General features: G+C 36.4%; 4 protein-coding genes across 13 annotated transcripts in view; 1 reads left to right on the plus strand and 3 right to left on the minus strand.

The window, feature by feature from the left end:
* Positions 1-83,940, minus strand: part of ADAM22 (ADAM metallopeptidase domain 22) — a 228,449-nt gene extending 144,509 nt beyond the window's left edge. For all 8 annotated transcript variants that reach the window (XR_005526500.1, XM_039222466.1, XM_039222465.1 and 5 more), the window contains exons 1-3: positions 83,811-83,940; positions 83,181-83,341; positions 42,956-43,032 (exon numbers count right to left, since the gene is read on the minus strand). Coding sequence is in view for 7 of the 8 variants with exons in the window: in XM_039222466.1 (XP_039078397.1) it covers positions 42,956-43,032; positions 83,181-83,341; positions 83,811-83,895 (323 nt within the window). In the remaining variant the exon portion in view is untranslated. The remainder of the gene's footprint in view (positions 1-42,955; positions 43,033-83,180; positions 83,342-83,810) is intronic.
* A 12,811-nt stretch (positions 83,941-96,751) lies between these two features.
* Positions 96,752-127,823, minus strand: DBF4 (DBF4 zinc finger). Its single transcript, XM_039222454.1, is given in 12 exon segments — positions 96,752-98,609; positions 100,757-100,881; positions 104,337-104,448; positions 104,910-105,038; positions 108,671-108,713; positions 109,997-110,033; positions 117,615-117,691; positions 117,895-117,964; positions 118,416-118,466; positions 119,914-120,093; positions 125,916-126,088; positions 127,556-127,823. Coding segments are annotated over 12 exon segments (2,028 nt in total). The 5' UTR covers positions 127,602-127,823; the 3' UTR covers positions 96,752-97,624.
* A 190-nt stretch (positions 127,824-128,013) lies between these two features.
* On the plus strand, positions 128,014-190,103 carry SLC25A40 (solute carrier family 25 member 40). 3 transcript variants are annotated; one of them, XR_005526499.1, is made up of 13 exons: positions 128,014-128,206; positions 146,702-146,767; positions 148,341-148,461; positions 149,958-150,017; positions 151,857-151,963; positions 159,439-159,506; positions 162,179-162,303; positions 163,118-163,291; positions 171,468-171,577; positions 173,710-173,791; positions 179,185-179,265; positions 179,607-179,778; positions 189,729-190,103. XR_005526499.1 is itself a non-coding variant. In XM_039222455.1 (12 exons), exons 3-12 carry the CDS (start codon positions 148,365-148,367, stop codon positions 179,717-179,719), a joined length of 1,017 nt encoding a protein of 338 aa, XP_039078386.1. In that variant the 5' UTR covers positions 128,014-128,206; positions 146,702-146,767; positions 148,341-148,364; the 3' UTR covers positions 179,720-181,172. The 3 variants fall into 3 exon arrangements, 2 of the variants coding, with proteins under 2 accessions (XP_039078386.1, XP_039078387.1); XM_039222455.1 differs by lacking the exon at positions 189,729-190,103 and having other exon boundaries at positions 179,607-181,172; XM_039222456.1 differs by lacking the exons at positions 179,185-179,265; positions 189,729-190,103 and having other exon boundaries at positions 179,607-181,172.
* On the minus strand, positions 183,869-239,724 carry LOC120224232 (RUN domain-containing protein 3B; the record flags this gene model as incomplete). The annotated part of the gene is made up of 5 exons (XM_039222458.1): positions 183,869-186,235; positions 207,699-207,820; positions 214,404-214,550; positions 238,540-238,697; positions 239,556-239,724. Coding segments are annotated over 5 exons (742 nt in total), but the record flags the coding sequence as incomplete, so codon positions are not given.
* Positions 239,725-250,315: the final 10,591 nt, after the last annotated feature.

Raw genomic sequence — 250,315 nt, forward strand, 5'->3', positions numbered from 1 at the left:
AACCATCAACTGAAAGAGACTATGCTTCTGGCATGAATGAGGCTCCAGGAGAAAAGAGAGTAGGAAGTTTGTCATCCTCATCGTCAAGCTCTTTCACACTGACACTTAGAGAGAACACCTTGGGTACTACTTAATGCCTGCTCATTAACCCAACCAGTGCTCAGGAGAATGCGGTAAGTCGATAAGTCACAAGTGTAATGGCAGAGCCTTTTCTGAGGATCATTAGTATTCTCCAGGAAAAAAAATGCTATCCACATAAAGAGACAGCTTTCACTGTTCTTTGTGAACTCTTATAAACTTTCAGGAAGTTAACAGTTACTTCATTTCTCAGTATTACAGAAGATGATAACATTAGTTTTTCATGGTTTAACCTTTTAAAGAAGAAAATATATTTAAAATTAAGTTTGTTCCCTTAAAAATTTCAAAATCAGCAAGTTAAACTTTAAAAAGGATTGTTGTCACTATGGAAAACTTTATGCAGAATTCTCAAAAAAATTAAAAATAGAGATATCATATGATACAGTAATTCCACTTCTGAGTAACAAAAAAACCTCAAAAAACACTAATTTGAAAAAATATATGCACCCCTATGTTTACTACAACATTACTTACAATAGCTAAGATATGGAAGGAATCTAAGTGCCCATCAACAGATATATGGATAAAAAATATGGGGTGTGTCTGCGTGAGTGTAATGGAATATTACTCAGTCAAAGAATCACAAAACCTTGCCATTTACAACATGGATGGACCTAGAGAGTATTATGCTAAGTGAATAAGTCACAGAAAAAGACAAATATCATATCATTTCACCTTTATATGGAAACTAAAAAACAAAGCAAATGAACAAACAAAACAGAAACAGAACACAATGGGGTTCCTGCAGGTACAACTCAAAGTGTGGGAGCCCCCCTAAGACAATGACCCACAGGTACCCCTCACTCTCATGCTAGTCCATGCGTAGCTCTGGCCAGTGCATAATCAGAGTTACCATTCCAGTGTTCCCACACCAGTAAGTAGGAACTTACTGCTTCAGGTGAGCTCATCTCAGCTATTATTCTCTATATTCTCCTATCTCCCTAGGTCTGGGGCTGGCAACTTGCCCTATGAACCTCTGTTCTCTGATGGATCCCAGAAAAGTCACTGATAATCAGTTTGTTCAGCTTCTTTCTCATTTTATGGATAAGGATGATGACTCCAAGCTCTTTACATTTTGGAGCTGAAATTAGAATTCTCTGTATTTTCAGTAGATTGTATTTTTCCTGAAGCTTCTGAATACTATATTGAGATGAATGATGTTCACTGATGTGACTCTTCATATAGGAAGTAGTGTACACTACTTCCCATATTTGTGTTTAGACTTTAGTAGAATGTATGCCTGCTAAGGAGAGATACTTGTCTATATTCTTTACCAAAAACCCATCAATAAATATTCATGAAAAAAATAAACGTTAGCCATCGCCGGGTATCCGCCTATATTGTTTATATTTTTCTTGAAATCGGTTACTTTCAAATACAGTCATGGTTCATGACTTTGAGTCCTGCATTGAGTCCTGCATTGAGCTCCATGCTGTCAGTGCAGAGCCTGCTTCAGATACCTCTGTTCCCCAATCTCTCTGCCCCTCCCCGACTTGCGTGCTTGCACTCTGTCTCTCTCTCTCTCTCTCTCAAAAATAAATAGTCATTTAAAAAAAGTTACACATTTTTTGGCAACACTGGATTCTCTAAGAACTTGCCACATCAAAACCAGAAGGTGCTCAAGAGCTTTCCAGCAGCAGGAAATTTACAAAGACAGCATTTCCCAAGTCATTATTCCATTGAGAATAGGTAGTATTCCAGTGATCTCCAAATGCCGATTTTCACACCGGCTGCAAGAGAATCACTTGGTGGGCATTAGAAGAAATGATTTCCAGTCCAAGTCCCACCCACAGGGATTCTAATTCAGTAGACCTGGTAGGGAAGACCTGGGAGTTTGCAGATTTGTGGAGTTCCCCAGGTGATTCTGATACAGATCTGTGACTGTGTATGTTCTAGTTTATGCAGTGATCACTGCAATGGGGTAGAAACCTTACCTAATCACTCAGCATACACTGTGACACTCTTTTCCTCTTGTTCTAGATAAAGTACCAAGGGTTTGATGAAAAAGAAAAAGCAATGGATTGTGGGTACTTAAAGTACCATTCTTCTGGAGATTAAAAGAACTTTAAAAACTACCTCATAACTACCCCTTTAGCAGTTAAAGTTGGCTGAGTTTATTTGAGCCCTAATAAATGTATTCTGTGTACTGATGTTATAGACTGAATCTGTGTCTTCCCAAATTCATATGTTGAAGCCTTGACCTCTGATGTGATAGTATTAGGAGGTTGGGAGGTCATAAAGTTTAGATGGCGTCATGGGGGTGGGGGGGCATGATACGATTGGTGCCCTCATAAGAGGAGGAAGAAACCAAAGTGCTCTCTCTCTTGCGCTCTCTCTCTCTCTCTCTCTCTCTGCAGCATGAGGATGCAGCAAGAAAGTGATCATTTGCAAGCCAGGAAAGGTTGTTTTCACCAGACACCAAATCTGTGGGTACCTTGATCTTGAACTTCTCAGCCTCCAAAACTGGAAAATAGATGTCTGTTTTAGCCACTCAGTTTATGGTGTTTTAACAGTCTGAGTAGACTAAGTACTTTGGTAAGTACTTAAACATTGATTAATGATAAAGTAGATAAATACCGTCTTATTTTTAAAGGGGTATAACGAGAGTAATAAGATGCCAGAATAATATCCATATTAAGCGATATCATAGCAGAAGGAAACAACTGTGAATTCTGGCTCTGTCCATGTGACTATGCTGTCTCCACCATCCCCAGCATCCTTCATTGTACATGTGGAATCAATCATCACAGGCATGCATAACTGCAAGCATTTGGTTTCAGGAAAGAGGTTCAGAGAAGCTAAGCGGTAAAAAGAATATAGTTGGATCAAATAAAATATCCGCATGATGAAACTGGAGGAGGAAATGGAACCAGACCTACAACCATCCCATTTCATCTGAGTACATTAAATGTCTTCCTACCAAAGCTAAGCAAAGCTCAGGAAATATTAAAAGCTTGACTTCTAAAGCCAGGAACTTGGGTTTTTCTGCAAGCACCATGTCCCAACAAAGGATGAAGTTTAGTATTCTCATGTATTATTTTTTACTGCTAATCTAAAAATCTGTGCTTCATTTTGCACTAATGAAATTTGTGTGGTAGAGCCAGAGGTATTGTATTTTCCCTGTGAATTTTTATTTTTGATCAAAGTTATGTATATATATTTTTAAATGAATTCAGTAATTGTACACTTTCCTTTCCTATGAGGCAACTACTTTCAACTATTTCTTACTTTTAAGTGTAGAATAATGATATAACTAGAAAATGTCTTTTCCCTATAACCGTTTTTCCAAGTGTTTTATCTGATCACTGTCAACAGAATTGGCTGGGTTGATAGTTAGAAATGAGGAGTCCTGGGTCCCATTCCAGACCTAACAAGTCTGTCTTGTTGGGGTGTGTGGCCTAAGCATTTGCATTTTAAACAGCCTGTAAGTGATCCTGATACAAATTAGAGTCTGAAAGTCATTTCCTAAAGCCTCTTTATTTTTGCCAGGGAGTATAACATTTCCTAATTGTATTTCTGTCTTCCTTTTTGTTGCCTGATGGTTAGCATCCTACCTAACAAAGATTACAGCTTAAGTGCTATTAATACAAACAGAACAAAACAACAAGTTTGCTTCTCCTACAACAGTGGGGAATGGCTCTAGAGACTGAAATCTGTATCCTAAATGTGTTCATTGCTACTGGGGTCTTGTTTTGAGGCCCTTTTAAGGGACAGATTTAAAAATTGTGAGTTATTTTAAAGTTAGAAATAGCAATAGGTTTATTACAGTATGTTATGTATTTTTTCTTATGCTAAGATTCATAGCTCCTGAAAATGGTGACAGTTACTTTCTGCTAGTCCTAGAACTGTTTAATGATGCTTAAGACACCTTTATATATCTTCTTGATATCTTTATATCTTCTTTGGGTCTTAGAATATTTCCTATTAAGGAAGTACAAAGTACTGTCCTCTAAATTCACTTTACTTATTTTCTCTGTTTAGTTATATTACCAGTTTGATATACCTGTAGGTTATTTGTTTCAGTTAGTTTTCAAAAAGGGCCAGCATATTTTCTTTTTGATTTAATTTTTGAAATACATAGGGCATATATATTTTCAAAACTATATAAAATATATACTTAGAGAAGTTGAACTTATATGTCTGTTCCCTCTACCCAGTTTCCACCTCCTCACCTCATGTAGGTAAATCATTTTTATTAAATTTGGGCTTTTTTTCCTTTTCTTTTTCCTTTCATTTTTTGTTTCTATAAACGCAAACATAAACATACACATATTCTTGTTTCCTCAGATTTTTTTCACAAAATCATAAAAAGTATATTTGCTCTGCATATTATTCTCATACTTTTCCCCTTTATATATCCTGAATATCATGGAGAAGTCTTGTATATTTATGCTTTCTCCCACCTCCCTATAGACTCTGAGATGATTCCAGTGAGCTAATAGGTCATTTTGTTCTCAGGTCCTCTTGTTTCTGGGATCCAGACTAGACCCTTTAATAAAGACCTATTGCCCAATGTCAGTATTTCCTACCCCATGTTATTGGGAAGAACTTGAGGAATAACATAGTGTATTATGTTTGCTTATGTGCTAATCTATATGTAGATTATCCAAACACTGTTGATGCCAAGTGGCCAAAAAAGAATTTTGCTTCCCTTTTGTCCTCTGAAAATAAAAGATCCAGATGTACCACCCACAAACCACTGTTTTACCTGTTGTTTCACTTTGTTCTAGACATCACAGTCTCTTTTCTATGGTTTTTCTTCCTTAAAGCATTGTCAAAAAGACATTACAGAGCAGTGTAATTAATAAACTCCTCTGTAAAGGACCTTCTATTTTCTAAATAAATTCTATTAGGTAATTTATATTTTTTTCCATGAGACTCCTCTACCAAATTAGCATAATCATACTAACCAGAGCAGAAAAACACCTGTATGTATATATATAAAAAAAGAAAAGCCACAATGAATAGAGTAAAATGATATTAATGAGATTTGGGTAGAAATACAAAGCGTTGGTTTTTCTCCTTTATTTGCAGAATGCATTGACAATAAGGCACATTGTAAAGAAAGAAAACACTCTCTCTGAAAGATTTTCCAACTGAACTCACTTTTTAAGACTCCCAATGGTATGTTCACTTCCTGTTTTCCTGTTACAGGCACACAGTCTTGGAACATGAAAACCCCTAGAGGTCAAATGTTATTTAAATGGTTTCATAGCAGTGAATAATGCCTTCATAGCAATAACTGTATCTGATTCTTAAATAATAATCTTAGAAAGCAAGCAGCATAATTACTTTGCAAGAAATTAGAGAATACAGTAGTGTTTACATAAAACTTTGGACAAAGGTAGTATCCATGTACATTCCTTTTGCTAGATGACATATATGAGACCAAGAGCTTTAAAAACACTTTTTAAAAATATTTATTTATTACTTAGAGAGAGAGAGAGAGAGAGAGAGAGAGAGAGAGACAAAGCACAAGTTGAGGAGGGGCAGAGATGGAGGGAGACACAGAATCTGAAGCAGGCTCCAGACTCCAAGCTGTCAGCACAGAGCCCGACAGGAGGCTCAAACCCACAAACTGTGATATCATGATCTGAGCCAAAGTTGGTCACTTAAATAACTGAGCCACTCAGACGACCCCCCCATAGCTTTTTTTTACATAAAAAAAATTGGTCTTAGTTATAGTATCAAAATTTATGGCACGGTGTACTATATAGCACGATATGTCATACCTGACATATGCCAGTGTGAAAATCGGCATTTGGAGATCACTGGAATACTACCTATTCTCAATGGAATAATGACTTGGGAAATGCTGTCTTTGTAAATTTCCTGCTGCTGGAAAGCTCTTGAGCACCTTCTGGTTTTGATGTGGCAAGTTCTTAGAGAATCCAGTGTTGCCAAAAAATGTGTAACTTTTTTTAAATGACTATTTATTTTTGAGAGAGAGAGAGAGAGAGACAGAGTGCAAGCACGCAAGTCGGGGAGGGGCAGAGAGATTGGGGAACAGAGGTATCTGAAGCAGGCTCTGCACTGACAGCATGGAGCTCAATGCAGGACTCAATGCAGGACTCAAAGTCATGAACCATGACTGTATTTGAAAGTAACCGATTTCAAGAAAAATATAAACAATATAGGCGGAAACCCGGCGATGGCTAACGTTTATTATTTTCATGAATATTTATTGATGGGTTTTTGGTAAAGAATATAGACAAGTATCTCTCCTTAGCAGGCATACATTCTACTAAAGTCTAAACACAAATATGGGAAGTAGTGTACACTACTTCCTATATGAAGAGTCACATCAGTGAACATCATTCATCTCAATATAGTATTCAGAAGCTTCAGGAAAAATACAATCTACTGAAAATACAGAGAATTCTAATTTCAGCTCCAAAATGTAAAGAGCTTGGAGTCATCATCCTTATCCATAAAATGAGAAAGAAGCTGAACAAACTGAATATCAGTGACTTTTCTGGGATCCATCAGAGAACAGAGGTTCATAGGGCAAGTTGCCAGCCCCAGACCTAGGGAGATAGGAGAATATAGAGAATAATAGCTGAGATGAGCTCACCTGAAGCAGTAAGTTCCTACTTACTGGTGTGGGAACACTGGAATGGTAACTCTGATTATGCACTGGCAAGAGCTACGCATGGACTAGCATGAGAGTGAGGGGTACCTGTGGGTCATTGTCTTAGGGGGGCTCCCACACTTTGAGTTGCACCTGCAGGAACCCCATTGTAATCTCATAGTATAGGGATGAAAAATATCTCTCCCCTTCCCACCCGTCTACCCACTCAGAGGAGGGGGAAATGAACCACTGTGAAATATACTCATAGCATTTCCTGCCTAAGAGGAGTAAACATAGCTAAAAAAAATGCTTGTGAAGGTCACAGCCTACTTACTAAAAGCCTGAGATTTAATCATAAGATTATAGAACATATCCTCCTCTCCCCACCCAGTACCACCAGAGGAACAGGGTTCCAACACAAAAACAAAGGATTACAGATGAAAGAGCTGAAACGCACAGACTCTCTATTTAAGAAGGAGGTCTTATAAAAACACAAGGACAACAGGAGAAGCCAAAATAAGGACATCCGAGGAATTTGAAGCCTTTGGCATCTACAGCTATAGCAATCATTGAAACAGCCCAAATCAGCCATATTAACATCAAAACAAACATTTCAAGTCCTGTTTACTTTAATCCCTATCATCTGACACATTGTGCCCAATTTTCAGTTAAAAATTACAAAGCATGATAAAAAGCAAAAACAACAAAATAACAAAAAACAGTGTGAAGAGACAAAGCAAGCATCAGAATCAGACTCAGATAAGATAGAAATTTTAGAAACATCAGATCATGAATTTAAAATAACTATGATTAATAGGTTAAAGGCTCTCATAGAAAAGTAGACAACATGCACAGATAGAGGAGCGATGTAACAGAGAGATGGAAACTCAAAGAAATAATCAAAAAAGAAATACTAGAAATCAAAAACACTAACAGAAATGAATGGCCTTGATATGCTCACTAGTAGACTGAACACAGCTGAGAAGAGAGTCCATGAGCCTGAAGATGTGTCAATATGAACTTCCCAGATTGAAACACAAAGAGGAAAAAAATAACAAAAAAACATAAAAAAAAACAACAAAGAACAGAACAGCACATCTAAGAACTACGGGACAATTTAGGAGATTTTCTTTTTGTCTTTGCTTTTAATTACTGATGAAAAATCAAACTAACTGCTCTACTCCAAAAAGTATCACAAAAAGGACACATATGGAATATTCTGGATGGTGTGAGGGACACACAATCAGAGGTAGAATACAGTCTCTGTTGATTTGGACTTGCTTTACCCTCTTTCCACATTAACTGTGGGGTGCTTTTCTCGATATACCTATCTGAAAAACAAGGCAGTAACTATTAAGATTCCTTAAAACATTCCTGCACTCTAACCAGTAAACCTGCTTTTAATAACACATCCTGAGGAAACTTTTAGGGAGACTATTAAGATGTAGAATGATATTCATTAGAGTTGTTTTCAACAGTGCAAAAAATGAAAACAACTCAAATAACAATTGTAAACAAATTATAATACAGTACAGCTTTGTTAAGTCATAACTGATATAGAATAAAGGTTATGTCAGGATTCACCATCCATCTTTACTTTAATAATTTTTTTTATTTTTATTTATTTCTAGGAAAGAGAGAAACAGCGTGAGCAGGGAAGGGTCAGAGAGAGAGGGAGATACAGACTCTGAAATAGGCTCCAGGATCTGAGCTGGCAGTCAGCACAGAGCCCAACGCGGGGCTCGAACCCACGAACCGCGAGATCATGACCTAAGCAAAAGTTGGACGCTTAACCGACTAAGCCACCCAGGCGCCCCCCCATCCATCTTTACTTTAAAGAAACATATTACCAGTTCCAGTCCAGGATGGTGAGGTGGGAAGACCCTAAACTCAACCCCTCCATGAACACACCAAATCTACACGTAGTTATAGAGCAATTCCTTCTGAAGAACTCAGGACTGACTGAACAGATTCTACACAGCAAAAGAGAGAAAGGTCACCATGAAAATGGCAAGAGAGACAGAGACACAGCAACAAAGGGGACCCAGCCCACCTTACAAACTGCAGTGGGAGGCCTAGTAAGGAGGAACTAGAAGCACATTTCTCTGTGGAGGGTCACTGCAAAAAAGGCAAATCTTAATAGAACAACTAGAATATAAGGGATCCAGCCCTAGAACCATGCAAAATGGTAAGGCTGCTGTTGGAACTCTTGCAGTGCAAAGGGCTGAGGAGTACAACGGTTTATGTTCCTCTCCTTAATAGTATGGATGTGTGCAGGGTCCGGGAACCCTAGTCAGCCTACTATCTCAGCAACCATAGGCCCCTAACTCACACCAGTCCCGGACATCCAACCAAGGCAACTCCAACAGAGTGACACCAGGACAGCCACAGTCAGTGCTCACTATAGCTCCAATCATTTCGCCAAGGTGACAAAGGTACAAAGCACATTGGAACGCTCCAGGCTCACACCACTTCAGTTCTAGACAACTTCTGGACAACCTCAGAGCAGAGCGCATTGGGACACTCCAGCCCACACCTGCCTTGGCTCAGCCTCCTCACCAGGGTGCCCCTGTAAGAAGCATCCTGGGTCACCTCAGGTTGTACCCATGTCACGGTGCCCTCTGTGCAAAGAGCCCTGGCCCTGACCCATCCTGCACCTACTTCAGCTCTGGCCATCCTACCTGGGTGACCCCAGAACAGAATGCCCTAGGACCCTTACTAGCTACAGCTACAGCCAAAGTTACCAGGCACAAACCATCTTCAGAGGGGATGACCATACACAAGATCATTCCTTTAAATTTAGGAGAAGTAGCTATTCCACCTAATTCACAGAAACAGAGAAAGTCAAGACAGAGGAAAATGCTCCAAATGAAAAGAAGAAGACAAAACCTTAAAAAAAAAAGAACTAAATGAAATGGAGATAAGCAATCCATGATCAAGAGTTCAAGTAAGTGGTTATAAAGATGCTTATCAGATTGGAGAGAAGGGTGGAACAAGTTAGTGAGAACCTCAACAGAGAGATAGAAAATACAAAAAAGAATCAATTAGAGCTGAAGAATACAATAACTGAAATAACAAATACATTAGAGGGAATCAAGAGTAGATAAAAGGATGCAGAAGAACAGATTAGTAACCTGGAAGACAGGGTAATGCAAAATACCCAAGCTGAATAGCAAAATATAAAAAAAAAATTATTTAAAAAAAATTTTAAATGAGGATAGGTTAAGGGATGCCTTGAACAAGAATCAAACTCACATTACAGGGGTCCCAGAAGGGGAGAAGAGAAAGAAACAGAAAACTTATTTGAAGAAATAATAGCTGATAACTTCCCTAACCTGGTGAAGGAAACAGATGTCCAGGTTCAGGGAGCACAGAGAGTTCCAAACAAGATGAACCAAAAGAGGTCCTCACCACAATACATAACAATTAAAATGCTAAAGATTAAAATACTGATTCCTCACCTAGAACTATAAAATTAGAAGTTCTGAGAGCAGGCATGAAAATCTGCACTAACCAGCAAGCTTTCAAAAAAAAAAAAAAGAGGAATGTTGAATGAGAAAAGTGATTTGGAGAACATAAGTATGATACATTTACATAAATTAAAAGCTCAACAACATTAAATGTATGTATCTATACACATATTTAAGCACGGTAAAGGCAAAAATAAAAATAAATTTGAATGATTCCCATAAAATTCATAATAGAAGTTCTCTCTGTGGAGGGAGGAAGCAGAGGAAAAAGCAGAATTAGACTTTATCTTTAATGTTTAATTTCTTATATTATGAAAAATATGAAACAAAAAATTGAAAATGTTAATGTATGTTAATTTTTGGTGAAATAAATATTATATATGAATACTATATGAAACAAATGCTTGTTTCATAATCATTTAACCTTTTTATATAAGAATTTTGAAAAATTTTTTAGAAAGAGGAAAAAAAACGAAACATACTACCCAACTATTATTGTCCTCCACCAGGCTGACTTAAAGAATAGAAATTCTGAGTCTTTATCAGTTATCTTAGAGTCTAAATAAAAAATCAGATTAATTTAAACCATTTCTGTATAAACACTGCAATGCTATTTCTGAAAGATTCCTAGTCCTCAGACCCTTGTTTACTAACTGTGTACCCTCCTGAGCTGCCATTTTCCAAATTATATAGGTTAGAGACCCAAATGATTTTTAGAACTAATTGAGTCCCATTTTACCCATATGTTAACAAAGGATTATGTGAATTAACTTAATACCTTACAATATACTTTAAGTGTCAACTTTTTAAAAATATTTGTTTATTTTTGAAAGACAAAGAAAAGAGAGAGAGGGAATGAGGAAGTGCAGAGAGAAAGTCAGAGAATCCCAAGCAGGTTCTGTACTGTCAACACAGAGCCCTATGTGGAGTTTCAGTTCACAAACTGGGAGATGATGACCTGACTTGGAATCAAAAGTCAGATGCTCAACCACTTAATCCTTAACCGACTGATCCATCCAGACTCCCTGATACACTTTTAAAGGCACATACTTAACAATCACAGAGAAGACATTTTCTGACAGTGAATTTTTTTCCTATATTTATCTTCGAAATAGGGATAAGATACTGGTCTACATGAGGAACGGCACACTCCCTGTGGTGGGTTTCATCAGTTAAATGATTTTCCATGCCTGTGTCCATACCAAGCCTTAGCCTCACCCACTGCAGTAGACAATTATGGTTTTGTTTTTCCAAAATGATACCCTACTTCTTTGGGGAACCTGCTTTCTCTTCCACAATCACATGCCAATCACAATGCCCCACACCTGCTAGCTAGCCCCATCCGAAGGTACAAAAAAGTCACTGGTCCAAGAAGTTCTTTTGCATCTTGGGCTAAAGAACCCACTATGCCTGCAATCATTTTTCAGAAAAAGGCTATTTTCAGGAATAAAGAATGAAGCTGACATAGAAAAACAGATATGGGAAAAGAAACTGTTGAACAGACATGAAGCTGTTCAAATCTCTAAATCTAGGTGATCCTTAGGCTAGCTCCAACCTGCTTACCTTTCAATAATTTGTTACCTGTGTCAACAAGCTTTTTTCTAACAAAACCATGACCAATTAAAAGTGGGTGTCTGTCATCTTGTCACTTGCAACCGAAAGAGTCTTGAACCAAATTCATAAATGTATAATTCAGACTAGAACTTTCCTATAATTTCACTTGTGACATATTTGAAACTAGGCTAGTTTCTGGTACCCTCTACCCAGTGTCCTTTGATGTGTCTTTTCATGGTTCCCCTAAGTGATCTGTTCCAAGTAAAGCACAGCAAGAGGCAGGCTTGCTCTGAACCTAAGAACCCCTTCCAAGTACTACGAGAGACCCTCACCATCTGTTCATATGCTCTTACATTTTCTGTATTTGCAAAAGATATTTAACCACAGCTGGAAGAGCTGTGGGCATTTTGGCATCTAGACAAAGGGAAACTAAAGTTAGAGAAATACTTCCATGGTTCACATCATTTTTGTGTATGGTTAAGTTACTACTAGGCTTAGTGGCATAAGAATGGCACCCAGGTACGCTCCTACAGCCTACTGCAGCAATTTAACCACTAACATGACACGAAGGTGCATGGCCAAAGTCCTATCAGTACCGGGATGTGCCCTTTGATGCCTGACACTGAAGCATACAGGTACTGGAGATGAAAGGTTTGAAAGAAAAGCTACTATGTGGGAAATTCTTCCAGCCACCAGATGTCAGAATTATAAGCAGAGGATTCCATTATCACTGATGCCTAGTCAAAATTCAAAGTGCTCTTCTGTCAGAAACATATTCAATATGAATGCACTATACCTTTTTTTTTAATGGAAATGACACATTTTACAAAGTTTGACTACATCATTTTAACTGCAATTTGGAAAGACATTTTAATAAAACAAGTGAAAAATTTGGATATATATAAAGAGCACCTTCTTTTGTCATTTTTAAATTTATCAAACAACGAAAAGAAAATTCAGACAAAAAAATAAATCTGAAGCAAAACTGACAAAGAACAGTCATGTAACCAATTTAAATTGTTTTGACATTGAGAAACAAATGTTAGAATTTTTTTCAGATCATACCAAAAGCAGCAATCCATCAAAAAGAAATAAAAATTATGAATAGGCTCTTGGGTTGCTTAAAACTCTAGTTACAAAGAGGAGTTAATGATATGAGCATACTAGAAAAAGAAATTTCTTACTGATTTGATGTAAGATAGTAACATCAATAAAGATAATGCAAAGCTCACAGTGAGCCACTAAATGAGGACGTTGATGGCAAACCATTTAACAAGGGTCATTAATGCATAGTATTTAAGATTAGTCACCGTCCACCCCCCCAAAAAACTTGAAATGTAATAAAATTTTACAGCTCATTATGATAGAGATTTTCCCAAATTCTACCCAAATCCCCCAAATTTATAAGACATTATTAATAACAAGAAGAAAATCCAATCATTGAAATGAAATTTCAATAAACTACCTTATTGGAGAGACTGAATTATCTCCATGTTCTCTCTATAGGGAATCATATTTCAAAGTGATTATCATATTAAAAGAGGTAAATAGAAAGTATGCAGCCAAAACATATTGACTAAAATAAAGTATTAAATTGGTCTTCCAGGCATGCAATTTTTTTAATGTTTTTTTTAGGGGTTTTATGATATTTCCTGTAATTGTTAGCTTTTTAAAATACATAATTTTATTTTCTCATTCTACATAAATATTCACATCCATACCTAACTTTGTATTTATAATTCTGTATTTTTTTCTTTAAAAGGGTCCTCAAAAATTACACGTAACTTTTAGAACTTATAGAATCCAAAACCCACCATGGACTGACTCAGCTCCTTATCATATTAATAAAAATTATCCATGAAGCCTACTATATTCGTCAAATATGGTTAAGGTGGCAGATTTAGCATTCCTCTCTGCCTGATCCTTTCACCCACATACCTCAACATCTGTATATAACCGGAATTCAGTGGCCACTATGAGCTCATGTCCATCTAGTCCTAGAACCAAGGTTTGAGCCTGTTAACCAGTATACTGATACAAACCTCTACAAGAATAAGTTGGGTCTGAAAAGAGTACCTGTATAGTGCTTGAAACCTGCAATTGCTCAAAAGCAGTAGATTCCATGGTCACGGTGACACTGGGCCTCCAAAATCTGCCTCTTCAATATGAACTGTCTGCTTATCCAGACAGCTTCTACCACCCCTGCCAGGCCCTGCCTCTCCAGGCCCTGACATCGAGAAAGTGGCTGCAGTATATTCCTGAAGGTCAAGGAGATGCCTCCTTCTTATCTCTTTCCTCCATCCCCAGTTTCCTTGTCACACAGTCATCAACAACTTCTGAGCTATCACTCAATCTGAGCCCACGATTCACAATCCCCACAGCCTTGAAATGTGCACTCTTGGTTGATGACTTTCATTGAAGATGGGAATGACCCACCCAAAGGCAGATTTGGCTTTCCCACCAGACTGGTTTTCTGCACTGATACTTCCTCACAGCAAGCTGATTCCTTTTCCTTAGCTTACCAACCCGGCAACTAGCTCGGGCAATCTATCCATATAATGTACCAACTCAACAGGAAGTGAGTGGGTGAACAGAGGATTCAATTATTGTTTTACCATAATGTGGCACAAAATTCTCACTTTCAGTGTTGGATTATCCAAAAGTCAAACTAAACCAGGGGCACCTAGGTGGCCCAGTCAGGGTGCTTGGGTGGCCCGACTCTTGATTTCAGCTAAGGTCATGAACCACAGTTTGTGAGTTCGAGCCCCACAATCAGGATCTGTCTGCCAGTGCAAGCCTGCTTGGGATTATCTCTCTCTCCCACCCTCTCTCTCTCTTTCTCCCTCTCTCTCTCTCCCTCCCTTCCCCCTCCTAGCTCATGCTCTCTCTCTCTCACTCTCTCTCAAAACAAATAAGTAAACTTTAAAAAAACAAAAACCGAAAGTCAAACTATACTGATGCTTAGGGCTCTAGAAAAACAAGACCTACCTCCCCTCAAAATGAGATTTTCTAACAAAAAATTCAACAAATTTTCAAAAGCATCCAAGTTATTAACCTCAGAGGCAGAATATATATTGTTTAAGAGTATAAACTTTGGCACCAAACTGCCTCATTCTGAAGCCCAGCATTACCACAAACTCTGTGAGTGGCCTTATGCAAGGCCACTAAATCACTGTGCCTCAGTTTACTATTGTGAGTTTTGAACACATTTATATATGTGAGTGCTCACCTGGCACACAGTAAATGGTAAATGCTTTTATCATTTAGAAAATTAGAACTTTGTGGGACTTCTCTACCTTATTTTATAGCTTATTGTTTTTATTTTGTATTACACTTCATAAGGCCATCGTCCTTTCTTCAGTGCTTCAGACATCAAAGCTCATAATGTGACCCTAGTTATATCTTGAGTCTTTATTTCCTTAACTGTGGTCCAGAAGATATGAATAGGTGTTTTTATACCTGCCCCCCAAAGATACATACATGGATCAAGAAGGTTTGAGAAATGCTGAGTTCATCAAGTTTCTTTATCTCAGAGCTTCTCAGAGCCTTTAACATGTGAGTATTTGTCACCAAGCTGACAGACTGACAGATACAGAATACAGGAAAAAGATTCCAAGTCTCCAGTATATGAGGCTGCTGAGGCCAGGTCTCTACTGTATGAAGAGGCTACACAGTGGTACTTCCAGGAAGAAAAGTCTTCCCAGGCCTTCAAATCCGCAAAAAAAAAAAAAAAAAAAAAAAGCCATAGCTGTTTCTCCTTAAAGATTCATTTCAGTTTTCAAGTCATTTTTCATACACTTCTTTGTAGACTCTTAACTGTTCCTACTCAAACCTTCTGTCTGCCTGTGCACCAGGTGCAAGCAACCTATAACAAACCCATATGTTTCTGAGTGTTTCCCTGAGTCTCCATAGAGCAAGGGCGATTTCCTAGGTGCCACATATTTAATCTACATGTGAAGTCAAGAGGTGTACATAATGCAGCATATTTCCCAAATTTCTCTGATCACAGAAACTTTTCTTTAGGAACACTGAAAATCATCTCCAGAAAACAACAGTTGTCTTTCAACTCAGAACTCCCTCTGTGTAAAGAACAAAATTTCTCTACATTTGGAGACTATAATCTGCCCTCTCTTCACTTCCCCAATTTGAAATAGCCAAGTATTTTATAATAGTTAATTCAGGCATGCAACCCTGTCTTTTGGAAAAATTTTTAAAGTGATTCTCAGGGTATATCTAATTTGAGGGAACAACCCAAATGAATAAAGTTTGTCCCGACTCCTAAGAAGCTATATGTTAATACTTGAGTCACGGCAGGACCACCATCAATCCATTTCATTGCCAGGTAAAGTCCCACCTCTAATACTGACCTGCTGTAGAACCTTGGCCAAGTTATTTATTTGAGCTTGAGTTTCTCCATATATAAAAAAAAAAAAAAAAGAATTATCATGAGGTTTAAATGAGATAATGAATATAAAGCTTCTGGAACAAAGAAGGCCATTTTAAATTGTCTTTTTCTTTCCTGAGTTAATAGCTGTTTAACTTTCTGCCTCTCTAAGTCTCCAGATCTCTGAAGACTCTTCATTCTCTACAGCATGCCTCCTTCAGCTGTCTATCTTTCCCAAACAAAATTTTAGTGGAGTTTTTGTAATTTTCCCTGTTTCATCTCTTTTCACTCTGACCCCAATTAGTTACTAAAAATCAACATAAATTTCACCATTTGTGTAACCACTATTCTGGCAATAACAGGTCCATTTCTGACATAGATTGCTCCTTCTAACTACAGCTTCCAAAACTTCACAAATTACATCCTCCTGTTATTTCAGCCAAAGATGAACTTTTCCTAATCCTATTCCTTTGGGCTGAATTCAGTCTCTTTAAAAATGAATTGTTTCTTGGGTTAGGATCAAGAAGGAAGTAAAAACACCCTCATAAAATGGCCATCCAATAGGGTGGAAGCTATCATCACTACGTATGATTATTATCATCCAAGTCGCATAAAGGAGAGAGTTCTGCTTCACCCATAACATTGTACTTACCTGTTCTCCATACATTTCTGGTCTTTTTCCTTTCTGGGTTATTAAATAAAATTCTCTTTGAAATTTGGTCCTTTCTGGAAATTTATGAATGCCCATCAATTATTTCTTAACTTTCCTTTTAAGCCATTTCATCAGTATCATGTTCACTGGTAAGTTGTTCTTATGACACAGTATACTTTGAAGTTGGTAAAAGCGTGCCCTGAAATTCTTTGGGGGAATCAGCTGTCTCCACATTCAGGCCATGAGCTTTGTGAGAGATCAATTCCACTTCCTGCTCCAGGGGTAGGTCAGCCTGCCCCCAGTCACTGGACACATCATACTTCCCAGTTATAGTGCTGGGTTCAGATTCAGGCATGTGACTCAAGTAAAGCTGCTGGAAGATAATAAGACTCACTAGGACAGAAGCAGGTAGTCCTCTCTACGGGACTGAACTTGAAGGCACATCAGCTATCATGCCCAGAGAAATACACTGGGTTAGAAAACTCAAGAAGGAGAAGACTAGAGCTTAGAGTGGACAGCAACCAAGTCCTGATAATGAAATCCAGGACTGTCCCTGTCCTTCAATAAATCTTTTTTTCCTTTGCACAGTTGACTTAAATTTATGTCATTTGCAAATGAAAGATTCCCAATCGATATACATCTTATTTGATGAGGTGGCAAAGTTTGTAACATCAGCTCTTGACAACAATTCTCCAAGATAAAGCAAAATAAGAACACTCACCATTTTAAAGTCAAGGAAACTGACCTCCAGTGAGATAACACAGCATATAGCCAAGGTTACATAACTGCTACATCACAGTGCGACAGCTCAAACCTGGGTCTTCTGAATTCCTGCTCTGCTGTAGTTTTCACTTTTCTATAAACAGAACTACAGATGGAAAACTTCCAATGTGTTTGCTCCTCCTTGTCTCACCTTGCTAGTTCTTCACTCAAGTGTTAGATTCTAAAAAGACTCACCTATTAATGAAAACTAAAGACACTGTAAGGCACCATGTGGAACAATGGGGAAATAATAACTGTTTTCTATATTATAAGCCTGGCCTTAAAAATACAAACTTATTGGGGCACCTGAGTGGCTCAGTTGGTTGAGTGTCCAACTTTGGTTTATGTCACAATCTCATAGTTTGTGGATTTGAGATCCATGTTGGGCTTTGCATTGACAGCATAGAATCTGCTTCAGATTCTTTGTCTCCTTCTCTCCGTGCCCCTCCCCCACTAGCGCACGCTCGCGTGCTCTCTCTCTCTCTCTCTCTTTCAAAAATAAACATTAAAAATTTTTAAGTACAAAATTATTAAGTGGCAGCACAAAGTGTACCACACATCAATTCTACCATTAAAACTCAAAATACTATCTTCCCCCAACTGCCACCCCTGGCTTTAAAGTGCAGCAGAATTCCCCAGGTATAAACACAAGTCTATAAAATCAGGAAATCAGAGCGCCTGGGTCTCCCTCCTGTCAAAACAGACAGTGAAATACTAGATCTCTAAACAAGAAAGGATTATTTATTCATAAATATCTTTGCCTTTGAGTTTTCAGTCTTTAATGTTGTCTTTCAGCATATGTTTCTATAGCTTCAGGTTGAAAGACAGGGAAGACCCAGAGTATAAAGTGTCTTCCTCCGATTGTATCCCATAAAAGCTAACCAATCTCCATACTTCTGAGCCCACAAATGATAGAAGCGAGTCCAAGATAATACAATCATGCTGCCTGACCTGCAATTTTGTCTAAAAACAAAGACAAATAATAAACAACAAACAAAAGGGATGGAGAGTAACCTTTCTCAAGACCAAGGTTAAAAACAAAACCCTCTTCCCTTCTCAGCCATTCCACCTCTTAACTTCCCAAAACATCACTGTTAATTAAAACTGTATTTATTCCTACTGAAATAAATCTGAAAGAAATATTTCCTAAGCTTTAGTCCAAATGGAAACATATTCAAAAAATCATATTCAGTATAGGCATATATCTGAAAGCTCCAGTTTTGCAAAGTAACATATTTGTTAAAGAATCGTTATGTAACATAAAACTTATTTTGTTGAATCAGAGAGTTGGTCCTCAGCCAAGATTTTAAAAATTTTATCATAATAGATCAAGCTAAACTAGAATATTTTCTTTGCAGATATAAAAACAAAATAACAGGAACAGAATGAAGACATTAGGAAAATCTTTAGTCTTTGTTTGATATTTATTTCTCAAAGTAATGCACAATCGTGAAAATGCATGCCTATTCTCATTTTTTTATCCCCTGTGACAATCATAAAATAGAAAATGATAAGACTATTTTAGTAACAACTTGGAACAAATTCCTATTCAGACACTTATTACAGCTGTGTTTCTTGTGTCTTAGCTAAAATACTTCATTTGAAAACTACACTGTGATTTGCTGCTCTAATTGATGCATATTTTTATCTCTCTGTACAGTTGCTTTCTGTCAACACTCTACTACATAGAGAAAACAGAGACCAAAACAGTGAGGAGGAATTTAAAGAGAATCAGTAGGGGAGCTGTTTACTTTTCAAGAGAATATTTTATATAGAAAGAATAACAAACTGGATATCTAAACTTAACATCACCACATGTTATGAAATGTTCCAATAATGGAAAAGGGTATTATTATTTCTAGCACTCGATAATGACTGTTAAATTGGTAAACGGTGTCATTTTGAGAGATGGCAATTTATAGCAAATAATCTTTAATAAAGAATTCGCCTAAGAATAAAAACTCAAGAGACTCTACTCTTAAGGTTTAACCAATTAAAACTGATCCTAAAATAGTGGAAAATTTTAATCCTATATAACTGACACCCTAAATACAAATTAATTTTGGTAACAAGTCAAGTATCATGAATTGCCCCTATAAGAAGTTTCAAAATGTTTTAAATATTTCAGAAAGCACTTATAAATCCATAATTGTGGACTGAAAACAACTATTTTAGCAGGGTGAGACAGAGGCTAGTATTTAAATCCCAGATCTGCTTCCAAATAGATGCTTCTTTGATGAATGGAAAAAGCTGACTTTGAAGTTGGAACCAAGTTCAAACTCCAGTTTCATAGTGACTAGCCATGTGACTTTGAGCAAATTAAATTACACACATACACACGCACACACTAAAGTTAATAGTATAGTATTTGATAAATGTTATTTTCTTTCATCCTTTCCCTTATCTGTAATATTGATGCCTCCTTCTGAAACTTTAATATAATGGTTGTATCTTGAAAATCCCTTTTAAGGTTTATTTATTTTGAGAGAAAGACACAGAGCATGAGCAGGGGAGGGGCAGAGAGAGGAAGAGAGAATCCCAAGGAGGCTCCATGCCATCAGTGCAGTGCCTGATGCAGGGCTCAACCCACAAACTGTGAGATCATGACCTGAGCTGAAATCAAGAGTCAGATGCTTAACCAATGTCATGAGCCACCTAGGCACCCCCTGAAAAACCCCTTTTAGTTCTATAAGTATGAATCTGAAAAACACATTCATTTCCATGTTCTCAAGTACTGTTACATATGTACCATTCTACAATATTTTAAAATATAATATAAATACAAATGCTTTTTAAAATATCTTTCTCCATGGGGCACCTGGGTGGCTTAGTCGGTTAAGCGTCCGACTTTCGCTTAGGTCATGATCTCGCGGTTCGTGGGTTCAAGCCCCGCGTCGGGCTCTGTGCTGACTGCCAGCTCAGAGCCTGGAGCCTGCTTCAGATTCTGTGTCTCCCTCTCTCTCTGACCCTCCCCTGATCGCGCTGCCTCTCTCTCCTAAAAATAAATAAAACATTAAAAAAATAAAATAAAATAAAATATCTTTCTCCAGTAACTTTTATTGTAAGTCTACAATCTCTTCAACAACTCTAAGGCCAGCTGTGTTTTCCAGTTGAGATTTTTTTTTTTTAATTTTAGAAAGGTAACAGTGTGCATATATTGTGTAATTCTCCCAGCAGGAAAAAGGACAGCAAGCTATAATCAAACATTTTGATATTTCTGCACCAAATGATATTCACACCATAAGTAGGATAAAGACAATTATGTAGTTTAATTCATTGGGCAGGCACAGTTCTGACAATGTCCCCCAAGAGTTCTATTCTCTAGTTAGAAAATCAAATGCTAATCTAAGTACCACATGAAGAAACTTTGCCAATAGAACTAAAACTACTAATCAGCTGAATTTAAAACGGATTTTCCTAGATTATCTGGGTGGCCCCAATGGAATCACAGGAGCTCTAAAAACCAGGAGAGGAAGGCAGAAGAGTGGATCAGAGAGAGATGGTGAAAGAGAATGGCAGAGCAAAGAGGAGGTAGAAAGGAAAGTCTGTGTGATTCAAAGTCTGAGAGGCATGTGAACAGCCATTGCTGCTTCTGCAGATGGAGGAAGGGGGCCACTAGCTGAGGAATGTGGGGCAGCCTCCAGAAGAACAATCCATGGCCAAGAGGCAGCAAGGAAGTGGGACCTTAAGTCCTACAATCTCAAAACACTGAATTTTGCCAACAACTGAAAAATACTTGCAAGTCCAGGCATCCTCAGAGCACTTGAGGAGGAGCACAGTCCGGATGACACCTTCACTGAGGTCTAGGAGACTGAGCAAGGAATCCAGGTGGGCCAAGTGGGACCTGCATGTCTGACTTGCAGAAACTGGGAGATATGCAATCTGTACTGTTTTAAGCCGCTAAATTTAGGGTAACTTGTTATGGCAGCAATACAAAACTAATATCTACATGTTTAGTGAGGTTTTTAATGACAAATGAGTTACTGCAAATTTACAAAACCTTTCTGTGATCGAGGTGTGGGGGTTTCAGAACTGCACACAAGGATTCAGAACTCTATTTCTGTTACTTAAATTTATGTTCAGTGAGCTTACCAAGTTAATAGATATTGATAAGACTTTGGAACTTTCACTAAAACCTTATTATCTAGACTTTAAAACAAAAACAGGGTGCCTGTGTGGCTCAGTCAGTTGAGCATCCTACTCTGGATTTTGGCTCAGGTTATGATACCAGGGTCTTGGGAATGGAGCCCTGGGTCAGGCTCCATGCTCATCAGGAATTCTCTTTCTCCCTCTGCCCCTCCCTAGCTCATACTCTTTCTCTCTCTCAAAACACAAAAACAAAAACAGACACAAAACAACTTCCAATAGTAATGTCAGCTCTTAATTCCCTTTTATCTTAAAGGTTTCAAAGATAGCCAGTCCCTCCATGACAGCTGACATCATAGCAACTCTTTAAAGGAAAGTGCCTCTGTTAGTTTACAACAGCTAAACACTTACTGAACACCTCTATATACCAGTTACACTTCTGGGGGCTTCATATACATTAACCCTTGTAATCAGCCAACCACCCAAGAGAAAAGTACTGTTACCAGCCCTGTTTTACAGATGGGAGAAGCCTAGGCACTGAGCGGTTAGGTAGCTTGCCCAAGATCACATCACTAGTAACTGGCACAGATTTTAAACCCAGGCAGTCTAGCTACAAAGTCTGCTGCTAACCACTTGACCATATTGCCTCTCTGTTGGTACAGGTATCATTTAATCAAATACCCACAATCGGCACAACAAATACAGAGTACCTGCTACTCCAGAATTTACATGCTAAATCTTTTTTACTATCCCTTGTACACTGATCCCTCAAGTCCTCCAGGAGACACAGTACACTATTAGCCAGGCAACCAGCTCAAACTGCTACCTATAGTTTCCTTTTGTGCTATCTTTTGTTTCCTGCTATATTGTGAGCTTTATTTATTTATTTATCAAATTTTGGGTGATTTTTTTTTTATGTTTATTCATTTGTGAGGGAGAGAGCATGCACAAGCAGGGGAGGGAGAAGAGAGAGAAAGGGACAGAGAATCTGCAGCAAACTCCACAATGACAGCAAACAGCCCAATGCAGGGCTTGAACTCACAAACCATGAGATCACCACCTAAGCTGAAGTCGGATGCTTAACAGACTGAGCCACCCACGTGTCCTTATAATATGAACTTCCAAAATGCCATGCCTACTACCAGATCTAAAATCCCAAATAACCTGGTGGCATGGCCGTGTACCTATTATTGCAAAACAAACTCATGGTAACTGACCAAATAGCCAAATCATCATTTTCTACCTCAGTATAATACCTCAGGCCAATGGAGCCACACAGAGCCCAGGAGGGAGTCTTCTTCAACCCAGTCTGTAATAGCCAAGGTTATAAAATTTTTTAAACACAGTAACAACAAAAACAACAACGAAACTTCATAGTTTTCAGCAAAACTTATTCAGAAGACATCATCTTTATTATAATATGGGTGAAAAGAGTTTTAAATTACTGAGAACTTAATAAATTTAAGTTCATCTTGGAATATATGTAAGAGGTTATATGGCATATAAGTACACGGTTGGGCAAGTGTTTGGACTATATAAAGATTATGAGAAAAAATTAACAGCATGAGGTGAATGTCAGAGGGGAAAAAACACTACAACTGTGGATCTCAAACTTGAACATACATCAAAAATCACCCAGAGGGCTTATTAAAACAGTTCCTTGGGTCCCACCCATCAGAAGTTCTGAGTAGGTCTGGGTGAGGCCCATGAACGTTCCTTTCTAACAAGTTTCCAGATGATGTGGATGCTATTGGCCTAGGGACCACAGTGCAAAACCACTGAACTAGGTGGTCTAGGGTGAACCCCAGGAACTGGTAGTTTTTCAAACTCCCCAGGTAATTGTAACATGCAGTCATAATTGAGATCACTGAGCTTAGGAAAGCTGTTAACAAGGAAGACAGTAATGTAGAAACTGATTTTGCATAGGAAGGATAACTTTGGGGGTAAGATGTCCTTGGGAGAGTGGGTTTGCAGGCTAGTTTATAAACGGCCTATCAGAAGAGTCCTTTTGGACATCAAAATGTCCAGTTCTTCTGGACATTGCTCAGTAGCAATCAAGAGCACACATGAGGGAAAACCCTAAGCCTCTCCATCCAGGCATTGTAATTCCCAAGATAATTTTTGCAGAGGAAGGAATAAATCCACATCTGTTATTTCTCTAAAGTCCTCTGGTATTCATATCCATAGCCATGTGTTACTGGTTAACTAAAAGGCCTTTAAAAAAAACACTGCCAAAGGGCTGTTTCAAAGCCACTTTACTACTTAGGCTTTGAAGACTATATATGCACATGATAATTTTTATTTAGGAAGTTTGTGTAATTATGCACTTTAAATGCAAAGTACACAGCAAAGTGAGAACTAGGGTTTTCTGTGACGTCTATTAAGCTTTGTTTTCGACTCTCATCTGGGCCAAACTTTAGAAGAGGAACCAGAATGGGATCAGAGCCAGAAAAAAAAATTTTTTTAAGAAGAGATATGAATTAGATCCACATCAATATTAAATCTAGAGAGGCAAAAAGTAATGGGGCAAAAAAAAAATTACTCAAGTGACAACAGATACCTGATCTCCACAAGTCTGGCTGAGGAATGACAATCAACCATTTTCACTATGGAACTGACTTTAACTAATAAAATACTATTTAAATAACTTTTATGAAAAAAGGAGTTTTTCTTATTATGTTATTATATATCAGCAAACTTAGAAACTTTTATTGTTACAATGGTTTTTGTTCTTCCTCTAAATGATTATTGTATGAGTATTCAGAATCTCTCAGGGAAATCTGGTAAATCTGGGTTCATGAGCCCTAATTATCCTTTGACTAGGGTTAATTCTGTGTATATCATGCTTTTTGTGCAGTAAGATTTAAGAGATATCATAGTGCTTAAAATTGTTCCCTGTCTTCCAAGCTGGCCTGAAATACCAACTTTTAGAGTCAATCCGCTGAGTTACCCCTACCTAACGGGCAGTAACACCACTAAAAAGTCACATACATGGACCAAGACGGGGACTAGAACTAGCCAACACACAATCATGGACTAATTCATCAGTGAATAGGTGATTAACAGGACCAAGATAGCTGAGTGACCACCCAATGGGGGCAGGACAGATTGCACATGATGAGTAAGATGGTGGAAGGGGCAAAGCAAGGCCTGAGGCATATTGACTCTCCAACAGAGTGAGGCTATTGGCTCAGGTGGGGTCCAGAGGCTGGTAGCTGGAGGGCTAATTTCACAGCATGCCTAAGACTATTCTTGGACAACCAGACAATCAATACTTCTAATCTGATTATTCAGCTACTTAGGGCAAATGTTACTAAAATGAGAAAAAATTAAAGCAATTTATTACAAGGTCTCAGTGGATACAAATAATAAGATATATATAGGATTACCAAAACCAATGAACAAAATCTAGTAAGAATTTCTAGGTTTTACTGTTTCATGACATATTACTTTTTGATAACAGGAGCTCCTCTTGGATCAAGTAGAAGAAGGTGTGCATTTAGAAGATCAGAAGGTTCTCATTTCAGCAAGTCTGTGGAACGAACTCAGCAGCAGTATTACGATATAGCACTGCAGTCTATTCTTTGAAGGTCACCTCCAGTGAAGAAGTTCTTTCTTTGGCAGATCCTCTTGGCTAAGTCTCTAATATCTACCCCATATGGCACCAGCTAACAGAACCGGAATGGATCAGATATCCTACCTCCTCCCATATGACAGGGGGAAGATGAACTCACCCTACCTCCAGAGTGATCCAGATTAGTATTAACAAATCACAAAGATACTTTCACCTTTGCCAAAGACTAGGTTAGCATGTTTGACCCAATTCTGGCCAACAAGACTTTGGAAATTTCAGTTAAAACATGTCCTGACTCCCTACAATGAAAAGAAGAAGTGGTCTTTTTGTCTTTTTTGGACACGAGAATGACAAGCTTTAAAGCCAGAGTCACAGAGGCTGAAGGTGCCCAACCTCTGGATTTACAGTTATTTGAGATAATCTTCTATTATGTAATATTCTTTGACATTTTCCTCATTTTCCTTCCACTTTTAGCCCAAAGCATGCTAACTAATTTATTACCAAAATGTGCTATAAGAAAACAATCTCATAGTACCATAAGAAAAATCATCACCTATGGTATATCTAAAATGTAATACTACTGCTGGGAGTCAGGAATTATTCTTAAAATCAAAACCATTAATAAAAGAAAGGTTTTCATTAATTATCTCAGAACATACCAGGTTTTTGTTTTCATGATTAATCAAATTTCCATACTACCATCAAAGTTTTCTTTCACACTACTAATATTAAGACTTAAGTCATGTAAAAACTTTGACAGTACTCCACTACCAATCAGATAAAGTCCACAGTCCTTAGTATAGCAATGCAGATCTCACTTAGTTAACCTTCAGACTAACAAAGCAACTTGGTCTCCTAGTCCTCTTTATCTACCTGAACTTGATACAACTCTGCTCAGAGCACTTTCACATCACTGTGTCCTTGTTCTGTCCCTTTTCTCTGCTTTACAAAATTGTTGCCCTCACAAAATAGTACATAGCTTAAAATTCAGGGAAAAAAATATTTTTTCTGTGAAGTGTTCCCAGAAGTCCTTTCTGGGCAAAACTGTTCATTGTCTCCCTGGATTAATACCACTAGAAATGGCTTTCATCACCTTGTACTATATATCACTACATAAGTCTTGTTTTCTCCACATAGTCAAAAATACCCTGAACAATGAGATCACTTCTCTGATCTCAGTAAAATCAGATTAGTGTGTACAGATCTCTAATCAAATCTTTTGGCTGGAAGAGAAAAATACATTAAGAATTTTACTTTGGGTAGGGAAACAAATATAGTTCTTTTTTAACTGTTTCAAAACTCCAATGTTTCTTCAAAATCCTATTACCTCAACCCCCATATATGGTTAACTACCATGACATTCTGCAAACAGCTATATCTGAGATCCTGTATTTTGCTTAAATTAATTATTATGTGTAAGGTAATCCTCCCCAAAGGCAAATAACAGAAATATTTTTGTCACTGATTTACGCATTAATTCAACATTTGATTAAGAATAAAAATAAGTAATAGCTGTCAGTCTTTAGCTTTTTTATGTAATAAAATGATAATGACATACAATTGAAATAGCAAGATAAAAACAAGTATCTGTCCATAAACTAGTCACCATACAAAAACAGAAATCTGTTCTAAAGTTAAAAGTGAGCCTGGTTTTCCCATAGAAATAGAACCCTTATGTCCCAGAAAGCAAAGAAACCCTTAAAAATTAATGGGGTTATGTCAAAGGAACATAGGAGCCAAAATGAAAGGGCTCCCACTAGCCAACTTTGGGACTATTTGAGCATTACAAAGAATAATAACTGTAATTGAATACATTCGAATATTTTAAAAAGAGAGAGAGATATAACTTTGCATTTAGGGATACATAAATAGGTGATCAAACTATAAAGAAAATCACTGAAATGATTATCAGAAAAGTCAGGGTGGTTATTTCTACTGGTAGGGAAGGATAGGGTATGCTACAGATTTGAAGAACACTGGTAACATCAGTGTTAAACTGATATTCTCTTTATATTTTATACTTATTCATATATGCTATTTGGACTATTCTAATATATGTATTACATTTCAACATTAAAAAAAATTTTTATTATGTCTTTTTTGAGACAGAGAGAGACACAGTGTCAGTGAGAAAAGGCAGAGAGGAAGACACAGAACCTGAAGCAGGCTCCAGGCTCTGAGATCTCAGCACAGAGCCCACTGTAGGGCTCAAACCTACAAACCATGAGATCATGACCAAAATTAGATGCTTAACCAACTGAGCCATTCAGGTGCCCTCTACATTTCAATATTTTAAAAACACTTAAAATATATAAAAGTTTAAAGCACTCACAATGTAAAAACATAAAATTAACCAACAAGGGTTGGTGTCTGCACAAAATCTTTCAATAAAAATCTCCAGCAAATGGTATCCCTCTTCTTTTTTTTTTAAAGTAGGCTTCACACCCAGCATAGAGGCCAATGTGGGGCTTGAATTCATGACCCTGAGATCAATACTTGAGCTAAGATCAAGAGTCAGATGATTAATCAACTGAGCCACCCAGGTTCCCCGAGTTTAAATTCTTTATGTCAACTTGACTTCCTTTCCTTTTTCCCCCCTAAACTAACCATTTGGTGAAAACAAGTCAGGATTAAAAATTATTTAAGAACACTGGGCATTAGGAGCGCCTGGGTGGCTCAGTCTGTTAAGCATCTGAATTTGGCTCCATCATTATCTCGCAGCTCATGGGACTGAGGCCCACATCAGGCTTTGTGCAGAGAGCTTGGAGCCTGCTTTGGATTCTGTGTTTCCCTCTCTCTCTCTCTGCCCCTCTCCCACTCATGCTCTCTCAAAAATAAACATTAAAAAATTAAAAAGAATAAAAAGAACACTGGGTGTTACAAAGTGTTGAATCTCTATACTGTATTACAGTGTATATCAACTAACTGGTATTTAAATAAAAACTTAAGGGCACCTGGCTGGTTCAGTTGGTAGAAGGTACAACCCTTGATCTTGGGGCTATTGAGTTCAAGTTCCATGTTGGGTACAGAGGTTACTTAAAAACTTTAAAAAAATCTTTAAAAAAATGTTTCAAATAAATACACAAAAACTTTAAAAAAAATTGTGAAGGAGGGCTTGGCCCAATCAGTAGAGCATGCAACTCTTGATCTCAGGGTTATGAATTCAAGTCCCATGTGGAACAGAGAGCTTACTTAAAGTAAAAAAATTTAAATATATAAATAAATAGACAATAAATTGTGAGGCATATCATACTGATTCCCTGTCTTTGTTGCATCAAATAAAGTAGGGTCATAAAAAACAAAACTGAACAGAATAATTGTTTTAAACACAATAGAAATAACCTTAGCTTTAGAGTTTTTAAAATCTTACTTCACATATGAATAAGTCAAATATGGAAAGATATATGTGTATATGTATGAGTGGTTTTGAAACACAATGATGATTTAAATATAAGTTCAGCCTTAGGTGTTTTTATTTACATGCAAACTTTCCATAATTGTTTTTTCAAAAGATGTTTTGATTAAAGAGCCCATTCATAAATGTCATAGTTCACTGAAATATCCTACATCATATACTTAATCTTAAAGAATCAAACTTAAAATCCCATGTGGAAATGCATCTAATTAAAGTGTAAAGCTTGACTGTTTTTAACTTTTGACTCTGGAAATAAAGCATAAGCAAACAGAAAGATTAAATGAATGCATTTGCTAATTCTTCTTCCCTTGGGACAAGAGCAAAGGAAATACAATAAATGGATTTATTTTAGGGAAAAATCTTTCTGTTTCTTTGCACTATGGTCTTTTATTTATTTTTTTGAGTTTGTTTATGTATTTTAAGAGAGAGAGAATGTGAGCAGGGAGGTGCAGAGAGAGAGAATTTCAAGCAAGCTCCACACTGTCCGCATAGAGCCCAATGCAGGGCTCAAACCCATGAACCATGAGATCATGACATGAGCCAAAACCAAGAATTGGACACTTAACTGACTGAGCCACCCAAGTACCCCACTATAGTCTCTTATTTTTCATTAAATTTTAATATTTTTATTTATTTATTTATTTAGAGACAGCAAGAGACAGATCATGAGCAGGGTATGGGCAGAAAGAGAGGAAGACATAGAATCCGAAGCAGCCTCCAGGCTCTGAGCCTTTAGCACAGAGCCTGATGCAGGGCTTGAACTCATACACCATGAGATCATGAACTGAGCTGAAGTTGAAGGCTTAACCAACTGAGCCATCCAGATGCCCCGATAGTCTCTCTTTTAAAAGAATATACAGGGAAGGGTGCCTGGGTGTCTCAGTTGGTTAAGCATCCAACTTTGCTCAGGTCATGATCTCTCGCTTCATGATTCAAAGCCCACGTTGGGCTCTGTGCTAACAGCTGGGAGCCTGGAGCCTGCTTCAGATTCTGTGTCTCCTTCTTTGTCTCTGACCCTTCTCAGTTCACGCTCTCTCTCTCTCTCAAAAATAAACAAACATTAAAAAAAATAGGGGTGCCTGGGTGGCTCAGTCAGTTAAGTGTCCAATTTCAGTTCAGGTCATGATCTTGCAGATCCTGGCTAGGAGCCACCCTCCTCAACTCCCCCCCACCGCCGCCATTGGGCTTTGTGCTGACAGCTTCGCGCCTGGAGCCTGCTTCAGATTCTGTGTCTCCCTCTATCTCTGACCCTCTCCCACTCATGCTCTATCTCTCTCTTAAAAATAAACAAACATTAAAAAACATTTTTTTAAAAGAATATACAGGGAAAGCTAAATACTCTAGACTAAGACTAAGATGAAGTTGTCTATAACCCCTATTTCATCATGTCTACTGGAGAGGGATATGTATTTCTGAATTGAAGAGGCCCATCTGCTGTTTTAACCATTGCTAAAAAGGGCTGTTGATCCTCTGAGAAGCAGAGGAAAAAAGAGCAAGGCAGCATAAAGAATAACCTCTAGAAAGACTGCGAATGTCTCATACTCCTATTGGTCTCAACTTTCCAATACAGCTGAATTGGATAAAACTGAAGTTAATGTGAGTTCATGATGCCAGTAAGTCACCACAAAATTTTCTTTAAATAAAATATGTAGAGATTACTTGAATTTAAATATTCAATTCATATGTAAATGAATACCATAAACATTTACCTAATGCATATCCTACCGTAAGATAAGTCTTCTAATTTTCTTCCCTGAGAGCAAGGGATACAGCCCAGCAAATGGGAATACACTTACCCAAAAGGTCCTGCACCGGATTATTCCAGCATCGTCCTTACAGAGGAGCATTCCTGTTGTAGGATGCTAACAACACCGACTCCATCTTTGGCCCTCCATCTTGTTCATGCCCATTCAGTGACCTCCCTCCTGACTCCATGTTCTAGGCCCTGTGGAAGTTAATATATGCCCTGACTAGAATGTGGGGAGGCTTGTTCTGATCTTCCCTAGGGAGAAGCATGTAACAGACCACTTCAGGCAACTAGCAGAGATCTTTTGGGGCATGGAAGGTGCCACTTCAGGCAGCTAGCAAACACAAAAGATCCTACTTTAGATAACTAGTTAGATCTTCTGGCACACAGGGTGGCACCACTTTAGATAACCACCCAATGGCCCCATCACCATGCCCCCTGCTCTATAAAAGCTGGGGATCAAGGTCCAGACTTAAAGGAGAATAGTGGTAGAGAAGAGCTGGGTACAGCCTGGATCATCTGTCCACCTAATCCCTCCCTTATCAGTAAGTTACTCTGAATAAAACTGTGTAAACAGTATGGAGTGACTTCCTTCATTTTTTGATCTCATAGTGCCTTCTCAGTATGAGAGGATATGGTACTCACCCTCTTCTACCTCCTTTTTTTTTAATGTTAATTTATTTATTTTGAGAGAGAGAAAGATGTGGGGGGGAGGAACAGAAAGGTAGAAAGAGAATCCCAAGCAGGCTTCATGCTGTCAGCACACAGCCTGATGCAGCACTCAATCCCACGAACCATGAGATCAAGACCTGAGCAGATCCCACAAACTGTGAAATCATGACCTCAGCCGAAAACAAGAGATAGATACTTGGCTGACTGAGCCAACCAGGATCCCTACCTGCTCCACCTTCTAACACCAGTGCATTTCTCTCCAAATCCTCCAGCTTTACAATAGGCACCCACATATAATTCCTCCCAGCTGCTCTTCATACAACTGCAATCAGCCACCATGCTATGACAATATTCATGACCCCTCCCTATCATCACGCTATGATGCCATCTCTTGCTGCCTGTGCTATTTTTATCCTATGATTCAGGGACCACCTCTCTGAAGGAAGCTCAAGCTGATCTTCATCCTCTACCAGTTTCCAGGAAAAACCTTACGTCTCTGTAAAATGTTTAATGACCAGGTTATTAATCTTTGTTTCTTAGTATACACTATTAGAAGTCAAAACTGTTCAGTTTTAGACAAAATAAAAGAATGACCAAAGAATAATATGGCCACACTCCCTGACATTGGTTATAACAATACAAACTTCCACCTCAGATCTCACTGGCTGAGAACTTATGCCAATAGCTGAAGCATGAGAAAATCACATACATTCACAATGAGTAGTAACAGACTGATAAATATTTTTATATGTATAAGAAATATATTTCAGAGACAAAGAGCAACAAGCCAGCTCTATGCAGATGGCATCATCTAGAGTAAAATATATGCCTTATACCTCACCCTAAAACACAGTCTTTACATAAAACAAATATTGCTATTAACGAACAAGTGCCCAGTTATTCAAATTGAGTCTTTCATCTTGCAAAGATTATGTTCACCTAATATTTTAATAGTTATATCATAAACCTAAATTTATATTAAATATGTCTAGGGAACCCAATTTGTTGCACCTGCAAAATTCCCTGTAGTTGGAGTGTAAACCATATCACTGCTAGATAACAGGGTTCAATAATTTGACAACAAGGAGAAAAATAGCAGTGAGCTTTGATAATTTAATCTTTGATGTGTCTCCTAATCACTGTAAAAACTCCAAAGAGTTTCTATTCAATTATGCAAAAACTTTTATTATAAGTTTCATTACTGGACATCAAAAATATTTATGATATCCAGCAAATTACATAAATCTATAACAAATATACAGTAATAATTTTAACTATAAAAATAGTATTTATATGGTATTTTCCTTGAAAAACTAAGGGCCATAAATAGTCTCAGTTATACTAAATAATTCTGTAATTATTCTATTTACAATTCAAATAATATACTCATAAATGTGCTGAAATCTCAAGACACCCCTATTAAAAAGAGAGGGTAATGCCAAAAACATCTCAAGTTCATATTAAACAATCAGATGAAAGACAAAGGAGGCTGCACTAAGGCTGTACTTTTATTTTTACTTATTTTTTTAAGTCTGTTTAGGTATTTATTTTGAGAAAGAAAGAGCGTGCACAAACAGGGGAGGGGCAGAGAGGATGAGAAAGAATCCCAAACAGGCTCCACGTTGTAAGCACAGAGCCCAACGTCAATCCAGATCTTACAAACTGAACTGTGAGATCATGACCTGAGTAAAGATCAAGAATGGGATGCTTAACAAACTGAGCCACCCAGTGCCACCCTTTCTTTTTTTAAAACAAATTTATTGAATATACTGCAACGAGCAGCAGGCAGGACAGCGAGGAGAGGCTACCTGCCAAGGCTGTAGTTTTAAAAACAAACCAGAAAGAGAAAGCTTAAACAGACCGGTAAAAGGAAGCTGACTCTTCTCTGCTCAGTTCTGACCCATCCTTAAAAAAGGACTGACTTGAGCCTTGCACAGCTTTCTCCCCACTCATGAGTTTGGCCTTCTGAACCCTATAAAAGGCTCCAACCTCTACGTTCCTGTTTGCCTCTAGAATCCTTCCAGATGCCCCTTCCAAACCAATTTCCCAGGTCTCAGCTTTAGTACTGGATCACTTTCTGGCTCTTGGCCAGGCACATCCAACACCCTCTACCCCACCCACCATTCTCCTTTGCAGTGGGCTTTGCAGCCAAGGTCTGTCCAACTAATAATCAAGGCCACTCTAGGCTAAGCTCAGAATGCTTTCTGTCTAGCGTTAGAAGTCACAGTTTAAAATTACCATTCTTCAACTTAGAACTAAAGAGCAGAAATGAAATACAATTTGGCTGTTGTACAAGAAATGTCAGGTCTATACAAAGTTCCTATATAAAGTGTAAATGGGAATCTTATCCTTTAAAAAGTGTCAAAAGTTCAATATATATTTCAAAGGTAGAGTTTTATTATGAATCAGAGAATAAGATCATGACCATTAGAAGTATGGAACTCCTTCCAGACTTGCAATGGACATGGAACAGAGAACCTGAAAGTTTAACAACTTATTTATACCTAATACCACTCCTCCTGTAAAATAGAACTTACAGAAAAACAGCTGTTAAAAAACCAAAACCATTAAAAAAACAAAAGCCCACTTTGGAAAACACTTTAGAATTTCTCGAAACAATTAAACTTAAAACAAAATGAAAACATAAATCCACACAAAGATCTCCATGTGAATGTTTATAGCAACATTATTCATAATTGCCAAAAATTGCAAACAATCTACATGCCTGTCATCAGGTGAATGGAGAGACGTAACCTGTCTATATCATATATCTATAAATGAAATAATACTCAACAATAAAAAGGAATGAGCTGTGAGGACATGCTACACCAGGGATGGACTTCAAAATCATGTCAAATAAAGGAAGCCAGACAAAAGAATGCATATTGTGTGATTCCCTTTATATGAAATGTCCAGAAAAGGCAAATTTAAAAAGACAAAAAAGTAAATTACTGATTGCCTGGGGTTGGAGACAGGAATGGGGATTAAGTTTAAATAAGAATGAAAGATCTTAGTGGAGAACTGAAAAGTGTTTTAGGGGCCCCTTTGGTGGCTCAGTCGGTTAAGTGTCAGACTCACTTCAGGTTGTGATCTACAGTTTGTGGGTTTGAGCCCCCTGCGCTGGATTCTGTGTTGACTGCACTGTGCCTGCAAGGGATTGTCTCTCTGCCCCGTCCCCACATGCACGCGCGCTCTGTCTCTCTCTCTCAAAAATGAATAAACTTAAAAAGAAAAGTGTTTTAAAACTGATTTATGTTGATAGTTGCAGCACTCAGTAAAGTTAAATAATTAAGTGAATTGTAAACTGAACACATGAAAAGGATGAATTTTACAAAATGCAAAAATGCCTCAATAAAATTGTTTTTAAAAATCATATTGCTTAATTTACGTGGTAAATATGTTCCTGTAAGTTTGTCTACTTGAGTTTATATCTGATAAGCATAAATAAAAGTAGTATGGAAAATGATGATATAACAATAGGTATAGAAGAAACTTTTGAAGTTATTTCCTAAAAAGCATACAGAAAAATATACTGATAAAAATGATGTGGACAATTCTTTGGGAAAATACAAATTCCCCAAGCTGGCTTAAAAACAAGTAGATAAATATATCTATACCCATCAGAAATTACTGTTTATTGGGGCACCCGGGTGTCTCAGTGGGTTAAGCATCTGACTTTAGCTTGGGTCATGATCTCACAGTTCCTGAGTTCAAGACCTGCACTGGGCTCTCTGCTGTCAGCAGAGAACCCATTTAGAATTCTGTCTCCCTCTCTCTCTCTGCCCCTCCCATACTTGCATGTGTGCATGAGCACTCTTTCTCACAAAAATAAATGTTAAAAAAAAGAATTACGGTTTATCAAAGACTTATCTCTTTAAAAGTTTGCTGGACTAGTCAAAATAAAGGTAAGGACTTTTAAATACTAAAAGATACGTATGTGACTCTTATAGTCCCCAAGATAATGTTTCAAGGAAATTCTTATAAGTAACAAGATTCATTTTATACAGCTTTTTAACTCTGATACAATCTCATTCATTATTGCTGATGGAAAAATTCTAATAATATAACAGCAGATCTATTTTAGTAGTTAGTAATAGGGTTCCTAAAGAGACAGGATCTTAAAAATTCTAAATTAGAAACTGTTAAAATCAGTTGTAACTTTCTAAAATCAAAACTGGAATTTGCAGTTGAGCAACCCTCCCTTTTTGAGGAAACAGATTCCCGCAGGAAATCTGTAAAGTTCTGCGAACTCTTCAGAGAGCTTGAAGCAACAGAGAAAAGCAATTACACTCTCCTCAAGGTGTTAACTGCAGATCTTACTGCATGTTTGCATTTGTCTTCCTGCCCTGTTCCTGAAAACTGTCTATCCTTGTCTAACCACTGGATCATGGAAAATTAGGAGCCAGATCTAATGCAAGAGGACTGTACAATCCTAATCTATTCCCCCACCTCATGCAGGAGGAAAGACTGTGACAAAGAAACATACTTGGTGTTCTAGGGTGTAGTCATCACACACGCAATATTGTTTAGAGTTAAATAAGCCATACTTTGGGAAAGATACTGTCAAAGCCATGGTAGTCAAGTCAGATCATCATCTGAGACTAGGGGTTCAATTTTACTTTCCGAGAGCAGATGTCCCCAGTGCTTTCACACTGAAACAGAATATAAGGTGCCTTGGACCAGCGAGAGAAAGAATTTGCCCTTTTCTCTGCCTATCTCTATGCAGTGGCTACAGCTGTGCCCTCCAACTGTGGTGGCAATGACTCCACAAGAAGGCCTGTGGGTGGGTTTGGGCTTGTGGGTTCTTGGAGTGACTACTCCTGGCAGACGTTAGCGTCTTCACTCGTGGAGGGCAGCTGTGCCCAGCAAAGCAGCTGTCATGAGAGTCACTGCAGGGCATCTATCAGAGGCAGGCATAGAAGGACAAGGTCAAAGACAACAACAAATCTCCTAAAAGGTTGAGGAAAACACCAGGAGATAGTGGTAACTTATAGCAGAAAAGCCAGCAGAGGTTTATGCCATAGTAATTTGATAAAAACAGGAGATGTAGTTCCATTCTGTAGTCACAACTAAAAGGCCAGCAACATATGGGCTACAGCGATGAATTATGCAACATGATAAAGTTGTCAAATAAAATCAACGTGTTCACTCAAATTGACTAGAATAGGGCTCAATAAAATCTAATACTCATTCCCTTAAAAAAAAAAACTTATTAAATAAGACATAGGATATTGCTTTAACATAATAAAGACTAGCTCTCAAAAATCAATAATCAATACTTTACTTAACAGTGAATACAAGAAATATTCCCATTCCCAAAAGAAACAAGACAAAAATGCTATTATCACCAAATAATAGAGCTCAGAAACTTCTAGAAAAAGCCTTAAGATGGGCAATAGTAATATGAGATATCATTATGGGAAGGAAAAAGCTTTCATAATTCTCCAGTCATGTCATTGTCAAACTAGAAAACCCAAGAGAAACAAAGAAAAACCACTAGCAACATTAAAGAAATTAATAAGGTATAACACAAATCAGTGACTTTCCTATATATCATTAATAACTAAATTACAAAACATAGAAAGATATCCACCACAGTAGCAAAAAAATCCACAATTACCATGAAAAAGTTCTACATGAAATGTGCAGAACCTATAAAAACAAAAGTACTAAATTTCACTGAGAGACAAAATAGATGCTTAAATTTTTTAAAAAACCACAATGGTATTGGATGGAAAGAATAAGTACCTATAAAAACATGTACTTTTCCCAAATTAAAATAAAGGTTTAGTGACAGTCCCAGTAAAATTCCAAAAGGAGAGTGACAAAGTTAGTATGAATTTCCATATTAGAAAAGGCAAAAATATCTAAGAAATTTTACAAAAGAAAACTAATCAAGAGTTTTCTATGTTAGATATTAAAATATTTATAAAGCTACAACAAATAGTATAAAGATACCAGGCCAAATAATTAATGAAAAGATCTTCAAAAGAGATTGCTTTGGAAAGACTTTAAAATATACAATAACTAAATATGACAAATAAAGGATCATAAGTAAGTGGAGAAAGGAATAAATAATGTAAGATAGGATGTGGGAAAATCAGGAGCCTCCATGTGCCTGACATCTAAGTCTTTCCTGTCTCTATGAGGCCCTATATAATCTGGGTCCTGCTACCTTTCCAACCTCATTTATTTTTAAGTTTGTTTTTATTTATTTTGAGAGAGAGATAGAAAGCAAAAGGGGGAGGGGCAGAGAGAGGGTAAGACAGAATCCCAAGCAGGCTCTGTGCTGTCAGTAGAGAGCTCGATGTGGGGCTTGTACTAGCTGAACTAGCCAAAACCAAGAGTCAGACGCTTAACCAATGAAGCCACCCAGGCACCCCAAGAACCCATCACAATGTACATAGATCATAGTTAAGGAAATGAGACTTCCAGACCTAACTTCCAATCGGATTCATACCCTGTTTTTTGTGCATTAAGATTTCTACTTTCCCTGTGAATTCAGAAGTGCTAGTCGAAAGCAATCAAGAGGTGATTGACTGGCAAATGATTAGAAGGTGACTAATTGGCTAAATGAGAGAAGACCAAACTGGACTTGCCCATTTGAACAGAAAATGGATGTTCCTTGTCTGACCTTGTTCCTGCTTCCCCCCCACCTCCCCCCATCTCTACACCACCTCCCACTCAGCAAGGGCAACCCCATCTGCTGACAGCTCCCCACCTTCCTCCTGTCACATAGGGAAAAATGCCATTAGTATAAGAATCTTCAGTTATAGAAAATATTTTTATTGTTATCAGAATTTTAAAAAGGAGAGAATATGTAAAATTTAGTCAAAACTTAAAAACAGGAAGGATCATTTAAATTCTGTGAGCTATACCACAGAATTGACTTCCAAAAATAGGCTATAAAAGATGGCTTTTCTTCCCAATTGTATGTTTCACATCCTAAAACAACTAACCACATCCATTTGGAGTATTTGCTTCTTTGTGGGGTGTGTGAGGATGGGAATGTGGGTGTGTATGTGTGCAGGTGTGGGTGTGTGCCTACATGTGTGTGATTTGTTTTGTCAGGATACCTGTTGTAAAAGGATCAAGGATTATGGAAAAGAAATTTTTTGGGGCACCTGGGTTGCTCCGTCGGTTGAGCGTCCGACTTCAGCTCAGGTCATGATCTCATGGTTCGTGGGTTCGGGCCCCGCGTTGGGCTCTGTGCCGACAGCTAGATCGGAGCTTGGAGCCTGTTTCAGATTCTGTGTCTCCCTCTCCCTCTGACCCTCCCCTGCTCATGCTCTCTCTCTCTCTGTCTCAGAAATAAATAAAACATTAAAAAAAAAAGAAATTCTTTCAATATCTGTGCATTGCTTTGGGCAATTTAATCATCCACTTTTTAAGAACAGCAGAGAGATTTATAGGAAAAGACCTGGCTTGAATGAATTGCTCCAATAACACATATATAATATGTGTTATATATTATTATATACATAGTGTATGTGTGTATATATATTAGTATATATATATATATCAATATATATATAGTATAAAATATCTACATTGAGTCTTCGTCTTTCTCAGAAATGTTTCACCATAAAGTATAATACAAGTCACTGATCTCTGGAAAGGTCCAAAGTGGCCTTGGGACCAGTTTGACCAGGCTAGACCTTATGTTTGTTTGTTTTTTTAATTGATCTGTCCTAAAGAATGAAATTTCGCAATTGTGTGACCCCATGAAAGAACTAAAAATCATTTGACAAAACAGAAACTGGCTGTGCTTTTCATTTTTAACCCTATTCCATATTCTTTATCTGCCTTTTGTAGAAATCACAACCCAAAGGTTGAACTCTTACATAATTTGGTTATAGATAATTCTGTTTACTGAACAGTCAGAAGGAATATTATGTAATGATACTTTTCCTTCCATTCCAATCTAAAAATATGTATTATTGGATCTACTCTGCAACTGGAATCCAGCTACACAGAGATTTATTTAATTTGTCTCCAGTTTAAAACAAACAAACAGACACATGAAATGATGCTCAATGTCCCACATCATCAGGGAAATACAAATCAAAACTACACTGAGATACCACCTCACACTGGTCAGAGTGGCTAAAATGAACAAATCAAGAGACTCTAGATACTGGTGAGGATGTGGAGAAATGGGCACCCTCCTACACTGATGGTGGGAATGTAAGCTGTGCAAGCCCCTCTGGAAAACAGTATGGAGGTTCCTCAAAAAATTAACAATAGAACTCCCCTATGACCCAGCAATAGCAGTGCTGGGAATTTACCTAAGGGATACAGGAGTGCTGATGCATAGGGGCACATGTACCCCAATGTTCATAGCAGCACTCTCAACAACAGCCAAAACATGGAAAGAACCTAAGTGTCCATCAACTGATGAATGGCTCAAGAAGATATGGTATATTTATACAATGGAATACTACATGGCAATGAGAAAGAATAAAATCTGGCCATGTGTAGCAACATGGATGGAACTTGAGGGTGTTATGCTGGGCGAAATAAGTTAGGCAGAGAAGGACAAATACCATATGTTTGCACATATAGGTGGATTAGGAGGAAGTTAACGGAGGACGAAGTGGGAGAGGAAGGGGAAAAATAGTTGGGGAGAAGGAGGGAGACAAACCGTGAGAGCCTTTTGAATGCTGAGAACAAACTGAGGTCTGATGGGGGGGGAGTGGGGGAGAGGGGAAGGAGGGTGATGGGCATGGAGGAGGGCACTTGTTGGGATGAGCACTGGGTGTTATATGGAAACCAACTTGACAATAAACTATAAAAATAAATAAAAATAAAACAAATAAACAGAAAACTCTATCAGTTCCATAGCTCTAGAATTGCCTAAGAAAAATAATTTTTAAAGAGCATATTCAATTTTTCACCTTCCTGCTCCTTAACCAGTACAACCACAAGAATATATAAACTGAACCCATGAATTAAAAAACACTCTTCATAAAAATAAGAAAAAAAAACTTTGTATCAAATCATCTTGGCTTTTATAGCATAAAGAAATCAGCAATGGGCGACCTATGTGTAATACAGATCCCAGGCCAAAAAAAAAAAAATGACTTCACATATACCTCAGCCCAGGAACCTCCATTTATATTATTATTGTTTTATACTCTGTACTTCTTGCAATTTTAAATTTCCATTGTAATAAGAGGAAAGATGCCCAACGCAGATTCTTGCCAGTATCTCAAAAGAAATTCTGCTTCACCCTTAGAGTTCCAGAGTATTCATTCTCTGATAAGTATGGCCATATATGCTTCTCCATTAGGAACAGAATATTTTGGGGCTGAGATTTCTCCAAAGGAAGTGAGGTAGTTTAAGGAAGAATGGACATGAAAAAATATCCTTTCTTTGCGAACTGAAAATCAAGGTATTACAAATGTCAGGACCCTGAAACCAAGGCTGGGCTATCCACAGGAAAAGTGATTTAAAGGAGGGATAGGAGGAAATTCCCATGTCTATGTGGACTCCTTCAATGTATGCTATTAAATTTTTCTTATGTTAAAAAATTTAAATAAAATTTAAAAATAAAGGAGGGATAGGAAAGAGTCATTGAAATAGAAATGTAGAAATCTGACTTTCCAAATCACACATATATATTGATGCTCAGCTTTTGGAAGCTAGTCCCAAACACTTAATCTCTGTATCTCTTTTGCTCCTTGCCTTGTCCCCAGTTGATAGCCTCCATACTTTATCTGGTCTTCCCTGTGTCCTGGCAAATTCCAATGAATTCCAATGTCTGGCTTCAAAGTCTATATGGCTTCCCAGCCTTAAATTTAGCACCTAGTCTGTGCTAAGGATACACTAAGGAAGGAAAGAAAATCTCTGTCCTCAAGGTACTTATATTCCAGTAGGAGGAAAAAGACAATAAACAAAATAATTAAAATACAGAATATTAATTGACCATATGATAAAGCTGACGTAGCTGAACTTTTGAACTTTTTGTAAAAATGATATGTCATATGAGTCAACCTATATATTAAATAGTGATGAATATTACTTTTTAAAAACGAAGCAGGGGAGGAGTGCGTGGGTGGCTCAGTTGGTTAAGCTACTGACTTCAGCTCAGGTCATGGTTCATGGGTTTGAGCCCTGTGTCGGGCTCTGTGCTGACACAGCTCAGAGCCTGGAGCCTACTTCGGATTCTGTGTCTCCCTCTCTCTCTGCCCCTCCTCTACTTGCACTCTGTCTCTCTCTCTCAAAAATAAACATTAAAATAAATAAAATAAAATAAAATAAAATAAAATAAAAATGAAGCAGGGTAGAATAGGTTGTAGGCTCAATGAAAGAGTGAGGGCAGAGAGAGTTACAATTTAAAATGGGGCAATCCATTTCCAAGTGGTACAATTATATGAGACTGTTTTGCTACTTTATTCTTCTAAGGAAAATGCATTCCTTTATAATGAGTTTTTCTTAACTTTAGAATATGAAAGTTGCTGGAAAAAATACAGTAAGTCACTTAAAATGTAAATTTTAGGCCATTTACATCAAGCAGGAATATAAGATACAAATCATATTAACACAGTCTTAGGCTCAATGAAATTAGGTTAAATACCTGGTATAAACTGCAGTATAAAGCATTTAATTATATATGTTCTAAGCCATTAATCTTGAAAGCAAGCAATAAGCTGTATTTTAACAAGCATAGAAATAGAGTTCATGTTACATTTTTAAAAATTTATGTTACATTTTTAAAATGTACATGATTAAAGAACAAACAACTCCCATTAATGGATCACCCAAATAGTCAATCTAACACAATGCCTTTCGGTATTTGTGAACTACAAAAATGTGGGGACAGGGGAGAAAAACTTACAAGAGGTAGCTATGAGAGAGCCTAATTAAAAAATAAACTAGGGGATCCTGGGTGGCTCCGTCAGTTAAGCATCCAACTCTTGGTTTAGGCTTAGATCATGATCTCCCAGTTTTGTGGGACAGAGCTGAGAGTTCAGGCTCTGAGCTAACAGTGTAGATCCTGCTTAGAATTCTCTCTCTCCCTCTCTCTCTCTGCCTCTCCCCTGATCCCTCTCTCTCTCTCTCTCAAGAAAAAAATAAAACTAATACACGGCTTAAACATTAATATAACACAAATGATATTATCAAAACTTTGTAATAAATTCCATAAAAACTAGGATACTAGTGAGACTAACTATTAAATTAATCCATTGCACATGGCCTAGAATCTAAAAGGAAGATGTGAATTCTCTTCCTGAATACTGACTGACCTAGCTCAATAATCTAATAGTTATATGTGCCTGTTCCTCAAAAGAAATCTATACCAGCAATGTTCAACAGAACTTTTTGCAGTGATGGAAATGTTCTGCCTTGTCCAATAAGGTAACCACTAGCCACAGGAGGCTACTTAACACTTCAAATGTGGCTAATAAAACTGAAAAACAGAGTTTCCGAAATCATATCATATTTACAGAATAACAGCAGTATACTACATCTTACAGAAACAGACTCCCAAATCAAAGCATCTAATGCCACTATTAAGAGTCACACATCATACAGCCAGTCCTTTGAATCACTGAGAAAAAAAAGTAACTCTTTTCTCCTGTTCTTAATGAAAACGTTTTAATATCCAAAATATTATTTTCACCATTTACTGCCATTCATAGGAACTTAGGTCACATGTACTCTTATGCAAAACACTGGAGTAAGTCCTGCCCTCTACTTTACCTTCTTAAATTCTGTTACAGCTGTTCAATTTTAAATGAATATCCATTTCCTGTCATTTGTCAGACTTTATAACTTACAGTCAATAGAACAGTTTTAAAGGTAGTATTTAACTGATCTAGGAAGATGAAATAAAAGACAGTAAGAAAACAAAACTTTACAAAAGGTTATAAAAGTGGTTTGAGTGTATATCTGACAAAAGTGAGTGTAACCTAACAAAGACTTACTGGTTTAGCACGACATCAAGAATAAAAGATGTTCCAAAGGCATCCACCTGGAAGCTTGCCTGGTCAACATGAGTCAACTGCAATATCAAAAAGATAAAAGGTATTTATTATTGAACGATAGCAATCAGACAATAAGCATTTCATATGATGGTCCAAAAAGGTTTATAACATCATAAGTTAGAAAAACCAATTCAACACATTTTAAAAAAGTAAAATCTGCACCTTCTTGGAACCCAAACATTCACCAATCTAAAGGAAAGTACTACCTGGCCCAAGAAGGCAAGTGTCCTACCTCTCTGGTTTATCTCAAGTGGCTAAACATTTCATTTCCAAGAAGACTGCACTTCATTCATTTTATTCTATATTAAATGATTGGCTCCTTTAAAATTAAACTTTGTATGTTAAAAAAGAGATGGGGGGCACCTGGGTGGTTCCGTCAGTTAGGTGTCTGATTTCAGCTCCAGTCATGATCTGAGTCATGATCTGGAGGGTTCATTCTAGCCAGAAACGAACACTGGGCTCTGCTGATAGTGCAGAGCCTGCTTCAGATCCTGTCTCCCTCTCTCTCTGCACCCATGCGTGCTCTCTCTCCCTCTCTTTCTCTTCCTCTGTGAAAAATAAGTAAACATTCAAAAAAAGACAGAAAAAATATGTTCGAGAGTAAAATAATACAGTGAATATGAGCTATTTACAAGGAAGATATCTAAATTTCTTAAAAACCTTTTTCATCCAAAATGAAATACACACTTTAAAAATATGTCAGTTCTATTTACCAAACATAATTTCAGAGAGACTTCCACATCTTCCTAAGAGCAAAACTGAAGCTCTGCTATCATCCAAAAAAATGAAATGTTACCAATAACATTGTTATTATTAACAATGTTAACATATTGTATAATCATGTATATTAACTAAAGGAATCAAAAGCTTGATTCCCCAAATATTAACTGTAGCTATAACTAAGCAGGACTGTAAATTATTTTAATTTTTTGTTTATGTTTTTCTAGTATCTAAAATTTCTAAAATAAACATGTATAATTTCAACAGTGAGAATAAAACAAACACTACTTTATAGATAAAAACCATCTGAGCAACTGTATTTATGTGGTACATGACACAGATGGCGTTACTGTTCTCAGAGAATGAGCACATCTTAAAAAAAGAAACCTAAGATTCTGTGGGGCATAAAGGGCACCTCAATCATCCCAGGGATTTTCACACATACCAAGCTTATGGTATTAGGTGAAAGGAGAAAGCTTACTTGATAATAATGAAGCTTTATGGAAAGAAAGGATAATCCTTCTATTTTAAAGTATTTGAAAGAAGTGGAGGTAGGACATTCCAGTTAGTCAGTTCTTATCACATTCCAATCCCCATGAAACCCCAAGAATGAACAACTATTTGAATACCTCTCAGCCTTATTACCTCATTACCATTCTTTTAAACTCCTGGCTCTTCCCAATTAACACCCAGGCTATTGTCAAACTCTGGCTTTTTTTTTTCTTCTTATAATTCTTGAATACACACCTTACTCTTCATTTCTATATCTGGAATATGGAATATTCCACAGATCATATTCTCCCTGATCTAAAATTGATTTTTGGTAAATCCCAGATTTTCTACTGTATCAGATACAAACTTTCACTCTCTGGATATTAAGATCTCCCCCTCTCCCCCAGCCCAGACAATGCCACACAATTCCCCAAGGACCTACCCATACTTTATTCATGTTCAATTCTCTCTTTTACTCTTTAATTCAACAAGCTGTGTGCATTCCAACTTTTTTGTGTGTGGCTTTCATTCATAACTTCTGTGAAGCGCCTTTAAGAACCAAGCCCTTGAATAGCGAGTGATCTTCACCAAGGCCATTTCCCAGAAATGGCTCTATCCATCTTTCAAGATGTAGATCAAACTACTCTTTGTCTCAATCCCTTAGGGCTGCCATAACAAAGTACCATAGACTAGGTGGCTTAACCAACAAAAATTTACTTTCTCATAGTTCTGAAAGCTGGAACTACAAGATCAAGATGTAGACAGATTAGTTTCCTCTTGAGACCCCTCTCCTTGGCTTTTCACTGTGTCCTTACATGGCCTGGAGTCTCTCTCTTCTTTTTTTTTATTTGAGAGAGAGAGAGAGAGAGATAATGAGCAGGGGAGAGGGGCAGAGGGAGAGAGAGAAGGAAAGACTGAATCTCAAACAGGGTACATGCTCAGCATGGAGCCCAATGCAGGGCTCTACCCCACAACCCTGGGATCATGACCTGCGCTGAAATCAAGATGTGGATGCTCAACCAAGTGAGCCACCCAGGTGCCCCTCTTTCTCTCTTCTTATAAGGACATCAATCATATTGTATTTAGGGCCCACCCAAATGGCCTCATTTAGCCTTAACTACCTCTTTAGAGACCTCATATCCAAATACAGTTACAGCAAGGGTGAGAGTTTCAACATATGAATTTTGGAGGAAACACAGCCTAAACACTCCTCTTCCATAAAGTCTTCCCAACCCTTCCAAGCCTCCCTCTCCTCTCCTCCTCAATAGCGTTCAATTTGGTACGAGGGCCTCAGTATTGACCAGCATCAGGTACTCAGTAAGTATTTCCTGACCAACTCACTTGAGGGTTTGTTTTATGAATCAGCTGGATACAAAAATGAACAACAATTTAACAGCTATAAATTACCTGCTTATAGAAACGTACTCCCTCCATCAAAGTTGTTCTTAATGCCATGTCAGTGGATAATGTCTTTCCTTTTGTCTAAAAGCTTTTAGAGTTTCCTGAAGTGCTAACAACCATGTTTTGGAACAGCCTGAGGAAAGCTTGGCTTACCAGAATTGATGTCTCAATTAAAACCTCTCTTCCCTCCCTCCCTGCTTGGCATTTACTGCCAAGCAAATGGTGAACAGGGAGGAGGTCCCATCATGATATCATGATATCATGATTCAGTGTAGAGATCAAGACAAGATTACCATTCTTTTTTAGCAAGATACTTACTGTTTATATTAATTTTATCCAGTTCCTATGTTTTGTTTATCCTGCAGCTTCAGTTTATATATGGTATCTTATTTTATTGATCTTATACATGTCCCAAAGAGAAACACATTACTTATATTCAAAAGAAAATCTACTGACAGCATATTTAACTGCTACTTAGTAATAAAAAAAATTGCATTTTTGATAATAATAGGAACAAGGAGATATTACTCTTGTAATGTAAGGCAGGCTTCCTTGGACTGTATACAGATTGATTCATTCAGCAAACATCTTCTCAGAATCCACTAAGTGTTGGGAACTATTTTGATTTGGCAGACAAGGTGATGAAGAAAACTAACCATGTTTCTCTGTTATTGGAGCTTGTTTTCAAATGGAAGGAGACAGAAAGTGACAAATAAAATGACAGAAAATAAAAAATAAAATTGGAAAATAAATACACTATTCCCAGACTTAACAAAATGAGGTGAACATGTGACCAGGATAGATGGGATTCTAGATGGTCCTGGAAGCCTCTTTGAGGAGGTGGCACCTGGGTGACACATGAGTGACTGAAAGGAATCTGTAGTAGACAGAATAATGGCCATGAAGATGCCCAAACTCTAGCCCCCAGAACCCATGAACACACTACCCTACATGGCAAAAGGGAGTTTGCATATGTGCTTAATTTAAGGATCTTAAATGGAAAGATTATCCTGGATTATCCAGGTGGGCCCAATCTAATCACAAGGGTCCTTATAAAACCAGAGTCTTAGAAGGGTCGGAGTCAGAGAAGGAGATGTGACCATGGAAAGAGAGATCAGGATAAGGTGAGGCAAAAGCCAATGAACACTGGAAAGCTCTAGAAACCGGAAAAAGCAAGGAACAATTCTCCCCTAGTGCCTCCAGAAGGAACACAGTGCTGCCAACACCTGCATCTTCCCTTTGTAAGACCCATTCCAGGCTTCTCATCTCCACAACTGAAAGAAAATTATTTTTTGTTGTTTTTTGATATTAAGTTTGTGGTAATGTATTACAGCAGCAATGGGAAACCAATACAGCATCCCCGGCAATGTGCCTGAACATTTAGAAAAGTGGTTCCAAAAAAGAACTATTGAAACCATTGATTTCACCAACAGTTCAATGTCACTCTCCTCCATGGCACTGACCATGGCACTCACATCTGTAGCACTGATACCCATGAAGGCATAAGGATCAAATTCCAAACACAGGACTTTCCCAACCAAACCCAACTTGCAGTGGTGATCACTACAGTAAGTGTTTGCATGGTTTCCTTGCATTCTCTATGGCCTTCTATCATTCAGGAACCCCTGTTTAACTCAAAAACCAGGCCAAAAAGGAGAAACATGTTAATGTCTCTAGGTTATCTTGGAGAAATAATAAATTAACTAGAATTACACTGACTTCACGCTATATTCACAATGCAGCTTCTCAGCCAACACCATCAAAGTGAGCCAGAGTAGGTCTCAGAAAGTTCATCTTAGACCCTGCCTTTTTAGTTTAAAGGAAAAGGAAATGTTTGACAAGAGAGAACCAATAGAATATCAGGATTTTCCCTTTTTTTGGGGGGAGGGGGTTGGGTAATGCCTAACATACACTGCCAAAGAAAATTTCTAATACTTATTATAACTTTAAGTTAAATGTTAAAAGGTAGTAATAGCTCTCAGAGATATTTTTTAAGTTTATTTATTGATTTTGAGAGGGAGAAAAGGTGCCCATGAGCAAGAGATGGGCAGAGAGAGAGGAAGGAGAGAGAATCCCAAGCAGGCTCCACGCTGTCAGTGCAGTCCCCAATGTGGGCTCAAACCCACAAACCACAAAATCATGACCTCGCCGAAATCAAGAGTCAGATGCTGAACCGACTGACCCACCCAGGTGCTCCTGGCTCTCAAGGATATTTTTAAAATATAATGTTGCAGAAATGCATTCTTTCAAATTACTACATAAGAATGATTTGTGATTTTAAAAAACTTAAACACTTCAGTATCACAGAATAATATGGAGAAAACCCTTAAAGTTCATATAATACAATATTCTTATTTTACAAATAAGGAAACTGAGGCCAGTGTGGCCAAAGGTCATTTGCAATGTCACACTACTCAGTAGCAGAGGTCATTCCTATCATGCTTCATCCTGGCCTTCATTCTGCAGCTTGGAGGTGCTTGCAGGTTTTACTAGATTCATATGAGTAATTACTATAAAAGGAGCATTTTTAGAGCCATTAAAATGCTCTAATGAGCATGTTTAATGTATATGGGAAGAAAACTTAAATGATGAAAAGCAATGTTTAGTACTTTTTCATCAGAAAAGTCAATAACGTTACCACATCTGACTTAGAGTACAATTTGCTTACAACCTAAAAAATTAAGCATTAGTTTAACTTAGATATCTCTTAAGGAAAATAATTACATAGGTATGGTAAAATGTGTGAGTGTATGTGTATGTTTTCAGGACTGAGAGAAGTAGTGAGGCAGGCATTTATAGAAGCTGTGAAACAAAAGATTAAGGAGAAAACAGGCAAAGATATGAAATAACAATCCAGATGGCAAGAAAACTTCATAAATCAATAAAATTACATAAGGCTAATTTTAATTTCAAATTTCAAAAATGTATCACAGAATTTTAGGACCAGAAGAACCTGATATAAATTTCCAGATTGAGGCCCATTTATTATTCATGAGTAAGAGCTGAAATTTAAATATGAAGTTAACATAACCCGGTGCTCCTGTGCATTTTGCCTCTTGGCAGCCTTTTTCTCCCAACATCTCCTGGAGCCAATAACCAGGGCCAACCTACATAACCCAAAGATCAAATAAATATGAAGGACTGCTTTATTCATAACCTTTTTGTAAAGCTAAGCTGACACTAAAACTTTCATGGTAGAACTCGAACTCTGACACAAAGAGAAAGACAACGTAGTCTGGGTTTTTAATTAAGCCCAACATGAATAATGAATCAATGAATACCAATGGTAGGAGTATTCCCAATCAAATGGCATTGTGTAGTACGATAACTGTGAAAATAAAGAATATATTAAAAAGAAATCTTTAATGCATATAACAGAATCTTTAGCTTTCCTGCATCCTAAATACTTCTTTGCCATTTGATTGCTTCAACTGAGTTTTAAAAAAATGCAAGTGTTAATTCCCGGCATCTATACAGCTTAAGCTCGGTAAAAAACAAAATACCAATAATCACTTGCATATATTATCCCTTTTTTTCTACAACAGAAAAGCCCAACTGAAAAATCACCACAATCTCACTGTAATTACTCTACTGCCTTGCATGGAGTTTGGACAAAAGAATCCAAATGACACATTTATTAACATTAAGATTCTTCATTCTACAATTTGTTGTGGCCACATGAACAAGAGTTTTCCCCTGGCTAGTTAATTAAAATACGGAAATCGTTTTATGAAGTAGAATTCTATGAGGGTGGGCCTAAAGTGTAGCCAATTCCCACAGTCTTGCCCTCCAAACGAATTTGCTCTCCAACTCAAATGTCTGTTCTTGACTTTATCTGATGTGAAAATTTTTACAATTGATGTAAACATGTTCAATTGATGTGACATAGCCTTGTTTTGGGATGGAGGACCCAAGGACAGATAGGACACCATAGAAATCTCTGCACCTAGAGAACCTCTAGGTGAAGCTGTATATACCCCCCTACACACACACACATACACACTACAAACAAGGCTTTCTTTAGATGAGTTCATGAGAGGCATTCTCCAAGTTTCCAGGTCTGGTAGCACTGAATGCCCTAAAGTCTGTGACTCCCTGGCAGCCAAGGGCCCTTCTCTCCAGTGGCCCCTCTGTTCTGTCAAGCTGGAAGCGCAGAGATGATGCTGACACAGACTCACCAGCTCAATTTTCCCATCTCCATTCAGGAAGTCAGACAGCCTCATTACCTATTTATGCTCCAGCTATCTTCTGGTACATCAGTCTCTCCATCATTTTGGCCATTAACTGCCCATTACTAAGCCTTCTTTTAAAGCCTAAACAAGAAACGCTTACTCCTATAATTCTGAAGTCAAAGCAGACCTTTAAGATCTTTAGTAGCCTGAGAACAATATAACATGTAGTCATATTGAGCTGTAATTAAATCTGAGTGCAAGAAACCCCAACATTTGGATGCAACAAAATCAGCAGACAAAATGAGCAGACAAAAGATGAATCAGCCTTGAAACACTGACACTCTTCCTGAATGGAAAGGGCTTAGGAGAAAGATAACAGGGCCTCCAGGCCCTATCAGTGACTTCATATTTGATTTAAGAGTGGAGTTATGAAAACTTTCTATACTTCATCTTGCTTCTCCCCAAATGTAAACTAAAAAGGGTATTAATTATAGAATGCTATGAAAAAATGTTTTAATTTTTTTGTTTACAGTGAAAGAGTATATAAAAGATTATACAAAGAATGATCTAACTACTGAAAGCTAAATAAAAGACACGTAAAAAGAGCAGAGGAGGGAAAATGAGTAGATGGTTAAGTTATTACATTATCAAACGAATAACTAGTCAGTTTAGCTCTAAATCAGATCATTTGAAAAACAGGCCTCAAAAGAAGGGTTGTGTCTGTCAGCTGGGTCATACTCTCTCCTGGAGGCAACATCGGAAACAGGCCAAGTCCAAAGAATAAACTTAAGAGTGATGAGCTCTTCACATCAAGATTCACTTCACTCAGTTCTGGTATGTCAATGGACTTTTGTTTGCTTGCTTGCTTAATTTCATCTTCCTTACAATGACATTAGAGACGTCTGAGAGTTATGTCTCATTTCCACTAAAAGACCAGCTCCAAACATCCAACGGAAGAATAAGCAGAAGTAACACTGAACAAAATCCCATGATAAATAGCTGGCACGTAAGAATTCCATAGCATTTTCTTTGGAAGACAAATTCACATGCGATAAAAAGGGTTAGTCTCTCCCAGAACTAAAGACTGAAGCTACATATAATGCTGCTCACATGGAAACATAAAAACATAAACTTATACATATATACTTAACTTTAAAAGGACCAGATTCCTCATTTGCTAACATATCTCAATTGTCCCAAATTTTCCAAGAACATAGTGAAAAAATAATCAAGTAACATATTACAAGAACAAAGCTCCTCCTTAAAAAAAAAGAAAAGAAAAAAGGCAGTAAGCCTCTAATGACAAAGATATTAAAAAGATGTTTTTTCACCTGTAACTTAATAGTCAACCACTGAAGGCTTTTTTTATTAGGACACCAAATGAGAGAATTCCAGAGACAAGAATTCCTGCAAAAATATTTCATGTTTTGGTTGTTTCTCAAAGAGCTAGAATGAAGATTGGTATGAAGAACACACTAGTTTTCTTACCTACCACAACTATGAAGGAAAAAAAGAAATGCAAGTGTGTGAGAGAGAAAAAGAGAAAACATTATCAGCTATCTCTGAGGAAACCATGTCTCAAAACCATGGAATCTTGGCACGCATACGTTAGGACATAGCAAAAGTCTGCTGTAGAGATGCAGTATGACATGAACCTGCACCCCCCCTCCAATTCTTAAACTGAAGGGCTTCCACATACTACCAGCTGGTGTCTCCAAGCTGCTTTGAAGGATAACTCCATGCTTTTTAAGTTAAAGGAAAATGGAAGGAATCCATCCATGATGTATATTGGAGAGAAAAACACAAATACCCAATAAGAAAACTGTTGTTACGTGTGCTGCATTACATGTATCTGGCCTGTAATCTTTCTGGGATGCTAACTTCAAAAGCATCTAAATCTAAATAAATTAAATAAGTACAATGTTTTAGACATGTTACTAGGAAAAACCAAAGGGATAGCAACATAATGAAATTATTCTGCTCGATAAGGGTAATGAAAGAAACTCTAGAAATTACCTTTTATTAAGATTTTATTTTTAAGTAATCTCCATACTCAGCACAGGGCTTGAATTCACAACCCTGAAATCAAGAGTTGCACACTCTACTGACTGAGCAGCCAGGTACCCCTAGAAATTACTTTTACTTAAACTTCTATTATTTATTGGAGCCAGTCACTATTAGCCCTGGCAATAAATAGGTCATTCTTGTCACCTATCCTTAGCACTAAACACTTCCCCTAGATAAGTGAAATGCCTTTTAAAAATATATTGACTGTAAATAATCTCTGAAAGTAGGAAATTCTAAAAGTTACTGTTATTAAGAGAGACAGAAAAGCTCAACAAATTAAGTCACATTATCCATTGTACATCCAATAATGTTTGCATGTACATGTTTCTGTGCACAGGTGTGTATATTATGGCAGAGAAAGCTTGTAATCAACTGTAACCAAGAAAATAATTGCTATTTGATACAAGCAAATTCTATAAGCTGATGAGTCTGACTCTGAAAAGCCCAAATAGAAGGAATAACTACTCTCCTAAAAGAGGGAGATAGGACATAGATCATCACTAAAGGGTCTTCTAGATTAGGACAAGTTAACAGTGTCTAATGATATAGTGTCAGAATCAAATGGAGAGTATCCCTTAGCCCTGAAGTGTATCTTCACACAAGGAAAAAAAAACAAAAAACAAAACATACACACACACAATATAGTATTGGAGATTTCCAATTACTTCTATGACTTTGTGTCTAAATAGGAAAAGAAAGAAAATCCTTAGTCTTACCACTGTTTTCTTCACTGGCATACACTCAGCTCTTGCTAGAAACAACTCCAGGTCAAAGGCACGATAAAATTAGACTACCTCTATGTAAGAAACAGAAAGGATAAACCAAGAGAGTCACAAGCAGCCATGGCCTCATTAGGGTGGGTTGGTGGAGTTTGGGAGTCACCAGCTAGAGTAGAGCCATTTTTTTCTTCCCTCTGTTTAAACTCTTGGTCTTAACCCAGGAGCACACACTGGGCTGTTTTTAATGTTCTATGAATGACCTAGGTCTCTATGCTGCTGATGTGTTTCGACATAAAGGTGAACAAACTCTCTAGCTGTTGCCTCTACTGGGGGCAAAGTAGAACATAATGAGGCCTTCGTGCATCTGACATGCTGGGTTAAAGAAAGGATTCCTCCAAGACATCTTGATTCTCTTTTACAAAGGAAAAAGCCTGGACACAATCCTTCTGTCCATTTTATGGTAATTTTTTACTGGTTGCTGCTCTGAAGCAAATGAGTATTTTGAAGTAATAAAGGATTTCACTTTTCAATTAATTTATTAAAAGATACCATGGGGGAATTTATTCACTTCTGAGAAGTGGGTCTGAATTATGCCCACTGAGTTTCTGGGAAGCTCCCTCCTGGCAAGGACTCCTGACTGAAATATTCCCAAGATCAGCATCCTCAGCAAACTGCCACCGATCCATCCTTTGTCCTTCCCTGGCCTTCCGTCCTCCATACCTCCACCACATCCTGAACCCTTTCCACGTGCACAGGACTCCATGAGAACCAGGGAAGACTCTGAGGAAGACACAGTCTCCATCCACAGATTTTAACTCTCTGCAAAGACATTTGACTACTATATGAGAAAACAACATAGTCCAGCATGAAAGTGTTTCATCCTCAAGAGTTTCCCTGTTTTAAAATTGTAAGCAGTTTCTTAGGAAAAGCTGCAGAGGGTATTGGCTAAGACTCTAGATTCTAGAGCCAAATTTCCTGTTTCAAATTCCACCTCCACCCCTTCCCCAAGTTAATAATTGTGGGCAAGGTATTTAAACTCTCTATGCCTCAATTTCTCCAATTAGTAAGTGCAAACAACAGTACCAACTTCAGGATTGCTGGGAAGATTGAGTACACATAAGGTGCACAGAACACTCTAGCTCAATCAGTCTATTTATGATTGTACTACATAGCAGCAAGAGTATGAATATGTGTAAATAGAATTTTATATTACATCAGGACTCAGAATTGATCTTGCTTACCCTTTGTCTCTTCCTGATGGCAATTCCTCCATCCCTCTCTCTTTAGATCCATGCCTCACAGCTTCATCACCCTCCATTTTCATCTCTAGTCCAAGTGCCTATGTATTCCCAACACTTACCACCTTGGCACTAAGTATGTGCTCGCTTATGAGTTTAAAATAAACCTGACAACTGTTATCTGACAATAACATAAACAAACATTATTTTGCAAATTGTTATTAGCCAAAAATGAGAAGGAGATTTCAGGAATATAGCTATAATGAAGATTGATTTCACTAGTATAAAGTGTTTTACTGGCTTCTTTTAGTTCTCTAGTATTTAAAAATACTTATCATTGTTTAAAAGGTTATAACCCTTAGTAGCATGTGTTTTCCACTGATGGTCCTTAAAATTACTAATCTGTATTCTTGTGCCCAATTTATTCAACTAACATTTGTCCATGAAGGTGGTAGTCATTTGGCTACATGACTTGAAATATGTGTTATCTATGGGACACTGGGAGAAAGAACTTAAAAGAGTTTTAGGGGAAACTCAATGACTTATGTGATTCATTTCCCACCTGTTAGGAAACAAATATCCATTAAAAACTATCGGGGAAAAAAAGATTGTTGAGCCTATTTTATAAATTCTTGAGACAGTTCCTCAAACCCCATTTGTGGTCTGTTCCAATGCTGAATCATCTCATTTTCCCTCTTACACAGCTAACAAAACTCTCTTAATGTAATTTAGGCCCATTTCCTCCATTTGTGAAACAGGATATGTTCAAAGATGGGTTGTAAATATGCCTCTCATCTCTTAGGCACAGTAGAGATCATCTGCCACTTCGTAAGCTTTACAGCAGGCTAGCACTAAAAATATCTACCAACCACAAAGAATAAAATATCTTGCAAGAAAGTAAACCATAGTCATCCAGGTACTTAACATAAAAGAGAAGTATGTTTAACTACACGGAAGTAATACTGCCTTGCAAAGAAGAATCCAAATGCATTACACTGTAGGGAGATGGAGGGGGATGGATTATATTCAGACCCCAAAGTGAAAATGTGTATGGTCTTCTTTGGTGAGAAAATGCAATCCTTTGAGAACACAAGATAAAACTGAAAATACTGCCAGAGACATGATTATTCCAAATATTTATCCCAGTACAGTTTTCAATGAGACCTTTCAACACAAATCTTTGGAGTAATAGCCCTGTTACTCATACTTTACAGACACTCTCTAGTCTTGGGGTCATTGTACTGGCTGTTCTTTCATCTTGGAATGCTCTTCCTGATATACATGCCTGGCTCACTCCCCACTTACTTCCAGTTTTTCCCAATGTCACCCACTCTGTGAGACATGGCGGTCCACCCTATTAAAAATTACAACCTATAATATCCACACACCCCTGTACGCCAATCTCCATTCCCATGCTGTATTTTTTTTCTTTTTCCACAGTACTCACCACCATATAACTTATCATTGATTATGTTTTTATCTATCTGATAGAATTTAAGTGCCTAAAAAAAGAAATTTGGGCTTTTTTTTTTTTAATTCACTGATGTACCCAAAAGGTACAGAATAGTGCTTGCATGTAATAGGCCCTCAATAAATATTTGTGGAATGAATTTTTAAAATGTCAGTTCACAAATCAAATCACAAGAAATAATTTCCTTTCTCTCTCTCTCCCCACTCTCTTACTTACATACTCACAGTGACACACACAAACACATACACACACACCAGTTATTAAGTCTTAATCTGAAGAAAAATTTTAATTTTAATTGCAAAATTGGCAAGTTTAAACTTCTTAAGAAAAGGAACAAGAATCAAAGCCTATTAAATATTTGCAATCTTCTCTATTCCCTCATTATTCAAAGACAGGATGACAAAAAGAGAAATCAGGAATCTCTAGTTCTAACGAAAACATGCTGCAGAGAACAGAAGCTATAAAAAGGCATGATTAATGGCTCTAATATAATTAAAATACCCAACTGCACAAGGGCCAGGAGGTGCAAAGACAAGTGTAATAGTTTTCTCATCAAGTGGAATATAAGGACTGAAACTGACCCCCAGCCCTGTGGAGATGGGATGGTTTGCTGAGACTCTTACAGACACACACACACACACACACACACACACACACACACACACACACACCCAGCTACTATCACCAACAACAATATCTGCACTTGGAGTTCTTTTCCTCCTGAACACTTTCTGCAATGACCGTATGATACTAAAATGAAAGCATATGGACTTCTTCTAACCTAATTATTTCTTGAGAAAGAGAAGAAACACAATTAACTTTGAAAGAACAGATTTTGGAAAGATGTTTGTTGAAAACTGTTGGAAATTCAGAAACACATGGTTGATTGATTAAGTGTTAAAATATTTATTAAATATGGAAATCCACTGCAAAAAAAAAAGGAAAGTTCTTCCATTGAGCTGAAAGCTATGTCTAACGCTGGGCAAAGTCATCTCAACAAGAAGCTCAGTGAAGGTATTTATGATGACAGCTATTTACATTGGGATCCAAAACAACAGAATGATAAGGAGTGAAGGGCCAGAACATAAAGGGAAAAGCAGAGACTTGAGAATGAGTAAGTTTTTTTTTCAAAAGGCATTGGATTTTTATTATTTTTTTAATTTAAATCCAAGTTAGTTAATATATAACGTAATAACGATTTCAGAAATAGAATTTAGTGATTCATGTATACATCTAGTGCTCATCCCAACAAGTGCCCTTCTTAATGCCCCTCACCCCTTTAGCCCTTCTCCTCACCCAACATCCTACCAGTAAGTCTCAGTATGTTCTCTGTATTTAAGAGTTTCTTATGGTTTGTCTCCGTCTCGTTTTTACATTATTTTTGCTCCCCTACCCTTGTGTGCATTTGTTTTGTATCTTAAATTCCACATATGAGAATGACTAAAAGTTTTATTAAAAGCCACTGCTAGGGGTGCCTGGGTGGCTCACTCACTTAAGCCTATGACTTTTGATTTTGGTTGAGGTCATGACCTCAGAGTTCATAGGTTTGAGCTCTGCATAAGGCCCTGTGTTGGGGGGTGCAGAGCCTGCTTGGATTCTCTCTCTCCTTCTCTCCCTCTGCCCCTGCCCAGCTCACTCACACTCTCTCTCTCTCTCTCTCAAAATAAATAAATGATATTTAAAAAAAGATCCATTGCTAAAAGGGTGAATTTTCTATCCTAAAAGGGTGATTTTTATGATACATGAATTATATCCCAATAAAGCTGTCATTTAAAACTATATTAAAAATTAGTATCATCATTATAAACACATTACCAGTGCAAAGTTTTCACAGAAGAAAATGGACTTTGTTATAATAATTGCTACTTTCTATAAAATTTTGGGAGCCATTTCTTGTTCAATGGTCTGTTCCTCAAATTTTTGCCTTCTGAAGCTCTTCAAATAAAACATGTTTTTATAAAAGAAAATAAAACAAGCTACTAAAATAGAGCATCCCATCCTCTAATCCAGTTCATTGTATGGATTCCAACACTCAGCATAGCTTAGGAACCAAGAACTCAAACTTTTTTTTTTTTTAATGTTTTATTTCTGAGAGAGAGAGAGAGACAGCATGAACAGGGGAGGGTCAGAGAGAGAGGAAGACAGAATCTGAAGCAGGCTCCAGGCTCTGAGCTAGCTGTCAGCACAGAGCCCAATGCAGGGCTCGAACCCACAAACTGTGAGATCATGACCTGAGCTGAAGTCAGAGGCTTAACCAACTGAGCCACTCGGGTGTCCCCAAGAACCCAAACTTTTATCCCACTGCCCATCAGCCTCTTTGTGTCCTTCTCTCCTTCCCTTTCATTTCCTGGCTGGGAACAACCCTACGGAGGATAAAGACTACTGAGGTCCTGGCTGATGCAGAGAGGCCTCTCATCCCAAAGTAATTAAGATGCATTCAATTTTAAGGAAGCAAATCCCACCTTATTTTGAACTAAAACTAGGTGAGGGGTAAAAAAGAAACAAAATTATACAGCATAGGGCATACAGTCAATGATCCTGTAATTGCCTTGTATGGTGTGACAGATGGTAGCTACACTTATGGTCAGCATAGCATAGTGTATAAACTTGTGAAATCATGGGGCACCAGGATGGCTCAGTCGATTGAGCATCAGAATCTTTATTTCAGCACAAGTCATGATCCTAGGTTTGTGGGATCAAGCCCTGCATCAGACTATGCCCTGAATGTGAAGCCTGCTTAAGAATCTCTCTTTCTACCCCTCTCCCGGCTCACACGTTCTCTTTCTCTCCCTTTCTCTCTCTCTTTCAAATAAAATAAATATATAAATAAACTTGTGAAAGTGCTATGTTGTACACACCTGGACCTAATGTAATATTGTGTGTCAACTATAACTCAAAAAGAAACTTGATTAACCTGTTTTGTTAAATTCCTGGAAAGAATTCAACTATACCAAAGCTGGAACCCACAATCAGCACCAGGGTCCAAACTGCTCTCCCCTCCTGGAATATTTGATAAGAATCACAGCTTTTATTAAATAATCTGAGAAACCCAGTAATTTGCATACATAAGAAACTGGACACCAATTTCAAACCAAAAAATTATCATTATAGAACCCCCCCAAAAAAAAGAAAAGAGAAAGCTAACATTTATTGAGCTACTACTATATACCAAATGTTCAGCCACAAGCTTTATGTATATTATTTCTTTTAATCCTCACAACAAAATATGAGCTAGGTACTATTCTTGCTCAAGTTTTATTGGTGTAAAAAGTTAGGTGCGTGTCACGTTCCCAAAGGGAGCTAGTGGCAAAAGTAGGCTTTGAGCACATGCAGCCTAATACTAAGTCCTCCAACTCTTGATCACTATCCTATAATATTTCAAAAAAATTATATCAGGCACTTATTTCACCACAAATTGAGAGATATTCTAAAAAAAACCAGTAGATTCTACAGTAGTCAAGTAATACACAGAATCATAAAGAAAAGAATTGATATGGATAATATCAGAAAAACTATTCTCGCCACTGTTACTCAGCAGAGTATTAGAAGTCTTAGGCTCAGCAATCAGACAACACAAAGAAATAAAAGGCATCCAAAGTAGCCAGGAGAAGGCCAAACTTTCACACTTTGCAGATGACATGATACTCTATATGGAAAATCCAAAAGATTACACCAAAAAACTGCGAGAAATGATCCGTGGATTTAGCAAAGTCGCAGGATGTAAAATCAATGCACAGAAATCGACTGCATTCCTATACACCAACAATGAAGAACAGAGAGAGAAATCAAGGAACCAATCCCATTTACAATTGCACTAAAAATCATAAAATACCTAGGAGTAAGCCTAACCAAAGAGGTGAAAATCTACAAACTGAAAACTATAGAAAGCTTATGAAAGAAATTGAAGATGACACTAAAAAATGGAAAAATATCCCATGCTCCTGGGTAGGAAGAACAATTATTGCTAAAATGTCAATACTACCCAAACTACAAATTCGTATTCAATGCAGTACCTATCAAAATAACACGAGAGCATTCTTCACAGAGCTAGAACAAACAATCCTAAAATGTGCATGGAACCAGAAAAGACCCCGAACAGCCAAAGCAATCTTGGAAAAGAAAACCAAAGCTGGAGGCATCACAATCTCAGACTTCAAGCTGTATTACAAAGCTACAATCATCAAGACAGGATGGTAGTGGCACAAAAACACTCAGATCAATGGAATAAAACAGAGAACCCAAAAATGGACCAATAAACATGGGGGTGGGGGTAAGAGTATGGAAAGCATCCCCCTGCCCAAAAGCAGCTGGAGAGAAAAGAAAGAGTACGCAAGGGCCTAAACAAAAAAGGGAGAAAGGTAAAGGAAAAGGTTTAAATTCCATGAAGACTCCATCAACAGGGGGAGTGCAGAGTCTGAAACTCCTCAATTCGATACCTGGTGGAGCTCTGGTGGGAAGGGCGAATCTCCAGGAGCAGGGAGTGAGGTCCTCGGGGGCCTTGGGCCACACAGAGAGAGGTGGTTCCCCTGCTAGGAGGACATTTGGTAAAGGCTGTGTGGCCTCACCAGAGGCAAAGGTCCCAGCAGACCTCGGAAAACAACCACATTCACTGATGCCGGAACAAGGATGTTAAGCGGAAAGACTGGCACCAGATGTGTTGTGATTTTCCATAATCCCTGAAAAACCGCTGCTACACAAAGGCGTGAACTTTTTCTGGGGTGGACTGGCACCCAGCCACAGTTTCTGGGTATCGGCAGCACCACGGTCCTGCAAAAATTCCTGGAGGTGGGCCAGCACCTGGCCATTGCTCAGCAAGAACCTCCCACAGCAGGTCTGAGCAGGTCAAAGCCACAGTCTCTCAGAAGTGAGGGGTTGCAAAACAGACCCATTTGAGATAAAACTCAGGAGGGAGGTGCTGCCTGGTGGCCTGACCGCTGGGTCACAACGTAGAAGTGGGGGGTGGATGAAAGTCAGAGTCAAAGGAGAGGTGCTTGGTGCCAGTTGTGGAAAGCACAGAGTTTCAATACATTTTCACCCCTACTGCACATTCACATACACACAGGTGCCACAACAATCCACCCCAGTAAGGTAAGCAGTGCCATCTACTGGAGCCGTTACCTAAGCCCCGCCCAAGAGGGCCAACCTTGCTCTTTAGGAACACCACAAGTCTCTCTACCTGCTTAGTTTATGGACTATAAAGTGTTTCACAGTTCGACTTCTAGGGGAAACTGATGTAATTTCAATCGTACTTCAGTCTTTTGGCTGAACCGTCTATTCAATTTTTTGTCTTTTCTTATTCTTGAAAACAGAAAGAAAAAAACTTATTTTTTTCCATTTCTATTAAAAATATTTTTCAATTTTCTTCTGCTATATTTTTTACTTTTTAAAAATTTTTCATTCTATTTTTTTACTTCCATCATTTCATGTTATTCTATTTCACTGTATTCGTTTTTTCAAATTTTCAAACAATTTCCTTTTTTTTTTCCTTTTCTTATCTTTCCCTTTTTTCTCTAATCTCTCAAGCTTCTTAGCTACCAGACCAGACACACTTAGGATGTAGCATCCTTTATTTGATTTTTTTGTGTTTTTAATTTTTTAATTTTAATTTTTTGTTACCTTATTAATTCCTTTTCTTCCTTCAAAATGACAAAATGAAGGAATTCATCCCAAAAGAAAGAACAGGAAGAAATAACAACCAGGAACTTAATCAACACAGATACAAGCAAGATGTATGAACCAGAATCCAGAATCACGATAATAAGAATAATAGCTGGGGTTGAAAACAGATTAGAATCTCTTCCTGCAGAGATAAAACATAGTCAGGATGAAATAAAAAAAATCTTAAAACTGAGCTGAAATCTCAAATTGATGCCACAGCAGCAAGTATGGATGAGGCAAAGCAGCAAATCAGCAATATACAGGGCAAACTTACAGAGAACAATGAAACAGAAAGAAAGAGGCTAAGTCTCTATTTAAGTCTCTATTTAAGAATTAGAGAAATCAGTGACTCATTAAAAAGGAACATCAGAAGCATAGGGGTCCTGGAAGATGAAGAGAGAGAAAAACGGGTAGAAGAGTTACATGAGCAAATCATAGCGGAAAACTTTCCTAATCTGGGGAAAGACACAGACATCAAAATCCAGAGGACTCCCATTCAATTAAACAAAATCTGACGATCAACTAGGCATATCATAGTCAAATTCACAAAATATTCAGGCAAGGAAAGGATCATTGAAGCAGGAAGGGAAAAAAAGTCCTTAACCTACAAAGGAAGACAGATAAGGTTTGTAGCAGGCCTATCCACAGAAACTTGGCAGGCCAGAAAGGAGTGGCAGGATATATGTGATATGCTGAATCAGAAAAATATGCAGCCAAGAATTCTTTATCCAGCAAGGCTGTCATTCAAAATAGAAGGAGAGATGATAAGTTTCCCAAACAAACAAAAATTAAAGGAGTTTGTGACCACTAAACCAACCCTGTAAGAAATGTTAAGGGGGGATTCTCTGAGGAGAGAAAATGTGGGGGGAAAAAAAACCCAAAAGCAACAAAGGCTAGAAAGAACCAGAGAACACCACTCCAACTCTACAGGCAACATAATGGCAATTAATTTATATCTTTCAGTACTCACTCTAAACATCAATGGACTAAATGCTCCAATCAAAAACAGGGTAACAGAATGGATAAGAAAACAAGCTCCATCTATACGCTGTTTACAAAAGACCCAATTTAGACACAAAGACACCTTCAGACTGAAAGTAAGGGGATGGAGAACCTTACTGTAACAAGTTACCTTACTGTAACAAGAGATGAAGAAGGGCATTCTATCATAATTAAGGGGTCTGTCCACCAAGATCTAACAACTATAAACATTTATGCTCCAAATGTGAAAGCAAACAACTATATAAATCAGTTAATCACAAACATAAAGAAACTCATTGATAATAATACCATAATAGTAGAGGACTTCAACACCCGCCCCACTTACAGCAATGGACAGATCATCTAAATAGAAAATCAATAAGGAAACAATGGCTTTGAATAACACACTGGACCAGATGGACTTACCAGATATATTCAGAACATTTTGTCCTAAAGGAGCAGAATACACATTCTTCTACCGTGCACATGGAACATTCTCCAGAATGGATCACATACTGGGACACAAATCAGCCCTCAAGAAGCACAAAAAGATCGAGAACATACCATGCATATTTTTAGACAACAATGCTATGAAACTCGATATCAACCACAAGAAAAAATGTGGAAAGATAACAAAAACTTGGAGTCTAAAGACCATCCTACTAAAGAATGAATGGGCTAACCAAGAAGTTAAAGAGGAAGTTAAAATGTACATAAAAGCCAATGAAAATAACAGCACTAAAGTCCAAAACCTTTGGGATGCAGCAAAGGTGGTCCTAAGAGGGAAGTATATAACAACCCAGGCCTTCCTAAAAAACGAAGAAAGGTCAGAGATACAGAACCTAACATTACCCCTTAAAAAGCTGGAAAAAGAACAGCAAATAAAACCCAAAACCAGCAGTAGACAGGAAATAATAAAGATTAGAGTAGAAATCAATGATATTGAAACAAAAAAAAAATTATAACAATGAAACCTGAAGCTGGTTCTTTAAAAGAATTAACAAAACTGATAAACCCCTAGCCAGTTTGATCAAAAATTAAAAGGAAATGACCCAAATAAATAAAATCAAGAATGAAAGAGGACAGATCACAACCCAGACAGCAGAAATAAACAATAATAAGAGAATATTACAAGCAATTATATACCAATAAAATGGGCAATCTGGAATAAAAAAACATATTTCTAGAACATATTAACTACCAAAACTGAAATGGGAAAAAAATAGACAATTTGAATAGGCCAATAATCAGTAAAGAAATCAAATTAGTAATCAAAAATCACCCAAAAACAAGAGTCCAGAGCTAGATGGCTTTCCAGGGGAATTCTACTAATCATTTAAAGTAGAGTTAACACCTATTCTCTTGAAACTGTTCCAAAAATTAGAAAAGGAAGGAAAATTTCCAAACCCTTTCTATGAAGCCAGCATTACCTTGGTTCCAAAACCAAAGACCCCACCTAAAAGGAGAACTATAGGCTAATTTCCCTGATGAACATGGATGCAAAAATGATCAACAAGATACTAGACAACTGGATCCAACAATACATAAAAAAATCTATTCACCACGACCAAGTGGGATTTATACTGGGATGCAAAGTTGGTTCAATATCTGCAAAACAATCAATGTGAAACATCACATCAATAAAAGAAATAACAAGAACCACATGATCGTCTCAATAGATGCAGAGAAAGCATGTGACAAAATACAGCATCCTTTCTTGATTAAAAAAAAAAAACTTAGGAAAGTACGGATAGAAAGATCATACCTCAAGATCATAAAAGCTGTATATGAAAGATCCACCGCTAAAGTCATCCTCAATGGGGAAAAACTGAGAGCTTTCCCTCTAAGGTCAGAAACAGGACAAGAATGTCCACTCTTGCCGATGTTACTCAGGAAAGTATTGGAAGTCTTAGCTTCAGCAATCAGACAACACAAAGAAATAAAAGGCATCCAAATTGGCCAGGAGAAGGCCAAATTTTCACACTTTGCAGATGACATGATACTCTATATGGAAAATCCAAAAGATTACACCAAAAAACTGCGAGAAATGATCCGTGGATTTAGCAAAGTCGCAGATATAAAATCAATGCACAGAAATCGATTGCATTCCTATACACCAACAATGAAGAACAGAGAGAGAAATCAAGGAACCAATCCCATTTACAATTGCACTAAAAATCATAAAATACCTAGGAGTAAGCCTAACCAAAGAGGTGAAAATCTACATACTGAAAACTATAGAAAGCTTATGAAAGAAATTGAAGATGACACTAAAAAATGGAAAAATATCCCATGCTCCTGGGTAGGAAGAACAATTATTGCTAAAATGTCAATACTACCCAAACTACAAATTCGTATTCAATGCAGTACCTATCAAAATAACACGAGAGCATTCTTCACAGAGCTAGAACAAACAATCCTAAAATGTGCATGGAACCAGAAAAGACCCCGAACAGCCAAAGCAATCTTGGAAAAGAAAACCAAAGCTGGAGGCATCACAATCTCAGACTTCAAGCTGTATTACAAAGCTACAATCATCAAGACAGGATGGTACTGGAACAAAAACAGATATTCAGATCAATGGGACACAAAAGAGAACCCAAAAATTGATACACAAACATATGGCCAACTAATCTTTGATAAAGCAGGAAAGAATATCCAATGGAATAAAGACAGTCTCTTCAGCAAATGGTGCTGGGAGAACTGGACAGTGACATGCAGAAAAATGAACCTGGACCACTTTCTTACACTATACACAAACATAAACTCAGAATGGATGAAAGACCTAACCATAAGACACAGGAAGCCATCAAAATCCTAGAGGAGAAAGCAGGCAAAAACCTCTTTGACCTCGGCCACAGCAACTTCTTACTTAACACATCTCCAGGTGCAAGGGAAACAAAGGCAAAAATGAACTATCAGAATCTTATCAAAATAAAAAGCTTCTGCGCGGCAAAGGAAACAATCAGCAAAACTAAAAGGCAACCAACAGAATCGGAGACGATATCTGCAAATGACATTATCAGATAAAGGGTTAGTATTCAAAATCTATAAAGAACTTATCAAACTCAATACCCAAAAAACAAATAATCCAGTGAAGAAATGGGCAAAAGGACACGAATAGACTTCTCCAAAGAAGACATCCAGATGGCCAACCGACACATGAAAAAATGCTCAACATCACTCATCATCAGGGAAATACAAATCAAAACCACAAGGAGATACCATCTCATACCTGTCAGAATGGCTAACATTAACAACTCAGGCAACAACAGATGTTGGTAAGGATGCAGACAGTTGCACTGCTGGTAGGAATACAAACTGGTGCAGCCACTCTGGAAAACAGTATGGAGATTCCTCAAAAAATTAAAAATAGAACTACCCTACGACCCAGCAATTGCACTACTAGGTATTTATCCAAGGGATACAGGTACGCTGTTTCAAAGGGACACATGCACCCCAATGTTTATAGCAGCACTATCAACAACAACTAATGTATGGAAAGAGCCCAAATATCCACTGATGGATGAATGGTTAAGAATATATGGTATATATGGGGTGCCTGGGTGGCTCAGTCGGTTGAACGTCCGACTTCGGCTCAGGTCATTTTCTCGCAGTTCGTGGGTTTGAGCCCTACATCAGGCTTTGTGCTGACAGCTCAGAGCCTGGAGCCTGCTTCAGATTCTGTGTCTCCCTCTCTCTCTGACCCTCCCCTGCTCACTCTGTCTCTCTCTCTCAGAAATAAAAAACATTAAAAATTTTTTAAAAAGAATATATTTTATATATACATACATACACACACACACACACACACACACACACACACACAATGGAGTATTACTAGGCAATTAAAAAGAATGAAATCTTTCCATCTGCAACTATGCAGACGGAACTAGAGTGTATTATGCTAAGCAAAATTAGTCAGTGAGAGAAAGACAAGTATCATATGATTTCACTCATACGAGGACTTTAAGACACAGACCAGATGAACATAAGGGAAGAAAAGCAAAAATATAAAAACAGGGAGGGGGACAAAAACATAAGAGACTCTTAAATATGGAGAACAAACAGAGGGTTACTAGAGGTGGGGGGGAGGGGCTAAATGGGTAAGGGGCATTAAATAATCTATTCCTGAAATCATTGTTGCACTATATGCTAACTTGGATGTAAATTTAAAAAATAAATTTTAGGGGCGCCTGGGTGGCTTAGTCAGTTAAGCGTCCGACTTTCGCTTAGGTCACGATCTCGCGGTTCGTGGGTTCCATCCCCGCGTCGGGCTCTGTGCTGACTGCCGGCTCAGAGCCTGGAGCCTGTTTCAATCTGTGACTCCCTCTCTCTCTGACCCTCCCCTGCTCATGCTGTCTCTCTCTCTCTCTCCTAGAAGTAAATAAAACATTAAAAAAAATAAATAAATAAAAAATAAATTTTAAAAAATGTAAAAAAAAACCGAGAGGATAACAAAACATAAGAGACTTTTAAATATAGAGAACAGAGGGTTGCTGGAGGTGTTGTGGAAAGGGCGGATGGGATAACGGGTAAGGGGCTTAAGGAATCTACTCCTGAAATCATTGTTGCACCATGTGCTAACTAACTTTGATGTAAATTATAAAAAATAAATAAATTATAGAAAGTTAAAAAAAAAAACTAGGGGCGTCTGAGTGGCTCAGTTGATTAAAAGTGTCTGACTTGGGCTCAGGTCATGATCTCACAGTTCATGAGATCTCACAGCTCAGAGCCTGGAGCCTACTTCAAGTTCTGTGTCTCCCTCTCTCTCTGCCCCTCTCCTATTCATGCTCTGTTTCTCTCTCTCTGTTTCTCCGTCTCTCTCTCTTTCTCTCTTTCTCTCAAAATAAATAAACATTTTTTTAAAGTTTTAAACTATTAAATTTGTGTTGATTCTGTGTGGTGAGTACAAATGTCCATCACATTACTCTATCTTTTTTGTATGTTTGAACTTTTTTTAAAAAGTAGTTTTAAATTTAAAAAAGTAACAAAGTTGTCCTAAAGAAATTTTCACAAACACCAACTGATTTTGTAGATTCCACCTAACAACCAAGGGATGAATAACAGAAGCATAGAGATACTGTGGTCAGAAGAACTACAAGAAACAAAGCTGCAGGGAGCTTCATGTTGACTCAATGTTCTGAAAACTTTTTTTTTTTTTGAGGGTCACCTGGGTGGCTCATTTGGTTAAGCATCCGATTTTGGCTCAGTCATGATTTCATGGTTCGTGGTTTCAAACTCCAGGTCAGGCTCTGTGCTGATAGCTTGAAGCCTGGAGCCTGCTTCAGATTCTGTGAGTCCCTGTCTGTCTGCTCCTCCCCTGCTCATGCTCTCTGTCTCTCAAACATGAATAAACGTTAAAAATTTTTTTTTAAACTTCTACACAAATGCTCAAAGAATTATGCATAATTCCCAGAAATAAAAACCCAAATCTCTATCAAAATGAATAAGGGAATATTATTTAGCAATAAAAAGAATGAAGTAATAATTTCATGCTACAACATGGATAAAGCTTGGAAATACTATGCTCAGTGAAAGAAGCCACTCATCATCATACACAGTGTATGATTCCACTTACATGAAATGTCTAGAACAGACAAATCTATAGAGACAGAAAGTAGGTATGGTTGCCTAGGGCTGAGGATGGGGGTAGGCAGTGTGGGAGAGTTTGGGGAATTGTATGGGCTTTCTTTTTTGAGGTGATGAAAATATTTTAAGTTTGACAGTGGGGGTCGTTGCACTACTGTTTGAATATACTAGTAAACTTTGAGTTGTAAACGATTATTAAATGGGTGAATTCTATGGTATGAAAATTTTAATTCAATAAAGCTCTGATTAAAATATATACATACAGGGGCGCCTGGGTGGCTTAGTCGGTTAAGCGTCCGACTTTCGCTTGGGTCATGATCTCGCGGTTCGTGGGTTCGAGCCCCGCGTCGGGCTCTGTGCTGACTGCCAGCTCAGAGCCTGGAGCCTGTTTCAGTCTGTGACTCCCTCTCTCTCTGACCCTCCCCTGCTCATGCTGTCTCTCTCTCTCTCTCCTAGAAGTAAATTAAAAAAAAAATATATATATATATATATATACATACAGGTGTGCCTGGGTGGCTCAGTTGGTTGAGCATCTGACTCTTGATTTCCACTCGTGTCATGGTCTCACAGTTCGTGGGATGGAGCCTGTGTCAGGCTTTGCACTAACAGAGCGGAGCCTGCTTGGGTCTCTCACACTCCTCTCTCTCTGCCCCTCCCCAACTCATGCTCCAGCGCACATGCCCTCTCTCTCTCTCAAAATAAACAATTAAAAAATATATATGTACACAATTAAAATATATATAATTTTGTTCCTGAGAATGCACTGGGGCCGCTCAAGTCATGAAAACTGTTAGGGTTCATTTCTATGGACCAGCTACTGTATCCTATTATTTTGATGTGGGACCTCCCCACCACCACATGCCTTTATTTTCTTTGCTGGTCTTTAACCTACTTTCAGATCCTTCATTCATACTAAGATAGAAGTGCTTAAAAACAGCACAGTTGCCATCCGTCCCTCTCTGAGGTCTCTTCTTATACGAAAGAAACCATTCTCTAGCGGTGGGGTTTTTTAGGATATTTTTTAATGTTTATTTTTATTATTTATTTTGAGAGAGAGAATACAAGCAGGGGAGGAATCAAGAGAGAGGGAAAAAGACAATCCCAAGCAGTCTCCATGCTATCAGCACAGACCCCGACGTGGGGCTCGATCCCAAGAACCAGGAGATCATGACCTGAGCTGAAATCAAAAGCTGGACACTTAACCAACTGAGCCATGCAGGTGCCTCTCTAGTGGGGTTTATTCTGATTTAAATCAGATGTGCAGAACTTTCTAAGTCATGGAGATTTCCTAGAGAAATAGTATTATATAGATAATATCTCCTAAGAAACAAAGAAAGTAAATATTTTACACTAACTTTTAGCCCATAAATTGGTGGTAAACATTGGAGGAAGTGGAAATGAACATAACATAATAGACAAGAAAGTATCTGGGACTTAGTTAAAGGGGAAAAAAATGGATGTTGTACTTAGTTCAAAAACCCAGTTTTAGAAAATTCAAAATTCTAAGAATAAATACCAAGGGAACTCCTTGGTTGAATATGTCATGTGAGTTTAGATCCATCAAAAACACTACATGTCACTCTGTGAGAAGACATGCATCATTGTCTTAAAGGAAATGCAGCTCCAGGCACCAAATGGCAAACTCTGGTGAATAAAGTCACACACAAAGGTTAAATAGCTTGGATTTATTTTTGTTGGGAGAGACGAGGCTATAAACTGACATGAATGATTTTGTCACAGCGATTAAGGCTGCAGAGGGACTGCAGGCAGCCTTATGTGGCGGAACGTTAGTGTGCCAAGCACTGTCCAAGTGCCCACGGCCTTCTCCTTCCCATCACGGCCCTGCCTTTCCTCATAAACCTTGCCTCAAATGTGAAGCAAGAGGGACAACTATTTCAGTTCAGATGCTTACAGGGGTGGGATCCTCATGGAACCTAGGCCTGCCACATACAGGGTGTCTCTGTGGGGTTAGCAAGAATAGTTGTGAGAGGAAGAGGAACAAAGAGATCACAGATAAGGAAAAGCCCCATGCCCCTCTTGAGCTCATTCCAAGAAAAGATTTTAATAATCTCAAGGAAAGAACTACTCTAACTGTTGGAAATACCTCAAAAGTACATAAAATAGTAACATAAAGGGTCAAAGAACTTTTTTCCTGCATCTTTGAGACAGAAAATTGAAACAACGCCAAACCAAAAAATATTTGCTGAGCATCAACTATACATCAGGCACAAGAAGCAATGAACAACCAACAGTAAATTTGAAGGACAAAGTCCCAGCCCAACATTATGCAGGTCTAGCTCATGGGGACACCTTCTATTAATACACCCAAGTTGTCAGTGCCAGTCCCCCCACCCCACACAGCAACACACACATAAGCAGGAATAATTGCATGACCAGCCTCTGAGGCAAGTTTTACTATATCTGCAAAAGTGCCTCGTCATTTCTTAATACTGAGTCCAAATCTTGTGGCAATGCAGTGATGGATCACTCTAGAAGACTCTAAGAAGGGACATACTGAGCAAGTATGGAGGGTGGACTGAGCACATAACTCAGAGTTTAAATCCAGGGAATGAAGAGCAATGAGAACAAAAAGAACGATTTTAGGAGGGCAATTAGTCCAGCAGTAAAAAGCAGAAGGGGCATTTCACTCCACATTCAAAGAAAAGAAGGAATGAGGGACAACTGAAGGAGAACAAAAGAAACCAACAAACAAAAAAGAAAAGCCATAGGTACGCCCCCCCCCCAAAAAAAAAAAAAAAACAGATTTAAAGGTAAGTAGTGAAATGGAAAGCTTGTTGAACTATCACACATTTTCCAAATCGCAAAATAATTAAGTCCAGCAATGTGCAGCAGGGATGGTTCCCAACACTGAATGTAAATAACCTTTCAGAGACTTGCTTTTTTCTTTAGTTGCTAAGAGAAAAAGAGGAGCTTGACAGAAATAGAGTGGGGGAGAAGTACAAAATAAATCGAGGGTCATAGGGGAAGTGAACAGAGCAAGACTATGCTCGTGGGAAAACAATAAATGTAAGGAGGCAGCAGGAAAGTGCTCGAACCTGTACTGAGAGATGGAAAGAAAAGAAATAATTGACTAGGGAAAACCTAGCATAACAACAAGGGTCTGGGGACATGGCATCAATGTTTCTATCCAGTCATCATTTGCTTGTTGAGCACTACGTACAGGGAGCCATGTATAAGGCTGTGCGTCAACGCTGGGAAGAAATAAAAATGATTATGAGGATGCACGCCTTCGCTCCTTGTTTTTCTGTACAACGAAATTAAAGTAAAATAATTTTTACCCCATCACCCTAGGAAAAGTGCAAACTTCATGATCTCATCATCAGAACATATAGGAAATGTCCTAAACATCTCATTAATCAATGACCTCAAGTTGATTTCACATGAAATTGGTTAAGCTATAAATTAATTGTATTCTCCCTTAATTACAAAAATATTATCTCTGCAGGATCAAGAACTGTAAGAACATCATGCTAAACTTACCTCAGAAATTAAATGAGACTTTTCAAAATCTCAGGATCAATAATATTTTTCTTAGTTTTACCCAGGGAATTCCTGAAAACCAACAAAAATTACTATACCACGGTTTGAAATACCTTATCTCCAGTCACCCTCCCAGGCAGAAACTGCTTCACCATAGGTGACCACAAGGAACACTACTTGAATTTTGCCCACCTTCTTACCAATCAATATCTGTCCAAGTTTTAAGGTTCTTTTATGAGGAAATACATTTGAAAAAAAAGGCAATGTATCATTTATAGCTAAACTAGATGTACAAAGTCCTAAAGTGTGAACACACTTTTGTGGTTCTGCATCAAAATTTTCATCACCTTCAGTGATTTTTAAGTTTCTATCAAAGTCAATAAAAATCTTCCTAAGAAATGATGGCTTAATTATTTTGCATAAATGTAAATTTGTAAGTACATCTGTAAAAACCAAATTCCCATTCTCATTCAACATTTACCTAAACTTTTCTTGGAAAACACATGAAAGCACTCCTAACTAGTGCTAACTGCGTATAATTCCAAACTCACCATGACAATAATCCACTATTTACAGCAAACAGAGACTGATACTGTCACCAAAAACACCCCACTTGATGGACCTCAAGACCTGACCTTTACTGCATGGATCCACTGACTTTGGCCCACATTTTCCTTAAATTCTTTCCAGATTATCTTTTAACATAGGCAAAAGACCTGACGGCATTCTGTGATAGAAACAGAATGACTTTCTCAAGCAATACCAACTGTCCTAAGAGTGCCAGCTGGCCCAAAACACCCAGATCAGTTTGAGCCCAACTACCAACTCACATCTGTGCACATGGACCTTGGAGTGATCAAAACGTACCTCTACCTCGTCATAATGCTAAAATCTCTGCCCCTAAAGGAAAACAAATCTCATTAACATAACACACATTGTACATATAGGCATGTTTCTCTAAGGCGCATATGTGACTTCATGCCTACCTTCACATCCAATGACAAAACATCCTTTTCTGAATATTCTCCCTAACCCTAAATAAAAGGAAGCCATGTGTCCTTGATCAGGGTGTTATGGCTTTGGAAGTTATTCCCTGTGACCTCCTTACTTGCTACAAGCAAAATTTCTTTGTGCAACAACTCTACCTGGTGTAGTTGTTACCTATAACTCACTAAGGAGTGGACTCACATTAGTTTGATTATAGTACCAAAATTATCCAAGTCAATAAGATAAATTTTCCAAATGTCTATTCAAAAGAACTCTTCAATCATTAAATTGCTTCTATTTAATGCATACCGAATGGCATTCAAAATGAGCCTGTTGCTCATTTTGTACAAACTAAGTGTGATTTTTCAGAGCATAAAATGCCATCAATCTTTAAGCCTCATCTCTTGACCCAGGAGAGGCAATCTACAGTCTGAACTACACACAATGGGGCAGAGTGAGCCAGGGAAAGCCCTCTCCCATCAGCCTGCAGAACTTTAAAAAAGACCAACAGGGGTGCCTGGGTGGCTCAGTCAGTTAAGTGTCTGACTTCAGCTCAGGTCATGATCTCACAGTTCTTGGGTTCAAGCCCCATGTCGGGCTCTGTGCTGACAGCTAGCTCAGAGCCTGGAGCCTGCTTCAGATGCTGTATCTCCCTCTCTCTCTGACCCTCCCCTGCTCACGTTGTCTCTCTCTCTCAGAAATAAATAAAACATTTTTAAAAAATAAAAATAAATAAATAAAAAAGACCAAAAAAGAGTAAGATTCAGGAAAAAGAAGAAAGCAGGAAGAAGAAGGAATAAAGAAAAATAAGAATAGGAAGAAGAAGAACATAAGAGACAAGAAGGCGTGGGGAAAAAGATAAATGGTTCTTCCCTCTGAAACAAAAACTTAAAACTCATGGGAGGGTGAAAATGATCACAGGTGCCATGAGAGCATGTCAGGCTAGAAAATACCCAGTTTCCTTAGAAACACAAGATCTAGTTTTGTTTTGTTGTGTTTCAAAAAACACAATATCTAAATCAAGAGTAGAGCCAATCACTAAAACCTAAATGTATGATCTTAAAAACTTAGATTGTGCCTCAGTCTGTTTCAGGTAGCTCTCTCTAGTTGAGCCAGGAGGATATTTAACCCACCTGGCACAGTGTACCCAGTATCTTCTCTCTGAAACTGCTTTGTGATTTCCCTGGGCCTTACCTTCCACCACACTTCTACCTACACCATGCTCTTGCCCATGCTCCGATGACCCTAGACAACGGTCTTCAGACAAGTGCTCCCCCAGCCTACTTTAGATTAATATCACCATGTGTAACCTTGACAGCTCATTATCCTTACTGAGAATCCATAGCTGGGTTCCTGGCCAGACCCCTGACTGTATGTTCTAAAGGCATTAAAAATCCACTTAGGAATTCACAGAAATCTACAGAACTAGTTTTTGTGAAGTGCCAGCTCTTTCTGCAGCATCTTGCTATCTAGTCCAAAGAAAGAGAAACCACTTAAAGAAAAGCATGAGCTGTGACCAGCGGTGCCAAATCATGTGTACCAGCCTGATTCCCAACCTTCTGACCTCACTAGTGGGGGAAACGAAGGCAATTTCTCCCAACCAAGCTTATTTAAAAGGCAAACTGGAAAAAAAAATAAAAATAAGAAGAACAGCAATTGACCGACTAGAGGTAAAGACTAGAGACAAGAGTCAGTGCCAAGTAGAATAAGTGATCTAAGAAAGCTATCAACAAGGAGTTATCCTGCCTCAGGCAGAAAATGTTAAAGCCACTTGCAAAATGTGAGCTCTTCATGCCCATCTTCAGGAAAGCCTCATTGATTTCTGATCTTCCAAAAATGGTTATCTAATGTTCTTTACTTGGGAACAAAAAATTGCACCAAAAGGACAACTACTGCTCAATACTAAAATGCCCTGGTACAAAATTGATTTTTATAAAGGAGAAAAATGTTGATTTACCCTTGCTAATACATGCATATGATTCTGAAAAATCTCTTCAGTATAAACAAACAGACTGTAGGGGGTGTGGGTCAGGGGATCAATTAAGTTGTTTATTCCTTCTCTTCCCAGTTATAACTGCTGATATTTCTTGGTCGTAATATGGCATTTTTTATTTTCGAAATCAAATTACATATAATAGTCTCTTCTAGGGAAAACAAAACAGATTTCAATCTTAAAAGCAACACAAATGATAAAATCAGAAATAAAGAACAATTAGAAGTGTAAAATCATTTTTATGTGAAGTATTTCTATTTCTAAAAATACAGCACACAGGTAAAATAAGTAAAACCTAAAAAAACAATACACTGAACTCTATTTTAATTAGGTATGAAATAATTATAATTATCAAAAGGGGCTATAAATTTAGTATTTAAGGACTAACATTTATTCATGTATTCATTCTTTTATAACATACCAAATTCCAAAGAGGACTTGAGGATGTTTACATGGACACTTACAAGATAAAACACAAATTGTAAGCGGATGAGAAAACTGGAGGGAAAGGAAATTTTATCATTTCAAGAAATATTTATTAAGTACCTACTCTGTACCAGGCACTGGGATAGGCAGTGGAGATGTGTGGTGAACAGACAAGACCACTATTGTCGTATATAATTCTTGTAGTTTATATTCTAATGATGACACACTGGAAGAATGACAATAAACAAGACAATCATTAAAAAGAATGTCAAGTGCTGACAAGTGCTGAGAAGACAATAGAGTAACAAGATGTGATAAGCGGGTGGGTGGGACCACTTTAGAAAAGTAGACAGAGGAAACCTCTCTGAGATTACTTTTTCTAAGTCTGAATATTTAAGTATACATGCATAGAAAATGTGTACAGATATGACTTTTCACATTGACAAATTATCACAAATCAAGAGATATTTCAGATGACTCTTGAGCTGAAATGGGGATGATGAGGAGTATGCTGATGAGCCAGGATGAAGCTGAAACGAAAACTCAGGATATAACTTTGGCTTTGGAGGAGGGCACAATTTGCCTCTAAACTTCTGGCATCCAACCCAAGGAAGGAAACAATTATATGACGAAACTGTCCTCTTGGTCCTGATGAGGCATCATCCATAATGTTCTCCCAGATTTCAATTAATGCTATAACTGGTTTCTCAGGAATGATTCTTACAATGTCCTTCAAAATATACTTTCAGAAAGGTCTGGTAAATTATTGAAGAGGTCAGGGATGCAAATAAGAAAACTGATCCCAATTCAGACACAAACTCTTGTGACTAACTTAAATCCAAAAAGATTTAAGACCAAAAAAAATCTTAAAACTTAAGGATACACAGATCTCCTTGACCCTGAATGTGAATTGGAATCCACTGGGGAGATTTTTGTTTTAATTACCCAGAATCTCAGTAGGTGAGGCCAGCACACTATAGAGGAACAGATCATAGTTCCCCAGAAATAGTTTCTTCTCTCCCCCATAAATAGTGTTTTGTGAGTTTCTGGCAGATAGAACTCCAACAAGTTACCAAGAGTACAGATATTCTCTGCTGCCATTTAGATGTAGATTCAAACATGTCTATGTGGTTAAAAGAATAACTGAGGTAGAAATGGAAATTATATCCATTTCTAGAAATGAAGACATGTAACAAGTGCTAAACATGACATCAATTCACATCTAAATAAAGTTAGCAAAGGAGGAGACCCGAGCAGGACCAAGAGTTTCTCAAAGAAATGTTAGGATGATTCCAACACTGAGATGAATGGGTAACTACATGTTAAATAAGTAGTGTATTATTTTATTTGGATATCTAACTTTTTTTTGAGAATTCTTTTCCTAATACTACTGCTTACTGGTTGTATGACCTTGGGCACGTAAATTAGCTTCCTTAAGCTTCCGCAGCCTCATCTATAAAATGAATATAATACCTACCTCATACTGAAAGATAATGCATATAAATCACTCAGCACAGTTGCCTGGTACATGTTACATATTCAATAAATACTAATTCTTATTTTTCATTTCTTTCCCTCAATATTTGCATTCTAGGACTTATATCACTGAAGCAAATGTATACACTTATTGTTACATGAACACATGACTGGATGCTCACAGCAGCTATCATTTTGGTTATTACTGATTATGTATCTCTTTTTCCTGAAGGCTTTGACACTTGGAACTCTGGAGCTACTTGCTCTATGAAGCTACAAAAGATATTCTGTATCTTTGCTTTTGGCAAAAGATAAGGAGTATGGATCCCTGTTTAGCATTTACTGTTTCTGTTTTATGAAACTCTGACCACAAAAGAACATATATAAATTTGGTATTGACTGCTGAATATTAAAATCTTCAGGGGTTCCTGGGTGGCTCAGTTGGTTAAGCATCCGACTTCAGCTCAGGTCATGATCTCACAGTCCGTGGGTTTGAGCCCCGCATTGGGTTCTGTGCTGACAGCTCAGAGCCTGAAGCCTGAGCTCAGATTCTGTGTCTCCCTCTCTCTATGTCCCTCTCTTGCTCGCACTCTGTCTCGCTCTGTCTCAAAAATAAATAAACATTAAAAAAATTTTAAATAAATAAAATCTTCAAATTACATAGAAAGATTATAACAATAAGTCCAATTCCAAAACAGAACATGGCCCTTTAAGAAGTGTTTTTCACCTTTTAAATGTTAAGTATCTTCATATAGTCCATTCTCATTCTCAAGTTAGTAGAAATGATGCATTCCTACTGTGTTCTGCAAGCTGCAAGAAACATACAATTCCAATGGGACAAATGTAAGAAATCTTTTATCTCACTGCCATTGAATGACATCTAGAGAAACGTTGGTGGCCTCCTACTATACAGTGGTTAAGCATAGGCAGTGCAGTGGAGTTAGCATGCCTGGGTTCAGTTCTTCCTCAGCTACCTACCAGCTTTGTGGTTTTACAGGTGATAAGTACACCTGTCACATGATTCTTGTGGGGCTGCAATGAGTTAATGTGCACTAAGTACTAAGAAAACTGCTGGGTATATAAAAAGTAACCACAGAAGTTATTGTATATTAAGTATGTTAGTATACATTATAACATATATGATAACACTACTATAAGCACTTCTCTCTTATTCCGGATTTGTTTCCTTCCTCCTCATCATTCTCTTTAACATCCTTTCCTCTTCTGCTCCCTCCCCCACTTTTATTAACATCCTTTTTCCCTTTGGAGCTTATCCATGAAACTTGATGATAAATGTGGCCTTATCTCAGCCCCACTGGAGCTACCGAGTACTAGTGACCTTACAGACTGCTGCTCTCAGTGAACCATGACAAGAAAGCAGGCCTCCCTCCACATATATACTTAGGAAGGGCCCTGTCACTAAAAATGACAGAACACTTCACATTCTTTGAAATTTGAGAAAGCAAATAAAACTAAGAATGATTTTTACCAAGCCATAAGCTCTTAGACTCATTCATAGTTTTTCAGGTAGAGCCGTAAAAAAGCGATGGGGTCTTTTTGTACACACTGAGATCATTAGGCATAATTTCAAAGATGCCCCAAACATATATATACAAACTGGTATCTCACAGAGTAAAACCACGACTAAAGAAAACTCCCGCGATGCTGAATACCCTTTCTTTTAACTATTTAATTATAAGAGAAGGATGTTGGTAGAAGAATTTTGTTTAAATGTGCTGGAAAATGTCTCCTTCCTGTTTATAGCAGAACAAACTTTTGACTGGTGGTAAAACTTTATCAATATTGAGCTACTTACGTTTAACAAATGCACATTAAGAAAAAAAAATGCTTGTGCTATCCTTGCAAAATATTCCCAAAGCTGTAATTCCTAGGAGCCCTTTTTTTGCCAGAGAAGCAGTACCGCAGACAATTTACTCTGAAGCTGACTCAGTGCTCCCAAGTGAAAGAGCACAATTTTAACTACAGCTCATCCATGCTTAGGCATATGTATAAATATATTCACAAAAATGGAGCACACTAGAGGCGTGCGGGTGGCTCAGTTGGTTGAGCGTCCAACTTCGGCTCAGATCATGATCTCGCTGTTCCTGAGTTCGAGTCCCCCATTGGGCTCTCTGCTGTCAGCCAACAGCCCACTTTGGATCCTCTGTCTCCCTCTCTCTCTATGCCTCTCTCTCTCTCTCAAAAATAAATAAGCATTTTAAACAATGGGAGCACACTACTATTTACCATCTTGTTATACCATCTTGCATTACTGATTATCAAAAGTATGATAATTTACAGATCTTTTGGTACTTGACTACTTGAGAAGCTACAACACTATGCAGGCAAAGAGACAGAGAAATGAGCAGCCCAACTATTCACTAACAACAAAGACTTCTTTTTTTAAAATATGTTTATTTTTAATTTTTTTATAGTTCAGTTTTGAGACAGAGAGAGAGACAGAACATGAGCAGGGGAAGGGCAGAGAGAGGGAAACACAGAATCTGAAACAGGCTCCAGGCTCTGAGCTGCCAGCACAGATCCCGATGCAGGGTTCGATACAATGAACCGTAAGATCATGACCTGAGCCGAAGTCAGACGGTTGACTGACTGAGCCACCTAGACGCCCCAAAAGACTTCTGATAAAAAGAAACTCTGCTATTTGTAGAAAAATATCATCACTGGGTGAAAAACAAATATTGAAAATCTAGGGGGTGAACACATGACAAAATAAACCACCAAATAATCTGTCTTTGATGTTACAGTAAATCTGTCATGCTTGGTTAGCAAAAAATAAATAAATAAATAAATAATCATTAAGGTGCTTTTTCTTAAAAATAGCAATTAACTGATTATCAGTTATCAGTATCAAACTATCAATAAGGCTCAGTTAAGTACTAAACACCCAATTCCTTCAGCACAAATCACTTCAAGGCAAAAGAAAGAAAGATTGAATAATTTGAATATTCTAGTTCCGGTGATACAGGACTGAAATTACTTCAGACTAGGTAGACAACCTTGAAGATAGCAAGGTTACCCACAATCACATATGATTTCTTGGACTATCATTTCTAGACCTTGATGGCAAAATAACCTTTCATTATGGGTTGTTCATCCTACTTGGGATAAAAACAAAGTATGCATTCAAGTAACTAACTGGCCATGTAGTAAAGTAATCTTTTACAGCATGGACTCATATCAACAGAATTATTACTTCACATCAATCATATTGCCAGTATTTCCCCAAAACTGAAATAAAAATTTCTTTTAAAAAGATGAGTATTCTGTGGTGCCTGGGTGGCTCAGTCAGTTAGGCATCTGACTTTGGCTTGGGTCTGATCTCACAGTTCATGAGTTCAAGCTCTGCATTTGGCTCTGTGCTGACAGTCCAGAGCCTGGAGCCTGCTTCACATTCTGTAACTCCCTCTCTCTCTGCCCCTCCTCTGCTCATGCTCTTTCTCTCTCTGTCTCTCAAAAAGTAAATAAACCTTAAAAAAAAATTTTTTTAATTAGTATTGTTTCCCATCCAGTGATTAAAAACTGAAATAAGGACACATTAAGAATAAAATTAAGGTGTTTTATACCATCATAGTTCTTGTGAGCTTTCTGAAACATTAAGTAATACTGTTGCTGGTTTCCTTACTGTAGATCAATGGCTTTATCTTATCAAGTGTGAAGTAATTTCTGAATTAGGTTAGATGACCTATAAGATTGTCTTCCCTCTCTAGGACTGTTAGATTCCACTTAGTTATGTAAATTTTAGTAATTTGTAATTTACTTCTGGGAATGTGTTACATGCAGGTAATTAGGGCACCATTTTGCATTAAAGTGATGTCATAAAATTTCTAAATAGTACTCAAGCAGCCTGAGGGAGTAAATGTTATTTAACAAAAACTCATATAATGCTTACAATATATCCAGCATTGTTCTAAGTGCTTTATAAACTCATTTATATGGTATTTTCAGTACACCTAGTAACTAAATTGTTATGAAGCTTAACAAGTATGTGAATTAGCATTTACCTATAAATTAAAGTAAACAACCACTTGCACTTACCCTTTGAAATTAAAATTATTCATTTCTAACAATTAGGATTATCTCACAGTATCATGAATCTGGTCAGTTAACTCTCCTTACTAAAGTCCTTCAATTGTCTTCAGGAGAAAATCCAAATTGTTCCCCAAATCATGAAGGTACTACAGCATCTACTCTCTGGTTTTCTGTTTTGGCTGGTCTGTCCCTTAAATCCCAACTATCTGCACTTAACAAAAATGTGTCCTGATTCCCACATGCCCATGTACTTCCTGCCCCTTTGGTCTGATATGCCCATCCCTTTCCTTTAATCTGGCCAATTCCTATTCAGCCTCAAAACACAGCTAAGACAGCACCTCCCCATGAAAGCCCACCCTGGCTGCTCACCTGGGTTAAATACTGTGTCTTCATTGCCTCCAAAGCTTTCTGTGATCACCTCCAGAAATTCACACAAAAGGGCAGAGCATAACTGTTTATCCATTCATGTACCTTCCCATTTGTCTGTAAATTCCTTAAACGCTTGAACTGTGTCTTTTATCTCTAAATCCCCGGAGCCTTGTATAAGAATTGGTACACAGTATGAGCTCAAGTAAATAAATGCCTTTTAAATACACAAATCAACAAATGAATATATAAGCTTTGCAGGCTGATAGAAAGGCATCCCAATTTTATTTCTGAGGAAGGAAATTGCTTAAAGTATCTATGAGTAGCTAAGATGCCATAAATTTTATCTATTTAATTACCAAAGAAATAATAAGGGCCAAATATAATCAGCTTGAGTTTTATGATCCAATGCCAGCTCTCAATGAAACTAAAAATGCAGGAACACTCCTTAGTTCCCTAATTGTAAAAAAAAAAAAAAAAATTGGCATATGGCAGCTAAGTATTTACAACTGTAACTACCAGATTCAGATCTAGCACTCAGCAATTTCTAACTGTAGTTTAAGGAGCACAGCAAAACACAACAGCACCCCAGGTGATCCAGACACCCAACCAGATGTACTATATATACTTTACTATGTGCCAGGCGCTGAGGTAACTGCTTGTAATGATTACTGTGATGGTAAAACAGTATCTTCACTTCCAATTCTGACTTGAATAAGCAATCTATTTGCACTGTTCAACCTAAATCCTACCAGGTCATCCATACCTCACCAAAAGCCAGTCATTCTTCCTGTGAGCTTTGTTATTTTAAGAAGAAAATGCACAGGCCCAAGGTATCTTCTGCCCCAAGGGGAAAGGTCAGTGAACCAAAATAAAGCGGAAGTGGTGCTCCATAAATGGGAGAAAGGAAGAAAGACTGGCTGGTTTTCCAAAAATGGTGGTTTTTCACCAACACAGTGAAGGGCAGAGGGTACCTGAAGACATTACCAGCGTGAGGCAGAGATGTGGGAGTTTTCAGGTTCAATTCTGTAGTTTTCTTTTTCTATATTTCTACTTCTGCCTCCCTTCCTCTCTGAGAAAGACTTTTGAGATTTGTTTTAAAGCACTGGCTATATCAGCAAAAATTCAGAATGAGAAACTACAGGATGAAAGACCCCCTGTCTTCAATGAATAAATTGTAAGGAAAAAATTAAGGAAATGGAGGAGGGTAAATTATGTATTAAAGAGACTCAAAAAAATAAACAAATTGCAGTCTATAGACATTATTTGGGTCCTGGATCAAACAAACAAACCTAAATGTATACGTAGTATATTTATATAGAGTTATCTAATATACTTATATATTTAACATATTTATATATTTAATATATATTTATATATTAGACATAATAACATGGTTACATTTTTGAAAGAATCCTTTTAGAAGTGCAGAGTGAATTTTTTTTAATGAAATGATATGGTCTGCTTTGAAATAATACAAGGGGAAGTAAATAGGTAAGAGATGAAACAAGACTGGCTATGAGTTGCTAATTGTTGAAGCTAGGGATTCATTATAATATTCTATTTTGCATAAATGTTTGAAATTTTTCCTAAGCTAAAGTTGTAAATGAGTGTGAGAATATTCCTCCACAGTAATAATTTCCACTTATTGAAAAAATAAGACAATGTCCCCTGTTTCGTCAGTTTTACTGTGAAAACAAATCAAGATGAAAGAGGGGAAAAGATATTTATCAAATGTTAATTCAAGAACGGAATCTTTCATTAAAGCTTGGCACATTAGACTTTCTACCACAGTTATCAAACTTTGATGGATATTACTGTAGCCATTTAATTTCTTATATGAAAATTTCAACACAGCTAAGCATTTGGCTACAAATGGTATTTTTCTACTTCTACATATTTTTACACAAATAGAGCAAATATTATGACTATCACAGCTACAACATACATCTTGAAGTATTAATAAATATATTTACACATGTGAAAACATTCAGCATGCCTTTAGGTCAGCGAAATTTACAACGAACAAGTTTTACCTTAATATGTACTTACAGGTTAATAAACTGTTTGCAATGTTGATGTATATAAATACAAAAACTGTTTATAGAGCTCCTAAATAATTACCTAAATTAGCAAGTAAGTTCAAAATAATTTTCAGGCATTATCTGTGGACGTGTGATATTGATCTAAGTATGGGTAAATGGTAAATAAACTTAGATTTTTTAAACACAGTTTATAAATGCCCAAAAAACAAGAGGACTCAAATTACGTCAAAGTACTGTTATCAGTGAAGAAATGGAGCAGAGGCTTTTCCTGAAAGGTGGAGGTGAATGGGTACATCTCTGGTGTCCATAAATCGAGTGAGCTGAGAATCCTGCAGATTAGCTTATTTTTACAGTTTGAGTTTAGTTAGGGATGTCTAGGCTTGTCTTTCCATTTTTTCCACAGTCCCAACCTTGGTTTAAATCACGTATAAGGTATTTTTGAGGATTAAAACAACCACAGCAATAATGATGATGCAAATCTTGCCCACATGCTACATCCCTTCTTGCCTATGCGTGGCTTTTGCCTGTCAGAGGTGAGATGGTCTCTGCCCCTCTGCTCAGGATGCCGCACTGCCAAAGGCATCCCGCACAAACTCCTCTCTAGCAAAGCTCTGGCCTGTGGTTCTTCGGGAGGTTTGTCTCCCCCCGCCCCCCCCACTTCTTTCTGCACTGGGAGCGCCATGCATGACTCGCACTAGGACTGCGCTCGTTTCACCGAAGACACTGCATCTCCAGGGCGACGGAGAGCAAACGTGGGGTCAGGGTCGGCCAGGCGGCGCCCAGGCCCACCCCCTGAACCGCGCCTCTCACCTGCCCGCCGCCAGGGTGGCCCCGCACCCGCGTGTCGAGCGCATCGTGTCCAGTTTGGTCTTCGCCGCCGGAGCGGTAGAGGAGCCGGAGTGGCACGATGCTCTGGCGCTCCAGGAAGCGGTTTTCGTTCCTCCTCTCCAGCTCCGTCAACGAGGCGTCTCCTCCAGACAGGACGAGGGTCAGGAGGGAGTGGGGACAAAAGGAGAAAATAATGACCCTGACCCACACGCGTGCCTCCTGCGGTCCGACGCCTCCTGAAGGAAAATCCTACCGCCCCCTCCCTCCCGGCCCCTATCTGGGAAGGACGCAGAGACACCAGCCGGAGAGCCTTGGACCAGCTCATCTGAGATCATCCAGGATCGGGGCCCAGAAGCACAGCACCCCTCTCCCATCCTCCGCATCCCGCTTCTTCAGAAGAGGAAAAACAGGCATTTGACCGAAGGCTTCTAATCCATCTGCGCGCCCCCACACATGTATTTTTGCTTCACTTCTCACCACCCTTCTAAATAAAAAAAAAAAATCTCCCCGCGCACTCGGGAAAACGGGGATGCCCGTTTCCAGTGCACTTGAGGGCTGCAAAGACACCCAGAAAATGGTACGTCCCGAGGCCAAACAGGGTGGCGAACTTACCTGCCCGACCGCAGCGCGCCGGGGGGCAGGTCCCCAGGGCGCAGAGCAGCAAGAAGGGCACGGACGCAGCCGCAGCCGCCTGCATGGTGCTGCCGTCAGCCCGCCTCGTTCGAGACGCTCAGCTCCTCATGCCCCGAAAGCCGGGTCCGGCTCCCCCGGCCCGCGCCCCCCGGCTCTCCTCGGCCGCCCCCTCCCAGCCCCGGACCGTGCTGCGGCGGCCGTGGCGCTGCAGCCTCCGCCGCGGCGCTGCCTCAGTGCTGCATTGTGCTCCGCGGGTGCTTCCGCTGGCGGGGGGAGCGAGCGAGTGCTGCATTGGGCGGTTGGCTGTAGCTAAGTGGTTTCTAGCGCCTCCCACCTCTTCCCATGGCAAAGGCTCCGGCGAGCGACGAGCGCTCGGTAGGGAGCGAGCGCCTGGTGCACTCGCCCCCCGCGCGCGCGGACAGGGGCGCGCACCGGAGAGCCAGCTGGGAAATGTAGTTCCCCGCGTCCCGCTCCTCCGCGCGACGGTGCGGACTGTAGCGACTTCGTGACCACGAGGTCCTCTACAGCCGAAGACCGGATGGAGGAAAAGGACCGGAGAAAGAGACTGCATCCCCGGCGGACCTCCTGGCACCGAAATAACCAACTGCGCGGCAGGATACAGTATTCCTCCACTCGGTACATCCGCAAGGAACCATAATAATGTTTTTCACAGAGTTAGTGGTTAAATTATTAACGGGGAATCACTCCCTCAAGAGTACATGGTAAGTTAATCGTTCACCAAATATGATTGAGGACCTACTGTGTGCCCGGTGGCTGACAAAGCACGGGGATACAACCGTGAAGGACACGAGTGTAAGAGGCATGTGCTCTCAGATATAGTTGAATGAACAGGTTTTTTTACAGGATAGTGTGAAAGTGCCCCGGGTAATCCTTAGAGGAGGACCATTAACTCAGCCAGGGGAGTCCGGGGAAAACATCAAGAAGGTCTACGCAGACGCTAGCAGAACGTCTTGGACATAGCCCAAGTTTGTTTTGTTCTTTCTCTGATCTCTGCCTGTCTCAACCATGTTTATGAAAAACAGACTTGGGGAACTCTACTTTCTCAGGCTGCTAATTCCGTTTGTCTCTAATTCCAAATGTTAGAAACTCTTTTGAAGATAAGACAGTAATACAATACATTGAATGCAATAATTAACTAACTGTTTTTCGGGGGTCACATAAAATGTTTGATCTTTGAGTCAGCAATCTGATAAGTATTATTATTATTCCATTTCAGAGAGGAGGAAATTAAGGCTTAGAGCTGCACCTTCCGAATACTGTAACCACTAGCTACATGTAGCTATTTAAATTAATTAAAAGTAAATAAAACTTAAAATTCTGTTCCTCATTCACACTAACCACATTTCTCCTACTGCTTTTGGCTAGCAGCTATTGTATTATAGAGCAAAAATATAGGATATTTCCATCATTGCAGACAGTTTATTGGACCACAGTGGTTTGGGGAACTTAAATGACTTCCTAAGGTCCTATGGCTTTTTATAGAGTAGACTAGATATACTGCTTTCAAATCTGAGTCTTTTTCCAGATCTCCCTGGTCAAGCCCGTGTTTTTGTAACCTGCCATCCTGATTCTAGTCCTGTAAAACATGCACAAGAATCTTCCACAGTGATGTTCTTTGAAGATGTTTTTCCTTCCCCAGTAGGCAAAAAAATTTTTTGCCCCTGCCTCTTGTGACATGGTTTCAGGTTTTCTCACCATCATGACGATTTGGAGATACGCTCCGGTATATCAGTGTTCCAACTAAAGTGTGGTATTCAAAATTAAATACACATGGTTTTACAAGCAAACAGTAGATAGGGACTCTTTTCTCCCTTGAGGGAAGATTCTACCATCTTTAGGTAACCACATCTCACTGATCTTATTGTCATTTCAAAAAAACATTCCCTAAATTTTCAAGTAAATAAGATACTTAAGAATTTTATATATGACATGCAATTATAACCTGAATAAGGGCTAAAAGATTTCAGTGGTACACTTTACACCTTGATGCAACAGATTCCATAGTAGTTACAGTAAAAGAGAATTAAAACCCACAGGCCTGGAAAAGCCCAATATCTTCATCCTCTATGTCATTCACCTAAATTCTTAACCCAGTTCTCTCAATTGGAATAATTAATTTCATAGGTTTTATAAATATTGTGCTGCTCTAAGTATACTCCATTTTTTTTTATTTACACATCTTTTACTGTTATAAGCTATGCCTCCCTGTGCATGTGTTGTATTTCTCTAAGACAGTTACCAGATTTAGGAATTGCTTAGTCCATAGGGTTTGCACATTTCTTAAGATAGTAGATACATGCCTTTTATTACTTTTTAATGTTTATTTATTTTTAAGAGATCGCAAGCTGAGGAGGAGCAAAGAGAGGGGGACAGAGGATCTGTCTAGGCTCTGCACTGACAGCAGTGAGCTGGATGTGGGGCTTGAACTCACAAACCACCAGATGCTGACCTAAGCTGAAGTCGAATGCTTACTGGACTGAGCCACCCAGGTGTCTCTAGAGACCTGCCTCTAAACCACTTCATCTCCTTGGCACAGAACAGACATCCTGAGAGGCAAGTAAGGGAGAAGATACCTGTGCCAAAACCACAGTTTCTCCAAGGTGTGTGTGGTGGTGGGAAGGGCAGGAGTAAACTTGTCCCAGCGTCATTTCAGAGCAAAGTATCCCATCCTCTAGGGACAGAATCTCCTTTGCATCTCTTTGAAGTAATGTGCTTCTGACTGTATCTTGCCTATTTTGTATATATTTATATTTGATATTACATAGTTTTTTGGTGAATTTTTTATTTGGTTACCATCATCTAGTTAATTAACACATTCGTCACCTCACGTACATAGGGGTAAGGGAGTGAAAACATTTAAGTTCTATTCTCAACAAATTTCAGTCATATAACACAGTGTTATCAACTATAGTCACCATGTTTTATGTAAATTCTCAGATATGATTCATCTTATATTTAAAAATGTGTACCCTTTCAACAACCATTCCCTATATCCTCACCTCCCAGACCTGGCAGCCAATTTTCTACTCTTTATTCTTAACAAGTTTTGACATTTTTTTATTTTTTAGATTCCACATGTAACTGATATCCTGCAGTGTTTTTGTTTGTCTGGCTGGCTTATTTCATTTACTGAAATGCCCTTAAGTTCCATCCATGTTGTTGCAAATGTCAGGATTTCCTTCTTTCTTATGCCTGGATAATATTCTATGTATACATACACCGTATCTTCTTTACCCATTCATCTGTTGATGAACATTTAGGCTATTGTGAATAATGCTGCAATAATATGAGAGGACAGCAGTTTTGGGGAAGCCCACATCCCCCACCCTGCTACTCTTTACACCAAGACTTAGGAGTTAGAGAGTTGGAGAAAACTAAAGCCATGGTTTGGGGCACCTTGATACTAACCTGCACCTCTGGATTCTAGATTCATAGACCAAGTCCAAAGCCATTCTTATGCGATCATCAGGGTCCCCAAATAGCATTCTTGGTTGTATGTTTGGTTTTGTACATTTTATTATAAAGTACTCTAAAATAGCCACTTAAACACTTTAGCTCTTCAGTATGCAAATATAAGTAAGTTATAATATAGGAAAAAAATTTATTGAGAATGAGGCTTTCCAATTTCTGCTGTACATTATTCAAGTTTTAGTCACAGAGCTAAAAAAATTGTGTGTGTTCTTTGGAAAATTTTCTACTCAATTCCTCTGCCCATTTTGTAATCAGGTTGTTTGTTTTGCTATTGATTTGTATGAGTTAGTTATATATTTTGGATATTGACTCCTTATCAGAAATATGATTAACAAATATTTAGTCCCATTCAATAGGTTGTCTTTTCATTTTGTTGATGGTTTCCTTCTGTGCAGAAGCTTTTTAGCCTGATATAGCTTCAATTGTTTATTTTACTTTTGTTGCCTTTGTTTTTGGTGTTAAGTCAAAAAAGTCATTGCTGCAGCACCTGGGTGGCTCAGTCGGTTGGGCGTCTGACTTTGGCTCAGGTCATGATCTCACAGTTCATGGATTTGACCCCCACATCAGGCTCTGTACTGACAGCTAGCTCGGAGCCTGGAGCCTGCTTCAGATTCTGTATCTCCCTCTGTCTCTGACCCTCCCCTGCTCATGCTGACTGTCTCTCTCTCAGAAATAAATAAAACATTAAAAAAAACTTTTTTAAAGTCATTCTCAGACTAATGCCAAGTGGGTGTTGAGAGCTGTGGAGGTGGTTAATAGAATATGGTTCCTTCCAGAGCAAAATGGATGGACAATAACAAGATAATTTCTTAACATGTACCACTAAAATAAATCAGCCTCAGGAGGCTGAGGGAAGTTGTTTCAATCAAGAATGATGATCTATTTCCAGACTTAGTTTTCAACCCAGAAACCACTAAAGAAAAAGTCATGTCTCCAGTAGAAGAATCCTGCATCACATGGCAAGTACATATGGTAGCTATTCCCTTAGCTCTTCCCCAAAGGCACTTACCTCCATTTACCTAGGTAACTGCGTTGGGGAAAAGGGGAAGAATACCCGAATAATTGTTGGATCCAGAGTCTCAACTGACAGTGATACCTGGGACCCAAAGCACCTATTATAGTGGGTGCATGGGAGCCAGCTGATCAATGAAGTTCTCACTAAGCTTTGGCTCATAGTAGGTCAACAATATCATTTGCAGGGCACCTGGGTGGCTCAGTCAGTTAAGCATCTGACTTTCGCTTAGGTAGTGATCTCACATTTCATGAGTTCCAGCCCCACATCAGGCTCTATGCTGACAGCTCAGAGCCTGGAGGCTGCTTCAGAGTCTGTTTCTTTGTCTCTCTCTGCCCCTCCCCGGCCTCATCTCGTTCTCTCTCTCAAAAATAAGTAAACATTTAAAAAAAATTTTTTAAACAATGTAATTTGCTTAGCCTCTGCATGTTTTATTAGAAAAGAAATACTTGGGGGTGCCTGGGTGGCTCAGTTGATTGAGTGTCTGACTTTGGCTCAGGTCATGATCTAGCAGTTTGAGAGTTCAAGCCCCACATGGGGCTCACTGCTGTCAGCCTGTCAGCGCAGAGCCCACTTCAGGTCTCCTGTTCCCCTCTCTCTGCCTCTCCCCTGTTTATGTCTCCCAAAAATAAATATTAAAAGAAATAAAGTAAAGAAATACTTAGTACTTCAGTAAATCCCCTGCATTGTATCTCTGGCCTATAGGGGAAGAATTATTATAGTGGGCAAGATAAAAAAAAAACAATTTTTTCTAAAAGAAGAAAGAAAAAGAAAAGACACCAAGTTAGAATCTCTGAAATTGCGTCTATCTCTCAGCTAAATAATTAATCAAAAACAATATCCCATGAGGCACCTGGATGGCTCAGTCCGTTAAGCATTGACTCTTGATTTCAGCTCAGGTCATGATCTCATGGGTTCCTGAGTTTGAGCCCAGCATCAGGCTGTGCACTGACAGCGTGGAGCCAGCTAGGGATTTTCTGTACCCCCACCCCATCTCTGCCCCACCCCTGCTTGTGCTCTCTCTCTCTCTAAAAAAATAAACTTAAAAAATGTATTTTTTCCCTAAATTTGTTAATGTTTATTCATTTGTTTTTAAAAGAGAGTGTGTGAGCAGGGGACAGGCAGAGAGAGAGGGAAAGAGAGAATCCCAAGCAGGCTCCGTGCTGTTAGCCCAGGGTCCAATGCGGGGCTCGAACTCACTAACCATGAGATCACGACCTGAGCTGAAACCAAGAGTCAAGGATAGGCATTATCTCTTTTAAATGTCTGGGAGAATTCCCCTGGGAAGCCATCTGGCCCAGGACGCTTATTTGTTGGAAGATTTTTGATAACTGGTTCAATTTCTTCGGTGGTTGTGGGTCTGTTCAAAGTTTTTATTTCTCCCTGTTTGAGTTTTGGTAGTGTGTGGGTGTCTAAGAATTTGTCCATTTCTTCCAGGTTGTCCAGTTTGTTGGCATACAATTATTCACAGTATTCTCTAATAATTGTATTTCTGTGGTGTTGGTTGTGATCTCTCCTCTTTCATTTGTGATTTATCTATTTGGGTCCTCTCTCTTTTCTGAGAAGTTTGGCTACAGGTCTATCAATTTTGCTTATGTTTTCAAAATAAAAAAAAAAAAAAAACACCCCAGCTCTTAGATTCATTGATCTGTTGTACTGTTTTTCTGGATTCTATACGGTTTATTTTCTATATTGTTTATTTCTGCTCTAATCTTTATTATATCTCTTCTGCTGGATCTGCGGTTTCTTTGCTGTTCTCTTTCTAGTTCTTTTAGGTGTCCAGTTAGGTTTTGTATTTGGGATTTTTCTTGTTTCTTGAGATAGACCTGGATTGCAATGTATTTTCCTCTTAGGACTGCCTTTGCTGCATCCCAAAGGGTTTAGATTGTCCCGTTTTCATTTTCATTTGCTTCCATATGTTTTTTAATTCTTCTTTAATAGTCTGGTTGACCAATTCATTCTTTAGTAAAATGTTCTTTAACCTCAATGCATTTGGAGGCTTTCCAAATTTTTCCTTGTGTTTCAAGTTTCATACCATTGTAATCTGAAAATATGCATGGTATGATCTCAATTCTTTTATGTTTATTGAGGGCTGTTTTGTGACCCAGTATGTGACCTGTCTTGGAGAATGTTCCATGTTCACTAGAGAAAAATGTGTATTCTGCTGCTTTTGAATTAAAAGTTCTGAATATATCTGTCAAGTGAATCTGGTTCAGTGTATCATTCAAGGCCATTTCTTTATTGATTTTCTGCCTAGATGATCTGTCCATTGCTGTAAGTGGAGTATTGAAGTCCCCTGCAATTACTGTATTCTTATCAGTAAGATTGCTTATGTTTGTGATTAATTGATTTATGTTTTTGGGTGTTTCCAAGTTGGGAACATAAACATTCATAATTGTTACCTCTTCTTGATGGATAGGCCCTGTAATTATGATATAATGCCCTTCTTAATCTCTTGTTACAGCCTTTAGTTTAAAATCTAGTTTGTCTGATTTAAGTATGGCTGCTCCAGCTTTCTTTAGACTTCTAGCAGCATGATAGAAGATGGTTCTGCATCCATTCACTTTCAATCTGCAGGTGTCCTCAAGTCTAAAATGAGTCCATTCTGATACCCTGATACCCTCTGTCTTTTGATTGGGGCATTTAGTCCATTTACATTCAGAGTTATTATTGAAAGATATGGATTTAGTGTCATTGTGTCATCTGTGGGTTTCATGCTTGTGGTGATGTTTCTGATCCTTTGTAGTCTTTGCAGCGTTCCATTCAGAGTCCCCCTTAGGATCTCTTGTAGGGCTGGTTTAGTGGTCATGAACTCCTTCAGTTTTTATTTGCCTTCTATTCCATTCTATTATCTCTCCTTCTATTCTGAATGATAGCCTTGCTGGCTAACAGATTATTGGTTCCATATATTTCCTATTCAGCACATTGAATATTTCCTGCTACTCCCTTCTGGCATGCCAAGATTCAGGGGACAGGTCTGCTACTACCCTTATGTGTCTACCCTTGTAAGTTGAGGCCTCTTTGTCCCTAGCTGCTTTCAGAATTCTCTCTTTATCATTGTATTTTGCTAGTTTCACTATGATATGCCATGGAGAAAACCTATTCTTACTGAATCTGAAGGGAGTTATCTGTGCCTCCTGGATTTGGATGTCTGCTTCCTCCCCCAGATTAGGGAAGTTCTCAGCTATAATTTGTTCAAGTAAACCTTCTGCCTTTTTCTCTTTTTCTTCTTCTGGAACTCCTATGATACAGATATTATTACATTTCATTGAATCACTTAGTTCTCTAATCCTTCCATCATGGTCTAGTATTTTCTTATCTCTCTGTTTTGATATTTTCCATAATTTTATCTTCTATTTCACTTATTCCTCCCTCTACTTCTTCCATCTTTGCTGTCACTGTATCTATTTTGCAATTTATTTACAGCATTTCTTAATTCATTGTGACTATTTCTTCATTCTTTGATCTCTGTAGCAATAGATTCTCTGCTGACTTCTGTGCTTTTTCAAGCCCAGCTATTAATCTTATGACTGTTATTCTAAATTTTTGATCAGATATATTGTTTATATCTATTTTGAGCAATTCTCTCCCATTTCTCCAGTATTCTGGAGCATTTCTTCAGAAATTCTCCAGCATTTCTTCCTGGAATTTCTTTTGATAATTCTTCCATTTTGTCATTTTGTTAGTTTTCTTTTATGTGTTTTAATAGCTTGTTATGTGTCCTGGACCTGTGAGCACTCCTGTATTAAAAAAGGATAATACACTGTTGAGGGCCTGGCCCCTCAGGAGGTGTGTTTGGAGAGTGTTGCATGCTCTCTGTTGTTATGACTCTGGTTGCTTTATCTCCCTACTCATAGTGGTGGTTTGGACCTTCCACCAGGTGTGCTTTGATTTGTTGAAGTAACCCTCTCCTACAGGATGGTTCCAATTTGACACTTTCTACATTTATAGTTTTAACTCAGGGCTATTTAAACTTGTCCTTTGTCATAGTTTGAAGAGGATGCCACTAAGAATATCACATTAATCCATTGTACTGATATTTATCAGACCATATGAATAAGAAGTTACTAACACATTAGAAACTTGGGTAAGGCACATCCTCCAGGGGGTGAGAGATGTACCCTAAGAAAGTTCAGGGGCCTGTCACATCAATAACATTTTACAATTCCGGTGGTTAGGAGCATGCCAGGACATCCCATTCAATGTAAAGGACAAGTTACCACATCCTGAACTTCCCAAACATGAAGGAAACCTAATACTTGGTAAGCCTCTTCAGATTCTGGAGGCAGAATGTTCCAAATGGGAGCAATGCTTCCATCCAAGGGCATGAAAGGCTGCCAGTTGTGAGCAGACAATAGCTCAGCACTCATGTAACCAGGCAGGTTCAAAGGTTTGAGAGATATCATTGGTATCTGGGTGACTGGTTTATGGAAAGCCCCAAGAGGGAGATGACAACTTTCCCTAGAAGGTTGAGTAAGGTCATGCCATCTTCAGTGAAGATTTATGTATTTTTGGAAAAATTAGAAGTTTGTTGTATGAGATGATGACATGGGATGAAGCACCTGTGGACCAAACCATCATGTAGTCAGAACTGCCAATCATGAGCTGAGGTCCTGCCAGAACTATCAGTCATAAAATTGTACCAATAATCTATTGTAAAATGGAATTGGTATATCCAGGATTGAGCTAGAGCAAGACCAGAAAGCTCAAGGAATGAGCAGGCAGCCCAGATCCCCATGTCATACATAGCTACTGCATCAGTACCTCTCCTTCAGCTCACACCGACAGGTGTTATGGGCCATCCCTTTGGACCAGATGAAACATGAGAAAAACCCAAAGTTGGTTCATGTATTAGTTGCTTCTGTGGGTGGAAGTTTAAAATAGATGGTAGTTGCACTACAGCTCCACTCAGTGGGAACTCTGAAAGCCAGTCACAAGGGAGTCTTCCTGATGGGCAGAGCTTCAAGTAGCATACCTGGTCATCTCCTTTGTAGGAAAGATAACTGGTCTCAGTTTAAAATACATATGGATGGCTGAGCAGTGAGAAATGACATGTGGCTGTAAAGGGACTTGGGGAATAAAACAATATCTGAAGAATGAGTACAAGGGGTAGAGGATGTGACATATGGGGGTGGGCACAAAGTGTGAGCATCTTCATTACCTTATGTTAGTCACCCCAATGCTGTCACAATGGGTACAAAGGCAAAAGGATTATGGTGGCAGGGAAAAAGTCACATATAGGTTTGATAGCATGGACTTCTAGTCACTGAAGTTGATCTCGTGTTTCTGCCACTGCCAAAAGGCCAACCTGCCAGAAACAGAGACCAATACTAACATGCCACAAGCCCTGAAGACCAACCAGGAACCTGATAGCAAGTTGATCACATCAGGTACAGTAACAGAAGCTGTTATACCTTAAGCACAACCAAGTGAAATAAACTAATATACAGGTACTTTGATTAATTCCTATTTACTTTCTTCAGGAGGAAATTGTGACATTCTTTAATAGATATGGCTGTTTGTCTTAATCTGGTTCTTACTATTTAGGTCTTATTTTTTTAGTCACACACTATTTGCCCAGTGTTCAAAACTGGAGAATCTTTTTTCTTGCTTGTGTAATATACTTTGTGTCAAGATTCTTTATGCATTTTTAATTGCCCACTGCTCTTCCTAGGCTTTTTGTGTGTGTGATATTTTAAGGAGGCTACTTCTCTCCAATATTGTGTACAGAATTAATGCTAATTAATGGCCCTTGTCAGTAAGGGTCTAAGTTCTAATTTTTAACATTATTTGTGCAACTGGCTCACTCAGTCGGTTCAGCATCTGACTTTGGCTCAGGTCATGACCTTGCGGTTGAAGAGTTCAGGCCCCGTGTCAGGCTCTGTGCTGACAGCTCAGAGCCTGGAGCCTGCTTCAGATTCTCTCTCTATGCCCCTCCTCCACTCATGCTCTGTCTCAAAAGTAAAACATAAAATAAAAAAAGAAAATTAACATTACTTGTGCAAAATCACTAGTCCATGTAATCATGTAGGTGGGCATAATGTGGTTTCTTTAAGCAAAGGTTTTTGGTTGGAATTTGTGGAAACATGGATGCTACACTGCTTTTCGAGTAGCAGCATTAAACATTCCTTGTAACTAATGCAGGTAGAAGACTAGATTGCCCTTTCATTTGATCTAGTTGTCTTTGTATTTTACCATTCCTTCTCTTCAGTCCCTGACCCACTCTCCATTACATAACAAATGATATAATCACAGCATATGGCTCATGCATTATATTATTGGTCGTAGCACAGACTTCAACACCACCAAGTCTACGGCTGATATTTCAGATAATTTAACCCCATTTAATCTTTTGAGTAACCTACTGTGTAACCACCATTCTTTCAGACCTTATAAGTTGCAATCCCGTGATTTAAGACCCAACAAAATTTAAGATCCACTCCAGTGACGGTTTAGTTTACATTATGCTTAAAAAATCTTTCCATCTCCTTTGGGAGAGGACTGTTATCCTTATATTTCACTCTATATTTCACTAATGAAATAAGAGCATTGGAATGATTAATTGAAAAGTGAAATAAAACTCTTCAGTTTCATATTAACCAAACTACATTTATAGAAATTGATATTTAAAGATATAACATTATTTTAATATATTTAGATAGAATAGTATTAACTACACATCCATCCTAGCACCAGTGTTCTAAAAAAAAAAAAAAAAAAACCTTTATCTGATAGCAGTCGTATTTCCAGAGATAAGGATTCAAGTTCGATGGTTTTATGTTAAAGTTTTATACATAAAATCTTGTTTACTATTCCTTTTTGAAAGTAGGTAGATTTTGTCTTGACATTCTTCAAATTATCTACAAATGATTATAACATTGGATTTAATAACATCTATATATGGCTCCATACATTATTTTAATATACTAATCTATATATGCAAAGTCACTGGCTTTAAAAACCATTTAAAAGATTCTTCTGATATGTAAAATACACCTTTGTTAGAACTGCTTGTTACCTCAGAAAATTTCATTCATTTTAAGTCACAAAATCACACTGTCTTCACTGCTGATGTTTCTAGCTACTCCTAGAAAAAGAGCCACCAACTTTGAATGCTGCACTGTCTGTTGCCCATGGCTAAAGTTAATGAGGGTGCCTTTTTCTCTTCACACCTTTCCACTTCAATGCTCTTGTTATCAAACAATTCAACTTATCATGTTTGCTGGAGTTTGTCTAGATGCTTTTGGCAGAGCCTGTCACTTTTTATCAAGCAAACCAAGTTTTCTATCTACCTTGCTGAGGATCTTTGAAGCTTCCTTCTTAAGATGCCTTGCTACGTTAAAAATTAAGTGTCTTTTTGTGAACAAATCAGGGAACCAAAGGACAGTTAAGTGCTTTGTGAACAAATCAGGGAACCAAAGGATAGTTAAGTGCTTAGGTAAACACAACCCCAAAGGCACCTTGGCCAGATCACCATGCCTTGGTAAAAATTAAGATAAAGTATTCTTAATTCTGTGTGGTTCTACGACCACCACACAGAATTTGAGCATTTCTTAAAACCTGAAATTCTCATTATGAAGGTCTTCGGGGAGGGTGTTTTAAAGTCCGGTGTTCAAAATTTATAGTTCAGAAATAGTGTCAAAATAAAGTTTAACACTTTTAACCATTGGAAGGGTTCAGTTTGAGTCTTTTACTCATTATATACAACTTAGACAAACAGGGCCATTGCAAATTGAAGCGACTATCACTCTAAAGTTTAAGGATCATAGTGCAAGTTTAAATACCTTTCAATTATTTGGAATATTAAGAGAAAAAATACTTCCTACAAATAATTTTCTAAGTTTCATCTAGTTTTTAGATGGCTATCTGTAAGATCTGACACAGATTTATATATACACACACGCATTTGTGAAGAAAATACTATAGTAATTTACAATGATAACACGGTTTGCATAAATGCACTGTAAAGAATATTTTAGTGGGGCACCTGGGTGGCTTAGTCGGTTAAGCGTCCGACTTTCGCTTAGGTCATGATCTCGCAGTTTGTGGGTTCGAGCCCCGCGTCGGGCTCTGTGCTGACTGCCAGCTCAGAGCCTGGAGCCTGTTTCAGTCTGTCACTACCTCTCTCTCTCTGACCCTCCCCTGCTCACGCTGTCTCTCTCTCTCCTGGAAATAAAACATTAAAAAAATTTAAAAAAAAATAAAAAAAATAAAAATAAAAAAGAATATTTTAGTGATCCTATTGACTTAAGGTACTGGTATGACTAATAATGTTGATGAAAAGCTAGTATTTCTCATTGACACTATCCAGAGTCAAAACACACACATCACAACATATAAACTAATATACTGGGAGCCCTATAGGGTTTTAAAAAATTAAGACTGGTAATCAAAGTTAATTTTTAATGACAATATATTCAATATTCATTGGCACCAACTTTTATTGTGAAAATTTATTGTGAAAATGCCTCACTCCTGGAAGAACACACTCAAAGACAAGTGCTTCTACCATTTAAAGACTGAACAGGTGAAATTTTTCGTGTATTTGAATATTTTCTTCTCTAAATTATTGTGTTGCTCAGTGCCCAATCAAAGGCAATCTTCACATATGCTTCAACACTTTTATTTATAGTTCAATACCATCCTTCGTTTTTCATTTCCTGATACCAAATTAGGGGATAATGAGTCATTTTTGGAAGAAAGTCTTTCTAAAGGTGAATAATCAACAATGGGAAAATTATTTATTCCAGTAGCCTGGCTGTTTTTCCCTTATGGCTTCTATTTACCTCTCTAAATAACCTAACTCCTCAGTGCCAACGTACAAGTCCACATAGGTCAAGTATCAAGTAATAATGACTTCCAAAACCCAAATGCAGAAATTAATATGTTTTTCCCTTCTGTATGAAAATCAGGTTTTTAAAAGCAGTATTCTCAGGTTATCATGGGAATCTTATTTTAACAGCCTTTGGAAAGAACTAGACTATCCAAACATATAATGCTACATATTAATATACCCAATATTTCACTTGATGTTTGAAGTTCAGTGACGTAAAATTATTCATAATTCTTAAAACATAGTGTGTAAAAGGAGTCACAAGTTTATTCTACAATTTTTCTATAAAAGGTATCCAATTCTGTAGAAAAATGCAAACATCACCTTTATTGTTAATATTTACACTTGGTTCTGTAAACAAAGTTGGCAAAAAGAAAAAAAACTAAGCATTCTCATACACTTATAAAATTTTCTAGAATATGATCTTCATCACTTCTGAAAGTATTTATTTCAAGTCTAAAAGCCAGTAAATGTAGAAGTTGAAGGGGAAGAGAAAAACACTGACAACAAATTATTTGAATTTTCTTCTTCCCAAATATCTAAAACATCACATATACCACTGTTTTCAGTGTAGCTTGTGAAACCCAAAAATTCTGATTTCTCTTCACTAGTCTGAAACAAGTCTAGTAGAGACTGTACTGGTGAACTACAAATTCTGTTTCCTTCTTGTGTAATATATTCAGTTCTTTTCTTATCTAACTCCACATTTGGTTCCAGATTTTCTTTTTTATTTCTTCCTAACAATATTTTCACTTTCCGATGTATCTTACCAGAAGGTAAACCATCCATATTGTTGAAGTTGCATTCACTGGGTTCCTCAGGGGGACTTCGGGATGGAGTCTGTACCTGAACTGTTAGGTGCTCCTTTGAACTTTTTATTGCTAACAGACCAGAATCATGACCAAGTACTGAATGAAGGTCCTTTTCCTTCACATCCTTTGCTGGAAAAACCACAGTATCTGACTTTTGTTTTCGTTGAGATGCAGTATTATCCACACTGACGTTAGAAACTTGTACAGATGTCTGTAGCCTACATGGACAATGACCTACCTTTAGTTCTTCAAAGCCACTTTCATTTATCATTAATTTATATTAGGAAAAGTCAAGAATACATCCCTGTTTATTTTTATGTGGAGATATATGTGTAAAATTTTGTTTTAGGTCATTTTCAGCTGGATTTAACATGGAACATTTACTAGTTGCTTTCTCGTCGAGTCCTCTCAATTCACTTGCAGGGTAGGAGATGCATTCTGAAATAAATACAAACTTCTGTTCAGGCTCCTGGACTTCTTTATACAGGAAATGCTGCTCAACTGCCTGTACATTATTTTCCTTGAAGTCATTCTGAGAAGTATGTTGCAATTCTAGCTTTTCTTTTGGTTCAGACTTTTTCAGGACACTTGCAGTAATAGGAGAAAGGGATCCAGTACTGTATTTTATTCTTTATTAAAACAAAAAGAAAAAATTAAATTGATATAAAAATTCCTTAAAGTTAGTAAATACCTTTTAAAACTACTTATGAAACTTATTTAACTTAGACAGTATGATAAAAATACTGAGATCTTAACATTTAGACAAATTTACTTTAGATGTCTTTAATAAAACTTTACAGACATAGCTAAAAACTCTACTGTACCTCCTTTTCTCATCCATATTCTTTCCTTTCTTCCCAGAGAGAACCAGTGTATTAAATGTGATGTTTAAAACTACTTTAACCATATAATTCAAAGAGAGATGACAGGAAAGAGATATGGGTCTGCTCCCAATATTGTTCTCATTATCCTGAAAAATATCCTAACTTGTATGCTTTCATTTTCATTAATACTATCTCATTTTATTTAACAATGTAGGGAATGAGTACTGGGACCTAAGGTGGAAACATATTCCCCACTTATTTATATTTAAGTGTAAAATATCTAAGAACATATGGAGCCAGAAACTTGGTATCTTTATACTCTAAAGATGACAAAATAGTAATCCTGAAGTTTCACACATGTATTCAACCTGAAAATCTTTTTCATAGAGTCTCTTAATATCCTTGGTATGCTAGTCTGTATTACACAACCCTACTAAATTATATACAGAGAGAACCTTACCAGCTCACTACTTATGTTTTATGTTCTACATGTCATAGGTAACAGAGAAATATAGAATTCAGCATGCTCTTTCAATCTGACAAGGACCATTTTATGTTTATTTTGTTTATACTTCCAATCAAGAATTCCTCTAGAACAAATGGAGTATTAAAAATATACAATTACCAGTCCAATACTGCTCTCTGTGTACACATAAAAAAATGCAGATAATATAATTAAGGAAAAACCAGCCTATATTTAAGTGCTAGTTCAGAATTTTGCTGTAGTAAATTTTTAGGGAAGTCTGAATTCTTACAGTAGCCCATAGTTTTAGATTTTTTTAAAAAGAGAGAGAGGGCATGAACTGGGGGTTGGGGCTGAAGGACAGAGGGAGGGAGGGAAAGGGGAGAAAGGAGAAGTGGAAAGAGGGAGAGAGAAAGAGAGAATCTTAAGCAGGCTCCACCCTTAGCACAGAGGCCAACACTGGGCTTGATCCCACAACCCTGGGGTCATGACCTGAACAGAAATCAAGAGTCAAGGCTCAACCAATTGAACCATGCAGGCGTTCATACCCACATACTTTTAATAGTTGAAAATATACCTCCTCTCCAAATATTTAATTAAGTCAGTAATAAATAACCATTCTGAATGTTACAGAAATAAATTTAGACTGTTCTAGATATAGTCAAAAGACTTTGCAGCTAATTTTCCAAACCTGTACCTTGTTATCATATTTTCTAATCTTTATGCCTTAAGATTAGACTAAGATTAAGGGCTGACTAACCTAATGGGTTACTATCAGTTTTAGCATGTAAAAGCATATCTTTTTATTTTGGATTTATGGGAATAATCTAAGCAGGATGGTTTAGTCAATGTGCAGTAAACTGCCAATGAACAATACTGTATTTATTCATTCATTTATTCAAAGTTCTGTAAGTACTATTAGTAAATATTACTGGTAAGTAGAATATAAGGAAAAATATTTAGTGAAAGTATAAACACTTAACAGAGGTAAGGGGAAGATGGTTTATTTAAACTCCTTATGATTAACTAAAAATTTTAGCTATTTTAGTCCAAGAAGATGGTAAACTTTATAGCCCCAAGACCAAGGACTGACAAACTGTATATCATATGGACCAAATCTAGTCTACCATTTATGTTTTTCAATAAAACTTTACTGGAATTCAGCCACACCCCTTCATTTACATATTGGATGTGTAAATAGTTGAAATAGGTATCTTATGGTTCACAAAGCCTAAAATATTTACTGTTTGGTTCTTTAAATGTTGGCCAACTCCCCTTCTAGACTGTAACAGTAAGACTTGAAGACCTTAAAAGTAAAGCAAGCACTTTTGGTAGTGAAGAGGGGGTGGTGGGGGGAAAAGAAGTAATTAGTTCTTAATCATTTACACCCTGAAAAGATATATTCTTTCTAAGAACAAAAAACTGATTTTTAGTTTAATGAAACAGCTTAATATTCTGGTAAAATTTAAAACTTAGGTTGATAAATTACCTTTTCTTTTTAGGCATGTCTCTTTCATATTCCACAAAATCAAAAATTAACTTAGATACAATATCATCAACAACTTGATAGTGATTACTCTGTGCAAAGTTTCTATGTTGCTCACTTAGAAGATGCTGAAACAAAAATGCACATAAATCATATAACTATATTCTTAAACCAACAGATACCTTTTTGTTCAAGTTTTGTAATATTTTCATGCCCCTGTAATTAGATTTCTAATAACTACTCCAAAGAATATTAGGTAAAATAAATTTGTGGTTTAAGTGGAACTACAAATGAACTACATCAGAAAATGAAGATAAAGATGGAGAAATACAACAATAACATTTTGTATTTAGAATGTGCTAATACTCTTAAGACAATATTTCCCTTTATTTTGTTTTATTCTTATACAATTGCCACTAAGCAAATATGGTAGAGCTTATAAAATATTAAATGAATGAAATGTTACAGTTTAACATATAAGCATCCAAAAGGCAGATTACAAAAACAAATGAAATAAAATGAATGCTGTAAAGTACAAAAAAGAAAGAATTCATTGAGGAACACATTTGAGAATGACCAAGTAAACAATCTCAGTTACCCAATGATTATAATGGAGAATATGGAAATTATTATTCTCAGTCTTTTCTTCCCTTTTTTAAATGTTTTATTTCTGAGACAGAGAGAGAGAAAGAGAGAGAAGAGACGAGACAGCATGAGCAGGGGAGGGGCAGAGTGAGAGGGAGACACAGAATCTGAAACAGGCTCTAGGTTTTGAGCTAGCTGTCAGCACAGAGCACGATGTGGGGCTTGAGCCCACGAACTGTGAGATCATGACCTGAGCCAAATTCAGACACTTACCGACTGAGCCACCAAGGCGCCCCTCTCCTTTTTTTATTTTTAAACTGAAGTTTAGTTTTACAGTTATTCTCAGTCTTAAGTGTGGTGAAGAACAGTAAACAAGTTTAGTGTACTGGGATAAAAGTCAAAGGAAACAAAGTTTCTAATAGGTGGAATCTCCAGGCTAATTCTATTATTTCTCAGTCAGCTGATAAGGAATTGCACCTAGAAGGCTGTACCAAGATGATCATGTAAGAATCTTATTTCCATTTCTCTAGTTTCATACAACTTTTAATGATTTAATTGTATTTCCAAAAATTAAACTGTCCAGTGTTAATTGTATTTCCAAAAATTAAACTGTCCAGTGATTACAAGAAACAAAAGTATTCTGGACTATTCCTTCCTTAGTTGCAAAATTTCCCACAAAGAAATTATCCATGTCCAGTAATGTTAAACAAATGAGAAATGACTAAAATTTAAACAGAAACATTTAGATTCCATTGGCTCATGTCTTTAGGAGAAAGAAAATTGTAATAAATTATGAAAAGTCTCCCAACTTTTGTGTAGTCGTCCTCTACCTCCACCTACCTCTCCTCATTCAAGTCCTGACTTAAATGTCACTTTCTCAATAGAGCTTTCTAAGCCCCTTATCTAATGTTAAGTACCATCTCATTATTTATTACCACTGCACTGTATACTTCACTTTTTTGATACTATCCTACTTGCAAATGCTTGTTTTATATCAATCTTCTCTGTCATACTCTAAAACACCTGAGGGAAGGGAATAGGTCTGCCTTACTTGTTGCCTAATACCCAGTAATCAAATCTGCTAAACTGATACAGGTGGAACTGAATCCCTGAAATCTGAAATTCAAAAAACAAAATAATACTTTATTTTTAGCAACTAAGAAACAGACACCTAAAAAATAATAAAAATGATTTTAAAATATCAATTCCAGTATCTAGTATTCCCCCTTCTTGTGTCAATCAGTGACTAGGTTTTCATTTTTCAGTCCTAACATTTTCTGAACATTAAATGAGAATCACAAATTGATATTAAGGAAAGCATCCATTACAGATTATTCCATTCTAAAAACAGCAAAGCAAAATTTGAGGACCAATCTATAGTCTAAATTTCAAAATGATTTTTGGGAAGGGGAAATGTTTCTGACAGTTTTAGCTCCTTCTGATTAAAAATAATTTTAGGGGAGTCTGGGTAATTCAGGTTGGTTAAGTGTCTGGCTCTTGATTTTGGCTCAGGTCATAATCTCAAGGTTCATGGGATCAAGACTCACACTGGGCTCTGTGCTGACACAGTGTGAATCCTGTTTGGGATTCTCTCTCTCCTTCTGTGCGTAACCCTACTTTTCTCCCTTATTACATAAACAAAACACAAAATACTAATACAAAATGCTAACATATTTTGGGTTACAAAACAATCGAACTTCAACTTAGACTCTAAAAACAGAAATAGCTTATTTCTTAGATATTTATAAATATTCTTTCTATTTAACTTTTTCACCATCTTCTACCAAACTAAACACCAAAACATACATATCCACTAAAATTAACAACTCAAATAATAACAGCTAAGATTTAATAAACCCAGTTCCCACCTATGTCCAAGGTCACACAAACAGGAAACCAGGATTCAAACCTGGGCAGCATGATTCAAACATAGCTTTTGCTTCCTTTTTTAAAAATCACTTTAAAAACTGTATCTTCATCCCATACCCCTTCCAACCATTCTATTTCTTTTTCTGCTAATTCAAAGAATTCTACTTTCTTCTCATCCTCCCATTAGTTAATCATATACCTATTTCTTTAATTCCTCAGGCCTGAAGCATCTTCTCTTACTCTGAACATACAATCCACTGGTAAATCCCTTTCACCTCACCTTTAAATATATCCACAATCTGACCAAGCCCCATCACTTCCACCAGGTCATCACCACTAGTTAAATGATTTCTTCAATCCCATCAATCAGTTTAATTTAACATTTTTGCATGGCTTATTTCATATCCATGAGTCTTGTTCTCTCACTTCCCAGGTTTCTACTCCAGTATCACTTTATGTAGATTTTCCTTACCTAGTCTAAATAAAGTATCAACACTTCCATTCCTGCTTTAGCACTGATCTAATGTTTTTTCTATTTATTTTCTTAATGTGTAGTTACCTATATCTCCTTCCCTTCCGAAGAATATAATTTCCACAAGGGTAGGGAATTGGTATTTTTTATTTGTTCAATGCTGTTGCTCAAAGTAGTGATTGGTATAACACAGGTACTTAATAAATATTTGTTGAGTTAATGAATAAAAATGATTTTCCAATATTTATTTTCCCACTCTGGGTTCTTAAAATTTAAGATAATTCTATAAAAAAGAAATACATGCTACTTAGTAATTATCAAGTTGTAAACCACAATCAGAAAAATAAGCTAAAATTTAAATAGTAAATTTTCATAGTTTTAGAAATATCAACCTCCTGGGGCGCCTGGGTGGCTTAGTCGTTAAGCGTCCGACTTTCGCTTAGGTCATGATCTCGCGGTTCATGGGTTCGAGCCCCGCGTCAGGCTCTGTGCTGACTGCCAGCTCAGAGCCTGGAGCCTGTTTCAGTCTGTGACTCCCTCTCTCTCTGACCCTCCCCTGCTCACGCTGTCTCTCTCTCTCTCTCCTAGAAATAAATAAAAATATTAAAATTAAAAAAAAAAGAAATATTAAACCCCCAAATATAAAATGACAATTACAGTTTCAAGATCTTCATATTTCTGCAAGCAACATTCACAATATCCTTTTTTCTTCTTCTCTTTCAACTGGAGTTGAAGTGGGATTCCACATTTATTGCCATCTGTTTGGATTCTGATAGAAATATATGGTAAAAGAATTAACTGCTGAACATTAAGAAATAATTTAAAAATGTACAGTCTTCACCTACCAAATAGAATCTGCCATAATCTCCAAAGATTTATATCAACAAATACTTTTAAATATATTTCTTAAGAAATTAAGAAACAAACTAAGAATGTAGTGATTATTCTGGAGAATATTCTCGATTACTTAAGAAAAGTAACACATTTTAATTGTAAATATTTGTAAGCCACTCCTCAACCTCAATCTATTGCTCTAACATGTCTAAATCTGATTTAGAAGAGATTCAGCCTTCTAATCTAGCAAAGAGCCATTAAAAATAGACAAGGGGCAAAACCTCAATAGTGATCAAACAGGCGCACACACACATTACACCCCACCCATGGCATTAAATGAATTATTTTAAATGTTTGCTTAAAAAGAAAAAAAAATTACTTAAAGGTTTAACCAACCTTAGTTTAACCTGCGTTTGCTTTTGGATGCTAGATGGCTTATCTACATCAAATGGACTGGAGGGCTTCTGAATAGAATAATTTATAAAAGGCATATTGGTCAGCTGAAGATAAAATGGTCTATAAAGTCTAAAAAACAAAAAGACAAATACGTGAGCTTCTTTATGATGAGAAAAACCACAACTGAAGTCTCTTTTTTAAATTTTTAAAAATGTTTTTATACATTTCTGAGAGAGAGTGTAGGCAGGAGAGGTCAGAGAGAGAGAGGGAGACACAGAATCTGAAACAGGCTCCAGGCTCTGAGCTAGCTGTCAGCACAAAGCCCAATGCAGGGCTCGAACCCACAAACCACGAGATCATGACCTTAGCCGAAACCGGACGCTTAACCAACTGGGCCACCCAGTCGCCCCACAACTGAAGTCTTATATTTCAAAAACATGGAATTCATCCGGAATTTGAAATAATAGAAATCATTTAGGCTTCCCTTCCCAATTCCTAGACTTAATTCTTTTTTTAAAAACAGAAACATTTTTAAACAAATATACAATGGGACGCCTGGGTGGCTCAGTTGGTTAAGCGTCCAACCTCAGCTCAGGTCTATCACAGTTCATGGGTTCGATCCCCACATTGGGCTCTATACTGACAGCTAGCTCAGAAACTAGAGCCTGTTTCAGACTGTCTCCCTCTCTCTTTGACCCTCCCCTGCTCACGCTGTCTCTCTCTCTCTCAAAAATAAATAAAAAACATTAAAAAAAAAAAAAAGAATATGGTATGATAACACAAAATTTACTATCCTGGCCATTTTTTTTTAAATTTTTTTAATGTTTTATTTATTTCTAGGGGAGAGAGAGAGAGAGAGAGAGACAGCGTGAGCAGGGGAGGGTCAGAGAGAGAGGGAGTCACAGACTCTGAAACAGGCTCCAGGCTCTGAGCTGGCAGTCAGCACAGAGCCCGACGCGGGGCTCGAACCCACGAACCGCGAGATCATGACCTAAGCGAAAGTAGGACGCTTAACGGACTAAGCCACCCAGGAGCCCCTATCCTAGCCATTTTTTTAAAAAAGTAAACTCTATGCCAACATGGGGCTCGAGCTCATGAATGACATCAAAAGTCACATGCTCTACTGAGCCTCTTACCTACTTTTAAGTGTAGACTTCAGCTACATTAAGTACATTTACAGTGTTTTCCAACAATTAACACTATCCATCTGCAGAACCAACTTGAAAAACAGCAACTCTCTACCATTAAACAGTAACTCCTTATCCTCCCTCCCCACCAACCCATCTCATTAAATGCAATCACGCAGTATTTTTTCACTTATTTCACTTAGTGTAATGTCCTCAACGTCCGTCCATGTGTCAAAAATTCATTTAAGGTTGAATAATATCCATTTTACGTATATAATATATCATCCATTCATCTTTTGGACATATGGATTGCTTCTGCTGCTGAGCTACTATGAACAGTGCTGTTATTAATATGGAATGTTCAAGTCTTGCTTTCAATTCCTTTGGATATATATCCAGAAGTGAAACTCCTAGATCATAGCATAGTTCCAATTTTATGAAGAACCTCCATACTGTTTTCCATAGTGGTCACACTATTTTCCAATCCCACCAACAGTGCACAAGGGTTCCAATTCTTCCACATCCTTGCCAATACCTATTATATTGGTTTTGTTTTTAATAACAGCCATTCTAATGGTGTGAGGTGATGGGTATCTCATAGTGGTTTTGACTTGCATTTTTCTGATGATTAGTGATGTTGAACATTTTTCCATGTATTTGTTGCAATTTATGAATCTTTAGAAAAACATCAAGTCCTTTGCCATTTTTTAAATCTGATAGTTTGATTTTCTGTTGACTTCTTTATATTACATTTTTTAAATTAAGTTTTTATTTTAATTCCAGTATAGTTAAAATACAGTATTGTATCAGTTTCAGGTATTTAATATAGAGATTCAACAATTCCCTACATCACCTAGTGCCCCTCCTGTTTGCCCCAGGTATTATAGAAAATATAGATTCTATGTTGGCCTCTCTGCAGGCTGCTGTCTCTTTAAGGGCAGGAACCCAGCTATCACATGCCCTCCCAGCTTACTAGTCTTAAATCAGCTAACTTTTCAATCTCCAGGATCCAAGTCCTGCTGGTCATACAAAATCAAGAAACTCAGCTGTTCTGGTTTCAAAGCCAGACATTATAGGGATTCATCTTCCCCTTGTGGGCTACCTAGTGCATTCACCTCTCCAAGCCAGGGCTTGCAGCTCCCAATCACCATTTCTGCCTTCTTCTCCACATGTGGTTGGTGATCTAGAAGTTTGTTCTGCCAGTCTTGAGATCATTCCCTGGTTTATTTATTCAGATGCAAGTGCTAACTAGTTGTAAACATGTGACAGGTTGAGGAGGGTCCTCCTACTCCACCATCTTCCCAAGCTCCACCACCCCATATTACACTGTATTAGATAAATGATTTAAAAATATCTTCTCTTATTCCATGGTTTGCCTTTTCACTGTTGTGCACAGAAATTTATAGTTTTGATCTAATCCATTTATTTTTTCTTTTGTTGTTTTGTGTTTTTGGTGTCATATCCAAGAAATCATTGCAAAATCCAGTGTCATAAAGCTTTTCCCTTGTTTTCTTCCAAGAGTTTTATAGTTTTAGGTCTCTGATCTATTTTGAGTTAATTTTATGTATGGTATAAATTAATACTCCAACTTCATTCTTCTGCATGTGCATATGTAGTTTTCCCACTACTATTTGCTAAAGACTGTCCTTTCCCCATTGAATGATGTTGGCATCCATTTGACCATACATGTAAAGATTTACTTCTTAGCTCTTTATTCTTTTCCATTGGTTTACACATCCGTCTTTATGTCAGTAACAAGTTGTTCTGATTACTATCGCTTTCAGTAAATTACAAAGTCATGAAGTCTAGATCTTCAACTTTGTTCCTTCTTTCCAGGTTGCTTTGGGTGTTTATGGTCCCTTGCCATTTGGTATGAATTTTAGGATGTATTTCTTGCTTTCTGCAAAAAGTCTTTGGGATTTTGACAGGGAATGCACTGAATCTGTAGATCACTTTAGGCAGTACTGACATTTTAGCAACATGAAGTCTTCTAATCCATGAACTTGGGATATCTTTCCATATACTGGTGCCTTCTCTAGGCCTAACTTTGAATTGCAATATTTTTCTCATAGTAATACATTTCATAAAAAGAAGCACTCAACACATCTTTGTCACCTCAGTGAGTACCCAAAGTTAATCACACAAGTCTAAAGGAGTAACTAGAAGGTTAAGAAAAAACTAGCTAATTCTCATGCCAAATTAATTTACTTGTATAGCCTTCATTAAGATTATCCTTTGAAACTTCAGAATGTGTTAAAAAAAACAAAACTACTTAATTAAATGTTATAATCAGATTTTGTACTTCCAAATAGTACCTTCCAAATTTCTTTTTCACAAAGCAGAAGCAATTTTAAACAGTAATTCTCAACCATATGGTACTCCATTTAGCTAGTGAATTATTTGAAGTACTAAAAAATGAGCTGGTCTCATGACTGCTCTAAACTAGATCTTTCAAGGATTTATCATCTACAACATCCTGAAACTGAATTAAGCTGAAAACTGCTTTGCTAATTTGTGCCATCTGCCTATTAGTATAATATAAATCTTAACATAAAGAGACCTAATAGTATTAGTGGAGATAACTTAATTAATTAGATTTTCTTTTAATATTAGTTATTGAACTTAGATACTTACTGGCTCATATCTTCCACCTTTACAAAAGGTTTTTTAAGTCTACCTGCTTGAGAACAAACAAAACATTATTATTAGATACATACAAATCCAGGAAATTAAAAGAATTACTCTGGCTAAAAATCCCACCCAACAATGTATAGATCTTCCTCAATTTACAATTATGGATATACCTCAATAAACCCATTTTAAGTTGAAAATATTTTAAGGTGAAAATGCATTTAATATACCTAACCTATCAAACATCATAGCTTAGACCTAGCTTAACTTAAAACATGCTCAGAACACTTACATTAGCTTATAGTTGGGCAAAATCATCTAACCCAAAGCCCATTTTATAATAAAATGCCGAATATCTGATGTAATTTATTGAAAACTGTACTGAAAGTAAAAAACAGAATGGTTTTAAGTATACTAGTTGTTTACCCTTATGGCCACGTAAATGAATAGGAGCTGTAGCTCCCTGCTACTGTCCAATATCATGAGTACTGTATGGCATGTTGCCAGGCCAGGAAAAGATCAATATTCAAAATGTGAAGTACGGTGTCTACTGAATGTGTATTATTTTTGCAACACTGTAAAGCTGAAAAACTATAAGCCAAACCATCTTAAGTTCAGGACTATCTATACCCATTATCCATTTCATTTCAATTCAGTTTTAAGCCTCAGCTGAGATATTTTACAATACCAGCCCATTTGCAAAATAACAGAAGTTCTGTCTATATTCTGAGATTCCTAAACTGAAGGGATTCCCCAAAGGATCTATGAATAGAATTCAGGAGAATAATGAGCTAAAACAGGAAAAAAGGTTCAACTTTTATTTTCACTGATCTCTAACCAAAATTTAATTTTTCCTCCAGTTATGCATATAAGGAACAGAATCACAGTGGTATTAGCACTGCCTGTAATTCTGATACTAGAGACAAAAATACCTTCATATTACTTATTATAAATACCCCAAAGCATCATACCAAATTTCAAAATTACAATAGCAATTAGAATCACTGCTAGAACTCATTGTTAATGTGTTAAAAAAAATCAAGTATATCATCACTTCATAATTAAAAATATTCTGACAACTGAACCTCATTTACTTTCTCAGTAATCCAGTAATTTTTCAAATGCTTTTTAAAAACATTATTCTGAGAAGGGGTCTTTAAGTTTCACCAGACTACCACTACCACAGGTGTCCATATTCTAAAACAGGCTAAGGCCTACTGAACGAGTTCCTTGAAGGGCTGTTTACATGCTTTTTCAGAGGAGTTTTATATGATTTGTTCTACTTTCTAAAAGCAAATCAAACACACTTAAAGATATCAAAATACTTACTTCTTGCTTTCTGTGTGCTAATACCTACTCTTTTCCCCTAAAAAGAAGAAAAAAGAAAAAAAAGGTAAAAACACTGGGTTTGAAAGTACCATGACAACGGCAACTGCAATGGCTCTTTTTATCCTGAAGATAATCATACAGGAAAATACTATATAAAAGAAGGGTGATTACTGTTGTTTTGGAGGGGAGAAGGGAAAAACTTGCTTTTAGATATCAACTCAACCAAAGACATGAAAAAATGAACATAACAGAAGCTCACTTTTATAATACACCCCAAAAATACCTTGCATTCTAGCTATACTGTTTTTGTCTTCAAAGAAAGAAATCAACCAATGAGGAAAGTGTACAGTTAATGAAATAATCTAAAAATAGTCCTAAGTTATTTTATGCCCCCTTACTCAGCAAAAACATTTGTGATAGACCGAACAATAGAATTATTGAAATATTATAGTCTGTCAATTCATGTTAGGGTGGGGTCTGTTCAATATGGTTAATCCATCCTATGACTACAACTAAAACTCTGGACAAAAATACAATAAGCAACTATAGGAGAACAGAAAAGTAAATAAAAGCAGACAAAGTGTAGAAAGAATCCAAAACTCAGGCCACCTTTAGGGGAGTATGCTTCCCATCCTTCCCTTTATTCTCACAATGTTGCCTGAAGGATGAACCTCTTAATCACAGAGTTGGCAGCAATTAGTGGAGCCAGTGGCTAAAACTCCTATATAAACCACATATTTCCTGTAATCCAGAGTACAAAAGGGAATCCATGGACTATTTCTTCCTTTTCTCCCAAAGTTCTACCTCAGTGTGGACCCATTATTAAATTGCAGGTGTAGGTGCCAAAGGCAGCTAAAATTGAGAAATCCTGACTTTCTGAACAGAGAAACTATGGAAAGGGCCATTGTGGACTGAAGAGTGAAGGGTAAACTGCAGAAAGTAGCAAGATGGAAAAGGGGACCCCTAGTTCCCTATATAAATCCAAAATAAGTTAACTTCAGGGTTAAAACAGGCTTAACTTCAAGGCTTTGAAAAAAGAACTTGTTTAAACACTACCCAAGCCTTTGACAAAAGTATAAGTGATAAATGTGCAGAACAAAGAGCTGCATACAAATCTTTGAAATTTGAAAAATGAAACTGAGACTGGAAGTGCCATGTACAGAAATTGAGACATAAACTGATAGTTTGAACCAAATTAGATGAATGTGTGCTGAAACACACACAAAAAGACCCACAATCACGACAGCAACAAAACAGCATTCTCCAGAGTACTGTAATAGTTCTGGAGCCTCTAAAACATAACATTTGCAATATTTAATATAAATCAAAAATTATTTGACATATTAAGAATCAGTAAAAACATGACCAATTCTTGAGGGAAAAAGACAATCAGATGCTAATACAAGATGTTCCTGAAGTCAAAATTATCAGAGAAAGACTCTAAGGGAAAATACAGTTAAAATCAATGAGAAAATACAAGTTCTCTGTGGAAAAATTATATTAAAAAAAAGGAAATTGTAAAAGTGAAAAATACCTGACTTGAAATACAGAATTAACTGGATGGGCTTAAAAAACACCGATGACCAACTTAAGTGTTAGAGAACTCAAAGACAAGAATAAAAATCTTTACTTAGAAGAACAGAGAAAAAAAGGAGAAAAAATTAACAGTGTCAGGGACCCAATAAGCACCTTGTTTGTATTCTAGCTATAAGTAACATAAAAAGGTCTAAAATTAGTGTATTAGTGTAATGGAGATATAGAAAAAGAAGAAACAGAATGGGGAGGAAAAATAATTGGAACAAAATAGCTCAAACTTTCTACATTATAAGTTTATAGATTTAAGAAGCTTAGTGAACAACAGAATCATCTCAAATAAACCATGCTGAGGCATATTACACAGTGTTGAAAACCAAAGATAAATTAAGAATCTTAGAAGCACATAGAGAAAAAATGATCATTATATATAAGAAAACAATTCGAATGACTAGATTTTTTTTAATCAAAATTCATGGAAGCAAAATAGTTGTAGAACACCTGTAAAAGTTCTAAAACAAAGAATTTTTATTTATTTTTTTAAGTTTACTTATTTTGAGAGACTGTGTACACAGTGCATATAAGCAGGGGAAGGGCAGAGAGATAATCCCAAGCAGGCTCCACACTGTCAGTGCAGAGCTGATGTGGGACTTGATCTCACAAGCTGAAATGTGTGACCTGAGCTGAGACCAAGAGTAGGATGCTTAACCAAGTGAGCCACGCAGGTGCCCCTGAAATTAAAAAAAAAAAAAAAAAAAAAAAAAAAAAAAAAAAAAAAAAAAAAAAAAAAAAAAAAAAAAAAAAAAAAATTTAATTCATTTTTCTTTATCCAGTGAAAAGATCTTGCAGGAATGAAGGCAAAATAAAGACATCCTCACATTCTCTTCTATATGACTTTTTGGAGCAAAAAGGGATAATACTGTCCAGTGGGTTTTTCAATAAATGCAAATTTAACCAAAATGTACCATAAAAATTGGTTTAGGGAGATAAATGGGTTCAAAAAGTCTTAAGTCTTCTACGTTTTATTTGAAGGATAAAATAATTCTAAACAGGCTGTAAAAAGTTACATACGTATAGTTTAAATCCCAAGAAACAACTAAAACAAAACAAAAAAAAACGGATATAACCAAAAAAACCAAGAGATAAATCTTCCAACAATCTGAAAGGCAGCAGAAAATAGAGAAACAGAAATAAAATACAAAGAACACCGAGAGAAAAACATTAGTATATTGGTAGGCCTAAATTAAACAATACTGGTAATTATTAAGTATAAATCGTTAAAAATATACCAATTAAAAGATAGAGATTGGCAGATTTAATAAAAAGTTAAGTTCCAAATATCTATAAGAAACCCATTTAAAAAACAAACACACAGATATGTTAAATGTAGAAGGAATAAAAAAGATATAGGATGCAAACACTAATCAAAAGAAGTTGGGGGTGCCTGGTTAGCTCAGTTAAGTGTCCAATTTCAGCTCAGGTCATGATCTTGCAGCTCAAGCTCCACATCAAGCTCTGTGCTAACAGCTCAGAGGCTGCCTGCTTCTGATTCTGTCTCCTCCTTGCTCTGTCCCATCCCATGCTCACAAACTGTCTCCCTCTCTCAAAAAACTAAATTAAAAAAAATTTAGTAAAAAAAACAAAAGGAAGCTAGAGTGCCTATAGTGTTTTAGACAGAGAAACATTACATAATAACAAGGTTAATTACTAATAGGGATAGAAGAACATATGATAACAAGGTTAATTCACAAAGAAAACACAAGAATATTATATGTGTATATATCTAAGAAGGGTCAAACTACATAAGTCAAAAACCATGATAGAAATGGAAGGAAAAAATACACAAATTCACAGTATATTTGGCAACTTCAATACTCCCCTTACTTTCAGTAATGGCTGAATAAGAAAATCAATATGGATACAGAAAACCTATACAATTTGACCTATTTGACATCTATAGAACATTCTACCTATTGGGGCACCCTGGGTGTATCATTTGGTTAAGCACTGACTCTTGGTTATGGCTCAGGTCATGATCTCACAGTTTGTAGGTTTGAGCCCCATATTGGGCTCTATGCTGGCAGCACAGACACTGTTTGGGATTCTGTCTCCTCTCTCTTGTGTTCCCTCTACTCGACCCTCCCAAAATAAATGAACTTAAAAAAAAAAACCATTCCATCTATTAATTGCAGAATATACACTTTTAAGTGCACATGGAACTTGCATTAAGACAGACTAGATTCTGGATAGTGATGCAAACCTTGACAAACTTGAAAGAACTGAAATCATACAAACTACTTTCTGATTGTAATAGAATTAAAACAGAAATCAGTGACAGTTCATTCACTGATAGTAGAGTACAAAATGGCAGAGTCATTTTGGAAGATAGTCTAGCAGCCTCTTACCAAACTAAACATACTCTTACCATATAACCTGGCAATTGTGCTCCTTGGTATTTATCCAAAAGAGTTGAAAACTAAGGCCCAAACAAAAACCTACACATGGCAACCAAGATGTTTTTCAGAAGGTAAATGAGTAAACTGTTGCAAATCCAGGCAATGGAATCATTCAGCAATTAAAAAAACAAAGAAAAAAAAAGCTACAGTCATGAAAAGACATGGAGAGAAACTTTAAATGCCTATCACTAACTGAAAAGGCTACATATTATGTGATACCAAATAGGACATTGTGGAAAAGGCCAAACTATGGAAAAAGATCAATAGTTGAGAGGAGGGTGAGAAGAATAGATTGGAGCATTTTTAGAGAACTAATCTGTATGATACTGTGATGGAAGATACATGTCTACTCATTTGTGCAAACCTAGAGAATGTACAACATCAAGAGTGGACTCTAATGTAAACTATAGACTTGAAGTGATGATGACTTGTCAATAAAGATTCATCAATTTATAACCAATGTACCACTGTGGTGTAGGATGTTGATAGTGGGGGAGGCTGTGTGTATCATGAGAGGCATGGGGTATCTGGGAATATCTGTGCCTTCACTCAATTTTGTTATGACCCTATAGCTGCTCTAAAACAGTATGTGTATATATATTATATACATAAATATTAAATGCATTACATACGTAATATATATTATATACACACACATATATTACACACACACACACGTATAAAGCTCTACATAAATTGTGTGGGATTGCAGTAAAGCAGAGCTCAAATAAAATTTACAGCCAAGCTGGTTCTTTCCTAAGATTAATAAATAATAAAGTTGATAAAACTATATCCTTACTGATAAAAAGTAATAATGATCTCAGGAATGAAAGACGAAACCTCATTCAGACTCCACAGACATTAAATCTTAATTAGGGAATATTACAAATACTTTTGCCATCAATTTTACAGCTTAAACAGGAAGTACAAATTCCCTGAAAAACACAAACTACCAAAATACACTCAATAAGAAATAAATAACCTGAATTTCTTTTATCTAATAAAGAATTGAATTCATAGTTGGGGATTTTCAACAAGGAAAATTCCAGACCCAGATAACCTTACTGGTAAATTATACCAAACATTTAAATAAAACTGACTCTACAAAAACTCATCTAGAAAATATAAGTGGAAATACATCCCAGCATTTTAGAACAGAATTACCCTGATGCTAAAACCTAAAGATATCAAAAAAAAAGAAGATCAATATTCCTCATGTGTATTTTTTATATGTACATGTACATGTACACACACACACACACACACACCTCCCAAAATTTCAAGTAAACCAAGAAAAGAAAAAAACTCCAAGCACTTTAAATAGTGGAAGATAAAAAAAAAAAAAAAAAAAATAGTGGAAGACAATACATTCATTCAACTTTAGTACTTGGCAAGCCAGAAATTTTCCAGAAACATTTTCTTCTTATATACAAAAAAAATTCTTACATACAAAAAAGAAAAACAAAAAACCAAAACAACAACAATAAAAAATCCCTGACAAGTCTACATCCTGGACTACAGAAAAATTTGGTATTCTTATCCTTTTTGTTTTGAGAGAAAATTAAGATTAGTTTCACAGCTATTTTATCACACTTGCATGGTTTTTGTTTCATGAGGACAACAACTCCCAGTGCCTGGCACTCAGGACTGAGGATCTGCTGAATATTGACAGTTGCAAGTGTAAACAAAGCAGGTTTTAATATCAACTTAGAGTTATGACTAGTATTTTTTACAAATGAAAATACTATTGAAACACTGGAATCAATCACATTAAGGATAAGCACTATTTCAGGAAACATGTTTCAGATATGTACTTAAATCCACTGCATATCGACAGAAATTATGTTTCTGTATTCAGAGACCATAATGTCCTTGTGAGTTTACATTTTCATAAGTTTATTTCTATAAAATATATAGAATTGTATACATTCAGTATATATAATCCAAACACTCTGCAAATTGCAGTAAAGGTAGCTTAAGGCTATTTAGCCTATTTCAATTAAGATATATTCACCCATCATTTTATAAAAACTTGTAAATAGCCATTTGGAGGTTTGTTTTTATTACTCATAATAAGATATTCAAAGTATTAAGTATTAATTAAACTATTTTTTGCTTTCTGCAAATTGTTCCTATCTTATATAACTGTAAATTTACTAAAAATAAAAAATTCATTAAGACTTTAAGTATCTTTGCATGTAACATGCATATATGGGATACTCATGATGTAAAAATTATTGAAAACTGTTAAGAATCACTGTCTCAATGTCACTATTACCAGCAAACATGCTTTACTAGCAACCAGATCTTTCATATCTATTCAACCAGGTTACTCTTCTTTTAATAATCTCCCAATAATTTTACAAACCTTCCAAATAAACTCTAACTCCTTTATATAATGTGCAAGGTCCTATCTGAACTTGGTAACTTTTCCTCCTTCATTTCTTATCATTCTTCCCCTCAAAAAGCAAGTTGCATTATATTTCAGAAAATTTCCCAAACAGAACAGCCTATATATGTCTACATATCTTTATATATATATACTCTTATGTAAAATTTTGCTTTTAGATTTTAATCATTTAAGGATTGAGTGAAAAAAATGCAGACCACAAAAGAATACACTGATATGAAAGAACCTTGAGAAAACTAAGAGATGAGAGAAATTCAGAAGAAAATAGGTAAATTAAAAAGCAGATGAACAATAGCTGACAGAACCAATATGACTGGTTTTAAAAAGTGTTAACTCCTGAGGCACCTCGATGGCTCAGTCAGTTAAGCGTACAACTTCAGCTCAGGTCATGATCTCACAGCTTGTGGGTTTGGGTCCCATGTCAAGGCTCTGTGCTAACAGCTCTGTGTGTGTCTCTCTCTTTCAAAAATAAATAAATATTAAAAAAAAAGTATTAATTCTATTTGGCAAATCGGTCAGGAGTTTTATACTTCATAGGCTGAAGAGTAAAAGTGGAAAAAATAGGAAGTATAAAAGTGTAGATATGAGAAGTTTAGATGATACAAAGATTGGATAGTTGGTAGGGAGGATAGAGATCAAGAGAGGTTTTATTATACTTATTTTAAAGGATGGAAAAACCCTCATTTGTTAAGAGGCTCTAAGGAGGAAGCTAGTTTTTGAAAAAGGAAGAGACAAGATATGGAAACATTAGGTCTAACACTGTAATGCCTAACGCATTTAATTAGCAAATATTGTGAGGTTAGGCCAGAAAGCCAGAGCGCATAATAAGATTTTGTCATAAAGCTATCTAGAGCAGTTGAAAAGTAAGCACATTTTCTATGTTCCCCAAAGAAATAAATTATATATATTAGAAACTTCTCCTGCAATAAGCTAATTATGTTTTCCTTCAGAATGAACAGAAGTATCTAGTAAAAAGCAACAGCAACCTAAAATAAATACAACTATGCCAGCCTCCTAGGAATAACTTTTATCTCAAGAGTGAATTGTAACGTTAAATGATATGCAATAATTTATTCAAATAACAGAAAGATGGATACAGTACAAAGGTTTACCTTTGCTGGCAAGTAATATTTTCTACTTGGCAAGAAAAATTTATAGATAAATAAAAACCAACCTTGATCACTGTAAATAGTTTAAAAATTAAGGAAAATTAACATACCACATCTCTTATAGAAGTGCTTGATTTCTTGAGTAAATATAATTCTTTTTTCTTTTGTTCAATGTAGTATCTAATGTCTTCATTAAAAAAAAAAGTTTAAGATTAGCATTTTTATCTTTGGAGTTAAGCACTGCTGTTTTCTTAGTACTAGATTTAGGTGAAAGAATTACCATTATAGGGATCTCTTGCTATCAGAATTCTCCCTATGTAAAATTAGGAACCAAGGGTACAAATTAATACTTTTAACATATACTGTCAAAAAAACTGATAAAATCCTTACCATCAATATGAAGAATTTTTACTCCCCATGATAAGGCATTTGATAATATACTATTTGAAGGAATAAAATCCTGTAAAATAAAAAAGGTTTGATAGTTTTTCTAGAAAGTTACTAACTTAAATGAGCTAAATTTTAAAAATTATTTGAGGGTTAATGTCACTGAGGTGGGTATTAGACCGTACAGTTACAAAGGCAATGAGTACATCAGTTTTTCTTTTGGAATTTCTAAAATCAACCCTGTTTAATATATTCCCAAATACCTGATAATCAATCTAAGTGTAGCCTTCCAATTAACAGTTTCAAGAAATTTCATAAATTTCATCAAAAAAGCCATATGCTTCATACGTCTGCAGTAATATTTTAAAAGGCCACAAGATGGAGATGTTTCTTCATGAAAAGCAGATTTTGTTTTTATTTAGGCTTTTCCTACTAAAAATAAGGAAGATTTGGGGAACACTCCATTCCCACTTGAATTTTTAATAATAGAACATATATTGTAGAATTTTAAATTTCATACTTACATGGTCCTTGATAGCTTTTTCAACTAATAATTTTCCTCTGCTCAAACACACCTGTAAAAAGACCAGAGAGCAAATGTTAAACATTAGAACATAGTGCCTCACTGGAAAAAAACTTAAAAACTAGCTAAAATAAATGGATAAAATTTAAAATTTTCAATAATATTAAAAATAAATGAAAGCTATCTATACAAGTCTTAAATACTATCAACACAAGAAATGTATGGCAAAAGTGATTTCCTTAGTCTTGGGAATAGGATCTATTAAACTTTGCTTCTTTTTTTTTGATACAGCAACTAAACAACTGAATTAGACCAAAGGTTAGTTTTGTAGTAAATTCTATTAAACATTAAAAACAGCTAGATTCTTTTGAAATGGTCTATAATTAAAAACTAAGTTCAGATTTGAATTCCCTATTCAAATGAATCTAAGAATATGAACTGTATGTATTATTTTTACATGGTATTTCACATTTTTAAACAAAATGCTGGGAATGTAACTGAAATGCTATGAGCAACAGTTAATTTGGAACCAGTCACTAGTATATAATCTCATTCCTTCAAAAAAGCATTAAAGTGAAAAAAATGCAGGAGACTTCCTGGACTTTTTCTTCTATGTATTCCCGTTTTTCCTCCTTCCCCAATTTATACTTCACTGTATCTTCAAACTTATTGTCAATAGAGTAATAAAGGTAACTAAGTAACTAAAACAGGGACTGGCAAACTTTTTCTGTGACGGGCCAAATAATACGTGTTTTAGGCTCTACAGGCCATATAGTATCTTTATAGCAGGGAAGTCAATTTGTAAACAAACAGGTCTGGCTGTATAAACAAACTTTATAAACAATGACATCTGAATTTAAATTTCTCACAAATTATTCTTTAGATTTTTACATTTGAAGATGTAAAAACCATGCGTAGCTCACAGGCTGTAAAAAACAACTGACACGCTGGGCTTGGCCCACAGAATCTTTGTTTGCTTACTAATGCTGTGAAGCAAACAAAAGGTTTCCATTTCTTCTTTAAATAATGATCTGCTGTTACTTTTTAAACTACTCTTAAAAATAAGAGCCATTCCCAAATGCAAAGTATTATTTTAGACACACATGACTGCGTAAGTATCAGCAGAAAAATCACTGCTCTATAAGACAACAACCTAACTGGGGTGCCTGGGTGGCACAGTCGGTTAGGTGACGGACTTCAGTTCACGTCACGATCTCACAGTTCCTGGGTTTGAGCCCCACATCGGGACTCCGTGCAGACAGCTCAGAGCCTGGAGCCTGCTTTGAATTCTGTATCTCCCTCTTTCTCTCCCCCACTAGACCGCTCTATCTCTCTCTCTCAAATAAACATGAAAACTTTTTTTAAATGACTGGAAAGCCATTCACAATATAGATATCGTTCTACCTAAGTAAACTCTGCTGCCAGTCTCCTCTTGAAAATCATGAGATCCTCAGGCTACGGCCTTTCTGAACATCTTAAAGCACATTTAAGAGACTTACTGAATCTGGAGACTTAAAAGAGCTTCCATCATGGCTGGGATGAGGTGAAGTGGGTTCTGCAGTATATGCAGATTCTGGACTTGGTACAGGAGAAATTCTTCCCAACGTTTGTGCAAATTTAGCTTCCTTTTTATTTGAAATAAGGTAACTGATATCTTTGCTGAGAAATTCTTCAACTCGCTAAAGGAAAACAAAGTATTTTCAAATAAGCCATATAAACCAGTTTCATATTTTTAGCATAAAATGCAAATTTGATGCATTTTAATTAGGGGCACCTGTTGCCTCAGTCAGTTAAGGGTCCGACTTCAGCTCAGGTCATGATCTCATGACTCCTGGGTTCAAGCCCCACGTCAGGCTCTGTGCTGACAGCTCCCTCTCTCTGCCTCTCCCCTGCTCACACTGTCTCTCTCTCTCAAAAATAAATTAAATTAAAATATTATTATTTTTTAAAATTTGTAGATGGGTGTTTTTCATAAGGTGTTCTTCTGAATCTGAGTTCTGAGGAAGTACAATAGGAGTTCCAATAAGAATAAGCATGTGCTAGATACTATTTTTAAGTATTTTATATATCCCAATTAATTTAATTCATAACAACTCCATGGTCTTAATATTCTAATATCCACATTTTATGAAAAAAACTGAAGAGAAGTTAAGTGACTTGCTGAAGGTTACACTACCAGTAAAGAGCAGAACTTGAACATACATATTGTTACTCAAGTCCTTCCTCTAAAGCACTACAGTCCAGTAGAACTTAATGCAATAATGAAAATGTTCTTTACGAGCACATTGTCAAATATAGTAGCCAACTTGTCACATATAGCTGAGTACTTAAAATGTAACAAATGTAACTAATATGACCAAGCAACAGAATTTTAAATTTTACTTAATACAGTATTAACTTAAATTTAAATAGCCTCATGTGCCAGATGAGAGTACAGCTAGGGTTTTATCATACTGGAGAGTACAGCTCAAAATCAGTATACCATCTTTCCATATATGAGGGGACTCTTACCCTCCAAGTCTAAGGACGAAGACAATTTCCCTACTAAAAAGTTTTGAAAACCAGTGCTTAAATGTCTGAATTTATAAATGCAGGTACCAGATGTCAGTGTTATCAAAGATCAAAAAATTAAAGTAGACATAAATACTATTAATCATTAACTAGTTCCATAAATGAAAAATTTCTAAAATATTTTAAACAGCTATATCTAATTTCTATAGGATCCCACAACATAAATGGGAATAATAATAAAAAAAGCAAAATATGTTATATGAATTAATTCCATGTAAGCAATAATCAGAATTTGCTGCTTACACCAGTGGCTAAATGTATATCACTATTTCCTTTTTTTTCTAAGCAACATTTTCACTGACTAGTAAAGGAGATAATCCAAATTTATTAATTCCAGGGATTATAAACTCAAATACCTACAAGGACCAAGAGGAATATAAATGCACAATTTACACATCAAATGCTTTCTTCATTTTCATAAATACGTGGCTTCAGTGCTGCCAGAGTTCTAATTTTTCAAAAGCCCCATCGCCTATATGTTTTTTAAAAATTGTGATAAAGTATATGTAAAATTGACTATTTTTAAGTACACAATTCAGTGGCATTAATTATATTTACACCACTATGCTCCCATTATCACTATACATTTCTAGAACTTTTTCATCATCCTAAGCTGAAATTCTGAATCCACTAAACAGTAACTCCCCATTTTCTTCTCTTCCAAGCCCCTTTTAACCTGTGTTCTACTTTGTTTCTATGGATTTAACCATTGTAGATTCTGCATACAGAATGGAATCATATACTTGTCCTTTTGTATCTGAGTTATTTTGCTTAGGACAGTGTTTTCAAGGTTTATTCATACTGTAGCATAGATAAGAACTTCACTTCTTTTCAATGTTAAGTAATATTTTGTGGCATGTATACACATTTTCTTCATTCATCAATCTGTTGATGAAAATTTGGGTTGTTTCCACCTTTTGTCTTTTGTGAATAATTCCACTATTAACTTATCTCTTCAAGGCCCTCCTCTCAAATCTTGTTTTCCATAGCAGTTGTACCATTTTATAATGCCACCAACAGTGCACAAGGGTTCCAAATCCTTGCCAACTTATTTTTTTTTTTGATAGGGATCATCCTAATGGATGTGACATGGCATCTCCTTGTGATTTTGATTTGTATCTCCTTAATGATTGGTAAAGCATCTTTTCATGTGCTTGTTAGCCACTGTACATCTTCTTTACAGAAATGTCTATTTTAGTCCTTGACTTATCTTTTAATTTGGTTGTTTTTCATTGCTGAGCTATAGGAGCTCTTTATATATTCTGGATTAATCCCTTATCAGATATATGATCTGCAAATATTTTTTCTTCCCATTTTGTGGGCTGTCTTTTTGCCCTCTTGATAGTATCCTTTTGTGCACAAACCTTTTTGTTTTTAGAAGTTCAATTTATCTATTTTTTCATTTATTCTCTGTGCTTTCGGATTCATATCCAAGGAATCAATCCTAAATCCAATGTCATGAAGACTTTTCCCTATACTTTAAGAGTTTTAGCTCTTATGTTTACATCTTGAACCATTTGTAATTAATTTTAGCATATAACATGCATATAACTTTATTCTTTTTAAGTTTATTTATTATGAGAGTGAAAGCAGGGGAGGGGCAAAGAAAGAGAGAGAGAGAGAATCCCAAACAGGTTTCAGGCTGTTAGTGCAGAGCCTGACGCAGGGCTCAAACTCATGAAACGTGACATCATGACCTGAGCTGAAACCAAGAGTCGGACACTTAACCGACTGGGCAACCCAGGCACCCTGTAGATATATTTTAAATACTCTTTCCTGGGGGTGCCTGGGTAGCTCAGTGGGTTAAATGTCTAACTTTGGCTTAGGTCATGATCTCATGCTTTGGGAATTGAAGCCTGTGCTGACAGCTCGAAGCCTGAAGCCTGCTTTAGATTCTCCATCTGCCCCTCTAAAGAGTTAACTAAACTTAAAAAAAAAATTTCAAATATGTTCTTTCCTCTTTTTAGTTTGTTTTTAGCCTGGTATATTCCTACTAGACTTTCGAGACTTAAGTTAAACTCTGTGCTATGATTCCTGAAGGCAAAGTTAATAATTTTCTTCTCTGTATTCTAATGGGAGTTTCAACATAATTTCTGTTAAGTACTGACAATGCTATACTGTAAATGATTGTGTCTGTAAATGAACTGTCTCATGTTCCCAAGACTAAGAGCAGTAAAGTACATCTTACGTATTTTTGCATCCTCAGCAGCTAAAATAGTGTTGGCATATGAAGGATACCAGTGAAATAATTTTTTAATGAATTTGCACATGCTCAAATCATAATTCTTCAAAGCAGAGTTAAAACTGGGTCTGTAGAACAGCTTCCAAAATTTCTCCACTGGAAGTAATTTCTCCCTCCTGTTGACGTTATATGTTGTTTTACAATTAATTGTACCCACGCAATCTCTACCCAGATCAGAAGCTAAAGGCAGGATGGACTTAAGATTCATTTTTGAATCTACCAAAATACTTAATACCATGTCCTCTAGAGTTTATTTAGTTTCATCATAATCTTCAAGTTATTATCTGTTGCTGAATTTAGGTCTTTTAGAGTAAATGCAAAACTTATTTTTGAGTCACTGAAGGTTACAATGAACATCAGACAAGGAACTCTGTCCTCAAAGTTCATGAAATGGCATTTGCCCTTACATCTCTGTTCTTCTCCAACTGCCTTATTTTGGCCTAAAATGTTTAAATATGGACCTAAACGTGATTGGTTCCATGTCCTTTTTAGATGGTTTTACTACAGCTATATTCCTTGCCACTACTAAAAGATATGTCAGACTTCACTGCTGTGCTTTCAGTGGTTGAATGTCTCAGAAGTGTACTCTCTAGATAAATGGGGTATGTTTTCATTAAGGGCAGAAAAAAATTCATCAAATGGACAAGTACAGAAAAAGACACTGGTAATAATCTGAAGATGAAGTTTCAAAATGAAAAGGGTCTAAGTAATCCTAAAATTTACATCAAGTATCATCCTTTCAAGGAATGTCTGTTCAACTAAATATTCATTAACACTGAACCCTAAAACTCTGTCTAGAGGTCAAGATTCTTTTATAATTCATGTAAAAGACCACCATTACCAAAGTCCTTTTTTAATGAGAGATGGTAAAGTGTTAAGAACAGAAATCAGGACATCACTAAATTATTGGAAAGAGAGTGTGGAGGAGATATCATAACTTGATAAAAAAAATTTTTTTTTAAGTTAATAAATCTAATTCTGTTGAAAATCCACAGCCTGAAGAAAAAAACCTGGAAACTTATGCTCTTAATATGATCTTCATTTCAACTGGTCTACTTCAAACTATTTTAGAAAAAAATTTGAATTGTATAAAACCAAAAGGTCTTCCAACTATTATCAATACATAAATTAATTCAAAATTTGTTTCCTTCTTGCAAGTGCCTCAGGAACTGCAATAGGAATGAGAGAAAAAGGGGGCAGGGCAAGCATCCCTACACTAACTATAAGTGCTGTTTCAGACAGAACAGTTTTCTTTTGACTGGCTTTATACATTGGACTGCTTAATGATTTTGCTCGAAGGGTTCCACTGCTAAAAATACAAATCTAAAATCACCAATTTAGATCATAAAAGTTAATGAGTTATTCATATTTGAGAAAGCTGTGAAACTAGACCAGAAAGCTAGTTTGTAGCCATTAATTCCTAGAGGAACACAACAGTATAGCAGCATGTTAGTCTGGGAATTAGGAAGATGCTATACTGAGCCAGTCATTTCACTTCTCTGGATCCTTAAGTACTTAATATCGAAAATGAAGGAGTCTTGGGGTGGCTCAGTCAGTTAAGCATCCGACTTCAGCTCAGGTCATGATCTCACAGTTCATGGGTTTGAGCCCCATGTCGGGCTCTGTGCTGACAGCTAGCTCAGAGCCTGGAGCCTGCTTCGGATTCTGTATCTCCCTCTCTCTTACCCTCCCTTGCTCACGCTGTCTCTCTCTTTCAGAAATAAATAAAACATTAAAAAATAATAAAATAAAATAAAATGAAGGAGTAAAAGTGGCAAGCCTATAAAACATGATCTTTAGGAATGAAGTCATAGGGTCATTATGACACGTTATTGCTACGACAAATGTGACCAAGTTTTAACAAATGAGTAACAAAAAGTAGAACAGCTTTTCAAAGATATATAAGTAAATATCACACCAATAAACAATTCCAAGAAACTTGTTACACATTCTCCAGCAAACTTCTGTTCTCGAAATGCCAGGATTCTTTTAGCTTATTCAAAGATATTAACCTCAAAAAACTCAAAGTGCGGTACAAACCTTTTTTTAAATAGGATGAATTAAGAAGGAAGTTAATAAATTCTTAACCTCACTTGCTAAAATTTACCCAGTGTTAACCTTAATACTAAGAAAATCTTAGAATTTTCCTCAAATTTTCTAATTTCTTAATCATTTAGTCCAAGTATAAGATGGGAAATAGAGTTTTCAAAATTGTTAATCCAAAATTCTGTTCTCTTAATGACATTCATTCTTTTCAAACTGTTACCACTTAGAGTTAATTTTAACTTGTGATTTGTAGAGGTTTTTCTTGTTCTGTATGACATTCTTACTGTTATGCTAGTCCAGGCAGATTTCTGTAGCTCCCTAATCACAATCAAGGAGTTGCTGCTCTCTAGAGCATATACCAACATAGCAATGAGAGTGCAATCAGAGGTCCTACCAGGCCAAGGGAGTCACATTTCTCAAACTTTGTGAACTTTACACTAGACTAATCACAGAAACCTAAAAGTTCTATTAGGCTACAATAGGTTAAAACAAATAGTTTTTCATTAATGATAAACAGCTCATAAAAATTTTAAGCTTGGTGCTTCTATGACTGTTTCCCAAAATGAGTATCTTCAATGACTACAGATTAACAAGTACTAGTCACAAATTTTTCCTTTGTCATAGTGTATAGTTTTGACTTACCCCTCCCAGATCCTGAATGTCCTTTTGCAGTTTTTCAGATATGGTGACAGAAGGTAAGTCAATGTAAAATATTTTTCCCCCTAGTGGCTTATATTTGGATTTTTCAGGTTTGTTATCAGTTTTCATAGATTTTAAAGATGATCTGTTTTTTTCATTTTTGACTTGGATTCCACCTGTTGTTTAAAAAATGTACAATTAGATGTTTTATACAGATGAAAATTTTCTATTGTTTTAAAAATATTTCTTATACATCATCATATAACAGAGGGGGAAAAAACTTTAAAACCCCACCAATTAAATACTCAATAGCACTTTTTAAAAATTGTTTTTAATATTTATTCATTTTTGACAGAGAGAGAGAGAGAGAGCCAGAGCACAAGCAGAGGAGGGGAAGAGAGAGAGGGAGACACAGAATGAGAAGCAGACTCTAGGCTCTGAGCTGTCAGCAGAGTCCAATAGGGGGCTCAAACCCACCAACTGGGAGACGGTGACCTGATCCAGATCCCAAGTCCGGCTTTAACCAACTTGAGCTAGATCATTTTAATGTATTTCTTTGTAGTACCACCTAATATAAAACCAAAATACTGTACTTATTTTAACAGATATTGTACAATAATTATTGTTCACAGCCAATAGTTGAGTCTTCAAGAAATGTTTATACGTTTGTTCATGTCTTTATAGATTCTGGTGAAAACTATATAAAACCCTTTTGGAAGATTTTCCTCCTTAGGATGGAAACTTCACGAGCTATTTACTCACAAATATTTATGGAACATCTGCCATCCTGTTGAACACTCAAAATTGGGGCATAAAATGCTTAACACTTTCCTGTACAAGAAACCTGTTACCCATGATGACCTAGTCCTCCAGAGAGTCTAAAGTTTAGTTGCCTATAGTTTGTCTATATATTAAGAACTGAATGGTCCATTTTAAGAACCAAATCACCATTCGCTTTTATTATTTCCCTTGAAAACATCTGAGATGGAAACAATCGCTTCAAAAACTACCTTTCAGAATACAATCTATTCCTAAGTTGAAGATTCCTATCCAGGTACTACATATATATACCAGACATATTAAAAAGAAAACCTTGGGAAGCTGTAATGTACCTACCATTCAAAGTAATCGAAAATGAACACTTGTTTCTGTCTATAATGCTGAAAACAGCAAAGGTGTGTTTGAAAAAAATATTATCCCCCTCAACTTTATGAGTGGAAAAAAAAAAATTTAAGAGGACCAAAAACCCACCCACAACCACCAATTTAATCAGGAAACTTAAAAGCCACAACCACCTTTGCTTTCAAGTAGGGGACACAGCGGCAGCCTCAAAGGGCCTGAGCCGAGTCTCAGCATCGGTCCGAGGGCCACACATTGTTTCCTAGTTTTACAATCAACGGCACAACCGACAATCCGGGGCTGCGGCTGGAGCGTGAACGGCGCGAGCGGCCCGCTTGGGCTCCGCTCCCTTTCTGAGGCGAAGCCCTTGGACGGAGCCTTCCTTCAGGCCACAGACTAGGGCGCACAAGCCATCAAAGAAAAGAAGCAGAGACCCAGGGGAAGAGCTCAAAAGAATCAAAGGTGGAACCACGAGGAGAGGAAAGGATTAAAGGGACTGCAGGGGGGGGGGAGGGGCTTCCTACCCTGAAAATGTCCTTTGCTGTGGATCCTCATGGCTCCCGAGTTCATGGCAGCCGCCCGGCACCTACATGCTGGGTTCGAGAGAGTGTCGCGCCGGGCGGCCACGAAAACACAAGCTCATCCAGGCCGATTTTTCCCGCAGGTCGCCTCTCCCCTTCCGCAGGCTACCCCACCCACGCAGCAGAGATGCCGCGTCTACGGTCCGGGTTTCCGGGGCCGGATCCGGCTCCGAGGCGCGGAGGAGGAAGAGGTAAAGCACAAACGAGTGGGCTGCGGCGGTTGAAGATTTGAAAACGCGTCACGCGGCCGCGGCGCCCCTACGCGCGCCCCGCCCGCCCTCACGCCGCGCGCCGGGCCCCGCCTCGCGCTCGCCCCCCACGTGCCCGCCTCCCCGCTCCGCGAGCCCCGCCCCCACGGGCCGCGTCTCCGCCCCTCGCCCCTCCTCCATAGCTGTGCCTTCCAGGCCTCCGGTCACCGCCTTCCGCTGGTGGTTTTGGGTCCCACCAATACCTTGGAGAGTCCTTGTGGCTCCTTGTTGACCTAACGTAGTGAATGCAGTTAGCCCAGGAAGCTAGCCCAGCCCACCGCCAGGGTCATTCCCGCCTACTAGGGCTGCCGGGACCGCTTTGCCCTCCAGCTTCCTCCTTCACCAGGTACGCTCCTTGGCCAGGGGTCCGTCGTCCCGGAGGCCGGAGGCGCGGTGGCTGCGGCCGAACTAGCACTCACTCTCCCGCCAGGCCGGCCTGGTTGGCAGCCGGCAGCCTCTGCGCGGCGCCCCCCGAGCTGCGGAGCGAGGCTTCCCTGCGGTCCCCGCCGACCCAGCTGGCCGGAGAGCGGCCAGGCAGCAGCGGGACTTCCAGGGCGGGAGCGGCCTGTGGGGGGCGGGGGGCCTTCCGAGCGAGGGTCGGGCCCGGCGGCCCAGAGCCTAGAGCGAGTTCACGTCACCGTGTGCCTTTTGGTTACTTGACTGTGTGCTGCTCCCTTTGATACCTGCTTTCGTTTTATTGTAAAGTTTATTTCAACAGTAATAGAAAATGGACTTTGAAATCTGAAGTTTTAGGATTTGGGGTCTGGACCGGCCACTTAGCGTGTACCTTTTGGTTAAATTCCCTAATCCCTTTGAGTCCCAGTTTTTTCACTTGTAAGTTGGGGATAATGGAATGACAATAATGGTTATATTAAAATATTTTGTAAAGTTAAATAATTTTGTAAGTGGGAAAGCGCTTCACAAAAAATTGTTTTCGGTTTTTCTCTGCTTGTAAACTTGTGAAGGAGGAAGAGGATTAGATCTTGTAGTATTGTGCACTCATTAACTTCTGGCCTTAATAGTCATTCATTGTATAATGGTTGATTTTCGAACGAGTAGAGGTCCGGGAGTTGAGTGCCAATATCACCGTTTCACAAGTAGCTACCTTAAAGCGTAGTATTGTAATAACCCTTAACCAAAATGGAGAACCCAAAGAGGTGCTTCAGGTTTGCTAAGGGAAATGAGACCTTAGTTGCGGATGGCTTTAGGTTGAAGGACCTGGGGAGAGAATCGTGAAACTATATTACCAATTAGTAATACTTATTTGTAACGTAGGAGAGAGATGGGAGGTGTGGGAGAGACTGGTAGTGAAGAAAGAGATTGGTTTGAGAGACCTAGACACCCTCAGCCACGGGGTGATGCATAAGAGGTTAACAGATCTTGGGAGCCAGATGGAGGTGTAGTTTCGGCAGACGATACAATTTTAGAATTTCTGTTTGAGGGAAACAACCTATTTCCAAAATGTAAACCACAGAAAGAGCACAGGATTTTTATGTTTGCTAAAAGCTTTAGGATTGAGAAACATGAATATAAGATGTAGTTAAAGTCATATGAGTAGATGACATTACCCAGGAGGGCATGTTGAAATAAGAGAAGCAGTGATAAGCAGACCAGTGATGAAATAGTGAGAAAGATGGAGAAAAGGTCATAGAGGTGGGAAGAGAACTGGGAACAAACTTATCAGAAGTCAGAGAATTACAAACATCGGGCTCATGCAGGCTTCACTGTCTGGCTTTGGGTAGTTTTGAGCCTTAATTTTAATCTTTAAGAAGGCTGTAATTAATGCTTCTGAGATATTATGAGGATGAAATGAAACATTTTTCAAAGTTTAATTAGTACCACAGAGAGCTCAGTAAGTGCTATATCATTCTGGTGAACTCTACACCAGCTCCTCCATCTTCAAGAGTTCCCAAGACTTGAAAAATAGGCCTGTCAGCTGTTTCGGATTCTGTGTCATCCTCTCTCTCTGCCCCTCTCCCACTCATGCTCTGTTTCTGTCTCAATAATAAAAAAAAAACATAAAAAGAAGAAAAGAAAAATAGATCTGTCAGATTACTAAGGTTCAGTACTAGATAAGAACAATGGTCTTGAAATGCAGACAGGTTGAGTGTACTCTTGAAAGCTCGTTGTATGTTCTGGTGAAAACTGAGTTACCTTATTTACTATAATGAGGGAAACTAACATAATTGTACCATATGGTTTTAGACATACCCTTTACTGCTTTATAGGTGATGATGACAAGCTATAAATAAGCAGAAAGTGTGTTTTACAGGTGTTAATAATTTTCTAGTCTGTAATTCAAGGTTAATTAAAAAATATTTTTGGAACTCAAATCTTTTAATTGCTACAGGAAAGACTTGGTCATGTGTCTGTGCTCTGTATACACAGAAACTCCCTTACCTATCATGCCAATAATCAGGCTATTGATAAGATGATAAAGTTTATGTTAAACTGTATCTTAGAATATGCTTCAGGTGAAGGGTATACATTCAAGAAGAACTGAATTGGGAAGGGGCAAGGTTATTTGAGAAGTTTGTTTAAAGAGTTTTTTTAAGCAAAGTTGGAGAACATTGAGCAGAATCATGGTCTAATTAAATAAACATTTGGCTGTGAATCAGGAGAAATGAATTTCATTCAGTATTGGTTCTATTCCTAAGAAGTTGTGTTACCTTAGGCAATTTCCTTATTTGTAAATGAAGACTGTATCTGTTCAATCTACCCTACAACGTTTGGTGATTATTAAATAAGGCCCAATCTTTTTCAGACTACCTCCCACATATCCAGATTTAATTTTTTAATTCTACAGCCTAGGCAAATGAATGGATTTGTTCATTCTTCTGTAATAGTCATCACTTTCCTATTTTCTTTCTTTTGCTTAAGACTCCACCTCTTCTTCTTCCTTATTCATACCAAGCCTAGCTTAGATTGAGCCTTTATCTCCTGCTCATTTGAGGCCTTCAGTAATATCCCTATTTGATTCATAGGTTAACTGCTGATATATTATCTTTTGAAATGTATTCTCTTGCTATATTTTAAATACAATTTTCACATTTTATAGTTTCAATATCCTGGTGAATTAGAGGCCATAGGGATCTTTGAAGGCTAATTTTTTAGTTTCATAGGCTAAGTATGAAAAGATATGTGTGGCACTGAAGTTCATGCCTCAGGTGAGGGTGGGCTGGAAAACCAGGGGAAGGAAATTAAGTGTATCAAGTCCTTGAACACAACTTCCGTGAAGGGTGAAAAATGGAGAATAAGCAAGACAGGAGGATTCAGAATTTGAAGGTGGATTCCCTTGAGACTATAATTCAGAGGCTGCTATGACATCTATAGGAGGATAATGAGCTGGTTCAGAAGTGATATATCATTTTCTAAACTAGACTGTAAATCCCTTAAAGGTAATACAGAATACATACATACTATTTGGCCATGACTATGAAATATTCTACCTGTTTATCTCATTTCTTTCTTTATGTATTGATTGAGCACCTACACTGTGCTATGCTCATTGGGAATGGTTTACATAAGACCCCAAAGAAGTCTCATGATGTAAATTTTTAAATTTTCTAGTACAATAGTCCCTTAGCTACAGTTTCAGTTATCCTTGATGAACCATGGTCCAGAAGCAGATGATCTTCCTTCTGACCTGTTGTCAGAGGGTCCGTGGTAGCCTAACACTACTTCATTCACCTCACTTCATCAGATCATGCAGACATTTTGTCATCTCACATAATCACAAGAAGAAGGATGAGTGTAGTATAATAAGATCTTTTGAGAAATCACATAATGCTTATTACAGTATATTGTTATAATTATTCTAGTTTTAGTTACTGTTAATTTTTCAATATGCCCAATTTATAAATTATCATAGGTGTGTATGTATAGGAAAAAAACATTGAGGAAAAAACAACGTATATAGAAAAAATACATTGAGTTTGTTACTACATGGGACTTCAGGCATCTACTGGATATCTTTTTTTTTTTTTTTTAATTTTTTTTTCTTATGTCTTTATTTTATTTTGAGAGAGAGAGACAGAGTGTGAGCAGGGTAGGGGCAGAGAGAGAGAGGGAGACACAGAATCTGAAGCAGGCTCCAGGCTCTGAGCTGTCAGCACAGAGCCAGACCAGGGGCTCAAACCCACGGATTGTGAGATCATGACCTGAGTCGAAGTCGGATGCTTAACCAACTGAGCCATCCATGCATTCCCTGGCAGATAAGGGGAGACTTCTGTATTTGTGACAATCCACATACAATAAAATGCATCCATTTTAAGCATACAGAATGAATTCTAGTAAATATATATATATTTTTGTCATTTATACTAAAATCAAGGTATAGAGCATTTTTGTCTTAGAAGGTTATTTCATTCTTCATTCTATTTTTCCCGTCCCATCGGAGGTAACCAGTTTTTTTATTTCTATTAACATAGTTTTTCCTGGGGCGCCTGGGTGGCTCAATCTGTTGGGCGTCCGACTTCAGCTCAGATCATGGTCTCGCGGCTCATGGGTTCGAGCCCCACGTCAGACTCTGTGCTGACCACCAGCTCAGAGCCTGGAGCCTGTTTTGGATTCTGTGTCTCTCTCCCTCTTTCTCTGACCCTCCTCTACTTGTGCTGTGTCTCTCAGAAATAAATAAAAAACAAAAAATTTTTTAAAAATAACAGTTTTTCCTATATTTCAACCTAATATAAGTGAAATCATATAATTTTTATGTTGTAACTCTGAATTATTTTGCATAACATAAACCTTGTGTGATTCATCCATGTTGCTGTATGTAACAGTAGTTCATTCCTTTTTATGACTGAGTAGTATATAGTGAATACTATGAATGTAGTGAATGTAGTGTACCTGTTGATTTACATTTGGATGGTTTCTTCTCACTTCTGTTACGTATAATGCTGATATGAACATTTGTATACAGGTCCTTTTGTGGACATACGTCTTTATTTTTCTTTGACTTGCTGGATCATATGTTTACTGAATGTTTCTTCATACTGGATGGTTTCTTCTCACTTCTGTTATGTATAATGCTGATATGAACATTTGTATACAGGTCCTTTTGTGGACATATGTTTTTATTTTTCTTTGACTTGCTGGATCATATGTTTACTGAATGTTTAACACCATGGGAAATTACTGTAGTTTTTAACTCTGCTTTCCAGCAATGTATAGAAGTCCCAGTTGCATCTTAGTCTCTGGGAGTGAAGTGATACCTAGTTTTAAAAAAAAATTGAGGTGAAATTTATACAACATAAAATTCACTATTTTAAATATTTTGAAATGTATAACTTAGTGACTTTGAGTATATTTATATTATTGTGCAATCATCACTGCTATCTAATTCCAGGACATTTTTAAAACTTTAAAAAGAAACCCAGTACCCATTAAGCAGTCATTAACCAAATCCCCCATTTCCTCAACCCCTAGCAACCATGAATCTGCTGTAGACATTTGCCAGTTATGAACGTTTCATATAAATTGAATCATAAAATACGTGCTTTTCATGTCAGGCTTCTCTCCTTTAGCATAATGTTTTCTCAAGGTTTACCCATGTTATAGCATGTATGAGTACTTCATTCTTTTTTTTTTTTGGTTGAATAAAATTCCCTTGAAAGGATACATCACATTTTGTTTATTCATTTCTCAGTTGAGCATTCAGATTGTTTCCACTTTTGACTGTTAGGAATAATAATGCTCTGAACGTGTGTATACAGGCTTTTGTCAGGCTGCATTTTTAGTTCTTCTAGGTATATATCTAGTAGTGGAATTGCTTGGTCATATGAAAATTTTATGTTTAACATTTTGAGAAACTCAAACTTTTCCACAGTGGCTACATGATTTTACATTCCCACCAGTGGATGTAAAATGGTTCCCATTTCTCCACATACTCATCATTCATTAGCACTTACTGTTTTTTCTTTTTCTTTTTTTAAAATTATGTCATTCTTACTGCTAGGAAATGGTATCTTGTATCTGTATTTTATGCTGTTACCACAAGTATAGGTAGCTACCATAGGATATCATAGAACCCTATCACAGTATCATTACCAGTATTTCCTGTTTCCCTATACCTTTTATCCCACTAACTTACTCAACCCATAACTGAAAGAGTATTTCCCACTCCCCTTCACCTATTTTGCCTATATTCCCCACTCCCACCCCTCAGGCTGCTGCCATCACTTCACTGTACTTACGGGTCTGTTTATGTTTTTGTTTATTTGGTTTTTTTTTTTAAATGTTTCACATATAGGTGAAATCATATTTGTCTCTGTGTCTGATGTATTTCAATTAGCATAATACCTTCTAGGTCCATCTGTGCTGTTGCAAATGGCTCAGTAATAGTACCTTATGTATACTTATGTATATGTATATGTACACCATGTCTTCTTTATCTGTTCATCTATTGGTGGATACTTGGTTTGCTTCCATATCTTGGCTACTGTAAGTAAGGGTGCAGTAAACATAGGCATGCATATATCTTTTTGAATTAGTGTTTTTTGTTTTGTTTTGTTTTGTTTTTACTTAGGGAAATCCCCAATAAATGGAATTAACTGGATCCTATGGTACTTCTTTTTTTAAAGTTTTGAGAATCCTCCATACTGTTTTCCACGGTGGCTATACCAACTTACATTCCCACCAACAGTGCACAGGGGCTCCTTTTTCCCCACATCTTCGCCAGTACTTGTTATTTCTTGTCTTTTTGATTCTAACCATACTGACAGGGGTAAGGTGATATCTCTCTGTGGTTTGATTTGTGTTTCCCTGATGATGAGTGATGTTGAGCATCTTTTCATATGTCTGTGGCCATCAGTTTATCTTCTTTAGAAAATGTCTATCTGGGTCCTCTGCCCATTTTTAAAATCATATCATTTGTGTTTTTGGATATTAACCCTTTTATTGGGTCATTATTTGCATATATATTTTCCCATTTAATATATTGTCTTTTATTTTATTTTATTTTTTTTTAATTTTTTTTTATGTTTTTTATTTATTTCTAGGAGAGAGAGAGAGAGACAGCGTGAGCAGGGGAGGGTCAGAGAGAGAGGGAGTCACAGACTGTAACAGGCTCCAGGCTCCGAGCTGGCACAGTCAGCACAGAGCCCGACGCGGGGCTCGAACCCATGAACCGCGAGATCATGACCTAAGCGAAAGTCGGACGCTTAACCGACTAAGCCACCCAGGCGCCCCGCAATATATTGTCTTTTAAAGATGGTTTCCTTTGCCATGTAAAAACTTTTTATTTTTGTATGGTCCTGATAGTTTATTTTTGCTTTTATTTACCTTGCCTGAGACCTCTACAAAAATGTTGCTATGGTTGATGTCAAGGAAATTACTGCCTACATTTCCTTCTAAGTGTTTTATGGTTTTAGGTCTCCCGTATGGGTCTTTGATCCATTTTGAGTTTATTTTTGTGTATAGTGTAAGAAAGTGGTCCAGTTTCATTCTTTTGCATGCAACTGTCCAGTTTTCTCAATACCATTTATTGAAGAGACTGTATTCCTCCAGTGTTTATCTTATCCTTGCCTCCTTTGTCATACTTTAGTTGACCACTTGATTAAGTGTGGGTTTATTTCTGGGCTTTCTGTTCTGTTCCATCAACAGATCTGTGTCTGTTTTTGTGCCTGTATCATACTGTTTTGATTACTATAGCTTTGTAGTATCTTAAACTCTGAGAATGTGATACCTCCAGCTTTGTTCTTCCATCACAAGATTCCTTTGGGTATTCTAGATCTTTGTGGTTCTCTACAGATTTTGTTATTATCTATTCTAGTTCTGCAAAAAAAAAAAGAGAGAGAGAAAAAGAAAGAAGTGCTCTTGCCACTTTAATAGGGAATGCATTCAATCAATAGATTGCTTTAAGTAATATAGACATTTTAACAGTATTCTTCCAATCCATGAACATGGCATATCTTTCCATTTGTTTGTGTTGCCTACAATTTCTTTCATCAGTGTTATATAGTTTTCAGAGATCAGGTCTTTCACCTCCTTGATTAAGTTTGTTCCTAGATATTTTATTCTTTCTGGCATAATTGTAAATGGAATTGTTTCCTTAATTTTTATTTTTTGCTACTTTATTATTGTATAGAAGTGCTACTGATTTCGGCATGTTAATTTGAATCCTGCAGCTTTTCTGAATTCATTTATCCTAATAGCTTTTTGGTGGTGTCTTTAGAGTTTTCTGTGTATATACCATATCATTTGCAAGTAGGGACTTATTTTTTTATCAATTTGGATGCCTTTTATTTCTTGTCTGATTCCTACAGATAGCACTCCAGTACTGTGTTGAATAAAAGTGGCAAGAGTGAACATCCTTTTCTTGTTCCTGATGCTAGAGGAAAAGCTCTCTATAATGTTTACTGTTGGTATTTCATATATAGCTTTTATTATATTGAGGTATGTTACCTCTAAACATTTTTTGGAGAGTTTTTATTATGTGTGAATGCTGGATTTTGTCACATACTTTTCTGCTTCTGTTGAAATGATCTTGTGATTTTTATCATTTGTTTTGTTGATGTGGTATATCACAGTGATTGATATGTGAATATTGACTCATCCTTAAATCCCTGTACTAAATTCCACTTGATTATTGTGAATGATCCTTTTAATTTATTGTTGAGTGTGGTTTGCTAACATTATGTTGAGGGCCTTTGCATTTGTGTTCATCAGAGATAGAGGCTTGTAGTTTTCTTTTTTTGTAGTGTCTTTGTCTGGTTTTAGAATCAGGGTATTGTGGGCCTCATAGAATATATTTGGAAGCTTTCTTTCCTTTTGTTTTTTGGAATAGTTTGAAGACAGTAGGTGTTAACTCTTCTTTAAATGGATTTTTGTTTGTTTGGAGTTGTTTGATTACTGATTCCATTTTGTTATTAGTAATTGGTCTGTTCAGACTTTATATTTCTTCACCCAGTTTTGGAAGATTGTATATTTCTAGGAATTTATCCATTTCTTGTCTAAATTCCAAATATATGATTTTTATAGTATTCTCTTAGAATTTTTTTGTATTTCTATGGTGTCTGTTTTTATTCTTTTATTTCTTATTGTGTGTCTTTTTTTTGAAGTAAGTTTAGTTAAAAAGGCTTATCAATTTTGTTTATATTTTTCAAAGAGCCAGCTCTTGGTCTCATCGATTTTTTTTTTTTTTTTTCCGAGTCTTTATATCATTTATGCTTTCAAGCATTTCCTTCCTCCTCATCATCTTGGGCTTTGCTCTTATCTTCCTAATTCCTTTAGGTATAAAGTTATATTTTTTTTTTGTTAATTTTCTTCTTTAGGTTGGCCTTTGTTGTTATAAACTTACCTCTCAGAACTGCTTTTGCTATGTCCCAAAGATTTTGGACCATTATATTTTTGTCTAGATGTATTTATTTTTTTTAATTTAAAAAACATTTTTTAATGTTTTTTAATTTTTTATTTTTGAGAGAGAGGGCAGAGAGATAGGGAGACACAGAATTGAAAGCAGGCTCTAGGCTCGAGCTTTCAGTACAGAGTCCAACACGGGGCTTGAACCCATGAACTACAAGATCATGACTTGAGCCAAAGGCAGATACTTAACTGACTGAGCCACACAGGGCCCCTGGATGTATTTTTTAGTTTCCTCTGATTTTTTGATGACCATTGGCTATTTCTTGGCATGTTGTGTAGCTTCCATGTGTTTGTGTGTGTTTTTTTTTTCTTGTTACTGATTTCTAGTTTTATACGGTTATGATTGGAGAAGATGCATGTTATTTCACTCTTAAATTTATTGAGACTTGTTTGGTGGCCTTAATGTGATCTATCTTGGAAAGTGTTCCATGTGCATTTAAAAAGAATGTGTACTCTGGTTTGGGATGTAATGTTCTGTATATATCTATTAGGTCCACCTATTCTAATGTCTTGTTCAAAGACACTCTTCATTTTCCTTATTTATTTTCTGTTTGAATGAAGTATTCATTGATATACAGGGTGTTAAAGTCTCTTACCATTACTGTATTACTCTCAGTTTCTCCCTTTATTTTAGGTGCTCAGGTGTTGGGTTCATGGATATTTACAACAATTGTTATACCTTCTTGTTGAATTCACCCCTGTATTGCTATGTAAATACTTTATCTTTTATTACAGACTTTCTTTCAAAGTCTTTTTTGTCTGATTTGAGTTTTTACTTGATCAGTTACCAGCTTTTTTTCTCCTGCTTTTGTTTGTATGGTGTCTTTTTCTGTCCTTCTATTTACATTTTTTACATGTCTTTAAGCCTGAAGTTAGTCTTTTTTAGTCTGCATTATTAGGTAAGTCTTGGCTTCTATCCATTCCACCACGGTATGTCTTTTGATTTGAGCATTTAAACTATTTGCATTTAAAGTAACTTATTTACAGGTGTGTACTTATCATCGTTATTTTTGTAATTCTCTGTTTTTGTTTTCCCTTGCTTTCTTTCCATGTGATGACTCAGTAGGGTTTAGCTTGGCTTTCTCTTTATTTTTATTATTATTTTTTTTTGGAGAGAAAGAGAGCATGAGCAGGGAAGGGGCAGAGGGAGAGCAAGAGAAAGAATCTTAAGCAGGCTTCATGCCCAGTGTGGAGCCCAAAGTGGGGCTTGATCTCACAGCTGTGAGATCATGACCTGAGCTGCAATCAAGAGTTGGACACCCAACTGACTGAGTCACCGAGGCACCCCTCTTTATTTTTTTGTGTATCAAAGATTTTTGGTTTGGGGTTACCATGAAATTCATGTAGAATATTCTATATACACAGCAATATACTTAATACGTTATACTTGATATATATTTATAAGCATCTTATGTTTAATACTTATAAAGTTGATCATTTAAGTTCAAGCACATTCTGAACATTTACTTTCATGTTTTATGCATATATTGTCATATTTTACACCTTACTATTCATAACTTTTTTGCTTTCAAGTATTGCCTTACCCATTTAAAGAAGCTTCTTTAACATTTCTTGTAAGGCTGATTTAGTGTTGATGAACTTCTTTAACTTTCATTCATCTGGGAAACTTCATCCCTCCCTCAGTTCTGAATGATAACCTTGCTGAGTTGAATATTCTTGGTTGTAGGTTTTTCCCTTTCAGCTTTTTTTTTTTTTAATGTGTATTCATTTTTGAGAAACAAAGAGAGACAGAGCACAAGTGGGGGTAGGGCAGAGAGAGAGAGAAACACAGAATGGGAAGCAGGCTCCAGATTGAGCTGTCAACACTGAGCCTGGAGCCTGACACGGGGCTCAAACTCCAGAACTGGAGCTCAAACTCATGACTTGAGCTGAAGTCAGATGCTTAACCAACTGAACCACGCAGGCACTTCTCCCTTTTACCTCTTTGAATACATCATGTCACTCTCTTCTGGCCTGCAAAGTTTCTGCTGAAAAATCAACGGATAGATTTATGGTGCTTCCCTTGTATGTAACTTTTCTGCTTCTCTCTTACTGGCTTTAAAATTCTCTAACTTTCGCCATTTTAATAATTATGTGTCTTGTTGTGGACTTCCTTAGGTTCATCTTATTTGGAACTCCCAGTGATTCCTGATCCTGGATGTCTGTTTCCCTTCCCCAGTTGGAGAATTTTTCAGCTATTATTTCCTCAAATAAGGATTCTCTGCCCCTTTCTCTCGCATCTTTCTCAGACTCTTGTAATGAGAATGTTTGTTCACTTGACGTTTAAGAGATCCCTTAACCTATCCTCATTTTTTTTCTTCTACTGTACTTTCCATTACCCTGTCTTCTAGGTTGCTAGTCTGTTCTTCTTCATCCACAAATCTACTATTGATTCTCTGTAGTATGTTTTTCATTTCAGTTATTGTCTTTTTAAACTCTGACTCTTTTTTTTTTTTTTAGTGTTTTCTTTTTCTTTGTTGAAGTTCTCACTCCTTATTTTTCTTTTCAGCCTGGTTAGCATCTTTGTGATCATTCATTTATCTGACATATTTCTTATCTCTTTTTCATGTAATTCTTTACAGATTTTTTTTCTTGTCTTTTCATTTGGAGCTGCTTCTTTATTTGTTGGACTTTGCTGTGTTTGTTTCTATGAATTAGGTGAAATGACTACTTACAAACCTGAAGGAGTGGTTTTGCATATGATTGTACCCTGTGTAGACAGTGTGTGCCTTTTTACTTTAGCTGGCTGTAGCCATGTCTGGCATGTGCTGGAGGTCCTAGAATATGACATGTTGAGGTTGCCTTGATGGGATGATCAAAGCTAAAGAAAGCGTGGCCCAGGGCGGTCCCAGAGCTCTACATGAAGAAGGCATACTGGTGGGATAGCTGAAGCTGAAGTGGGTCCAGGGTGGGATGTCTTGGGGCTCTCCATGTAGAGAGTTCCCTAGTGGGGTGGCTGGAGCTGAGGCAGGGCATAGACCAGGGGTTCCTAGGGTACTCTGTGTGGGAGGCACCCCAGCAGAGTGAATAAATTGGAGGTGGGTCATGAGCTGGGGTGTCCAAAGGCACTGTGCATAGTTAGCACTCCAGTGTACAACTGTAGCTTAAGTGGGCTTGCGCTAGGGTGGTCCCAGGGCTCTCCACCCAGAAAGTATTGTGGGAGGACAGCTGAAGCTAAAGTGGGTGCAAGCCAGGGTGTCCAAGCATGCTCAGTGCAGTGTGGCCTGTTAAGGTGATTGGAGCTAAGGCCACTATGGGCTGGGTTGTTGTGGGGGACTCTGTGCAGGGACAGCTTTCCAGGGTGACCAAAACAAGCATCCGTCAGGAGGTCCCAAAGTGATCTGTATTACCCTATTCTGTTTGGAGCTGAAATGGTAGAGGCCTGAGGTGTTCTTGGGGTGCTTTGTATCTGTGTCATCTTGGCATGACACCCAGAGCTGTATTGAGTACCCACTAGTGGTTTCCTGGCATATACTACATTGGGGCTACCTTGCTGGGACTGATGGGTCTGGTGTGAGCCGGACCCTGGAGCTCACTGAAACTGTACACCAACTGTGGCACCCCAACCTTGCTCCTGTCCATGCTACCATTTTGGAAGGAAACATAAACCATGGTGCTCACCAGCCCCCTCAGACTCAGAATTCTAGTAGTCCCTTTGCTATTTGGTGGAATTCTGGGACTGGATCTTGTATGTTTGGGCTTTTTTAACGTGTCCCAGGGCATCCAGAGCTAGGTGCTCAGAGCTCTGCTCCAATCTGGATTATCAAGGTAGAGGGTGAACATTAACTGTGGCACTCACGAACCTGAAGAGGGGATCAGCAGTAACCCCACTGTTTGGTGGCATTCCAAGGCTAGATCTTTTAAACCAAGACTACTTTTCTGTGCCCCAAGACAGACAGATCTGTTCAAGGTTCCTTTTAGCTGGGGAAGGGACAGTAAAGTCTCCCCCAAATTGAGAAGATACTTTGAGACTAGAAAACAAAGCAGGCACTTTTGTACAGTTTGCAGAGTTTTATTCAGGGTAACATACTAACAGGAGAGAATTGGCTGGAGGGCACTCCACAGCAACTGCATAGTCTCTGCCAAGTCCAGAACTTAGTCCACAGATTTTATAGATTAAGTGCACATGCAGAGGGCATTGTAGTGAGATAAAGGGTTCACATGTACCTCAAAGGGTTTAAGTGCACCTAATTGACAGTTAACCTTTAATTAGATCTTATGGCACCACCTGTGTGTCAGGAATGGGAAAGACTGTGTTATATTTATTAGATTTGTGGGAGATCAAACAAGCCTTCCCCTATCCCAGCTTTGGCAGGTATTTCTAAGGGATGTAGATTAGTCTCCAAGGGGCCTGGAACACATAATGCAGAGAGACATCATCAAGGGAATATGAACAAGATAGAGGGCCAAAAGTGGAGTCATTATTGACAGCATTCCTACACTTCCCAGTATAGTTCCCAGCATTTGGGGTGGGGCTTCTCTTCCTTATATTTTCTCTATCTCTCTTGCTGTCTTTTATGTGATCTCTAGCTTGTCTTATATTCTCTCTATTTTTGTGCAGAAGCTGTTGAGTCAGCTATCAGTTCTCTAGTAGGAATAACTATGTAAATTGGTATAGGTTTAGTGTCTTTGGAGGAGGTGAATTCAGGTTATTTCTATTTCACCATCTTGGACCAGAACCTCACCTATTATAGTCCTTTTTTTTTTCTTTTTTTTTTTTTTTAGTAGTTGCTGAGGTGATTACAATTAGTATTTTAACTTAGAGCAACTTGGGTCAGATTAATAGCAATCTAATTTTAGTAGCATAGAAAAATTTGCTCTTATATAGCTCCATTCCTTACTCTCCTCCTTTGTGGTTTTATAGTCCTACAAATTACATCCTTTTGTATTATATTAACTTTATTGCTTTATTTGTCTTTTATATTTATTCCTGTACTTTTATATTTATCCCTCTAGTTTCTTTATAAACCCAAGGTACTCTGTGCTGATGCATTGGAAGAATTAATATTGTTAAAATGTACTATTGAAAGCAGTCTACAGAATCAATGCAGTCTCTACCAAAATGTCATTAGCATTTTTTACAGTACTAAAACAAGTTCTAATATTTGTATGGAACCACAAAAGACTCTGATAACCAGAGCAATCTTGAAAAGGAACAAAGCTGGAGGTGTCATAATCCTAAATTTAAAAGTATACTATAAAGCTATAGTAACCAAAACAGTATGGTAATAGCGCAGTGAAATAAGATAGGTCACATAGATCAGGTGAACAACTCAGAAATAAATCCATGCTTAATGTGGTCAATTAATCTATGACAAAAGAAGTAAAAATATACATGGGGGAACAACAGTCTCTTGAAAAACTGGTATTGGGAAACTGGACAGGTACATGCAAAAGCTAGACCACTTCTTACATCATATACAAAGATAAAATGGGCTAAAGACCTAATGGGTTAGGCCTTCAAAAACCTAATGGGTGAAAGACGTAAATGTAAGACCTGGAACTGCAAAACTGTTTTAAAAAAAGAAACATTCAACTTTTGGTCTTAGCAATATTTTTTCTAGATCATTCTCCTCAAACAAAGGAACAGGCAAAAATAAACTATTAGGATAACATGAAACTAAAATTCTATTGCAAAACAAAGGAAGCCATCAGCAAGACAAAAAAGTAACCTAGTAAACGGGAGAAGATACTTATTTGCAAGTGATTATTTCCGGTAAGAGCTTAATATCCAAAATATATGAAAAACAAGGCAACGTCAAAAATATGTAAAGTCTAATGTAAAAATGTACAAAGAACATGAATAGACATTGTCCCCAAAAAGATTTACAGATGGCACACATACACATGAAAAGATGCTGATCATCAGGGATTATCAAGGAAATGCAATTCAAAACTATAGTGAGATGGGGTGCCTGGGTGATCCAGTCAGTTAAGTGTCCGACTTCGGCACAGATAATGATCTCACGGTTTGTGGGTTTGAGCCCGACTTCGGGCTCTGTGCTGACCGCTAGCTCAGAGCCTGGAGCCTGCTTCAAATTTTGTGTCTCCCTCTCTCTCCGACCCTCCTCTGCTCACACTGCCTCTCTCTCTCTCTCAGAAATAAATAAAACATTAAAAAACAAACAAACCTACAATGAGATAACACCAGTCAGAATGGCCAGTATCAAAAAAGACAAAAATTAAATGTTGATGACCATGTGAAGAAAAGGAAACCTTCATGTACTTATTTACAAGTGCCAAGATATGGAAGCAACCTAAATGTCCATTAATAGATGAATAAAGAAGATATGGTATATATTTACTTTAGACTGTTAGTCAGCCATAAAAAAAAAAAAACCAAATTTTGTCATTTTTGACAACACGATTTGATCTCTAGGGTATAATGCTAAGTGAAATAAGTCAAACAGAGAAAGTCAGATATATGATGTCACATATTTGTAGGACCAATAAAGCAAAACAAATGATGACATTTTAAAGAAAACCCAAAAATTCGTATATACAGACAACAGCTTGATAGTTGCCAGACATGAGGGCAGTGGGGGACTAGGTAAAAATAGGTGAAGGGGATTAAAAGGTACAAACGTTTAGTTCTAAAGTAAATAAGTCAGGATGAAAAGTACAGCATAGAAACTATAGTCAGTGACATTTTAATAACTTCATATGGTGACAGACTATAACTCCACTTGTAGTGGTGAACACTTTGTAATGTATATAATTGTCCAATTACCATGTCATACACTTGAAATTAGTATATTGTATGTCAACTATACTTCACTTACAAATTTTTTTAAATAAAAAGTTGAAATAATATTTTACCTTATTTTTTTAAATTTGTGAATGTGATACATGTGGCATATACAATGGAATATTATTCAACCATGAGAAAGAAGGAAATCCTGCCAGTTTTGAAAATGTAGTTGGAACTTGAGGTTATTTACTAAGTGAAATAAGACAAGAGGAGACAAATACTACATGGTATCACTTACATGAGGAATTTTAAGAAAAAGAGTCTTGTTTTAAAAATACATTTTTTTAATGTTTCTATTTATTTCTGAGAGAGAGAGACAGTGTGGGCAGGGGAGGGTTAGAGAGAGAGGAAGACACAGAATCTGAAGCAGGCTCCAGGCTCTAGGCTCTGAGCTAGCTGTCAGCACAGAGCCTGAGGTGGGGCTTGAACTTATGAACTGTGAGATCATGACCTGAGCGGAAGTTGGATGCTTAACCGACTGAGCCACTCAGGCACCCATAAAAAAAAGTCTTAAGGGCACCTAGTGGCTTAGTCAGCTAAGCATCTAATTGTGGATTTCGACTCAGGTCATAATCTCAAGAACTGAGAGATCCAGCCCCACATTGGGCTCTGCACTGACAGTGTGGGAGCTTCTTGGGATTTTCTCCCTCGCACTCGCTCGCTCTCTCTCTCTCTCTCCCGTGCTCACATTCTCTGTTTCTCAAAATAAGTAAGACATTTAAAAAAATCTCTTAAAGCAAACATCCTCCTAATGTGGATGTGAATTTTTTTTAATTCAGGAGTGGAATAAGGATACTCATTTTCACCACTTTTTAACATTGTGTTGGAGATCTTATTTTTTACAATAAAAAAACTAAATTTGCAACATGGTGAGTGTGAAGTGCAGAAATTAAACTATTTGCAGACAATATAAACTGACAGGAAAAAAACTCAAGAGTCTATAAATCAAAAATTAGAAATAATAGCTTTTCTTTAGTAAGATTGGCTGGATGTAAGGTTAATGTGCAAAATTATTTCCATACCTTAACTGCAGAGAGAATATATAATTAAAGGGAAAATACTAGGGGTACCTGGGTGTCTCAGTTGGTTAAGCATCTGAGTCTTGATGTAGGTTCAGGTCATGATCTCATGGTTTGTGAGTTCAAGCCTTGTGTCAGGCTGTCTTGTCAGCATGGCGCCCACTTCAGATCTTTTGTCTCCCTCTCTCTGTGCCCCTCCCCCACTCACACATACACTCTCTCTCAAAAATAAACATTAAAAATAAATAAACGTAAATACTATTTATATTAGTATTTGTGACTGCCAGGTCACAAATATGCCATAGTTTATAGGACAAATTTTAAAACTTCTCACAGTGTTAAAGAACGCTTGAAAAAATGAAGAGAATAGACTGTATTCATAGATACTAATTCTCACAGGTTAATCTATAGATTAAATTCAATTCCAGTTAATATCCTAGGATTTTTCAAGGAACTTAGATGATTTTTTATGTTTTTTTTTAATTTTTTAAAGTTTATTTTGAGAGAGCATGAGCAAGGGAGGGGCAAAGAGAGAGGGAGAGACAGAATCTGAAGCAGGTTTCACATCATCAGTGGGGAGCCTGATATGTAGGGCTCAAATTCACCAACCACAAGATCCTGACCAGAGCCGAAACCAAGAGTCAGACACTTAACCAACTGAGCCACCCAGGAGCCTTGTGGATGGTTTTTAAATTTATATGAGGGACCACAGGGCCAAGAACAACCATAACACTTCTGAAGAACCGGTAGGGTGGACTTGCCTTCCACAGATATAAGGGCTTATTATGACTACATAATAATGCAGTATGATTTGGTTTAAGTATGTATAAGTTTAACAGAAGAAAATAGAGAGCCTAGAAACAGTTCCACAAAGGAACTGTTAAGAGGAGAAAAGAGGGATTATTTTTTGGAAAAAGATGAAATCGGATCACTATTTCACATGCTATTTAAAAAATTCTGCTTAGAGGCACCTGGGCAGCTCAGTTATTTAAGTGACTCACTTCGGCTCAGGTTGTGATCTTGCAGTTCGTTAGTTCAATCCCCATGTTGGGCTCTCTGCTGAGAGCTCAGAGCCTGGAGCCTGCTTCAGATTCTGTGTCTCCATCTCTGTTCCTTCTCTGTTCATGCTCTGTTTGTCTCTCTCTCTCTCTCTCAAAAATAAACAAACATTAAAATTTTTTTTTTTTTAAATGAAGAGCCCAAGTCCTTGCCCTGGCTTCCCTCCCTTGCTTTTTTCCCCACCATAATTTCATTTGTTGAAACCAAGACAGTAGTCCTATAGAGTGTTACAACTTCTCCTGTTTTGTGGTATTCTTTACCATGTTACTTTAGTCTCTGAACTTCCTGTAAATTGGAACTTAGATCTAATGGATTGTTTAGATTGATTAAACTTTTTTCCTACAATATACCTCATAGATAATGCTGAATACTTAATTTTGCAGCACAAAATAAATTGACTCAGTGATCCTAAGATTAATCAGAGTGTGCAGGTTCTAGAATTGTTTTTTAAGCAGAATGAATTTACTGGGACAATATGAAGCTTTTGTGAAAAGACTTTAATAAATGCGAGCATTTGTAGAATGCTCTCCATATTTCTCAAAGCATGTAAAAGAGGATATTCAGTAAATATTTGTTGATTTTTTTTCATACATCTTTAGGTTCTCCCTGTCTTATGTAAAAAAACAATTACTTTCATTTTTCACTACAGATTTGCAACTACTGATGTTACAAACAAAATATTGGAGCATAGAGTTGAGGAAAAGACTTAAACCAGGTGAGTAGTAATAAAAGTCTAAAGAAACAATAAAACTACCATTTATGACATTCGTTATTGGGATAATTGATAAAATTGGAATATGAACCACAGAGTACTCACTTTGATAATGTTACTGTGAAAAAACAGAATACTCTGAGGTGAGGGACACCTGGGTGGCTCAGTTGGTTAAGCATCTGACTTTGGCTCAGGTCATGATCTCACAGTTTGTACACTCGAGCCCTGCATGGGGCTCTGTGCCGACAGCCCAGAGCCTGGAGCCTGCTTCGAATTCTGTGGTCTCCCTCTTTCTGCTACTCCTCTGCTCATGCTCTCTCTCTCTCCCAAAAAAATTAACATTAAAAAAAATGTTTATTTAAAAGAATATTCTGAGGTCATTAGGATGAAAAGGTGTGATGTATGCAACTTACTTTCAAATTGTTCACCAAAAAAAAAGTAAATAAGTGATATTTGTAATGTGAGAGCAAGAAGAGAGTTCGGTGAAATTCTGGGTTAATTGGAACTCATTTATTTCTAGTGGAAGTATAAATTGGACCAGCTTTTTTAGAAAGCATTTTGGCAGTTTGTCTCAAGTTTTTAGTTTAGCCTAGCAAGTTTACTTTTTCTTCTCTAGTAATTCTAGGAAGACTACAAAAAGCTGTGTACATGAGGATATCTATATGAGAGTGTATGAATGAACGAATAATGAAAATTTGACAGTGACCTAAATATCTAACAATATGAGACTGATTAAATACAATCAAAAGCTCTGAGTATTAAAAATGATAATGTAAATCTATATTTATTGATACAGTATCTATATTTTTAAGTATCCACACTGGTACTAAACATTATGAATAGTATTAACCTATTTGGTTTTTTTAAAACAATGCATGTACACAGATACATAAGTGTTTGTACATGTTTAATTTATTATGTGTAGTCTGGTGCGTGTGTGTATATATATTACATACATAAGCATAGATATACATATATATGCATTTGTGTGTACATAGACATTTGGAAACATGACACCCTTATTGCTAGTGGTTATTTTTTAATAAAATGTTTATAAGTGATTTTTATACTTTTTTACATTAACTGGCTTTTTAGAAAAGAGTATATATTGCTTTTCACATCAAATTTTTCTATGATAATGCTTCTTTTGAAGGTTATGTGTTTCTATTTTATACCTTAGAAACAGTGATATATTTGCTAGCTCTATATTAATGTGTCTAAGTAGTTCTTATGAGGCTAAACACACAGATTGTGGTACTTGTTGGTGCCTTCATTCTCTTATATGGCCAGAATCTGTGTTCTTATTGCTCTATTAACTATCTTACAAATGTGATGCTGTGCACACAGCTGAAGTGCACTACCATTTTTTGAAAATCAGAGTACGTGTGTTATTAATGACAATTGTGTAGTTAGTGCCTTTATATAGAACTTATATATTTATTTTTTATTGTGGTCAACAATATGTGCTTTGATACTAATGTTGGTTACTTTTTTTATAGATGATTTAATTTTTAGCAGTCAGAACTGAGGACATTTTCATTAAACTTTTATTTTACATTTTGCTTTTCCTTAACAGATTTTTCTTCAGTCAGTTAAAAATATGGATCCTGAATCAGAGGGACCACAGATTATCAAAGTGACACCTCTTCAACAAATGTTTGCATCCTGTACTGGAGCTATCCTGACATCACTAATGGGTAAAATAATGTTACTGTTATAGATTTTGTAACTCTTACAGATTTCCATTTGAGTTTTCTATCTGAAATAATGATAGCATTATCATCCATGCTTCATCATATTTCTCCATTAGCATAACATAAAAAGAACATTGGAAGAGAATCAAGAGACTTAAATTTTATTACTCACTTTGCCATTCTCAGGCTGAGTGCAGTGGGAGATAGTCCCTACTCCTCTCGGAGCTTCATTTTTACCTATAAAATTAGGGGCTCAGATCAAGAGTTCTTTGAAATGCCTATGATTATTGAACTTTTATTACACTATTAGCCTTTTTTAAAAGAAGAAACAAGAAAATAGAATAAAATATTAGTATAATGAATGATGTGGAACTTTGGCAACTTATGGTAGCAAAAAATACAAATTTCCTTTGCTTGCATTAGCAGAGAATTTTTTAAATTCTTTTGGGCCATATTTTTGTTTTTTATAGTCCATCTCTTCTAAAGAAAGACAAACAACATAGTTAGGTGATAGTTAAGTACTTTAGTGATTTTTTTTTGAGCTGGCTAACTTATTTAGATAAGATATATGATTAAAACAAATATAAATATATTACTTTTGAATGTGCTATCTTCAATTAGTGTTGTAAGAGACCATCTAATGTGACTTCCTCATTCTCAGATAAGGAAAAGTTTTCTTAGAACCACTATTCAGCATTTTTTCCTACTTGTATAAAATAGCATGCTAATTAAAACAGTTCTTTACTGTGCTATTCCCAAATGGAGTAACACAGTGTGACAGTAAAGAGGATTTATGGCTAGTTTACTCACTTTTCCATTATCTATAGTTTTTATTTGATAGAGCTGAATTTAATGTATTAGGAAAACTAATATTGATTACTTATAATACAGTTATTCTCAAATTTTTAAATAGACTTCTAAAACTTTTATTGTTTACCTTTGATGATATGTAGTTTCTTAAAAATACTTGTATTTTAGGGGGTGCCTGGGTGGCTTAGTCGGTTAAGTGTCCGACTTTCGCTTAGGTCATGATCTCGCAGTTCGTGGGTTCGAGCCCCGCGTCGGGCTCTGTGCTGACTGCCAGCGCAGAGCCTGGAGCCTGTTTCAGAGTCTGTGTCTCCCTCTCTCTCTGACCCTCCCCTGCTCACGCTGTCTCTCTCTCTCTCCTAGAAATAAAAAAAAAAAAAAAAAAAAAAAACTTGTATTTTAGGTTTGGAATGGAATTATTGTAGCAGTATTATAAATGATAGTTTAGTAGTTATGAGAGAAGTAATTGTCTTCTCATCAGTCCTTTTTTAAACAATTCAAGGACAAAAAATTAGAATGTTACATTTAAAACCTTTGGATACTTTAAAACTTAAAACACTTTAAGATAAACAATCTTACTCATTATATAGTCAGGAAGAGGGGTGTGATTTCATATATTTTGTCATATTTGGGTAAATATCCGGAGACTTTATAGGTGTCACTTATTAATTAAAATTTATATTTCTTTATAGTGACTCCTCTGGATGTTGTTAAAATTCGACTCCAAGCCCAAAGCAACCCATTCTCCAAAGGTATGTGTACTAGTTATCCTGGAAATCATATGTTAGGTTTTTAAATGTTACTTTATTCAGTTTTGTTTGAAAAATATTTTTTGTTAATTTTTAAAAGCTCATGTCTCTTTATCCTCATGCAGAAATGCTTTTTTGCATGTACTTAGTTGTACATGATGGGGTCTAGACCGAAAACAAATATATATAAAACAGTTATAACACTTTTATGTAGCTGATTAAAATATTGGGTGATTTAATATTTGAATATGTACCTCACAAGTAAGTGCAGAATTATAAATGTGAGGGACCTTAGAATTTAGCTTCTTCCATAGTCTTAGAGCTCTGCCCATCCTAGAACATTCATCCAACAGTCATCCAACTGTTGCTTAAATATAGTTCTTAGAAATCATTATTTTATCAAGCAGTTTGGTTAATTATTGGATAGTATGTTTTATATGAATTTGAAAAGAGTAGTTACATGTTTTTATTACATGGGGAAAAATAGCAATTCTTTTATCAATCTTTCACAATTTTATAAAGATAATATTTCAAACATGTTAAAAAATTTTAATATTTATTTCTTTATTTTTGAAAGAGAGAGAGAGAAAGAGTGTGTGTATACAAGGTAGGGAGGGACAGAAAAAGAGGTACACACAGAATCCAAAGGAGACTCCATGCTTCTAGCTATTAGCATGGAGCCCAACACAGGGCCTAAACCCACGAACCATAAAGTCATGACTCAGGCTGAAGTCAGATGCTTAACCAATTGAGCCACTCAGGCACCCCTCAAACATGTTTAAATAGCAGAAAACAGACTGCTTGGACTATGAGATGTTGGCTTGGACATGGATGCCACTCTGATGAACAAAACACTGAGATGGAATGAAGAATAGTCATATTTGAGATGGAGGTAAGTATAGATGGATTATAGGAGATGTATTTTAGGAGATGAGTTATAGAAGAGTAAAAGGAAAGGTAGTTTCCTACACATTTAAGAAATCCTTAAAAGAAGGAGACATTTAGACTTATATGTTATGATTGAACAGAAAAGATAATTTTGGCAGGTAGAATGAGTCCAATAATTGGAAGGAGTTGCTATTAGGGAAAGTTGTAGTAAATTAGGCGGGATCTGACGAATGTCTATATTGAGTGGTATAAATAGAGAGCAAAGGACAAAGCATGGCATAATTTACATTGGTTGAGAAGGACTTTTTTAGATAGTGTATTTTTCTAATTGAGATATAATCCACATATAACATTGTATTAGTTTTAGGTGTGCCACATAATGACACACCTAAATTATATGTATGTATTGTGTATATGTGTATATTACAAAATGATTGCCACAGTAAGTTTAGTCAGTATTCCATCACCTCACACAATTAACAATTTTGTGTGATGAGAACTTTTAAAATCTACTCTCTTAGCAAGTTTCAAACATACATTAGATTTATGTGTATGTTTCGCTTATATATAAGTGGATTTCCCTTGTATACCACAGTTTTCTTCTTGTCAAATAGAGTGAATGTATACTCATGTTCTCTTTTCCGAACAGGTTTTCCTCCTTTATTTTCTCTCTTCATTCCCTCATATACCCTAAAATAATTTATTTCTGTGTGCATTTGCTTTCTACGTTCTAAAAATGTAAAATTTACTCTATTTTCACCACTTTGAGTTTAGAGACTAGTACTATGTCATTAAGCAAATCAGCGTATGTAATTTTCTTCCTAAAAGGTGAAAACAAAGATATATCTCCTTTCATAATTTTCTGGTCAATTCATTGTACTTTGAATTTGTTCATCTGTAAATATGGTACATTTGTGTGAAGTAGGTTTTGACTGTTGGGATCTTCTTTGTTAGGAAAATGTTTTGTATATAGTAATGGACTTATGGATCATCTATGTGTTTGTGAAGAGGAGGGCAACAAAGTATGGTATAAGAAGCCAGGACGATTCCAGGGTACATTGGTAAGGAGATTATGTCGTTTATAATCACAATATGTTTTCCATTTTTTATAATTAATCTTATCTGTGAAAGATTTTGCATTGCAAGAGAGTAAAATGTCTATGATAAAGTTAGCATGGTTATCCAGAGTTGAAAGGTACATGTAAGGCAGGAAGAGGCAAGTACTGGTTTAGTTTCAATTAACTTGTTACAAACTTTCTTTTCTTCTGTTACTACTTTTTGTTTGGAAAGAAAAAAATGAACTTTTTTTATTTTGACACAATTATAGATAATAATTTTAAGAAAAAGATACAGACAGATTCCATATACTTTTTTTCCTCCTTCCCCCCAAGTGGTAACATCATAAAAAAGTTACATTATCACAACCAGAATATTGACTTTGATACAGTTAAGGTATAGAACAATTCCATCACCACAAGGATCTTTCTTGTTTTCCTTTATATCCACACCCATTTCCTTTGTGTTCTCAACTGCTCCTTAACACCTGGCAGCCGCTGATGTGTTCTTCATTTATATAATTTTCTCATTTCGAGAATGTTCTATGAGGGGCGCCTGGGTGGCTCAGTCGGTTGAGCGTCCGACTGCAGCTTAGGTCATGATCTCACGGTTCGTGGGTTCGAGCCCCCGTTGGGGTCTGTGCTGACAGCTCAGAGCCTGGAGCTTGTCTTCGGATTCTGTGTCTCCCTCTCTCTCTGACCCTCCCCTTCTCACGCTGTCTCTCTCTTTCTCTCTCTCTCTCTCTCTCTCTCAGAAATAAACAAAACATTAAAAAAATATTTAAAAAAAAGAATGTTCTGTGAATATATATATATATAATAACATATATAACACCTATAATATTTTTTGGATTAGCTCTTTTCATTTATCATAATTATCTGGAGATTCATTCAGGTTGTTGCATTTATCAGTAGTTCTTTTTCATTGCTCATTAGTTCTATGGTATTAATGTACCACAATTTGTTTTCTGGGTTTTTTTTTTAGTTTGGGGCTGTTTCAAATAAAACTGCTACATAGATTTCATTCACAGATTTTGTGTGAAAATAAGTATTAAAAAAAACTACTCACCATTTTTTTCTGTGAACACTATTTACAACATTTCTAAATCAGGTCTATGGGGTTATTCCCCCATTGCCAAGCAATTTTTCAAGTATCAGGAGCACCAACAGAGTATCCTAGAGTTTAACTCCATTCTGACACCGTAGGACTATTCCCACTTCAGATGCTAATCATAGCAAGTTGTCACCTGTGTTTCTGGTAACTGGCTGTAAACAGAGGTTCTTGCAAACCCCTTTTCAGATTCAGTGAATTGCTAAATAGCTCACAGAACTCAGAAAAATCATTTACTAACTAGATGACCAGTTTTTTATGAAAGGATACAACTCAGGAATATCCTGGTAGAAGAGATGCATTAGTGCAAGACTTCAGGGGGGTGGGTATGGAGTTTCATTCTCTAGGTATGCATCCTCCTTGAACCTTCATGTGCTTACCAAATTGGAAGTTTCCGTACCCCATACTTGAGGGATTTTTTTTAAGGAGGCTTTGTTATATAGGTATGATTGATCAAATTATTGGCCTTTGGTTATTAATGTAACTGCTTGTCTCTTTTCCCTCCCTGGAACCCCTGAAGTTGGGGTGTGGGTTAGAGTAGTGGAGTGGAACTAAAAGTTTCAGCCCTTTAATCACATGGTTGGTTACCCTGGCAGCTAGCCCCCATTCACTCCTTATCTAGGGACTTTTCATGTTTATTTTTTTTCTTTTTTCAGAGAGAGAGAGAGAGAGGAGAGAGAGGGAGGAGAGCAAGTGTGTGCCTTCTGGCAAGAAGAGGGGCAGAGGGAGAGAGAGAATTTTAAGCAGGCTCCATGCTCAGCATAGAGCGGGACTTGATCCTTGACTCTGGGATCATGACCTGAGCTGAAATCAAGAGTCAGACAGGACCACTCAACTGACTTGAGCCACCCAGGTGCCCAGTCCTGAGGGACCTTTCATAAGTCACCTGTTTAGCATAAACTCATGGAGTTTGAAAGAAGCTTGTTATGAATAAAAAAAAAATACTCTTTTCACCTTTATTCTCTGGAGCTGTTTTAGGACTAAGAACGAAGGGCCAAATATTAGAACAAAAGATCTTCCACTGTTCTTTATCAATTAGGAAATTATATTGATTTTAGGAACCATGTGCCAGGAATCATGGACAAAGACCAAAATGTATATTTCTAATTATAAGTCTTAATATCATAAGTCATCATTTCTCTGGAATAAATGCCTAGGAGTGCAGTTTCTAGGTCACATGGTAGTTGTATGTTTAGAGTTTAAGATACTGCCAACTTTTTTTCTAGACTAGTGGTACCATTTTACATTGCCAGTGGCAATGTATGACTGTTCTAATTTCTCCATGTCTTCACTAGCCTTTGATGTCACTTTTTAACAGTTTTGATAGATTAATGATACCTCACTGCGGTTTTAATTTGTATTTCCTTAGTGGCTAATGATGTTGAACATCTTTTCATATGCTTATTTATTAGTATATCCTCTTCAGGGAAATGGCTTTTCATGTCTTTCACCCATTTTCCAATTGAGCTGTTTGTATTTTTACTATTAAGTTTTGAGAACTCTTTATAAAATCTAGATAATAATCCTCTCTTGAATGTGAATTTGCACATATTTTTTCCACTTTCTGACTTTTATCCTCATAAACAAAGTCTTTCATGGAGTTAAAGCTTAATTTTGATGTAGTTCAATTTATCATTTTTTTCTTGCTTTAGGTGTCAAGTCTAAGAATGTTTTATCTTTCAATATGTTTTATATGTTTTTATATAGCTTTATGTTTTATATTTGAGTCCTTGATCCATTTTTGAATTATTCTTATATGAAGTATAAACACAATGTTGACCTTTTAATTGTTTTTGTTCATTTTGCCTATGGGTGTCTAGTTGCGTTTGTTGAAAGACTGTCTTTCTTCCATTAGGTGCTTTTGCACATTTATGAATAATCATTTGGGCATACTGTATGAATCTGTTTTTGGGCTCTTTATTCTGTCTCATTTATCTGTCTATTATCTGTATCAGGACCACAGTCTTAATTAGTATAGCTATGTAGTATAGCTAAGTCCTGAAATCTGGTAGACTGATTTCTCCCACTTTGTTCATACTTTTCTTGTTCAAAGTTGTTTTAGCTATTCCTGAAGTTCTTTGTCTCTTCATATAAATTTTAGAAAAATATATTTATATCTATAAAAAAACTCACTAAGATTTTTTTAGAAATTGTGTTAAACCTATATATCTCTTTGGGAAGAAATAACATCTTTACTGTGTTGACAGTGAGGCAGATTAACAGGAGAAAATCAAACCTAATTACATATGTATGGGTGCTCTGTCAGATAATGCAGCCCCCAGGCAGATATTTAAGGTTCATATGGCACCCACAGTTAAGAGAGGAAGGGTGGAACTTCAAAGGAAGGAAGACAATTCAAACGAATATGAAAATGTAAATAATATTTGGTAAATAATATGTGCTGGGCCACACAGAAACAGTGAGACACCAGAATTTTAACAGACTTTGCTAGGTTTCTCTCTGTCTACCACACCTACTTTATATTATACTGTAGTTATCTATGGTGATAGCTCCCTGCCTAGAGCAATTCTTCTTTCTAAACTCTTTTAGACAGAAAGTAGGTCAAAGGTTCTTCCTGAACCTTATGTTTCTTGAAAATACTCAGCCTAAAATAATCTACATGCCAAAGAGTCACATTTTGTGGTGGCAGATTTTGTTCCCCATAATAGTGTAATTGAGTCATGTTTTTTGAACTACTCTGTCAGTTTTTATCTTTTAGTTGATATATTTAGACTATTGATATTTAATAGAGTTACAGATATGTTAGAATTTAATCCTTGTTAAAAGCAAAATTCAGCTGACTAAATTTGAAGATTTCACTGGCTTTATTTCAATAATTCATGATTTGGTCAGCACTACATCTAGCAAGTAGAAAGGAGCTCTGAGGACCTACACCAAACAGAAGACTTTTTTTTTTTTTTCAAAAAAAGTTTTAACGTTTATTTATTTTGAGAGAGAGACAGAGACAGAGCATGAGCAGGGGAGAGGTAGAGAGAGAGGAAGACACAGAATCCGAAGCAGGCTCCAGGCTCTGAGCTGCCAGTACAGAGCATGATGCGGGGCTCGAACCCATGAGTGAGATCATGACCTGAGCCGAAGTCAGACGCTCAACTGACTGAGCCACCCAGGTGCCCCAACAGAAGACTTTTATAGGCAGAAGATGGGGCGAGGAAGTTCTTGTAACCAAGAGTGGATTGTTACAGGCAAGGTCACCTTCCTCTGAGGGAAGGTGGGGGTCTGTCTGGCAAATTATGTCACTTGTGCTAACCTCTTAATTACAGATTGACTGGTTAAGGGTCATGTTCTTGGGAGAGGCTGAAACTGCAGTTATGTTAGGTACTATGTTGGCTTGTTGGTGTGCTGATATGGGGTGAACATAAGTGTTTCCATTTTGGGCCTGTTGTCTCATTGTTAACAGCCTACCATTTCCTTTTTTGCTTTCTCTCTGTTCTGTTACCATTTGATTTTTCCTGCCTCCCTATGTGTTACTTGAACATTTTTTAGAATTCTGTCTCTATAGGGGTGTTGGGTGTATATTTATTTGCTGAGCCTTCCTAATTGTTTGGATGTGTTCATAAATGATCATTCAGTGATTTCTGTTGACTGCTTTAAAATCTAAGTCAGATTAATTTTAATATTCTTCTTGTCTCAGTGTTGCCCTTTGTTTATTTTTCATTCAGTTTGACATCTTCCTGGTTCTTAGAATGACATGTGACCTTTTTTTAATGAAACCAAACTGGCTTTTTTGACACTGTTAATTCAGAGAGAGAAGGATGTCACCTTGTTACTGCTGAGTGTAGCTAGAAGTTCCCGTTCCTCACTTAGCCTCCAAGGACATACCATGTTATGGAGAACTTTACTGTTGGACAGGTGATATGATCTGAATGTTTATGTCCCCCCACAATTCATATATTGAAATCTTAGTGCCTAATGTGTAGACGTGTAGCCTTTGAGAGGTGTAGCCTTTGAGAGGTGATTAGGTCATGAGGGAAGACATCTAAGTAATTAATGTCCTTAGAAAAGAGACCCCAGAGCTCCCTATCCTTCCACTATGTGCAGATACAGTGAGAAATCAGAGACCTGGAAGAGGGCCCTGTGACCTTGCTGGCACCCTGATCTGGGACTTCCAGCCCCCAGAAATGTGGGAAATAAATTTCTTTTGTTTATAAGATACTTGCTTATAGCAGCTCATACAGACTAAGGCAGCAAAGAGGGAGTCCTGGCTTCCCTTAAATGAGTGGGGCAATCTCATTACTCTTTGGTAACTGGAAAACCCTAACTCCTCGTTTTCCTCCTCTGCTCCTCTGACAATACCATTAGAACACTTGGCATATTCACCTTAGTTATTTTTAATTTTTTTAAATGTTTATTTTAGAGGGAGAGCAGGAGAGGGGCAGAGAGAGAGGGAAACAAAGCAGGTTCCAGGCTCTGAGCTGTCAGCAGAGAGCCCCAATGCAGGGCTCAAGCCCACAAACCATGAGATCATGACCTGAGCCAAAGTTGGACACTTAGCTGACTGAATCACCCAGGTGCCCATCATCTTAGTTATTTCAGATTCTCAGTCTAATAATTCTAGAATCTCTGTCGTATAGGAGTCCGGTTCTGGTGATTGCTTTGTCTCTTCAGACTGTGTTTTTTTTTAATGTTTTATCTATTTTTGAGATAGATTGAGAAAGACAAAGTGAGGAAGGGCAGAGAGAGAGAGAGAGAGAGAGAGAGAGAGTCTGAAGCAGGCTCCAGGCTCCAAGTTATCAGCACAGAGCCTGATGCAGGGTTCGAACTCACAAACCATGAGATCATGAGCTGAGCTGAAGTCAGACGCTTAACCTACTGAGCCAACCGGTGACTTCAGCCCCTTCAGACTGTTTTTTGCCTTTCACTGTGCTTTGTAATTTTTTTGTTGAAAGCCAGACATGTTGTATTGGGTTAAAAAACCTGAGGTGAATACAGCTTTACTGTCAGGTGATAATGTCTATCTGATTAGAAGTTAGGCTGTGTTTACTGCCTGTTTTATAGCTGTGTTCTGAGAGAATAAAGTTCCCTCTAGTGTCCTATTTTTTGTCTTGCTTGTTATCATCTTTGAGTTTTCCTAGAGACTGCTCAAATTGGGTCTGAGGTTTGTGGTTCTTTCAGCTGTGATCCTCTGTTGTTTTACAGGAGCCCTGTTGATGGGGTGGGTGGTAAGGTATGTTGGAAGAGAAACATTCTATAGTCCTAGCTCTTACTCTTACGGAGCATGAATTGGGCATTTCCACTGGACCAGGCTGGTTAGATTTTGGCAAAACTGCAGTAGTTTAGGGTCTGATAAAATAGCTTCTCTCAGCTTTGTTAAGGAGAATACAAGTTTGGGATATATTTCAAAAACTGGTTACATTTCTAAATCTAAAACAAGTTGTTAATTTTTCAGTTTGTACAGCTTTTTTCTTGTTGTGAGGACATTAGTGGCAACTACATCCTTCAGAGCACTACAAATTTGATGTTTCCCACAATTGTGATGTTCTGTTTTTATTATCCGTTGAAATATTTTCTGATTTCTCTTGTAATTTCTTTTTTTTTTTTTGCCATGGGTTTAGAAGTGTAGTATTTTAATTTCTTAATAATTGGATATTTTCTCGATATCCTCTTGTTCCTGATTTCTACTTTAATTCTAGTGGGATTAAAGGAATATACTCTGTAAATTCTTACATTTTTGAAATTTATTGAGTCTTGCTTAATGGCCCTACATATGATCTGTCTTGTTGAATATTTTATGCACACTTTATCTCTCCATCTATCTATTGATTTATTTTAGAAAGAGAGAGAACACACAAGTGGGAAAGAAGGTCAGGGGAGAGAAAGAGAATCTTAAGCTGGACTCCATCATAACTGAGCCAAAATCAAGATTCAAGATATTCAATTGACTGAGTCACCCACGCACCCCTTTATATACACTTTGAAATCTATATTCTGGAATGTTGGGCATAATGTCCTATAAACTATTAGGTCAGGATGGTTAATGTTTCATTTAGATCTTCTAAATGATTACTAATTTTTTTCTTTAATTACTCTGTCAGTCACTGAGAGAGGATATAAAAATCTTCAATTATGATTGACAATTTGTTTTCCCTTTTAGTTCTGTTAGGTTTGCTACATAGATTTTGGTATGTTGTTCTGATAGTGACATAGTTTTTATTTTGCTTAGCAGAAAGCATTCATTCAGAAATGTTTTACTTGTGTTTGGAAGTTTTAAAAGAAAGGTTATAACATAAATCTGAGAAACTCGTATTTTGGACATAAATGCTTAAAAGAATTAGTGTACCAATCGTTTATCAAAAAGTTTGTGTATCAGGTTCAGGGATTTATTTTGACACTTTTTCTATTATCATTTTAGGATGCCTTTTTGAAAATCATTCGAAATGAAGGCATTAAATCCCTGTGGAGTGGCCTTCCCCCTACTTTGTAAGTTAAAATTTATTATTTTTCTCACTAAATGGTGGTTGCTGTTTTATTTTGCCTTATAGTCAACATGGTTGTATAAAATTGTGCATTTTTAATTATAGGATTTTTTCATTTTCTAAAACCTTGTTTTGTGAGTCTCACAACCACCAACACATTTGAGGATTTGTTAGAAGGACTCACAGGACCTAAAGGTTATATTCATGTCTGTGATTTACTGCAGCAAAAGGAAACAGAGCAGAATCAGTAAGGGAAAGGCACAACAGTAGTTGACCAGGCAGGCACAGGCTTCCAGGGCCCTTCCTGGTGACCTCCCACAGGACGTGCTTGTTCTTCCAGCACTGAACTGCTGCAGCATGTGCGAAGTGTTGCTACCTTAAAATCCATTTGAATGGCCGAGTCTGAGGCTTATATAAGGATTGATGACCTTGCTTTATGACCAGCAGTGATTACCAAAACTCCAGACCCCTCAGAAGAAAGCAGTTATTTACCAGAATCACATCATTTGCACAAATCAACCTAGACTAGTTGACTTTGTGCTCCAAACATACCAAAGAAACCTTATTGTAGGGATTGATTATTCCAAGGGCTAAATTCCTTAGAACTGGCCAGAAGTCAGGCATGCAAAAAGATCCCCCTAAAGATAAAGAAGATTTGAACAACCAGGCCTGCTGTGTTAAGTCTTTGGTGCATAATTTTGTTTTCATTTTTGAAATGAAGAATTTAGTGTTATTTGATTTTTTGTTTATTTTGCTAACATAATAAGAGATACTGTGATATGTAACTTTCTCTTTCCTGGATAATTTTAATTCTCTACTAACTAGCTATTATATGAGTTAACGTGAGGGGCGCCTGGGTGGCTCAGTTGGTTGAGCGTCCAACTTCGGCTCAGATCATGATCTCACGGTTGTGGGTTCAAGTCCCGCATCGGGCTCTGTGCTGACAGCTCGGAGCCTGGAGCCTGCTTCAAATTCTGTGTCTCCCTCTCTCTCTGCCCCTCCCCTGCTCAAGCTTGCTCTATCAAAAATAAACGTTAAAAAAAATTTTTTTAATGATAAACTAGTAAGGCTAAATCTAAAAGTCTCAATTAATACTTTAGTCTCATTTCTTTTTTTAAAAAATTTTTTAAATGTTTTATTTAAACATTTATTTTTTGAGAGAGTGACAGAGCATGAGTCGGTAAGGGGCCAGAGAGAGGGAGACACAGAATCAAAAGCAGGCCCCAGGCTCTGAGCTGTCAGCACAGTGCCTGGTGTGGGGCTCGAACCCATGAACTGCGAGATCATGACCTGAGCTTAAGTGGGCTGCTTAAAAGACTGAGCCACCCAGGCTCCCCATCTCATTTCTTTTCAATATATCTTTTCAAGGAGCGAATTAGTCAACTTTGAGGCATATATTTTAAGCAGTGCCTAAAGTTCTAAAGTCAGTGGCTGATCCAGAACCAACAGTCAGTTCTTTTTCTAAACTATCATCACCAAATTTCACTATGGAACATTAGACATTTCAAATATGGTCTGTGAATGTGTCCCTTAGTTAGACCATAAACTTAAATTGGTTTCTTGTATTAATATGTATAAAAAGAGAGTGCCTGCAATTTTGCATTTAATTTTTATGTATTTATTTATTTTGAGAGAGTCGGGGAGGGGCAGACAAAGATGGAGGGAGAGAGGGAGAGAGAGAGAGAGAATGAGAATGAGAATGAGGATGAGAGAATGAGAATGACAGAGTGAGATGTGAGAATGAGAATGAGAATGAGAATCCCAAGCAGGCTCCATGCTGTCCGTGCAGAGTCCAACTCAGGGCTCAATCTGACGAATCGTTGAGACCATGACCAAAATCAAGACTTGGATGCTTAACCTACTGAGCCACCCAGGTGCCCTAACTTTTTGTTTAATTTTATTAATAATTCCCTTTTGATAATTTCATTTGAAAGATATGTCATTAGAATTTCCTCAAAACATTAATTGTAATTTATTTCTAGTTATAATCAAGTATGACATATGGCCCGTAGTTCAAAAGTATCTTATAAATGCTCTCGTATTTTTTACTTCAGGGGTTTCACATTATAGTAAATGTAGTTAGGAGGAAGATTTTGGGAGACCAGAAACAATAGAACAAGTCAAGGAGGTAGAGGAGTGTCCTCATTAGTCTTTTCCTATTTATAACCTGACCATGTGCTCTGTAACTTACCTTCACAACTAGAACCCAAACTTCTGTAGGGCAGATACCTACTGTATATCGTTTTGTTGCCTACTAATTTAAACACAATAATCTTATTTTTATTTATTTGTTTATTTAAATTTATTTCTAGGAGAGAGAGAGAGAGAGAGAGAGAGACAGCGTGAGCAGGGGAGGATCAGAGAGAGAGGGAGTCACAGACTCTGAAACAGGCTCCAGGCTCTGAGCTGGAAGTCAGCACAGAGCCCGACGCGGGGCTCGAACCCACGAACCGCGAGATCATGACCTAAGCGAAAGTCGGACGCTTAACCGACTAAGCCACCCAGGCGCCCCTAAACACAATAATTTTAAAAGAAAAGTTGATCATTTGTACTGATTCATTGTGATTTTCAGCTTATACACAATATAAGGATTTTAGGTTATATTTAATAATAATTTAAGAATACATTTAAGCCTTTTGATAATTTTGTACAAATCTTTTTGTGTGTTTCTAACAGAGTGATGGCAGTTCCTGCCACGGTCATTTATTTTACCTGCTATGATCAATTATCTGATTTTCTGAAATCAAAATTAGGAGAAAATGAAAGTCATATACCAATTGTTGCTGGAATTGTTGCCAGATGTAAGTAATAAACATTGTATTTTCATTTTGATTTCTGTTTAAAGCTTATTTTAAAACCTTGACAGTCACAGATAATGTTGCATAAAGTACAGAGTATTGGTAAGATATATTTTGCGTTGTAATTTGTACTGATTTGTTAATATCTATATTCTGTGAGGCTTAGTATGGTGATTGCTATAGGATAAGAGGGGATCAACCCATCCCTGTTGAATCTTGGTCAGAGTTTAGACTTTATACTTTAGAATGATATCAGATGTCAGATTGATGTCAGGTTGATACCAAACTGATGCCCGAGTCCTGAATCATTTTTCTTAATAGACTCTGGGATTTACTTTATTCAGAAAGAAATTTGCCTCTGTGAATAAGGATATTTTTCTCCATGCTGTGAAAGTGAGGTTTTATACTTTAATTGATGTATAATATTTCTGGAACTGTTCTTAAAAGAGTTGAAACCAGGCGCACATGGCTTTGCTCAATGGGTGGAGCACATGACTCATGATCTCTGGGTTGAGAGTTTGAGCCCTACATTGGATGAGGACACTAGACAATACTTAAAAAAAAAATAAACTCTTTAAAAAAAAAGAAAAAGAGTTGAAACCAGAAAGAGTAAGTTATATGAAAACAGACTTTTAAGAAATACAAGGAAAAAGAATGTGCGCCAATATGTTGGCATCATTAGATATTTGATTTTAAGGTTTGCAGACATTTCAAATAAAAGTTATTTTTATATAATGCATGAAATATTTTTGCATGTGTGTTTGCATTGTGTACATGGCTTTGTTTTTATTTTCTTATATTTACTTGTTTATATTAGTTGGTGCAGTAACTGTGATAAGTCCATTAGAATTGATTAGAACCAACATGCAATCTAAGAAGTTTTCTTACAAAGAATTGCACCGATTTATCAGCAAGAAAGTGTCTGAAGATGGTTGGATTTCCCTTTGGAGGGGATGGGCTCCAACTGTTCTTAGAGATGTACCATTCTCAGGTAGGTATCTGCTAAATTTTAGGTAGCGTTGTCTGATGAATATATCACTTTTAAATTAACTGAATTTTAAACCCTTTAAGGCTAACAGTAAGTTATCTTCTTTAGTGACCACAAATTCCTAGTTCGGCATTGGCCTCCCAGATCTTTGTGAGTTTTTATTGAATGAATAGTTTCTATCTAATTCAAGCCTGATTTTCTTTTTTTCTTTTTGTTTAATTTTTTAAAAGACATTAATTGGTGTGTGCTTATATTAATTAATACAAATTATCTTTGACAGTATTCCAAATGACATAATTAGTAACATAAATAAATTAATACAAATAAAAATATAAAATACACTTAAGAGCACCTGTGAATTATATTGACTCCAGCTTTTTCAGTTATTACAGATAAAAATCTTTCCCTTTAATTGAGTATCCTGTAAAACAATATTGTAAATCAGATAGATGATTGTGTTAATTATTGAATTATGAAGAAAGAGAAAGTCATCAAAAGAAGTGTAAAACTAACAAATAACTTACACAATATGCAACTTATATGCAAATAATATTTCTTCTGTGAATCACAGAAGTTTCCATTTAAGATCTGAGAGAAATAATTATTGAGAACCCTTTTTATTAAAGTTCCTCTTTCTTTTTCCCTTTGAGTTAATCTTTTTCTTGGGTTCTCATTCACATGCATCTTACCCTTTCCGTTAGTATTTTTCATCAACCTTCTGTATTCAGTCCTATTTAGAAATATAAATTTGTAGGCCAATTATTTTTCCTTTATTTTTTTAGCATAATATTTGACAAGTAGAAAGTAACAGTATAAATTATGTAGTATATTAATAAAATGAACACATGTGAAGTCACCAGTTCAATCTCTGAACTAGAACACTTCAGTTTTTCAGATCATGACATATTCACCTCGACTGCCACATCCAGTGGTCACTGCTATACTGAATTTTTTTTTAGCATTCATTTGATTTTTTTTTTTTTTAATGTTTTATTTTTATTTCTAGGAGGGAGAGAGAGAGAGAGAGACAGACAGCGTGAGCAGGGGAGGGTCAGAGAGAGAGGGAGTCACAGACTGAAACAGGCTCCAGGCTCTGAGCTGGCAGTCAGCACAGAGCCCGACGCGGGGCTCGAACCCACGAACCGCGAGATCATGACCTAAGCGAAAGTCGGATGCTTAACCGACTAAGCCACCCAGGCGCCCCGCATTCATTTGATTTTTTAAAAAGTTACATGACATGTATTATTTCAAAACAGTATGTTATTTAGTTTTGACTATTTTTGAGCTTTTTTTAAAAAAAAAAAGTTTATTTTTGAGAGTGAGAGAGAGCACGAATTGGGAAGGGGCAGAGAGGGAGACGCAAGAATCTGAAGCAGGCTGCAGGCTCCAAGCTGTCAACACGGAGCCCAACTTGGGGCTCGAACCCATAAACTGCAAGGTCATGACCTAAGCCAAAGTAGGACACCCAACCGAGCCACCCAGGAGCCCCTTTTTGAGCTTTAAAAGCTCATTTTACTTAAAAATGTTGATTTATTTTTGTCTTTATATATAACTGTTTTTTTTCATTTTTACTCTTCTTTATGAGTAAACAGTTAAGTACTGTTGTGAACATGTTTAACAGAAGAATTTGAAAAAGAATTTGTCTAGTATTGGATTTGCTAGTTCATATGAATATACATTTTAATTATTTAAATTCTTTTTTTTTTTAAATTAGGCTTCACACCCAATGTGGGGCTTGAACTCATGACCCTGACATCATGAGTTCCATACTCTACTGAGTAGATAGAGCCAGCCAGGTGCCCCTCAAATTCTTTTTTAAAATGATTGTGTAGATCCGTACACCCACTAGCTTTCTGTTCCTTCATTTCACTCCCTCACCAGCACTTTTAATGTCAAAGTTCATAATTTTTGTTCACCTAGTAGGTTAGAGTGGTATCTAATTTTAATTTAATATTTGCCTGATTATTGATGAAGTTGGGCACTGTTTCATTGGCCATTCATTTATCCGTAATTGATTTGTGATTAATAACTGAGGTAAGTATTCAACTCTCTTTCTCCTTCATATGGATGGATAGTTATCCCAGCATCATTTATTGAATAACCATACATGCTCCAGGGGTTTGCAGTATAACCTATCATATTAAAGTTTCATATATGCATGGATCTGTTCCACTGGCCAATTTGCCTGACCCTATGCTAATATTTCAATGTTGTCTAAATTACTAGTGCATTATTAAAAGTTTTGATGTTACCTTATTCCCCGCCCCCCCAGAAATGTCCTCTGTTATATAACTTTTAGTTATATAAAGTGTTTTAGTAGAGTTTTAAAATTTTCTTAATAAATATCATGTACAACTTTTTTTAAGGTATTTTTATTGGTACACATACCTCCAACTTTGATAGCTTTTTAATTTTTTTAATTTTTTATTTAAATTCGAGTTAGTTAACATACAGTGTACTATTGCTTTCAGGAGCATTTAATGAATGATCACTTACATGTAAAACCCAGTGCTCATCCCAACAAGTGCCTTCCTTAATGCCCATCACCCATTTAGCCCATCTCCTGCCTACCTCCCCTCCAGCAATCCTGTTTGTTCTCTCTAGAGTCTCATGGTTCACTTCCCGCTCTTTTTTTCCCCTTCTGTGTTTGTCTGTTCTGTTTCTTAAATTCCACATATGTGTGATATGTAATGAGTATTTGTCTTTCTCTGACTTCTTTCCCTTTTAATAATACACTCTAGTTTTATCCACATTGTTGAAAATGGCAAGATTTCATTCTTTTTTTATCATCGAGTAATATCCATTGGGTACATGAACTACCTCTTCTTTATCCATTCATCTAATCGATGGATGTTTGGGCTCTTTCCATAGTTGGGCTATTGTTGATAGCACTGCTATAAACATTGAGATGCATATGCCCCTTTGAATCAGCATTTTCGTATCCTTTAGATACTAGTAGTGTAATTGCTGGGTTGTAGGGTAATTCTATTTTTAATTTTTTGAGGAACCTCCACACTGTTTTCCAGAGTGGCTACATGAGTTTGCATTCCCATCTATAGTTCAAGAGGGTTCCCCTATTTCCACATTCTTCCCAACATCTTTGGTTTCCTATATTGTCAAATTTAGTCATTCTGATGGGTATGAAGTGGTATCTCATCATGGTTTTAATTTGTATTTCCCTGATGATGAATGATGTTGATCATCTTTTCATATGCATGTTAGCCACCTGGATGTCTTCTTTGGAAAAAGGTCTATTCAAGTCTTCTGCCCATTTCCTAACTGGATTATTTGGTTTGGGGGTATTGGATTTGATAAGTTCTTTATAGATTTTGGATACTAACCATTTATCTGATAATGTCATTTGCAAATATCTTCTCCCATTCCATAGGCAGTCTTTTAGTTTTGTTGATTGTTTCCTTCACTGTGCGAAAGCTTTTTCTCTTGATGAAGTCCCAAGAGTTGATGTTTGTTTTTTTGTTTCCTTTGCCTCCAGAGATGTGTCTAGTGAGAAGTTCCTATAGTGAAGATCAAAGAGGTTGCAACCTGTGTTTTCGTTTAGCATTTTGATGGTTTCAGGTCTCATATTTAGGTCTTTCATTCATTTTGAATTTATTTTTGTGTATGGTATAAAAAAGTTGTACATTTCATTCTTTTGCATGTCACTGTCCAGTTTTCCCAGCACCATTTGTTGAAGAGACTGTCTTTTGACTGTCCAAAGAGAATATCTTTGGATATTCTTTCCTGCTTAGTTGAAAATTAGTTGACCATGTAGTTGTGGGTCCATTTCTAGGCTTTCTGATCTGTTCCACTTATCTGTGTGTCTGTTTTTGTGCCAGTACCATACTGTTTTCATGACTACAGCTCTATAATATTTTATAAATTTATAATTTTTCATAATCTCTTACAGTTGTATTTCTGTGGTGTTGGTTGTGATCTCTGCTCTTTCATTCATGGTTTTTATTTACTTGGGTCCTTTGGTCTTCTTTTTCATAAGTCTGCCTAGAGGATTATCAATTTTGTTAATTCTTTGAAAGAACAAGATCCCAGTTCATTGATTAGTTTTACTGTTTTGTTTTTGTTTCTTTGTTTCTATATCATTTAGTTCTGCTCTAATCTTTATTATTTCCCTTCTTCTGCTGGCTTTAAGCTTTAGTTGCTGTTCCTTTTCTGGCTCCTTTAGGTGTAAAGTTAAGTTGTGTATTTGAGACTTTTCTTTTTAGAAAGGCCTGGATTGCTATATACTTCCCTCGAAAGACCACCTTTGCTGCATTCCAAAGGTTTGAGACTGTCATGTTTCCATTTTTATTGGCTTCCATGTCTTTTTTTTTTTAATTTCTTCTTTAATTTCCTGGTGAACACATTGATTCTTTACTAGGATGTTCTTTAACCTACATGTATCTATAGTCTTTGCAAATTTTTTTCTTTTGATTGACTTCAAATTTCATAGCAATGCAGGCAGAAAAAATGTATAATATGATACCAATCTTTTTGTACTTCCTTAGGCCTGATTTGTGACCAAGTATGTGATCTGTTTTGGAGACTATTCCATGTGTACTAAAAAATATGTGTATTCTGCTGCTTTAGGATGAATGTTCTAAATATATCTGTTAAGTCCCTCTGGTCCAATGTGTTATTCAAAGCTATTGTTTCCTTGTTGAGTTTCTGCTTAGATGATCTGTCCATTGCAGTAAGTGGGATGTTAAAGTCCCACTTAAATATTTAGGTGTTTCAAGTTGGGGGAATAAATATTTACAATTGTTAGATCATCTTGTTAGACCCCTTTATTATGATATAATTCCCTTCTTCATCTCTTGTTACAGTCTTTGGTTTAAAATCTAGTTTGTCAGATACAGGTTTGGCTATTCCAGCTTTATTTTGATGTCCTTTAGCATGATAAATGGTTTTCCATCCCTCACTTTCAATCTGCAGATGTCTTTATATCTAAAATGAATCTCTTTTAGCCAGCATATAGCTGGGCTTTGTTTTGGTAATCCATTCTGACACCCTGTGTCTTTTGATTAGAGCGTTTAGTCCATTTACATTCAGAGTAATTATTGATAGATATGAATTTAGTACCATTTTATTATTTGTTTTGTCATTATTTCTGTCTTTGTGGCTTTTGGTCTTTTTTTTCCCACTCAAAAAGTCCCCTTTAATATTTCTTGCAGGGGTATTTTAGGAATGGTCATGAATTCATTTAGTTTGTCTTTCTGGGAAACTTTCTTTAAAACTTTTAATGAATATTTGTTTATTAGAGACAGAGAGAATGTGAGCAGGGGAGGGACAGAGAGTGAGACACAGAATCTGAAGCAGGCTACAGGCTCCAAGCTGTCAGGACAGAGCCTGATGCAGGGCTTGAACTTATAAATCGAAAGATCATGACCTGAGCCGAGGTCAGTAGTTCAACTGAACCCCCCAAGGGACCCCTCTGGGAAATTCTTTATCTCTCCTTCTATTCTGAATGACAGTCTTGCTGGATATGGTATTTTTGGCTGCATATTTTCCCCATTCAGCACGTTAAATAAATACATTATGGCACCCCTTCAGGCTCACCAAGTTTCTGTGGAGAGATCTGCTTCGAACCTTGTCTTTCCTTGTAAGTTATGGTTTGTTTTTTTTTTCCCTTCTTGCTTTCAGGATTCTCTCCATATCTTTCTGTTTTGCAAATTTTACAACAATATGTCTTGGTGTTGGCCTGCTTTTATTGATTTTGATGCGAGGTCTCTGTGCCTCCAAGATTTGGATGTCTGTCTCCTTCCCCAGATTAAGAAGTTTTCATCTATAATTTGCTCACATCAACCTTCTGCCTCCTTTTCCCTCTCTTCTTCTGGGACTCCTATGATAGGAATGTTACCATGTTTTATGGTGTCACTGAGTTCCCTGTTTGTACATTTGTAATCCAGTATTTTTCTTTCCCTCCCTTCCTCCTTTCCTGTCTCTCCTCCCTCTCTCCCTGATCAGGGCCCCCTGCCTTCCACAGCACTAGTGAGTCTTTCCCCCCAAAATCACATCTCTCCATCTCCTCCCCTCCTCTAGATGTGCAGTTTATTTTCTCAGTCCTCAGATCAATTTCCTGGATGTTGAGAATGATTTAATATTTATCTGCGTGTGTTTGAGGGATGAGGCAAGCATGGGGTCCTTCTTAACTCTTCTTAACTGCAGTCTTCTGCCATCTTAACTCCTCATGGCAGTTGTTTTATACACTCTGTTAAAATAAAAATTCCAAATCTTAGGCTGGAGCAGTGTTATAATTAATTTTTGTCTGTTAGATTGTGTTTAATATTCAGCTACTTTTAAAATTCTATTAATAATTTTTATTTGGATTTTGGATTTTCTACGTAAACATTAATATGTAATTATAACTACTTTGTTCATTTTTACTCATTAGAGCTTTTATTTTTTCTTTCTTACTATGCTCCTTAAAACAGTTTTGAAGAATAGCAATGATAATGTCGCATTTCTATCATTTTTTTCTCATTCTAAAGGAAATACTTCTGTTTTTTCACCATTAATTACTTGTGCTATTGTTCTTGATGCATATCCTTTTTCTAGTTGAAGAAATTCTCTTTTATCCCAGGTTTTCAAGAAATTGCTTTATGTTTTATTTAATTTATTTATTTTTGGTATTACTTTTATTTTTTAAATTTACATCCAAGTTAATTAGCATATTGCACAACAGTAAATTCAGGAGTAGATTCCTTAAAGCCCCTTACCCTTTTAGCCCATCCCCCCTACCACAATCCCTCCAGTAACCTTCTGTTTGTTCTCCATATTTAAGAGTCTCTTATGTTTTGCCCCCTCCCTGCTTTTATATTATTTTTGCTTCCCTTCCCTTATGTTCATCTACTTTGTATCTTAAAGTCCTCATATGAGTGAAGTCATATGGTATTTGTCTTTCTCTAATTTCACTTAGTATAATACCCCCTACCTAGTTCCATCCACATAGTTGCAAATGACAAGATTTCATTCTTTTGATTGCTGAGTAATACTCCTGTGTGTGTGTGTGTGTGTGTGTGTGTGTATGTATTGTATATATGTATGTATATGTGTGTGTGTGTGTGTGTGTATATATGTATGTGTATATATATATATGTACATACACGACGTCTTCTTTATCCATTCATCCATCGATGGACATTTGGGCTCTTTCCAGTTTGGCTATTGTGGATTGTGCTGCTATAAACATTGGGGTGCATGTGCCCCTTTGAAACAGCACACCTGTATCCCTTGGATGAATACCTAGTAGTGCAATTGTTGGGTCATAGGGTAGTTCTATTTTTAATTTTTTGAGGAACCTCCATACTGTTTTCCAAAATGGCTGCACCAGTTCGCATTCCCACCAGCAGTGCAAAACAGATTCCCATTCTCCACATCCTCGCCAACATCAGTCATTGCCTGAGTTGTTAGTGTTAGCCATTCTGACAGATGTGAGGTGGTCTCTCATTGTGGTTTTAATTCGCATTTCCCTGATAATGAGTGATGTTGAGCATTTTTTCATGTGTCTCTTGGCCATCTGGATGTCTTTTNTTTGAGGAACCTCCATACTGTTTTCCAGAGTGGCTACACCAGTTTGCATTCCCACCAGCAGTGCAAAAGAGATCCTTTCTCCGCATCCTCACCAACATCTGTTGTTGCCTGAATTTTTAATGTTGAAATTGCTTTGCTTTAAATGAAAATGTGTTAAATTTTATGAAATGCTTTTACGTCAGTCTTAGAGGATTCCATGGTCCTTTGAAGGCAGTTTTTGGCATTATTTGCTGTATTTACTGACTTTGCATTCCTCTTAGTAAAACCCAGTTTAGTCATAGTGTATGATCTTTTATGAAATACTCTGGCTTCTGTTGCTTTTTTTTTTTTTTTTTAAGAATTTTTATACCTTTGTTAATGAATGAGATTGAACTGTAATTTTCCTTCTATTGTCAGGTTTTAGAATTAAAGTCCTACTTTACTGGACTTTACTGGGTTTCTTTTTGTTTATAGGACTGTTAGAATATTTCTGAGAATTTCATTCCCTTATTTTTTTTCCCCTTTTTCAATCTCATCTAGTATGTGTCCAGGCAGAAAGTAGGGTGTGTCAAGGTTAGCTTTCCTCCTTTCCTTTAAGATATATATTTATAAATATTTAAAGTTCACATTTTACTTCTAAATTCTGTGTTTATTTCATTCTCTGTTTTTATAGCACTGTACTGGTATAACTATGAAGTTTTAAAGAAGTGGCTGTGTGCAAAATCTGGTTTATATGAACCAACATTTATGATCCACTTTACTTCAGGGGCATTGTCTGGTTCTGTAAGTTTATATTCTTTTGTTGTTCATTTTCCAGAATAACGGTAGTTGTCTTATTAAAACAGAAAGTATATAGCATTTCCTGTCTATTGAGATATTACCTTGGGGCTGCACTGCTTTAAGTATTTACTATCCCCTTTTAAGGAAATAATTTATTAACCATTAAATACTTTTAAATGCACTTTGTGTCTATGATTTTATTATATCACAAATACATTTTTCTGAAAAATTTTTGGATTTCTTAGATCATTACAGTTAATGATAATAGCGCTTTATCATTTACCAAATATTTGCCCATTTGTTCATTAAATTAAATGCCAGTAGATCTGATTAGGTAATACTTCATGAAGTGTCATTTCATATGTATAATCAGATTGAATAGAAGTAATTTCATCCTCAGCTAATTCCTATTTCCTTGGAAACGTTTGGCTTAGCATTTCTTGAAGGAATTTTAACAGAAGTTACAATCAGAAGGTAGGAATCTCAGATGTCCTTTTTTAGGTAGTAGAGAGTTCACTTTTTCCAACTCCTCCACATAATATAAAGTGTAGTGATCTTTTATACAGATTTCATATCACCATGATTTTGGCCACAGAATTTTCTTATCCCCAGATACTTACAAAATGGGTTTTTAATGGCCTAGAATGAGATGTTGACCTTTTGGAACCAAATGAAAATAAGATTGAAAGAGTATAGTGAAGGGATGGAGATCTGCAGAAAAATACTGGAATAATTGTACTGGAAAACTTGAGGATAAGGAAGCCACTGTGATTTAGTTCAAAACTTAGATATGAGTGTTTTCAGGTCTGAGCTCTGTCAGATTAACCCTGTGAGTTGCCTGTTGACTTTTTGAGTAATTTAAGTAGTTAAAAAGCAGCAAGGTCTTTTCATTATCCTTATTTTTGAGGTGATTAAATGTAACTTAATTGTATTTTCATTATATTTTAATCCAGCATGAATGAAGACAAACAAGTACTGTTATATATAAAATTTATAACAGATGAATCACAAAACCAATTTTGTACTTAAAATGAATGCTTAATGTCTTTTTTTTAAAAGCTGAATCAGGCTCCAGGATTTTATACCAGCTTTCCAAAAATATGAAGAAAAATTCCCTATTTTACTAGAAAATATTGCTGCCCTTTGACTGTTTTCAAATAAAAATTTGCTGTAACAGAAAAAGCACATGATTATGTTCAGACTTTCTGTCAGGAAACAGAACAACCTAAGACACATCATTTTAGAAGGTGTCAAACAAAGACTTCTATAACATTGTTGCTACCTTTTGCTACTACATGCTAGATTGTAGAGAGGAAGAAGTAATAATTGATTTTCACTTACCTTATTTCTTTGATTTTAGTTCAGAAATATAAAACAACACTGTTACGGTGAAATAAAATGTCAGTGATTTCCAGGAACTTTTTGGGAGCCTATTGTCAACTGTGAATTGGGAAGAAAGGAAAAAATTTTTATTTTGCATGGCTATTATGTCAAATATTATGACACATTCTTAAAGGAATTTAATTACTCTTATAAAAAACTCCTTGCTTGATTAGGTCATTTTGAAAATAATTATGATTCACTTTGAGACGTTTTTAAAAGTGTGTTTTGTGAACTAATATAGCTATATTTGGTAAATATGTTGAAATTCACAAAGGTTTATTCATGTAAATTTTTTATTCTATTTTTAAAATATTTATTGGAATTTTTAAATGCTTACTAGATAATTGAGAATTTCTGTTTTAAAATACTGTATTGGGATTTTCTCTCCCTCTACTACCTTCATGTATAGTAAAGGAATGATAGGACCTACAGAAATTGTGAATATACTGGTTTTGGAGTGAGTGGTCTGTCTGGTTCTAATTATAATTCTATCACTGGTAGTTGTGTGACCTCAAGAAAACAGCGGAGCTTTTTTGAGACTATTTACTTCTGAATTTTGGGAGAAATATAAAGGACGTGTTATTTTTCCCTTTAATAACAAGTTCTCTTTGAATAGATAACGCTTTCATTTTAAGTTTCAGTCTAGTTAAAATTTCCACTATTATCCTAAAGTAATTTGCTACGTAGATTTATGTAAAAACATTTAGAGAAAGTTTAAATGTATATTTAAATTAATCAATTTTTTGTGATAGTTTGCAGCTGTTGCAACTTTGCCATTTGATGTGGTAAAAACACAAAAGCAGACACAACTTTGGATATATGAATGTCATAAAAGTAAGTTTAATTAAGTTAAAACATTTTCAGGATGCCATGAATGTTTTTTGTTTTTCTTTTGAGGTAGAAAGAAAATAAGGAAAATAAGATTTTTTTTTCCTTTGCTGGTTTTACTGAAACTGTAATATACTGTTAGAATGGAATGCCCAGAAAAAAATACTCTCAATCCTCTCCAAAATGTAAGAAATTTAAAAATCTATTTTGTATGCCGTCAGTTAAGTCTCATACCTGCTATATAGAAGGCAATATACTGTATAACTATTCTTTTTTTTTTTTTTCTTTTAAAGAGTTTGAAAGAGAGAGAGCAGGACCAGGGAGGGGGCAAAGAGAGGGAGAGAGAATCCCAAGCAGGCTCCCCGCTAGCAGAGCCTGACATGGGACTTGCTCTCACAAACCATGTGTAGGGGCTCCATCTCATGAACCACAAGATCATGACCAGAGCTGAAATCAAGAGCCGGTCTCTTAACCAACTGAGCCACCCAGGCGCCCCATAACTATTCTTTCAAATAAATCTAGACAAATTAGGGTGAAGGGTAGGAAATTACTAGGAACCCATTTTCTCTTGTGTTTGTTTCATTAGTATACATATATATTTTTTTCTGCTTATTTTTTAGCTTCCCTTCTTTTGATAGTTTTTACTTGTTTATAACCTGTAATTTCTTCTAGAACAAAAGTGTACTCTTAGTTGCTTCCACCAGATCCCTCTGTCATTCATTATTTATTATCTACAAAAAGTGTGGCAAACCGACTGGAAATTACTCATTACAAAATTATGTCATGTAAACCTTGTGATTGATAAGCCTTTTATAATAATATAAATAGTTTTGACCAGCCAGAAGATTTTGCATACCAAGTAAAATAGGTATTATAATGTTGAAGGAAACATTGTTTACCAAACTCTGAAACCGAATCTGATGACAACTCTGTCCTTGACTTTCCAAAGCCCTAGACCCCACTAATAATAGGAGCTAACTAAAACCTGGGAAGTAATCAAAGTTGATTACTTTAAAAAATTTATTTTAAAAAAATTAACTTTTTTAAATGTTTTATTTATTTCTGAGAGAGAGAGAGAGAGCGCGCATGAGCAGGGGAGGGTCAGAGAGAGAGGGAGACACAGAATCTGGAACAGACTCAGGCTCAGAGCTAGCTGTGAGCACAGAGCCCAGCGCGGGGCTCAAACCCACGAACCGTGAGATCTTGACCTGAGCCGAAGTCAGACGCTTAACTGACTAAGCCACCCACATGCCCCTAGGTGTGAGCCTTTTAGCTGCCTGTGCCCTATCTGTTCTCCCTTGGGAGTTTGATTGAAATTATTGTTTTATTCTTCCAGCTCATCAGAATTCCTCTTTCCTCTATCACCTGAAGTATTTAATATAGTGAGAATATTCTCTTTATTGCGGTTCATGACTATGGCCATGAGGAAATGGTCATGGTGATAGGGAGAATATAGGAGTCCCTACAGGTAGATTCTGAGGCTCACGAAGGTTTGAGAGTCGCTTCTCTGGGTAAATAATCTTTGGAGTCACCTGGGGTGCTTTTTTACTACATCTGAAGCTGGGCACCACCTCCAGTAGACTCTCTTTTAATAGTTCTAATCTGGGGCTCTAGCTTGTGTATTTTGAAAATGTTCCCTAGATGATAGTGATTATACATCCTTGTTGAGACTAGCATCAGGGAAGTATCATCTTTCACTAGATTCAGCTCCTACCTATCGCTGTTTTTTCCCCTAATGTTTCTCCAGTAAATGCCAAAGGAGAAATCTTAAATAAGCCTCAGGTCTTAATTTTACATGATCATCATTGGTCACTTTTACCTGTTCCTCTGCTTCAGCTATTAGCAAAATAGGCTTCTACTGCAAACTGCCTTCTGATTTGAGGGATAAACAGTGATAAATATATAAACATACACATTTTTTCATTTTTATGTATTATTTATCCCCACCAAAGAGGTAAATCAGGTCTGTTTGAAGTGGTTCTTCCACTCTGTAGCTCAGCTACACCAAATCCATTAACTCTAAGCAAAAAGGAAAATTAGAAGTGTTACTTATGGAATGATGGTGAGTTCTTGCAAGAGTATGATCTCTATAATGCACTTAGACCATTTCTCCCATCCATTAGCCAACTACTGATTGAGTGCACCATGCTGGTTTATATAGACAAACAAGGCCATGTCCAACTCCTCAAACAGCTCATAATCTAATGGAAAAAAAGCATATTAGGATGTAGTGAGTGCCAGATTTTATAGTAGAGGTAACTTTACCTCACTTATGAGTCCATCACTTATATTAAAATTTTTTAATCTTAGGTTTGGGGTGCATGGGTGGTGGTTAAGCATCTGACTCTTGATTTCAGTTCAGGTCTTGATCTCACAGTTCATGAGTTCAAGTGCCACATCAGGCTCTGTGCTGCAGTATGGAGTCAGCTTGGGATTCTCTCTCTCTCCCCCCCTCTCTGTCCCTCCCCCAAACTCGCTTGCTCTCTCTCAATAAATACACTGAAAAAAATTTAATCTAAGGTTTCAACTTTATAAACGTAGCTCAGATCCCCACCAGGTTGTTGGGGAGGATAGAAGCAATGGGAACGCTCATGCTGGGCAGGTGAGAATCTAAGTTTGGCAAATAATCTGGCAATATCAAGAAGCCTCTTTGAAGTCTTCTTGATAAACACAATGATTCTAAGCAGCTGGCTTAACCCAAAGACTACTAAGTGCAGTAAGTAAAACAAGAGGCTGCTAATGATGATAGCATGGAAGTAAAGCAGTTCCACCTTAGATATGTGCCCTAGAGAAATGTCTGCACATTTACAAGGATACTTACTGAAGGAATTTTATTCCCAAAAAGTTAGAAAGCACTGAAATAGCCCCTACCAAGGAAATGGGTAAATGGTGATCATTCATATAATGCAATACCATACAGCAATTAAAATGAATAAAGTAAGCTATGCTTGCCAACATAGATAATCCTAAAAGCACATTACAAATGCACAGTATCATATAGCATTTATATGACGTTCAAGAGCATAAAAAGCAAGAGTGTATATTATTGATGGATATGTTCAGATGTAGTAAAGGTTTAAACACATACATGAGAAAGATAAAGGAAAAAAGAGAGTGGTTACCTCTAAGGAGAGAGCAAGAATCGTTATCAAGAAGGAATATATTGAGGACTTCAGTTGCATCTAAAAGATATATTTGGATTTGATAAATGTGGAGAGTCAGTAAATGAGTTTTTTTTGTTGTCTATGCTTGAAATACATAGTAACAAACAGTGTTTCCTTACACTATTCCTGTAGGAATAGCTCTTCAGTGTTGGAACTTCATGCAGGAGATACTGTGGAGATTGCCTTGGAGCTCTACTGAGATTACCTTTAGTAGATAACTCTTTCTGTCCATTCTCTTCTGCATTTATTGCACCCTGCTCTTTAAACAGGGACCAGTTTGAGGCTTGAATTCTACAAGATCAGAAATACCAGACTATTTGGCTTCCTTTCTTAAACCAGTTGTTTTCAAATTTTAAATGGAATAATTCAGACATGAACTTGCTGACTCATAGGATAAAGTTTTTTGTCATTGACTTTCTTTAGAAAGTTCTATTTCATTCATAAATACTTTGTTCTTGGTTTAAAAAATGTCTTTCTATTGGGTTGCTATAGTTATTATATTTATAGTATTTATATTGATCATATAGCTTCTTAAATAACAAGGCCTCTTTTATCTTCATAGAGAATCTGGTATTTATATAAATGAGATGAGAGATAATAAGCCCCATTCTATTAAGTGGCAAAATTCTAAAAAGCCATTTTTGAAAGCTCTCTTACCCTTTCCCTTTTTTCCCTGGGCTTGCTTAATAACACATAGTTTAATCTTTCTTAATGACCCACTTGTCCGTGTTTGCATTGATTATTGTGGAGTCTAATGCAGCACTCAGCAGCTAATGAGGATAATACAGTAGTGTTTGCCTCTCATTCAGCTGGTCTCAAACCAAGACTTTGACAGCTTCAGTGTGCAGCTATCAGTGTTCTCATGGTAGTGTACCTGCTTCTTAGCAGCCTCTTGTTTTACTTACTGCACTTAGTAGTCTTTGGGTTAAGCCAGCTGCTTAGAATCATTGTGTAAAATAAAGGTAAGTAAAGTAAAACATGAATAGCTCATTTACAGCTGTATGTTTGAACCTCAGTGAAATCTATTTTTGCTGTTTTTAAAACAATAGTTTTTTTACTGTTTCAGACATTTGGTTGCAAATGAGAGAGACAAAGACTGGGAGATGCAAAGTGAAGTCTGTGCATTTTCAGTAACTGTACTTCTGGTGCCTGTACAATTTGAAATACTGTTTTCTAGCAAGTTTTTTAAAAATTCAGATTTTTTTTTTTAAGGGTAAATCTACCCTTTGGGGGAGACAAGACTGATCTAATTTATTTCAAGACTGGCACATCTATTTGAAAGATTTTAATAAAGCCAAACCTCACTAGGGAGAATAAGCTATTTTTCTCAACACCTCTTAGAAAAAAAGTTTTTTAAATGTGTGCAATAAAAATATAATGAAAAATGGTTACCAGAGCTTCTGTTTGGCTTGGGAACCCCATGAAGATTTCTATACATCTCATAAAATGTTCATTATGAAAAATTTTTAAGGCATGGAAAAAAGCATTCCTTTATATACCCACCACCAAGCTTAAGAAATTTAGTCAGTTCAGGAGAATCCATCTGTATATTCCTCCTTGATTATATTCAGTCCTATATACCTTTAAACTTACAACATTTTTCTATTTTTATTTTTAATGAATCCAACTATTAAACATAAGACTTTGGGTAAACTTTAAGTAAATAGATGTTTTATATTATAAATTCTTTTTTTATTTCTAGGAGAGAGAGACACCGTGAGCAAGGGAGGGTCAGAGAGAGAGGGAGTCACAGACTGAAACAGGCTCCAGGCTCTGAGCTGGCAGTCAGCACAGAGCCCGACGCGGGGCTCGAACCCACGAACCGCGAGATCATGACCTAAGTGAAAGTCGGACGCTTAACCGACGAAGCCACCCAGGCGCCCCTATAAATTCTTATTATAATGAAATTATACACCCCACATCCCCAAAGACCATAAACACTTGATGTGTGTCATGTGTATTAGAAATTATTAAGTGGTAATTTGGGGCGCCTGGGTGGCTCAGTCGATTAAGCATCTGACTTTGGCTCAGGTCATGATCTTGCAGTCCATGGGTTCAAGCCCCGCATTGGGCTCTGTGCTGACAGCTCAGAGCCTGGAGCCTGTTTCAGATTCTGTGTCTCCCTCTTTATCTGCCCCTCCCCAGCTCATGCTCTCTCTCTCCTAAAAAATAAATAAAGGTTAAAAAAAAATTATTAAGTGGTAATTTTTAATGTATCGTTTCTTTAACATTTAGTTTCTATGCCTTTGCATATGTCAACATGGACTATCATGAAGAATATTGTTGCTAAGAATGGGTTTGCAGGATTATTTACAGGTAAAAATACTTGCTTTACCAAATCTTTGAATAAAATTATTACTTTTGCAGTCTGTCCTTTTCCTAAAGTAGCAAGAAATTATTGAAAGTATTCCACACTTATGACTTCTCCCTAAACGTCTTTGCTTTAAGTTAAAAAAATTATGAACAGATTTAATAAAAAATTTCTATATAAAGTAAACTGGAGTTAAAGTGAGGAGCTTGGGAGTAATTTGCCTTGTTCTTTGATACCAGTCGATAGCACAGTATTTATCACTTCATTTGATCATTATCAGAATGAAATCAAATTTTTTTAACATAAGGTAAAATTTGTTCTGATTTTTTTTCTATTCTCTTTTCAGGCCTCACTCCCCGTTTAATTAAAATTGCTCCTGCTTGTGCCATTATGATCAGTACCTATGAATCTGGGAAGGCTTTTTTCCAGAAGCAAAATTCTCAAAGACAGCAGTACTAGTGATGCCGTTTCAACTTGAAATAACAACCAAAGCCAAATAATAAGTTGGAGACTCTTAGGCAAGAACTTTAACCATTATCTTAAAATGTTTTATTATTTTTCTATTTTATAATTTATGAGTAGTAATTTCTACTTTGCCTCTAGATCAAAATCCTAATTTAAAAATAAATTGTTACTCTGATTTTTGAGATATTGAAAAAGATCTTCCAGAAATCACAGCCATTAAATGTTCTTGTAAAGAAAAGAAAAATGATTCCTTAGCACTGAAAGCAGTTATCTGAGAGTTAGATAACTGAGAACATATCAGATGTATCAGAGCATTTTGAATTATGTGCTGAATGATGTAGAGAGAGAGTCTAGAAGAAAAATGCCTAAGTCTTTTATAGACACCTCAATCATGCACATAGATATTTAAGTATTTCAGAAAAATATATAATAGATGGCAGTCTTTAAATAACATTATTTGCATTTACCAGATAATACCTATTAGATACTTTCTTTAATTCAAATACATTAGTGTTTTTTTGTTGGGTTTTTTGTGTTTTTTTTTTTTCTTCCTGCTGCTGTTTTAAGACTTCACCAGTGTTAGGATTTCTTCAGAGGTATGGCTGTTTTCTCTTTATGAATCAAAACATAACTGTTTATATGATATAGATGATATTTTTGATGATTAAAGACTATTTACTGTTTCTGCCCCGTAGGAGTCATCTTTACTGATGGTATTAAATGCTTGGCACAGTGACTCTCGGCTGTGCAGTAGAAAAGCACAATACATTTAGATTAGTAAAAGTTGTATCAGCCAAGGAAGGGCTTCTGGTTTCAGCCATCTTGTAATTCAGGTATCACTGTTTGTGGAATTCTCTAGGTCACTTGTATTGGCTGCTTCTAACACAGTTGAGATTATTAATATAGTATAAGACACAGAATATTTCCAAAATGTCCCTTGATTTTACATATCTTCATGTTAGTATGCTAGGTCAAGAGACTAAAGAGGAAGCAGTTTCCCTGAAGAAAGAGCTTTCTGTCACTGTAGGCTAGGGCCTCAGTAATGTTGCCCATGACTGCAGGAATGAAACAAGGAAGGGTGACGAGGGCAGGACAGAAATGATGTCCTTTTTTGGTTTTTGTTTGATTTTCTCAGGATCTATATCCTATAAGAAAATACACTTTATTATAGTCTATGTGTAGGCTAGGAAAATGTGAAGTATTTTTTTCCCTAAAATACAGTAATATGTTCAGTGACAGACCTCTAGTGTAGGTAGAGGAACTAATGTATTTTGTATTATAGAAAAAAGTTTATATATTTCATCAGAATATGTAAGGTGTGTATGTAGTCTTTTGTGTTTGTTTTATCCTGTACTGATTTACCTTAAAATTGCAACATACATATCTATAAAATCATAAATATTTATGACTTTAACAGTCATTAAAATATTTTGATTTTTTAAAAGTATCGCTGTGCTTCATGCTAAATATTTTCATATAAAATTATTTTAATACTATATATAAGAAAGTTTTATCTTAAACACTGATGTCTAACAGTATTAACTTTAAATTTACCTTGGTTCTGTTATGCTTCTTTTTGGTAACTGATTAGTAGCAAACAGAAAAATTTTAATATGTAACTTATAAGAGGCAGTCCTATATTTCAACTTTGTTTTTTTTAATGTTTATTTATGAGACAGAGACAGAGCTTGAGGCAGGGAGGAGCAGAGAGAGAGGGAGACACAGAATCTGAAGCTGATCCAGGCTCTGAGCTGTCAGCACAGAGCCCGATGTGGGAATCATAAGATCATGACCTGACCCTAAGGATGCTTAACCAACTGAGACACACAGGCATCCCTGATATTTCAACTTAATAGTAATACCAAAAAGGATATTTCCACTTCCACCACCCCCAGGACTGTATGACTGCATGTATGGAAAATTCTTATCATTTATGATTAAAATAAATAAATCTAACTCCCTAGCTTTTTTTTTTTTTAATGTTTATTTTTGAGAGAGAGAGTGCACGTGAGGGGGGGAGAGGCAGAGAGAGAGGGAGACACAGAATCAGAAGCAGGCTCCAGGCTCTGAGCTAGCTGTCAGCACAGAGCCCGATGTGGGGCTCGAACCCACGAACCGTGAGATCATGACCTGAGCTGAAGTCGGATGCTTAACCGACTGAGCCACCCAGGCGCCCCTCTCTAGAAGCTTTTCTAATACATATTACATGCAGTGTATGTGGATGAAAAGAAGAGTAAAAGAAGTTTTCTCCATAATTACATGGTAGAGGTAGAGAAACATTCATGTTTTATTTAAATAAAAAAATTTTTTAAAAATAGTAGCAACTAAAAAGTGCTTGGCTGGAAATTATATTTGTAATCTTTCTGATTTGCTTTCTGAAAGCAAATAGTTTCCTTCTATTTAAGTTTTCTAAAATATACATTTACTTTCTTATGTGTATAAATTTTTTTAATAAGAAATTCAAGTATTGCATGCTACCTTCCATATAATACGCATTTGACTTTGTAACAATTAGATATGAAGCTAAAATAATTTTTTTATTTTATTTCTAGGAAAACTACTCACTATACCTATTTAACCAGATATGACTTCTTTAAATTCTTCCCTCCCTCTTTCTGGAGCATGAGTTCCAGGGAGGTGGAAAAGTTTAGTCTATTAGTTTTGGACTTTTTTCCAAAATGAACTTTTTAAATAAATTTTAATCATTCAACATTGACTCCGATCTTCTGCGTGGTAGGCAGTTTAAACAGCACTTGAGATAAGATACTTCAGGGGCGCCTGGGTGGCTCAGTCGGTTAGGCGTCCGACTTCAGCTCAGGTCATGATCTCACGGTTCATAAGTTCGAGCCCCGCGTTGGGCTCTTTGCTGACACCTAGCCTGGAGCCTGTCTTCAGACTCTGTATCTCCCTTTCTCTCTGATTCTCCCTGCTCATACTGTCTATCTCAAAAATAAATAAAACATTTAAAAATATTTAAAAATAAAAGATACTTCAGATGCTGTCACTGGCTACAAGGAGACAGCAGAGCTGTTTGGCAGAAGTCTGCAAAGAAAGTCATGGAAAACCTAAGGACTCAGCTTGGGAGCAGAGAGGCAGTGTCAGGAAATACTTCTAAGATTAGGACAGGTGATCCAGTTAAACATACCTGGAAGTGGTAGGCTCCATTCAGACAGTGGAATTTAGTTCCAGATAAGGAAAAACAAGAAGGCATCGGGAAACCAAAGCAGCATTTTTGGCACAGCTGTAGTAATTACAGAGTTGAGTTTGTTTTCCAAGACCAGCATTTTTGTTTTTGTTTTTTTTCCACTGAGAAGAAAATAGGTTAGCATAGTTTAGCTCAACACAGCACAGACAGCACCAGAATGTGTCACATATGTAGTAAGGCTGTCTTATGTAGTGAAACTTTGGTTTTATTTGGGTTTTAGAGAAATAATGGGGACTTGTAATAAGAACTAGTTTGGAGTAAAATATACTTTTAAAAGAAACCATAATGTCATTGATATAATTTTATCTCCCCACAACAGTTAAAAAGAAGAGAATCTAAAGCCAAGTAGGGGCTGCTTTGTTTACAGTGATTAAAAGATATTGAAAGATATTTAAGAGACCTGATGTTCATAGTGATGTGACATTTCAGAAGTAATCCAGTCTATTTATCAAAACTGGAGATTTCACTTACGAATAAGAACTTTTACAGAAAATTTCCTTAAGGTGTAAATTTGAGACACATTTTTAACCACTTGAAAACTACTATGTAAATCTAATAAAGATGACCTAAATAAAAGCTTAGTTTATATAATTCCTTTAATGCTGACATCATCCTAATGCTATCATAGGTTCTGAGAAGATGGTGATGTTTCCATTTTATAGGCGAGAAAACATATAAATAGGGCTGTTACATAATTATATTAGCAACCACCTAAATCACTATTGTATTGTACCCCTTCAATAGATATTGTGTATTCTAAAGCATATCATGTTATTTTCTTTAAATAAAAGATATGTGAGTTAAAGATTTCTTCAAAACTTTTGTCATATTAGTATTTTAGGTGTTGAATAATATGCATTTACCATATTTGCTAAAATAAAAAGCCCAGCGTACAACTTGAATCAAGTAACTTCAAGGAAAAAACATAACCACTAATGCATGGTACAAAACGTTTAATATACATGCAACAAGTATAGTACATCAAGGCAACAAAATACACATGGAAAAATTAGCATATAATTCAGCATTCTATTCTGGGTAGGGTATGTAAACAATAAACACTACCACCTAAAATTAAAGATTGAGACATACACGGTTTCCTCATGCAAACATTATACATATATAACAAGTGTGAAATAAAATGTACAGAAACCTGAAGTCACATCAGCAGATGGATTTTATACCAGGAGCCCCAAGAAAGGAGGAAAAGTAATGATCCTCAGATGTCATGTTTAAATCTGCATTTAGCAGCACAGGTTACTGTTATGCATTAGACAAATCTGGAAAATTATCAATTATGGAATCTTGAATTTCCTTTCTGTATTATAAAAATGTAAGAAAAAAATTTAACAATGATTTTTTTTTTAATTACTGAGGAATAATAAATGTTGGTTCAGAGTGGCCCATGAATGATAAAGCATTTTACACACTCTGATTGCTTTTTAGGAAAGCAGCAACAGTGCTTAAGCCAGTTTAAAATTTTTCAAGTTCCCCAACTTAGCCATTTCTTACTCTTTCTTCCCAGTGTTTCCACTGTCCTCATTTTTATCTTCCTTCTAGCCCCAGGCTCGTCAAAAATCGCTTTGGATACCTCACTCATAATAAGGTACACAGAACTAAGAGTAGGTTAAAGATACCATTTTTCAAGAATATTTGCATTTTTACAAGTACTAAAGCCTTAAGCTAAAGGAATAAAGCTCTGAATATGTTCTGGTACATCTAGGATAACTTATTTTAACAGCTTCCAGGCCGCCTTTGTCCCTGAAATAACATTGCTTAAACTGTCTTACATATAAGACTAGCCTTATTATTTATCTTAAATTCCAAATTATGAGAATAAAGTTCTCAATATTGCAAAGAACTACCACACTCCTACACATTTCGAATGCAGAGAATGATGTAATAAGTTCAGCACTCTTCTTGCCTCCTCTGAATAAAAGAAATTTGTTGTAGGAGGAACATTCTTCTTGTATGTCCAAGCTACTAAGTTTGAATGTAATGTTTAATTAATAAACAAAAATAGCATATGAAGTCCCCATTAAGTATTGTGTCCTCTTCGTGTAAACAATATAGAAAACTTCTTTGGCACAACTAATAATGTTTTCCTCATATTACTTACTATAGAAAATATACTTCATACATTTTTTTTCTTTCACCATGGTGGGATTTTTATGGATGAAATATATAGTTGCAAAAAGTTTACAGCACGTAACTTTTTTTAAAAAAAAAAACTACCTTTAGAAGAAGTGTAGGGATTTTTAATGTTAACATTGCATGATTCATTGTTGCACACAAGGGAGAACAAAACAGCCCTGTATGTCAGATTATTTATATGGTGATTACTAATCCTTACTTAAAGGATCTCAAATCCTTAAATGAACTTGGGAGTCTTTCCTAATACTTTTCAACAAGTATTTGTACATTTTTAAATGTTTCCAACTATTGACGAATATGTGATATTTTTAAATAGCCTTTTAAGAAAATCTTGGGGAAAACACAGATAAGAAATTTACTCATGTTACCGAAATGGTGTACTTTCCATATGACCCTAATAAATTAAATGATGGCCTAAAGGCACATTCCTACAAAAATTGTAAAATGTTAATGGAATGTTGATACCAAAACTGAATAAAGCCACCGTGAAACCAGTTGAGAATTTCCTCCTAATATTAAAAACAAGGCATTTAAACATCAGAACGTAGGAAGAAATTAATGAAAAATTAATGTTAATTAACAAGTAATTTTAGAAAATCATTGAATAAAAGAGTAAAAGAAAAAACTTATGTGTTTCTGGAATAAAACCTTGAACTCAACCTGGCAATTATGATACATTAAATATATGAAATCACCTGAATAATAAATATACATCACAGTTTACAATGGGTTATTAATTTAAAGGACATTTGAACTTTTTTTTAAGCCTATTCATTTTTAAACTTCCTCAGTGACAAATATAAGAATCTTAAAATGAAAATGGCAGAATCACTTTTTTTTTTCACTCAGAAGGGCACATGGAGTAGACTGCATTCTCTAAAAGAAGCAATAGAATTCCAGACATGTGCCAGAACAATATAAAATTCCAAAGGTTTTCCCAGCAGTCAAACTTATGTAAATAAAACATTTGCAACATAAAAACTTCTGGCTTTTACATAAAATTTTTCAGGATGGAGTCAGGCCTGGACTTGTCATCTCTGTTGTGGGACTTGCAAGGTAGTCATTAGATTTGAGACTTGTTAGTGATTTGTAACTCGCCACTGATGTTAGAGACCCACAGAGACCGAGTAATGAGGGAGTATCTTCTTTACCTGAAAGTTAAGATAAAATAACAAATATTTAATTGCCATTGAAGAATGGTACCAAAAGATCTTATAAAGCTAAAACTGACATACTTTACAAAATATTGCAAACATATCTATATATTTCCATAGTTTCAGTGTCACCCTTAAAAAAACATTACCAGAGAATTATTTGTGCTCCTCATAAAAGTTCTAGATATGGAAGTGAGATACCTTGTTTTAAGATGAAAATCAGAAGTTCACCTTTTTTCCAGAATATGTTCATGTTCAGTCAGTAAAGGATAATAAACTAAAGTAACAGATCAGTGCACAGGCCACAGAAATATAGGGAAATCCACATGCAGGTAAAGTACTGCCATAGACGCAAAACTGGTTCAGTTCACTAAGAGGGCTCAATTACGAGAGCCTTAACTCACTTAGTGAATAAACATTTATTTAGCATCTACTTTGCATCGGGAACTTGAGTATGTGCTAGACTTCAGTAGGAATATGAAGGAAGATGGCAGATGTGTGCACAGCTGGGAAATACGAGTTCTTCCCAAAGTGGAGTTTCAAGTACCAGCTAGAAGTAGAGTCTCAAGTACCCTTGAGACTGAAAGGGTAAGCTTTGAAAATTAGGTTTCCTAAGTAGATAAAAAGCTTAAGTTTTACTTACACAGGTATACAAGTATAAACTGAACCAGACAGCAGGTGTTTCTGAGTACTATATATTGTTTCAAACGGCGCCTGTGAAGTGTTCCCATAATACTCTATACTCTAACCCACCTAGTTGAACTATGATATGATACGTAGGGCTGTGTACACAGTACTATGTAATCTTATATATATGATCATTGTGGGGCTCTTTTTCTAAACTGTACACTGAGAAAGGACATGGAATTTGTTGTTTGTTATTATATCCTCAGTGTCTAGCTGAGAGGAGATGGTCATTAAATGATTATATAATTAATGAATCATGACTCTGTAGGACCTACCTATACTGGGACCCAAGAATGTTCCTACTCCCTTTTAGCTGTACGGCCTTAGGGAAGGATCTTCTCAGAGCCTATTTGCTTTGTAAAATGAGAACAGATACTAAAGATGACTAGCTGCGTTAACTTCATAGTTTTGCTGACAAGTAAAATACAGGAAAATATAAAAGCATTAGAAAAAGATATGGAAGAATAATTGTTAAATTAAAATTTAAAATGTTCATGGTGCTAATTCAGGATCAAAAGATTTAGGTGTTTCAAGGACCCTTCTCAGGATCAAAAGATTTAGGTGTTCAAGGACCCTTCTCAGGTTTAAGCTTAGAGACCTCTCTTGGGCCAGAATCAACATTCTGGAGTTTTTGTTAAATGCTTTTGGAACTCAACTGCTTTGGATAGCCTTTCCAAATTTCTACTTTACCTGTACAGCTCAGTGGCATTAATTTTATCTACAGTACTGTGTAACCATAACCACTATTTCCAAAATACTCATCACATCACTCCAAACAGAAATTCTCTACCCATTTAAGCAATAACTATCCATTCTTCCCTTACCCCCAGTGTCTGGAAACTCTATTTTCTGTCAGTGAATTTGCCTACCATATATCATTCTTGTAAGTAAAATCATACAATATGTGCCCTTTTGTGTCTGGCTTTATTTCACTTACCATGTTGCCTAAGGTTCATCCATGTTGTAGTATGTATCAGAACCCCATTCCTTTTTAATGGCTGAATAATATCCCTTTGTATGTATACACTACTTTTTGCTTACCCATTCATCTGTACAGACACTTGGGTTGTGTCTATTTTCTGAGTATTGTAAACAGTGCTGGTGCAAACACTGGCATACGAGTATCTGTTTGAGTCCTGTATGCAATTCTGTGCAAGTATATACTTAGCTAACATTTTTTTTAATACAAAGACAATCATACAGTAATGCAAAAGATTAAACAATCTATATGTCTAACATAGTTACACAAGGGGGTACTATACACCTGCAAAAGAAAATCAGAAAGATCTCTATGTACTGCTAGGTAGTGATTTCACTGTCAAGTGAAAAAAGCAAACTGCAGAATAGCATATAGCATGTAGCCTTTTATCTAGAGGAGGAGGATGTAAATTATTTGAACTTCTATTTTAAAAATCAGTATATAATTCAAAAATAAAAATGGTTAACTATGAAAAGCAGAAGTGAAAAGAACTGAAATGAACTTTAAGCACAGTAATTGGACTCTAGCATATATTCTCAAGATAAAATAATTAGAAATCTTACCTTCTAGTAAGATACTGTTATTTTGAAATTAATATATAGTAGGATAAAGCAAACAATTATGTTCATGTAAATTAGGAACCAATATATTCACCATAACATGTCAAAATATAAAATCAAGTGCACAGAAATCCTCAATTTTAAATTTAAATTGTAAAATATATTTAAAGTATAATTTTCTTTAAAAGGAAAACTTCCTAACTCTTCCATGGGCTAGAAACAATTACTATTCCAGTAGCAACAGGCACCCCTAATGCTAAATTATGACCTCTAACATTTCCCAGTATAAGGAGATAGGTTTTTTAAAATGTTTATTTCTTTTTGAGAGAGACAGAGAAAGAGTGTGAGCAGGGAAGGGTCAGAGAGAGAGGGAGATATAGAATCTGAAGCAGGCTCCAGGCTCTGAGCTGTCAGCACAGAGCCCGACCTGGGGCTCGAACTCACAGACTGCGAGATTAAGACCTGAGCTAAAGTCACACACTTAACTGACTGAGCCACATAGGAGCTCCTAAGGAAGTAGGTCTTCCTGAAGAAATAGCTGATCCTGGGTGTGGGCATGAAATGTACGAAAAGTAACCCAAAACATCTTTTTTACCACAAAGTGAGGAAGCTATGACAGACTAGGGGAGTGTCAAAAGGACACAGGAGCCATCTTTAAAGGTTTCTGTTCAAAAAGGACAGCAGCTCCTGATGATATGCACTGACAAACATGCATCATTTATGTTGTACTGCAAATATATTTAACCAGAATGTGATAATAATGAACATCAGACAAATCTAAATTGTGGGACGTTTAAGAAAACTGGCTTGGGCTCTTCAATATACAAACGTGCATGACAGAAAAAGCCAAGTTGGTGGATAACACCAAAGAGACTGAAAAGTAAATAATATGTGATCCTTGACTAGGGTCTGGACATAACAAAAAAAGGCTTTTAAAGGATATTACTGGACAAGTTAAGACCTAAGAATATTAACAAACTATCAGGTAATATTGTATTGATGTTAAATTTTAAATTGCCTAAGGGTCATAATGGTGTGGCTTTTTAAAAAGACATCCTTATCCCTAGGAGATATATGCTGACATACTTACAGATGAAGTTTATGATACCTACAATTTACTTTGAAATGGCTGAGCACAACAGAAAAGGCAGATGTACAAGTAAATGAAGGGAGCACGTTCCCCACAAAAACAAGAGCAACATAATGCAAGTGTGGCAAAATGGTAACATTGGTGAATCATTCTGTTCTTTCAACTTTTCTGTAGGTTTGAAATTATAAAAACAAAAAGTTGGAGTAGGGGAAGAAGACAAAGGTACACGAAGTCCTCAGTTGTGCCCCAACGAAAACAAATCATACGGCAGAGCTGAGTGGGGCATATCCAGAAGAGCATGATGGGGGGAAGGGGAATCTACCCAGGAAAACCAGCCTTCGAAGACATACCGCCAGCCTCTGAAAATACTGTGGAACATGCAGGGCAGTCTGGTACCCCAAGAAAGCCAAGAGAGACTTCAACGTAAGCCTTCACTTAAAAATAAAAGGGAAAAAAATTTCACAAGATTCCAAAATGATTAGGTTGTGATTAAGCATGCAACTATAAAAGGAAATAAAAAATAAAAAGGAAACGAGCAAAAAAGGGCACCCGGATGGCTCAGTTAAGCATCCGATTCTAATTTCGGGTCAGGTCGTGATCACTGGGTTTCTGAGTTCAAGCTCTCCCTAATGAAAATGCAGAGCCTGCTTCGGATTCTCTCACTGCCCCTCCCCCATTTATGTTTTCTCTCTCTCTCTCTCTCTCTAATAAACTTAAAAAAAAAGGAAATAAGCAGAAGGAAGGAAGTGTTAAGATAAAGAATTATAGGTGATTATTCCAAAATATTCTTGAATATTGTGATGTCAACAGTATATACTTGCATACACATAAACACATGTAAAATTACTACATGAATTAAATATGTTAAGATCCTTGTTGATATTTTAACAATTTTCTGATATGGAAGGAAATAACTAGTCAAGGTTCAACAAAACTTTCTAGCTCAGATAAATGGAAGGAAAAGTGATAGTTCCTAGCAGAAACAAGTTAGCAAAAGAAGCAGCAAATAGACTTTCATTTTATAGCAAGAAAGATCCATTTTGTTTTAAACTTATTGATAAAGAGTCTTGGACTCACAAGTCTTCAGATGGTACTACTACAAATGTTACTAAGTTAGAAGTCATTCAGCTCAATGCCAGATATTGTGATAAAAGTAACAAGAACCACTTCTTGCCTGTAGGGAGCTTAATGCAAGGTAGAAACAGACACATAGAAAATAATAATAAAATGCCAAAAGTACAGTGAGAATAAGTAAAGGTGATATCACCAACTCTATAAGGAAGTCTGAGGGAGGGGCCAATGGGGAAATGAAGAGGCAGTAAACTGTATCCTAATTTTTAAGGAATGCCTACACAGATGCCTTAGCCATGATCATAAACCCATAAACAGGGAAAATGTTACATTAACCTGTGTAAGGAACAGGACACCTTTTTGTAATCAAAGGTCAAGAAAAGGGGTGGTCATCATTTTGTGCAATAAAATTTCAAGCAACTGGAACCAATGTGTACTAGTTGGAGCTGGCAAAGAGGGCGTAGTGACACAGCTGTTTTGCATGCACATGTATGAATGGTGGTCACAGGTCTCCTAACAATCTCATACTGACTTGTATGTATATATTGCCTAAAATGCCTCCAAAAAATTACAGTTTACTTTTAAAATTAATAGTTATTTGTTCATATAAGAGCATCAAAACAGTAGGATGTAAATTTCCTATTACTGAAGCAAATCTTCATTACAAGAATTACTACAATTCACGCTTTCATGTAAAACACCACCAAGCGCTTGGGACAAACTCTGCAAGTAGATGAAGCCTGGTGACCTACATAGAGGGATTGCTTATCACATGCCAGGTGTATAAATGAAGGCAGGAGAAATTCTATGGACTAGATAAAAGAAATTTTAAAGCACAAGCAATTGGTGTGACTGATTCATACACCATGAAGGATTTGTTAAGATGTCAAACGTCAATTTGCCATGGAATTCTTGTGGCCTTTGAAAGGAAGCTGTTTAACTTCTAGAAGTGTTTGATTTAATTGAGGAAGAAAGAGAAACTCTAAGGTGAATAGGGAATTGTGCACATAAAAATGTGCAGGATACTGAGTAACTTGAGAGAAAATCCCTGTATCAGTGGAGGATTGGTTTAGGAAATGGTTCACTATTGACACAGAAAATGCTACTTTAAGCAAAGACAGCCACCGACAGTTTTCATTAAATGATTCAGAAGAGATTGATTCTGAATACAAAGAAGTTCTTTACAACTGACTTCACTTTTATTTTCTTTTTTACAGATACAGAGGAGGTACAATATTTTTTTAAAAATCTATGCTTAAAGTCTAATACAAGAAGCAATGAACACTCTGAAAATAAAATTCAGAAAATAATTCCATTTACAACAGAATCTAAAAAAGTAAAATACTTAGGAATAAATTCAAAGAAAGAAATGAAAGAGTTGTACACTGACAACTGCAAACTACTGTTGAAAAAATTCAAGGTTGAAATAAGTGGGGAAACATCCCATTTTTCCATGGATTAGAAGATAATAATACTCATCAAAATTCTAATTCCCTTTTTTCCCCAGAAATAACAATTTGATTCTAAAATTCATATGGAAATTCAGTGGAGTCCAAATAGCCAAAACAATCTTGAAAAAGAACAAATCCTGATTTCAAAACTTACTATAAATATAAAGCAAGACAGTGTGGTATTGTAGTATGGATAATGTAGCACTGGTACAGGCATACAGACCAACAGAACAGAACTGGGAATCCAGAAATAAGCCCATACATATATGGGTAATGCATTTCAACAAGAGTCCTAAGACCATTCAATTGGGGAAAGAATAGTCTTTTCAACAAATGGTCCAGGGGCAAATGAATATCCATATGCAAAAGAATCAAGTTGGACAATTAGTTTATACCATATACAAAAACTTAAATCAAAGGCCCAAATGTAAGCTGTAAAACTATAAAACTTAAAAAGAAACATAGGAGTAAATCTAAATGACCTTGGATTAGGCAATGGTTTCTTAGATGTGACAACAAAACCACAAGCAACCCAAAGAAAAACTAGTTAAATGGGACTTTGTCAAAATTAAAAATTTTGTGAGTCAAAGAACACTAGCAAGAAAGTAGAGAAACATCCCTCAGAATGGAAAAAAAAAATGCAAATCCTACATCTGACAAGGGTCTACTATTCAAAATATACAAAATATACTATTGCAATTCAAAAAAAAGCAATGCAATTTTTAAATGGTCAGAAGAGTTGAATAGACATTTATCTGAAGATGATATACAAATGGCCAATAAGCACATGAAAAGATGCCCAATGTTATTACTCATTAGAGCAATGCAAATCAAAACCATGAAATTCCAATTAACACCCACTAAGTTGGTATAAGTATAAAGACCATCAACAACAAACCTTAGTGAGGGTGTAGAGAAAATGAAATTCACATACATTGCTGGGGGGATTATAAAATGATGTAACTGCTGTGAGAAGTTTAGCAGTTCCTCAAATGGTTAAACATGCTCTAGGCAATTCCATTCCTAGTTCTATACCCAAGAGAAGTAAAAATCTATGTTCACACAAAAACTTGTATGTGAATGTTCATAGAGGGATTATTCATAACTGTCCAAAAGTGGAAACTATCCAGATGTCCAAATGATGAGTGGATAAACAAACTATGGTATAACCATACAATAAAATATTACTTGTACGCAGAAGGGAATGAACCACTGAGACTTGGTACAATGTGGACAATCTGTGAAAACATTAAGTCAGAGAACTTACACAAGAAAGGCTACATATTGTATGATTTTATTATATGAAGTGTCCAGAATAGACAAATCCAAAGAGACAGAAAGTACAGTAGTAGTTACTCAGAAACTGGGGGAGGGAGGATCTGGGACCAACTACTAACAGGTGCAGGGCTTCTTCACTGGGTGATAGCAGTGCTCTGGGATTAGTGGTGATGCTTGCACAACGCTGTGAATATACTAAACACCACTGAACACTACGCTTTACAATGGCAAATTTTATGTTATGTGAATTACAATACTTTTTAAAAGTCTAAAGGATATTTTAAAATAAAGGTTAAAAATGCTAAGAAATATGTAAACAATATGTTATGATTTAATTGCTGGCTCTTTTCTTTGGGGGGCTATATAAAATAATGGTGTATTTTAAAACCCAAGTAATCTTAGATTTGCTGAAATATGCGGTGCCTGGGTGGCTCAGTTGGTTGAGCATCTGACTTCAGCTCAGGTCATGAGCTTATGGTTCATGAGTTGAAGCCACATACTGGGCTCACTGCTGTCAGCTCAGAGCCTGCTTTGTACCCTTCTATCCCTCTCACTGCTTGCTCCTCCCTCCCTCCCTCTCTCTCTCAACAATAAACATAAAAAGATTTGCTGAAATATGGGTAGCTAACAAGTAGTTACTAGCATAGTAACTGTCACATATGAAGGGCTTAATAAATAATTGAAAAAAAATAACTTCTCACCCTTTTCCTTCAACAATGATGGTGCCATTTTAACTTCTGAGATCTTCTATTATATAACAATCAGTAGCATGTGGAACGGCTTTTTGTTTTATACTGTTTTACTGTATTATTCACTAAAATATGCCCTTGAGAAACTATGGGGACATGTAAACACATAAAAGGTTTTTCTATGTAAAGGAATAAAAGGCTTGAACCAAATTTTAGAATACGAGCATAAATTTCTATTTTTTTCAAGTCATAAGTAACAAATCTCTATTTCTTAAGATTCTTCATAGTTTTTTTTAGAGTGGCAAGATGGTGGAGAAATAGAGAGTTCCGTACTTCCCGCCTGCATCTCTCAAACAAAGAAGGGCTGAAGGCAAAGGATTCTGAACCGCAAGAGTCTGGGAGGAAAAGAAACAGAGTCCACTAAGAAGACAGCCTCATAGGTGTGTGATTGTGAACTGGGGGAGATAAAAATGGGCTGGGACAAGGAGGCACGGAAGGGAGGGAGCCCCTTCTGCAGAGAGACAAAGGGAAGAGAAGGAGTGGCTGGGGAAGTGTAGACCTGTACCTGAGATGAGAAAAACCTCTGTCTGGGACGGAGAGGGATCCTATCATACCATATCTAACAGCAGGGTTTTTGGAGAGAGATCCCATCTCTAACTGCGGAGCTTTCTCTGGGCTGGGTGCCCTGGTCCCAGAAATTCCCTCCAGAATAGACAATACGCAGGGGACGCAGTCGGCATTAGGAGGAACTGGTCCCCTGCTGGGTCCCCTGTTGGACCCTCTGCTAGGAAGTGCCCCGGATTGCAGGATTACATTTTGGACAGTATCATTAATGTACAGGGAGTAAGAGTCTGAAACGCGGCTGGGTGTGGGACACAGAACACAGCCCACCTTGGCCGCACCCACGGCACAGTGAGATTGGACCCAAGGAGTGATTTGGAACATCTGATTCAAGAAGGGACTGGGGGTTGCCATTTTTCTCCCCACACCCACCATGGCAGGGCCTCAGGGAGTGGCCCTAGGGACCCACAGTAGAGGTGAGACCCGCCTACACCAAACCATGTCCATCTGCTCTGGGTAACTGCTGTTAACGAGGCCTATAGATGCTGCAGAAACAGCCCCTCCCCTAAGACCAGCACTGATGCATTGCTGTGATTAACTCTATATCAATTCTTGCTATTGAGATATATTCTCCCTTATCTCATTATCTCTCCCCTCCTCTGGAGTGGTAATTCTGGTTATAGGTTTGCTTAAACAGGCATATTTAATCCATTCTCTTGATGCATGTTCTACATCTCCTTTGTTACCTTCCTTTCTCTCTCTCTCTGAAATAATCAGACTATATAGTTTCTCAGGGTAAAATTATCTTCATATTTTTTCTCCTCACCTCCTTCCTTATTCTCCTTTTTCTATCTCTGAATTAAGCCTGTTAGTCTCTCTACCTGGTTGGTCAGTGTTCAATTTCTCTGTCTCCCCACCCCTGCCATTTCTCTCTTTGTATATGCTCTTTCATTAGCACTGCCTCCACCCTGCTCTTTATTTGTAGCTGGGATTTCTGGTTTTATGCTTTTAGATGGTCCTTTGTCTTTTGTTGTTTTTGTTGTAGGAGTGGGTTTTTTTTTTCGGTTTGCTTATTTGATTTGTTTGTGCATTTGTGTGCTTTTGTTCCCCGTTTATCTGCCTGTTTTCTTTCCAGGGCTCCCTCAAGAAACAAACCAAAGTACACATGGTGGACAGTACATGTGTCCATTTCACTACAAGTAGGGAAATAAAATAACCAAAGTCACAATAAGAGAAACCAAGGGACACCATTAAAAAAACACTTCCTAAATGGACAGGCCCTGGACAGTCTATAAGCCTCCTTTAATACAGCAGTACTTGCAGGTGCAGAATGCATAGCAAACTTTTAAAACTTACAAGAAACAGAAAGCTAGCCAAAATGACAAAACAGAAGAACTCTCCTCAAAAGAAATTCCAGGAAGAAGTGACAGCTAAAGAATTGGTCAAAACAGATATAAGCAACATAACTAACCGAGAATATAGAACAAGAGTCATAAAATTAATTGCTGGGCTTGAAAAAGGCAAAGATAGCAGAGACGCTACTGCTGCAAAGATCATGGATCTTAAAAATAGTTATGATGAATTAAAAAATGCTATAAATGAGGTTCATAATAAATGGAGGTGGCCACTGCACGGACTGAAAAGGCAGAGAGTAGAATAGGTGAATTAGAAGATGCAATTTAAGAAAAAGAGGAAGCAGAGAAAAAGAGAGATAAATTGATCCAGAACCACGAAAGGGGAATTCAAGAACTGAGCAATACAATCAAACAGAACAGTATCTGTAACATAAGAATTTCATAAGAGGAAAAGAGAGAGAAAGGGGCTGTAAGGGTACTTGAACAAATTATAGCTGAGAACTTCCCCAATCTGGAGAAGGAAACAGATACTGAAATCCAAGAGGCAAAGAGAACTCCCCTCAGAGGCAACTTGAATCAATCTTCTGCACGACATATTATAGTGAAAATGGCGAAATATAAGGATAAAGAGAGAATTCTGAAAGCAGCTAGGGATAAAAGGGCCCTAACATACAAAGGGAGACACATTAGGATAGTAGCAGACCTATCTACTGAAACTTGGCAGGCCAGAAGGAATGGCAGTAAATCTTCAGTGTGATGAACAGATAAATATGCAGCCAGAATCCTTTATCCAGAAAGCCTATCATTCAGAATAGAAGGAGAGATAAAGGTTTCCCAAATAAAAATTGAAGGAATTCATCACCACTAAACCAGCCCTACAAAAAATCCTAAGGGTGCCTCTATGAGGGAAATGTTGCAAGGAACACTAAGTACCAGAGACACCACTATAAACGTGAATCCTACAGAGAACACAATGACTCTAAACCCATATTTTTCAGTAATAACACTGAATGTAAATGGACTAAATGCCCCAATCAAAAGACATAGGGTATCAGAATGGGAAGAAAACAAAAAAACAAAAAAAAACAAAAAAACAAGGTTGATCTATTTGCTGTCTACAAGAGACTCATTTTGGACCTGAGGACACCTTCAGATTGAAAGTGAGGGGATGGAGAAATATATATCATGCTTACTAGAAGTCAAAAGAAAGCTGGAGTAGCCATACTTATATCGGACAAACTGTACTTTAAAGTTAAGGCAGTAACAAGAGATGAAGAAGGGCATTAAATAACAATTACAGGGTCTATCCATCAGGAAGAGCTGACAATTATAAATGTCTACACACCGAATTCAGAAGCACCCAAATACATAAAACAATCACAAACATAAGCAATCTTATTGATAAGAATGTGCTAATTGCAGGGGATGTTAATACTCCACTTACAGCAATGGATAGACCAACTAGACAGAAAATCACTAAAGAGACAATGGAACCGAACAAAACATTGGACCAGATGGACTTGACAGATAGATATATTTAGAACTCTACATCCTGAGGCTATGGAATTCACTTTCTTCTCGACTGCATATGGTACATTCTCCAAGATAGATCACATACTGGGTCATAAAGAAGCACTCAATAAATATAAAAGAATTGAGATCATACCATGCACACTTTCAGATTACAATGCTATGAAACTTGAAATCAAACACAAGAAAAAGTCTGGAAAACCTCCAAAAACATGGAATTAAAGAACACCCTACTAAAAGACACATGGACCAACCAGGCAATTAGAGAAGAAATTTAAAAATATATGGAAACAAATGAAAATGAAAATAGGAACAATCCAGACTCTTTGGGATGCAGAAAGGCAGTCCTAAGAGGAAAATACATTGCAATCCAGGCCTATTTGAAGAAACTAGAAAAAGTGCAAATACAAAACCTAACAGCACACCCTAAAGGAGCTGAAAGCAGAGCAGCAAGAACACCCCAAACCCAGCAGAAGAAGAGAAATAATACAGAGAGGGCAGAAATACACAATATAGAATCAGGAAGAAAAAAAAACAAAACAAGAAAAACCCCCAGTTGAACAGATCAATGAAACCAAGAATTGGTTTTTAGAAAAAATAAAATGGATAAACCTCTAGCCAGGCTTCTCAAAAAGAAAAGATAGAGCACCCAAACAGACAAAATCACGAATGAAAATGGATTTATTACAACCAATACCTCAGAAACAAGCAATTATCAGGGAATACTATGAAAAATTATATGCCAACAAACTGGATAACATAGAAGAAATGGACACATTTCTAAATGCACACACACTTCCAAAATTCAAACAGAAAGAGATAGAAAATCTGAACAGACTCATAACTAGTGAAGAAATTGAATCAGTTATCAAAAATCTCCCAACAAATAAGAGCCCCTGGGCCAGATTGCTTCCCTGGGGAATTCTACCAGACATTTAAACCAGAGTTAATACCCATTCTTCTCAAGCTGTTCCAAAAAATAGGAAGGAAAACTTCTGGACTCATTCTACAAAACCAGCATCATTTTGATTCCCAAACCAGAGACCCAGCAAGAAAAGAGAACTACAGGCCAATATCCCTGATGAATACGGATGCAAAAAAAACTCAAGATACTAGCAAATCGAATTCAACAGCATATGAGAAGAATTATCCACCATGATCAAGTGGGATTCATTCCTGGGTTACAAGGCTGGTTCAATATTCGCAAATCAATCAATGTGATACATCACATTAACATAAGAAAAGAAAAACCATACGATCCTGTCGATAGATGCAGAAAAAGCATTTGACATAATACAGCATCTTTCTTAATAAAAAACCCTCAAGAAAGTCAGGACAGAAGGAACTTACTTAAATCATAAAAACCATCTATGAAAAGCCCATAGCTAATATCATCCTGACTGACTGAGAGCTTTCCCCTGAGATCAGGAACACGACAGGGATGACCACTCTCACCACTGTTGTTTAACATAGTGCTGGAAGTCCTAGCATCAGCCATCAGACAACACAAGGAAATAAAAGGCATCAGATTTGCAAAGATGAAGTCAAACTTTCACTTTTTGCAGATGACATGATACTCTACATGGAAAACCCGACAGACTCCACCAGAAGCCTACTAAACTGATCCAGGAATTCAGCGAAGTCGCAGGGTACAAAATCAACATACAGAAATCGGCTGCATTTTCATACACCAATAATGAAGCAACAGAAAGAGAAATCAAGAAACTGATGCCATTCACAACTGCACAAAAAATCCATAAAGTACCTAGGAATAAACCTAACCAAAGATGTAAAAGATTTGTATGATAAGAACTGTAGAAAACTTATGAAGGAAATTGAAGAAGACACAAAGAAATGGAAAAACATTCCATGCTCATGGGTCAGAGGAATAAATATTCTTAAAATGTCAATACTACCCAAAACAATCTACACATTCAACGCAATTCCCATCAAAATTGCACCAGCATTCTTTTCAAAGCTAGAACAGACAATCCTCCAATTTGTATGGAACCACAAAAGATCATGAATAGTCAAAGTAATATTGAACAAGAAAACCAAAACATGACAATCCCAGACTTTAGCCTCTACTATAAAGCTGTAATCATTAAGACAGTATGTTATTGGCACAAAAAAGACACAAAGACCAATGGAATAGAATAGAGAACCCAGAATTGGAACTACAAACGTATGTCCAACTAATCTTTGACAGAGCAGGAAAGAGTATCCAATGGAAAAAAAGACCGCCTCTTTAACAGATGGTGCTGGGAGAACTGGACAGCAACATGAAGAAGAATGTAAAAGTTTCTTACACCATACACAACAAAAATAAACTCAAAACGCATGAAGGACCTGAATGTGAGATAGGAAACCATCAAAACCCTAGAGGAGAAAGCAGGAAACAACCTCCTTGACCTCCACCACAGCAATTTCTTACCCGACACATCCCTAAAGACAAGGGAATCAAGAGCAAAAATGAACTACTGGGACCTCATCAAGATAAAAAAGCTTCTGCATAGCAAAGGAAACAATCAAACTAATAGCCAACCAATGGAATGGGAAAAGATAGTTGCAAATGACATATCAGATAAAGGGCTAGTATCCAAAATCTATAAGGAACTCACCAAACTCCACACCTGAAAAAACAAATAATCCAGTGAAGACATGGACAGAAGACATGAACAGACACTTCTCCAAAGAGGACATCCGGATGGCCAACAGACACATGAAACGATGCTCAGTGTCACTCACCATCAGGGAAATACAGATCAAAACCACATTGAGATACCACCTCACGCTGGTCAGAATGGCTAAAATGAACAAATCAGGAGACTCTCGATGCTGGCGAGGATGTGGAGAAACGGGCACTCTCCTATACTGTTGGTGGGAATGTAAACTGGTGCAGCCCCTCTGGAAAACAGTGTGGAGGTTCCTCAAAAAATCAACAATAGAACTCCCCTGTGACCTAGCAATAGCACTGCTAGGAATTTACCCAAGGGATACAGGAGTGCTGATGCCCAGGGGCACATGTACACCAATATTCATAGTAGCCCTTTCAACAACAGCCATGGAAAGAACCTAAATGTCCATCAACTGATAAATGGATGAAGAAGATGTGGTTTACGATACAATGGACTACTACATGGGAATGAGAAAGAATGAAATCTAGCCATCTGTATCAACGTGGATGGAACTCAAGGGAGTTATGCTAAGTGAAATAAGTCAGGCAGAGAAGGAAAGATATCATGTTTTCACTCATGTGGAACAGGAGAAACTTAACAGAGGACCATGGGGGAGGGGAAGGGGAAAAATAGTTAAGGAGAGGTAGGGAGGCAAACCATAAGAGACTCTTGAATACTGAGAACAAACTGAGGGTTGAGGGGGTTGGGTGAAAGGGAAAGGGGGTGAAAGGCATGCAGGAGGGCACTTGTTGGGATGAGCCCTGGGTGTTATATGGAAACTAACTTGACAATAAAGTATAAAAAATATTCTTCATATGGAGTTTATAAAATTATTTGTAACTAAAATGCATAAAATATATAAACTAACAATGATTTATAGTTCTACCACCAAAATTAACTACTTTTAAGTCCTGATGTATTTGGCTTCTACTGTTTGTTTTCAGATGGAAAAAACCATCTGTTAGTAAATGTGAAATATATTTATTATAAAATTCAATCAACACAGTAAAGCACACAAATTTTAAATAAATTACCATCCAGCTTACATTCTGACAAAAATTATAAAATTCAGATCATATACTTCTCATAGAAAGTTTTCATTTTATTTTTATCTGAAATTCAATATAAGAAAAGGTCAGTAAAAGAAATGCTGAACTTCGAATAAAAATTTGTTTCAAGATATAATTTTTAAAAGATTACTCTATAATTAGAGAGCATACAAAACATTTATAGTTTTGCCCACCAAATCTTGAATGTTAACTGCACGCATCAATTTTAGAATCATCTATCGAACTCTCAAAACTCAAGAGGAAAAAAAAACCCAAAGAGTAATCCAATTAAAGAACAGGTAGAATAAATTAAGAGGTAGTTCACTGGAATATACAGATAGCAAACAAGCACACGGAAAGATATTGAACATCATCTGCCATCAGGGAAATGCAAATTAAGACTACAATGAGATATGACTGCATACCAACAACAATGGCTAAAATAAAAAACAGTGGCACCACCCTATGCTGGCATGGAAGGAGAGACACTAAATCACTCATCCAATGCTGGTGGGAATACAAAAGGGTGCACTGAAAAAGTCTGGTAGTTTCTTTTGAAGTTAGATATGCAACTACCATACAGCCCAGCAACTGTATTTCTAGGTATATTCCAGAGAGATGAAGGGCTAGGTTCACACAAAAACCTGCAAATAAATATTCATAGCAGCTTAGCCCATTCAGGCTGCTGTAACAGAAATGTCATAAACTGAGTGGCAGCTGAAACAAAAGAAATTTATTTCTGTTTTTAGGTTCTCATAATTTTGGAGGCTAGGAAATCCAAGATCAAGTTACCTTCAGATTCCGTGTCTAGTGATGGCCTATTTCCAGTTCACAAACCAGCCGGCTTCTCACTGTGTCCCAACATGACTGAAGAGCGAGGGAGCTCTCTGAGGTCTCTTTAAGAATGCTAATCCCATTCATGATGGCCCACCCTCATGATCTAATCACCTCCCAAAGCCCACATCCTAATATCATCACACCAGAAATTCCTAATATCACACCAGAAATTATGAGTCTGGGGGACACAAACATTCAGATTATAGTAGCAGCTTTACTGCCCCCAAATGCAAAAAAAAAAAAAAAACGCTCAAATGTCCTTCAATGAGTGGTTTTTAAGCAAAGGTGATTAATACAACCATACCATAGAATATATTTTAGCAATAAAAAGGAATAAATCATTGATACATTTAACAAGTTAGATAGATCTCATGGGAGCTATGCTAAGTGAAAGTAAAAATACCAATCCCAACAGTCTATATACTGTCTGATTTATAGGGTACCCTTCATAATTTCATGACAAAATTATAGTAATGGAGAACAGACTGGTGTTTGCCATCGGTTAGGGAAGGGGCAGAGATGGGGCAAGGCTGGAATGATTACTAAAGAGCAGTAAAAGAGACCCTGGTAATGCTACAACTGTTCTGTATGTTGACTGTAGCGAGGTATACACACAACTGCACATGTGATAAAACTGCACAGAACTAAAACACACTGATGAATACATGTAAATCTGAGTGAACTCACTGGATCGTATTATCAGTTTCTTGGATGTGATGTTGTACTATAGTTTTGTAAGATGCTACCACTGAGGCAAATTAGGTGAAGGGTACACAGATCTCAGTACATTTGAATCCACAATCACCTCAAAATAAAAAGTTAAATTAAAAAAAAGATAGCTAGAGAAATTCCTTAAAATGTGATAAGCATTTAGGGAATAGTGCAAAATGTGAAGGAATACTAACTGAGCAGAATAATCTTATGCACATATGTATTTGTACTGCTTAAGTATTTCTTCAGGGTAAATTCCTAGATGTATCAATACTGGATTAGAAAATAAAAGCATATGTAGGAATGTGTTAACTCTGCATTAACTTAGGGAAGACTTAAAGTATTTCTTTCCATTTCCTTGTGTCTACTTTTATGTCTCTTAAGAATGGTTTATAGCTCTCTTCATAACAGGAATAAATTTAACAAGAAATGTGCAAACTCTATTTTATCTTCTCTGTTGCTACTGCCCTCCCCACTAATAAAGTCTATTACTGGTTATTGTTTGTACATGTAAAAGCTACTGATTTCTGTATAATTTTATATTTTGCTACTTCATAGAACTACTTTTATTGTCTAAGTAGTATTATTTCTCTTGTTTTCCAGGTTCATGCTATCATCTGCAAAAATCCAACTCTCCTGTCTCTAGAAGTTTCTTCTTTAAATGTGCTAGCTATGAGGTGCCCAGGTGGCTCAGTCGGTTAAGAGTCCAACTTCACCTCAGGTCATGATCTCACCGTTTGTGAATTCAAGCCCTGCATTGGGCTCTGTGCTGACAGCTCAGAGCCTGGAGCCTGCTTTGGATTCTGTGTCTCCCTCCGTCTCTGGCCTTCCCTCATTAGCACCCTATCTATCTCTCTCTTTCTCAAAAATAAACATTAAAAAAATAATAAAATCTCACAAAGTCTGCTATGATGAGTTTTACTGTCATTTTTAGAAATTCATAATTTCAGCTTTTATTTCTTACTTGCTGTTTCTTTTTCTACATGATAACAAGTCTTACTTTCTGTTTTAACTTCATGTTATTTGGAATAGTTTGTAATTTTGTTCTAGTTGTTACCTTTATACAACTAGGTAAGTGTACTGCTATTCTCACTTCTCCCCCTTACAGGTTACTTGATCTTTTTGCCTAGACCTTGAATATATTATCTTTATTATTAATGCCTAATCATTTTAGTAGAATATGTCTTAGAGGTGATTAATACTGGTTAATTTTCTCAGGCACTTTGTCAGCCCTGTCAATTTGATTTTAGTCTTTTATTTCCAGACATTTTTCTTGGATTACAGATTCAGTATTAGTTCTGCTCCCGTTTTTTAAAACATTTTTAATGTTAATTTATTTTTGAGAGAGAGACAAACAGAGCATGAGCAGGGGAGGGGCAGAGAGAGAGGGAGACAAAGAATTTGAAACAGGCTCCAGGCTCTGAGATGCCACCACAAAGCCGGACGCGGGACTCGAAGCCATGAACTGTGAGATCATGACCTGGGTTGAAGTCAGATGCCTACCCAACTGAGCCACCCAGGCGCCCCAGTTCTGCTCCACTGTTTTACTTCTTCAGTGTCTGGGTCTTAAAGAATGACTAGAAATTTGCCCAGCTAATCAGCTGAGAGAGAGGCAAACTCATCATGAACCTAACATAGGGGACAGGGAAAAGCACCTGGGGAACAGTGACATGGCTCTTTATCTAGAGCGTGCAGTACATGCTAATAAGAAGTAACACACAAGTTCTCATTTCTTCCTATTTCTTCATATTTCTGGAACATTTCTGTTCCTCATTTTGGATTTCTAATTTAAAATGTTTTTATCCTATCTTTAAATGCTTGTTTGAAGATACTGAATAAAATCTTATGGTTGTATTACAGGGTTTTTTTTTTTTTTTTTTCCTGCTTCACTACTGTTTTTCTGGGGGAGGGTTTCATCAGAACTATTTTCCTTAATTTAGGCATTTTTTAAATGTTTTATTTATTTCTGAGAGAGAGAGAGAGAGACTGTGAGCAGGGAAGGATCAGAGAGAGAGGGGGATACAGAATCCGAAACAGGCTCCAGGCTCTGAGCTAGCTATCAGCACAGAGCCCGACGCGGGGCTCGAACCCAAGAACCATGAGATCATGACCTGAGCTGAAGTCCGACGTTTAACTGACTGAGCCACCCAGGTGCCCTAGGAACTTTTTTTAAAAAACAGTAATTCTGTACACATAGGAATGCTAGCTGATTTGATTGGTTTGTGAAAATTTTAACTCAAGAGCAGCCTCCTGTGTCAGTGTATTAACATACGGTTTCCTTATTGTATGGCTTTTACAGGGGTGAAGAGGGGAAGGATGCTATGAGTGGAAAGGATGTGTACCCTTCAAGTTTTAAAGAATTTTCTTTAGTTTTACACAATCCTAAATATAGTCCTTTTTGTTGTTGGGTTTCACCTGGTGAATTTCTTGGCTAATATTTATTCTTTTTTTAAAAACATTATATTAGATATCTGGGTATGGAAAATCTGTAACATTTCATCTGTTATTTAACCCTGAATTCTTAAAGCCAATACTTCTGTGTGTGTGTGTGTATACATTGTATTTTTTTTTTGAGTAGTTTTAGGTTGATAGCAAAAGTGAGCACAATGTACAGAGATTTTCTGTATCTCTGTACAAAGCCTCTCCCATTATGATCATCCTCTACCAGAGTGGTACATTTGTTACAAATGATAAACCTACAGGAACATATCATTATCAACCAGGGTTCACAGTTTACATTAGGGTTCACTCCTGGTGCTTGCTACACATTCTATGGGTTGGACCAATTTATAAGGACGTGTATCCACCATTTTAGTATCATACACAGTTGTTTGACTGCCCTAAAAATAACCCATTCATCCATTCATCACTCTTCTATATATTTGTTTTTATAGTATAAAAATTACCCATTATTGTGACTTATTGCTGTTAAAATGCCTATGATTATAAATTGATTAAAATACTAAATAAGCGTGTCTTTTACACTGAGAGTCATAATAAGTTAATCTACTACTGGATTAATTTTTAAAATATACATATTCTAAATTGTGACAGTGGACTCAGTTTACTCTCTTCCATTTGAATTAGTGCCACTAGGATACTCTAGTATGCTACCTTTATTATCCACATCATCAAAAAAATTCATATGTGGTCAGTACACACTATTTACAAAACTATCAATATAGACTTAAGGCCCTCTGAGAACATTTCAACAGCTCTTTTAAAAGAAGCAGAACATTCAGCTTAACATAATTTCACATTAACTGAGCCTTCTTGTTCTTTATACTATCTATACCTTGTACCTTATATTCTATGATTCATTATCTGAAAACATTTAATGATTGTCTATTATGTGACAGGCTCTGGTAATACACTGGTGAAAACTACAGGTAAGTTTCCTTACCCTCATGAAGCTTATAGTTTAGTGAGGAGTCAGAGACAAGAATCATAATATAATATAGGGCAATGTGATAGAGTGCCTGGGGTGGGTGGATACGGAGATGGGGATGGTTATTTAAAGTATGGTAGTCAAGGAAAACTTTAAAGAGAGATTTCAACAGAGAGCTGATAAAGAGGTTAGCATTCAAAGACCTTAAGAAAGAGGGTCTAGGGCACTGGGAAAAGCAATTGGAAAGAGAGTGGAGGCAGGATCGAGCCTTAAGGAACAGCTAGGAAGTCAGTTTGCAGGGGTGCAAGGAGCAAGCAAAAGAATGGTATGAGGTAAGGCAGAAGTTGGCAAGGACACGATCATACAGGAGGCCATAATAAGCAGTCTAGATTTTAGTCTGATTGTCACTGAGACCACTGGAGAACTTTAAGTCTGAGTATAATATTTTCTGAGTTATGTTTTCTAAGAACCCTGACTACTATCTGGAGAATGGACAGCAAGGAGACAAGAATGAGAGAGGAAAGACCAAAGAAAATGCGGTGGCAGCAGTCCAAGAGGCTTGCTCCACATGGCTTCGACTAGGGTTGTCACAGTGAAGAAGATGATGAATCAATGTAGAGAGCATGTGTTGCATGGGGAGCAGACAGGACTTACTGATAAACTGACTTGGAGTTGGAAAGGGTGGTAGAATCTAGTAATGCATATGGTGGTGCCATTTACTGCAGTAAAGAAGACAGGGAAGAAACTGGAGACACAGAGGAGTGCAGGTTCCCCTGCAGTAAGGAACTCTTTCCCTAGCCCTCACCTCACACACACTGGAGGAAGGAGAACTGGGTCACAGAGATAAAAGATGTGAGCACCATATCACACCAGCACCACTTGTCCAACCCAAAGTGCTACAGTCACGCTTGCAATCAGCTAAGCCACTGAAGCTTAAAAATACGTAAGCTGAGTCTTAGAAAATGTAGTAACTGAAAATGGCCTAAAAAGTTTTGGAATTGACCAAAGATGTTGTCCAGGCAAATGCAACATGCGGGAAAGAGGGGTTGTTAGAGCACAGCTGAAAGCAGTAACAGGAAAAAATTAAACTTGTATGATTATTCTCCAAGGCTTTTGGAATACTTAATAAATGAGGAGCCAAAAGTGACTTGAGAATGAGGAAGTGGTCAGTTGTATCAAAAGCTGCTGAAAAGTTTAAAAGGATGAAGACAGAGAACTGACTTTTGAACTGCAATACGGCAGTGGCTGACCACCTGGATAAAAGTCATTTTAATAAGTTGGAGAGACACAAAAGCCAAATCAGCACGTGTTTTTAAAAAAGCAGTACAGGAAGTGAGGAAATAAAAGGAAAAACTACAATCTTCTGAGAATATTAGCCACAAACCTATGAGAATCAAACAAACAAACAAAAAAACAAAACCAGCCCTTTTAAATCATAATGGCACTTTCATTCCTAACAGAAATACCACGACTGTTCAGCATTCTGCAACCAAAGCATACATAGTGCAGGAAAAACTGATTACCAAATAAATTTTGCTTTTCTTACCTTCACTGATTAAATTTAATGTGTCTTGTTTTCCATCTCCTTCTTGTGACTGACCTGGATCCAGTGAAGTCTGAGAAAGGCTAACTTCAGCTGATAACTGGTCAAGACTTTGATAACTTTTTCTGCAAAACAAGAGTGAAATACTACTTGGATTTCTTCTCACAAAAAAGAATTCCTAGAGATATTCTTTAATGGTTTTCTTTAATTTATTGAATTTTTGGTTTATTTTTCCCTCATTTTCCCCCTCAACTGTCTCTATTGGAGCTGCAATATGATCTCCATTATACTTTCCCTCTACCCTCTTTGGAGGTCTCTGGGTTTGATCCACTAAAAAAAAAGAAAAAGAAAAACAATTGTCAGACTAATTTAAACCCTTACACAAATTTCTGATTATCTAGCTGGGTAGAAAATGGGGACTTTCTGGTTATTATCATTTTTTTTCTTTTCAAGTAGACTTTATACCCAGGGTGGAGCCCAGTGTGGGTCTTGAACTCACAACTCTGAGCTCAAGACCTGAGCTGAGATCAAGGGTCAGATACTTAACCATTGAGCCATCCAGGCACTCCTGGTTATTGTCAATTTTCAAAGGAGTAGAAAATCTACAGATTATTCTTAATGCAGAAACCAAAATGATAGAACTTAATAATGATGTAGTACTTTCATGCATTTCAAAACTCACCAATGTCTTGATATTTTTACAGATATTTTTACATAAGAGTAATTATAAATTACCATTACAAACTCCTCTAATTTAGAAGTTTAAAAATCTTGGATAATAAAATAGGTGTTTATATTAATATACTATCAAAATAATTAATTTCCTTCCCTCATGTATTTGCTATTGTGAACTCAATTTCCATTAAACAAATTATGAGAGATGAATTGTAACACAGGAAAAATTCAATTATAAATGGGAACTTAATAAGGTTTATTATAAAACTTTCCTCATATTTGTTTTTTCAGGATAAAAACAACTCAAAAGACTTATGCAGTTTTGGTGTTATTGCCATTTTAAGTAAGAAAATAGGATTCATTATTATTTCCAAATATATATGATCCAGGAAAAAGAATGTTTTTCAGGTTTAAAATCTATTTCCCAAGGTACCCAGACCCTAACTAATTTCCTAGAAATGTCATATATTCTATGATAACATTACAGGAGAGTATATATATAATCTAAATGATCTATTCCAGAGCTATTCTCTACCCAGACACATAAGAGTAAATTTACAAATTTATTTAAAGTAGAATCTATTGTAGGAAACATCCGATAATTATAATAGATAAAACATATATGAGCTATATAATATGTAATAAAGAAGGATATCCAATATTTACATAATGCTTACCAAATTAGGTATTGTCCCTAAATGTTTATATATATTATTAAATTTAATCCTCACAAGTACTCTAAGAGGTTGGAATTATTACTATTCTCATTTTATAGCACAATGAACCAGGGCACAAAGAGATTAGATTTGAACCTGGTAGTGTGGCTCTAATTCTGTCCCATTAACGTCTATGCCATCTCCTGTTCCAGTACAGAAAGAAAAAAAAAAAAAAGGTTTTTCTTTTTATTAGAAACCCTTCTTAGGTTTCCAACAGCTTTGTCTGAAGAGCTTGACCATCATTACTGTATGTAATCATCACTGAAAATTTCACTTGACTTTCATTAACATTTTATTTCTTTAGCTATACAAGAAAGCAGGAACACAGGAATCTAATAAATAAGTTTCTTTCCCAAATTATTTTTCTGTGCCTGAGAGGTAGAAGGCCTGTCTTTAAACTATATGGCTTTAAGTGAGTTTCTGACACTGATCTTTCATCATAAGAAACTTGATTGTTAATATTATGAAATTTAAAAAATTATAAAAATATTTGCAAACAATGAAATACCTAGTAGCAAAACAGACATAAAATTCATTTGAAAATTATAAGGACTGAGAGCCTAACAGCACACATTTACAGAAATCAAGTACTGTCACTACTTGAGGGGAGGAAAGCCTATAAAGGCCCATAAAAGCAGCCTCTGGTTAAAAACAACACAAAATGAGCATTCTGCTATTTAAGTTGCTTTTAGATCTCATACTTCCAAATCCAAAGTGATTACTGAAACTTTCTATCCTCTAATTTGTTACACTTAGTAAGCAATCTTTCAATTTATAGGCCTCACTTAACCAAATGTCAATGAATATAGAAATAGAATTTGGTAGACAATGATTTCTGAAGCAGTAATAAAAATTCCAAGCCAAAATTAGGCAGCAGAATCAAAAGATATTAAGAACAGTATCATGTAGTATCTTCCTTGCATGAAACTGGTTAAAGACCTACCACTTGGGAGAAATCTAGTTGAGCTGTTTGCAGTAATGACAAAAAAGGGTTTTCCACATCCTTACCTGAGTTCCCATGCAGCCGGCAGCTCCACTGCCAAACATGCTGTCATGGAGTAAGCTGTCTATGGAAGTTCTGTCTTGAAAAGGTCACCACTACGTCCTATTTTAGAATTCTAGACTCATTAATGTCATACTATAAGACTGAAATGTAACCCACCAGACGCATCAAGCCAATCAACAGTCTAATCCTACTTCCCAGAATGGAATTTTTCAACTAGCAACAGCTTACTTAATCAAATAAGAACCCCAGACAGTAAGACGGGAATCATGTCATATGTCATAAGTATCTGGGACATAACAAAACCCACTGCATTCAATATCTAATTATTTAAAATTTTAAATCACTCAAATACAAACTTCTACAAAAAGAATTTGAACACCAAATAACGGTAAATTAAAAGGAAACTGAATAGGCCTGAATTCACTTATTAATAAATTTACTTCATATCAACAATCAGAAGTAATGATATTGATAATATATATCACCTGTTTGTCCAAGAGATGTTCTGAGGTCAGTAATAATTTACACTATCTGGCAGTCATTGGGCAAGGGAGTTTTAGGCTCAGAAGAAGACACTAGCCACATGTAGAAAATAAAAACAAAGATATGCATACTATATTCATAGAGGCACATAAAAGTGCATGGAGCCAAAGACAGGCTGATCTTTTTATTCTTGGTTTGATTTTCACAGAAATGTGTTTAAGGAACAAAGCAAATATTTCCTATAGCAGAATACTGATACACTTTAATCTACTAAAATTAACGGAAGGATGCAAGGGAGCCTGAAAGGAGAGGTTATATGCCAGCTGGTCAATGCAAAATCTACAAGCTGTAAAGAATTTTTGCAGTCTCAATGTTTTAGGGAATCTTACTCCAAAAATACTGGAGAGAGTCACATGAGAAGATGACCCTATAGGACATTTGAAGTCTTACACTTATCTACTTATCTGACTACTTATCAGAAGACATTCAAAAACATTAGCCTAAATAGTAGATCATGAAGGGCATCTAAAAGCTCATAATTCTCAATAGTTTTGATAGCCTAATTGAAAATAATGATAAATTTAGAAGACAAAAAAGCTTAAGTAGAAAATAAAAATATGATGACAATGAATCTGATCTTTAGGGATGGAAATGAGTGAGTTAGGCAATAATCTAAGATTATATAATATATAAGATTATATAACCAGTATCTAATAAGTTCATGTGACCTAGACTTAACATTAAAACAGAAACTTATTGGAAATAAAAAAGTAATCAAGTGCTCTAGGTGTGTGTTAAGGGAATGTGCTCACATATTTATTGTTGAATTTTTACAATCAGCCTATAATGCTTTAAACATTTTTAACATTATATCCCTAATGTTTGAAATAAAGGAAAAGATAATATTTATAACTAAATATTAAATTAAATTAATATTAATGACTAATGTTAATATTGCCAGGTCTAAATAATCAAGAAAAAATGGAAATGATACTTCTAGGTTTTCATAAACAGCACAGTAAATGAAAATAAATGTAAGATCTTCTACTGTGAAAAGGATTCTTCCATGAGGAGATGACAACATAGCCAAGTTACCCAATGACTCATTTTAAGAAATGTCACCAAGACCAAGAAATTGATCAAGTCAAACAGCACATTCTCAGTCTTATCAAAGCTAATTCAGTAGATCTCCTAGAAAAATACAGGCATCCTATTTTCTTAGCAGGACATTATAATTATACATATAATGACTACTTACAGGGTCAATTTCTTTCTTCAAATTATCAAAAGCACCAATGTTCCTTATTAAGACATTCTGGACACTTTGATAATAATTTGTAGGTTCTCAAAATATTTGTTAAACTAATTATGATATTGATCAAATTAAGAGGAATTAATGATGAGGTTAGTTCACGAGCATTAGCTTATATTACAAATTTGAGAAGAGCAAAAACTAGATCCTGAGAAAAGCTATGATGTTTCAAACATGATTTACACAGCACCACTCTAGTCTCGGAATCCAAAGTCTCCATTCTTACATTAAAAAGTTGCATTAAAAAAATTATTTCTTTAGAACAACTTGGGATTTGCTGGTCATTTTAATTTTACATAGGTTTTACAAACTCTCTAAGAAAGGAGAGCTTGGGACAGTGGGTGGGTGTACATTCTCCAAACACAGAAGATACAAGGTTATTTGAGACCATAAACAAAAAGAGATTATACAGAGAATAAATAAAGATTTCCTGAGAAGTGTTAGGTGCCAAGCAACTTATTACTCATGTGAACAGGCATTAGCATCAACCAGTATTACATGTGCAGAAGGTAAGAGGAGGTGTTGCTTAGTGTTGTTACACAGCAAGTAGTGTAGCAGAGATTACTTTTAAATCCTGACCTTAAACTCTAGGTACAATGATCTCCATACTATACCCTAGCTGCATACATTTTGTTCAGGAATAGTAGTTTGGTAATAGGGCCATCTACAGGCAATAACAACATCTACAATAAAGCCAGATTAAAGGATGATACGGAGAAGGAGCTAATGGAGTAGCTGAGTCAAGGAATATAAAATCTGCATCCATACCAAACAAGTTTCCGGATACTCCAATTACTTTTACTGCTGCCATAATACTCTGTAAAAGCTAGCTATTATTACCACATGCAAAGGTAAACTAAAAGTAATTCTCCCATTTAGACTCACTGCTTCCTCAATAGATAGCTCTACAGGTAGCCAGGGCTACAAACTCATCTTTTTTGGCTAAAATATTTTACCTTCTACTATCTAAAATAACAATGTGGATATCACAGTAAAAAAGCATATTATGAAGAGCTAATGTTATAATATTTTTATAGTTATAGAAGTAGAGGAGTATCTTGTATGTTATATAGAGATAAGTGAACCAAGTATTGAAATAGATTCAGTTTTCCTATCATATGTCAGAAATACAAATAAACTAATATTTTTATTACTTCCATACATCATAGGAAAATAAAATTATATACAAGCATAAGAAGATACACTCTAGTTATTCAAAACTTTCAGAGGGGTATATAAGGCAAGTAGATCCCAATCCATGAAAGCCTCAGTCTACACTGTGAATCATACTAAGCAGCATGGGTTAGTAGATAATGAAAAGAATTCTACTGATTTACTCCGTAAACGATCTGCTCACTCTTCCTTATCTTCAGCAATGAGTGAAACCAACAGCAAAAAAGGCAATAGAAGGTCAAATTTATTTTGCGCACTCCCTTTGATAAGTGAAAAAAATCAGATAGTAAACAGGTAGAAATTATGTCTATGCTAAAACAATCCCTGTAGAAAAGTCTAGCTACTACCTACCTAGGGAAAAGCACCCTAAGACATACAAATGGAAGTCTGTAGCTCTACCAGTGAAGCTTAAATACAAGAAAAACTCTAAAAGAAGAGTGGGGAGAGAGAGAGAAGAGAGCGAAGAGAGAGGAAAGAGAGGAGAGAGGAGAGAGAGAGAGAGAGAGAGAGAGCGAGGGAGGGAGGAGGCAGGCATGGAGGGGAGAAGAGAGGAAAGAGAAAAAAGTAGGGGGAAGGAGAAAAGAGAAAAGAAAGGGATGGAGGGACAACAGGGAAATAATTAGAAAATTAGCTGAAGACAGGAAAATAAAGATACTGAAAAAGTTATCAAAATGGGCAATGTGTCTAAAAGCCAAAAGAAGGTAATACAGATTTTAAGTTCCAAAATGAAGAAACCCTCAAGGAATACAGCCTAAGATTTGGCAGATTTCTCAACAATGTGACACTCTGACTTAATGAAATAGTCCTGTACGTGGGATAAAAAAATAGGTAAATCTTGTGGCCCATAGGTGGGGTGATTATATCTTCTATAGCCTCCAAAAATTAGATTTATTGAAAATAAGCAAAACTCATTCAGACCCACCAAGAACAAGTAAGTATCTTTCCATTCTTTCAGGAGATGGAATTTTTTCTCACTGGCAGGAAAATTATTCCTAAGGCAAATACAAATACTAAAGCTAAAATTCAAAAATAGATGGCTCATTAAATATGAGCCCATAGACTTAACTGAAGGACTGGCTGAAGATTAAAGGAGAATTAGGTAGCTGGTACATTTCTGCCTAAGAATTTCTTAGCATTTTACTTCCCCAGGGTGCCTTGGCTGCAAAACATTAACGTATTTACTGCCTTAATCTGACTTTATCAAGCCAAAGTAGTCTTAAATTCTACTTTTGCCCTAAGGTAATAATGAATTCAGAAAGAAGAATAAGAAACCAAAGTGGATAACCATATGTTTTGGTACAACTAAATTTGTAATTAGTTGGAAAAAAAAGTATTACACTTACTCATACCACTGTTTATTGTGTTTTCGGTAAAGCAACGTATCCAAGGCAACAGCATTGACATCCAGAGCTCCTGGGGAAGGCCACTGGTTGGTGAGGTGGGCAGTTAACTCTTGTCTTGATCTTAAATCATTATTCTTTAGCACAGTCCTGTGAATATTAAGACGGTGAGTGCTTTTGTCTTCACTGTTCTGCAATGGCAGAGGAACCTAATGGTATCAACCTGGCCCCCAAAATTCACCTTTTTAAAATAATACATTAACAGATTGTCAACAGAACTATAGGAAGGCTAGTGGGGATATGACTATCTCCTACAATATGTGTTTTTCACTTTCTCCAAAGGTTGTAACAAATCACTAATGTGTGAAATTTAGACTTCCAATCTTTAACAGAAAGAGATTACTAAAGGACTAAAGCTGCACTTCACATCTTCCTAAAAACTATGGTGGTATCTTAAAGTTATAGATTATTAGATTCCAGTTAAAATAAGAAAGAAAAGATTGCATGTGTATAATTTTCCAGCTTCAAAATTCACAATCTGTTAAAGCCATTTAACTCAGTAAGCAAAAAACAGTGTTTTTGTTTTATTCATTTTTAAAATGAATAAAAAATAAAACTAAATCAGAAAAATATAAAAAATCCATAAGGCTTCTGCAATTGTTTGTTATTAAAGTGTCCACCAATAAATCTTTATGAAAATAATTCCATCAGGGCACCTGGGTGGTTCAGTTGGGTGAGCGCCCCACTCTTGAAGATTTCAGCTTAAGTCATGAACTCATGGTTTCTGAGTTTGAGTCACATGGGATTCCGTCTCCCACCACCCCCCAGCTCATTCACGCTCTCTCTCTCTCAAAATAAATATTTAAAAAAAGAAAATAATTAAATCAATAACTACACTGAACAATATAACCTACTGGAAATTTCCATTTAAAGGAGGCCATTATAATAGCACATGGTTTACTCTCAGTTTTGTAGAACCATTAATAACAATTTGGAAAAGAACCTACTTTTTGCCTAAATTTAAACCTCAAAAATCACTGTCACAAGACTCATTCAACATTTTAGTTGGTGGTTAAAGATAATTTAAAAGTATAATTCTAGGGGCAGCTGGGTGGCTTAGTCGGTTAAGCTTTTGACTTCAGCTCAGGTCATGATCTCAGTCTGTGAATTTGAGCCCAGCATCTGGCTCTGTGCTGACAGCTAAGAGCCTGGAGCCTGCTTTAGATTCTGTGTCTCCTTCTCTCTCTGCCCCTCCCCTCCTCAAAAATAAAATAAAAACATTAAAAACATTTTTTTAAAAGTTTAAAACATAATTCTGGGGGACCTGGCTGGCTCAGGTCATAGAGCATGCGACTCTTGATCCAGGAGTTTTAAGTGTGAGCCCCACTTTGGGTGTAGACATTACTTAAAAATAAAACCTTTTTTAAAAAGACTAATTCTGTTTGCAAAGGTTGTATTCTACCTCTAACTAAGGCTTCAGAATACAACCTACGCAAGCCACATTCTGTAACAAGAGTCCATGACTTTAGTGTACCAAAGTCTTGAGCCATCAGCTCAGAAGCAGGGAAGTAATATGTGCCTGCCACTAAGTTCACAAACAACTGCCTGTTATGGCAGAGTCAATAGTGTGCTGGCAAGACAACCCTTCACTAAAGAAAATTATCCTGCAGAATACCTCTAGCTGGAAACCATGATTCAAATGGAACAACTCCATGTATATGTCTCTAACAGTCTTAACTATGAATATTTCTGATTTTATAGGATATCTGTGTACATTTAAAAATATTTACTCCACTATGTACACAAAGAAACATTATTTGATGTAAATACTAGAGTCTCAGAGTTGAATACTAAAAAAGTAAAACAGGCAGAAATCTGTGAGAACGTATCACAAGAAGGGATTCGTTTAGGCTATTTGCAATAATCTCACTGGAAAAGGGATAAAAAATTTAAAAAGGACTTTTGAGTACTTAAACACAGGTTTTTATGAAAACAGTAAAGAGTTCAGAAAGTTTTCATGACTTACAGAAAAAAAATCATGTTAAGCCAAAAAGGGGATCACTGGCCCGAAAAATCTATTATGATAAACTACTATTATCTGGGCTTTTTTTTTTTTAAAGTTTACTTATTTACTTTGAGAAAGAGAGGGTACAAGCAAGCGCCTATGCAAACAGGGAAGGGAGGGAGAGAAAATGTCAAGCAGGTTCCAGTGTGTTGTCAGTGCGGAGCCCAACACAGGGATCAAACTCACAAACCATGAAATCACGACTTGAGTCAAGAGTTGGATGCTAAACCAACTGAGTCATCCAGGTGCCCCTAGGCTTCGCTTATTAGATTTTTCTCCTTCACATAGTCACTCTCTTCTAGGGTCTCTATTGAATGTCACTTAAAAAGAACATCAATGTCGTAATTGGTTTAAAGGAAGTATTTAGAGCAAAATGCAAGGAAGGCAAATAGGCATCTATGAGGAAATGACATTGGAAAAATTTAGTTAATGATAAGTAACTGAACAACTTCCAACTTAGAATATATTCTTTCTGGAAAGTGAAGTTTTACACTGCATAAAATGAAAAAAAAAAAAAAAGAACTAAGTTTTACACCGGTTTTTACACATTAGTCCATGGAAAATTTTAGCCTAATGACAAATTAATTATTGTATTGTCTTTAGACTTCTGTGTTTAGAAATCCTAATGACATTGTTTTCTAAGGGAAGCTCCCTGGTCCTCTGAAGCAGGAAATAAGAGACTTCAGTGTACTGGATAGGCATAGCTTCATCCATGTTGCATTTGTTTTCCACCTTCCGTGAGGAATATGGAAACAAACAATATTGGCACTTGACTTGCTACTATGAAGGGAAAGGTTCCTGGAGGACCTTTGTGTAAGGCCCTTTCTCTCACCACTTCAGTATACTAGGGGCCATTAAGGTACATTGAAAACCCCACCCCTGAATTCTGAATCTTGACTCAGTCTATTTAGATAATAAAGAGACAAAGTAGTTTATTCATTCTAGCAGGGGCCCTGACCAAACTGTACCAGCAAAGAGACATACGTGATGTTTCTACTTTCCAACCCTCTGAAGTAGTTCAACATACCTCTTTCCAAGCCTACTTCTATAGTTTTCCTATCCGAGTTGCTGATATCAATCTAATGAATTCCATTGGTGCTTAAGAGTTGGCTGTGCTTTTTTTTTACAATAAAATCCTATTATTTAGTGAAAGAAAAACATACCTAGTTAACCTCAAGACCTACACAAAGGTAATCTGATGTTAATATGGAAAACGAGGGTATTTTTCTCACTGGCCAAGCTTAAAAGTAGGTTCATATTAAGTCACTCAACAATTACTGTTATTTCTTAGTGGTGAAATCAGTGGCAGTTAAAGGTAAAATATTATAAAGTTAGTATTTTTTTTTAAATGTTTTATTTATTTCTAGGAGAGATAGAGACAGCGTGAGCAGGGGAGGGTCAGAGAGAGAGGGAGTCACAGACTGAAACAGGCTCCAGGCTCTGAGCTGGCAGTCAGCACAGAGCCCGACGCGGGGCTCGAACCCATGAACCGCGAGATCATGACCCGAGCGAAAGTCGGACGCTCAACCAACTACGCCACCCGGGCGCCCCTATAAAGTTAGTATTTAACTTTAATTAAAACTCTAACAAATGCTAACACCTATAAGCTACTCTTATAATTAAATTATTATATATGAGATAGATGCTACTTGTCACTTATATCTATGTTATAAGTCTCTCATTAACAACTGAACATTCTCTCATTATGGTAACAATTCTACAGGAAAATACAACAAAGTAAAATTATTTATTAACATATCAGTAATATATTTTCCACAGTAATTTTAAGAACTTTCCTGTGGTATCTACCCCTAAATTGCTAGACAGTTAATTTCTCTTCAGATTTTCAATAGGAATTATGCAAGAAGTTTGCCACAAAAAATATAATTCAGTCCCCTGGCCCACAGCTTTACTGAAATATAATCAGCAATTAAAAATTGTGAACATCTAGGGGCACCTGGGTAGCTCATTCAGTTAAGCGTCTGACTTCAGCTCAGATCATGATCTCATAGTTCTTGGGTTTGAGCCCTGTGTCGGACTCTGTGCTGACTGCTCAGAGCCTGGAGTCTGCTTTAGATTCTGTGTCTCCCTCTCTCTGCCTTCCCCCACTCATGCTCTTTCTGTCTCAAAAATAAACATTAAAAAAAAAGTTTTTTAAATTGTATACCTCTAAAGTATACAACTTGATGATTTGATATACAATGTGAAATCACCTCACAGTTACCTCTTCTTTGTGTGTGGTAAGAACACTTGAGATGTACTCTCTTAGAATATTTCACGTACATAATACAGTACTGTTAAGTATAGTCATGTTGCTTTACATTAGATTTCCATAATTTATTGTATAACTGAAACTTTGTACTTTTTGACCAATATCTCCTCATTTCCCCCTCTGTCAGGGCCACAATTGTTAACAACCTTTCTACTCTCTGCTTTGACTAATTTAAATTCCACATATAAGTGAACTATTTGTTTTTCCACATCTGATTTAGTTCACTTAGCATAATGCTTTCACAGTTTATCGATGTTATTGCAAATGGCAGGATTTCCTTCCTTTTTTAAGGTGGAATAATATTCCATTGTGTTTATGTGTATATATAGATAGAATCTTCATATATCACATTTTCTTTATCCATTCATCCATAAGTGAACACGGAGGTTGTTTCCATCTCTTGACTACTGTAAATAATGCTGAAATTAACATCAAAGTGCAGTTCTTTTTGAGATTCTAACTACATTTTTTGGATAAATACCTAGAAGTGGGATTGCTTGAACATAAGATAGTTCTATTTTTAATATTGTGAGGAAACTCCTTATTCTTTTTCAAATTGACCATACCAATCTATAGTTCTACCAACAGGGCATGAGGGTTCCCTTTTTCCATATCTTCACCAATAGCCATCTTCTACCATCTATCTGGTAACACACATTCTAAGTAAGAAGCTATTTCATTGTGACTGTGATTTGCATTTCCCTGATGAGTAGTGAAGTTAAGCATCTTTTTATATAGCTATATTAGTCATCTACATGTCTTCTCTGAAGAAATGTCAAGTCCTTTGCCCATTTTTGAGTTTGATTTTTGCTATTGACATATATGAGTCCCTTATAGATTTTGAATATTAACTCCTTATTAGACAGATGTTGCAAATGTTTTCTTCCATTTGGTAGGTTGCCATTTTACTCTAATAAATGTCTTCTGTGCAGAAATCTTTTTAGTTTGATACAATCCATTTTTCTATTTTTGCTTTTATTGCCTGTGCTTTTGGTATCCTAGGCGAAAGTATTGCTGAGAGTAATGTCAAAAGTTATTTCCCTGTTTTCTTCTAGTAGTTTTACAGTTTCAGGTTTTAGATTTAAATCTTAAATCTATTTTGAAATGATTTTTGTAAATGGTAAGAGAGGAGTCCAATTTCATTCTTCAATATGTGGATATTCAGTTTCCCCAACACTGTTCCTTTTGTGTGTTCTTGGTAAGCTTGTCAAAGATCATTGACTTGTTGATTCATGGATTTGGGGGCTCTCTATTATGTTCCAATTGTCTATATGTCTATTTCAATGCCAGCACCATACTGTTTTGATTACTAGAATTTATAATGTATTTTGAAATCAAGAAATGTAATGTCTTTAGTTGTGCTCTTCTTTCTGAAAACTGATTTGGCTATTCAGGGTCTAAAATATTAATTTTAGGATTGCTTTTTCTATTTGTGTGAAAAATGACATAATGATTTTGATAGGAATTACACTGAATCTGTATCACTTTGGGTGCTATGTATATTTTAATAATATTAATTCTTCCAATCCATGAACACAAGATATCCTTTTTATTTATTGGTGTCTTAATTTCCTCTTTGTCAATGTTTTAAAATTTTCAATGTACCAATCTTTCACTTTTTTGGTTAAGTTTATTCCTAAGTATTTTATTCTTGTTGCTACTGTGAATAGGATTGTTCTGTAAATTTCTTTCCACAATTTAATATCCAGAGATTTTATATATGTATATGCACATATGTGTGTATATATACATATATATGCACATGCATGCACACAGACACATCTTCCTGCTAAACTATACCTTTTATCATCACATAGTGACCTTCTTTGCCTCTAGAGAAAGTTTTAGATTTAAAGTCTATTTTGAGTACAGACACCCTGCTTTCTTTTGGTTACCATTTGCATGAAATATCTTTTTCCGTCCCTTCACTTTCAGCCTATGTATGTCTTTAAATCTGAAATGAGTCTCTTGTTAACAGCATATCACTGGATCTTATTCTTTTAATCCATTCATTCACTCTATATCTTTTGATTGATGATTTTAATCCTAACTACTGCCATTTTGTTAACTGCTTTTTCTTTATTTTGCAGTTTTGTCCTTCTCTTCCACTCTTGCTGTTTTCGTTTATTATCTAATGATTTTTTAATGATTTGTTTCTGTTCTTTAATTTTTTAAAAATGTTTAATATTTTGAGAGAGAGAGAGCACACACATGTGATCAAGTAGGGGAGGGACAGAGAGAGAAAGAGAGAGAGAATCCCAGGCTTCTCACAGAGCCTGACAAGGGGTTCCATCTCACGAACCATAAGGTCACAACTGAGGGGAAATCAAGAGTTAGATGCTTAACTGACTAAGCCACCTAGGGGCCCTCATTCTTTTTATCTTTTGTGTCTCTACTATAGGTTTATTCTTGGTGGTTAGAGTTTTGAATAAAATTTCATGTAGTTATAACTTCCTATTTTGAGTCATGTTAACTTCAGATGTATACAAAAAACAATCTATGTAAAGCACTTTGGAAGTGCTTTATTATTATTTTAAGTACATATGCCCAAGTTCAGTTTTAACCAAAAATTTAAATTAAATCTACAAAATATTTCACAGACATTTTCATGAAAATTGAAAAAACATTTACAACTAATATCAAGTAAAGGTATTCAGTGGGCCATGGTAGATATACTTAAAATGTGTAAAGAAGCAACCATCTAAAAGCACCTCCAATTATAACTTTTTCATAACCATTCTCCAAAGAGAAGTCCAGGAAGTACAACTTAAACTCTCCTGTTATTATATTTTACTTTTCCAAATAAATGTTTCTAGATCTTTGAAAAGGATCTTTGTCTTACTTACATAAAATTATTTTACTTGGAATTTTAGTAAAAATATATCATGTGAAATTTGATTCTTTATGTGTAACTATGTTGAAATATGTGTCAGTATTAATTTATTAATTGGGCATTTCATGAGCCCTCTGAATATATGCTCAACTGTCTAACCTGAGCATATCTTTGATGGATATATATAAATTCAAAATACCATGGATTTGTAAACACAAAATCTCTCTATGAAGCAGGAGTCTAGCTCTAAGAAATAGTTTGAAACAAAACAGGAGGGCTCCCAGTTAAGGTTCAGTAAGTTGTTCTATTTTTCAAAGGAAAACAGCTCAGTATTAAGCCCTCATGGGCATGATAGAAATATTCGATGAATGCCATTTATTCTCTGGAATCTAGTTAAAGCCTGAAAATTCCTTACCTTCCAAATATGTAATTTGCACTATACATAAGTGTATAATTTGCCAAAACACTTTATTTTTCTTAACTAAGTATAATACAATATAACACAATACGACTATGGATTGATCATAAACACTGAAGAATTCACTACAAATCCTCTGTGCCTTCTCAGGAGGAAATTTGTTTCTCAATTTTTTTTAGTATTTATTCATTTTTGAGAGGGAGAGACAGAGCATGAGCCAGGGAAGGGAAGAGAGAGAGGGAGACACAGAATCTGAAGCAGGATTCAGGCTCTGAACTATCAGCAAAGATCCTGACATGGGGTTAGAACTAACAAACTTTGAGATCATGACCTGAGCCAAAGTTGGATGCTTAACTGACTGAGCCACGAAAGGCACTCCTGTTTCTCAAATGTTTTAAAAAGAAAATATCTAGCAAAAATGAACTGTTTACAGTCTCTTTTCAAAACAGCATTCCATTTCTATGTTGTTCATTAAGTAATTTGCTAAAATTCAGTTTGCAAGAATTTGTCACATGAATATGAGCCATCAAGAAGGGTGTATCTGAGGGATGCCTGGGTGGCTTAGTAAATTAAGCATCCGAATTTAGCTCAGGTCATGATCTCACGACTTGTGAGTTCAATCTCTCCATCAGACTCTGTGCTGACAGCTCAGAGCCTGGAGCCTCCTTTGGATTCTGTCTCCCTTTCCCTCTGTCCCTCTCCTACTCTTTCTCTCTCAAATAAATAAACATTTAAAGAATTAAAAAGAAAGAAGAGTATATTTAAGTGACTTCTTGGGAAGATGGCACAGTAGGAGGATCCTAGGCTTACCATTTCCTATGGATACACCTAATTAACATCCATATTAGTGTAAAAAACCAAGAAAATGACCCAAAGACGGGCAGAACAGAATCTTCACAGCTAATTATAGGAAAGAGGCCATACTGAAAAGAGTAGAAAGGGCAGATATGTGGTTGGAAACCAAACTGACCCATGAGACCATCGATGGGAGAGAGGGACACCAACACCAGAGCAGACCCCACACCAGGCAACCTAGACAAAAGACTCACAAGAGAAGACTAATCCTCATAACATTTGGTTTTGAAAACCAGAGGAACCTAACTTCTTGAGTTTTTACAATCAGTAGAGCTTAACTTTAAAAATCAGCACTCAGGTCTGGGAGAGCTTGAAAGTGATAGGAAATGGAGTCACTGCTCTTAAAAAGCCAGCATATCCCCCTCTGAGAAGCAGCATAGAAGCAGCAGTTTGAAAAACAGCTGTGGTATATGAGAAGATTTATTCACTAGCAGAACATGTGCTGGAGGGTCAGGGATCTTCAGATGACTTCCCCAAGAACAAAAGAGCTGATGGAGACCATTACCCTACCTTCCCCCATCCCCCAGCCTAGATATGCAGACACCTGCAGAATCAGTGCAGACGATCTCCATGTAGCTTGTTAACAGTGCCTTCCGATCCTGTCCTCTCCTGTGGACTCCCCTCTCCAACTTGCACATGTGAGCTCTCCAAACTGCCTCCAGGGCCCCTCCCAGAGCAGATCTGCCAGAACCTTGCTAACAGCACACCCACCCCCATGCTGTTCTGCAGACCCATACCATCCAAACTGCCCTAGGCAGGAGTGCATCCAAAGAAGCACTACATGCCTAGCATTGTGCAAGGAGTCCTGACAGTGACCAACCACTCCAAAAAATGTGCTGCCCTGACAAGAGGGAAATACACCCACAAACCAGTTCCACTGAAGCCTCCACAGTGGGCTGAGGGTAGACACTTGGTCTGCCTGCAGGCCCCACCCACCAATGAAAGCCTCTCAAGGGACAACAAAGGAGAACACCCTGCAGTTTAGTGGGACCACAGCTTTGGCAAAAGCCTGGTGTGACTCAACTCAAGTCCAATGCAGCCCCACAATGGCACATTAGCAACACAGGAACCAAACCCTGCCCAAAGCAGTCAAAAAGAGCCACTGCAGAAGACTGAAATGAAATGCAGCTCCATCACAGCAGTAAGGTGTATTCAACACACATAGGAGATGGCCCGGAAGCTCCAGGTTCTGGTAAACAGGGGAGATTGCACTGCAGGGCACTAGAGGACTTCTTCTTCATAAAGCCATTACTTTCAAGAGCCAGAGACAAAGCTAACTTTCGTAACACATAGAAACAGACACATAAAGTTAGACAGACAGAAATGAGGAGAATGACTGTGTTCCAAATGAAAGGGACAAAATCCCAACAAAAGAGTTAACAAAATGGAGATAAGCAATAGATCTGATAGAGAATTTAAAGTAATGATCATATACACAATCACTGAACTTAAGAAAACACAGGAGGACCTCAGTGAGACTCTCAACAAAGAGACAGAAAATATAAAAAAGAACCTTGCAGAGATAACTCAAAAACTAAAATTAAAAATATACTAGAGAGAACAGGGGTGCCTGGGTGGCCCACTCAGTTGAGCATTCAGCTTCAGCTCAGGTCATGATCTCACAGTTCATGGGTTTTGCATTGACAGTGCAGAGCCTGCATCAGATTCTGTCTTCCTCACTCTCTGCCCCTCCCCTGCTCAAATGCTTTTTCTCTCAAAAACAAACACTAAAGAAAAAAATTTTAATACACTAGAGGGAATAATCAGTAAAGTAGAGGAAGCAGAAAGATGGATTAGTGACCTGGAGGACAGCGTAACGGAAAGCAATCAAGTAGAAGAGGATAGAGAAAAAAGAAAATAAAAAGAGAACAGAATAAAGGAACTCAGTGACACCATCAATTGTAATAACATCTGCATCGCACAGATCCCAGAAGAATAGAGAGTAAAAGGGGTAGAAAAAGTATTTGAAGAAATAATAGCTGGAAACTTTCCAAATCTGGGAAAGAACACGAAAATCTATATCCAGGAGACAGAGATCCTCCAACAAAATCAACCCAAGGAAGTCCACACCAAGACATGTAATAATTAAAATGGCAAAAAGTAGTGATAAAGAGAAAATCTTAAAAGCAGCAACAGAAAATAGTTAACAAACCAGGGAAACCTCAGAAGAATATCAGCTGATTTTTTAGCAGAAACTTTGCAGGCCAAAATGAAGTGTCATGAGATATTCAAAGTGCTAAAAGAGCAAAATGTGCAGCTGAGAATATTCTGTTAGCAAGGCTATCATTCAAAATAGAAGAAGAGATAAAAAGTTTCCCAGACAGACAAAAATTAAAGGAATTCTTACCACTAAACTAATCTTACAAGTAATGTTAAAGGGGATTCTTGGAGTGGACATGAAAGACCATAAGTAGGATTAAGAATATAGAAGGCACAAAAGTAGTAAAATTAATATCTATAGAAATCAGTAAAGGTGTTCATCAAATACAAGGATGTAAAGTATGACACTCTATATATAAAACTGTGGGGGAGGGAGGGGAATAAAAATGTAGTGCTTTTAGAATGGGTTCAGACTAAAGCAAACATCAACGTAATATAGACTGCTAGATGCATTAAGATTTTATATATAAACCTAATGCTACCCAAAAATCAAAAACTAGTAATAAATCTGTAAAAAAGAAAATATGGAGAAAGGAATCCAAGCATATCACTAAAGAAAGCCACCAAACCATGAGAGAAGAGAGCAAGAAAGGAACAGAAAATAACTACAAAAACAATCATAAAAGAAAGTAACAAAATGGCATTTAAGTACATACCTATCAATAATTACTTTGAATGTAAATGGAGTAAAGGCTCCAATCAAAAGACATAGTGTGACAGAATGGATAAAGAAACAAAACCCATCTATAGGTTGCCTACAGGAGACTCATTTCACAACTAAAGACACATTTAGATTAAAAGTATAGGGATGGAAAAACACCATGAAAATAAAAGAAAGTTGAGGTAGCAATACTTACATTATTAGACAAAATAGATTTTAGGGGTTCCTGGCTGGCTCGGTCTGTAGGACATGCTAGGCATGCTAGTCTTGATCTTGAAGTTGTGACTTCAAGCCCCATATTGGATGCAGAGGTTACATTTTTTAAAAAGTTTAAAAATAGACTTTTATTTTTTTTAATCTTTGCACATTTATTTTATTTATTGTTAATTTTTTAAATGTTTATGTTATTTTTGAGAGAGAGACAGAAAGACAGAAAGAGTGTGAGCAAGGGAGGGGCAGAGAGAATGGAAGACACAAAATCTGAAGCAGGCTCTAGGCTCTGAGCTGTCAGCACAGAGCCTGATGTGGGGCTTGAACCCACGAACTGTGAGATCATGACCTGAGCTGAAGTAAAATGCTTAACCACTGAGCCACTCAGGTGCCGCTAAAAAATGGACTTTAAAACAAATACTGTAATAAGACAAAAAAGCACACCATATAATCATAAAGGGAACAATGCAATGAAAAGATGTAACAATTGTAAATACTTATGTACACAACATGAAAACACCCAAATACATAAAGCACACCATAATGAATATAAAAGGAATATTCAATGATAATACAATAATTGTTGGGGACTTTAACACCCCATTTACATCAATGAGTAGATAATCCAAACAGAAAATCAACAATGAAACAGTGGCTGTGAATGACACATTGGACCAGATGGATCGAACAGATATATTCAGAACATTCCATCCTAAAACAGCAGAATATACATTCTTTTCCAGTACACAAGGGACATTTTTCAGAATAGATCACATGTTAGACAACAAAACAAGACTCAACAAATTCAAAAAGACTGAAGTTGTACCATGCATCTTTTCCAACCACAATGCTATGAAACTAGAATCAACCACAAGAAAAAATCAGGAAAGAGTTCAAATAAATGGAAGTTAAATAATATGCTACTAAACAATAAATCAAAAAGGCAATAAAAAATACATGCAGACAAATGAAAACAAAATAGCCCAACATGTCTGGGATACAGATAAAGCTGTTCTAAGAGGGAAGTTTATAGAAACACAGGGCTATATCAAGAAAAACCTGAAATGAACAAACTAACCTTACACCTAAAGGAATTAGGAAAAAGAACAACAGAACCCAAAACCAGTAGAAGAAAGGAAATAATAAAGATTACAGCAGAAATTTAAAAAAAAAAAATGAGGGTCCCTGGGTAGCTCCGTCAGTTAACTGACTTCGGCTTAGGTCATGATCTCAACAGTTTGGGGTTCAAGCCCTGCGTCAGGCTCTGTACTGATGGCTCGGAACCTGGAGCCTGCTTCTAATACTGCGTCTCCCTCTCTCTCTGCCCCTTCACCACTTGTGTTCTGTCTCTCTGTCTCTCTCAAAAATAAACAAACATTAAAAAATTTTAAAAATTATGGGGCGCCTGGGTGGCTTAGTCGGTTGAGCGTCCGACTTTCGATTGGGTCATGATCTCGCGGTTCGTGGGTTCGAGCCCCGCGTCAGGCTCTGTGCTGACTGCCAGCTCAGAGCCTGGAGCCTGTTTCAGTCTGTGACTCCCTCTCTCTCTGACCCTCCCCTGCTCACACTGTCTCTCTCTCTCTCTCTCTCTCAGAAATAAATAAAACGTTAAAAAAAAATCTTAAAAAAAAAAAATTTAAAAATTAGACAATGAAAAAAAAAAGCAGTAGAACAAATCAATAAAACAAGGCACTGGCTGTCTGAAAATATCAATACAAATTATAAATCTTTGACCACGCTCCTCAAACAAAACAGAGAGAGAGAGATAAAGAGAAGACTCAAATAAAGACATCAGAAATGAAATAGGAGAAATAATAACTAACACCACAGAAATACAAGCAATTATAAGAAAGTATTATGAAAAATTATACACCAACAAATTATGACAACCTAGAAGAAGAAAGACATAACCTCCCAAAACTGAATCAGGAAAAATGGAAAATCTGAACAAACCAATTACCAGTAATGCAAATGAATTAATAATCAAAAACCTCTCAACAAACAAAAGCCCAGGAACAAACGGTTTCAAACATTTTCACCAAACATTTAAAAAAGAGTTAATATCTATTCTTCTCAAACTATTCCAAAAAATAGACGAGGAAAGCAAGTGTCCAAATTCATTCTATGAGGCTAGTATTACCTGAACCAAAACCAGATAAAGACACTATTAAAAAAGAGAACTGTAAGATAACATCTCTGATGAACATACATGCAAAATCTCCAACAAGATATTAGCAAACCAAATTCAACAATATATTTTTAAAAAATCATTCACCAAGATCAAGTGAGAATTACTTCTGCGTTGCAGTTGTGGTCCAATATTTGCATATTAATCAACATGATACATCACATCAACAAGGGAAAGGATACAAACCATATGATCATTTTATTAGATGCAGAAAAACCATTTGACCAAGTACAACATTCATTTTTAATTAAAAAAAAAAAAAACCTTAACAAAGTAGGATTAGAGGGAACATACCTCAATATAATAAAGGCCATAAATGAAAAAACCAACAATTAACATCACACTCATTGGAGAAAAACAGCTTTCCCCCTAACATCAACAAAAAGACAAGGATGCCTACTCTCACCACTTTTACTCAACACAGTACTGGAAGTCCTAGCCACAGCAACCAGACAACAAAAAGGTATAAAAGACATCCAAATTGGTAAGGAAAAAGTAACAGTTCACCATTTGCAGATGACATGATACTATGTATAGTATAGTATATCTAAGTATATATTAAATATCTAAGTATAGTATAGTAAACAGTCCACCAAAGAACTGCTAGAACTGATAAACAAATTCAATAAGGTATCAGCATACAAAATCAATATACAGAAATCCCTTCTATTGCTATAACTAATAATGAAGTAGCACAAAGATAAATTAAGAAAACAATCCCATTTATATTTGCACCAAAAAAAATAAAATACCTAGGAATAAAGTTAACCAAGTAAGTGAAAGACTGGTACTCTGAAAACAAACGCCAATGAAAGAAGTTGAAGATGACACAAAGGAAATGGAAAAATATTCCACACATAGACTGGGAGAACAAATATTATTAAAATGTCCATACTATCCAAAGCAATCTAAAGATTTAATGCAATCTCTATCAAAAAACCAACAGCATGTTTTATAAAACTAAAACAAATAATCCTAAAATTTGTATGGAACCACAAAAGGCCCTGCATAAACAAAGCAATCCTGAAAAAGCAGGACAAAACTAGAGGTATTCCAGTCTCCGATTTCAAGTTATACTACAAAGCTATAGTAATCAAAACAGTACGCTCCTGACACAAAAATAGGCATATAGATCAACAGAACAGAGTCCAGAAATAAATCCATGATTATATGGCCAACTAATCTACAAGAAAGAAGGCAAGAATATGCAAGGGGAAAAAGTCTCTTCAACAAACACTGCTGGGGAAAAATGGATAGCGAATGCACAAGAATGAAACTGGACCACTTTCTTATGCTATACACAAAAATTAACTCCAAATGGATTAAAGACATAAATATGAGACCTGAAACCATAAAAATCCTAGAAGACAGAACAGGCAGTAATTTTCCTGACATCAGCAATAGCAACATTTTTCTAGATAGGTCTCCTGAAGCAAGGAAAACAAAAGCAAAAATTATTGGGACTACATCAAAATAAAAACCGTTTACAGAGCAAAGGAAACAATCAACAAAACAAAAAGATAACCCTCTGACTGGGAGAAGTTATTTGCAAATGACATGTCTGATTAAGGGGTTAGTATCCAAAATACACAAAGAACTTACACAACTCAACACCTAAACATCATCATCATCATCCAATTAAAAATGAGAAGACACGAATAGACATTTCTCCAAAGAAGACATACAGATGGCCAACATGCACATGAAAAGATGCTCAACATTACCAATCAGAAGAGAAATGCAAGTCAAAACCACAAATAATATGTCACCTCAAATCTGTCAGAATGGCTAAAATAAAAAACACAAGGAACAACAGGTGTTGATAAGGACGTGGAGAAGACAGAACCCTCCCGTACTATTGGTGGGAATGCAAACTGGTGCAGCCACTATGGAAAACAGTATAGAGAGCTCTCAAAAAATTAAAATAGCATTATGATATAATCCAGTGATTCCACTAATGGGTATTTATCCAAAGAATATGAAAAGATGATATGCACCCCCATATTTATTGCAGCATTATTTATAATAGCCAAATTATGGAGGCAACCTAAGCATCCATGCATAGATGAATAGATAAATAAGATATGGTATATATACACAATGGAATACTACTCAGCAATAAAAAAGAACGAAATGTTGCCATTTGCAACAACACTGATGGATCTAGAAGGTAGAATGCCAAGTGAAATAAAGCAGTCAGATAAAGACAAATGCCGTATGACTTCATTCATAAGTGGAATTTAAGAAACAAAAAACAAACAAGAAAAAAGTAACAAAAAGCAGGCTCTCAAATACAGAGCATAAACTGTCAGTTGCTAAAGGAGAGGTGGAGAAATGGGTAAAATAGGGGAAGAGGATTAAGAATACACTCATTGTGATGGGCACTGAGTAATGTATGGAACTGGTGAATCACTATATTGTACACCTGAAACTAACATAATACTGTGCATTAATTATAGTGGAATTAAAAAAAAAAACAAGAAGGGTATATTTACTCTTCTCTGATAATGTGAACTATTTTATAGGCATTTTTATTAATTAAAATTTTTAAATTATTTTTAATTAAAAATATTTTTAATGTTTATTTTTGAGAGAGAAAACATGCACATGAGCAGGGGAGGAGCAGAGAGAGAGAGAGAAGGAGACACAGAATCCAAAGCAGGCTCCAGGCTCTGAGCTGTCAGCAAAGAGCCTAATGTAGGGCTCAAACCCATGAACCAAGAGATCATTATCTGAGCTGAAGCTGGTCACTTAACCAACTGAGCCACTCAGGTGCCCCTATTTTCATTTAATTTCAGTAGAGTTAACATACACTATTATATTCATTTCAAATGTATACTATAGTGATTCAACAATTCTATACATTATTCAGTGCACATCACAGTAAGTGCACTCTTAATCCCTTTCAACTGTTTCACCTACCTCCCCATCTACCTCCCCTCTGGTAACCACCAGTTTGTTGTCTAGAGTTAAGAGTCTGTTTTTTTTCTTTGTTCGCTTGGAATTTTAATTTTTAATACTCATCTCAGGTAAAAATATATAGTCTCAATAAAAGATATTTTAGTTTCCAGAAAAACTATTTGCTTCTAATACTTCAGTTAATATTTTATTATACTTATCTTCCTCATGTTTTGTACCCATGTTTCCATACGTATTCTTCCCTTTACCTAGAATAACCTTCCTTGGCTTCCTTTACCTGGTCACTTTAACTCCTGAAAAGCCCTATTCAAACATCAGTATCTTAGTGATGCTTTCCCTGGACCACTATTCTTGTGCTACTTCTGTAAAGTGTACATATTTTTATTACTGTACAGTTGTATATACACATTCTTATACACTCATCACATCATTTATATATCATTTAGTCAACTTTGATATCCTCATGATTATCATATTCACATTTAAATTTTCAGTAACTAGCATAGTTCCTAGAACAATGTAGGCACTCAATAAGTGCTTATGTATTAGAAAATATTATTTCAAAGGTCTGTCATTCTAAAATGGAAATCTGATCTGATATGATACTGGTAACTCCACACAGCTCGTTAACATGGCATATAAAGTCCTTTCTCACCTGGCCACATTTACAGACATACTTGCTTTCTATGTTTGAGTAATAAGGAGCTACCACATAGTTTCCTAGATTTGCTGGATCCTTTAATCTCTTTTTGCTTTTATTGTTTTCTCTGCCTGGGAGGCCCATCTTTTCCCATCATAATCTATCAAATGTCAAAACCACTTTAATGAATTAGTGTAAGCATCTCCACCTTCTTAAATCCTTGCCAGTTCATTTTCCTTTCCAGTAAAATCCTTGGTTTCCCACTGTATACCATGCAAACCTCTATCAAAGCACTTGTGACATCTTAATGCTCTTAGGTCTGTGGCTTGTGTAAGCACTATGAGGGCAGGAACTAGAAAAATTTATTTCTGTATGTTTAGCACCAAGCCAAGTACCTAGGATAGAAGAGGGGCTCAATAAATGTCAGTAGGATAAACAAATATTAAACTATAAAAATCAGCAAATTTTATTATTATCAAAATAAGCTATGGCTTACTTTTTTAAAATCCAAAGGGCAACACAGAATTTTTTTTTAAAAAAGCACCATGAAAAAGAATTTAATCTGCAGGGGAATAGCAAATAGAGAATATATTCTACTTTAAAACTATTAGAAATTAATTACCAATGTGTCTTTCTTGCCTAAAATAACAAAATATCTAGGAAGCTTTGTTTAGGAAAGCAATTAAATTGCTGTTAAGACATAATAAATATCACTGTTCTTTGCTAAATATCCCAACAAACCTCTAGTCTAGTAGTTCTCTACCTTGACTATATATTCAAATAACTGGGGAAGCATTTAAAAAATTCTAATACACTATTCTCACCTCAGATCAATGAGATGAGATTCTACGATGGTGGGGTACAGGCAGTGGTATTTTTTTAATATTCCCTAAGTGATGAATATAATTTTTTCTCTTGTGAAATAATAACAAAAATCTAAATTTCTCTGGCTGTTTCTTCTTGTTCTCTGTCAGTGGAGGAAACTTCTTCCACTTAATCCTTAAGTGTTGGTGTTCCCAATGATTTCCTCCACTTCTATTCTCAAATCTCTAAGATTCCATGTAAATACAGATTACCCTGGCTTCAAAATGAGATCCTATGTTCTTCTGAGTCCTGGATGTAACATTTATGACTTTAAACAAAAGAGAAAAAAAAGTTAAGATTTCCACAGTTTGGTCTTTTTCCTTCCTTTCAGAGATTAGGCTCAAGTCTGCTGTTACTTACAAGTTCTTATAAAAGATCTAGAATTCCATAGTCTATTTTGATAGCAGTACTTAGCCATTCAGAGCTATTATTTCGTTCATATGATCCTTTAGCTTGTGTCTCCAAACTTGAGGGTTATCTTCTCTCCCTTACTCTGCTGCTTTCTCACTCATCTCAGAGGCTATGCTGATGCCCATGATGAGGGTTACATATAAGGCATATGACCCTTGGCACTTAGGATTTAATACCTGTGATTCCAAGTACTTCTGAGAAACGTCAAAGATGTGTGATGTGAAGCCATTAAAATATTTTTAAATGTTCTTTTTGGAGAGAGAGAGAGAGAGTTCAGTGAGTAGGAGAGGAGCAGAAAGGCGGGGGGTGAAGGAGGGGCACAGAGGATATGAAGCGGGCTTCATGCTGACAGCACTCAGCTCAATGTGGAGCTCAAATTCACGAACCTTGAAAACAAGACCTGAGCCAAAGTGTACACTCAACTGACTGAGCCACCCAGATGTCCCCGATATTGAAGCAATTTTTTAACCTCCATAAGGCAATACATTTGAAGCCCATGGCGATGAGTTAAATCCTGAGAGTCAGTCTAACAAGAATCCTAATGGCACTGCAGTAAACCTTTGTTTTATTTTCCACTTATCACTTATTGTCAGATATGCTAGAATTCGTAGGATACTCTCCACTGACATTTGTGACATGGCACACAGAGAAAATCTTAGGCTGTAATCATGAAAATAAAAGATTTAATATATTATGACTTCAGGAACGCAGAATTTTATGCGAATGGTCAGAATGGCTGTGCAGAAAGCCCTAAAGATCAAAGAAAGTGAAAGCCATGAAACATGAATATAAAGAGGTTTCCACTAGACAAAGATGGGACAAAATGATCATCAAAATGAAAAATAAATATAAGCTACAGAAACACACTGACTATGAGCATTTCTGCTATAACACAGAAGCAAAATAAAAAGAATTGTTCTGCAGTATCACACTGGAAATAACTAGCCTCACGAGAACAGACGTAAGAGCTAACAATTCAAATCCTATTCAACTTTCTAACTATAACATACTAAAAACAACAACAACAGTGATAATCCTAACAAAATTCCAAATCAAAATTTAAATACTGTTGTTAATAACAACAAAGTAAAAGCCATTTGATAGAAGAGGATGGATGGAAGGCTTGAGGCTGCTGAGGTTAAGGCTTGCCAAAAATGCAATGACAAAATGCACAAACCAGAGTAAGTACAAAAAGAGCATCTTCAAGATAAAGTTCAACTGAACCAAAGGAATGCACGATGAAAGAGTACTACAGTGAGAGAGTGCCATCTATTGGTGTGTTACAGTATGTGCCAATATTGGTATATTTTGCATTCCCTTCGTCTTTCTTGTTTAGAAATATTAACCTCCAGGAAAAATCAATTATGACTCAAGGTGATTTCTTTGCTATATAGACATCACCTCCTTGTTTCTGAATCCTGTGAGTTAATTCACATTACAGAAGTGACTGACTGTAGCAAGTTCGTAATATTCTCAAAAATAAGAGAGAAAGCAAAACAAAGAACAAAATCTTAATTTCATAGGTAACTAAATAGGGTATCAACATCTCCTTCTGAAAGTCAACAATATCCTATAAAAATCAATACATCCTGTAGCGACTAATAATGTACACTTTCTGAGGCTGCGTATTCCTGAGGTTTGCAGTGGGTGTTTTACAAAGAGCTATTTGTACAAGAGATCATCTGTCTGAAGATCTAAACTGTGGGTAGGACAAAGTTTCCTCCCATGTAGGATATTCTTCAATTAACAATGTGACCAATGATGTTAATCTGTCCACCTGATTAGCTTATGAAGTCCTTGTACAGAGAAACTGTCTTATTCCCTGTATTCTATTACTCTCAAGTACAGAAGTATACACTTAAAGAAGTGCTCATTGAATAAACTAAATTAAAAAATGAAATGTTTTCCACCAATCAGCATGAATAATATGACAGTAAGTTTTTTATAAGGCCAAAAACAATATATTTCATAATCTTATGAGAAACTTTCCATATAGTGATTCAAAATATAAGTGATACATTAAGGCTGTATTTATTTAATGAAGTTTAATATATAAGTAAAATGGAGTTAAAAGAAATTTAAATAAATGTGTACCACAGATTTCAGTAAAGCTATAAAAATAAAAAGCTGTATTTTCAATGAAATGATAAGATTATTTCTAATAATTATTTGGAGATTTAAAATTAATAGTTTGAAACTCCACCACCATAAATTTAATAACTCAAACATACATTTGTCAAAGCCTAATCATCCAAAATAATTCAGATTCATATGACATCAGAGATCAATGAAGAAGAGATTTGCAGTTAAAATTTATACCAGTAAAGTCATTAGTGGCCATGCATGTCTTCCTCACAATATACAAATCTATACTATGATTATAAATATTAGTCCAAATGCCATTTAGAAACAAGATCTGAAAAGCAATTTTTCTGAAACGTGAGGATAAGTTTCAATCTTAGTCCAAACTCACTGTTTGATGTATACCATCTGCGCATGATAAAGTAAAATATTTAAAATTTATCATTTATCCAGGTGTATTTATTAAGGAGATTTTCAAGTTTCTAGAGACTAAAACAGAGGGATAATCTTTGAATGTTTTCTTTGTTCTAACTATATTATACATGACAGCATCTAATACTCATAGCAATCCACAAGGTAAATATTATGTCCAGTTTACAGATAAGGAGACAGAGGATACATAACAGCAATTAAGACTGAGCTCATAACAAGCAAATATAAAGCCAGTGTCTGACCACACTCCATATTCACACGAAAGCTTTAGAATGCTCCTCTACTACATCACTCTAACTTATAGTCTATTGCCAAAACTGTAGAATGTTCACATTTTTTTGAGACAAAGCATATTTTAAGTTATTCAAAATACATCTAAGCATTGATAAATATATAAAAAGAATAAGGTAACTGGCAAAGGATTTAAATCAACCAGGAAAAGATAATTAACATAATGTGAAAGCAAGTATTACATGCTTCATAATCCATTTAAACCCCTCTCCTGACCTTTTCCTTTATACAACATGAAGTTTAATCTCTCAGGGGCACTATTATCTTCTCAGGATTAACAAAGAGAATTTCAGTGCCCAGCTTTCACTGCAGGCCTTCCTAACTGTTGACAAAAATCTCAGCAAGAAAAGAAGGAAAAAACGTCCACTTTCTCTACAACCACAAAAATGCCCAGAGTATTCTGTACTGTAGTGAACTGTGAAGAAATCTCAAAGGAATGTATCTTACTCTTCTATTCAGTATTCTTGTAAATGGTTTTTGCACAAAGCAATCTGTTAAGACAGCAATTTACACCTGCCTAAAATGGTAGCCATGCTATGTGAAAGTAAATCTTTAATCCTAAACTCAGGAAAACAGCCTAATTCTGATTGGTGGCCTTCATTATTTATTTGTTGCTCTGGTAATATTTAGTTAAAATACCCTAAAAGGAGTTAAAAACAACTATAAGTATCAATGACATTCTTTTATCATAAAAGTATAATAAAACTGTAATTCAGATTCTTTTTTAAAACTAAAAAGTTTGGCTCTTTTCCTCTTTTGGTTGTTGCTGTTTACTGTTTTTTGTCTTTTAAATATAATTTATTGTCACGTTAGCTAACATACAGTGTATACAATGTGCTCTTGGCTTTGGAAGTAGATTCCCCTGATACATTGCTTACATACAACAACACCCTGTGCTCATCCAATAAGTGCCCTTCTCAATGCCCATCACCATTTACTCTTCTCTCCCACCCCTCATCTACACTCAGTTTGTTCTCTGTATTTAAGAGTCTCATGGTTTTCACTCATATATGGAACTTAAGAAACTTAACAGAAGACCATGGGAGAAGGGAAGGGGGGGGATGTTTCAAACAAAGAAGGAGGAAAATCATAAGAATCTTTTCCTTTAAATTGTCCAAAGTACAATAAATGATATAGTTTAATTCTTCAAATGAAAATATTTTGATAAAATAAAAACTGATTTCATAATTATTTTTAAGTTAAAGCCATTGAGATAGACTACCAGAATCACCTGCAAATGAAAAATTAAATTATCTTTTTACTCATTTAATGTTAGAGAAATAACTAGAAATCCATATTGTTTGGCTCTTGATATTTTTCTCCCCACTTACAAAAATGAGGAGTTATGGAAGGTATTAATCTGCCCCTCAATGAGTAATACTCCATAGGACAAACCCCTAAAATATTAGGGGAAAAAAAGAAATAATATGTGAACAGAATTCTTTTCAAGATACAAATTCCTAGAAAACACTAAAGTTTTATGTTTATTAATATAAGCTTTTTATTTAAAAATAATCTTTCACTTTTACTAGCTCTCAAAGGATCTCCTTGCAAAATATGTAACATCCTTTCATTACAAAGGGAACCACAATAGCTATACAGAGAGAAAAACACCTTAACCAAATGATTAAATTAATATTACTAATAAAAGACCAATAGACTCCATGGACCTCTGGATATGATATCCACAGCACTGACAGACACTCCATGTATGTAATATTCCAGCCACAAATTGATGAACTTGTTCTGATCATGAGAAAAACAAACTCAAATTGTGGGACATTCTATAAAATTACTAGCTTGTATTCTTCAGAAATAACAATCTCATGCAAGATAAAGACTGAGAAACTGTTCAAGGTTAATAGTGAGTAAACAACCACATGAGAAATGTGATTCTGGACTGGATCCTGTACCAGAAAAAGGAAAGCTGCAGTAAGAGCCATTCTTTGGATAACTAATGAAATTGAAATGATTTATGGATAAGATGAGAGTACTGTATTGATTTAAGTTGATAGATAAACTATGGTTATATATGAGAATATTTCTATTCCTAAGAAAAACAAAACTGAAGTATTATGGAGTAAAGAATTATAAGGTATGCAAGAGGGAAAGAACTATGAGCAAATGTGGCAAGGTACTGAAAATTGATAAATCTAAAAAATGCTCTATGGGAATTCTTTGTGCTCTCCTTACAACTACTAGGAAATTTTGAAATTATTTCAAAATAAAAACTTTCAAATCATCTTTTAAGATTAAATATTAATGTGAGAAGGTTTTCACCATAAACAATTAATTGATAAAATCAAGTTTAACAAAATGGTATGATCAGTACAAGCACTCTGAATAGTGACTATTGAAGGAGTTGGTACCAGAATATAGATACACAGTTTTCTTCATCAAGGAGAAAAAGGGTATCCTAAACTGTGCTTGGTGATATGCTGGCACAGCCTGGTAACAAACACTGTACTGTCACTGTACTTTGAGTGGTACTGGTCTTCTATATCATCTTTATTAACCAACCACCAGTCAATCAAAGCCAACTAAATAAACACTTTTAAACTTACGTTTATGCATTTGAAAGAACATACACCAAGTTATAGTAGTTGACTCTAGGTAGCACAACTGAAGGTAATTTTTTTTCTTCCTATATTCTGTAACCTATCTATAATGAGCATGGATTACTTTTAAAATAAGAAAAAGTAAACTTTTTAAAAAGTGTAAATGAAAAAGAACTTAATAGCAGACAATCAGACTTCTTGAAATTTGAATCCTATGTCAAAACATGACGTTTTCTTATGTTTATATACTGCCAATATTTTCCCAAAAGATCTCACTTACAGCTGATCTTGAAGCTCCACAATTATATATTCTAATTGTTCCTTTTCCAGTTTATGGGCCAGATCAGAATCTTCAATCCTTTGAAGTAGTATTTTATTCTGGGAGACAGATTCAGACAGCTGGTTCTCTCTAAGTCGTAAGAGTTCTTCAAGGTAACCCTGAAAATACAGTATTAATGAGATAAAGCAACTGCAAAATTTTAATCTATATCTTGAAAGTAAATATTGAGTAGCTTAAATGCTATTCTTTCCATACTGTAATGAAACAATCTCAAAGTATTATTGATGAAATAGTTAAAAAGAACAATAATCCTTTAATACAAAAATTTAACATATGCTCTCCATCATTTAAAGCCCTTCTCTGAAGTTCAGTAATATATGTTTGCTGGCAGTGAGTAGAATGGAAGTTTGTACCTTTTGACTGATGTTATCCATCTCCACCATGTTATACATTTCTGGTAAACTGTTTCTTTCAAAGGCAATGTATTTCTTTAATCTTAATAGTGCTTTTGCCTTAAGGTCTATGTTGAATGATATTAATATAGAATTATTTTGCTTAGTATTTGTGTTTAATCTTTATTCTCCTACTAAGTGTTAAAATCTTAAACATATAAATGAAGCTACATACAAAAAAATAAATGACCTATTTTTAAAGTAGGCTCCACATCGTGCATGGAGCCCAGTGTGAAACCTAATGTGGAGTCCAACGCAGGGTTTGGACTCACAACCCTCAGATCAAGATCTAAGCTGAGATCAAGAGTGGGACACTCAACCAACTGAGCCACCCAGGAGCCCCTAAATGGCTTATTTTTATATTAAAACATAAAATTAGAAGAAGTTGAACAAACAAAAGCCTCTCTTAAAACTCTGCCTGATTTTTAATTAAGAGGGCAATTCAAGAACAGAAAGGAAGTAGCAATGGGTCAACACTTACATTCAGCTAAAATCTTTTAGCAGTGACAGTCCAAAGGCAATAATGAAAATCAAATTAAATGACTTTTGGCAACTGATAAATACCTTCTGTTCCAGGGTTAGCTGATACTTTTGTTTAACTCTCTTACACTTGTTGAACCAACTATTGTCATCCATGATGAAAGGAGGCCCAACATTCTCTGGAGTGCTGCTTTCACTGTCACTGCTTCCCAAAGTCCTCAGCTCTTCCTCATCACTGCTGATACTATCAGAACTGGGAAGATTAAGATTTTTAAAATAAAGTTAATATATTCCACTCTGTTAAGAAATATGTCCATATTTTATAAGCTACTGGTGAGCAAAATGCAAAATATTTAGTACTCCATATACAATTATAATAATGATATTATAAAGACTTTAGTTCCTGAAGAAAAATGACAAGCTAGCATAGGCTGCTGACTCCCTCTCACAGAGTTAAGCCTTGAGATGCTACAGAAATTCGATTAAGATTTATAGACCTAAGGAATTAGCATAAAAACTGTAAGAACATTCTGAGAGAGAAAAGATTTCCAGAGAAGAGAACCAGAAACCCCAGATGTGTTGGAAAGAACTTTCTAATTGTTTTTTTCCCCACTGTCTCAGGTAGTTCACTGCCTGTCCAAATATCTACTGCAGGGCAGACAAACAGCACTACCAGCCTAACATGGGGTAGGGGTTGGAGGTTGGGTTTTAACAGGGTAGTGTTCAAGGTCAGCTCAGTGTTGGCAAAAATAATAAAAGGTTCAGAAAAACTAGGTATTCATAGGCATCTTCCATTGAATGAAGTAGGAAAAACAGAGGTAGAGCAGAGAAAACATCATTTACAATCTATACCTAAAATTCCTAATGACATCCTTATGGTAGAAGAGGACAGAAAAAAGTGGGGAAAATAAAAGAAGAAATTAAATGAAGAAGTGTGCTAAAATGGTTGTCTGGTTTATAAAGATGAAAGAGGAGGTGTTATATTCAAAGAGGAACAGGGAAAAGTACATTTTAAAATATAAGCAATGATATTATCATAAGAGAAACAGCATAAAAATATTCTGCATACTCTTCAAAGTATTTAAAAAAACCTGTGATCTATCAAATGGAGGGGCAAACTAAGAAAATACAGTAAATTCAGAACAAAAAATAAGATGGCAAAATAATCCCTAATACAAAATAAGTTACAAAAATTTTAATGGGTTAAATTCAATAACAAAAGCCAAATGTTTAAGTTTAATTAAGACAAATAACCAACAATAAGTTGTCTGTAAGATATATATGAATACAGAACAATTAACCTTAAAGAGATGGAAAGCATACCAAGAAACTATGACTCAAAACAAATCCAGGTCAGAAATCATAATTTCTTAGGGTAACATAGATATAATGGTGGAAAATAGCTTCAGTATCATACAAAGGTATACATTCCATTCTCCGTGATCCATGTTTGCATCTGTTGGTCTTCTAAGTCTGGGGTCCAAGTACGTTGCCAATATGAATCAGAGTCCTCCACATAAAGGAAAGCCCTACCTACCAAGAAGATGCTCTCAGTCAGTGATACAGGAAACAAACTAATAAACACACACCAGAGGAAGTTTGCCTGTTACAGCCAAGGCTTTTGCTTGACTAGAGAAAATAAAACAGTGGCTAATGATAAAGCTCCAGCTTTGAAAAACAAATAAAACTTCTAAAAAATTGTATTTGACATTAAAAATTAAATGGATGAGCTAATAAGCAATACAACTGAAGAGGGAATTAGTTACAGATATGAAGAAATTATATTTACTAAAGATCTTCAAAATGGTAAGAAAAAAACAACTGGTCTACTAGGAAAGCATACAAAGCAAAATTATCTTCCCAGAAAGAGGGCAGTATAAGCACATATTCACAAAACTAAAATCTGAGACTTGTATCAATAAATTTTCCCAAAAGAACTTCTAATGATCACACTCCAAGAAAAAGGCAATGATCTAAGAAGAAACAGTGAGCAAAGAAATTTTTAAGCTTATGGGTAAACCTGAACAAATATTGAGAGCATGAAGCACTAACAATGATGCCTGTTTTGTGGAATTTTGAAAACATCAATGAGAGACCTAAAATCCTGTATGGTAATAGCATATGTCAAGAATGAAATGAGTGGGTTAAAACAATACAAAACCCTCATTTATATGGAGAAATAGTAAAGTATTAACTTTAGACTTTAACTTTTAAATATGCATATTAAAATTAATGAAGTAGCAATAAGAGTAGTATGTAACTTGCAGACAAATAAAATGGGGGGGGGGAATCAGTACAAAAAGAAGAGAGAGAAAGAGGGAGGAAGAAGAGAGAAAGGGTAGAAAAAGAAATTCAAAAAAGTAGAATCAAAAGAGTAAATCAGGAGATATCAATCTAAATATATTAGTAAATGTCTTAATCACTTCAGTTGAAAGACAAAGCCTGTAGCCTAGATTTTAAAAATTCTAGTTAAGTATATCTTGATGAGCACTGAGTAATATATATAGCTGCTGAATCACTGTATTGTACATCTGACTAATATAATACTGCATGCTAACTACACTGGAAATTTTTTAAATTTCTAGTTAAATAATACTTTAAAAAGATACACTTAAAAATAAATATATAGAAAGGCTAGAAGCGCTTTTATTTCATAAATCCCTGCTGTACTTTTCATTTATTAACATACTGAAATTAGGATACAGCTTACAACTGATGACATTTTACTTGCTGTCAACCATTTCTTCACATAGTAATGTCTCTGAACTGGCATGCATTTATAATGGAAGGCATGTCAGTTAAGATGAAATATGGTTTTAAAAAAAAGATAAAAATATAGTAAAAAAATTTTTACCTAAAAGATTGGTGTGACTCTATTTATATCAGACAAAATGGATTTTAAGGAATAAAAAATTACTACATATTTATGGCTACTACATATTGATAAAAAAATTCATTACCTCAGGAAAATCTAAGAATTCAAACTTATATGCATCTTTTTTTTATTTCAGGTAATTAAAAACATTTTTAACTTTATTTAAATCCAAGTTAGTTAATATATAGTGTAATAATGATTTCAGCAGTAGAATTTAGGAATTTATCACTTACATATAACATCCAGTGATCATCCTAACAAGTGCCCTCCTTAAAGCCCATCACCCATTTAGCCTATCCCCCCACCCAACACCCCACCAGCAACCCTCAGTATGTTCTCTGTATTTAACAATCTCTTATGGTTTGCCTCCCTTAGATCCATCTTTAACTTTGCTTCAAAACTAGAAAGCAAAAATTTTAAGTACTACAAGAAAAAACTTATAAATCAAATACAACAGTGAAAGAATTGAATCCATCATCTCAAAGAGATGAAGCAGAGAAAAATATGGATACAAACTCCCAGAACAACCATTAACAAGCATAATCTAATGAATACAGGCCCCAATCATTGGAATAATGAACAATTCTAGGCCATTTTTCAGCAAATTTCAAGACACTATTATTATGTGGACCATACTCACTAATCTCAACTACAACATAAGCCCTAAAAATGTTCAAAAATTAAAAATTATACTTCAAATACTCTTTGATCAAAAAATTATATTGGAAATTTTACTTAGAACTAAATATAAATTTATATTTTATATATTTATAAATACATTTGCAGATGACATATTATATATAAACCTTCAAGACATCACCAATAAACTGTAAGAACTAATAAATGAATTCAGTCAATATGCAAACTACAAAACCAATAAAATAAGCTGTGTTTCTACACAATGATGACAAAATATCAGAAAGAGAAATTAAGAAGACAATCCCATTTACATTTACATTCAAAAGAATAAAATACCTTGCAAAAAAAAATGTAACAGAGGTGAAAGATCTCTACATTGAAGGTGCTGATGAAAGAAACTGAAAAAGGCACAAATAAATTTCATGACATTCTTTCTGTGCTCATGAAATGGAAAAAATAATACTGTTAAAGTGACCATACTACCAAAAGCAACTTAAGATTCAATGCAATCCCTATCAACAGCGAATAGCATTTTTCATAGAAGTAGAACAATCATAAAATCTGTATGGAATCACACACAGTGAGTAGCCAAATCAATGTGGAGCATGAATAGAGCTGGAGGCATCACACTTACTGATTTCAAAGTACATTACAAATCAACAGTAATCAAAATAGAATGATATTGTAATAAATGCAGACATATAGATCAATGGAACAGAAGAGAGTCCAGAAATAAACCCACACATATTTGGTTAGTTAATTTATGACAAAGGAGCCAAAAATATACAACTATTAAGAACAGTCTTGTCAATAAGTGGAGTTGAAAACACTGATTAGCCACATGTGAAACAATAAAACTGGACTCCTATTTACATATACCAGACATAAAAATCAACTCAACAAAATAGATTAAAGATTTGAATGTAAAATCTGGAACTGTAAAACTCTAGAAGAAAACACAGAAAGTAAGCTCCCTGACATTAATTTTGACAATGATTTTCAGATTTGAGGCCAAAAACAAAGGCAAAAGCAAAAGCAAAATAAATAAATGAGCCTACATCAAATTAAAAGGCTTCTGCACAGTAGGAAAAAGCCATCAACAAAATGAAAAGACAACCTACTGAATAGGAGATATTTGCAAATCATCAGTCTGATAAGGAGTTAATACCCAAAATATATAAAGAACTCCTAGAACTTAATAGCAAACAGACAAATAATCCAATTAAAAATGGACTAAGGACCTGAAGAGACAATTCTCCAAAGAAGATATATGAAAGGCTCACAGGTACATCAAAAGATGATCAACATCTTTAGTCATTAGGGAAATGAATATCAAAACCACAAAGAGATACTATCTCACACCTGTTAGAATGGCTATCCTCAAAAAGACAAGAGATAATAAATACTAGTGTGGATGTGGAGAAAAGGGAGTCCTTGTTCACTACTGGTGAGACTGTAAATTTGATACAGTCACTATGGAAAACAATATGGATGTTTCTCAAAAACTTAAAAATAGAAGTACCATATGATCCAGAAATTCCACTTCTGGGAATATATCCGAAGAAAACAAAACAGTAACTTGAAAAGATATCTGCACCCTACCTTCACAGGAGCACTATATACAATAGCTGAGATACGGAAACGATTTATCCATCAGTGGCTAAATGGCTAGAAAAGACATGGTATATGTGTACAACACAATATAAAATCTTGCCATTTGCAACAACATGGATGGACCTTGAGGGCATTATGCTAATAAGTGAAATAAATCCGAGAAAGACAAATGCTATATCATTTCATTCATACATAGAAAACACACAAACTTGGAGAAAAATGGATCAGGCTTGTGTTTACCAGAAGCAGAGAACAGAGGGAAGAAGAACTGGAGAAAGGGAAAGGGAATTGGAGGAAGACGGTCAAAAGGTACAAACTTACAGTTATAAAGTAACTAAGTACTAGGGATGTAAAATACAACATGATGACTAGAAATAACATTGCTGTATGAATATAGAAAGCTCAGAAAATAAATCCTAAAAGTGGCCATTACAAGAAGAATATTTTTTCTTTCTTTTCTTTTATTCTTTTCTTTTCTTATTCTTTTATTGTGTCTATATAAGATGGATGTTAGCTGAATCTATTGTGGTAGTCAGTCATTTCACAATGTATGTAAATCAAACCTTTATTCTGTACTCGTTAAACTTAGTGATGTATACCTATTATTTCTCAATAAAAACTGGAAAAAATTGTATAAAACTGACAAATCTTTGACAAGAATGATTTTAAAAATAAGCCAAAAAAAGCTATGAACACAAAAAGCAAAAGTTAACGTAGCCATAAATGAAAAGAGATTTTAAAAGATATTAAATCTCTGATCATCATAGGTTTTGTTTCATTTTAATAAAATATAATTTACCAAAGCTGAATCAATAACAGACAACTGGAATGATTAATAGGACTACCAATGAAATTAAATTAGTAATTTTTTTAATTTAAAAAGTAGAAAGCAAAGAACAATAAGGAAGTTTCTTGTAAGGACAAGGAAGAAAATAAACACTTAGGTACAATGATTCCAAGGTATATATTACCTCATTAATTCTCATGATAACTCCATGAGGTATTGCTCTACTATTTAACAGATTCACTCAACAAAGGAAGACAATAAGAGAAAACTAGTTTGCTCAAGGTCACCCTAGTAAGTGAAACTGGTATTCTATTACAAAATTTTTAAACAATTTTACATTGCCTCTCAACATTTTGATGACCAATAATATTATAGCTGTCTAAAAAAGCTGAATGGCTAAGAAGGCAAATTGATGCCAGATCACAAATGGTCTGGTCTATATGTTTTGCTAAGAGTTATTTTAGGCTCTGGACAAAGAAAAGTTGATATTCACAAAGGTATCTTATTCTAAAGGACACAGAAGTTCTGTAATACTTTTGGTGGAAAAATGATACTTAAGAATTTCAAGAACATTCCAATATTTTAAAGAGCAAAATATTTTTAAAAGTTTTACTGTGGCAATGATACAAAAGGAAAACTAGTTTTCCTTTACCAAAAATCTACATAATGTTTTATTATTTCTAATTGTTAAAAAGAGAGTAAGAATTCTTATTATTCACCTTCTTTATTCCTTTACCTCTAATAATTAAGCACTTATTTTTAATAAGGATATACAAAGAAGGAAATAATGGACCATAAAATCTTCAGACTACTAACCTTTTTGAAATCTTAAAGTACCATCTGCTTCAGAGGAGTTTTTTGTTTTTGTTTTTGTTTTTTACAAATAGTTTATTGTCAAATTAGTTTCCACATAACACCCAGTGCTCATCCCCACAAGTGTCCTCCTTCAGAGGAGTATTTTTAATCCTGTAAATGAGCATGACAAAAACTAGAAGATACTCATTTAATTTTCAAAACGCCTACTTATTGCATGTCTATTCTTGTGCTAAGTATTGTTAAAGCACTGAGATTTAAGTGTGAGTCAACATAAAAGTACTTGCCTTCTTGGGGTTTACATTCTAGTAGGAGGAGATAAACAAATAATATACCACCTGTTAGATAGCAAGAGTCGGAAAATATGCAGAAAATAAGGATAAAAGAGGAATAGCATGAGTATTATTTTACGTAGAAAGTTCAATGAAGGCTTCATCAGTAAGGGGGCATTAAGCTGAGTTTTAGAGAAGAAGGGGGAAAAGACATGTAAATATCTGAGTGAGAATGCATTTGGTAGAAAGGACAAAGGCCCTAATGTACAAGTGTGCCTGGTATGCGCAAGGAAATTCAAAACGGCCAGTGTTACTGAAGCATGGTAAGTGGGAAGGCAGGTAGTAGGAGATAAGGTCAGAGAAGTACTGAAGACAAGATCAACTAAGGACTTGTCTTTTATTTTGAGTGAGATGAAAGAAGCTGCTGGAAAAATTATGAGCAGAGAATTGAAATGATCTTTCATTTCAAAAAGAAATTTGGCTGTCTATTCATAATTCACTATAGGAGTCAGAGGTGAAGGCATGAAGACTATTGCACATTTCCAGATTTAAATTAAGGAGGTAAAGGATTTGCTGGTGGATTCTATGTGGATTATGGCAGAGAAAGTTCAATGATGATACCAAAGTTTTGAGCAAAGCAGCCAGAATGACAGAACTACCGTTCTTGGAATGGGAACGGCTAAAGGAAGAAAAGTTTGAGAGAGAAATTAGGAGTTCAATTTTGTACATGCTCATTTGAGGTGCTTATTACACATCCAAGTGAAGATGGCAAGTTGGCAGCTGAATATATGAGTCTAGAGTCTAGGGCAGTGTTCCAGGTAGAAGTATGATCAGGGAAAGAGTAGCATAAAGATAACATTTAAAGCCATAAAATTGGAGAGTACAGACAGAAAAGATGATCTGGGACAGATCTCTAAAACAGTCCAACACTTAGAGATTGGGGAGATGAGGAGAAATGGGGAAGGGGAGTGAGAACGGAGGAAAACTGGAAAAGCACTGTACCAAACAATGCTCGAAGAAAGTCCAGACAGAGGAGGAACTGATTAACCACTGGAATTGACAATGAGACACCACTGCTGACTCTGACAAGAGCACTTTCAGGGTAAGTATTAAAGCTCAATTTGAATAGTTCAAGAGAGAATGGAGGCAAAGCAAAACAAACGTTAGGAACACAGTTTTACAATGAAAAAGAGGTGACTGGGAAGTAGCCAGAAGAAACTATGGGAGAAGTTTCTCTGTACCATTTCTTAACATGGGGAAAATAACAACGTGCCTGTGTGCTGTGAGGTGTGGGAAGATATCGAAAAGAGTGAAAATCAGGCGTTGGTTAGGCATCCAACTTTTGACTTCAGCTGAGGTCATGATCTCACACTTTGTGAGTTCAAGCCCCATAGCAGGCTCTGAGCAGACAGCATGGAGCCTGCTTGGGATTCTGTCTCTCTCTCTCTCTGTGCCCCTCCTCTGCTTGCTCTCTATCTCTCTCTCAAAATAAATAAAAAACAAACTAAAAAAATTTTTTTAAAGAGAAAAGAGGGAAAATTAATGGAAAAGGACAGAACAACTGCTGGGACAAAAACCTTAACTTAAGAGACAGGATGGGATGTAGTACATAGGTCAAAGAACTGGTCTTCCAAAGCAAAATGATTACTTTATCCCTACAAGGAACATAGGAAGCAGACTAAGAAGGGCAATTTCACAGCATACATGAGTTAACGGTCTCTTTAAGTCAGCAATTCTGTTTGTAGAAATTTGGCTCTTTAAGGATATAATCATGTGTGAGTACAAAGACTTAGCTTTAAAAACACTGATGGCAACATTATATTGAAAAGTAAAAAGTTGAAGGCATCATAAGAGACTAACAATCATTAGCTACTGGACTTTCAGGCCTAAAATCTATTTATTAAGAAAATATGTTTAAAGATGTTTAAAGTTTTATCAAGCAGTGACAGAAAAACTAAGTTTTCTCACTGATACACAACCTAAAACTAAAAACCAGTTTTAAATATGAAATATATCTTACGATGTTTTCGATTAGCTTCAGAAGGATAACACCAATCCATTTACAAAGGCTAATGGCTAATAAACATTTTTAAAAGTTCAGCTTCACCAGCAATCAAAGAAATGCAAATTAAAACAACAGTAAGGAAAAAAACCCAATAGGATATTATTTTTCACTTATACAATTGGCCACACTTTTAATACTTAGTTGGCAATGGTGCAAAGCAGGCAACCTCACATATTGCCTATAGAAACTTAACTAGTATGGCCTCTGGAGGGCAATTTGATAGTGTATTTCAAAAGTTTTAATAATATATGTGCTATTTATCCCAGATATTTTACTTCCACTTTAACTTCAAGAAATAATCGTGGTCTATATAAAAGATGTAGTTACAAGATTATTAACTGCAAAAGTGTGTAAGACAGTGACAACTAACTGAATGCATCCTAAAGGTCCAACAATTACTGGGTAAACATATTGTAAGATAATGAAATTCTTTTCACTTAGGGAAATGAAGCTGTGGAAGGATGGTTAATGACAGAAAAAAATCTTCATTATACACTATTAAGGGAAAGAAGTATTATATGTACATTATAATTCCATGTTAAAGAAAGAGTATATCTATGCATAGAAAAGGCTAAAAACCTACCCATCAAAATGTTAATCTCTAGCCGCTGCTGCTTCTTAGAGGTTAAGATTTTGAGTGACTTAAGTTTTCCTCTATCTACCTGTCTTCATTTTCTAATTTTTCTATAATGAATATGTATCACTTATCAAATAAAACTGAATGGTGACACCCCCCAAACCCATTGACAGGATGTATTACTTACCAAATAAATTAAAAGCAGTAATTTTGTTAAGGATAGAGTTTTATAGCTTCTTAAAATTAGAAACCTAATAGAGGTTTTATTAATGTGTCTAATATAGGTATATTTTACGGAAGCAACTGAATGTTAAAATATTGGTTCTTTATGACAATGAAGATTGTTTAAATCTTTCTAAAAAGAAGACCTCCATGGTCAGTAAAGCTAACTTATTTATGACAAGGTGAAACTAGTACTTCCCTTCTCATTTCAGTGTCCTTTTTATAATAAGACAGTAGAAATCCCTCACCACATGAAGCTATAGGAAGCTAGACATACACGGTAGGATTAGTGCATCAAAGAAATAAGAAGTTGCATAAAAATTTGGACAAAAAGTGGTTAAGCAAGTTGGAGGCACAGAGCATTTATCATTAAATTCATTCTGAGGGAACCAATGGAGAAAGTTCCAATATTGTATTTTTAAAAGTGTTATAGTAATTACTATAGCCTCTTATGTATGTAGAAGAAAAATTAGTATTCACATTTGTCTTTATATTTTAAGTCACTTCCTAAATCATTAAAAATAGCCTTTCCACCTACATGTCAATGGCCAAATGCCTATGTCCAGCTGTCACCTTGCTCTTTAATTCCAGACCTGTGGGCCCCTCTGCACAAACTAGCTGTATGACTAGACAAGTTATTTAAGTTCTCTGTGTTTGAATTTTCTCATTTGTAAAATTAGAATAGTGGTGCCTATATCACTGGCTTTTGAGGATTAAATGAGTTAAGAGAAGGAAAGCACTTTGAACAATCCCTGATCTACATAAGCATTTAATAATTATTAGTGTCTTTTTATGAATATTATTTTAGAACTAGTGTCTTCACAAAATGTCCTAAAACCCAATATATCCCAAACAGTATAATTATATGCCTGTTCAAAATCCTTGCTATATTTGTTTTTTTTTTATAGTTTATTTTCAAATTAGTTTCCACATAACACTCAGTGCTCATCCCCAAAGTGCCCTCCTCCATGCCCATCCCC

Source organism: Hyaena hyaena, unplaced genomic scaffold (assembly GCF_003009895.1).
Source record: "Hyaena hyaena isolate Hyena2069 unplaced genomic scaffold, ASM300989v1 scaffold_1133, whole genome shotgun sequence".
NCBI classification, from domain to species: Eukaryota; Metazoa; Chordata; class Mammalia; order Carnivora; family Hyaenidae; genus Hyaena; species Hyaena hyaena.

Bases quoted from the DNA above. Each gene is read 5' to 3' on its own strand.
- SLC25A40 (XM_039222455.1), top strand. From the start codon at position 148,365: ATGGATCCTGAATCAGAGGGACCACAGATTATCAAAGTGACACCTCTT. The intron at 159,507-162,178 runs GTAAGTTAAAAT...TGTTTCTAACAG, and splicing joins AGTGGCCTTCCCCCTACTTT to AGTGATGGCAGTTCCTGCCA. The intron at 173,792-179,184 runs GTAAGTTTAATT...TTTAACATTTAG, and splicing joins GATATATGAATGTCATAAAA to TTTCTATGCCTTTGCATATG.